Here is a 288358-nt window from a genome sequence, read left to right as displayed (position 1 = left end):
ACACAACACATACACGTAACAGAGACTTCAATTATCAATAATACAGGGTGATTCAAAAAGAATACCACAACTTTAAAAATGTGTATTTAATGAAAGAAACATAATATAACCTTCTGTTATACATCATTACAAAGAGTATTTAAAAAGGTTTCTTTTTCACTCAAAAACAAGTTCAGAGATGTTCAATATGGCCCCCTCCAGACACTCAAGCAATATCAACCCGATACTCCAACTCGTTCCACACTCTCTGTAGCATATCAGGCGTAACAGTTTGGATAGCTGCTGTTATTTCTCGTTTCAAATCATCAATGGTGGGTGGGAGAGGTGGCCGAAACACCATATCCTTAACATACCCCCATAAGAAAAAATCGCAGGGGGTAAGATCAGGGCTTCTTGGAGGCCAGTGATGAAGTGCTCTGTCACGGGCTGCCTGGCGGCCGATCCATCGCCTCGGGTAGTTGACGTTCAGGTAGTTACGGACAGATAAGTGCCAACGTTTAATACACCACCTATCAGGAGGTTTAACACCATACTTCGTTCGAAATGCACGCTGAACAACTGTCGTCGATTCACTTCTGCCGTACTCAATAACACACAAAGCTTTCTGTTGAGCGGTCGCCATCTTAGCATCAACTGACGCTGACGCCTAGTCAACAGCGCCTCAAGCGAACAAATGTACAACTAAATGAAATTTTATAGCTCCCTTAATTCGCCGACAGATAGTGCTTAGCTCTGCCTTTTGTCGTTGCAGAGTTTTAAATTCCTAAAGTTGTGGTATTCTTTTTGAATCACCCTGTATATCCTCCTCCATTATTTACAAGCCTGCAAACACTGGGGTAAGTTTTCGATTTCCAACTGTGGTTTTGAAGCGAAGAACTCGTCGAGTCATGTTCGGAACGCATTTTCACTCAGAAAGGATGTTCCTTGAAGGTTGTTCGACTGAGAACGGAAAAGATGAAACTCTGAGGGCGAAAGATAAGATGATCCAACTCTATATAATGTTTTTTTGTCAGTTTAGCAGAATGCGGGCGGGCATTATCGGGGAATAGCATCGCTTCACGCAGTCTTACTGGCCGTTGTTCTTGGATTGCGTCTGCAAGACGTCTCAGTCGTTGACAGTAAATGTCAGCAGTGATGTTTACACTAGGGGACGCACTTCATAGTACTCCATATCGTCAGTGTTCCACAAGATGCGTAACATTATCTTTTGTGGATACGTGCAGGTCTTTGTACGGGGAGTTGCTATTTTATTTGGCTTTTCTTTATGCTAGCATTAAGACACCATTTCTCGTCACCATTAACCATACAGGGTACGAAAGCTTGGTGTTGTTCACGACCTAATTGTTGACGAGCCAGCAGAGATGTACGTATGGCCACCCGCTGATTTTTGTGATTTGGGCTTAGTGCATGCGGTACCCATACACCTGGTTTTTGAACCTTCTCCATTGCATGCAAATGCCTTGTGGGGCGGCGAATAAGAGAGAGTTGGGAAATAATATGATTGCAGTACAAATGTTTCCATTTTGTTGAATCAGCTTCTGGCTATTAGAATATTGTTAAAGCTGTCTTTCGCCGTTCTCAACACTGGCTCTCTATTTACGTGTTAGCCCCCAGAAAGCGATTTCATAAAACGTGAAGCTTGTAAAAAGAGTTCCTAGTGCCCACTTCACCTGAGAAGAATATTATAGCTGCCGCTTATAACTCTGAGGAATTAGGAGAATGTCCGGGATTTCCAATCAAACACGATTTTTCAAAATAGTTGAGTATATTCTGAAATTCGCTGGTAAAACATAAGTATCCTTTCAACCTAACTAACAGAGCAGTTCAGAGTCTAATGCGCTGATGCAACTATAAATGTCCGAAATAAATGTTGAAATGAATGCTCGCCATAATTTGATGAAAGTATTTCACCAAACGCCACGCTAAATAATTGGTAGAATGTCTGTCCCGCGACGGCACGTGAAAATACGACAATACGCAAACTGAAGCTAGAAAATGAAAATCACTTGAAATGATTTCAAGGTTACGCGCATCTCGAGTAACTGAATACGGCATCCGAGGCTGTTAGTAGCAGTGATCCCGACGCGGCGCGACTGCCGACACAGATGGCGTGTCATTCAGCGTCTGAAGAGAACTGGGGCCTTGCTTCCTCGCGCAGCGCTCTTATATATAAATCCGCGGTGCGGACGGCCAAGGGAACGCCTGATCAAATCGGCTGTCCCGACTAGCCGCTGTGCTAGTAACGCACCACTTCAAGTCACATAATAAATCATAGCTTCTCTTGCTGATGGCCGAATAAGCTCTTAATTTAGCTGTGCATTCAGCACGCAGGTAAGTATTGATAATAAAATTTTGACGTGGCTAACTTAAATACTTTGGGCGAGAGAATTAATTTAATTGCACTGCACGCAGCAGATGAGCTCTGAACTGTCCCTTTTGAGATCCGCTATCGCTATAATTTTATAGGTATTCAAAAGAAACTTCACACATCTTCATAATCATAGCGGACCTCCAACCTATTTAAATCTAAACATCCTAGCCTTATTTCTTAGCCTACTTAATCTATCTTGCTTCCTTCAGTTTTGAGACGAAAACCAGAAAATTATGAATTTCCACTAAAATCTTAATCTGTGAAATCCAAAGTACAGTTTTTATTAAATCATTATGAAAGATGAACCTAAATACAAATTTTGAAGTCTCTAGCTCTTTTCTGTTGCGCCAATTATTTTTACAGAAAAACGTCCAAATTTCGGAAATGACTTAAGTTATCGAACTGATATTTAACATACATTAATTTAGCATTATTCCTGACATTCTAGAAAAGTTTTAGGTCATTTGCTTGATTTTTAAGGTATTGCGCAACATTTATGACGTCAGAGCTAGTTACAGGACTGGCTGGCACACAATGGAAAGACTGATATGCATTTACTACAGCGTGAGTAGGCTGCTTCCCTACAGCCTCACGATGATGGAATGATTACAGTTCATCACATCTGCCAGTTCTCGAGAACACTGACGTGAATAATTGTGGATTAATGCCTTTAAACGATCTTCATCAAACCCCGAAAGTCTTACTGAACGTGCAGAATCACTAATATCAAAACGGATCTTGCCGTACTCTTTCCAATGGCATTAACCCCACATACGGCGCAAATGTTCCTGGCTGCATACGCTGATGTCAACCCTCTATTCAACTCAAACAGAAAAATATGTCTGACATGTTCCGACAGCTTCACTTGACACTCCATTCTCTAGCGTCCACAGCTCCACTCACCATCTCCAAATGACACAACGACAGTACATAAACTTAAATAGAGACAATGAAATGCAAATAAAAAATGACACTCGATTAAATAACCCATAACAACTTGAATACCAACATAAAAAAAAGAAAAAAACTCTACGGAGCTATGTACAAACCTAATATTATGATATTTTCCTTGTTCTGTGAATAATGAGAACTCCACATCTAAATTTTAATGAATTGCTCATTTTCAAACCCTACAATAAATTATTACATCATGACATGTGTAAATGTGAGGAATTAAATGTGAATATAATGAAGACACGCACCTCTACCCATACCACCGGAAAAGAGTGTATCCATAAGCGAGTTTTTAAGCTTTCATAAAAAAGACGCTCTTTAAGGAAAGAAACTGTTCAGTCTGGATTACAGTGCATCCACCAGTCACAAGATATCTCTTGTCAGCTGTCAACTTTTACTTTAAAATGCGTTCAGAAAATGTGAAGGGAAAATATTAGCGTAAAGGTACCTTAGTTATTTTTTTATAGCTTTTCTTTATTTATTCGGAAAATCTTCAGCAAAAGTCGCCTGAGTTATCTCATTATTGTTTTCCTTTCTTATTATTCGATATCTTATCCTGACCAGGCCAGTGGCCTCAGACCTGTTGTTCTGTTGAGATAGATTTCTTACATGTTACAACGTACACATACGTGTATACTGTTACGTAAAACATAAAAGCCGGCGACGGTGGCCGAGCGGTTCTAGGCGCTTCAGTTCGGAACCGCGCGACTGCTACGGTCGCAGGCTGGAATCCTGCCTCGGGCATGGATGTGTGTGATGTCCTTAGGTTAGTTAGGTTTAAGTAGTTGTAAGTTCTAGGGGTCTGATGAACTCAGATGTTAAGTCCCATAGTGCTCAGAGCCATTTGAACCATTTAAAACATAAAAAGATCTTACGGCAGACTAATATGAATAATGAAAAACAGAAGGGGTATACCAAAAACATAAAAATGAGTTAGCAGTTTGAAATTGGTTATAGCTAGTTATTTCGAGAGGTGAGCAATCATTTTTTTAACGCTGAGAAATATACGATTTTTATCGTGTTATGAGACATGTTGTTTCATAGCTGAAATCTTTAAAACAGGCTTCGGCGTGAATATCGTGTATTACAAGGGAAGACTTATTAATTTGGAGTGAAATGATCAATTATCTGGTGACAGTTATTGTAATTCTATATTGAGGATAAATAAGTCACGTTGTGGCTACGGGGAATGATGATCTGACCCGTATGAGGCAATCACAGCTTCAGTACAAATAATATGTGATCAAAAGTATCCGGACACCTGACTGAAAATGACTTACAAGTTCGTGGCGCCCTCCATCAGTAATGCTGGAATTGACTATGGTGTTCGTCCACCCTTAGCTTTGGTGACAGCTTCCACTCTCGCGGGCATACGTTCAATCAGGTGCTGGAATGTTTCTTTGGGAATGGCAGGCCAGGGCTCTGTAAAGGCCAGTCCATTACAGGGATGCTATTTCGTGTAACCAATCCGCCACAGGCCGTGCATTATGGACAGGTGCTCGATCGTGTTGAAAGATGCAATCGCCATCCCAGAATTGCTCTTCAACAGTGGGAAGCAACAAGGCGTTTAAAACATTAATGTAGGCCTGTGCTGTGATAGTGCCACGCAAAACAAGAAGAGGTGCAAGCCCCTCCATGAAAAACCTGATCACCCCATAACATCACCGCCTCCGAATGTTACTGTTAGCACTACAAACGCCGGCAGATTACCTTCACCGGGCATTCGCGATACCCACACCTTGCCACTGGATCGCCCCATTGTGTAACGTGATTTGTCACTCCACTGTTCAATTGTCCAAGGTATACGCTCCTTACACCAAGGAGGCGTCGTTTGGGATTAACCGGCCTGATGTGTGGCTTATGAGCAGCCGCTCGACCATGAAATCCAAGTTTTCTCACCTCCCGCCTGTCATAGTACTTGCAGTGGATTCTGATGCAGTTTGGAATTCCTGTGTGACGATCTGCCTATTACACGTTACGACCCTCTTCAACAGTCGGCGGTCTCTGTTAGTCAACAGACTAGATCGGCCTGCACGCTTTCTGCTGTACGTGTCCCTTCATGTTTCCACTTCATTATCAGATCGGAAACAATGGATCTAGGGATGTTTAGGAATGTGGAAATCTCGCGTATAGACGTATGACACAAGTGACACCCAATCACCTGACCACGATCGAGGCCCGTGAGTTCCGACGAATGCTCCATTCTGCTCTCTCACGATGTCTAATGACTACTGAGATCGCTGATATGGAGGACCTGGCACAAGTTGGCAGCACAATGCACCTAATATGAGAAACATATATTTTTGGGGGTGTCAGGATACTTTTTATCACATACAGTATTTAGTCAGAATTGCCGCCTATAGAAAAGGGTGATGCGGTTGTAGAATGATGTGTAGTTTATAAATATGTCAAGTGGGAACTCAGAGTAAGTTTATGTCGCTGGAAGCTGCAGTTGCGATCTCGTTGGAGGACGTCCCAGTTTCACACTGGTACATTTAAGTGGGTAAATAGAAGAAACTGCGTAGTACGTAATCGTTGACTACGCCTCTTCACCACTGTAGCGTTGGGATTCTTTTCAGTTCAAACGTGATTATTACGACTATTTAGCATTCCTTCTGTGGTGAAACAGCCTTTATTCGCGAAAACTAAATACGCGGGAGAACGAGAACCAACTGTAGCGCGCTGCAAGAACTTTAAAATTTTTGGTAACATTTTCGGAAATTAGCGATCTTGTGAGCTATATAAAACTTGTGAATAACAATCTAGATCGCAGTGTTTATTTTATATAAAATGACCGTTTTCGGCCTAGTCTTAGGCCATCTTCAGAACAGCACTGTGAGAATAGAGATCGTGCTAGTTGCATAAACATGTCAGTGACTTAAAATAAAGTAATTTATAATTATTAAAATCAAACAGCCGTTACCCATCAGTTTAGGCTCACGATGTCCAGAACAGTCAATAGAACTTAGTCGCTGAAGCTGCTGCTGATGATACGTGATTTATGTACAGTACTGGCCATTAAAATTGCTACACCACGAAGATGACGTGCTACAGGCGCGAAATTTAACCGACAGGAAGAAGATGCTGCGATATGCAAATGATTAGCTTTTCAGAGCATTCACACAAGGAAGGCGCCGGTGGCGACACCTACAACGTGCTGACATGAGGAAAGTTTCCAACCGATTTCTCATACACAAACAGCAGTTGACCGGCGTTGCCTGGTGAAACGTTGTTGTGTTGCCTCGTGTAAGGAGGAGAAATGCCTACCATCACATTTCCGACTTTGATAAAGGTCGGACTGTAGCCTAACGCCACTGTGGTTTATCGTATCGCGGCATTGCTGCTCGCGTTGGTCGAGCAGAATATGGAATCGGTGGGTTCAGGAGGGTAATACGGAACGCCGTGTTGGATCCCAACGGCCTCGTATCACTAGCAGTCGAGATGACAGGCATCTTATCCGCATGGCTGTAACGCATCATGCAGCCACGTCTCGATCCCTGAGTCAACAGATGGGGATGTTTGCAAGACAACAACCATCGGCACGAACAGTTCGACGACGTTCTCAGCAGTATGGACTATCAGCTCGGAGATCATGGCTGCGGTTACCCTTGACGCTGCATCACAGACAGGAGCGCCTGCAATGGTGTACTCAACGACGAACCTGAGTGCACGAATGGCAAAACGTCATTTTTTCCTATGAATCCAGGTTCTGTTTGTAGCGTCATGATGGTCGCATCCGTGTTTTGCGACATCGCGGTGGACGCATGTTGGAAGCGTGTATTCGTCATCGCCATACTGGTGTATCACCCGTCGTGATGGTATGGGTTGCCATTGGTTACACGTCTCGGTCACCTCTTGTTCGCATTGACGGCACTTTGAGCAGTGGACATTACATTTCAGATGTGTTACGACCCGTGGCTCTACCCTTCATTCGATCCCTGCAAAACACTACATTTTAGCAGGATAATGCACGATCGCATGTTGCAGGTCCTGTACGGGCCTTTCTGGGTACAGAAAATGTTCGACTGCTGCCCTGGCCAGCACATTCTCTAGATCTCTCACCAATTGAAAACGTCTGGTCAATGGTGGCCGAGCTAGTCACTACTCTTGATGAACTGTGGTATCGTGTTGAAGCTGCATGGGCAGCTGTACCTGTACACGCCATCCAAGCACTGTTTGACTCAGTGCCTAGGCGTATCAAGGCCGTTATTACGGCCAGAGGTGGTTGTTCTGGGTACTGATTTCTCAGGATCTATGCACCCAAATTGCGTGAAAATTTAGTCACATGTCAGTTCTAGTATAATATATTTGTCCAATGAATACCCGTTTATCATCTGCATTTCATCTTGGTGTAGCAATTTTAATGGCCAGTAGTGTAAATCGTTCCTCGCCAGCTGACGTTGACGTCATACAGCACAAACACGCCCTCACCAGATCTATATAATGCAATGCTGCCTAGCCAACAGCAGCAGTTTCAGCGACTGAGGTCTATTGACTGTTCTGGTCATCGTCAGTTTCAGCTGATGGGTAACAGATCTTTATTTTAAGCTAATGAGTTCTTTATTTAACTAACACTATTTCTATTCTTGCAGTGCTGTTCTGAAGATGGCATAAGACTAGGCAAAAACGGTCGTTTTAAATAAAATAACCATTGCGGTCTAGACTGTTTATCACTAATGTTATACGCTTCAGGACCCAGTTGCTGAACACGAGGCAACGTCCGAAGTCAGCAGGAGTCAAAGCATGCACTTCTTGTGGATTGTAGGTGTACAGGTGTAGCTGCGTTCCTCGCCACAAAGTACTCCACGAAAAATTCATATCTCGTGCAGCTGATCCAGCGTTGATTGCTGGCGCTTTATCCACTCCAGCAAGCATTGCGTCTTCGAAGCCTCGAGTGCGTGTAGTTGGTCGTCCGCCTCGGCTTACTGTGGTGCCAGTTACCTGTTTCACTTGACTGGTAGAACAGTCCTCGAAAAATGGTGTCCACCGAATATCTATTTCGCGTGTGTTTAGTCCTGTACAAATTTTCCGCTTCTCCGCTGCTCCCATTTTCCTGCCCACACACTAAATTCAGGTCTGTAAGTTATGTCACTGGGTAAAAATCCATTTGGTTAGGGCTGACTGCCGTTAGAACTTCAGCTTGTATACACAGATTGCAGTCTACTACAGTACAGACACTGTACACCAGGACCGCTCATGTGATCCTATGCATTGGAATACCTGAGGTATATCCAAACCTCTAGAACTAAGTGCTCGTCGGGATCGGCTTCTCCACAATCTTGGCAACAACAGTATCAGTACACGTGTTCCACTGTCAGATGAATTAGAACGATATTGGCTTTCAGATTTCGGCTCGGTAGTTTCCAGACCAGGGTCCCTTACTTCAGACAGATACATTTATCCTCGTCCATCATCTCTGAACCTTTGTGACATTATCAACGAATCACCCTGTGTAGGCTATTCATGCGTAAGCCGATTCAGCCGAAAAGAATAGGCACAGGAGAAATGGAAATAAAGTTGGGTATAACGACGCAGTAATAACGAAATAACAAGAAAAAAAACTGACAACAAGGAACCGATGTTATCAAAGCACCTCAAGTACGCCAAATCAATCAAGGGGGAAGAATAACATAAAATAGGGAGATATAAAAATTAATATATCACGAAACGTTCCACAGTAGTACCTCCTATACACACACTCGTGGTGAAAACGTAGATGATAAATCTACTAACTCAGTTTGGATGGTACATGAAAATTAAGAACTTGAAAAGAAACATACTATCAGCCAACTACGATAGCTTCAAATATATTCTCAAACTTTATGAATAATACTACACGCACAGTACATTTCACGAAATAGTCGTCTGACACACACACACACACACACACACACACACATTCTCTCACTCACTCACTCGCACACGCACAACGGGCAGAATTGAAGCGATTATTTACACTAACAACGTACCAGGGTGTGGCCTGTGTTAGTTCCAAGACTGAATCTGACAACAAGTGGACTTCTAATTTTGCAACATTATGTGCACAAACGTACTTCTTAAAGCGACTCTAAATCAATAAAACACGAACAGCAACAAAGGAGCTCGACTGAGTGTAAATGATGCCGCACTACAAAGAAATCTCGAACATTATATAAAATGTGTTATACTGTAAGAGAAGACTGCGCAAAAGTCAGTGCCAAAAGGCGAAGATGCAGATATTTCAGCCAGATATTGACAGTAAAAGAACGATTTGCTTTAAAGGTCCATTCTCCTCATGCAGCTTGTAAGTGATTGTTACAAATTTGTTCTGGCGAAACAAATGAAGAAATCAACCTAAATCTTTTTGCACAATATTTATAGATTTTTGAAAAAATTTTCTGACATTTTAAAGAAATTCAGTCATTATTAAGCCCCCATTCGAGATGTTAAAGTTGCTCTATCCAAAATGGGTTGCGTCCATGATGACGAAGTCCTGCTGTCTGCAAAACGTTCAACAAAATCCTTAATCTATCGGATATTTCGCACGGAATAACAGCGCATCCTTTTTTTTTTATTTTTACAAATGAATAAACGAAGACGTAGTTTTGTCGCGTGTTTTTCGTCACGTTTTCTACAATAACTATGAGTAAATTAAAATAAAAAGAAATTGGTCTGTTGGTCCGAGAAGTAATTCACACAAATTTCAGAAAGATATTTTTATTAGAGTTCGCACAATCCACTTCGTCAGCTTGACATACTCTGTATTTCAAGCTGACGGAATGGATTGTGCGCACTCTAATAAAGATATCTTTCTGAAATTTGAGTGGATTAGTCGTCGCGGATGTCAGCAAGGAGTAACAAGATATTTTTTATTTTAATTTATTCATTAGTTACTGCAAAAATCGTGACCAAAGCTATACGACTACTCTACACCTTTGCTTCAAACGTCCGCCATTTTATGTCTGTAAAATTTCATAAAACTGTACTATTATTCCGTGCGAAATAGCCTATAAATTAACAAAAGTGGTTTGCTTTATTGTTTATTTCAGATAACATTTGCAGATTACTGAACTTAACGTCATGGACACACCCCGTTTTGGACAGAGAAACTTTAATTTCTCGGAATGGCAACTTAGTGATGAGTGAGTTTCTATAAAAAAAATCAGAAAATGTGGTCCAAGAAACAATAAATATGTTGCAAAAGAATTTACGTTGATTGCTTCATTAGTTTGTCCAAAACAAAATTGCAAAAAGTGCTTATATTATAGGCCGACTGAGGAGGATGCTCCCTTAAGTAAGAGAATTGTATTTTATTTCGCTAAGAAAGTAACTGTTTCAGCGCTGGATAAAAGCAATATTCTATACGTTATTGTTGCTTTAAAAGCAGTGCAATGTTTTCTTGCTCAAAAAAACAAAACATGAGTGGGGAAGCGGATGTCTCTTGGTACATCTCAAGACAGGACTATACTAGTATAAGAAAAGAACGAACAAAACGTTTAATAGCATCCAGGGCAAATATTACAGAAAGTGACCTGTAGAACATACATGTCACTATCCCCCATAGTACACTCAGCAACCTGAACGCTGACCAGTAGTTTCAGCCGTCAGTATAACGACCTTGCGAATTCAAGATCGCACTGTTCGCACAACGCGAACTGGCTTGGCAAACGAGTCCATAATTAGAGTTCGTTATCCCAAGATAGCTCTGACATTGGAGTTGCTTGCGCTTTCCCAAGCCATTATCACCGTTCTGTAGTTCGGAACGCTCGTGCAGAGTGGAGAATCTGTACTCGCAAGTAATTAGGAATGAGGCGCCGGTGCGATCTGGATACTTCACTACACTCCCTGATGACGCATTAAATTATGCTGCGCCATCCATTTCGATGCACTAAGCCATGCGCTTCACTTAATGCTATAATCGTTATGAGACAAAACTGGAAGTGGGAGTAATTGGAAGTTTATTGTTACTATTGTACATCCTATAACGCGTTAAGATTTTCCTGAACATAGCATGTTAGCAACAGAGATTTTCAGCATAATATTTGATGTGAAAATCCGCAGCTGAGGAACATACACTCATGTTAAAAAAAAGCAGAACACCTTGAACGACTAGAGATATGACGTTCATATTCACAGGACATGTACATTGGTATGTTCTGCAGAAATGATTAGCATTTGAACCATACTGCCCCAGGGGTTCGAGGTCAACATCGACATCGCAGTGCAAATAAACCAAAGGGAAAATGTGCCTGCAGCTCTCGTTGTCGCTATAAATCGAAAGTAATGGATCAGTGTGACTTGAGCAGACGTGGTGAATGCCTGACAGAAGTATGCGCGAACCGTACCGTCAAATCAGTGAGTCTGAACGTGGGCACATAATTCTCATGATGTCATATGTTGACGACATAATGACTTGTACGTTGTTACGCTTAAGGCTATTTGGAGCTATTAAGGTCATTCAAGGTAGGAAATCAGAGACACAAGGCAGACAGCCGGCAAAAGTGGTAGCATTAGAATTAACTGGTAATTCCATCCACCGCCTGGGCGCTGTCGTAAGGTGTCTGTAGAAGACGGCCACGAAAATGCGCGTCTTAGCAGAGGCAGCAAGCTCGATAATTGCTCCTGAGAAGTGCAAAGTCAGTGGGTTTACACAGGTTAGAGTGCTACTACAGCAGTCCCCACAGACAGAAGCGCGGAGGGCGCGGCCAAGTGACGTAAAACACTGTTATTGCTGGCCATAATAGGAGTGGCAGTGACGTCTAGCTTTCAGCTGAACGCTGCTGATACCAAACTTGGAATTAAAATGTAAAATCCACAAGCATTCCTACCTACCGAGTAGAAGTAGGAGAGGAATCTAAATGTGGTTAGCCAGAGGCGCCCTGGAGGTACAGAACGACTCGCCAGATTGGCTGAAGGTTGTTGAGTGCCGGTGGATTTGCGAGGTAGACTATAGGAAGGAAGAAATGATGCGAAAAAAACGATTCTTTAAAAACCCAAGTTTTTGTATTCAAGGGTAGTTCCCAGTCAGATCGCTGGGACGCCGTCTCTTTGTCGCTCGTGGCCGGCCTCGGTAAGCTCCGACACGTCTGTTCTTCCCTCTCGGAGTGCTGCCCTCAAGTTTCTACTTAGCGTGCTGCTAGTGTTCGCTATCTCTCTTAGCACCAGCTCCCGTGGCTTCAGACACTGACTTCTGTTGTACAATCATTAGTCTCCTTTGTTTTTTTCTAATGTTTAAAACTGGCCTTCATTGTAGAAGTTAGTCTGATCACAAATAAATATTGTCAATCAGACTCCTGAATTCCGTAAATCTCCTGCTCCAAACATCCTGTCGAGTCCAAAAACCCACGTCTCTCGTAGGTGCCCTGCGACAAGATTTGGCACTGATCCGAGTCATCAACCTGTCTTCATTGGAAATTTGTCTTTCTTTATTTGCTCCTCGCCGCTCGGAAATTGTAGACTTATCTTAAAACCCCCGCCTTCCCTCTGTCCTATGTCAGGACCCGACAATGAGAGAATGTGATGCATGCATCCGGGAAATTGCTGCTCGTGTGTGACGAAGTGTTTCGGCAGCGCAGAGGATGTGTGCAGAATGGTTCACGAAGGCCGTAGAACACGACGAGATGGGTAAGGCCACACCACCCAGACCACCCGCCGAGTAGATCGACAGTTCATCCAAATAGCACTGCAGGACAGCTCTGTGTTCTCCTCGGCTCTGGTGCAACAGTGTAACACATCGTACATTATCAGGGAGCGACAGGCCATTGCCGTGTATTACGGCATAGGTTACATGTGTGTCGTCCTCTTCTCCGCCTACCATTGACGAATGTTCAGAAACACGCTAGGCGGCAGTCATTGGAGACAGGAATGGCATCAGATAGCGTTTCCGGACGAATCCAGGTTCGGTTTGTTTGAAAAAAAGTGGGCGCACTTCTGGATCGCCCCAGACAGGGGCAGCGGCATCACGTGACTGCATTCGCACAAGACATACAGCTCCAACTCAAGGCCTTATGATGTCGGGTGCTATTGGGTTCAACCACAAATCACAGTTGGTGCGTGTCCTGGGCGCTGTGACCATTGTGACCTATGTGAACGACATCCTGCGACGCGTAGCCATACCCTCCCTGTACAACACTCTGGATGCCATTTTTCAGCAAGACAATGCACGAGCACATGTCGCTCCACGAACACGTGTCCTCTAGGTGTCACAGGATGTCAGTCTTTTGCCCTGGCCCGCCAGATCACCAGACTTGTCGCCGTTCGAAAATGTGTGGGATATGGCGAAACGGTGGGTGCAGAGCTGTGACCCAGTGACACCCAGCACAGATGAACTTGGAAACCAGGTGAATGCAGCATGGATGGCTATACCATAAAAAGCCGTTCGCACCTTATACGCGGCTATGCCATCACGCATGGAACAAATTCCCAGAGCCTGTGGCACACACTGTGCCTACTAGGCGACAAATCAAGCTGAACCGAGGTGACTGAAATGTTAATCATTTCTGCTGGACGTACTAATGTACATGTCCTGTGAGTATGAACGTCCTGTCTCTAGTCGTTCAACGTGTTCTGTTTCTTGTGATCATGAATATATATATACAGGGTCAAAAATGGTTCAAATGGCTCTGAGCACTATGGGACTCAACTGCTGTGGTTATCAGTCCCCTAGAACTTAGAACTACTTAAACCTAACTAACCTAAGGACATCACACACATCCATGCCCGAGGCAGGATTCGAACCTGCGACCGTAGCAGTCCCACGGTTCCGGACTGCGCGCCCAGAACCGCGTATACAGGGTCATTCGAAAGTAACAGTACACTTCGCGAGTGTAATATATGCATCAATATAAGAATAAAATCTTACATAAAGTTTTGTCTGATATTGCTTTATTTCCGAGGTATACGGTAGAGTAGGGATCACAAGTGCAACATAAAATTAATTCTTCCCAGAAAGCAACGACACGAAGTGACTGTAAATTCAACACAACTATGTGCTTTACATTTACCCCAGAACACGTTCAAAATTATGTCCACTTAGACGAAGACAATGACGTTCTCAACATCTTACCGCTCCTTTCATCTCACCGTGCACAATTTCACAGCCACATTCATTGCGCAGCCGTAGTTGTGCTACATTCTCAGTTGCAATACCATACACGAGCTCCTTAAGACCGCCACAAATGTAGAAGTCCAGGGGGCTAAGTCCGGAGATCTGGCGGGCCAAGAAACCGATCCTGCACGAGACATCCTCTAATCAGGATAAGCAACAATGAGTTACTCTCTTGCCTCTAGACTGAAGTGTCCAGGAGCACCGTTGCGCGTAAATCGTAAATTCTTTCATGAAGCAAGTTGCACATCATGAAGCAGACCACCCAATTCGTGTTCCAAAAACTGTAGATACGCTCAGCCAGTAAGACGCTGTGTAATAAGATGCGGTCCACTGTATCGCACCAAATGTTCACTGGAAAAAGGTGTTGATGTCATCTTACTGTAATTATCGCGAGGGTTGTCATACGCTTACACGTGCATGTTATGAGTGTTCACGACACTCGCAAGCGTAAAGAGGCCCTCATCCGTAAACAGTACCCGACGACAAAACACTGGATCAGCAGCATGGCGCTCGAGGAACCACTGACAGAAATTCTGACGTCTGGGGTAGCCTACAGGTGGCAGCTCCGGCATCTCCTTCGCGTCAAAAGGGTGGACTGGCGGTCCCCGTAGCTGACGGCATATCGCTGACCGAGGAACCCCTGCAGTGGTACATATACGGTGGGCACTTATGATCTGGTCTTCATCTACCATTTGCAGGATGTTCTCAATACCCATGATGTAATTTCCGTCACAAATGACATTATGCTTTATAACTCGGAAATAAAGCAGTTTCAGACAAAACTTTGAAAATGGGTCTGAGCACTATGGGACTTAACATCTGTGGTCATCAGTCCCATAGAACTTAGAACTACTTATACCTAACTAACCTAAGGACATCACACACATCCATGCCCGAGGCAGGATTCGAACCTGCGACCGTAGCAGCAGACACAACTTTATTTCAAATTTTACTCTTATGTTGATTCATTCATTACACCCTCGAAGTGTGTACAGTTACTTCTGAATCACCCTGTAGAACAGAAAATCCACTTAAGGTGTCAGTAATTTCTTAATTTAATACACGAGCAGTTTCGAAGCATAAAGCATCATCTTCAGGTGTAACCAAATGAGTATGAGAACATAAATAGGTAGCGGTCGGGCCAGTCAATCACAGGGGTGAGGGACCCTACACGCGTTAAAAAAACATATGGTTGCTCGCCTGGACCGACCGCCACACATTTATGTTCCCACAGTTATTTGGCAGCACCTGAAGATGAAGCTTTATGCTTCGAAACCGGTAGTGCAATAAATTAAGAAATTACTGATAACTGAAGCAAGTTTTTTTTTTTTTTTTTTGCAAAGAGATTTTTAATACAACCAATAGCACACAAGTAATAACACGAATAGCCGTCACCTACCTAGTTTTGTTTCATTCGTTATAACTAAAACGATGCGCTGTACAGAGTTACTCAAGTTTCTGATACTTTGAAGTAGCTTATATTCGTGCGACGTACTCTGAGAGAAAGAAAACCCAACCAATACGATGTTTAACGCCATAGCATACGACGGCTGCTATGTCCTGCTTGTGACGCACAAAGGTGCCGCATCTCACTCGCCACGTTCCTCTCTACGAGGAGAAAATCTGACGTGCCAGATTCTTCATTTCACGCTCCACAGTGTAGTGGAAAGTTCAATTCTACGCTAAGCCACTAGCTTCTCCTGCTCGTGCGTTTTTACGTCCCGTGAGAGACAAGCGTAAGTGTCCCCACGTTGACGCAACCACGAGAATTACGATTACAGTGAGCTCGGAATCATGTACATTCGACCGTGAGTCAATCGAAACACGTCGCCTAGTCGAATGAATCACATACTTTGTTACACCAGGTCGATGGTCGAGTCCGGATGTCATCATCTAGGCGAAGAACTCCTGGAATCTAGCACGATGGGCGAAGACTCATGGGGGCAGTATAGTCCTATAAGAGACTTTCGCCTCGGTTTCTGTGGGACGTTTGGGTATTAATCGAAGGTACCATAACAGGTATTGACTATGGGAACGTTATTGCGGACAACCTGCATCGCTATAGACTGATCAGCCAGAACATTATAACCACCTACATAGCAGCCAGTATATCCACCTTTGGCACGGATAACAGCGGCAACGCGTCGTGGCATGGAAGCAATGACGCTGTGGTAGGTCGCTGGAGGGAGTTAGCATTGCATCTGCTCACACAACTCCGGGGAGAGGAGCGAAGAGCTCTGACGCTACTTTCAATCACATCCCAGAAGATGTGGAGGACGGCGGGGGGGGGGGGGGAGGGGGGGGGGCAGCACATCGACTGGAACTCGCCACTGACTTCTTCAAACCACTCCAACACACTCCTGGCCTTGTGACATGGGGCATTATTTTGCAGAAAAATGCCACTGCCGATGGGAAACATGATCGTCATGAAGAGGTGTAAGTTCTCCGCAACCAGTGTACGATACCCCGTGCCCATCTAATGCCTTCACGAGCTCTACTCGACTCGTGGACGCCCACCCGGATGTTCCTCAGAGCATAATGGACCTGCTGCCAGCATGTCTGCGTACAGGTGTCAAGGAGATATTCCCTTGAAAGTGACGGATTCGCTCCCTCCCATCAGTATGATGAGAAAGGTATCGGGATTCATCAGATCATCAAATGCTCTGCCACTGCGCCAACGTCCGGTGCCGATGGTCAATTGCCTATTTCAGTCGAAATTTCCAATATCGTGATGTCAACGTTGGCACATGCGTGGGTCGTCGGCTGCGGAGACCCATCTTTAGGAACGTTCGGTGCTCCGTGTTTTCACACGTACTTCTTCTCTGCGGAGCATCAAAGTCTGATGTTAGTTCCACCACAGTTCGCCGATTGTCCTGTTTTACTAGCCTGCCCAGCCTACAACTTCCGACATCTGTAAAGAGGGGTAGCCGCCCAACGCCACGACGTCTGGGCGTGGTCTCACCTTGGTTTCACCACGTGTTGAAGACACTCACCACAGCACTCCTTGAATACCTGACAAGTCGTGCAGTTTCTGAAATTCTCTTGCCGAGCCTCCGAGCCATCACAACCTGCCCTATGTCAAACACAGACAAACTGCGCGCCTTTCCCATTCCACACACAGAAAGCACGCGCACTGACACTACATGTACTGTGAGTATGTCTGACTAACAGTCATTTCTCACCAGGTGACGCTGCTATAGCCTGGGGAGGTTTGTATCGATAACAGGTCGTTGCTCATAATGATCTGGCTGATCAGTGTGTACATGACGTCCTCCCTGACGGCAATGGCATTTTCCAGCATAACAACTGTCTGTCTTATAAGGTCATAAGAGTGCGACAATGTTTTAAGAAGCATGATAGTTAACTAATGTTGATGTTGTGGCCACCAAATTTCCTTGATCTCACCCCGTTGGCAGGCCGCGCTGGCCGAGCGGTTCTAGGCGCTTCAGTCCAGAACCGCGCGACTGCTACTGTCGCAGGTTCGAATCCTGACTCGGGCATGGATGTGTATGATGTCCTTAGGTTTAAATACTTCTAAGTTCTAGGGGACTGATGACCTCTGATGTTAAGTCCCATAGTGCTCAGAGCCATTTGAACCATTCGTCTTGTATCCTCTTGGAGACACTTACCGAAAACACTTTCCAGTACTCCACAGCATCATCAGCAGACTGCTGATGATGCTGGGCTACGCGTCGGATGATTTATGTATGAAGAGAATACGAGCAATCCTACCACACTTACTTGGGGCACGGTTGACCATACCCTTGTATCTGATTAACACTCGCCGTCGAGGACAGCGCAATGAGTTCTATTACTTAAAAAGTATTTGAGCTACTCACATATCTGGAAAGCTAATCCGCGTACTTGGACCTTTCACCTCAATTTCAGAAATATAGAAATATGGAATCTGTCTGTTGCCCTGCATCCTCAGTCCGCATGATATCATGCGAGAAAGGGGCAAGCTGTGTTTCGCATGACCGGTGCTTCGTAAATCCTTGCTGATTTGTGGGCAGAAGCTTTTCCATCTCAAGGAAATTTATTATATTCAAAGTCAAAAGATTTTCAAGAATTTTACAGCAAAGATATGTTAAGGATACTCGTCGCGCAATTTTGTAGGTCACTTCTTTTACCCATCTTATGTACAGGAGTCACCTGCGATTTTTTTCCAGTCGCTTAGGTGTTTGCTCGGAGCGTGAGCCTCGCAATAAATGGAAGATAAGTAAGGGGCCAATGCAAGAGAGTACTCTCTTTAAAACTGGGGTGGGGTTTCATCCGATCCTGGCTACTTATTTGTTTTCAACTCTTTCGGTTGCTTCTGTATACCTGGGATGGCTAAAATGGCTCTGAGCACTATGGGACTTAACTGCTGAGGTCATTAGTCCCCTAGAACTTAGAACTAGTTAAACCTAACTAACCTAAGGACAACACACACATCCATGCCCGAGGCAGGATTCGAACCTGCGACCGTAGCGGTCTCGCGGCTCCAGACTGCAGCGCCAGAACCGCGCGGCCACTTCGGCCGGCCCTGGGATGCCTGTTACGATGTACTCCATGCGGATGTCTTCGCGGCGGTCAAATGAGGACATGTTTGAACGATCCTCAAACGTGGATGATTTTTTAAACGTGAAATTTGGAACTTCAGCTTTTCTTTTGCTATCGTTGCCAAAGCGGACTGGGCAATAAGTGACTGAATAAAAGACTTCGACCCGTTTAGCTATTTTGCTTAGGAAGTTTTGACTACAATGTACCAATTACAATAAATAATAAACTTATAGTAATATTCACATCTGTATATTAACACCGCAACATCTTAAGGTTTAAGTATCTTCTTCGTAACAGTCTGTACAGCGTCTCCGCTTAACTTGTATCACCATAATGATTCACTCGAGGCCTAAGGTACTGTAGGCATACGTCATAGAACTCGTACAAAAGTGTCTAGTAAGTTCTCATTTCCTAAGTTTCTCTCTCTCCATTTAATACTGTATCGAACTGGTTTCTAAGATAATTGTATATTTCCACTTTTTCCAGTTAGTCCATTGATTTAGCCCCACGTATTTTGGGCATAGATTACACCGGGTCGTTAACGGTAAGTACTTTGTGTTTTGACGCCTTTAAATATACTACGTAGGAGGGTCAGTGTCACTACTATCATACACCGTCTTACGTTTACTAAGATATTTTAGTCAATGTAAAATTTTGGACAACTGTCGCAACCAATCTTCCAAACTACAGATTCTGAATATGACTCAACTAACTGAACGTAGTATACATCGCAATGGCCGTTATAATTTATTATTGATTATGAAACTGGTTCTCTTTTGCCGGCCGCGGTGGTCTCGCGGTTCTAGGCGCGCAGTCCGGAACCGTGCGACTGCTACGGTCGCAGGTTCGAATCCTGCCTCGGGCATGGATGTGTGTGATGTCCTTAGGTTAGTTAGGTTTAAGTAGTTCTAAGTTCTAAGGGACTGATGACCACAGCAGTTGAGTCCCATAGTGCTCAGAGCCATTTGAACCATTTTTTGAAACTGGTTCTCATCTTTGCTTACCTTGTGTTAGTTTGACGACACTGTTACTTTCCAAAATTTGGTATTACGAATAACCAGATCAGTCTTTTGTTTCCCCACTATAGTCTACTTGAGCACTGTGTACTTATCAGATAGTTGTGTGACAATTCCATTTTTCACCCTGGCTGTTACATTGTCATTGTTATTTACACTGGCATCAGCTGATTTCAACCGATTAGACGTTTTCAAGTGCTGCATGCTCCTATATTTTTCCACTTAAGCAGTGTACAAATGTATCACATGCTTTCTTTTGCGATTAAATTATTGGGTGTAAAAGCAGATTTAAGAAGCGCTAATTCGTATGTCCCATGTACGTCATATCCTACTTTATGTCTGAAGTTGTATGAAAAACGCGCACAAGTGGTTAGGAAAATGTTAATAATTAGAGCATTTATGAAGCCAAAATGCATCCTAATGTATTTACAAGAAAACTAAAATTAGAAACACGTGGCAATCATAAAAGAAACGATATTTTAGAACAAGAAAAGATGTGGTGTACAAATTAAATTTTTACTGTCTAATTTGTGAAACTGAAAACTCGGTCGATACTTCATGAACTGTTCAGGTATTGAATTCTATAACGGTTATGTGAGACTCTTCTATGACCTTCGACATACTGGTAAAGATGCAAAAGATGGTTAACTTTTCCTTGGTCTACTATATTCACCAAGTGATAATTCTAGATATAGCAAATACGTAAAAGTCATTGGGGGACTGTGCAAATGCTGTAACCGACATGTCAATGATTTCTCCTAATTCAGGAGTTGTGGAACAGGGTGATGGTGATACCGACTGCAACATCGTTTTCAAATAACTCAGCTGTCACTCATTGCCAGGACAACTTCATAATTCTAAATGAAAGTACAAAATTGTGGATTTTCTCCAGGAGAACAGCGACAGTTTTGTGCTTTTGTTTATAATGAACGCTTTTGACTGATCCTGGCGAAACCGTGATTTTAGATCTAAAAACGCTACTGCAACAGTAGTCAATATTGACACAGCAAAGTAAGGAATTTTGAAATTTTCAATCAATGCTGTCAAAGTTGTACAGTGACCATAGGAAAAAAGAGTCCCTCATATCCAGCTCTGTAAAAAAAAATTATTATACCACAAGTGAAGGAATGGAGGTAAGAGGGACAGGAGACAGTAAGGCAATGATTTAATAATCCTACAGAAAATGATGTGACAGAACAGCGCCAATCTTGAATTGCGTTTTCATGGCGGAAATGTGTCTAGACAAGGAGCGTACTTCACTCCTTTATCTGGAAAGCAGCACATCACTAAACTTTTGATCATTTTTATCTGAATTGATTGAGGAAGGATGATAGTTATCCAGTATTCCGTATAATTTTGCCAAGTAGTTCAGTAGTTCATGATGGTAAAGAACGACAGGAGCTGCTTCACATTATCGGGTGCAGAGGTATTATCACCTATTTAGAGGTAAGGTGATACAGATCTGGTTCTTTGCTCACTTTGCGGCCGTGGTACAGAACGCCCGGTTCGAAATGTTACACTTCATGATGAGCCCATTAGGTAATTACACTTAATCAATTTACATAAGAGTCCATTAACTCTAAATCGTTTTTCAAAATGGTTCAAATGGCTCTGAGCACTATGGGACTTAACATCTGAGGTCATCAGTCGCCTAGAACTTAGAACTAATTAAACCTAACTAACCTAAGGACATCACACACATCCATGCCCGAGGCAGGATTCGAACCTGCGACCGAAGCGGTCGCTCGGCTCCAGACTGTAGCGCCTAGAACCGCACGGTCACTCCGGCCGGCAAATCGTTTTTAATAGCTGCATTATAAATAGTGTATCAAAATCAATCATCCGATTTAAAAAAGAATTATAACTATTATCTTATTTGAAATATGTGCGTGAACAACGCACTGTTGGAAAGAGCAAACTCTCGAGTTTTACATGGTTCCCGCTAGGTAATAGCATCTGGAAGTGCGGGTATTTTTAAATCAAGGGATTACTAAACGACGGATCGGTAGCACTGGACCAAATGATTCATTCTTACATTACTGGCCTCCAAGGCCACCGGACCTGACTGTATGTGATTATTTCTTGTTGGGGTTTATAGAAGACTCTGTTTATGCGCCTCCATTATCAACAACAATCAATGAATCTGAGACATCACATAGCAGCAGCTGTGGAAGCTGCAACTCAAGAGATACTCGTTGCACTGTGGGAAAAACTGAATACCGCACTGACATATACCGTGCATCACAAGGGGGGCATATTGAACATCTACGAAAAAGTATGGAAAAAAACTTTTTGAGTTTTCCAGTCATCCAAAAACAAAATTCATTGTATATGTTTACTAGTTTCAGACATTTATACACTACTGGCCATTAAAATTGCTACATCACGAAGATGACATGGTACAGACGTGAAATTTAACCGACAGAAGAAGATGCTGTGATATGCAGATGATTAGCTTTTCAGAGCATTCACACAAGGCTGACGCCGCTGGCGACACCTACAACGTGCTGACATAAGGAAAGTTTCCAACCGATTTCTCATACGCATATTGGAAGCGTAAATTCGTCATCGCCATACTCGCGTATCACCCGGCGTGATGGTATGGGGTGCCACTGGTTACACGTCTCAGCTACCTATTGCTCGCATTGATGGCACTTTGAACAGTGGACGTTACATTTCAGTTGTGTTACGACCCGTGGCTCTACCCTTCATCGATCCCTCCGAAACCCTACATTTCAGCAGGATAATGCACGTCCGCATGTTGCAGGTCCTGTACGGGCCTTTCTGGATACAGAAAGTGTTCGACTGCTGCCATGGCTAGCACATTCTCCAGATCTCTCAGCAGTTGCAAACGTCTGGTCAATGGTGCCAGAGCAACTGTCCCGTCACATAATGCCAGTCACTGCTCTTGATGAACTGTGGTATCGTGTTGAAGCTGCATGGGCAGCTGTACCTATAAACGCCCTCCAGGCTGTGTTTGACTCAATGTCCTGGCGTACCAAGACCGTTATTACGGCCAGAAGTGGTTGTTCAGGGTACTGATTTCTCAGGATTCATCCACCCAAATTGCGTGAAAATGTAATCACATGTCAGTTGTAATATAATATATTTGTCCAATGAATACCCGATTATCATCTGCATTTCTTCTTGGTGTAGCAATTTTAATGACCAGCTGTGTACGTGAGAATTGGGATGATTTTTTTATACTCCCTTGGTTCTAGATATATCGAGTGATTATAATGTCACCTAAATTATTTGCAGATGGGGGTACGTTTTGTATAAATATTTATAGGCATTCCTGGAATACTGCGGGAGCAGTCGCATCATCAAAAGGCAATTTCCTCCACTGATATGGCTCATAAGGCATACTGATTACCCTAACACTGCTTAATTCTGCAGCAGGGACAATTGTATGTGAGCTCAGTCTCTAGTCTAATGCGACCTGCGTCCTGGCAACTTATCCACTAGATCGTCTGGACGCAAATCGCGTAGACGCCTAGATTAGATTACAAAATAACACATATTTTCAGATTTCCCAAATTATAAATTGTGTCATCAGGCTTTCTAATTAAAACAAATGACGTGTCCAAACAATCCAAATTACATGTTGCGTGATCAGGTTTTCTAATTACAACCATGAGCGTTGCCCACGGGATAGACGTGACTGGTGTCACAATATCTGATTCCTCTAAACAACTTATCCTGCTTTAAAAACTTACTTCACATCGAAAAACATGGTGAAAGATATCTATTAGGGTTGAAGAAATATCTTGGCGGGCAGAGCTAAATGAAACAGGTCTGTTATGGAGCACTACGTATGATGTTGCTTGATTCTACTACTGATTCAGTACAAGGGTAGACAAATGCCTGAGCATCAATCATTCAAAAATGGTCCAAATGGCTCTGAGCACTATGGGACTTAACTTCTAAGGTTATCAGTCCCCTAGAACTTAGAACTACTTAAACCTAACTAACCTAAGGCCATCACAAACATCCATGGCCGAGGCAGGATTCGAGCCTGCGAACGTAGCGGTCGCGCGGTTCCAGACTGTAGCGCCTAGAACCGCTCGGCCACTCCGGCCGGCATCAATCATTAATACAAAAATAGAGTAGTATATCCTATGGCCTGTAGACTAATCATCTTTGTTGTTCATTACTTCCCACACTCTCTCTTCCTACATATTCCCATTTTCCTGTAGTCATTAAGTTGTTTTATTTGTTGCAGTTGTCTTTGTATTCCACATAGGCTGTATTTTCAATAGTTAAGGGTTTCCTTTTAACTTGTACTTCTATTACTGTCCTTGTAGTTGTCTCATCAAATACTGTTCATATTTTACTTTGCTCATTTATTTAATGAAAACTGGTACACAGCCACTGCTTTGATTATAATGTTAATGTTAAAATGCAGTACCACCACACTCTCAAACTGTAGGTTCCCTCAAACACCTCAATTTTCCTGCATTTATTAATTTCTGTTTATCTTATTGATATTGCTTAAGTTCCTTATGTATTCTGTATTTAAATTGACAACTGTCTCCTCTTTTTTAATTGGTTGTGTATCACTCTCCATGTTTCATACCTCTTGATGCAGCCTTGTCTAGTACTAATTTTATCTCATTTTATTAGTTTTGTTTATTAATAGAAACTGTTATGTAGGCATGCTATTCCTATTTTGTGCTAAAGGTTTTCCTGTCAATTCCATTGTCATTTATGTACTGTTCAGTTTTTACTATTTCATTGCAAAGATGTTACTCACCGTATGTTTCTACTTCACTCTGGATGTGTTACTTCTCTTCCAATGTTGTCTTCTAACATTTAACTTCTTTGGTGATAATACTCAGTAAATGTCTAAAGATGGCCTTGTAAGCCGAAAACCGGTTAGCAATAAAAGTAATATTGTAGAACAAAAGCAAACTGGTCCTTTTCATTTATTATTACTGAGACACATTGTATAAAAGAGATGTTATTTCCGGACATGGTGACTGAGTCGACTGTAAATGATGTGGCAGAAATAGTTGCTGTTCCCATAGTTTTAACGAGAGGTTAGACAGGCACCGGAATTAGTACATGCACTTGGTAAGTTAATGAGCTAGTCGTAGTAACTAAGTATTCACTGTAATAAATGTTGAGTCTCCAACTGTGAAATAATTGAAATGATAAAATTAAACACCACGACCAGGCTGTAAAACGACTGCAATGTAACTTGGTCACACGATGTAATTTCAGTTAAAACCTAACACTACAGCAAGAACACCGACCAAACTGCAGGCGTCTGGGACCACCATGTGCATGTCCACCCGTGGTAGCTGAGTGGTCAGCGCAACGCACTGTCATACCTAACGGCCCGGGTTCGATTCTCGGAAGGGATCGATTTTCTCCGCTCAGGGACTGGGTCTTGTGTTGTCCTTATCATCATCATTTCATCTCCATCGTCACGCAAGTCGCCGAATTGGCGTCAACTCGAAAGACTTGCACCAGGCGAACGGTCTACCCGACGGGAGGCCCTAGCCACACTGCATTTACATTTACCATGTGCATCAGGAGGGCGACAGAAAATGATTTTCGGGAAGTGCAGAGATCAACGTCCCATGAAATTTATGTATTACCCTGCACAAAAAGGACATCTTCGACATTCAAGATATGTACAAGACAACCCATTAACTTGCATCATAAACACCGAATTACAAATGGCGCTCCACAGTGATCACTAAGGTACTTACAAACAAGATCGAAGGCGAAAGCCTTGGGAGTTACAAACCATGCAGGACGTTCAGCTAGGTATCCACTCTCAAACAATGCATCTAGAACCATATTTGTCCAATGGGGTGACGAAAGTCATGGAATGTGATGTATGCAACGGAATGTGAACAGACTGTTGTTAAACTTATAGTGAAACTGGCTATCCTTTAAGGCGGAGACGCACATAGTGCGAGAATATGCGTTTTACAGGCACAGAAAAGAAATATCCAGAGTCTGTAAAGTGGTTCCAATTGGTATAAAATTCGAACTGCACACACTTTTCGAGAGGGATAGTGTGCTGTAAAGGAGTATCATTTATATACGCAAACCAGAAGTGAAGCAAAAGCAAGCTAAGTTGACCAGCTATTGGCTACAAGCAGTGCTCATACCGAGCTGTAGTTCACTTATGCCTACTTTCCCACTATTGCTTCCATCGACGTAAATACTCCCTACTGCCCTTGCAACACGACGCACACGAGAAAGAATCCGAAGGGATGCAGCACCTCCAGCTTCTCGCAGCGCAATAAATAGCTTTAGAGCCAATTTACCACCCATATTACCAGTCGGCATAATTGTTTACGAATGCGTTGAGGCATTGATGTTAGATAATCTTGATACAACTCTCTAGATACCTTTAATTTCCAGTGATCCTTTCATACGCATTTCCTCTTCACATCTCGACTGGTCGGAGTTGAAAACAAATTCCATACTGAACGACGGAATAACTTTTTTTTTTATCTCATCTACAAAATTTCGGCCCGAATCTAAAATATACTGTGCATCGTCCAGCTGACGCTATGTCTGTCGCCAGGTGTGGCCGTGCGGTTCTAGACGCTTCAGTCTGGAACCCCGCGACCACAACGGTCGCAGGTTCGAATCCTGCCTCGGGCATGGATGTGTGCGATGTCCTTAGGTTAGATAGGTTTAAGTAGTTCTAAGTTCTAGGGGACTGATGACCTCAGATGTCAAGTCTCATAGCGCTCAGAGCCATTCGAACCATTTGACGCTATGTCTGAAATTTCGTTATCTTACATCTTCCAACTCTGTAGCAACGTCTGAATTTGTGCAACCATCCACCGCTTCCCTTTAAATCACTGTAATCAGTGTCGCGTGCAAACTGATGTGCGTAACGTTCAAAAATGGTTCAAATGGCTCTGAGCACTATGCGACTCAACGTCTGAGGTCATCAGTCGCCTAGAACTTAGAACTAATTAAACCTAACTAACCTAAGGACATCACACACATCCATGCCCGAGGCAGAATTCGAACCTGCGACCGTAGCGGTCGCTCGGTTCCAGACTGTAGCGCCTAGAACCGCACGGCCACTCCGACCGGCTGTGCGTAACGTAGTAGGTCACTAAGATGAACATCCGCAAGTAGTAATGAGCGTCCCTGAAACGTGCAGGCAGCATATATGGCTCTTAGCACTACGGGACTTAACTTCTGAGGTCATCAGTCCCCTAGAACTTAGAACTACTTAAACCTAACTAACATCCATGCCCGAGGCAGGATTCGAACCTGTAACAGTAGCGGTCGCGCGATTCCAGACTGTAGCGCCTAGAACCGCTCGGCCACCCCGGCCGGCCTCAGACACCAGTTTTTGTTATAAGTGCGCTTTGTTAAAATGGTTCAAATGGCTCAGAGCACTATGGGACTTAACATCTGTGGTCATTAGTCCCCTAGAACTTAGAACTACTTATACCTAACTAACCTAAGGACATCACACACATCCATGCCCGAGGCAGGATTCGAACCTGCGACCGTAGCGGTCGCGCGGCTCCGGACTGAGCGCCTAGAACCGCTAGACCACCGCGGCCGGCGTGCGCTTTGTCCTCCATTGAATATCCGTGGTTTTTCCTATGAACTACATGATTACGTTGTCATTGAGTTACTCATTTTTTTTTTTTTTTTTACTATGTTGCGGATCATTTTCCACTGGAGACGGGATTTGTGTCTCTGTCCGACAAAGATAACGAACCACATGTCTCGACACCTGTTTGAATATGATGCGCACTCATTTTGCACAAATGTTAATGTTTTATCTGCACTTCTCTCTCACTCTGTAAAGTTCCTTTGGACTCCATTCTGACAAAGCGTCAACTTCGGCAAGTAATGTTGATATAAAGCACAGCTTTGTATATAATTGTCTTGTGTCAATACCACAAGCACTGTAGCAGTGTTGTGAGTTACTCGTCGACTAAGCAGTTCAACTACGCTCCATAGCCTCATGCTGCGTTCACCATCAGATACCCCCAGTCCCACTTTCTGGTGCCATTAGCAGCCAATATTGTGGTTGCACGGTACACAATATGTGGGGCGTCGAATGCCGTAAACATCATCGGCCTTTCGCGACCTCACACTCATGTGGTCCGTTGCCAGAACCAGGAAGTCTTCCTTCCCCCACCGCTCTCAGAAACATAATGCTCTCTCTCCCGATCCCCGAAACATAATACCCTTTGTGATTTTTCTTTCCGTAGCTTTGGCATCTCACCAAACTAATCCCGCTAAAAATCTGCGTCAGTCAGTCAGGGTTCGTGATTATTAGCTAACCCATCGGAAAAGAGAAAATTTTCCACTTTACTTTGCTCCTCTCGTCTTATTAATATGTGGAGGATTATTGCCACATAGGGACTAGCGGCCAGTGACATCTCTTGTCTCAGTGTTACCCTATAAGACATGGACAAATGCTCATTCCTTCTCCTACCATTCAAACCATTTTCGAAAACATCGCAACTTCACCACGAAAATTCTCACGGTTCTCGTAAACACCTGTGGCATCGGTAAGTGTCGTGGGAGCATAACTTCACAGTCAATCAACAGACTAGCATCTCTCGGCTGGCGCCGTTAAGGGGAGGTTTACTATCTTTGGGCCGAAAAAAAACATGTTCTTTGAGAATTTTTTTCTTGGGATGTGTTATAGATATCAGTGTCAAATTTGGTCAAATTGTTTATTGATATTTCCTCTACAAAATGGAATTTTTGGACCGGAAATGTCCAAGAGCAAAGGCGGAAGTGCCGTCGGAACGAAACAAATTTTCGATGTAGACCTGCACGCGCGGTATGTCACAGGTCAGCCGGCTCGTCTGAAATAAAAACTGAGTTGACGTTAGCGAAGTATATAAGATTCTTTAGGAGTTGTACCTCGATTAAGTTATGTAGACCATAAGAAACAAAATGACTGCCATTTGAAGAAAAAGGGTTTTTTCATCGATTTTTCGACTTCGCCGGCCAAGTAAAAATATTTGTAGTTGATGGAGCGGAATAAAAGTGGTATAACTCCTAGACAATTTAGTTATCTTCGTCGGAAACAACGAACCATGCCAATCGGTTCAGTAGATTTGAAGTTACCATACCGCGCGATAAAAAAAAACGTCATTTCGAGAAAAACGCGTTTGAAGTTTTGACTACATATAAATGCACTATTATGCAACGTACGTTCAATCTGCTGCTCCGGGTCCATAAACTAGTCCTTCCTCTTCCTCACAGAGGGCGTTCTGCTCGATCTGAGCCATCCTGCGCTGCTCCAGAGCCGCTAGTACGGCCGGCGACAAGCGGTTTTCGGACGTTCGAATCCGGTGGTCGTCCGAATGCTTCGCGAACTGCGTCGAATAGAGTCCCAGGGTGATGTCCATCGTTGTCATGGTCTTCAGAATTGCTGAATACCTTTCGTTGAAGCTGCTCAATGCCAGGAAATTCGCAATCTCCACAGTCTTCGCACCAGAATGCAAATGCTTGGGGGCTAACTTCCCAACACATGCGTTTAAACTTACATTTGAATTTAGCGTGTTTCCTTCCAAGCACCGGTACAATAGCTCGTCCTCCGAAAGAAAAAACTGGTGCGTAAAAAAAGGCCGATTTCAGGCAGGTGCATTTTTTTGTTCAACCGCGAATAACAAACATTTCCGTTCCGTAGTCGGAAAAACGGTTTCAGGGGTGGATTCTAAACAATTTTATGGATCCAAAAACGCAATTTAAAAATAACTCGATTTTTTGAACCAAAAGATAGTAAACATCCATTTAAATCGGTCGTCGGTGCATCCCACGGCCAGTGCGTAAGCTGTCTCCATGCCGCTGGTGCCTGCATATCTGGAGGCTCCATAACTTCACCATTAATCAGGCTGTTTCCCAAACGACATTCCTCAAAAACATAGCGCGACGGACGGCTGGCGGATTTGAAAAGAACTCGTAAGTGGCCGCACAAGGCAAAGTCTGCTGTATACATTACGTGAAGATACTTTTTGACTGAATGTCACAGACCGCCTGCCCTTAGAGCCACATGACTGAAGTAAGAATTCGCTCCAACGAAAACATTACATCAAACAAAAAATGCTGTTATTTCAATGAAATCTGACTAATTTATTCCTCGTCCTGTAAAAAGGAGTATCGAATAATCTATGCACATTCTATTGAAAGGAGCCTACTACTAATCAGGCTGAGTTCAGTTACATCTGCTCTGCTTACGCTTACAGTGAAATTACTGGTGGAAATCGACCTAAATCGACTTTTAATCACAACAGGATGGATGTCTCACTGAAAGCGCAAGTAGTGAGACATAAACCAGTATCTTCCTATGTTCCCTTTATTAATTAACTTCTAAGTCATCCGATGTCGGATTTTATTTTTATATTAGCTGGATTAGGAAAGGAATCAGCAGTGCGGACCCAGATCATGATTTATCGAACACGCAGACCTAAAGAACACGACACACTTCTTTCCAAGAGACTGGTTATATTCGCTAACAATTAGCAAGTGGCAAAAGAAAATGAACACTTTAGAAATACAAAAAGATATGAAAACGATCTGACAAATATCTCTCACTGGGAACTAGCGAGATATAGCATTATCCTTTATTTATACGCGTCCTTCAAAGTTTTGTTATCAACCCAGATTAGATTCAAATAAATCAATGTATTTATTACGTAAAGCCTTCATGTCACTAAACGGAATACTGTTAGCTATGATGTTATCAGAACTTTGTATTTAAAAACAGGACACGTTGTTGTTAGTGTTGAAGACACTACAGAGAACGATATTGGTGTATATAAGCCTTTTAAAGCCATAAGTTGTTTACCGTACATTATTAAACGACGTTTAGTTGCATAACAGACAGCGAAAAGATAAGCCAGTATATATCATTGTTAGGCACTGATACGAAAACTCCCGTACCCAGGGATAATCCACCTCCATGTTGCTCATGATCAGTGGGATCATAGTTTGAATGTAGTTTTGGTATCAGCAAATGGCATCTGAGCGATACTGTACAACGGCGTATCGCGCCGTGGAGCAGGACCTGCCTTTTACTGGTTCGTGGCTCTGCTGTAAATACTGGCACTGGATTTTAATGAGAAAATGTAATTCTCGGAACGATAATTAAGGTATGAACTAAGCGAAATGTTAAATTTATAACTGCGTAGGCTTCCGCGGCCAGAGTCAGTCGACATAAAAGTTTTCTGGGTTTGGTACCGCGTCATAATGTAAAAATTACAGCTGCTATAGAAAAACCAACGTTTCGGCCACGATTGCAGCGGCCTTCTTCTGGGTCTAATGGCGCGTTCTAGCTATGCAGTGTCCTTTATATTTTGTTGTTAGTGTTCGCTGCGCATGCCATTACGTCATAATTTTAAAAAGGTAGTTAGTGTCATTGGTCACTTAAGGAAGAAGGAGAGGGAACTTTATTTTAATAGGTTATTGCCGTGGAGGGAGAACGTGACCTCCGTCGTCTATTGGCTCTTGTGTTATGTACCATGATTGGTGGCCACCGTCGAATGAGAAGTTGGCTGATGTTTACCAACTGCTGGACGTCGGCGGCGCGGCGGCAGTTACTCGCCGGTAGTGCTCGTGCCTCGTGTTGACAGCGCGGCCTGCTGGGCTCTGATTGCTGGCAGCCAAGATGGGGCAAGCCTGAGTCCATCCTCCCTGTTCATGTTGTTAGGGTGTTTAAGTATTTCGATGGCCTCTCTGATTTTGCGTTTCGTCATAATTGGCTGCTTGGCCGACACACAGGCTTCGCTGAATTTTATTTCTTTTCCGCAGTCATGGTGATGTTCTGCCACTGCGGATTTGTTGTGTTGCCCTAGACGAATATAACGCTCGTGCTCGCGAATGCGCGTTGCTATTGGCCTACCAGTCTCGCCGATGTATGCCTCTCCACATTCGCATTCCACCAAGGAGAAGGTGGATGCATGACACACTGCAGGCGTTTACAAGGTGGAATTTAGTTTCTAAAGAGAACGGCACTCCTAAAATTCCAAAAATGAACTTATCTTTGAATAAATGCTACTTTAGTTTCAGAACCAGAACGAAACTAACAAGATATTTAACGTCTATCTTTTTAGCAATCGACTTGTAACGTAGCAGATTATTACGAATGGCCGTCGTGCATTGAAAGTGTAGTTTGCAGTGGAGCCAAAAGGAGAACAGATGTTTGGCTGTCACACTGGCAAAGCCGACGCTGGCTACTGGCCGAGCGAGCGATGTCCTTGCTTAGCGCTGCCTGAAATAGGTTACACACACTCACTATGAATCTGAAGCAGTAGTGCTAAATCCCAGTCGGGCTTTTTCATACTTTATATACCAAATTTTATGGATAACACAACCATACTGTTAAAATTCCAAATCAATAACTTCACTACTTTCGGAGATATAAATTTTACGTAAAACACACAATAACTGTGCTGGCATCGTGAAGCCGAGTTAAGTATTGTAATACGTTCATCTATATTAGCAATTGAAACTACAACCACAAGGATAGGTTCATATAACTTAAGTTTCTAGAATTTTCTTTTATTTCATTACCACAGATTTCTGACATAATTAAAAACACATTAGGAAATTATTATTTCATCGTGTTTTTGTTGGGTGAGTGTTTTGGAGAGACTGTGGGGGTGAAAGGACATACGGAAAGTAAGTACGTGATATTTTATTAAAACTATGAAAATAGACGCGTGAGAAAGTTGTTGTGCAGGAAGGGAATTAGTGACGAATGTCCGAGCGAGCTTAATTTTTCTAAATTTAGCCAGAAAGGGCGTTGAGTACTAAATTTATTAGTAATTTATTTTGTGGAAAGATATTGTATTTTGGTTTTCATTAAATTTTATTTAGTTTCGGAATTACGAGGTTTGTAGTCTAAATTACTTGTGAGAAAGTGATTGGTTGACAATAGAAATACCGAGAATATAGAAATGCTGTAGATGATCTGATTGGCTGCTAAACATACTAGCCAATAGGAACTCAGCATTTCCCGCGAATTTGAGTAGGGCTTTGTGCCTGCGATCTATGAGTCGATGCAGTCAGTCGGGAGCCCTCTTCTGGTAAACACCTATGTTAAACTGCACTGATCAAATTTGTATCAAAATGAAGAAATTCGCGCGTTTGGTCGGTTCTTTTGTCGCGGACGAAAAGCGACTAAAGTACTGAGTACTATATGAAAGTTTTGAGCTTTTTCGCCGGCCGGGGTGGCCCAGCGGCTCTAGGCGCTACAGTCTGGAACCGCGCGACCGCTACGGTCGCAGTATAAGTTAGTTTAAGTCTAAGTAGTGTGTAAGTCTAGGACCGATGATCTCAGCTCTTTCGTCCCCTCGGAATACACACACATTTGAAAATTTGAAACAGTCACTGACCCCCCACTACAAGCGGGTTAAGACATTCAGTCGTTCAGTAGGCTCCTTGTAATAACGTTCTCGCCATAATGTCTTGTTATCTGCGCTAAGCACGCGGAGCTTATGGACGACGTGAAATGTTCTCACGCGAATATCTACTGGAATAAACCACTCACAGAGCTAAAAAAAAAAAGGCTTTCAGCACTATGAGACTTAACTTCTGAGGTCAGTGACTGTTTAGGACGTTCAAAATATCGGGTCAGACTAAATATCTTCTGGCTACTTCGGGGTGTGCACGTTTTACAGAGACAGTCAGTAACGTAGCATAATTGATGTTGGGATGTTAAATATGGACTTGATAGCCATTTTCCTTGTTTTAAAGACAAAAACCAACTAAAAGGAAATTGACATTTTTTTAAAAGACTCAAGCAATAATCCCAAATATTCGATTGTTTAAGTAACTTTCAGCTATTACGCATGGAGTGGAGTTATGGGACCTTTGCGTGGTAGATATTTAGTCGAATCCTCTTCAACGCTGCTTTTGTCGGCTAAACCAGTATCTACCATCGCAGAGGGAAGGGGTAAACAACCTGAAGCCTACCCAGGTAGGTAGACTGTCTGTTTAATGGATGGTGAGGGGGCGACCTGCCCCACCGCAGACTATACGAAACGTTTCAAATAAAAATGGAGTCAGTTGTTATTATCAGATTATAGTTACTTTCATCTTGAGAAACTAAGCAAAATAATTTAAACGAGCACCGTTACAATGCAACGCATCAAAATTTTAATTCTCCACTTCTTTGTATAAATTAACCACTCAAATTTTACATAAACCGCAATCTCGTTTTCGCTTAACCAATGTAATCTATGCAGTACTATAAGGCAGTTGAGACTTTTGACAATACGTTATTACTATATTGTTCCCAAAAGAAGACAATTACCACAGCTTTCAAAAATATGGCTCTGAACACTATGGGACTTAACAGCTATGGTCATCAGTCCCCTAGAACTTAGAACTACTTAAACCTAACTAACCTAAGGACAGCACACAACACCCAATCATCACGAGGCAGAGAAAATCCCTGACCCCGCCGGGAATCGAACCCGGGAACCCGGGCGTGGGAAGCGAGTTCAAAAATATGTCTATCTCTCATGTTACAATACTAAGTACGAAATAAACTGTCAGTGCAGACTCAGTGCAGTAGTAAATATGGTGCAAATGGCTCTGAGCACTATGGGACTCAACTGCTGAGGTCATAAGTCCCCTAGAACTTAGTACTACTTAAACCTAACTAACCTAAGGACAACACACACACACATCCATTCCCGAGGCAGGATTCGGACCTGCGACCGTAGCGGTCGCGCGGTTCCAGACTGTAGCGCCAGAACCGCTCGGCCACCAGCGGCCGGCTAAATATGGTATAAATATGCATTCGGTGTCGTCACGTCTCTTATAATTCAGTCAGACCAAACGCGCTATATTTTCTAACTTTTGGAGCCATTCTTGATGTAATGATGGTGTAATTCTTACAGGAACATCTTTTGCCCGGAAATATCTCGCATTCACAGCTAAAATTTAGATGAGACGATTGATTAAGCGAAAGTGCTAGTTATCTCCTTCTTTCATAAACTGCAACTTTTTTAGCACAAAATGTCAAAGTCTTTTAGAGCGCACTATAATGTGAACCTTACTCAACCACTGCTCACTGGGATACTCTCTCCACTGCTGTGTGTCTGATGCACACTTCTTAGAAAAAGGAAACACACAAAAATGCCTATAACTAGGCAGTCCGCTGGGCCACGATACTGCGCATTTCTCTCAAACAAAAGTCGTTCCAGAAACAAAAACGACAAGGAAATATCTTGGCATTTAAAAGGCGCAAAGGCTTCCCTGTTTCGGTAGTTGAATACCACCCGGTCGTTTACAAGCTGTTTCTTCTTCAGGAAGAGAACAGACATTGACATCCATGATTGTTGCAAACACATACGTGCATAACAATCTAATAAGGTGATCAGTTGCTAATTGGACAGAAGTTAGACAATCATTTTATGACATCTCTCTCGCCATATCAAACACAGTGAAATAATCACTTATATGTTATCAGTGTAACCGAAGACAAATTACAAAAAAGTAAATGCAACGCAATTCTGTCACTAAGGATATCCAGTAGCAATTGTTTCCGTGGTCACAACTGGCACAATTGATCACAGCACAATATTCTTCACTCAAGATGTGCCACCAGCCACTCGTAACAGCAGACGATAAAAGTACGCGGTATTTAAAATAGAGTTGTAGGGTCGTTAGAACTTGATTTTACTACATTTTGCGAAAATGGTTCAAATGGCTCTGAGTTCTATGGGACTTAACATCTGAGGTCATCAGTCCCCTAGAACTTAGAACTACTTAAACCTAACTAACCTAAGGACATCACACACATCCATGCCCGTGGCAGGATTCGAACCTGCAACCGTAGCAGCAGTGCGGTTCCGAACTGAAGCGCCTAGAACCCCTCGGCTACAGCGGCCGGCACATTTTGCGAACCATCACTAATAACTATCACCACAATGGCTAGAATTTCTTCTTCTTACGTGACGTACCCCCCCATGAACCATGGACCTTGACGTTGGTGGGGAGGCTTGCGTGCCTCAACGATACAGATAGCCGTACCGTAGGTGCAACCACAACGGAGGGGTATCTGTTGAGAGGCCAGACAAACGTGCGGTTCCTGAAGAGGGGCAGCAGCCTTTTCAGTAGTTGCAGCGGCAACAGTCTGGGTGATTGACTGATCTGGCCTTGTAAAACCTACCAAAACGGCCTTGCTGTTATGGTACTGCGAACGGCTGAAAGCAATGGGAAACTACAGCCGTAATTTTTCCCGAGGGCATGCAGCTTTACTGTATGGTTAAATGATGATGGCGTCCTCTTGGGTAAAATATTCCGGAGGTAAAATAATCCCCAATACGGATCTCCGGGCGGTGACTACTCAAGAGGACGTCGTTATCAGGAGAAAGAAAACTGGCATTCTACGGATCGGAGCGTGGAATGTCAGATCCCTTAATCGGGCAGGTGGGTTAGAAAATTTAAAAAGGGAAATGGATAGGTTAAAGTTAGATATAGTGGGAATTAGTGAAGTTCGGTGGCAGGACGAACAACACTTCTGGTCAGGTGAATACAGGGTTATAAATACAAAATCAAATAGGGGTAATGCAGGAGTAGGTTTAATAAGGAATGAAAAAATAGGAGTGCGGGTAAGCTACTACAAACAGCATAGTGAACGTATTATAGTGCCCAAGATAGACACGAAGCCCACAGCAGTACAAGTTTATATGCCAACTAGCTCTGCAGATGACGAATAAATTGAAGAAATGTATGATGAGATAAAAGAAATTATTCAGGTAGTGAAGGGAGACGAAAATTTAGTAGTCATGGGTGACTGGAAATGGACAGTAGGAAAAGGGAGAGAAGGAAAGATAGTAGGTGAATATGGATTGGGGATAACAAATGAAAGCGGAAGCTGTCTGTTAGAATTTTGCACAGAGCATAACTTTATCATAGCTAACACTTGGTTCAAGAATCATGAAAGAAAGTTGTATACATGGAAGAATCCTGGAGATACTAAAAGGTATCAGATAGATTATATAATGGTAAGACAGAGACTTAGGAACCAGGTTTTAAATTGTAGGACATTTCCAGCGGCAGATGTGGACTCTTACCACAATCTATTGGCTATGAACTGTAGATTAAAACTGACGAAATTCCAAAAAGGTGGGAATTTAAGGCGATGGGACCTGGATAAACTGACTAAATCTGAGGTTGTATAGAGTTTCAGGGAGAGCATAAGGGAACAATTGACAGGAATGGGGGAAAGAAATACAGAAGAAGACGAATGGGTAGCTCTGAGGGATGAAGTAGTGAAGGCAGCAGAGGATCAAGTAGGTAAAAAGACGAAGGCTAGTAGAAATCCTTGGGTAACAGAAGAAATATTGAATTTAGTTGATGAAAGGAGAAAATATAAAAATGCAGTAAATGAAGCAGGCAAAATGGAATACAAACGTCTCAAAAATGAGATCGACAGGAAGTGCAAAATGGCAAAGCAGGCATGGCTGGAGGACAAATGTAAGGATGTGGAGGCTTGTCTCACTAGGGGTAATATAGATACAGCCTACAGGAAAATTGAAGAGACCTTTGGAGAAAAGAGAGCCACTTGTTTCAATATCAAGAGCTCAGATGGAAACCCAGTTCTAAGCAAAGAGGGGAAAGCAGAAAGGTGGAAGGAGTATGAGGGTCTATACAAGGGCGATGTACTTGAGGACAATATTATGGAAATGGAAGAGGATGTAGATGAAGATGAAACGGGAGATACGATATTGCGTGAAGAATTTGACATAGCATTGAAAGACCTGAGTCGAAACAAGGCCCCGGGAGTAGACAACATTCCATTAGAACTACTGACGGCCTTGGGAGAGCAAGTGCTGACAAAACTCTACCATCTGGTGAGCAAGATGTACGAGACAGGCGAAATACCCTCAGACTTCAAGAAGAATATAATAATTCCAATCCTAAATAAAGCAGGTGTCGACAGATGTGAAAATTACCGAACTATCAGTTTAATAAGTCACAGCTGCAAAATACTAACACGAATTATTTACAGACGAATGGAAAAACTGGTAGAAGCCGACCTCGGGGAAGATCAGTTTGGATTCCGTAGAAATGTTGGAACACGTGAGGCAATATTGACCTTACGACTTATCTTAGAATAAAGATTAAGGAAAGGCAAACCTACGTTTCTAGCATTTGTAGACATAGAGAAAGCTTTTGACAATGTTGACTGGAATGCTCTCTTTCAAATTCTAACGGTGGGAGAGGTAAAATACAGGGAGTGAAAGGCTATTTACAATCTGTACAGAAACCAGATGGCAGTTATAAGAGTCGAGGAGCACGAAAGGGAAGCAGTGGTTGGGAAGGGAGTGAGACAGGATTGTAGCCTCTCCCCGATGTTATTCAATCTGTATATTGAGCAAGCAGTAAAGGAAACAAAAGAAAAATTTGGAGTAGGTATTAAAATCCATGGAGAAGAAATAAAAACTTTGAGGTTCGCCGATGGCATTGTAATTCTGTCAGAGACAGCAAAGGACTTGGAAGAGCAGTTGAACGGAATGGACAGTGTTTTGAAAGGAGGGTATAAGATGAACATCAACAAAAGCAAAACGAGGATAATGGAATGAAGTTGAATTAAGTCAGGTGATGCTGAGAGAATTAGATTAGGAAATGAGACACTAAAAGTAGTAAAGGAGTTTTTCTATTTGGGGAGCAAAATAACTGATGATGGTCGAAGTAGAGAGGATATAAAATGTAGACTGGCAATGGCAAGGAAAGCGTTTCTGAAGAAGAGAAATTTGTTAACATCGAGTATAGATTTAAGTGTCAGGAAGTCGTTTCTGAAAGTATTTGTATGGAGTGTAGCCACGTATGGAAGTGAAACATGGCAAATAAATAGTTTGGACAAGAAGAGAATAGAAGCTTTCGAAATGTGGTGCTACAGGAGAATGTTGAAGATTAGGTGGGTAGATCATGTAACTAATGAGGTGGTATTGAATAGGATTGGGGAGAAGAGAAATTTGTGGCACAACTTGAGTAGAACAAAGGATCGATTAGTAGGACATGTCCTGAAGCATCAAGGGATCACAAATTTAGCATTGGAGGGCAGCGTGGAGGGTAAAAATCGTAGAGGGAGACCAAGAGATGAATACACTAAGCAGATTCAGAAGGATGTAGGTTGCAGTAGGTACTGGGAGATGAAGGAGCTTCCACAGAATAGATTAGCATGGAGAGCTGCATCAAATCAGTCTCAGGACTGAAGACCACAACAACAACAACAACGTGACGTAGACGTCTTTTTCAGTAAGAGTTAAGATGAAATTTATACTACATTTACTATACGTTTATTTGCAGTTTTCTGTGATGGGGGCACGAAATCTATAGATGATGTCTTTGTTCGGTTATCAGTTGACCTTAGGCAACGACGTTATCTAGGATGAGTTTATATTCACGTGAACAAAGTATACACGTTGTGCATTTGATTAGTCAATTTGGAATGGATGTTGGGCTACAGGTAGAATTTCAAATGTCTGATCCTTCTGAAGTTTCTCGCTCAACTAGGATCAGACTTCTTATAAGCGCGAGCCCTACTTATTACTTGGGACATGAAAGAGCAACCAAGTCCCACATTAAATATTCGCCATAAGATACATTACCCCTGAGCACGTAAAACTGCATTGTTGACTAACACCATGTATATCAGGTTTTAATACGACTGGTTCACTTTCTTCTGGTATTGAATGGAATTTAGTTTATCCGCCACTAATTGCATTTGTCACGAAATGAATGGACTGCAAATTACACAAGACTTTGGACAACAAACTACCAGGTTCTACGAATGGCCGCAATTTTCAAACCAGAATAACATGCTGACTGAACATGAGAATCAGAAGTACCACATGACTTGCAAAACAGTAAAAACCGTTGGAGATTAATGTTCCAAGTTCTAATTGTCAAACACCTCAAACTTAGATACTGATAACACAAAGGTGATACAACTGGTGTCGCTGCTATTGACAGATCATCGTCCCCCTCTGCTATGCACTTTAGCAAGTGGCTATATTATTAATGTAGTATCACTAAATGCCTCCGACAATGCTGCTGCTGGAGTTGATGTCGTTGAATTATGATTTGCCGCTGCCACAATTCGATAAACATTACGTCCATAAATGACCAAGAATTCGCAAGATTCTGGTTCCTCATCGCAGCTTTAACGTGGCCTAACACCAACTAGGAACATCATGAAACCCGCAGCAAATGGAAAGAAAGATCGTCTCCATGTCGATGGACAAAATTCTAGGCGGGAATGAACGTAAGAGCTGCAAGGAACGTGAGTTCAAATCAGTAGCAGCGAACAATGTCAAGTTGTCTTCAGCAGTGCAGAAAACTATATCAGCTTAAGCTAAACTTCAATGGTGAGATACGATCTACCGATCCAGCCAAAGGTTGAATATTTATTTCCTTTATCATACCAACGGCCATCGCCGTGCGATATGTTTGCTGCGGCCTGTAGAGTAAAAATGGTTCAAATGGCTCTGAGCACTATGGGACTTAACTGCTGAGGCCATCAGTCCTCTAGAACTACTTAAACCTAACTAACCTAAGGACATCACACACATCCATGCCAAAGGCAGGATTCGAACCTGCCACCGTAGCGGTCGCGCGGTTCGAGACTGTAGCGCCTAGAACCGCTCGGCCACCCCGGCCGGCCCTGTAGAGTAGAAACCACCGAAAGCAGAGCGATCCGCTCCACATAAAGAATCGTTGACACTCTCTGAGTTGGGTTTCTTGTGACCGGAGTGACGAGAGACTTGGGTTCTACTGAATTCATACGAGCACTTAGTGATAAACTGAGGCACAGTCCCGTTCATCTGAGCAAACACGCTACATCTGCGAGTGCTAGCAACTAATTCCCCTCAACAGCCACCCATCACGTTGACATAAAGCGCTCCTTGAGGATGAGGGCATCTTATATGGGTTTGAATGATCGTAATGTAGGCGGTTAAGCCAGAAATCACACTCCATGTGACATACAACGTTCTACCACCACGCCGCACCGTAGTCGCTAAAGCAGGTCCATAGCTTTAATGACGCTGTTAACCGATCCCCAGCTCAGAAACTGCCAGCGTTGGTCATAGAATTTCGATGAAGATCACAATCTGCTTCATTGCTCTAGAGCCGAGTGTCGATCCCTAGTTGTGAGTTGAGTGGAACGCCTTAACCAGTGAAATGTTCAAATGTATGTGAAGTCCAAAGCTACCAAACTGTTGAGGTCATCGGTCCCTAGACTTACACTCCACTGAACTAAACTAACTTATGCTAAGAACAACACACACACACACCCATGCCCGAGGGAGGACTCGAACCTCCGGCGGGGGAGGCCGCGCAATCCATGACATGGCGCCTCAAACCACGCGGCCAGTCTGCGCGGCACTTGACCAGTGACTCAACGTTTTCCCGAGTATGCAACAATCTGGAAAAAGTCAATCTCAGGCTGCCGACAAAAGGGAGTATCTCGTACAATTTGGAATGGCTGCCGAGGATTTTGTTGAGTTTCACTCAATCTCAGCGGCTGCAGAGCTCTGCCGTGCTGCAGTTTATTGTTGTGGTCTTCCAGTCCGAAGACTGGTTTGATGCAGCGGTCCTCTCTACTCTAACCTGTGAAAGTCTCTTCAGCTCTGCTCAGCTATTGCAATCTACATCCATTTTATGTAGCTTACTGTAGCCTACCCTCTGTCTCCCTCTGCTCTTTCCATCCCCACACTTCCCTTCATACGCAAACTGAGTGTCCGTGATGTCTCAGAAAGTGGTGACCAACCGATCTGATTTTAATCAAGTTGTGCCATAAGTTTTTATTCTCTCCAATTCGAATCAGTACCTCTTCATTAGTTATCCGACACACAAATTTAATTTTTCGCATTTTTCCGCAGCATTACATTTGAAAAGCTTTAGTGTTTTTGGTCTGTACTGCTCGTCATTCACATTTTACTTCCGTGCTAGGTTACATTTCAAACAATAGAAAAGATTTACTAATGATTAAATTTACCTTAGACGTAAAAATGTTTCAGATTTTCAAAACTGCTTTTTAATTGCCTGCATAAATTTTCATCCTCTTTCTTTCTGCTATCATCAGTGTCTCATTTGCTTATCCAGTCCCTCACAATCACCGGAATTAATTCGACTACATTCCAATATGCTTGTTTAAATTTTGCTGCTGTTAGTGCAACAATTTCTTTTCCAGACACTATTCATCCAGTTCACCCAGTCTTCTGAGACCTTTGCCGTCTCTGGCAGAATTACAATGCCGTCGTCAGACTTTACAGATTTTGTTTCTTCTCCCTGAAGTTTACTTCCTTATCTGGTTTCCTTTACTACTTGCTCAACATGTACATTGAATAAGATGGAGGAGAGGCTACAATCCTGAGTCCCATCTCAGCTACCACCTCCCTGGAATGTCCTATACGTATTGTAGATAACCATTCGTTCCCCGTATTGTATTTCTACTATCTTTAGAATTTCAAAGAGTGTATTCCAATCGAAGGGAACAGTATGCAGCGGGTATCTAGAGTCCAATGTCTCGTATCAGGCCATTGCTGCACGTTTTAAATGCGTCAGACAAGATTGAAACTCGAGAGTAGGTGTCTAGCGTTAGTCGACGAGTCACGATTCTGCCTGGTTTCAATTATTGAGTGCACTCGCAGCCGAGGAGTTCATCCGTGATGAAGATTATAGTTTAGGGCTGAGGTGATTCTATCATCCTTTGGACGGCGCTTTTCATTTTCGTGACTTCGGCCAAGTCATTTACGTTATCGTGAATATGCTCAGGATGTTTGGTTAAAATGGTTCAAATGGCTCTGAGCACTATGGAACTTAACTGCTGTGGTCATCAGTCCCCTAGAACATAGAACTACTTAAACCTAACTAACCTAAGGACATCACACACATCCATGCCCGAGGCAGAATTCGAACCTGCGACCGTAGCAGTCGCGCGGTTCCGGACTGAAGCGCCTAGAACCCCTGGGTCACAACGGCCGTCTTCAGGATGTTTATTTCGCATTCAAGTGTATCTCTTTCTTAAATATCTTCAACATGAGTATATTGTGGACACTCCCATTTTTCAAGACATCAACAACTGTGTTCACAGGGTTGCACGCAAACATTTCTGACGTCACTTTAGCAAATACAGCAGAGGTACGCCGTGTGAAACGCTGGAAGCTTGAGAGCGGAATGGCACCGAGGATCATAATGTCATACACTTCGTCATCACTGGAAGGGAAACCCATGACATCACATAAAAGAAGCGTATAAGGGCTAAATACAACATCAAGATGGCTAACTAGGTAGAGTTGAGAAATGTGTTTCAGTGTCCGGGAAATCCGTCGATGGGTGATAATATAGATTTTAGAATGCAAAAGTGACAGTGCTAATACACAGAGAAATGCAGGCATCGATGTCCGTCACCAGAAGTCCTTCTAGAGCAACATAATGCGTTTGGACTGAGACGCTGCAGAAATTGAGATACGAAACAAAAAGGGCCAAGAAGCTATAACGGAGCTGCAGGACCTAAGAAGAAAGAATCCAAAGGCTGATGAGGTACAGGCACGTTAAACAACTTTTTAAGGAAGAGTTATAGGAAACAAAGATGAAATGGTGGACACAGTTCGTAGAGACGAACTTAGAAACCGATCCTTGGAGAATGTCATACAAAATAGTTTGCTAGATAAAACGATGGTTCAAATGGCTCTGAGCACTATGGGACTTAACATCGGTGGTCATCAGTCCCCTAGAACTTAGAACTACTTAAACGTAACTAACCTAAGGACATCACACACATCCATGCCCGAGGCAGGATTCAAACCTGCGACCGTAGCAGTCGCGTGGTTCCGGACTGAGTGCCTAGAACCGCGACACCACCGCGGCCGGCTAGATAAAACGATCACCAACAGTCTTGTTCACGCTTAAAAGAAACGATGGAAGGCTAACTGAAACTTTGGAACAGTCAGTTGCCTGCTAATCGAAAAACTACTTCCTGACAAAAAGAAAACGAGACAAATGATCAGCCTACGTTACAAACAGTATGATAGGAAGACTACAGAAATATTCAGTTTGTATGCCCCTCACACAGGAAGAAATTAGACTGAAAAAGAAAAAATCTCCTGGACTGGATGGGAATCCTGCTGAATTAACACAAACAAAATGTGACCAATTAGATATCTACCAGTGTCAAATGTAACACCAGTGTCTTGTGCAAGAAGGAGTTCCTACACCGCGGAAGGGTATTGAGGTGGTATTTATTAGCAAAGGGCAAGAAAAGGATCCGGTGATAACCGAATCGTACAGACCAATCTGTCTTCTAAAGATATTTAAAAACCTGTTCAACATAGTACACAAATATTCTTATTTTTCATTCCCTCGTGAGCGAAACGCGCTCTGAGAAATCTACCACTTTCATCCACCAGTCCTCACAGACTGCAAGAGAATGTCGGCGATATTTTTATGCCTCACCAGAAGTGTGCTGTCCAGAACTTCATTGACAGCCATATAAGCTTCATACGAGTTCGTCGGTATATGTGAAGTTCATTTTATCGGTGGTGGCCAGCTACCCGATCGTACTAAGCACGAGTAATTGTTTAACTAGTTGTTCCAACAAGATGACCGAACGGCCAGAGCTGTTTCAGTATTCGCAACAACATTATTCCTAATATGCATTTTACGAAACGTAAATATTCTGCTGCTATACGCTTTTCTTCGTATTCAAGCAACATTATCGCTCCTGAAATTGACTGCTTTCATATTTCAACCTAGTGCCGATTGGGGTGCACTAGTGTGTTATGTACATTTATGTCCCCTACACTAGTTGCAAATTCCGTTTCCTTGGGATAAAAAGCACTTCATTCACAGAACAGCTAACGATATGATGTCACTCGATTTTAATATCAAATATTGTCTTAGTAGAAAAATAATTTTTGAAATGCAAACTTTCCAATCAAGTCACCCATCTAAAAGAGCCGAACTTCACCCATGGCCCATAGTACCAGAATTTTATACGTCTGTGTTGGGGCACCGTCATTTTCTGCGTCTAAACCGCTAATATGAACCAGAATGGACATGCAGGGCAGGTCCTCTACATTGACCTCCAAGATTACCTCACTTCAGTCCTCTAAGTTTTCCTCTGTGGCTTCCTGTCGTATGCGGAGTGTACAGCACTCTCGTTGAAGAACTATAGCAGCGAACTGTACAGTCTTTTCAAGCCTTACGAGATGATCTGGTGATGTTTTAAAGAATTCGTGACACAGTTCAATATAGTATCGCCTGAAATTGTGAGGACAGCACGTGGCACACTTCCTTTAAGAGGTAAGAGTGTACTGTAGGCTGAGGTGACAACAGCCATGGGATAACGATATGCACGTTTACGGATGGTGTTAGTATCGCGTACACAAGGTACAAAAGGGCAGTGCATTGGCGGGGCTGTCATTTGTACTCAGGTGGTGAATGTCAAAAGGTTTGCGACTTGATTATCGTAGCACGGCTGGAATTAACAGACTTTGAACGCGGAATGGTAGTTGGAGCTAGAGGCATAGGACATTCCATTTCGGAAATTGTTAAGGAATTTAATATTCCGATACCCATGGAATCAAGAGTGTGTCGAGAATGCAAAATATTGGTCATTACCTCTCACCACGAACAATGCAGTGGCAGACTGCCTTCACTTTACGAGAACACCGCTGCTCTCGGTCGCTGAATTGTCAGTGCTAACAGACAAGCTACACTGCGCGAAATAACAGCAGAAATCCATGTTCGACGTACCAGGAATATACCCGTTAGGACAGTTCGGCGAAATCTGGCGGTAATGGGATATGACAGCAGACGACCGACGCGATTGCCTTTGCTAACGACGCGACTTCGCCTGCAGCGCCTCTCCTGGACTCGTAACCATATCGGTTGAACCCTAGGAAGATGGTAAATAATGGTCTGGTCAGCTGATGTGTGGGTTTGAGTGTTTCGCAGAGTTCGCGAAGCCATGAACATAAGTTGTCAACAGGGCACTCTGTAAGCTGGTTCAAAATGGTTCAAATAGCTCTGAGCACCATGGTACTTAACTTCTGAGGTCATCAGTCCCCTAGAACTCTGAACTACTTAAACCCAACTAACCTAAGGACATCACACACATCCATGCGCGAGGCAGGATTCGAACCTGCGACCGTAGCGGTCGCGCGGTTCCAGACTGAAGCGCCTAGAACCTCTCGGCCACACCGGCCGGCTGTAAGCTGGTGGTGGGTCCATAATGGTGTGTCTTGGTGCGAACCGATCATTGATTAGAGACGTGATGTTAGACTACTCGCAGACTGTTTCCAGCCATCCAGATAGCTGAATGGTCAGCGTGACGGATTGCCGTCCTACGGGCCCGGGTTCGATTCCCGGCTGGGTCGGGGATTTTCTCCGCTCAGGGACTGGGTGTTGTGCTGTCTTCTACATCATTGCATACCCATCCGGCGCGCAGGTCGCCCAATGTGGCGTCGAATGTAATAAGACCTGCACCAAGGCGGCCGGACCTGCCCCGCAAGGGCCTCCCGGCGGATGACGCCAAACGCTTATTTCCATTTCCATCGATTTCATGTTCCCAAACAACGATGAATATTTTATGGATGACAATGCGTCATGTCACCGAGCCACAATTGTATTTGATTGGTTTCATGAATATTCTAACAACTCAAGTGAATAGTTTCGCCCGACATTATTCCCATCGAACGCTTATGGGAAATAATCGTGAGGGCACCCCTTACACAAAGTCATGCACCGGTAACACTTTCGCAATTATGGACGTTTAGAGAGGCAGCATGGCTCTGTATTTCTGCAGGAAACTTCATACGACTGGTTAACTTCATGCCACGTCGAGTTGCTGCGCTACGCCTACAAAAGGACGTCTGACACGATATTAGAAGGTATCCCATGACTTTTGTCACCTCGGTGTATATTGTGACGTGTAACTAGCTGAAACAGTATTGTGATCCTTGTTAAGTTAGGACTTCGCTGAAATTTGAGCCTAGTTAAATGGTCCAGAGGATATAAGCACTACGGGACTTATCTGAGGTCATCATTCCCCTACACTTAAAACTACTTAAACCTAACTAAGCTAAGGACATCCCAACATCCATACCAGACGCAGGATTCGAACCTGCGACCGTAGCAGCAGCGCGGTTCCGGACTGAAGCGCCTAGAAACGCTCGGGCACAGCGGCCGGCTGAGCCTAGTTAGATGCGGTCATCGTTGAAAAATTTACATTCGAAATAGCTTTATGCTATCTACGACAATATTTGATGCTGGTCAGTGGTGGCTCGTAACCTTACATCTACAATTATCTCGCAAACGGCTGTTCTGCAAACTTACATTTACTGGAAATGTTTGTTCCTACTATTATCCTACGCATTCATCTAAATCAGTGTTTCCTTCTAATTATGCTACATCATGTAAACAAATTCCACACCTTGCAGTCTGTGTCGCTCCTCTTTGCTTGACGCCCCAAGCGGCCATTTGAGCCTCCTGAGCCTGTAAACCAGCTCTGCTCATTTGTCTCACACGGAACCCATTGAGTGCAAGGTCGCAAAATGCCAATAATGTTTACGGCATCCGACGTTCCACATATTGTATCCCATGGAACTGCAATATTGGCTGCTAATGGCAACAGGGGGCGGGACTCGAGATATCCAACGGATCGGACAACATGAGGCTATGGAGCGTAGTTGAACTGCTTAGTCGACAAGCAACTCACAGCAGGGCTACAGTGTTAGTGGTGTTGCTACAAAGCAGAACAATGACAACGATAAACAAACCAAACACTACATTATATCTGAAATAGTGTCAGAATTGACGTTTTCGCAGAAAGGAACGCAAGCAATTTCGTAGAGTGAGAGAGAAGTGGCAGATGAAATGCTAGCGTTTCTGCAAGGTGAGTCAGTGGAATGTGTGGTGTCGTATACCCTCTACTGTGTGGGCAATGTACATGAGAAGTAGAATGATGAAGATACGTGCTTAACCCGTGAAAGTGATACAGAAACAGCTGTCGCGCCATGAAGTTCATCCTCCGTGTCGGAGAGCCACAAATCTCGCCTCTAGTCAAACGTAGTAAAGGACAATCGTTGTCAAAAGGGACAAAACATAATTACGTACATGGAAAACCATCCGCAGCGTAGTAAAAAAAAAGAAAAAACAACAATTATGAACGAATTTGGAATAAGTCCGAAGCAATATGATCGTGTAGTTCATAAGAAAAACCACGGATCTTCATGGGAGTTCAAGGCGCTCTTGTTACAAAAACTGGTGTTTGCGAGTTTGAATCATGCTCGATACAGTTTACAGCATGTTCATGGTAGTGACCTATTACCTGATGCAAATCAAAGTGCGCGTGACTTAGACTACAATTATTTCAAGGGAAGTAGGTGATGGTTGCATAACATCAAACATTGCTACAGAATTGGAAGATGTAAGATAACGAAATTTCAAACAAAGCATCAACTTGACGATGCGCAGCAAAGTGCGGAATCGGCCCAAAAATTTGTAGATGGGATAAACAAACTTATCTCAACTCGACCAGTCGGAATTTGACGAGGAATGCGTGTGAAAGGAACCCTCAAAATTACGTGTGCCAATAAAGTTGTATCAAAATCAACTAACATAAATGGGTTAATGCATTCGCACACACTTAACCCGGTTGTTAATCTGGATGGTAAATCGGCTGAAAAGTTATTTACTGTGTTACGAGAAGCTGGAGGTACTCTACCCACTACGATTCTAACTCGTGTGCGTGATCTTGCAAGGGCAGTAGGGAATATTTACGTCACAGCAAGTAAGAGTGGTAAAATGGGCGTAAGGGAACTACAGCTGTGGTTTGAGCACTGCTTTTAGACAATACATGGTCAAAATATCTTGCTTTTGCTTTTTTCCTGGTCTGCGTACAAAATTCATACTCGTCTAAACTGTACCTCCTTAAAAGTGTGTGACATTCCAGTTCATACCACCTATAACTACTGTACAAATTAGGCCTGTGGATGTTTGTTTTATTTCCGTGCCTGTAAAACATATTATCGAAAAGTCTGCAGCTACGCCTCAGGAGATAGCTAGTCTCGATTGTGATACATGACTTCGAGCTCAATCGTGTGCAGTCCTTTACCGATTTCCGACTGTTCACAAAGGTTTGGTCCGCCGCTTTGTTATTGATTATTCAGAATTGTTTGACCACCGTAAAAACCTCTGTGCCATCTAACCCATGCGGTTTTTTTTAATGACGGTGCATTGTTGTCCTACACTTCTGCCGACTCAGTACCGTGGATTGTTACAGAACCGCTCACCTTCAAGTGCCGAAAACTAATTACTCCCCGACATTTCTCTTTAAGAATGACCTGTGCCATTTGGTTTTGCCTCATCAAGCCGCGTTCTGCAGCACTGTGGCAGGGGGCTATCAAACAAACACGCTAACCAAATAACTAACAACACATTAATTACGTAACTTTATACTATCGAAGCGCTCACGAGAATAATTACACCTCATACAGCTTCAAAAAAATCGAGACATAGTTCTTTATTATGGAGAAGGAAAAGCCAGTTATAAATTTTTTGGTACCATACACAATGGGCAAATGAACTGAATTTACAGAGGGAGAGCACCACTTCGTCCCTAAAGTACTCGTAGCTTTAAATAAGGTAATTCTCTACACGAGCTCGCAAAGCCGAGCAGATAAGTAGCTGTGAACGCATCGTGTGCTTGCGTCAGTCTTTCGCCGTGAGATGTTAACTGTTTGCCGAGAGATGATAATGTCTCATAACTACATTCTTCCTGTGTGCCGGAGAGTTGCTGGGCGGTGGCAGGAAGGAATTGAAGGGAGTGGAGAATCTGAGAAGAGAAGATTCAAGCGATCTCTTAATGGTTGGCTGGTCCGATAGTAGAGTACAGGAACTACACTGCGCGGTAATCAGGCCCTGATGTCGTAATGAATCACGTTCGTTGTGCTAACTTCGTCGTTAACCTGTCGCCGATCTCTAACCTCACTGGCTCACCTCCCCACTTCCATTCCTTCTATTTAGTTTTATGATTTGTTCAAGCCAAATATAGTTTCTTGATTTTCACAGCACCATTAATTCATAGGATAAACAACTGCCAGTATTTCCTTTACAGCGTCACTGTACTAATTGTTATTCTATAACATTTGACGTACACCTTCGCAGGGGGAACTACGGATCAGAACCAACTCGAGGTGATTATGGCTTCTGACTAAATACTGACTTCGCAATACAGTTCAATAACATTTTTGTCATGAAAAAACATAGAAAACGCAGTGAATGAGAGAATTAACATTTCACAGCATTTTTGAGAAAACTATGTAATTTGACAAAGAATCAGCATGGATTCAGGTAAAAATAGCACAGCTTTCTTGATTCATACACGGCATCAAGAAAACAACAGATGCAGTTAAACAGGTAAATTCCGTCTTACTAGATTTCCATAAGGCGTTACACACAGTATCACGTAGCCACTAACAATCAAGATATGATCATATGGAGCGTTTTCAGAGATGTCCGGTTGGTTCAACGAACTTTTGACCAATACGTTATACTGAACGACCAATGTCTGTAAAGAAATGAAAGTAAAATCAGTTGAGCGCTACGGAACCGTAATAAGACATGAAAATTTTCAGCGAACGGAAACAATATATTATACAGAGACTGGAAACTGTCATATTCTTCACTGGCAAGGTTCTTAATTATTCTCGATGGTTACTCATAATTAAATGTATACAAATTCGGACAAAATTTACACTTTGTGTTGTGAATGACAATCCTTTTAAAATGATCATAGATGTAAAATAAATATTATAATAAAGAGAAATAACGCGTAGTAACAGGATAAGTCGAATATCTGTAGCACGCAACATCGCCTAAATAGTTAAAGACAATGTTAATAATTGATTTTCTTGTTATACTGACTAGAATGTTGCCCTCTTTAGTCTGTCGAACGCCTTGACATAGTCGATAAAAGCAGTGCGTGTCTCATTATTAAATTCTCTTCTTTTATTTATCAGTCTTCAAAGTGAATATATTATCCATTGATTCTCGCCTAATCAAAATCAATTCTGCTATTCATTTAAAACTGTTTTGTCTATTGACTTTTCAAAAAATGGTTCAAATGACTCTGAGCATTATGGGACTTAACTTCTGAGGTCATCAGTCTCCTATAACTTAGAACTACTTAAACCTAACTAACCTAAGGACATCACACACATCCATGCCCGAGGCAGGATTCGAACCTGCGACCGTAGCGGTCGTGCGGTTCCGGACTGTAGCGCCTAGAACCGCTCGGCCACTCCGACCGGCTATTGACTCTTCGCTTATACACTATACCCAGCTATGACAACACTTAATCCTTTATAATTATTACAAACTTTCCGACATTTTTCCTTAAAAACTCAGAACACAACATTTGATTGTGCCGTAAAAAGCTTATACGTGAAACTAAGTTTGTAATAAAGACAGGGAACAACATAAATAAACTAACCAATGAGTTAAACGACGTTGCCGTTTTTCCCAAATTTATTTAATTTATATATAAATGACATGACAAAGAAGTGAAATGTGAAACACAAAGTAATAAAGGAATGAACTGGGTAAGGTCAATATACAAAAACACTGAAGTGTGCTGACGACCAGAGTATAATAACAATTGAAAAAGAGGAGTTGCAAAGAAATATTTTGAAATTATACTATACTGGTCAAAATCTTTAGAGAAGAGACTAAAGTAATGGCATTCCGAGAAAACCAACAGGTGCTAACAAAAGTAGTGGTAGAAAACTAAATAATCTGGCAAGTAAGTCGTTTTAATTACTTAAACTGAAGAAACAGAATAACTGGAAAACAAAACTAAAATTCCGTTGCAGCTTTACCGATCTAAAACCTGGATAACAAGCAAGGAAGATATAAATCGAATAGTGACGTCAGAAATCAAATTCCTCATATCAGTTCAAGGATGTAAACTAGAGGGTTGACTAACATACGAAGACATTAGATATCATTTTAAAATATCTGCAATAACAGAAGAAATCGACTCATGTAAGCAGCAGTGGAAGGAAAACGTAAACAGAATGCAACAAGAAATGAATCCTAAAAAGCGTTGTAATATCTAGCCAGTGGTCCCAACCGACGTAGGTCGGTCCAGCAAACATTGCAGCTAAGAAGCTGAAGCCGAAAGATTCCTTGAACGTAACTCATGAATGTTTATGATTATGTTTATGATTATGATGATAGTGTTGATAATAACTAAGCGAGATGAAGAGGGATGAACATGTGAAATACTCGTGTGTATTAGGTAAGGAATAAGGAAGAATCAGAATTGTTGAAAGGTTTCTGAGGAAGTGCAGAGCATCTGTAAAGGAAATCGTACGCAGACACTAGTGCGACAAATTCCAGAGTATTATTCCAGTGTTTGCAGTCCGTACCAAGTAAGCATGACGACAGACATCGAACGTAATAAGAGACGTGCAGTTAGGATTTAAAAGGTGGGTATAACTTTTACGATACTAGGGGAAGGCGGGGCAAGATGGGGAAGCTAACTTTAAACCCTTACAAAAGGGACAAAAATGAACAAATTCAAGTAGGTTTTATTATCATTTGCTTACTTAACCATTGAATTACAATAGCATGCAAAGAAATCTGCAAACTTGTTACATTTAGTTAGAAATATCTCGATTTGCACCATATAACTACCAATTCCCCGTCTTGCCCCATATGCGGGGTAAGATGGGGAACTAGCATGAATTCATCTCTAAAGCTTAAATAAGGACTGGAATAACGAAATCATGTGACGATAAGGTTTCGAAACATGGTTCTGCGAATTGTAGAATCAGGTATTACGTTTTATTTAGGCCTCTTACTTTCACATAGTACACAAGTGTAGACAGCCTCGTTATCATCACTTTCTATCCCTGGACAAGTGTCGTGGGCCCAGCGTCCGCAGCTAATACACCGTATCCAGCCTCCTTCAGAGCAGTCATAGCACTATAAACATTCTTCACTCTCTTCGTCGTTGTCATTCAACCTCAGTTTATAATCCCTTGAGCATGAAGGGGTGTTTAAGACGGCAGTAACGTTCGTCACTTTTTCGTTGTCATTATGTCCTTTTAGTGGTATCCCAGGTTTATGAAACGTCTTTGAGAAGAGTTTTCGTTTACATGCAGCACTTTTGGGGACTTCTTTTCGTTTAATTTCTTCAGATAGTTCACTCCTATAAGGAGATTCGGTTAAAACAACGGTTTTTCCATGCCTGTTAGATGGTTTCCTTTTGTTTTTTTTATCCACCTTTGGAGTAGCTAACACCATTTCAGGGCTGGTAACCTGAAAGTTAGACGAAACAGAGGCTTGACCGTCAGTTGTTAATTGTTCAGGTGTTTTACGTCTTGACAACATCTCTGGTATTTGGTCTTCCGTTTTTGTAACTTCAGATGTGTGAGCTTGATGAATGTCTGTAGTTGAACAGGGAAGGTAATCACTTTCTTGGAACACATTTCTGTTTACAGTCCAAATGCCTGTTTTCCTAAATCCGTTCACTGCTGTGGACATTGTAGCTGAATGAATTAAGGCTATGCCGAATAAACTTGCGATCTGATGCAGCGTAACAACTTTTCCAGGATGGGTGCGAAGCCACGATCTTACTTCATCTTCGTAAAATTTACTGAGAGGTTTCATAAATGCCACGTCCAATGGTTGAAGACGGTGTGAGCAGTGTGGTGGCAAACACAGCAAGACAACCCCATTTTCGCGGGTCACATCTATCAGTTCTAAATTCTTGGTGTGGGTTTTGTGGCCGTCCAATATGAGAAGTATTGGTCTTTCTTTTGACGATCCAGTAAACGCAAGAAACTTCTTAAACCAAGTCGAAAATAGTTCTTTCGTCATCCAACCAGTTTCTTGGACTTCTGCCCAGGCACCAGGGGGAGGCCAGTCTCAAACGCTTGTTGCATTCGTTTTCGAGGATAAATTAACATAGGTGGTACGTAGCACCCCGACTCTGAAACACAGATTTCTGCAGTCACAGTCTGGCCTCTTTCTGCTGAATTAACTACTCCCACTTATCTGCGACCTTTCAAAGCAAACACCTTTGTGTGACCTTTCGGAATGACTGTTGAACCAGTCTCATCACAATTAAAAATTCTGTCTACCGTTAACTTGAATGTGTCTAGTTGACTTTCTAACAGATCGAAAAACCGATCTACAGCAACTCGATTAAACCCCATTGCTCGAGCAATTGATGTGGCCGCTGGTTTTCGTATTGTTAAGGTAAGATTTCGTGCAAGATACTCATTTAACCAATCTCTTCCAGCAGATTTGGCTGCAGTATTAAATGGATGTTTGATGTTGTTTCGTTCAGTTAGCTGAAAAGCAAGTTCACAAATTTCTTTAAGTGTTAGGCCAAAATACTGTCCTTCCATCTGTGTTAAGTAGTCTTTAAGTTCTGCCTCTTGTTCTGGGGTAAACACACTAGTAATTGGTCCTAACCTTTTCGCAACTGTATAGCCAGTATTAGCACGTTTCTTTGCCACATGTCGTTCAATCGTTGTCTGTGGCACTTTGAACTGTCGAGCAGCCCTGAAAGAACCCACATGACCTTCTATAACAGCATTTACAGCGCCTTCCATTGACTCCAATGGCCAATCTTGCCTAGACGTTTGTCCCCGATACATGCGAACCATCTGAAATAAAACACGTGGAACGTACTATTGAGTCAGATCAAACCTGGTTATTTTTTATTATATAGTAAATACCATATTTCCAATAGTCAGTCGTTAAAGCATAGCATATATTACATAGTAAATACCATATTTCCAATAGTCAGTCGTTAAAGCATAGCAAGAATACTGACTGTGAACGTTTTGTTTTATTTATTTATTTATTTTTATTTATTGTTCCGTGGGACCAAATTAAGGAGAAGTCTCCATGGTCATGGAACGAGTCACTACATGAAATTATAACACGATATTAGAAACAGATAAAATGAAATATAAAAAAAACATATTCAGGTGACAAGTCGTAAGTTTAAATAAAGAAAATCAACAATATAACACTGGAATGTGCTTAATTTTTTAGCTCTTCCAGGAGCTCCTCGACAGAATAGAAGGAGTGAGCCATGAGAAAACTCTTCAGTTTGGACTTAAAAGAGTTTGGGCTACTGCTAAGATTTTTGAGTTCTTGTGGTAGCTTATTGAAAATGGATGCAGCAAAATACTGCACTCCTTTCTGCACAAGAGTCAAGGAAGTGCATTCCACATGCAGATTTGATTTCTGCCTATTATTAACTGAGTGAAAGCTGCTAACTCTTGGGAATAGGCTAATATTGCTAACAACAAACGACATTAAAGAAAATGTATACTGTGAGGGCAATGTCAGAATTCCCAGACTATTGAATAGGGGTCGACAAGAGGTTTTCGAAGTTACACCACATATAGCTCGAACAGCCCGTTTTTGAGCCAAAAATACCCTTTTTGAATCAGAAGAATTACCCCAAAAAATAATACCATACGACATAAGCGTATCAAAATATGCAAAGTAGATTACTTTTCGTGTTGAAGTGTCACTTATTTCAGATACTGTTCTAATGGTAAATAAAGCAGCATTTAGTTTCTGATCAAGTTCCTGAACATGGGCTTTCCACAATAGCTCACTATCTATCCGAACGCCTAGGAACTTGAACTGTTCCGTCTCGCTTATAATATACCCATTCTGTCTGATCAAAATATCGGTTCTTGTTGAATTGTGAGTTAGAAACTGTAAAAACTGAGTCTTAGTGTGATTTAGCATCAATTTTCCACAAGCCATGTACTTATTTCATGAACTACATTATTTGATACTGTTTCAATATTACACACAAGATCCTTCACTACCAAGCTGGTGTCATCAGCAAACAGAAATAATTTTGAATCACCTGTAATACTAGAAGGCATATCATTTATATAAATAAGAAACAACAATGGCCCCAGCACCGATCCTTGGGGAACGCCCCACTTAACAGTGCCCCATTGGGACTGAACATCACTACCACTCTCAATATTGCGGAGAATTACCTTCTGCTTTCTGTTCTTAAAGTAAGAGGCGGACCAATTGTAAGCTACTCCCCTTACTCCATAATGGTCCAACTTCTGCAGTAATATTTTGTGGTCAACACAGTCAAAAGCCTTCGTTAAATCAAAGAAAACACCTAGCGTTCGCAACCTTTTATTTAATCCGTCCAAAACCTCACAGAGAAAAGAGAATATAGCATTTTCAGTTGTTAAACCATTTCTAAAACCAAACTGAGCATTTGACAGCAAATTATGTGAATTTAAATGCTCCAGTAACCTTGTATATACAACTTTCTCGATAACTTTAGCAAACACCGATGGCATAGAAATAGGTCCAAAATTGTCAACATTATCAATGTCTCCCTTTTTATAAAGTGGCTTCACTACCGAGTACCTTAATCGGTCAGGAAACCGGCCACTCCCAAAGTAAAAGTTACAGATATGGCTAAGTACTGGGCTAACATACATAGAACAATACTTCAGTATCCTAGCAGATACCCCATCATATCCATGAGAGTTCTTTGTCTTTAGTGATTTAATTATTAACTCAATCTCCCTCTTGTCAGTATCATGGAGGAGCATTTCAGGTAACAGTCTCGGAACACTTTTTTCTAAGAGCGCTATATGATTCCCTGTTGGGACTAGGTTTCTATTTAGTACACCTGCTATATTCAGAAAGTGATTATTAAATACTGTGCACATATGCGACTTATCAGTAACACGGACATTCCCACTACGCACTGATTCTATATCCTCAACCTGTCTCTGCAGACCAGCCACTTCCTTTACGACTAACCATATGGTTTTAATTTTATCCTGAGACTTAGCTATTCTGTCTGCATACCACATACTTTTTGCCTTCCTAATAACATTTTTAAGCACCTTACAATACTGTTTGTATTGGGCTGCTGCATTTAGATTTTGACTGTTTCTAACGTTCTGATATAATTGCCACTTTGTTCTACAAGATATTCTTATCCCTCTAGTCAGCCACCCAGGCTGTCTGTTTGTGCTAGTACCCTGTTTTGAACGTTCTAACGGAAAGCAACTTTCAAAGAGCACGAGAAAAGTCTTGAGAAAAGCATTATATTTATCGTCTACTGTATCAGCGCTATAAACATCTTGCCACTCTTGTTCCTTGATAAGGTTTACAAAGGTCACTGCAGCAACTGGATCAGATTTCCTAAACAGTTGATAACTGTATTTAACACGTGTTGCAACACAAAAATCTTTTAGAGTTAAAATTTGTGCATCATGATCTGAAAGGCCATTCACCTTTTTGCTAACAGAATGCCCTTCTAGTAATGAGGAATGAACAAAAATGTTGTCTATGGTTGTTCTACTGTTCCCTTGCACTCTCGTTGGAAAGAATACGGTTTGCATAAGATTATCTGAATTAAGGCGGTCTACCAGCATCCTCTTCCTTGCACAATCACTTATACAATTAATATTGAAGTCACCACGTATAACTAACTTTTTGTATTTCCTATAAAGTGAACCAAGAACCTCCTCCAGCTTTAGCAAAAATGTTGTGAAATCGGAGTCTGGGGATCTATAAATAACAACAGTTAGAAGTTTAGCTCTATTAAATTTAACCACACCTTCACAACATTCAAACACCTTTTCAGTGCAGTACTTTGAAACATCAATTGACTCAAATGGGATGCCGTTTTTCACATACATGGCTACTCCCCCACACCGCAAAGAGCTCCTCGAAAAGCTGCCAGCCAACCTGTATCCTGGTAAAGGAAGCCTCTGAATTATCTCCTTATGTAAGAAGTGTTCAGATATACCAATAATTTCAGTGTCAACATCTATAAGCAGTTCACTAACTTTATCTCTAATAACTTGTATATTTTGATGAAATATACTAATTCCCTCATTACTCGGATACCTAAGCTTTGTCGAAAGTGGTTCCTTTGTTAGAGAGACTTCCCTTAAGCAGGAATACCTATCAGCTGACTTCAATCTAAAAAAGGTGCAGCTCTAACACCCACTACTGCAGGAATTTTCCCATGAGTGATCCCACCAACCCCACCTATGCTGTCACCTATAAGCTTTGCCAACCTCCCCTTCCCATACCTGTTGAGGTGCAGGCCATGTCTAGTGAAACCCGTCCTACTGATAGACTCCACCGACACCACTGAAATGTGACCCATGCTTTCTGTCATCAGCGCACCCCCAAGTCTCATGTTATTACGCCTGACGGCTGTATGAAGATGAGGCCGATCGTGACGCTGAAACAGTTCCACGAAATGCACATTCGTGTTGCCAGTCTGAGTGGCTATCTTTTCCAGGTCACCATCTATGTCATACTCCCCATCCTTATCAATACTATTACCAGCCCCACCCACAATTACTACCTGATCCTCTTTTGTAAAATCCCTACATAACGCCCCTATGTTAACAGTCACCTGAGCGAATCCTGCATTAGGCTTCACAATGCTGGTGCCCTGGTACTCACTCCCCAGCACTTCCTGCAACTGCTGGCCTACACCTCTGCCATGAGAACTACCTAACAGCAGAACCTTCTTCTTCCTCTTCGACTTTGCAACTGTTCTAGCCACCGTAACTACTGAGGTCTGCTGCATACTTCCTACATCTACAGCTACTAGAGATTCCTCTCCACTAGACTCTGACAGTTGGTCATATCTATTGTAAACACCAATAGTAAAACTATCTGAAAATCTTCTTCTCCTAAAAGATCTCTTGCTAACAGCCAGCTCCCATTCCCCAACCCCCTTCTCCCTCCTCATCCTATCTAGCTCCTCCTGTGCGTTTTTCAACTGTACCTGAAGGGCACAGATCTAACGCTCCTGCTCCTCTATCAACGTACTCTTGCTACATAACCTGCAGTTCCAGGAGAGGATCTCACCAGAATGCCCACTGGCTTCCCCACTGCATTCCCCCCAGTGAAAATACTTCGAACAAGTCTCACACCACAATCCACTACTCACGAACCTACGGCAAAGCCCACACTTCTCACTCATGGTAAAATTTTACTTTTTCTGTTCCGCTACTACAATAAGAAGACGTTAAAAACCTGACTACAATAATCACAAATTTACTCTACAAGGGAAGTAGCTACTATTATTAACAGTATTAATAAACAACAAATGTGAATATAACAAAAGACTAATACAGAAAGAGAATCAAACGTCTAATGACACAGTAACGAAGCTGAAAACAGTTCCCAAAAGGTTCTTCTGAAATTATTTCACCAGAAAACACAAAAAACACCGGTTGAAGACTACTAAAGTTCCTAAATAAACCACTATACAGAAACAATTAATTAGTAGTTAGCTTTCGATGCGCCGCTACAGTTGCAACTGGTCAGCGCGGAATGTAAACACAGGTAAGAGGTTACGTTGCTCGATACGAAACACTCACAAATATCAGGTCACAACACAAGAAAGGCAGAGGTGAATGAAGAAACCACTAATAAGTCACTTATATAGTAAATATTATCACAAGAGCCGTTAAAATATGTATCTGAAACCTAAAAATATATAAAAACTTCGAGAGCGATCTCACACACAGTCACTCGCTTATGACGTCACACCACATAGGTTAAGGCATACTTTGTAATTAATTAGGAAACGTTGGAATGACGAATACCATTCTATTTAGAATTTTATTCAACGTATAATGTACGTGTTCAAAACCCGCAGCGAAGTAAACCCATGAGACGAGAAGAACTTAATGGTTGGACAAATAGTAGGGGCAAGACGGGGAAGCTCCCGATCTTGCCCTACCCCGTCTTGCCCCCTACCATGCTGTCAGTTTATGTTACGCCTACATGAACACTATTTAGTGAACATTGACCACTGATACAGCAGTTTGCTGTCAATAATACGTACTATTCAGTGCTATATATACAGTCTGGACAAATGTCCACGAAACACGTTTTAGGACCTCGAAAGGTGTAAAACATTGCAAATCAGTATAACAACTGTACGTAACTTCCAAAGTTCACAGAAACCGCCTCGAAACTAAGGTTCAGCAATGTCAACACACTATGACCTGTGTATCGATGATGTTGACGTAGCTAACCACAGATGGCAGCACTCTAACGGTAGCTTGTAGCCCTTCCCTGTCTTACCCCACCTCCTCGTCTTGCCCCTCCTTCTCCTATAACAGAAACTCCAGGGGAACCTCTGCTGGAATCCTTCGAGGAAAGTCAAGTACTTCTCCCGAAACACATTTTACTGCTTGTTTAGTAGTAAATACTTACAGCAACTTAAAAGTATAATAATAGAAATGCACCTCCACATGACTCATTTGTGCACCTACCTGCAAGAGACATGTATTACTTATTTTCCCCCTGTCGCCAATTGGCTGTAGCGAAACACATGTGATCGTACCAAACGTTCTGTGGTAACCATCACTGGGAAAAAAGCGCCCTTGTGTACAGTGATTTCAGGACAGAACAAAAACGATCCTCTAATTAGCTTAAGGATTTTACTTTTGAGTCTTCTCTGGGTGGTATTCTTCAGTCCTGTTGTCTGCAACAGCATTTACAATTAAGCAACATCTCCTGTGGAATATTTTCGGATCTTACGATCGTCTAACTGCTCTGTACACTGCTTAGTAAGTCGTGTGCCGATCGAGGCACCGAGCGGGGTGGCGCAGTGGTTAGACACTGGACTCGCATTCGGGAGGACGACGGTTCAATCCCGCGTCCGGCCATCCTGATTTAGGTTTTCCGTGATTTCCCTAAATCACTCCAGGCAAATGCCGGGATGATTCCTCTGAAAGGGCACGGCCGACTTCCTTCCCAATCCTTCCCTAATCCGATGAGACCGATGACCACGCTGTCTGGTCTCCTTCCCCAAACCAACCAACCAACCAACCGATCGAGGCACAGTGAGAACACAGTCCAGGTAAACTATTTATAACAGTTCTATTGAAAAGTACATAAAAACAATACTCCTTCTTTGGAGAAAGGTTAATGACTACAAGTTCGTAATATTTGATGCGCAACACCGAATTTATAAAAGTCCAACTGATGCCGAAGGTGAAACAGAGTTAATTTTCACTCAGAAGTAGAAAAGATTAACGTAGTTTTGGTCGACGAGCGACAGCCAGTTCCTCTCCGATGCAGAGACCAGACATAGGCGCTCCTTCGGTCGGCGTTGGCTGCGCGGCATGGCAGCGTACGTAGCAAAAGTTGCAGTCGAGTCTGTGATTGAGGAACTGTGGATGCAACTGGAGTCTGGTCCAGAGATCGGCAGGAGATGCCTCGGAGCAGTCGCAGTCGCTGTTAAGGGCGAGCCAACTGAGCTCTTCCTGTCGCAGGGTAAGCACCGAACTGCTGTTCCTATATTTCTTGTCGTGGTTGGTAGTCGCACTCTATCGTTTTGGGATGGCCTCCGATTATGTGAGGAGGGCAATTCTCAAGCTGCTGCCGAGAGTGTCACTTTCGCAACAGGTCCGGCCAACGCGTAGTCAACCCGTGATGGAGTTGGTGGCCGAAGGTACTAACGACCCGGTTGCAGGACAAGCCCGTCTGTTCGTGAAAAGCATGAGTTGTTTAGTGGGACCTATCCCACCACAACGAGAGGCCCGCATCCTTATGTAGCTGGTGCCTGGTGTAGAACCAGATTTTGCACCCTCTGTAGCGTAGCGATGTGGGAGTCGGTAGCGTACCCCGACACTCGGCCGCGTACTCCACCACCGAACGAACCAGTGTCAGATAAAGCGAGATGCCGCGGCGAAGGGGAAGCATCGACTCTGCATTGAGCAAGGGAAAGAGCGTAAGTAAACATCCTAGAGCCTTGTCGATGTTGCGGACGTGTAGCAGCCTGTAAGACTCCGATCGAGTTTTTCTCCGAGGTAGGCAGCCGTCTAGTTGCACAGGATGGAGTCGTCCGCGATGGTGACTGGCGGCTGAGCCGGCGGCACCTTTCGTGTAGTAAAGGCAACATCATGGCCCTTACCAGCGTTGAATTTGAGCCGCCATTCAGTGGCCCAGGCACTCAAGCTATCACGTCAAAGTTGGAGACGGCGTCCCGTAGTGCCGACTTTCCCACTGCGGGTGAACAATGCAGCAGAGACTGCCACCTCCACGAGTGCCACCCGTAGCGGTGTACAGGGAGAACAACAAGGGGCCGTGTACTAACCCCTGCGGTACCACTGCGCGTAACGACCTCGCAGTTGACGTTCCCTGTTCCGCCGTGACTAGAAATGTCCTGCCAGAGAGGTAGAACCGCAGGAGGAATATGTGTGACGTCAGGACCCCGTGCACAAAGAGTTTGTACACGAGGCCGTCATGCCACAGAAAGTCGAAGGGCTTAGAAACATCCATGAGTACTGCCCTGAGGTACTCCCTCGTCTCCAGTGCCCTCATGGCTGGCTCCACCAGGTACAGCAGTTGGTGAAATGTGGCGTGACCGCTCTGGAAGCCAAACTACTCATCCGGAAGTAGGCGTTCCTGGCTGAAATGCTCTAGCAGGTGCGTCAAGTATAGCCTCTCGAGAACGATGCTTCTGAGCGTCTTTGCACTGCCCTAAATACCCAGAATGCGCAAAGGTACTAGAAGAGCTATTTTCAATCACGTGGTCTGCATAGACAAACGCGTCCGTAAGGCACTCGCTATGCTTCCTGCCGGCGTAAGCAGCGTGCGTGATTGAGCTCTGTCATCTTACTAGGTAACGCCTTGGGATTTAGGCAACTGGGTATACCACTGCTGTGAGAAAGGTTGCCGGTCTTTAGAGCGTGAATAGCACTGCTGACCACTAAAACAGCAACACTAGTGGTCGTGTGCACCAACCTCAGTCAAAAAGGAAGATAACCAAGGTTCCGTGATCACGGTTAAAAGTAGACGTCGTTTTAAGTGTCTCTACGGTGCATCAACGCTATTCACCGATTAGAAAACCGTCGTCAAACAACTGTGCATTTGACTGCAGTTACCTTCATGTATTTCAATGAAATGCGCCCTGGAGATGCAGAAATGTTTGAACTTACATACGGCCACCTCTGTACGTTAGTTTTCTAGACAATCGCTGGAGAGAGACGTCGTTGTCAAATAGTCCCACTTTCATCAACAAGTAGAAGTGTGTTTACACCTTGCCACTGGTCTGTTCGTTTATGTTTGGTGAAACGCGAAACCAAATAAGAACACCAAATTTTTCGTCGATGCGAACGCTTCAGTACTTGAAAGTAAGAGAACTACCGGCTGCGGTATAAATGAAGAAAAACATGAAGTGAAGTGATGGTGTGGCATTATTGGCCGGGAGACCCCACCTGGGGAAGTTCGGCCGTCGGGTTGCAAGGCTTATTTCAGTCGACGCCACATTGGGTGACTTGCGTGCCAGTGATGATGATGAAAGAATGATGAAGACAACACAACAACCAGTGAATGAGCGGAGAAAATCCCCAAAACCGGCCGGAAATCGAACCCGGGTTGGCTGCATGGTAGGCAATCACGCTAACACTCAGCTAAGCAGGCGGACTATAAATGAATAAATGTGCAGTGTCTCGTTTCGGTCATTATTTTTCCGTATTTTTTTAGTTAAGTTCGAATGCCTATGTCATTTAAATACATAATTCAATAAATCTGTGCTAATTAACACATGTAATTGTCATTTTTCTGATAATCGCACGTCGTCTTATTTCTATATACTGCATACAAAAATCAAGTTTTCATTAAAACAATTATTCTTAATTACCGATCTTTATAAAAAGATTTTTATGAAGACTGCACAGTTAAGAAAGTACTGATTAATTTTTTCTGCCTTCTTGTGTTTTACGGTTCATGCAAATGCTTATTGAATATTAATCATTGTTTAAAAAATTTAAATTTACCCTTAATCGAACCCATGACCCACACACAGCATGCAAGGACACTACTTCACAGCCACACTGACTGCAGGAAACGTTTACCTGATTTTAACATATCGACCTTGATTGGAAAACTTAAAAGCCGATTTTCTCGACAATTTTTGAGACTTGCGCAGAACTGCAATGTGAGAGGTATATATGAGTTTTGAACCTCACATATTGCACAAAAGTCCGATTGTAGTGTGATCCCCTTGTTAGAGAAAAGCAGGCACACGTGGTCACATGTGGAGGCACAATTTAATTCTACATCTGGTATGTTTGATTCGGGTTCGTCTTACTTATAGGGTAGGGTATACGATGCCTTGAGTCTCAGAACATCGAGCTGCTCCATTTGCAGAACTATGGCTATCTCTAGAAAAGCGGGCGTGAGACACAGCCAATTTAACTGGTCGAGGTCGGTGCCCCAAATTTGGCGTTGAACAAGGTTAAATGCCGCGTTTAACGCGGTTAACTTTCAATCAAGGATTGTGTACTGAGCTGAAGGAACAATAACAAATGCAATTTTACCTATTGTACCTAAAGAGTATAGTAAAATGAACTCATGATTAATTCTGTATGCGGTTTGGGTGTATACAGAGCGTGGACTTTATAGCACACAGCTGTCACATTTGGTCGTAACAACGGCTGTAATCAGGCAGGGCATCAGGTCGAACTGAACTTTCATGACAGATGCAAGTAGCCAACAGTATCGTGTGTGCAGAGATGATGGTCCCATATGACGATGACGAATGGAACCCGGCAATATTCTCCTCGGAAACTACACAACCAAATACACTGATAAGCTAAACATTATGACTACTGCCCACCTCGACAGTTGATGTCTCCTGGTGACGTTGAGGGCCTTTAAACGGTAACGGAAGTATGTAAGCGGAGCAGATACGGATGGGGACTCACCCGAGAGAGAATATGAGCTGAAAAGCGGGAAATCCGTCTAGATAAGCGATTTGAACGAAAGGCAGAGTATTATTATGCACAGCCTGTGAACGAGTATCTGAAAAACGGCGAAGCTGGTCGAACGTTCACATCCTACTGTCATGAACATCTACGAAAAGAGGTAGAAGGACAGTGAAACTAACACTAGGCGCTCAATGGTTAGACGTCCAAGACTCTTCCCAGAACGTGAGAAAATGTAAATTTGAGGTAAATTCTTATGAGACCAAACTGCTGAGGTCATCGGTCCTTAAGCCTACTTAATCTAACTTCCGGTATGGACAACACACACACCCATGCCCGAGGGAGGACTCGAATCTCCGACGGGGGCAGCCGCACGGACCGTGAGCAGAACATGGGCTTAGGTGGGGTTGTGTGATCCGTAAAATAGGATAAATGGTGATCTGTGGCATATCTGTCCAAAGGGCACACGTTTGGTGCACACACAAGTGTTTTGGAGCATACCGTTCACGGGATGGAGTTCCGCAGCTGACCGCCCCTAGGTGTTCACATGTTGACCAAACGACATCGCCAGTTACTATTGCTACGGGAACGGGACCATCGGGATTCGACCGTCAGTCAATGGAAACGTGTCAGCTCTTCGGATGAATCAGATTTCTGCTATACTAGGTAGATGGTCGTGTCCACAAGTGCAGTCATTGAGGTTAACGGCTGCTCGAAACGTGCAGCGCGCCACGGACGCAGGCTGGTGGGAGCAGTATTATACTATGGGAGACATTCTCCTGCACTTGCACGGGACCTATGGCAGTAATCGAAGACATTCTGACAGCTGCGAGCCCCTCTGATTCCTTCATGCTTGATGCCTTCCCCGACGACGCTGTCATCTTTCAGCAATATAATTGTCCGAATCTCGGAGCCAGAACTGTGCTAAAATGTGAGACCTGAGTTTCTCCTGGCGTATACAACTTTCAAATAACTCCCGAGAATTCAGCCAGGTAACACTTTCAGCGACCGCCGATATTTCGGCGGGAGAACACCCCGCCATTTTCAAGGCAAACTGCAACGGACAGGCGGCGTACATGCAAATTTAATACCTCGGTTCTCCGACAGAAGCAGGAAAGATAACACACACACACACTGAACACTAGTGCCACCAAAGATGACCAAAGTCAGAGCTATCGATAGTGAGACTATGAATTCGCAGGTGAGGCAGCATTGACTCTGTTCCTCTGTTTTTTGACAAGGGAGAGAGCCGGATTCCAAACAGAGTTTAAACAGAAACCTCCATCCCTGTTAACGAGGTTGCTCGCTAATTTAATCTCAACTGCCTCCCTAATGACACTGTCCCAATAGCTGGACGTGCATGCCAATATCTCGGTGTTATTATATAACATGGGGTGACCAGTATCTAAGCAATGTTCGGCAATTGCAGATCTATTTGGCTGCTGTAATCGTGTGTGCCGTTTATGCTCAGTACATCTGTCCTCCACGGTCCTGATAGTTTGACCAATATATGCCATGCCGCAGCTACAAGGTATTAAATTTGCATGTACGCCGCCTGTCCGTTGCAGTTTGCCTTGAAAATGGCTGGGTGTTCTCCCGCCGAAATATCGGCGGTCGCTGAAAGTGTTACCTGGCTGAATTCCCGGAAGTTATTTGAAAATGTGCTAAAATGGTTTGAGGAACATTATAGTGAATTCACGTTGATACCTCGGCGAATAAATTCACCTGATGTAAATTTTATTGAATCCATCTGGGTCGCTATCGGGTGTCATCACTGTGTACGCGCATCAGCGGCCAGTTATTTATGCGAATTACATGAGCTGTGCGTAGGCATCTAATGCCATATACATTCACAAACCTACCAACAAACTGTCGGAGTCCTGATACGCAGCATCAGTGATGTATTTCGTTCCAAATGCAGACAAACAATCTATTAAACAGGTGGTCATGATGTTTTGGCTTATTAGAATACGCTCAATTTTATGCTGTTCTTATAACTGGTACATCAGCATCGACGTTCTCATCTGTGCTGCAGCATCAAGGCAAATCGCAAAAACCATCGCCGTTTAAGAGTCTGTGGCGCTCCTAGAGTCATAGCGTTACACATGTGGATACTTTTCATGCTGGAAGCAAATCCATTTCCTGACTAGAGGCACGAGACATGGCTGTTTTATCCTACACGGCCGAGCAAACAACACCTGTGTATGTGTCCTCCCAGGCGCTAGTCATGTAGGTCCGTTGAGACCTCTCATGGCGTTTAATATGGTCCTGAATCCATCGATACCGTGTTTGCATAACAGTAGAGGGATCCCGACCATCTATGTTATTGACCGACATAGATGAATTTAACAGTTATGGAGCACAGTAAAGTAGAACTTAGCTGCTCTAAATATTTCCCCTGTTAATGATAACGATAACGTTACACGTGTATCGCGTTACTTACAATGTTACCTATAGAAAATATTTCCCGTCTAACTTACATCGTAGACTATGTTTTAGTATAGTCGACCAATATCGGTCAATGGCACGTAAGCGTGATGAGGGAGACGTTGTTCCCTCCGCCACACGTTAATTAACATGCTTGACCTATGTTGGTCAGTAGTAGTTAAGTATGACGACAGGGGCGTTACACCCTAATTAAATTATAGATATTGATTAAGGTTTTAAATAAATGAGACAAGTATGGTGCTCGCTATTAGTCATGTTCGGTGGGGATACTTTACACGATGACTATATGTGCATAAAGTCGTAAGGGTAATCCTTGAACTTTGTATACCCAACCAAGTAAATTTCCTACCATTTAATACAATTTGCGTATAATTAACACACATAGGGACTTCTTCTACATAAGGCTTAGCTGGCTTACAATTATGTTCAAAAAATGTTCAAATGTGTGTGAAATCAGACCCTAAGCTTACACACTACTTAACCTAAATTATCCTAAGGACAAACACACACACCCATGCCCGCGGGAGGACTCGAACCTCCGCCGGGACCAGCCGCACAGTCCATGACTGCAGCGCCTCAGACCGCTCCACTAATCCCGCGCGGCGCTTACAATTATGGTTATCAGCTCCCAACACGCGATGTACAGACAGCCAAAGATATACAGCTTTGACTCTTCGTATACTCACGCACACGAGTTGCTATGTGCTCAGTGCAATTCCGCGTCAACCGACCGCGTGGTGAAGTGATGCAGGAACTGGACTTCAGTTAAGTAGTTTTAATTCGACATAGTACCACTGTACTATAGGTTTCATTTTTAATGTTGACTGTGCCTTACTCTGGCATGTTATAGTAATTTTATGTTTCTGAAGAAGGCTGGATTATTCTAGCCGAAACCTGGGTAAAGACCAGAAAACGTTCGCAACTGAGGCGGATTTTTCAATATATTAGTCTATCACAGTTGCTGACGTGGCTGCAATATGCTAAAAATAACCAAAAGTAGTTGTATATGCGGTCATATGTCTTAAATTGGGCTGGTTTGTCCCTTGGTAAGTGTGGTTCCACCATGATTCTGGTACAAAATATTTTTAAAACGTTGCTGTGTAAAATAACAGTTCATAACTTTCTTGCTACTTATGCCGAGTATAATGGAATCTTGTTGTTTTCAAGTGAATGAAATCGATATTTGACACTGTTTACACTGTACATCGCCTGCAGGCTATAATTCACGAAGCCGTTAAAATTCAAATTGCTCTGAGCACTGTGAGACTTAACTTCTGAGGTCATCAGTCTCCTAGAACTTGAAACTACTTAAACCTAACTAACCTAAGGACATCACACACATCCATGCCCGAGGCAAGATTCGAACCTGCGACCGTAGCGGTCGCCCGGTTCCAGACTATAGCGCCCGCCCGGTGCCAGACTATAGCGCCGAGAACCTCTCGGCCACTAGGGCCGGCGCCGTTAAAATTCTTATGAAGTTTAAAATAGTTTGCATCTTAGTAACTTAAATTTGGGAGGAAGTGAAGTGTTATTTTCTCCTATAGTTCTCATCAGCTCCTCTCTCGGGCATCGGTGTGTGTGTTGTCTTTAGCGTAAGTTAGTTAAAATTAGATTAAATAGTGCGTAAGCTTAGGGAACGATGACCTCAGCATTTTGGTCCCGTAAGAACTTATCACTTGTTTGTTGTTCGAGAAGGCTGTTGGAGATTTGGTGCGGCTCAGTACTTCTTCTCTTTTTTAGTTTTTCTTTTTGTTCATTCTCACTCTTTCAATGAATGCTTTGTTTCAAGAGTTTCCAGCTGACATTGCTCCTGGTCGACTTTTTCAATATATCTTCGTCTGTGGTGACGCTCTCTAAAAGAATGTCCCTTCCAGTTTACTTTCTGTTTTTAACGAACCTTCAGTTTCGGCTACGGTCTCGTCTTTCCCTCAGTACAACTCACAGTACCATTCAGAGATTGTTGCCTTATCTTTTCTTGCTCTGGTGACTATTTTCATCTTATTTTCTGTTTCGCTGCAAAACTTTTCGTCTTTTATTTACTGTTTCATGCCAGTATCTCGGATTTTAGGGTTTCTTTGCCTCACTGACGGAAGATGGAGGCGGGGCATGAGTGTAAGGGATCGGTTTTTCTTGTTGCCACCTGTTAACTCGATCATGCAAAAGACAGTCGATTGGTCCAGGCGCAACAGTCGTTCGGAGTCTGTTCACAGTCCATAAATCCATAGATTCCACCAAGTCTGGATACCTCGAGCACGCTGACGCTGCTAGAGTGTATTTCTACATCACCAGGTAGAGCCACTGTCGCCAAACACGCTTCGTTAAATGATTACCTTGCATTGGAATTGTAAACATAGTCTGTTTATTAAAACATTCTACATCAAATAATGAAATAACAGATAATAAGGCAGGCCGCTGGTAGCCGAGCGGTTCTAGGCGCTTCAGTCTGGAACCGCGCGACCGCTACGGTCGCAGGTTCGAATCCTGCCTCGGGCATGGATGTTTGTGAATTCGTTAGGTTAGTTAGGTTTAAGTAGTTCTAAGTTCTAGGGGACTGATGACCTCAGATGTTAAGTCCAATAGTGCTCAGAGCCAGCCAGATAATAAGAGGCACACTATTCTAAACCGCTTCAGTAGCCGAGCTCATTAACAAGCATTAGCAACGACTACTTCTACACGTAAGCGTCCGGATCAACGCCTACCGTGCAAGAGCTAGCCATTCTTTGCTATTGGCTAATAAGTGTAAGAGGGATTACGGAGAACTCGTAAACTTTTGATTACGAGGACATGCGTCAGTATCCCAAATTAAATTAAAAATCTGTTTACAAATTGTGTGTAGTTTGAGAACATGTGACACTGTTGATGGTGATGATTTCCTCAAATAGGAATGTTAAGCTAAGCATTTCAGATGGTGATATGCGAAAGGAAGATCCTCTGTGCTGTCATCAGGAATCATCATCTCTCTTCCTTTTAATTGTATGTACAGCAATACCTACGCAAATACAACACTATCCTGCACAAGCAATCATCACGGTCATCCTCACAATATCGGTGTGCATGCACCAGCATGGTTACCAACATATTCCAAAACGCTGCGCTTAAAAACGGTATTTTTCAGTACTTATACCTCGGGTTCTATTGACGATAAAGGGGTGGGTCAAGTGTTTCGCATAGCCCTGGGCTAGGGACCATTAGTACACGCAACAGGAAGATCGTCTTAGTGTCACTATCCTACAGTACAGGGTAAAAGTATGATTATTAAATACCTTCTCCTGCTTCGACAAATGGAGAAAATCCGTTGGATCTTTTTGCATTTGATGTTTTCTATGGTTGGCTTGATGGAACTGACGGAGGCACGATTAGTTCATTGGTCGTTCATCGGAAAACTGCAAAAAATGGGCTTCATTATATTTTCGCCATCATCAGCGGATCAAAACCAAACCGTGGATTCCAAAACGGCTATACACAACAAACGGCTGAAATTTTTATGATATATTCCAAGGCTCCCGATCTAAAACACTTTGAAATTTTTTTGATATCTTTCTCCCTTTCCCAGATACAGAGGTTCAAAGTTACTCTACTCGTACACGTAAAATATCTACTGAAATATTAAGTAATTGATGAGGGGTTTACCCGTGATGAAATCGTGATGTAATTAAACTGACGGGTATACCCGACAATGAATGAATGCATTAAGCATTAGCGTAAATTCATGGGCGGTTCCTAAAGGACTCCCACGGCCCCACAAAAAAGTTTCTCAGCAGTTATCACCCTCATCAGTTGACCAAACCTCATTCAGATTCCAAGACGGCTTTGCGCAGCAAACGGCTGTAATCTATACGATATATTCCTAAGACTTCGGTCTCGAACAACATTGAAAGCTTTCTAGATATCTTTATCCGTATACAGTGTTTCAAAAATACCGTTCTTCTGCATGAAAAATAAGCAAGTAAATTGCTGTGTGGCGCGAAACAGCGGTTGTGATACAGAGGAGCGAAGGAGATAATGGCAGTGAGAGAGACAGAGAGGGACACACTGGCAGTGGGAAATAGTAGACAGCAAGAGAACAGTGGTAGGAAAAGAGTGAAGGAGACAGTGCCAGCGGGAGGGGGACAGAGAGAAATAAAAAATGGAAAGGGGAGGGTGTCAGTGATACTAAGAGACAGAATCTATGACAATGATAAGGATGAGGAGAGGGATAGTGACATTGACAAGAGGTAGCTGCAGTGGGAAAGAATGAATGATATAGTAGTAGCAAGAGAGAACAAGGGGGATACCGAGACAGTGAGACAGAAGTAGTAGGACAGAACGAAGTTGACTGTGATATTAAGACAGGAGATAGTTGGAGAGCAAGAAATAGATATTGACAAAGAGTTGGGGCAAATGCGTGAGTGAGAATGGGCAACTGGATGTGGATGGGGGTGAGAGACTTACAGCTTACAGCGATGGACTAGTGGGTGTAAGCGAGTTACAGTTGTAGCAGCTCGTCTGAGTGAGGGGTGAGTTCAAGGTAAAAAAAAAAAAAAATCGCGGATAGATTTGCGTGCCAATAGTTTTTCGAAAATTTTTTAAGATGCTCAGGAAGGTAGAATAATGTAGCTGGTACCACACATTTCAGTTAGAGTCCTTTAATAAAGAGGAGCATATTCGACTTTTTGTGTTCCGATAAGAGCAATTTTTGGTTGCTACTTACCGTTCCGTAACAAGCCAGAGTAGGATAATGGTAACTCGTTGTAACATGGGCTAGGACGTTGCTCTATACTATCGTATCGGATTTCCTCATTCATTATGAGACTTATGGTCTTAATATGAGACTAATTTTGAATACCGCGTCATTATTTTTTGTGTATGCGAAAAAAATTTTCGCATATAACTTTATATCTATATTCCGCAACCTTCATTATGGAGTGTGATGGAAAGTACTTCATGTACACTCTCATCTAGTCTCTTCCATGCTCACTTCCTAGAGGTAGGCGAGGAGAACGTTTCTCGGTAACACTGTATGTGTTCCAGTTCCCCTGACTCTACCGCTACGTTCATTTCTCGAGGAGGGGAAATTAAATATGTTGACTGAATCTTCTTGGTACGTACTCTCTGGGAATTTTAACAACAAAAAACTCTCGATGATGCATTAAGCCTCTCCCGTAGCGTCTGCCTCAGCATTGTAATAAATAGCACTGTGAAGCTCCCTAGCACTTGTTAACAAACACGTGAATAAAAAGCGTCACTCTTATTTGGATCTTCCCCATTAATCGTTCCTAGATAGTTTCCCAGATCGATGTGCAAGAAGCTATCGAATGGATTTTTCATAAACCACTACCTTGCATGTACGCTATATTTTCTTCGGTTTCTTCTACTTAGCCTCAGTGGAACTGAGTTCCGTTTTAACTATATTCAATAGCAAAGAATGAGCAGTTGCGTTACTTCAATAAAACATATGCTTCAAAGTTTTGGTACAACCTAGCTCATACAAATCACTGTACAAAATACCATAGGTGCTACGAATGGTTGTAAACTGAATCTTGTGTTTGGGAAACAAATTCACTAAAGACGTACAGACAAAGAACGTTAGTTACTGTTGGTAAAGACACTCAAATGGTACGATTTTAAGTTCTCGGTTTAGTTGCCGCGTCAAACTGGGATTAAATCTCAAGTTTCCAATGACTATTGTCTTCGTTGGAGAAGGATGAAGAGTTAGTCGTCTTAATGCTGCTGATTATCATAATGAGGTGGTCTGTTAATCGAAAATAGCACGTACCAGATTTTCATATGTGATCCCACATCAGCGCTTAGGAGGACGACACGGGAGCTGCTAGAGAACTCTGGCAACTCTGACGAACTTGTAAAGAGTTGAAGACCATGAGCACCTGGCCCACCCTGGTTGTGTGGTCCACCTAAAATACGCAAAGAGACTAATTTCTAGTGCTATCGCTCTCCTACATAAGTATTGGCAAACTACTCAACTAAATCGTTGGCACCTGTAATTGGTTACGGTAGACATCATATTAAGAACTCAAAAATGTTTGCTGAAAACATAAAGGAGTTAAGGACAAGCCCACGCGAAGTTATAATCAGCCTTGACATGGTCCCCCGTTTTACACAGGTACTGTCAGATATTAAAACTACTGCTCATTTGTCTCCTGAAATTTTAAAATTATTTCTACACGCCATGACGAACACTTATTTTTTACTGTGGAAATTATTATGAAATGACTGGTGGAATAGCTATGGGTTCGTCAATGTCACCAGCCATAGCTAATCATTTCATCGAGGATTTTGAGGAAGGAGCATTGAACGGTGCCCTCTTCCATTCATCCTGCTTCTCTACATAGGCTGATTATACTTTTTTTTTTAATTTGCCATATGACAGTGAGGCACTGCAGCAATTCATTGACAATATGAACGGTACATATTCTAACACAAAATTTACAGCAGAGATGGAGAAGGATAGGAAGCTGCCTTTCTTTCATACGTTGCTCGAAGAGAAAGCAGATGGACGACTCGGCCATTCGGTGTATCGAAAACCGACGCATACGGACCAGTACCTCAACGGGCACAGGTTCCATCAGCCAGCTCAGACAGTAACTGCCCTGAACATCCTAAAACACAGAGCTGGAACTATTTCAGACAAGTAACACCTGGTCTCCGATATTATTAATCTGATGACGGCGTTCAGCAGGAACAGATATTCTGCCGACGGCGTTAGATCCACGCTATTGAGGACACTAAGGTGCAGTGCCATGTCAGGAGGACCAACACATTCGATTCCCGGCGGGGTCAGGGATTTTCTCTGCCTCGTGATGACTGGTTGTTGTGTGATGTCCTTAGGTTAGTTAGGTTTAAGTAGTTCTAAGTTCTAGGGGACTGATGACCATAGATGTTAAGTCCCATAGTGCTGAGAGCCATTTTTGAGGACAAACACATAGCACGGCTTCCATTCTCCGATGCACACTGGACTCGCATTCGGAGGGACGACGGTTCAATCCAGCGTCCGGCCATCCTGATTTAGGTTTCCTGTGATTTCCCTCAATCTCTCCAGGCAAATGCCGGGATGGTTGCTTTGAAAGGGCACGGCTGACTTCGTTCCCCATCCTTCCCTAATCCGAGACTGATGACCTCGCTGTTTGGTCTCTTCCCCCAAACAACCAAACCAACCATTCTCCGATGCAACAACTAGTACGATCGCTGTAGTCCTAAACGGGTAAAAAATCATACCAGTCTTGCAGACACTGCTGTTCATAGCTACAATAATTGCAGACATATTGGTATTCACTTCGCTTTTTCGAAATGGAACTATAGTAATTTCTGCTGCTAGTATCATAATTTTGAAAGAGACAAAACCACGGCGTTTCAGTCTTCTAAACACGATTAATAGTTCCAGTCCTTACAGTTTAAGATTTATGTCTCTTTAAGTTAGCCACAATTGCTGCCTTATGCAGAACTCTGCGGCTTTAAACCCAAATCAGGCAGTACTTCCAGTCACATTAGGGAGAAACAGAGCTATGCTCTCTTGCGACACTGGTATAAAAGGGGCACAGAGGACATGTTGCTTTCAAACTGGCTGTGTCGTTCACGCGTGTCGAGTGCTAGTTACTTAGAAAAAATAAATGTCTTTCACAAACCCAGAGAAACGAGATGTGCTCGTTGTTTGCGGAGAGTACAGAAGAAACGCTAAGAGAACAGCTCACTTGTACAGGGTGACACACGGTAGAAGGACGATTTTAATGAAATAAAACTCAGCCAACATTAAAATTAATGCATGTTTATTTACACAAAATCAAAGCTCATTATTTGCCATTTTAGTTAACAAAGTTATTTGTGAAAAATAATGTAGTCAATGTGATGTCCATCATTTCGAATGCAGGACTCAAGTCTCTTCTCAAAGTCGTCCATCACACGGACTAAAATCTCTGCAGGGATGGCAGCAATTTCTGGAATAACTGCATTCTTCAACTCGTCCGAATTTCGTGGTTTGTGGTTATAGACACAGTTCTTAAGGTACCCCCACAGAAAAAAGTCACATACTGACAAGTCGGGAGACCTGGGAGGCCAAGGAACACTGCCAAAACATGAGATAATTCGGCCAGGAAACATGCGTCTAAGAACTGTCATGGAAGTGCGATGTTGCCCCATCCTGCTGGAACCAAACGCTTTTTAAAGGGATTCGTCGTCTTCTTAGTTCTGGTTTCAAGAATGTTTCAAGCATACGAATGTAACGAACCGAATTAACAATAACTGTGACCCCGCTCTCTTCAAAAAAATAAGGTACAATAATGCCAACATAGCCAAGAGCACACCAGACTCTTACTTTTTCTGAGTGTAGAGGACGCTGGTGGATAAGGTGTGGATGCTCTGGAGCGCAGTAACGTAGGTTTTGCTTATTTACGGTCCCGTTTAAATGAAAATGAGCTTCATCGCTTATCAATAAAACTTCATTTTCATTCGATCTCGAAATCACTTGCATTCTGTAAGCGAAGTATTCTAGTACAGCAAAATCAGTTTCCTGAAGTTGTTGGACAATGAGCATTTTGTAGGGATGGAATTTTAATTCTTTATGGAAAATTCGCCTAATCGATTCACGATTGATTCGTAACTCACTACCATGACGCCTAGCTGACCGTCCTGGGCTTCTGACTGCCGCTTGCCTTACCCCTTCAACATTTTCTGGTGTCGTTACTCAGCATCTCGGGCCAGGATGCTTCTTATGCAGTATGTTTCCAGTTGATCTGAAGTTTTCCACCCATCTGAGGATTGTGTTACGGCTCGGAACAGCTCCAAGTCGACCGACATTAAACCGCGCACGAAACAATCCCTGCGTAGCAAACTGTCACAGACAAACACTCGACGTTGCAAGTCCCACTGCTCCATAGTGACCGAGTAAATGAAATGGCGTCTTGTGTGGATCAGAACTATCCCCACCACGACCACCTCCCACCACCGCACCCTCAGTACTACGCAGTTCAAAACCGTCCGTCTCCCGTGTGTCAGCCTGTACATACAGAGGTATTTAGACAGACGGTCTCCAATAAAAATGACAGTTCAACGAATGTGTGAAAAAGTCGATATTAGCAGGGACTGGAATATTACGCATAGGGTAAGGACCAAGCCTGCAACGAGAGGAGCGAGAGAGGTAGATGTTCTCGCAGCCGTCGCTCGTAATCCACATGTTTGTTTCAGACAAATCTGCTAGCGGGTCTAGAATAAGGCAGCCCAGCATTGCTTGCATTTTGTGCACAAACAGCTTCCATTCGTATCGTTTCACTTCACCAGATTATTAACTAGCGGGAATGAAGAAGGCGTAAGATATTATGTCACTCGGCTCTGGCGTGACTCCTTCAACCAGTTCTCTTTACCTTTAAATGTTAGAAATCTGAATTTTGGAGCCGCTGACATCTGCGCTGGCTGAGGTGGGTCGAACATCAGGGACAGTGGAGTGTGAACGTTTGTTGCAGGTTTTTTGGAAGGAAGGGAGACTGAGGTTTGACTTCCCGTCGACATCGATATCATTATAGATAGGTTACACGCTCGGATCATTTCGAGGATAGGGAAGGAAATCAACTGGAAGATACCGACAGCTTCTTGGTGAGATTTAGGAAAATGACGGGAAACTTAGTCTGGATGATCGTACGAGGATTTGAACCGTCGTACCCCCGAATGCGAGTTCATTGTGATGACCACGCAACACCTCGCTCGATGTGATTACTGGAGACTACGTGTTTGGTGCTTACCTCACTGAAGAAACCCGAATGGATAAAAAATAATTACACTTCCTTATTGAAGTGGTACCGGCTCTTCTAGAGGAAGTATCACGTGTAATACGTAGATGTCTGTTGTAGCAGCACGATGGGTGTCTGGCTCAATACTCGCTTGTAGTTAGGAAGGCGCTCACCCAGTTATTTCCCGTCAGTTGATAGGGCGTGACGGCATTATCGGTTGTCCTTTACGTTCGCCACTCTTTGCGCCACGGTATCTTGTTTCTGCGAGGTAAACCCAAAGATGAAGTTTCCCTCAAATTTCTCCATGTTATACTGTACGTAATTCTTTCATCACTGTGATTGTACTGTAACTTTATGAAATAATTTCTACTGCTTCAGTGCCTTTTCACTAATAATATTTTATTGGCACGATGCGTTTCAATAGACTTGTGCTATCACCACATGCTTTCCAGTTACATGTAGTTGGTAACAAACGTGATTATGTTCTGTTGCTGTGTGTGCCATGAGTTTATGTGTCGAAATACAATGTTTTGTTCGATACTTAGGTGTATGGCACACAGAGCACAGTAACAAACACATTCCATATTTGGAATGATGTAAACATCTGTATGCGAAAGTGTTAAGCTGTGATATGTTTGTCACTGTTTTCTGTGTGCCACACAATTAAATACACAATAAAAATTTGTTTATTTCCAAACATAACCTCACTGGCACACATGGCAAACGTGTAAAAATTGAACTATCTACAAGTTCCAATGAGTCAAGACCATTTAAAACATCGCGTTATTTCACCATTTAAAAAATCGCATTATTTCAGCATGTGCAGTGATATTGAAGAACTCTCTTCAGCTTGCCCAAAAGTCCTTGCAACGGCGACTACAAACGTGTTTTGCAGTAAACCGTTGGCACTTCAAATATTTGATGACATAAATTGAATTTTAATGAAGTGTCATGAGCACAGTACTCTGTAATTTCCTTTTTCGTCTAATTTTGCAATATCAGGTGTATATACCGACATTAAACTTCTGAAGCGAAATTATGTAACCATCTTTAGACCTCAAAATCCATTCGATTTCTGACTTGCCTCTTTCTTGGCATAAAGAAGAGTAGAATAGTTACCGTAATTACCTTGCGAACCATACTTAAATGCCATATCCTTCCAGTTGGTATATAGCCATGCGTGATTAGTATCAATTTCAAACTGTACTTTTCCCCACGATTTTGTGAAGTGAATCTCTTATCAGTGTGAAGCTGGAACGCTCCATCAGCCTCATTCAACAGCTCCGAACTTCCACGTAATACAGCAAACCGTTTTGTATATAGTTTTTAAGTTCAAATCATTGCGATTTCTCCGGAACAACTAATCAGTTTGCCGGCCGGAGTGGCCGTGCGGTTCTAGGCGCTACAGTCTGGAGCCGAGCGACCGCTACGGTCGCAGGTTCGAATCCTGCCTCGGGCATGGATGTGTGTGACGTCCTTAGGTTAGTTAGGTTTAAGTATTTCTAAGTTCTAGGCGACTGATGACCTCAGAAGTTAAGTCGCATGTGCTCAGAGCCATTTTTGAACTAATCAGTTTTTGTAGGCAGTTGAAGTCTTCTGTTTTAGAATTGCATAGTAGCAGCAGATATTATTACAGTTCAATTTGAAAAAGCTAAGATTCTTATATTTCTCTTGTTGGATGCTCAGCGTGAACTTCGGAGGGAATGATTAAAGTTTTACCTCTAGTCTCCTGGTCGTCGGTTTGTTCTTGTCAACAAGCATCCGGTCAGCCTCTGCTCTTTGTTGACACTAAGTGAAGGGACTGCAACATTCCATTTACATCGTGATCCACCACATGCAGCAATAAGCAAAAGTTTGATGCCAAGTTTGCTTGAAGTACAATAGGTGCTTCATGACAACAGTAACGCGCCGCCTAATGCCAGTACATAAACATACACTAGATGAACAAAAATATGGAAACAGCAAGAGCACGACACATTTCCAAGCTTAATACGGTGTAGGAAAACCGTTGGTGAACAAAAAATTTTGGAGTAGTCTCGGAATGGATAAATACAGATCCTGTATTCAAGGGAGTCTTACACCATTCTTCCTCCAAAACAGTGGCAAGTTTAGATAAACATTATGGAAATTGTTAGCGCTCACGCATTCTTTTCTACAAAACCAATAGTATTGAGATCTGGTGACTGTTGGGGCCAGGGGTGATGCGACGCAAAACCAGTCCCTGAGGATGGACTTGTGTGAAAGTGCTCTGTCGTCTTGGAACACAACACTATCACTGGGGAACAGACATTGTATTATGGAATAGACTTTATCAACCAAAATGGTGACATAGTGCTTGACTGTAATGCGACATTGCAGAGGAACCATAGGGTCCATGGAATTCAATGGAATGCCTGCCCAAATCATCAACAAACGCCCACACTCATTCACTCTCGGAACGTAAACGCGGCCAGCAGTTGGAGACAGTGGGAAACAAGACCCATCCGACCGAGAGCCATTCTTCCATTGCCTCATAGTCCAGGTTTTGTGGATTCGGAACTGAACTGTTACAGGCATTTGTGTCACTAATGACTGATTTTGGACTTCCAGCTTACCCTGCAATTCCCAGATAGTGTTGTTTTCGTGCTGACGTGGTTCGCGAGCGCCACGTTCGGTTCTGGAGAGACTTCTGCAGATGTCGATCACTTATTTTTCGTCACAATCCTCTTCAATGAGCATCTCTCACTTTCGTCCGCGTTGTGACACAGCAGATGATGTTTTTCCCGTTTTTCCTGTATAACGGTATAAATCTCCGATTTAGTAGACTTTGAAACACTAAAACATTTAGGCTGTCTTGCTAACGTAAGCATGCAAAGTACAAATACCAGCAGTTTGTCCAAGTTCGATTTCAGCTTAGCTCCGACATGTTGCACTCACAGCTACACACAACGCTCTTCTGACCACGACTGGCACTTGCAACGCGTTGAGGACACTGCAGAGATGTACACTCATGCTCATAAATTAAGGATAATTGCAGAATGTGGTACCACACAACGTGGCACTACACAATACTGGCGCTAATAGCATAGCCACAAAGGGAATACATACGACACAGATCGGTAAGTCTACGTTATTGGTGATAAGTTGAGAAAACCGTCCCGAATCACATATGCTACAAAACGCCACTGTTTCCTGTGCATGTACCCCGACATAAATTTGGGATATGATCGCCATGCACACGTACACAGGCCGCAAACGGGTTGGCATACTCTGGATCAGGTGGTCGAGCAGCTGCTGGGGTATAGCCTCCCATTCTTGCACCAGTGCCTGTCGGAGCTCGTGAAGTGTCGCAGGGGTTGAAGACGTGCAGCGATACGTCGACCGTGATCATCCCAGATGTGCTCGATGGGGTTTAGGTCTGGAGAACAGGCAGGGCACTCCATTCGCCTTATATCTTCTATTTCAAGGTACTCCTCCACGATTGCAGCTCGGTGGGCCAGTGCGTTATCATCCATCAGGAGGAAGGTGGGACTCACTGCACCCCTAAAAAGGCGGACATATTGGTGCAAAATGACGTCACGATACACCTGACCTGTTACAGTTCCTCTATCAAAGACATGCAGGGGTGTACGTGCACCAATCATAATCCCACCTCACACCATCAAACCATGACCTCCATACAGATCCCTTTCAAGGACATTAAGGGGTTGGTTCCTGGTTCAAGCCAGATGAAAACCCGACGACAATCACTGTTCAGACTATACTTGGACTCGTCCGTGAACGTAACCTGGGACCACTGTTCCAATGACCATGTACTGTGTTCTTGACACCAGGCTTTAAGGGCTCTCCTGTAACCAAGGGTCAGTGGAATGCACCTTGCAGGTCTCCGGGCGAATAAACCATGTCTCTTCAGTCATCTGAGACTGTGGTTATAGAGACAACCGTTCCAGTGGTTGCAGTAAGGTCCTTAGCAAGGCTACCTACAGTACTCCGTGGCCATCTGCGGGCACTGATGGTGTGATATCGGTCTTCTTGTGGTGTTGTACACTTTGGACATCCCGTACTGTAGCGCCTGGACACGTTTCCTGTCTGCTGGAATCGTTGCCTAAATCTTAAGATCACACATTGTGGCACACGGAGGGCCCGTGCTACGACCTGCTGTGTTTGATCAGCCTCCAGTCGCTCTATTATTCTACCCCTCATAACGTCATCAATTTGTGTTCTTTGAGCCATTTTCAACACACATTCACCATTAGCACGTCTGAAAACGTCTGCACACTTACTCCCTGCATCGTACTCTGACATGCACCAACATACCTCTGCGTATGTGGACTGCTGCCAGCGCCACCGTGAGACGCCCGCAGGTCAAATGCACCGCATGGTCATAGCCCGAGATGATTTAAACCCGCAAACCGCCCACCAGACCGTTGTTTCACCATGTATCAGCATTATCTTTAATTTATGAGCATGAGTGTAGTTCCCAATCCAATACAACAGTTCAACCTGCAGGCTTGGCTAGCATCTGCGACTATGTTCAAGGGTGCCATATTTCCATATTTTTGTCCAACCCCACGTAAGTCCGTCTGTTACCACAACCAGAATGCAAGAGGGCGAGTGTTTTGTAACAGTCTTCATTCGTTTACAAAACAAGCTGAGATGGAGTTTAATTAGCGTAAAACGTTAATAAAGTAGCTGATAGCGGTTACAGTCGCGTCTTTGCATCACTATGTAATTAAAATATCTCGCCATCTGGAAACGGTAAATGTTGATACCGTTATCTCTGTAATTACCATAGTAATGAAAACAGACTGAGCGTCATTTAGTGAGAACCTTTATACGATAATTTCAATTAAAACATAATTACGATAGCTTAAAAGATTCAGGAAATAAATTCGTTGAACAGCTTAGATGAATTACCCTGTATGTACGACGTCGTGTTTTTGTTTGAGCCGACATTAAGGGAGAATCTCTTATTCTAATAGATTGTATCGCCATTACTTGTCTTTGGGTAACGACGTAGTCTGGGATGCATTTTTGCCACATCAAAGTCAAAGTTGGATGCACATTGTGCAGTTGACGAGTCACCGTCGAATGTACACTGTACCACTGGTAGTTATGAACAGCTTAATTAAGAGAAAAATCCCTCTTAAACTACAACTGGACATTCTAAGAACGCTAGCTACAATTACGCTGTCGGGCTAATAACCCGTAGGTAGGCCAATCAGGAAATGTAGCACTAGTTTCCTTTCTTCTCACACTGGTTGAAACTGACTATACTGCATTTGCGTCTGGAAATGAGTGGACATCAAACTACGCAAAGCCGTCGAAGGACAGCTATTAAGTTCTGCGAGTGGTCGTATTTGCAAACAAGCTCGACTAGCAGAAGACAATAGCAAACCAGATTGCACGTGAGTGTTAGAAATTTTAGTAGCCTCGTAAAACCGTTGGCGACATGAACACCAAGCACTAACGTAGCTGCTGATAATGCTGATATGAACGCGAGTAGTATTTTTGCTTTCTGCAGAATATTGCCCCTCTCTGCTATGCACTTCGGCGAGTAGCTCTGCTGTCCCTGAATTATCCAGAACTGTCCATCAATTTGCTGTTGTTATTCCTGCCGTTGTCTCCCTTACATTGGTACTGCCGCAATTTCGTAAATTTTGCGTCTATGATACGCTAAGGAGTTCTGTTCTTTCTCGCCAACTTTTTTCCGTTATCTGACACAAACTTCGGACAGCGTTGCTACGAATCTCGCAGTATGTGGAAACGAACATGGACATCAAGTGGATAGCCGGAACCGTAATTGAGAGAGAACGTTACGACTACAAGTGAGTCAAAGTAGTACCAAAGCAGAAAGCCTATATCGTCTTAACTAGAACACACGAAGAATCAATTTCAATGCCAAGTCCATATCCAGAAAGGCTGGCATCTGTTGTATTTGAGAGTAGCATATGAACCCTTCACAACAAGAAACGAAGTGTCGATGTATCCACCTGGTCGATAATTTAATCCCTGTAGCAGGACAACGGCTAATCCCATATGAAGGGTTTGCCGTGACTTCTCATATGAAAGAGGAACTATCTACCACTTTTTGCTACTCTCTGAGCCTTTCTTTCTATTGTTGGAGTATCGAGATATTACAAATGCACTTCGTCGCTGTACGCTGATCTTTAATTGATAGTATTATGGAGTTTGAGTTATAACATTCCGCATTTTCAGAAGAACACTTGGCTTGTGTCGACGACTTCACATAGGATGTTTTGTTTTTCCTGCTGTAACAACTGAAGAACGAAACATATGGGAACATATCGTACCTGAAATTCATTCCTTCAAAGAATCTACCTCAACAGTTTGTCCAACATATTTTCGTAGATCCTGCAGGAAGAGCTATAAATCTCTCCAGTATTTTCAGGTACTGCTGCATGCGACAACAAAGTATAATGGACTGGCTAGGAGAACACGACAAGTACCATAATCTGATTTCTCAGCAACCTCGCTCAATGGGAGACGGGTCAAAGTAAACAATGTGTCTCGGCTTAACCGTAGATACGCGACCGTATTTGAGGAAACGAAGGTCTAAAATTTTCCAGGTAGTTTATGAGACATTCAACGAGTACAAAGTTCAACAGAAGAGAAGGCACAGTGGCTAGTGGCACGGCCTCACACTACTGCGCTCCATCTTCAGAACCCGATTATTATTTTTGTTTTTGTTTGATATTAATCTTCTTACGTCCGTAGAAGATTATTACAAGAATGTTTTCCAATTTGTACTGAAACAACGTTTTCCTTTTCTATCTACCAATTGCATGTCTGGTGAATTACTTAAAAAAAAAGAAAAACAATAAATGAATGTGAAAAGTCTACAGAATGAAATTTTCACTCTGTAGCGGAGTGTGCGCTGTTATGAAGCTTCCTGGCAGATTAAAACTGTGTGCCGGACCGCGAAACGCAAAGGTCCCGAGTTCGAGTCTCGGTCTGGCACACGGTTTTAATCTGCCAGGAAATTTCAGTGTGAAAAGTATTTGAAATTCTTTTTCGTGAAGTCCTGTAGAGTATCTTGATTCATAAAACAATTGCAAGCGCCAGTGTTCGGTAAAGTGATCCGTTATGCATGGTTTGCAATGAGGTTATTGCCACCGCGTGAAATCTTCAGCAATGTTCACGACGTTCCATTCCCGAGTGAGATTCATACAAAGGAATGTCACTGTGGCAAACCTGCTTTCGTGTGCTGCTCGTGGTGTTCGGAACTTCTGTGTTTCGAATGGTTCTATGATCTGCGTAATCCAAGGGAATGCACCAAATCTTCCTGAAGGATTAACCTAAGAATAAAATATAAGAATTAATATAAGAAATGATATCAGAATGAAACGTAAAGCTTCGTTTTCCTGCAAAGCGCTGTGTAAAATGCGTGCAAGACCGCGCTTCTCACTCGCACAATGCGAACATGCGAGTCCGTTTTCTTAGGGCGCGGGCAACGCAGTGCAACTGCGGGCCCCATCTCCGCGAAACGCTTTCGTGCTTTAAGGGTAGTCTGTCCTGCAAGTTGCGGCGATTTGCTTAGTTGGAAAAGTCAGGAGAAGTCGAAGAGAGCAGCAGCGACTATTAGGTGACAGCTGCAGTATCCGTTTCGCGCGCACGACAGCAAGAGCATAGGTGTCTACATCTACATCTACATCTACATCTATACTCAACAAGCCACGTGACGGTGTGTGGCGGAGGGTACCTTGAGTACCTCTATCGCTTCTCCCTTCTATTCCAGTCTCGTATTGTTCGTGGAAAGAGAGATTCTCGGTGTACCTCTGTGTGGGCTCTAATCTCTCTGATTTTATCTTCATGGTCTCCTCGCGAGATATACGTAGGAGGGAGCAATATACTGCATGACTCCTCGGTGAAGGTATGTTCTCTAAACTTCAACAAAAGCCCGTACTGAGCTACTGAGCGTCTCTCTTGCAAAGTCTCCCTCTGGAGTCTATCTATCATCTCTGTAACGCTTTCGCGATTACTAAATGATCCTGTAAAGAAGCGCGCTGCTCTCCGTTGGTTCTTCTCTATCTCCTCTATTAACCCACACCGGTGAGCAATATTCAAGCAGTGGGTGAACAAGTGTACTGTAACCTACTTCCTTTGTATTCGGGTTGCATTTCCTAAGGATTCTTCCAATGCATCTCAGTCTGGCATCAGCTTTACCGACGATGAACTTTATATGATCATTCCATTTTAAATCACTCCAAATGCCTACTCCCTACTTCCAGTTTCTGACCTGCTATATTGTAGCTAAATGATATGGGAACTTTCTTTCTATGTCTTCGCGGCACATTACACTTGTCTACATTGAGATTCAATTGCCATTCCCTGCACCGTGCGTCAATTCGCTGCAGATTCTCCTGCATTTCAGTACAATTTTCCATTGCTACAACCTCTCGATATACCACAGCATCATCCGCAAAAAGCCTCAGTGAACTTCCGATGTTATCCACAAGGTCATTTATATATACTGTGAATAGCAACGGTCCTACGACACTCCCCTGCGGCACACCTGAAATCACTCTTACTTCGGAAGACTTCTCTCCATTGAGAATGACATGCTGCGTTATGTTATCTAGGAACTCTTCAATCCAATCACACAATTGGTCTGATAGTCCATATGCTCTTGCTTTGTTCATTAAACGACTGTGGGGAACTGTATCGAACGCCTTGCAGAAGTCAAGAAACATGGCATCTACCTGGGAACCCGTGTCTATGGCCCTCTGAGTCTCGTGGACGAATAGCGCGAACTGGGTTTCACACGATCGTCTTTTCCGAAACCCATGCTGATTCCTACAGAGTAGATTTCTAGTCTCCAGAGAAGTCATTATACTCCAACATAATACGTGTTCCAAAATTCTACAACTGATCGACGTTAGAGATACAGGTCTATAGTGCTGCACATCTGTTCGACGTCCCTGCTTGAAAACGAGGATGACCTGTACCCTTTTCCAATCCTTTGGAACACAACGCTCTTCTAGAGACCTACTGTTCACCGCTGCAAGAAGGGGGCAAGTTCCTTCGCGTACTCTGTGTAAAATCGAACTGGTGTCCCACCAGGTCCAGCGGCCTTGTTTTTGGGCAGTTCATTAAATTCTGATACGCCATTGGGCACTGGCATTCCTCTGCATTATCGAGCAACCATTTTGTTACTAAAATGTCGCGCGCCCGTTCTTCTTCAACACGTAAGAACACCTGTGTGACTGCTTTGCGGTTCCTGAGTTCTCCTCCCAGTAATATACAGACTTCCTCCTCTTTCCGAAATTCCATGTACTTTGAGAGTGTCAAAAGTAACAGGTTTCAAGATCGATCACTGAGCTACGTGTTTTGCCTTTTCTGCGTCCGCTACTATCTTCGCGCCGCGCCGCACCGCACCGCTCCTGTAACAGCAAAATGTCCTTCGCAGCGCGTTGGAACTCGCATCGCGCCAGTCAGCTACACAATAGGGTTCTCGTCTAGGGAAAAATGTGGCACCCACCAGCTTTCAGCAAACTGTAAAAATAGATACAAAGCTTTCCAAAACTTTTTCTCGCTTTGCCACCCCACAAAAAGTGTAAATCGTTCGTCGCTCACTACAATTCGGTTGTTGGTTTGTTAAGAATTCCTCGTTGTACGTTTTAATTTATTACTTCACTGTTACTTACTTAGCCAGAGAGTCTGCACACGCTAACGACGTATCCTACTGAAACCAACTATAAAATTATGATGTTGTACGACATATAGTTTAGGAGATACGGCTTGATAGATATTGAGTGGCACTAGAAACAAAGTCTTTTTAAAAGCTTAAATACGTCTCTATTTCAATAGCATAAAATTTTCACTACGTCATGCATAGTTGTCAAATTATAAGAAACAATGCTTTCATTTTTTACCTTTTGACGCGCATCGCCTTGCACCTCGAAAATAGCTTTACGCAGCGTCGTGCGACCCGCAACGTATAGCAAAAGATGCGAACATATTCCGCGGCATACTGTGATAAATTTCGGCATACAGGCAAACGAAGATTTAGATTACGAGAATTTAAAATGATTGTAACACCTGAAAATATCATGCAAACATATACTAAGTGATCAAAGGTATCTGGACACCTGGCTGAAAATAACTTAAAAGTTCGTGGCGCCCTCCATCGGTAATGCTGGAATTTAATATGGTATTGGCCCATCCTTAGCCTTAATGACAGCTTCCACTCTCGCAGGTATACGTTCAATCAGGTGCTGGAAGGTTTCGTGGGGAATGGCAGCCCATTCTTCACGGAGTGCTGCACTGAGGAGAAGTATCGATGTCGGTCGGTGAGGCCTGGCACGAAGTCGGCGTTCCAAAACATCCCAGAGGTTTTCTGTAGGACTCAGGTTAAGACTCTGTGCAGGCCAGTCCATTACAGGGATGTTATTGTCACGTAACCAGTCCGCCACATGCCGTGCATTATGAACAGGTGTTCGATCGCGTTCAAAGATACAACTGCCATCTCCGAATTGCTCTTCAGCAGTGGGAAGCAAGGGTGCTTAGAACATCAATGTAGTCCTCTAGTGTGATAGTGTCACGCAAAACAACTAGGGGTTGAAGCCCCTTCGAAGAAAAACACGACTACAACATAACACCACCGCCTCCGAATTTCACTGTTGTCACTACACACGCTGGCAGATGATATTCACCGGGCATTCTCCACACCCACACCCTGCTCTCGGGTCGCCACATTGTGTGCTATAATTCGTCACTCCACACAACGTTTTCCCACTGTTCAATCGTCCAACGTTTACGCTCCTTACAGCAAGCGAGGCGTCGTTTGCCATTTACCGGCGTGATGTGTGGCTTATGAGCAGCCGCTCGACCATGAAAGCTGAGTTTTCTCACCTCCCGCCTAACTGTCATAGTACTTGCAGTGGATCCCGATGCAGTTTGGAATTTCTGTGTGATGGTCTGAGTAGATGTCTGCCTATTACACATTACGACACTCTTCAACTGTCGGCGGTCTCTGTAAGTAGCTGGCCGGGGTGGCCGAGCGGTTGTAGGCGCTTCAGTCTGGAATCGCGCAACCGCTGCGATCGCAGGTTCGAATCCCGCCTCGGGCATGGATGTGTGTGATGTCCTTAGGTTAGTTAGGTTTAAGTAGTTCTAAGTTCTAGGGGACTGATGACCTCAGATGTGAAGTGCCATAGTGCACAGAACCATTTCAACCATTTTTCTCTGTAAGTCAACAGACGATGTCGGCCTGCACGCTTTTGTGCTGTGCGTGTCCCTTCATGTTTCCACTTCATTATCATATCAGAAACAGTGGGCCTAGGTTTTTTAGGAGTGTGTAAACCTCGCGTACAGACGTATGACACAAGTGGCACCCAATAACCTGACCACGTTCGAAGTCCGTGAGTTCCGCAGAGCGCCTCATTCTGCTCTCTTACGATGTCTAATGACTACTGAGGTCGCTGATATGTAGTACCTGGAAGTAAGTGGCATCACAATTCACCTAATATGAAAAACGTATGTTTTTGGGGTGTCCGGATACTTTTGATCACATAGTGTATATTATTTAATAAATATAAGACACATACTGTGAAACCCAGTCGACACTTTACAATTAATATAAAGCCTCGTGTCCCCTAGCCTGATAAGAGAGATTTGTGTATTAAACTTTCGCAGACATGGTTAGATAAAATGGAAAAAATAAAATACATAAAAACAATTATAGGGTTTCGAACACGGAGCTGAAAGGGAGAGGCCGCAGTCTTCGGTGGACATAATCCCCCTCTAAAAGTTATCTAAAGTACGTCGAAAACTTTAACTGTCGTTTTGTCGGAAACGATGGAGTATCTGCGGATATGCTGAGATACGTTTTCGCTTATTTTGGCTCCTCTTCCATTGAGCGAAGTTCCTAAGAAATCAGGTAATAAACATTTTCTATATTCTCCTTGTGAGCTTCGTTGCCTGCTATGGGGATGATTGTACGTTTTCTATTATTGTAGTTTTAAATTAAAAATAAAATTTCCTCTGCTATAGTAGTTATTTAGATTTTTTGTACCTACGATCAACTTAACGTTAATCTGGGTTTGATGTATTAATCATATAGTGATAAAAGTTAAGTTGATCGTAGATGCAAAAAATCTAAATAACTTAGTAAGCCTACAACAGTTTGTCAAGTTTAACCAACAAAGTTTATTGTTCATAATATGACAAACAAACTCGTAGGCATCTGGTAAGCTGCTATTTAATTTAGTGACTGAAATCAGCTCGAGGCCACAATATAGTGGATGGCGAACACACCATATAAATAAAATAAAAATAGCTATGAAACATTGGCGATGTTCGAAGCAAAAAGCTTCTGCAGTATAGTCGAAACAACCTTGACAACACGCGGGTCCGAACATTTTTCCGTGAAGGCGCTGACCATCTTGTCTCACAGTGGGATAAATGTATAAATATTTATGGAGATTATTTTTTAAATAAACAGTGTACTTTCTTTTTTCCATCCGTGTCGTTCATATTTGACTGCCCCTTAACGTTAATCCTAAGTGCCGATCAGTAACGAAAAATAATCAAAGTCCCAACTGACAAACTGAGTTAAAAATGAAATATAGTGTATGAAATCAGAGCCCTAGACGGCTTCAAACCCGAAAATACAAGTTCTGCTGCACCATCGGCAGAAATAAAACAGGATCCAGACTATTGCAGAATACCTCTAAGTCTTTACGGAATTGACGCGAGTATTTCATAGTATCGTGGGCAGCGAGCGACGATGTGGGAAACTTCTGTCACCGCAAAGCTTGCTGCTAGGTCACCGATCTGACCACCATAGGTCTTGCCTCTCCAGCTCCGCCTTGAACAGTGCGAAAGAGAACGGTGACTGGCACTCTTTTAAACCCTCGGCCCCCCCTCCAAGGAAAACCTGTGCCTATACGTCAGATAGTGACCTTATGCTATCGTCAGCCTCTCTTACATTTGACACACAAATACAATCAAAATTCTGAACAAAATCTAATCAAAATTGATATCCCATATTTAATAATACGTGTAACAGTTCTCCCAAAAATTAATTTTATACAACTGCAAATTTAGCAGCAGTAATGAAAATAGTTCATAGTCTTTATGGCTTCGATAATTATAGTACAATCATGCAGGCTTTTTCCTGTTCTTTTCACTGCTGCAATCAAAATTAATATACCTCAAAGGCTTTTGCAATTATTGGGAAAACTATGCGAATTAATTAGCAATTAATTAAAAAGACAACGAAAAATATCTTACAAACTATATGTGGGTTGTATGTAATCGCTCCTTTGCTATTAGTGTTGCTGTCTTGGATAAAATGGTACGCTAATTTTAATGAAAAGTTTAATTAAAAAGTGTCTCAAAGATTAATTAATTACGTTATGAAGGATGTAAATAGCTGAGGCGATGCAGATTGGCGAGGCTTACAAATTAATAGCTTGACGCTTTTGGTGTGTAAAAATTGTGAAAGTTATGAATTATATACTGGACATCTGTTAAACAAATGTGCTTGGCACTGCATATTCTCACACACATTATATCCAGAGCATATGTGCATCAGAAGAATCGTATGTACCTCCTCTTTAACAAAACCTATCATAGTTCTCTGTAAGTAGAACAAATTGTGATGCATGTGTGCAAATCTTGCCTTCTTGTGCGCTATCGGGTGAATGTGGCGTCACACCCGAGGTGATTAACGTTTGACAGAAGCACGTGGAGGGGGCCGCGGCTGCGCATCAGCGTCGCATTCGTCTGGAGTCCAGGCCACAGCGTGCGCAAACCAAACGCGGCGTCTGACCACATTCAATCGTCAGTACTCAGATACGGTATGTCGTGTCAAATGTACGATTCTTCTTGTGGAATTGTCACTAATGTTACGAAGCATCGAACTTATGAAGTCTTTAATTGCTTTATTAGTTTGTTGACTTTTATTGCTATTTCTCAAAGACCTTATTTTGCTTCATTTAATCATTACAAAAATATTGAACATATGAGAGAAAGGTTGTGCGTTGTGGGTATTATCATGGTGTGCAATTCATGAACAATATTCTTCTTACTTTTTAACTATTATAAGTATGATGAGCATTGTATTTGTCAATGCTACAGAATATACTACACTTCACGAAAATAGAACGAAATCAGAAGTGTAAGAGAAGTCAAGCAAGTAGATTCTATACCATAAAAACGGTCCCCAGTAATCCCACTGAAAGTGAGAAGACGAACAAATATTGTTGGTAAATGAAATAAAGTGAATCACTTGCATCTTTACCCTCGAAATTCCAGGGAGGGGGGCGGGGGGTTCTATATGACAGCCTTTCGAAGACATCTTAAACGTGTCGATTACTTTATATTTTAAAATTCTGAAAAAATGTCTTGCCTTTAATGAATTTTCAATAGATTATTTTACCTGATTCCATAAATCGTTTAAGCTTTTCAAGTGAATTTAACCCAAAAATTTAAGTGTTAGTAGTAGATGTCACTTTTCCAATAATGTCATATTCAGCATTCTCAGGCTCAGAACCTTACTTACACGTCAGAAGCTCTTTAAAAAGTATGTCATTAATATAAACCAAAAGCAGTTAGCGAAATCTACATTTTTTAATTTTGTTAGGGTTGGCACAAAGTAAACCCCGCTTGGTAGCACGCGTTATTGAAAGTATGTTGATGTTGGCTAAAAGATAGTTTCATGTTATTGGCCCTACTAACACATCAGCGCCTCTTTAAAAAGTATGTTTTTACTGTAAGTTAACATCAGTTATCGATTTTGTATTTTTTAATTTTCTAGGGTAGGCATAAAGCAACCTCTTCTTCCTCCCTGGTAATGGGTGTTATGGAAAATGCCTTGGTATTGCTAGGGTTAATGATGTCACTGTATTCTTGGCCTCTTCTGCTAACACTAATAGAACAAACTGAAATTATGTTTAGTCAACACACTGAAAGGAAAGCCATACAAATTAGAAGGGAAGTCGTTATAAGAAGTGATACGTATTTGTGACAGGGGACAACACTGAACACAATATCTAGATCGACATCAACGGATCTATCGTTCAAAATGGTTCAAATGGCTCCAAGCACTATGGGACTTAACATCTGAGATCATCGGTCCCCTAGAACTTAGAACTACTTAAACTTAAGTAACCTAAGGACATCACACACATCCATGCCCGAGGCAGGATTCGAATCTGCGACCGTAGCAGTCTCGCGGTTCCGGACTGAAGCGCCTACAACCGCTAGGCCACCGCTGCCGGCAAACGGATCTATGCAGAAGAGAAAAATGGCTTACAGTTTATAAAACAAAGGTTTTGTTGTGACTCAGTGTGTATCTTCAGTATTGACTTATTATATCGCGATTTGGTATTTTCAATCGTAAACTTTCAGAGAGTTGCTAAATACGAACAGATAGATGCGTATCATGAATTTATAGGATAGAGATAAATGTAAACAAATTGGTCAGAGAAAAAACTGGGGTGGACAATATAATAATCACTACAATGAAAATGACATAAGAGGCTGGCGGGACACGTAGTCAGAGTTCTAGCCTAAGGATTAAAAAGGCCTAGATGTCAGTTTATTAGGAAGCGTGCACGTGACATTAGAAACATCTGACAGTCATAGTGGCTGGGTATAGCTGTCGAAAGTAATGAGGTGTTTATCCAGTAGGGCATCTCAAATTGATGCAGACGACGATGGTAATGATAGGGGTGGAGTTGGTCGTGATAGTACTTGAAATTTGCAATCGTTATATTATACGTTTGTCCCCATGTTTTTGTTAAATGAGGCATAATCGTAAAAGACATCCCAAACGATATTAAATGAAATAAAAAAAACCTGAAAACGTGGGATCAACTAAAAACGCGTGAAAATGTTGACTTTTGACTCAAATTTCTGGGTAATAAAGCGACAGACTTACGCTTAAAGCTGAGTTACAATTCATTCATGATTAATAAGTAGAAACAGACAGTGAAGTGAAATCAGCCAGATACTTAGCCAACCAATGTAGGCCGACAAGGACATCTGCACAGGATTTCTCATGTCGGAAGCTAAAAGTGGACTATATATCAAGATAGTTTACTGTTCTCGAGAGAACAGGGACCCTTGATAACCGTGCAGCTTCTCTAGAATAAAAGACAATTAATCGAAACCCTCAGCTGCTGCACCGAGCGAGGTGGCGCAGTGGTTAGCACACTGGACTCGCATTCGGGAGGACGACGGTTCAATCCCGTCTCCGGCCATCCTGATTTAGGTTTTCCGTGATTTCCCTAAATCGTTTCAGGCAAATGCCGGGATGGTTCCTTTGAAAGGGCACGGCCGATTTCCTTCCCAATCCTTCCCTAACCCGAGCTTGCGCTCCGTCTCTAATGACCTCGTTGTCGACGGGACGTTAAACACTAACCACCACCACCACCACCTCAGCTGCTGACAAGTGTTGTTGATATACCAACAACACCTGCCGGTAGCTGAGGGTTTCAATTAATTATCATTTATTAAAAGTGGACGTTCTCCCTTCATATTGCACGCCGCTGCCAGGATACAGCGGTTCGCGTCGGCGTATCAGTGCAGCGACACCCACCTGCTCTTGTTTGCCGTCCATCCGCGCTGCAGATTAGCACCGCGGCACGCTGACAGAAAACAGTCAGCCCTTCGCCGCGCAGTACTTGGCAGAGTCAACCCACTAGCGCTCAAGCCACCTGCTCCCGCCTCGACTGTCGTCGCTACTAGGGCAGCGGACGGCCAATTATCTCGCGTTGGGCTTGAAGGATCTGACAAAGGGGCTGTTGGAAGTGGCGTGCGAAAGCACCTGTTCGCCGTAAGTACGAAGTACTTTGTTTACCATTCAGGTATCCGAGTTTAAACTGATTGCCATCTCTAGCTACCCAGTACTAACATTATTCGTCTTTGCATAATCAGCGCAGACAAAATTCTCACTAACATGATTGAAATTTATTATTTTTTGTCAGTCGTATAATATTTTCCCTATATTGCTCTTCCCCGGTAAGTTAAATAATCTTTAGCGCCATGGTAAATGTCCTAACAATTTGCTTCTTTTTATACATATTTATTTCCCTGTTCTTTTTCTATCTTTTCATTTCATACTATACCTGCTCTTATAACATTTATTATCACTTAGTAGTCTTGCATTTCCAATTCTTCAAGTATTTACGATTTTCCCATGGGTAATGTTCAGTTACATATAACAGTGTTGTAAAGGTACAGTTTCGTAAATGACTCTCCCAATTCGAAATAAATTCCATGTAAATAAGTATTACTATTTATTAAATTTATTACATTATTCCTGCTTTACTATGTTCGTTTGCCTGTTGTTCTTACCTAATAGACGGGTTATGTGATGCACTTGACTCATTTACTGGTTTTTCTTAGGGTAGCCGGCCGAAGTGGCCGTGCGGTTAAAGGCGCTGCAGTCTGGAACCGCAAGACCGATACGGTCGCAGGTTCGAATCCTGCCTCGGGCATGGATGTTTGTGATGTCCTTAGGTTAGTTAGGTTTAACTAGTTCTAAGTTCTAGGGGACTAATAACCTCAGCAGTTGAGTCCCATAGTGCTCAGAGCCATTTTTTTCTTAGGGTTCCTTACCTCAGCGGGTAAAAGCGGAAACCTTACAGTAGCACTTTTTTGTCTGTCTGTCCGTACGTTAAGACCCAATTTTCTTAAGAACGGATAGAGGTATCAAGTAGAAAGCTATATCAAATAATAGGGTCTACGGTCCCTTGGCGGTGTAAAAAAATTGTTTGTAAATCAATGTAATCAAAAGACACGGTCATTTATATCGCATATTTTCATATTTGCACACTCATTCACAAAAACCTATAGATGAGCTATCTACATGGAGTGATTCCTATTAACGTTTAAAAAGTAATTCAATATGAAACACATTGGAATGCAAATGTCGGAATATACCTCATAAGTGGACGACAAATGTTGAATATGTGATGTCACTAGATGTCGTACGGATCCAGCTAGACATACGGGCCTTGTGACGTCACACCAGTAAGATTGTGTGCCACACTTTGTGAACGCTCGGCCTCTCGCAGGGCCGACGGGAAGTCAATATTTAATTAAAAAGGTACCCAATAAGATTCTTAATTTTGTCGTATACTGTTGAGAACTTGCATACATTTAAACATGCAGTCAAGAATTTTTAAATGTCTGAAACAGTTACTCGCGGCCCGCCGGAAACGGCTGCTGGTGTTCGTAAGACGTGCAGTGTCACGTGCTGTGCCGTACACGACACGGTCTGTACAGCACCGCACGTGCAATGGTAGGACTTGTCGATACTACTCTCAACTGTAGGGGCCACTGCTACACGTGGCTGCTCTAGGGTACTTTGTATTCGTTTTCTTGCGTTATACGATATGATACGGCAGAGTTCGCGGTAGTGGTAATACAAGATTACATTTACGCAAACGGAGTAGACTGGCGGAGCAATGTGTAGCACTGCTCCCCACCAGAAAGAGTAGGATAGACTGGCCCAACCGCTGCACGTGCGGTGAACTACGTCATCTGGTGACGTCACATGTTTAATACTTGTCATCCACTTTTAGGGTACTTTCCGACATTTGCAGCCACATGTATTATATATTGTATTACTTGCCCCAGCGTCATCTACATCGCTTTGGGGGTTTTAAAACGTTTATAAGAACCACCCTGGCTACAAAATTAAGTTTGCATGGAAACCTCAGAGCACTAGTCCTACTCGAAGTTGCCCATTTCTTCATAATATATGGGCATGGTTACACCATATCTTCCAAAAACAAGTTTATTATGTTACATGTGTATGGTTGTAGCGAATCATCTGCAACACAAGTATGAGTTTTATGAAGAATGGTCAAATTTCTCAAACCTTTATCAATATTTTCGATACAACAGTTGCATTGTTTTTCTTCGCGGCTTTGTAATTTGGAATTTTTCTATTACTCGCTTTTCCAGGTTTTTAACTTTTATTTTTTGGAAGTAAGACGAAGAAGAAAAAAAGGCTTGCCTTCTCCTGCACTGGGCGTAACAATAACCGTTTGTAACGTACCGTAGTAGTATACGTGACATCGAGAGGAACAAATTGATTTGGGACAGGTGTTGGCTTTCAAGCTGAGAAATAAACTTAAATCACGAAATATTGGGAGAATACATGGTAATATGAGTTCCAATGTCCATCGGCTAATCCATCAAAATTAGGACTTCGAAAATCCGTCGTTTATCACATATCGTGCAAATATAGCATCTCGTAAGTTAAACAAACTATACAAACTGTTGAACAAAATGCTAAAGACTGCAAGTATTGCCCACGACCCAAGCAGCCAACTAAATCAGCTGTCGCAGTACACTAGCTCACCTGTGAGTACAAAATGAAATAGGAAGTTACCAGCGTCTTGTCGCAGGAGACAAATTCGTGTGACGGTATAACAAGGGAGAACATCGACGTCAGAGTGGCAGAAATTTAATCAACCGGACAGAGGCCTCAGCTGCAGTAAATAGTGAGATCCGGTGTTCAGTTGGCTGCAATAACGTCAGAAAGATTACAAGTGATCTCTCACTGCTCATAGTTAAGTACCACGTAAGACTTATTAGGTAAAGTGTATTGTCCTTTAGTTGCTTTTGAGTTTAATTCGATTGTTTCAGTGTTTAAAATCACGGGGAACAATTGTAAGCTGGAGCGCAGCTATGACGTTCACATTTCGGCTGGGGCCCAAACGGCGAGCAACGAATTATGCGCTCGACGTCTGGCGAAGAACTAGCACGTCTTCTATAAGTTGACCTACGCACCTTCTATAAAATTATTTTGTGAACAGTCACCGCAAATATGCCAAAAATCTTTTTGTCATCTGCTAGGAAACATTTAAAAGCTACTTTGTCGGCAATTGACATTTTGAGACTGTGGCTGTCTAGAAGGTACAAGACGCTTCTTGAAAAGAAGAAAACAGCAACGAGTTACTGTTAATAATGTTATTTACTTACACAGATGGCGCCGTAACAGCTTTCGAACCGAATTGTTCATCTTCAGACAGGTGTTCACATTTATATTTCATTTGCTGTTGTTTACATTAGTTGCTGTTTGTCTTCCCCCTTGTGGTGAAATTTCCTTGGGATGATGGTGTGAGAAGTTCTTCAGCACTGTTTTTACCTGTGATACTTCCACCTTTGAATACAATCTTTCATGTGGCAAAACTATTCGGTGTGTCTGGGTGCTGCACAACATATGAATATTTATACATAAGAAAGAGATTTACATAATTTTTACTATTGTGTGAACGGAAACAGTCTACACTGCAACATAACGACGCGGTAATTTCGACGCCAACATCATCCCATTCGCCTCTATTCCCACGACAGGGATTGGCTTAATTTCTGCTGTGACGTCAGGTGCTAGGTGCGAGTAGACAGTGTAGATGCGGCGAAAAGGGTGAAGTGCGCTCGATGGTTGTGACTCTTCTATCCAAAGGCTATCTGTACGTCAGTAGACTTGGACGATGGAGGCAGTCACTGATGCGACCGAGCACTCTGGACTTGTGTGGAACCGATGGTGAACCCTGGTATATACTACTTCATGTGTAGATATGGGTGGTGGTGTGGGATGCTTGTCCCGACAGTATTCTCTGGACAACGACTTGCTTTCAAATGTTGCAAGACAGTTCACGGGGCGTATAACATATTGGAAGCTTTGCAGAAGGTGAAAGGGTGGGGGGAGTGAAATTTCACCTTGGGAGCTCAGTGTAGGGGATCTGGATTGATCGCGCTGTCTTTAGAATGGTAAACCCAGTCACCTTTCCTTTATTTTTTTCTTTCTTTTGTGGTATGATAAAAGGGGTGCGTAGATTTTCCAGATTACAGTCAGAATAGGCCAGGGTACCTCCGCTGTAGAGGTCAGACATGAGCTGACAGACGTTTATACTTCCTACACAAGACATAAGATATTCCTCTCGCAAACAGCTGGCAATGAAGTGCGATTTTTAAATAAAAAACCAGCATCACAACTTTTCTTTTATATGGAATGTACAGTGTATGAAAAAAGTATGAAGCATCCAGAGAGGGAGGAGGACCAGAAAAAAAATTTTCACGAAATAAAAGGTCTCTGGTGTTATTCCAGTGACTACAAAATGGAGTCAAATGTACGAAGAACTGGGTATTTGAGCCCACTTATTACAATGACCTGGATGCGTGCACTAATTGATTTGGGAAGGGTGCCACGAAGACGTTGAATCGTCTCCTGAAGCGAAATGGTCCAAAACTGCTGTAACTGTAATAAAATTGAACGCCTGTAGTCGTCCTTACTATTTTGCTTTTTATGTGGCTACCGGTTTCGGTGTTTCAGTACACCATCTTCAGGCCTTAATGGATGCTGAGGGGGTTAACTTCACTCGTATACGCGATTCCATTAGTGGCCAATATCTGTGAACTGGTTTTCGCAAACCACATGTAATAACGATGTTGTGTCTCCAGTGGTGAACTACCAACTGACTGTTTCCCTCCAGTCAGTTGACAGTTGACAATTGAAGACACAACATCGTTGTTACAAGTAGTCTGCGAAGACTAGTTCACAGATCTTGGCTACTGATGGAATCGTGTATACGTCTGGAGTTAATCCCCTCAGCTTCCGTTAAGGCCTGTAGATGGTGTACTGAAGTACTGAAACTGGTAGCCATATAAGAAATAAAATAGTAAGGACGGCTATAGGTGTTGAGTTTTATCACATAAGTGAACGGTCGAAGTCCCTCAAACCTCCAATCAGAATGGTGGACAGACGAAAACTGTTATAGCTGGTGCTTGATATCCTGGAGACGGCCACTGGGACGGAGCTGATGTCGGAGCTGGTCCTACACATGCTCTAAAGCGGGCAGATCTGGGGATCTTGCTGGCCAAGGCAGAGAGTTCATAGAGACACATACCATGCATTGTTTGTGACACGACGACGCTGTCGAATCAGATGTAACACATGAGGATGCGGGACGTCCGTGACGTATCGAAATGCCCTCAGTCTTCTCTCAATCACTACCAGCGACAAACTGAAGAAATAGCCAGTGGCTCTGCACCCAAAGACACAAGGAGTAACACCACTGTGCCTTTCCAAAGCGTTAGAATGATTGGACACCTCCCCAGGTTGCCGCCATACTCGCCGTCGATTGTCATCTGGGTAGTGCAAAACCGTGATCGCTGAACACAGCGTGACGCCATTCATCAGTAGACCATCTTTCCCGGTCAAAGCACCACTCAAAACACAGGCATATGTTTTTGAAAAAAGGAGGTGGGGATTATTATTAAGTTTTTCATTTTTCACACAAACACTTTTCGTGACAATGCATTAAGATGGTCATTTAGGCATAAACCGCCATTATTATGTCATAAAAAAGTGGAGGCGTTTGTGTTTTGTTGAATCCACCATGCGGTTGGGACAGTAATTCCCATCTCCGGCTGCTGCTAGTCTCCTACCAACCTACCAACAGTGCGACAAGTCAGAATCTTTCAGGGGGTCGTTTACTTGTTCGCAGATGGGACGCTCAGATGTGAAAGTGTTACGATATGCTTGGTGCACAATACGTCGTTCCTTCATTTTGGAAACCAGATGTGCTCGACTGAAACATTGACCACGAGTGTGCCTGCTCTCACGATCCTATGCAGTCAAACATTGGGCTGCTATCACATCTGACTGCCCTACAAATCTGGATATTTCACGATTCGAGTAACTGGTCAAATGTAGGTCTGCAACGAAGCCTGTTTCAAGCAATGAGACCAGTTTCAAATTTCATCAGGTGCTGAAAACGCTGTCTCAGACGAGTAGCGAGCATCTTCGTGTCATTTACGGTTGTCATCCAATATTCGACGCTGTGCACGGCCCTTATATACTCTAACAGGCCTGTTTACAATACTAATCAAGAAGAACGCTAACGCACTCAGACAACCGTCGCGCACCCACCGATGGTGTGTTTGTGTACGAAGTTACAATAGAGCCTAGCACGTCTTCTGACTGCTTCAGTTTGTTGTCAGGCAGAGTGGACGACATTGCTCCTACTTATTTCTTGCTGATGTAGTGAACTGCTAGTCTTTGACGTGTAATAAACTTCACGCCAGTCTGACGTACGTTGCGTCGCGCTTCCTTGGTGGTGCAGTTTTAGCAGCCAGCAATGTAGTAGGGCCACAAACTAATAAAGCAAGTACTTCCTGAGTTACAGAACGACCATTGCGTTAATTACAATGAGGTGCGAAAATTTCCCCTGTCAGAAGATTTGCAGCTACACGTCGGAGAGGTCGACTTCAAGGAAACATTCATCTACATCTACATCTACATCTACATCCATACTCCGCAAGCCACCTGACGGTGTGTGGCGGAGGGTACCCTGAGTACCTCTATCGGTTCTCCCTTCTATTCCAGTCTCGTATTGTTCATGGAAAGAAGGATTGTCGGTATGCTTCTGTGTGGGCTCTAATCTCTCTGATTTTATCCTCATGGTCTCTTCGCGAGATATACGTAGGAGGGAGCAATATACTGCTTGACTCTTCGGTGAAGGTATGTTCTCGAAACTTTAACAAAAGGCCGGTACCGAGCTACTGAGCGTCTCTCCTGCAGAGTTTTCCACTGGAGTTTATCTATCATCTCCGTAACGCTTTCGCGATTACTAAATGATCCTGAAACGAAGCGCGCTGCTCTCCGTTGGGTCTTCTTTATCTCTTCTATCAACCCTATCTGGTACGGATCCCACACTGCTGAGCAGTATTCAAGTATAGGTCGAACGAGTGTTTTGTAAGCCACCTCCTTTGTTGCTGGACTACATTTTCTAAGCACTCTCCCAATGAATCTCAACCTGGTACCCGCCTTACCAACAATTAATTTTATATGATCATTCCACTTCAAATCGTTCCGCACGCATACTCCCAGATATTTTACAGAAGTAACTGCTACCAGTGTTTGTTCCGCTATCATATAATCATACAATAAAGGATCCTTCTTTCAAGCGTACTGTAACCTACTTCCTTTGTTTTCGGATTGCATTTCCTTAGGATTCTTCCAATGAATCTCAGTCTGGCATCTGCTTTACCGACGATCAACTTTATATGATCGTTCCATTTTAAATCACTCCTAATGCGTACTCCCAGATAATTTATGTAATTAACTGCTTCCAGTTGCTGACCTGCTATTTTGTAGCTAAATGATAAGGGATCTATCTTTCTATGTATTCGCAGCACATTACACTTGTCTACAATGAGATTCAAATATTAGTCCTGACTCCCGTCTAGCGTCAGTAAGGGGTGGTAACTTACAAGGGAACCTCCCCATCGCACCCCCCCTCAGATTTAGTTATACGTTGGCACAGTGGATAGGCCTTGAAAAACTGAACACAGATCAATCGAGAAAACAGGAAGAAGTTGCGTGGAACCGTGAAAAAAATTAGTAAAATATACAAACTGAGTAGTCCGTGCGCTAGATGGGTAACATCAAGGACATGTTGAGTTCAGGAGCGCCGTGGTACCGTGGTTAGCGTGAGTAGCTACAGAACTAGAGGTCTACATCTACATTCATACTCCGTAAGCCACCCAACGGTGTGTGGCGGAGGGCACTTTACGTGCCACTGTCATTACCTCCCTTTCCTGTTCCAGTCGCGTATGGTTCGCGGGAAGAACGACTGTCTGAAAGCCTCCGTGCGCGCTCTAATCTCTCTAATTTTACATTCGTGATCTCCTCGGGAGGTATAAGTAGGGGGAAGCAATATACTCGATACCTCATCCAGAAACGCACCCTCTCGAAACCTGGCGAGCAAGCTACACCGCGATGCAGAGCGCCTCTCTTGCAGAGTCTGCCACTTGAGTTTATTAAACATCTCCGTAACGCTATCACGGTTACCAAATAACCCTGTGACGAAACGCGCCGCTCTTCTTTGGATCTTCTCTATCTCCTCCGTCAACCCGATCTGGTACGGATCCCACACTGATGAGCAATACTCAAGTATAGGTCGAACGAGTGTTTTGTAAGCCACCTCCTTTGTTGCTGGACTACATTTTCTAAGCACTCTCCCAATGAATCTCAACCTGGTACCCGCCTTACCAACAATTAATTTTATATGATCATTCCACTTCAAATCGTTCCGCACGCATACTCCCAGATATTTTACAGAAGTAACTGCTACCAGTGTTTGTTCCGCTATCATATAATCATACAATAAAGGATCCTTCTTTCTATGTATTCGCAATACATTACATTTGTCTATATTAAGGGACAGTTGCCACTCCCTGCACCAAGTGCCTATCCGCTGCAAATCTTCCTGCATTTCACTACAATTTTCTAATGCTGCAACTTCTCTGTATACTACAGCATCATCCGCGAAAAGCCGCATGGAACTTCCGACACTATCTACTAGGTCATTTATATATATTGTGAAAAGCAATGGTCCCATAACACTCCCCTGTGGCACGCCAGAGGTTACCTTAACGTCTGTAGACGTCTCTCCATTGATAACAACATGCTGTGTTCTGTTTGCTAAAAAATCTTCAATCCAGCCACACAGCTGGTCTGATATTCCGTAGGCTCTTACTTTGTTTATCAGGCGACAGTGCGGAACTGTATCGAACGCCTTCCGGAAGTCAAGAAAAATAGCATCTACCTGGGAGCCTGTATCTAATATTTTCTGGGTCTCATGAACAAATAACGCGAGTTGGGTCTCACACGATCGCTGTTTCCGGAATCCGTGCTGATTCCTACATAGTAGATTCTGGGTTTCCAAAAACGACATGATACTCGAGCAAAAAACATGTTCTAAAATTCTACAACAGATCAACGTCAGAGATATAGGTCTATAGTTTTGCGCATCTGCTCGACGACCCTTCTTGAAGACTGGGACTACATGTGCCCTTTTCCAATCATTTGGAACCCTCCGTTCCTCTAGAGACTTGCGGTACACGGCTGTTAGAAGGGGGGCAAGTTCTTTCGCGTACTCTGTGTAGAATCGAATTGGTATCCCGTCAGGTCCAGTGGACTTTCCTCTGTTGAGTGATTCCAGTTGCTTTTCTATTCCTTGGACACTTATTTCGATGTCAGCCATTTTTTCGTTTGTGCGAGGATTTAGAGAAGGAACTGCAGTGCGGTCTTCCTCTGTGAAACAGCTTTGGAAAAAGGTGTTTAGTATTTCAGCTTCACGCGTGTCATCCTCTGTTTCAATGCCATCATCATCCCGGAGTGTCTGGATATGCTGTTTCGAGCCACTTACTGATTTAACGTAAGACCAGAACTTCCTAGGATTTTCTGTCAAGTCTGTACATAGAATTTTACTTTCGAATTCACTGAACGCTTCTCGTATAGCCCTCCTTACGCTAACTTTGACATCGCTTAGCTTCTGTTTGTCTGAGAGGTTTTGGCTGCGTTTAAACTTGGAGTGAAGCTCTCTTTGCTTTCGCAGTAGTTTCCTAACTTTGTTGTTGTACCACGGTGGGTTTTTCCCGTCCCTCACAGTTTTACTCGGCACGTACCTGTCTAAAACGCATTTTACGATTGCCTTGAACTTTTTCCATAAACACTCAACATTATCAGTGTCGGAACAGAAACTTTCGTTTTGATCTGTTAGGTGGTCTGAAATCTGCCTTCTATTACTCTTGCTAAACAGATAAACCTTCCTCCCTTTTTTTATATTCCTATTAACTTCCATATTCAGGGATGCTACAACGGCCTTATGATCACTGATTCCCTGTTCTGCACTTACAGAGTCGAAAAGTTCGGGTCTGTTTGTTATCAGTAGGTCCAAGATGTTATCTCCACGAGTCGGTTCTCTGTTTAATTGCTCGAGGTAATTTTCGGATAGTGCACTCAGTATAATGTCACTCGATGCTCTGTCCCTACCACCCGTCCTAAACATCTGAGTGTCCCAGTCTATATCTGGTAAATTGAAATCTCCACCTAAGACTATAACATGCTGAGGAAATTTATGTGAAATGTATTCCAAATTTTCTCTCAGTTGTTCTGCCACTAACGCTGCTGAGTCGGGAGGTCGGTAAAAGGAGCCAATTATTAACCTAGCTCGGTTGTTGAGTGTAACCTCCACCCATAATAATTCACAGGAACTATCCACTTCTACTTCACTACAGGATAAACTACTACTAACAGCGACGAACACTCCACCACCGGTTGCATGCAATCTATCCTTCCTAAACACCGTCTGTACCTCTGTAAAAATTTCGGCAGAATTTATCTCTGGCTTAAGCCAGCTCTCTGTACCTATATTTTGGAACGTGACACATCTGGAAAGGAAAATGCACATAGCACAGATGGGCGGTTGTGCGTTATTAATGGATTTCAAATTCCAGCAGAGTTGAAACAGCTTCCTACCTCCCATGCAGGACGACCAAGAATACGAGGTCTGTTCGGAAAGTAAGTTCCTATCAGTTATGGAAACCACTGTGAAAATCCTATGAAGCCTCGCACATATATGTTGGGTAGTGTTTCTAGCATGCCCGCCGACAGCGTCACTTCGTAGTTTTCGGTTCTGAGATTACGGTGATCACGTAAAGATGGTTAGAAAATAGTGTCTCCGCCTAGTATAAGGGCCTTGTGAGAGATTTCGCCTAATGTCATGCGGCCCACATAAGATAACTGTCATTAGTTTCCCTCTTCTTGACAATTCTCGGCCACACTGTGTTGGGGCAGTGATGATGTTCATCTTTGCTCACATGCACCGCTGGCTATGAAAACTACATTTTGCCACAGACAACGACCTGTAGACAAGCGTAGAGAATTGGCGGAAAGCACAGATGGCTGCCTTCTATAACGAGGGTATTGGTAAGTTTGTACAATGCTACGACAAATGTCTAACTTGGAGCGACGACAATGTAGAGAAGGTGATGGAAGGTGTAGATAACTGTAGCAAATAAAACATTTTTGATTTTCACAATGGTTTCCGTTTCACGACCGATAGGAACTTCCTTTCCGAACAGCCCTGGTAATTAGTTTCATGCCTAACAGTGCAGTACAACGAGAAGTGAATTTCGTGATCCTATTTGTGCGCGTTCCTTGATTTAGTTGTATTAGGCACTATCTTCTGTATTCCGTATGTTCTTAATCCATTTAGTGGGAAGCAAAGACTCCAAGGTACGTCTGAACACAGTGTTACCACGCACAGCGCGCAGCGAAAGGGTAGGTATAATAAGTCTGGTTAAATTGACACGCGATTTTAGAGATACACACATTTTTCACACTTCTTGGTAGATATGCTATTCTAGATTTTTCTGTACAAAATTTGACTTATTTCTGCAGAATTTATCGAAGAAAGTAATAATAGTAAGAAAAATTTCAATCGTTTAAAAAATTATTTGCCAGTTTCCGAAAAAAATATGAACGCGATTCTAAAAGTAACATTTTTTGTGCAGTTAATATTTTATGAGATAATTGCAATTCTGAAGAAGCCACTTACACTAGAAATAAATTAATACAGCAGTTCTGATTACAGTTCTGGATAGTACCCGAAGAGTTCTGCCAAAAAAGTCAGTCAGTTAATCCTTACTCGAACTCGGAAAACTTCGTTCTCAGGTAGCAGGGCAGTCCGATCCCCATCTAATTAGCCATGTGTACCAGATTACATAGCGTTTCATTGTCTAATTTAAGTTAGCCATTTAAACTGAAAATTGTGGCAGAGACGCATTTTGCAGCGTTTTTAATGATTTTCGTAGCGTACATTTAACTTGCAATGTGAAGGGTTCTAGAATCTAAATTACTATGGACAAGCTGTGGTAAGAATTCGTGATACTCTTTTCATTTGTCTGCTGGAGGCAGAGAAAACTTATTTTCACGTCTGGATGACGACAATGACCGCATACCAGCTTCAGAATAGTTATTAAACAGAAGGATATCATGAAACTCTGTTAAAAGGAAAGGCGATGATTTGGATGACATGCCTTTCAAGCTTATTCGTAAAGAAGCAGATAAGAATTAACCAACAACGAACGCGTGAACCAAGAAGGGTGTAAGAAGCATACGCAACAATACTATTCACTTTCGTTTGAACGGTATAGTTACGGTCGTACAGTGGGGTCACAGTTCTTTTTGCTAAATTTTGCAGAACTATTTAAATTTTGTATAGAGAACTCCATAACTATAGCATATCTATCAAGAACTCTGAGAAAAAAATTTACGTTTGTCGAAAGTCGGGTGTCAACTTCACATGACTGGTGTGACGTTGTTCAAATGGTTCAAATGGCTCTGAATACTATGGGAGTTATCTTCTGAGGTCATCAGTCCCCTACAACTTAGAACTACTTAAACCTAACTAACCTACACATCCATGCCCGAGGCAGGAGTCGAACCTGCAACCGTAGCGGTCGCGCGGTTCCAGACTGTAGCGCCTAGAACCGCTCGGCCACACCAGCCGGCTGTGACGTTGTCAATCAGCTTTAGGAGCTCCTTGTGACGTACTTGAGTTGGGAGAGTGGAGAACCGCTTGCTATGACTTCAGTTTAGCGACAGACTAAACCAGTGTCATTTGGTCCACAGAGGCGATACGCCCTTCTCCCCCCACCACTCCACTCCTTCAGCTTTCAATCTGTCCAGTAGTTTTTAACTTCGCATACTAACGTGTATGTCCTTAAGGTAAACTATTATCAATCATGAGCCTGTTTTTATTTAAATAAACTTTATTTCATTTCTTTTGCGATTCACAAACATCGATGCCTTGGATATTACCAAGTGATCAGCAATGTAGAATCACGTATGCAACTCAACCAAATTAGTTACGGGAATAGCAATCGAACATAAAGGTGCTACCCACATGCGGATTTAGATTTAAAGTGAAATCCGTGGATCAGAGTTTTTTTGTGATACTTACCTCAAGATTGTTTGCAAGACCAATAATGAAATAAAAGGTGTGCAAGTACCATAGTTAAGTCGCCAAGTACTGAGAGCTCAATTTTATTCCGAAATGATGTGAACTTGGTTCTTAAGTTAAATTTTAATACTTTAGTTCGCCGTGGGGGATATACTTACCAGTGTAACTGTATGTCCTTAGTGCGTTTGTGGGACTATGTCGTACTACTTCTGTACGCTCCTGGCATCGAATGGTTGTCGGCTGTACCAGCTATAGTTCATGTTTGTTTGAAGTATAGCGTTCAGGGCCATGGGAATCATACATCCCACCAAATAACCTTGCTTTCAAAATGGTTCAAATGGCTCTGAGCACTATGTGACTTAACATCTGAGGTCATAATTCCTCTAGAGCTTAGTTTTACTTAAACCTAACTAAACTAAGGACATCACACACTTCCATGCCCGAGGCAGGATTCGAACCTGCGACCTTAGCGGACGCGCTATTCCAGGCACCTAGAACCACTCGGCCACTTCCGCCGGCTAGCCTTGCTTTAAAGGGTCTTGGGAAGTATGCTTACCACCAAATTACTTTCTCCAAGAGGCTTGGAAAGCGTACTTACCACAAAATTAGTATGTTTTTTGTGGACCTTGTGCAGCATACCCACTGTCAACTTAATGTTTTTACGAAACTTTTGGGAACATGTCTCACCACCTCTGGATGTGACTGAGATCTTGTGGTAGTACACTGAACCACTTGCATAAAAACTGCTACGTACAGCAATCAGTTTCCTTTTGTCGTGAGGTCACTGCTGTTCTCACTTCTAAAATCAGGAAAACTGCTTTCTTTCTACAATGGGAAATACGCTTAACCACTAAAGTGCGTGCTACACACAACACCATAGATTTTGGTCTTAAATCGCAAAAATAAAATATGAAAAGAAAAATAGATTACATATACTGATCACAATTCTAGCACGACACTAAAAAAAATTAACTACCCTGAGTGGCTAAAAAGTGCGCCCAAGAAAGAAACAATACGGTAATCGCCCCTAGTGGAATAAAAATCTTTGGCGACAGACTGTTGCCAAAAAGAAAAGGAGTCTCCTTCATGACTCTTGTGCGTAAAGCATCGACTTTAAATTTGACTTTCACGCGAATTAGTTGACTGCAGTAGGTAACATAACACAAACAGTAACAGCTAACAACGGCGTTGAAGAAGATGGAAAATCTACGTACATTTATGACCGAAAGAGGCTCCTGTGTCTTGCGGCAACTGCATTGGAAGCTGTCATATTTGCAAGCAAATGGACAGCTTTTTTGACAGCAGGCTGCCCACCGACCACAGCGCCGTTAAGCTATTAGCTTCTGTTAGCGTGGCCACTGCATGTTTACGATGACAGCTCGGTCAGTGACGCACGAGGCCTGGCGGTGTGGGGCAGATTTTTACGTTGTGCTTCTGGGAACAATCAGGACACGGCGGAAATTTGTTCAGTACTGTTGGTGTACGATCAGACGCCCGTGGCGATGCGGACGACAAAAGTGAACAACCCTGAAGTCTAAAAACATAACTGAATTCAAAAATGGTAATGGTATACACAGTGTAATAAAATTGTTACGTCACTTTAGACTCAGTTTACGATGTAGTCAGCCATTGCTGAATGTTGCGCTGCATCATTAAAGCTAAATTTATGTGTGCTATGGTTATAAACTGAAAAAAGGAGCTCCAAATTATAGAATAAAAGTAAGTACAGCTAGGGTTTAATTGAACACAAATAAACAAATATATATAAGAGCCAATTCCTCGCCCCTGTTTGTTCTCTGTTTATCGCTTTTCACCTGTTTCCTCTCTGTCTCCCGTTGATCGCTGTATGTATATCTTGTGGCGTAACAAGACAGCCACGCCACTCGGAAGTAGCCGAAAGGCACGCGTTAACTCACGCAGGCTAGTAGATAAGTCTGAAACAGAATACGTAATGAATGCTATAAAGAAAAGTACGTAGCTCCTGGAATACTTAACTTTAATCCATCTTTGTGGTACATCGCTCTTGACGATACAAGTGAGACTCTTTAGATACAAGCTATGTAATGCTAATTGGCGCCTTGCTAGGTCGTAGCCATTGACTTAGCTGAAGGCTATTCTATCTGCTCTGCAAATGAGCGAGGCTTCGTCAGTGTGCATCGCTAGCTCCGTCGCCCGTACAACTGGGGTGAGTGCTAGTAAGTCTCTCGAGACCTGCCGTGTGGTGGCGCTCGGTCTGCGATCACTGTCAGTGGCGACACGCGGGTCCGACATGTACTAATGGACCGCGGCCGATTTAAAGCTACCACCTAGCAAGTGTGGTGTCTGGCGGTGACACCACAGTATAACTAGCTGTCTGTATGAGCTTTAAGGCTACAATATATTATTAATTGAAGGTATCATGTTCACTTTCAAAAAAACCTCTCCCTCCACGTGAATTTAAAGATAATAATAATATTGCTGTCGATTGCCCATCTTACTTCGGCTGTTTAGGTGGCGCTGAGTCCGCCATTAAGTGTACTAAAAAATATTTCAGTGTTTGCGAGCTTCGCTCTCAAAGGAAAATAATACTAAGTGCTTTTATGAATTTTTACAGTCAGTTATCAATTTTAAAGTTAGTTAATTTTTTTTGTTTACGGAACTTATTCAGAGATTTAACATGGCAAGGCTTAGGTGAGGCTTAACCTCTAGTTAAAAATATTCTCAGTTAATTCAAATTATTGAAAGTTAACTCAATTCTTAAAGAGATAAAGTTAAAGAAATTCTATGCATTTATTTCAATAACACACAGGTGTTTTTACAACTATTTCTTTCTGTGTAACTTTAGATTAATTTTCTGGGAAAAGAAATCATTTCATGCTCTATATTGTCGCTGGGTTATTTGCAGGTTACGCTACGCTGCCATTCATTAAAAGAGAGCGTAATATTTCCATTAATAATAGTAAACTTTTTCCCTGCGTACTGAGATTAAGTCACGCTACGTAGATTTAAGACGCATTTACTCGCGCTCAAAATTGACATGGCGTTCCTAAAACATTCAGAATTTAAACTGTTACGTTACATTATCATCGCTGTAGGTTGCGACTGACGCCTGCGCTCGTATTTCAAACCACTGCACTTATACGAAATAACAAAATTAATTCTACACCACAACAATCAAGCAGAAAGGAAGTAATGGTACTGTACATAGACAGGCCAAGTAACTTTTATTGCACCAATTTTCCGTACACAACGGACGGAAAGGTCTACCAACCATTCAGTTCCTCGGCGACAGAAGTCCGTTTCTTGTTCACGGAGCCGTGTCAGAAAAGCTGTGTGATAGTCCGAATCTTCCAGCTTTTCTTTCAGCTTTCCGGGAAGATGGATATCGCACGGTTCAAGCTTACGTGCGGCCTTCAGTGAATTGTTGACACCATTTCACTCCGGCTAGGCATTGCATGTTGTCCATATGTCGACAGAATTCCACGGTGAATCTGTAGATAATTCAGACGTTACAAGATAAAAGAATCTTACTGCTCCGAGTACTCCAACTTTTGGATTTCCAGCTGCTGCACCATTTACATTGTAAAACGCGATGAACCTGTAATCGGCGCCGCTATAAAACTGTAGCTGCAGGAACCAGTTTCATGTACTCTCCTCTGTCAATACTCCACTCGTATTGTGCTGTGGTCTTACAAGGAGAGGTCCCCAGCAGTGCGATCGACTTTTTCAAACCATCTCTACGGTCATGTAGGTTAAAATCCCTGTTGATACTTTTCTTAGTGCGACGATGATGAAACTGAAATTACACTGATGCCACATTATGCACTTTAGCAGAATGTCGTGTCATAGGTATACACAATTTCACGACAGAAAAACATATCACCGCACCACTAACAATCCAATATGCCAAGCACATGTAAACTTTTTCAGTCAATATTTCTTCCGTCGAGAGGAAAACAGGCCGTATTTTGTTCGTTACTGCACGTCATGCAGTACACATACAGCTTTCCATTGCCTCATAATGAATCGAACAGCAGTACACACCGGACGTCGTGTTGCTGTTTTACCAAGCAGAACTCCAGTACATTAAGGCTACTGTGACTAAACACTTGCTGAAGCGCCTGTTTATCATTTTTCCTGTTCTGCAGATGTCATGCGCGGACCTGAAACTCTAATATGATATTCCGCTTAGAAATTCTAGTTACGTCGTTTGCTGAGTCATTACTCGAAAAGCCACAGTACAATATTTAACGATTGGTATTATTACTTTCTACGTACACTGATCAGCCGGAACATTATGACCACCTACTCAATAGCCAATATGTCCAACTTGCCACGGATAACAATGGCGACGCGTCGTGGTTTGGAAGCAATTACACCTTGGTAAGTAACTGGAGGGGGGTGGTCCACATCTGAATACACAAATCACCTAATTTCCGTACTTACCGTGGAGGGGGCGATGAGCTCTGACGCAATGATCAATCACATCCCGATGTGTTCGATCGGGTTCAGGTCTGGCGACTTTTGGGACCAGCACATGATTTGTAACTCACCACTATATTCCTCGAACTATTACATCACGCTCTTGGACTTGTGACATGGCGCATTATCTTGTTAAAAAATGGCACTATCGTCGTGAAACATGACGGCCATGAAGCGTGCATGGGGGCTTAATTAAAATAAATGAAAATAATTTTAATTTTTTGTTTAGTAGCTGTCTGTCCGATTACGAAGTCTCGTAACGGTTGGCCCTGACTAGTATTATTACGCAATCTGACTGCATAGAACAACAACAAAGAATGAAATGGAAATTTTCATTAACACAATTAATTAATTAAGTCCCCAGCAACTATAAAACCTACGAAACCAAGCACAAGTGTAACTGTTCTGTGTGTGGAAGTATGACTCAACGTACGCATCTGGCACGGTTCTTCTTCAACAACACAAGAAATTTTAAATATCATTTATACTGAATTAATTAAAGAAAATAGAAATACCATAATTACTCAAGAAAACCAGAATTACACTCTAATACAAGAACACAAGCCAGATGCTTTGTTGACTGAACCTGTAATGACGCATTATTCAGGACATTGAAATAATGAGAAAGAAAAGAAAAGTAGTTTGTTACCTTAATTTATATTGATGAAAAGCACTCTAGACATTACAGTCTCTCCACACCGACTCGCTACTATCACATCTCAACAAGAACTTTTCAGTATCACATCTCAGCAAGCACTGCCTACTAGCTCATCTCAACAAACACTCCTCACTACGACATCTCAGCACTGACTACCACGAGTTCTCCCAAAGCACTGCCCACTACGAGTTCTCAATAATCACTGCCAGTGGAGGCGGCGGAACAATACTCTCTAGCGCGATCTCTGGCGCTGTGGCTCAGTGTAGCCACCTTTCAAGCGATGTACGCGGTCTGCAATCAGTATACGATACCACTTGGCCGTCATGGTGTCTTGCACGAGCTCCACTGGATGAATGAATACCCACCCGGATGTTCCCCAGAGCACAATGAAGCCGCGACCGGCTTGTCTCCGTCGCACAGCATAAGTGCCACGGAGCAGTTCCCCTGGTAGACAACGGATTCGTGCCCTACCATCGGCATGATGAAGAAGGTATCGGGTTTCACCAGACCATACAACGATCTGCCACTGCATCAACGTACAATTCCGATGGTCACGTGCATATTTTAATCGTAGTTGCCGATGTCGTGGTATTAACATTGGCACATGCATGGGTAGTTGGGTGAGGAAGCCCATCGCTAGGAGTTTTCTGTGTACTGTGTGTTCAGACACACTTGTACTCTGGCCAGCATTAAAGTCTGTTGGTGGTTCCGCCTCATATCGTAGCTTGTCCTATTTTCCCAGTACGGCCAGCCTATAACGTCTGACATCTGTAATGAGGGGTGGCCGCCCAACCCCACAACCTCTGGATGTGGTTACACGTTAGTTTCGCCACGCAGCACTCATCGAACACCATACCATTGTGTAGTTTCCGAAATGCTCGTGCCGAGCCTCGGGGCCATCACAATCTGCCTCCGGTCAAACTCAGATAGATCGCGCTCCTTCCCCATTCCACATACGGTCAGAACGCTCACTGATACTATATGCACCCATGCTGTTTCTGCCTAGCTGTCATTCTTTGACAGGTGATGCTGAAATCAGCTGGACGGGTTTACATCGACAGTAGGTAGGTGGTGATAATTTTCTGGCTGATTAATGTATACAGGGTGGTCCACTGATAGTGACTGGGCAAATATCTCACGAAATAAGCATCAAACGAAAAACTACAAAGAACGGAACTCGTCTAGCTTGAAGGGGGAAACCAGATGGCGCTATGGTTGGCCCGATGGATGGCGCTGGCGTAGGTCAAACGGATATCAACTGCGTTTTTTAAAATAGGAACCCCCATTTTTTATTACATATTCGTGTCCTACATAAAGAAATACGAATGTTTTAGTTGGACCACTTTTTTCGCTTTGTGATAGATGGCGCTGTAATAGTCACAAACGTATAAGCACGTGGTATCACGAAACATTCCGTCAGTGCGGACGGTATTTGCTTCGTGATACATTACCCGTGTTAAAATGGACCGTTTACCAATTGCGGAAAAGGTCGATATCGTGTTGATGTATGGCTATTGTGATCAAAATGCCCGACGGGCGTGTGCTATGTATGCTGCTCTGTATCCTGAACGACATCATCCAAGTGCCCTGACCGTTCGCCGGATAGTTACGTTATTGAAGGAAACAGTTAGTGTTCAGCAATATGTGCAACGTCAGCCACGACCTGCAAGAAATGATGATACCCAAGTGGGTGTTTTAGCTGCTGGCGCGGCTAATCCGGACATCAGTAGCAGACAAATTGCGCGAGAATCGGGAATCTCAAAAACGTCGGTGTTGATAATGCTACATCAACATCGATTGCACCGGAACCATATTTCTATGCACCAGGAATTGCATGGCGACGACTTTGAACGTCGTGTACAGCTCTGCCACTGGGCACAAGAGAAATTACGGGACGTTGACAGATTTTTTGCACGCGTTCTATTTAGCGACGAAGCGTCATTCACCAACAGCGGTAACGTAAACCAGCATAAGATACACTATTGGGTAACGAAAAATCCACGATGGCTGCGACAAGTGGAACATTAGCGACCTTGGCGGTTTAATGTATCGTGCGGCATTAAGGGAGGAAGGATAATTGGCCCCAATTTTATCGATGTTAATCTAAATGGTGCAATGTATGCTGATTTCCTACGTAATGTTCTACCGATGTTACTACAAGATGTTTCACTGCATGACAGAATGGCGATGTACTTCCAACATGATGGATGTCCGGCACGTAGCTCGCGTGCGGTTGATGCGGTATTGAATAGCATATTTCGTGACAGCTGGATTGCTCGTCGAAGCACCATACCGTGGCTCGCACGTTCACAGGATGTGACGTCCCCGAATTTGTTTCTGTGGGGAATGTTTGAGGATATTTACTATCGTGATCCACCGACAACGCCTGACAACATGCGTCAGCGCATATTCAATGCATGTGCGAACATTACGGAAGGCGAACTACTCAGTGTTGAGAGGAATGTCGTTACACATTTTGCTAATGCATTGAGGTTGACGGACATAATTTTGAGCATTTATTGCATTAATGTGGTATTTACAGGTAATCATGCTGTAACAGCATGCGTTCTTAGAAATGGTAAGTTCACAAAGGTACATGTCTCACATTGGAACAACCGAAATAAAATGTTCAAACGTACCTACGTTCTGTATTTTAATTTAAAATCCTACCTGTTACCAACTGTTTGTCTAAAATTGTGAGCCATACGTTTGTGACTATTACAGCGCCATCTATCACAAAGCGAAAAAAGTGGTCCAACTAAAACATTCATATTTCTTTACTTACTGCCCGAATATGAAGTAAAAAATGGGGGTTCCTATTTTAAAAAACGCAGTTGATATGCGTTTTACCTATGGCAGCGCCTTCTTGTGGGCCAACCATAGCGCCATCTTGTGGGCCAACCATAGCGCCATCTGGTTTTCCCCTTCAAGCTAGACAAGTTTCGTTCTTTGTAGTTTTTTCGTTTGATGCGGTCATGATCAATGGATCACCCTGTATGTCACTTAATTTTGTAATGACGCACTTACATAGCATGAAAACTGATCAACTGAGAGAGAAGATGTGAGAATTGGCTGCATCCGGTAATAGTTATTATCAGCAGAAAATTACATTCATTTGAGGCGAAACGGTCAGCGTGCTAACGGTACTAAATATGTATTTATATCAATCAATAAAGTGAAAGTGGAACCTGTCTCTGCTTCAATGGACGAAGGCACAATTGTACCTCATTTCCTGCTCAAAACATTACATTATACAGCTTTGTAACACTACATTCTTGTACTGAACAGCATGCCACTGATATTGTAAAGTTGCACTGTCCACAGGTGCGTAATATACTGTACAACAGTGTATAGCCTACACATTGTCAAAATTTGCCGAATGTGTTATAAATGAGATCGTGCCCTATTATGCGTGGTTACCATAATTATAGTAAAAGCTGACACGTGTAGCTGTATACGATAACACAAACAAAAACGTCCTAGTAGAGATGTGTCCGCGACCAACCCGTTTGCGAGATACGTCGCCATTGTATGGTAACGAAGTGTCACTGAGTTCAGCATGAAATGTGCTACTAGCTAGTGCAGATGTTCTACAAAATTCAAGGAAGAGATAGACAAAGTAAGGTAACATATTAATAACTCTACAGAAATGAATGAAACTGCGGTATCATGTGTCAAGAAGTTGTTCAAAAGCTTTTGGGCTACGACCAACGAACTGCCGTCGGATGGTTGTAATTCTCTTTCCATTTTCAAAGCTTTCAGATCGATTCATTAAAGATCCAGTTGAAATTATTTGAAACCAAACCCTTCCTGAAACATTTACATGATCAGTTAATTTATCATAAAAATGTGCTAGTTCGGGATGTTTGTGTTTAACTCTATGAACAACATATCCTGCATACATCTATATCTGCTCACCATTTTCCTGCAAATCTGGAACATTTTCTCATTTGCATTCGGTGCAGTTCTCAAAAATTTCTCCCATCTCTGAAACAGTCTCAACTTCCTTGTTGTCGCATTCAGTTCCCCGTACACAGCAAGTGCCTTGCTTCTCAGAAGATGACGCGTCTAAGTCGTACCTTGAGTTTCTGGTAATATATTAGGAGTTAAAGTAACAAATTCTTTTCTGTTCTTGCATGTACTACCTGATAGGATTTCGCCCAGGTTACGGCTCAAAATCAGAGACTAAGTTCTTTGTGGGACGGTGGTAGCAAAGAGTGGTTATAGACAGGTAACGTAAAGTCTCAGCCTTTGCAGTATCTTGAGATGACCAGTTTGTACACCGTCCTTTCATAGCCAATTGTTGGCAGTCGGAAAAAGAGCCATGAATCACTTTTTGAACATGTTTTAATTTCAGTAATTCAGTGCTACATCAAGAGACGACCCTGTAAATCTGCCTAAGGCCTTTCTGTTTCCATATTTTCTGATTACTGGGGTAAGCACTCGTTGGTACATTCACAGCATTGTTTGTTTTAAATGTTAACGTTTTGTCTAGTAGTAACATCTTCATTGGTTCATAATATATTTACCTGTAGAATATCTTCTTGTTTACGGTAGCTTCGTTTTTGTGTCCACATATTTCTCTCATTATTAGGCCTATTTCCACGTCATAAATCAGCATCGGACGATGGTAGATTTAGAGTTGGAACAGAATGACATTAGCTTGCGTTTCGAAGGAATATTTAACAGTTCACTTTTCAAATTTTCGTAATCGGAATCAGTGAGATGAACTGAACAGGCACGAGCATTTTCAACTGAAAACGAATCTGCACATTCACAAGAATTTCCCATTTTTGTTTCGTGTCACTGTGTTTGGGAAACATATGAAACTTTATTTGTAATTTACTTGTCAGTTGTGGTTACTACGACTAGAGATCACTTAGGGAACCATTATTTTTCACTTAAACTTACTCTAAAAATCAGTCAATGAACTGATAATTACGACGTAGGTCTGTACTCGGTCACCAGTCACTAATAAAAATTCATTCTGCCTCGTTTCCGCTCGTAAACTCAATTACAACACAATATGTAGTGGCAATTGCGGACTGCAGAGAGCATGTAGGGTTCAAAAAAATGGTTCAAATGGCTCTGAGCACTATGGGACTTAACATCTGTGGTCATCAGTCCCCTAGAACTGAGAACTACTTAAACCTAACTAACCTAACGACATGACACACATCCATACCCGAGGCAGGATTCGAACCTGCGACCGTAGCGGTCACTCGGTTCCAGACTGAAGCGCCTAGAACCGTACGGCCACACCGGCCGGCTGTAGGGTTCACTCTGACGTCAGAGGCGCGGCTTGCTACTGGACGTACGCTTCGTGATCCTGGGGCTCTAGCAACCAGTGGTTCCGCAGCCTAGCGCGAGGTAGTTCGATCGAATCTCGCTTGCACTACTCCTTCTACACTCCTGGAAATTGAAATAAGAACACCGTGAATTCATTGTCCCAGGAAGGGGAAACTTTATTAACACATTCCTGGGGTCAGATACATCACATGATCACACTGACAGAACCACAGGTACATAGACACAGGCAACAGAGCATGCACAATGTCGGCACTAGTACAGTGTATATCCACCTTTCGCAGCAATGCAGGCTGCTATTCTCCCATGGAGACGATCGTAGAGATGCTGGATGTAGTCCTGTGGAACGGCTTGCCATGCCATTTCCACCTGGCGCCTCAGTTGGACCAGCGTTCGTGCTGGACGTGCAGACCGCGTGAGACGACGCTTCATCCAGTCCCAAACATGCTCAATGGGGGACAGATCCGGAGATCTTGCTGGCCAGGGTAGTTGACTTACACCTTCTAGAGCACGTTGGGTGGCACGGGATACATGCGGACGTGCATTGTCCTGTTGGAACAGCAAGTTCCCTTGCCGGTCTAGGAATGGTAGAACAATGGGTTCGATGACGGTTTGGATGTACCGTGCACTATTCAGTGTCCCCTCGACGATCACCAGTGGTGTACGGCCAGTGTAGGAGATCGCTCCCCACACCATGATGCCGGGTGTTGGCCCTGTGTGCCTCGGTCGTATGCAGTCCTGATTGTGGCGCTCACCTGCACGGCGCCAAACACGCATACGACCATCATTGGCACCAAGGCAGAAGCGACTCTCATCGCTGAAGACGACACGTCTCCATTCGTCCCTCCATTCACGCTTGTCGCGACACCACTGGAGGCGGGCTGCACGATGTTGGGGCGTGAGCGGAAGACGGCCTAACGGTGTGCGGGACCGTAGCCCAGCTTCATGGAGACGGTTGCGAATGGTCCTCGCCGATACCCCAGGAGCAACAGTGTCCCTAATTTGCTGGGAAGTGGCGGTGCGGTCCCCTACGGCACTGCGTAGGATCCTACGGTCTTGGCGTGCATCCGTGCGTCGCTGCGGTCCGGTCCCAGGTCGACGGGCACGTGCACCTTCAGCCGACCACTGGCGACAACATCGATGTACTGTGGAGACCTCACGCCCCACGTGTTGAGCAATTCGGCGGTACGTCCACCCGGCCTCCCGCATGCCCACTATACGCCCTCGCTCAAAGTCCGTCAACTGCACATACGGTTCACGTCCACGCTGTCGCGGCATGCTACCAGTGTTAAAGACTGCGATGGAGCTCCGTATGCCACGGCATACTGGCTGACACTGACGGCGGCGGTGCACAAATGCTGCGCAGCTAGCGCCATTCGACGGCCAACACCGCGGTTCCTGGTGTGTCCGCTGTGCCGTGCGTGTGATCATTGCTTGTACTGCCCTATCGCAGTGTCCGGAGCAAGTATGGTGGGTCTGACACACCGGTGTCAATGTGTTCTTTTTTCATTTCCAGGAGTGTATTTCATCCCCATGCAATTCTAATAAAATAAATGTGTGGTACGCCGCAAAGTCATGTGATGACAGAGAACCGCTTACGAATGCAACCCAAATCTTTTTTTGCAATAGTCACATTGAAAAAACCATGCACATTCAAGGATTCGGAGTTCAGTACAAGTGCTGTATGTCGCAGTAATAATTTTTTTCCATGTTTCTATCGTCAGTATCATCCTGATGTGTACAGGGCTCCATAGGTTACTTGCAATACATCTAAATAAAGATGGTATAAATAAAATGCCTATAATGATTTGACTGAAAAATCTTGTGCATCCATTTTTTCAATGTCATTACGAATTATTTTCTCCTTTTTTCACGATAAAGATTGTGACAATGATAAATGAATCATTCAGTAATGACAATTTGCAAGGTCAAAGTAATAACGTGAGAAGAAAGAGGAAGACTGGAAGTACAGTAAAGTACCCGAGCTACGGAGCTCGCGCTCCTGAATCTAGTTGCTTAACACGATCGGCTGCGCACTTCAAGAGTACTATCGACCCTACAAAATATGCAATTATGGGCAAAATTTTCAAACTATTTTCTCGAAAACAGTTGAGATTTGAATCTTTCTGTTTACATATGTTGAAATCGTAGATGGATCCTGCACATCTTGTCAATGTGAATCAAATCGGCGAGGGGAAGTTCGTACTGTCTTCTTGTAAACCCCACAAACGCAGCATCTGCTGCAGCAGTTCAAATGAGATGTTTCTCAACATCCGCTGTTCAGCACTGACTTGGTTTTATGTGATTTTCACGTCTTCACGCGCATGACAGAGTGGCTTGGTTCCGAATGTGTTCACCCCTGCACGGAGCGTCAAGATGCAGTCACTGTCTGGGCGCTGTCCCAGACACAGAATTTACTCCGAGGACAAGTTTGTTAACTCAGCGTCAATCCATATGACATGGTCCAGTGATGGTTGCTTGAACGTTTTTAAATATTTTAATTTTTTTATATGTGTTTGCCCTATATTTAAGATATTCAAAACAGATTTTTAAAATAATTTATCTTGCACCTTTAATGGATGGCGGCCATTTTTATTTGTAGGCACGCGACGATTTTTCAGTCTGGAGACATTAGCGAAAATTTGCATATCTCTGCACTGGTTTAAGTTACAAAATTGCCATTGACATGATTGTTTTTAGAAACGTGTCCTCTACAACATGGTCTATTACACAAAATACCCTAAATTCAAAACTAACCAGTCACAATTACCTACAAAGTTTGATATCAAAATTTTCAAAAATCCATTTTTAGGCCCAAAAATAACAAATAAGGAGTGATTTATGAGAGTCTATTTTTTCCTATAGTTAGATATCATCTACTAATAGCCACATATAGAACAAGAAAACTTACAAATGTCCCCTTAATTTTTTTTAAATTTATGACGTTTCAAAAATTTCATTTTTTTTAAGTGTGGGGTTACATAATATAAAAATTTGATTTTTGCACAGTTTGTACACCCATATGATAGCAACGTACTGCAAAAGGTTTCAAAATTGGTATTTGACAGTGATCAAAGATATGAATTTTTGAAAATGAGGAAGAATTCCCATTACTCTACAACTGATCTTATGGCTGTTGCCTATTCGTGTGTGATATTGGCGGGATATAATCTATTATTATTGAAGTAAAGTACTGAATTATATACAAAAAGTGGAAACATCACTCAAATTAACATTTATATTATTTTGACATACTTAAAATAAATATTTCCAATTAACATCTTTCGAGATGCGACTGTTCCTATAACTAGCGGTGAATGTTAAGAGCACTTATTTCTTCACACAGCTTCTGTGTTATAGAATAAGACCTCCCATTCGCTATGGTAAGTTCAAGCACTGAAAGTTCCCTTGAAACACTTTTCATTGGTATCCAAACTATGCCGCTAGTAGATTTCTTGAATGATGTTCTTGGGCCAGCAGGGTGGTAAAAATGCACAGAACATCATTGTTTTCCAAACTTATTCTTTCAACCTTTGAAAGCCACCACTGTCCATCATACACACATACCACTATGTCACACCACGTTAAAGACAGATGTAATTTTACTGATACAATTATCCTCATAAATTTCGGTTTCTGATGTTACATGTCTCTAAACTGAAACATCGTCACGCGCTTACAAACGGAAATGGCTACTGTTCAGTAAACGTGAAACGTAAAATTTTTAAAAAAACTATTTTGAACTTCTCAAATATATGGTAATCACATATAAAATATTTAAAAATGGTCAAGCAACCAACTTAATTTTTATTGTACCACTTCATTTGGATTGACCCCTCAGTAAAAGACAGGATGAAAGCTTACATCTGAACGGCGATGAAGTAGAGAAGTAATACCAAGGTGCAACTCTGAGATTTTTCTAATAAATCTGTTTTAAGTACTCCAGTTTTTATTTATTGCTTAATAGAGTTTACTGCCGGATAGCATTCATAATTAACTTGACGTCTGTAACGCTGACGAGGTGAGAGTCCAACTTATAGAGCGATTAAAATCATGTGATAGCTGACGTCTGTCACTTACCGCTACATTGTTGCTGCATCGGCTGCCGCTCGTTATAGGTAACACAAAAACACGACGGGGCACTTCATAAATCCTGTTAATGTGTAATGAAGATCAATGTTGAATGTTGGAAGTGGCTATCGCGAGGTATATCGGAAATGCATGATGCTCTTCGACAGCTGGTTTTATGTGAGCAATGACTAAACTACGGCGGACGACGCATTTTGTAGCCCTGAATTTTAAACTTATAACCTAAGCTAACCACAACCCCATGATGCGCAATGTATCCTAGAAGTCGGCGGTCAACAATCAGCGGCAGAAGTAAAATCACGATCGCTTTATCCACGGCGATTATAACTAACCTCTGCGATCAAACTCAGGAAACAAAAAATTCCGTTTCAGCGCTAAAGGCAAACTATAATTTCTCGCTTTCATTGGTTACCTGAAAGCGTCCTTACACTGTCTACACGAGCTGCCCCGTTATCAACCGATGAGCAGTACTCCTAAGTACTTGGTTGCAGATTACAGCTGACACAGACTGGTTCAAAACGAGAAAAGAATGATAGGAAGGAAAACAAGAACAAATAAAAATGTTAATACGATGATGAAAACGACGCGAAAAAATGCTGCAAATAGCCGGCCACTGTGGCCGGGTGGTTTTAGGCGCTTCAGTCTGGAACCGCGCTGCTGCTACGGACGCAAGTTAGAATCCTGCCTCAGGTATGGATGTGTGTGATGTCCTTAGGTTAGTTAGGTTTAAGTAGTTCTAAGTCTAGGGGACAGATGACCTCAGATGTTAAGTCTCGCCGGCCGCGGTGGTCTCGCGGTTCTAGGCGCTCAGTCCGGAACCGCGCGACTGCTACGGTCGCAGGTTCGAATCCTGCCGCGGGCATGGATGTGTGTGATGTCCTTAGGTTGGTTAGGTTTAAGTAGTTCTAAGTTCTAGGGGACTGATGATCATAGATGTTAAGTGGCATAGTACTCAGAGCCATTTGAACCATTTGTTAAGTCTCATAGTGCCTAGAGCCATTTGAACCATTTTTTGCTGCAAATAAGAAAAAATGCATTTGAGCTAATTGACTGAATAAAAATATTAATCAAACTCCTTTGATCCGATTTAGAAAGAAAAAAGTTCCGTTAACTTTATCGAAATTTCAACAGACGATCTTCTACAAGTGAGATTTATACGTTAACTGTTACTCTATGCCTCGTTCCTGTAATCAGTAATTATAACTGTTATGACCCAGTTGTAAAAATTCGTGACCTCTGTGCTTGTAATATCTATATGAGTGTCGCTGAATCGCGTCTTGTCGGGGAGTATCCAGTAGTCTAGTGTTTGGTTAGTGCTGCGGTAAAAACGTGTGACTGTGTGTGTGTGTGTGTGTGTGTGTGTGTGTGTGTGTGTGTGTGTGTGTGTGTGTGTGTGTGTTGTTGTTGTTGTTGTTGTTGTTGTTGTGTCGGGACCCAAACACATCAAGAAAGAAGCCAAACAAGGAATTTGAAGTAAACTGACCAACTGTAGTTGCAGTTTGGCAACGGCGAACGGCTCGGGCGTGACGTTGAGCGTTCTGAATGGAGGATACCAGATCCGACGCGTGAAGTGTCAACTATCAAGTAATTTTAATCGGACTACAGTTACGTATGACAATGAGTAGCATTTCTAGATTTCCAGAAAGCTTTCGACACAGTACCTCAGAAGCTTCTAATCAAATTGCGTGCTTCTGAACTATAGTCTCAGTTGTGCGACTCAATTCGTGATTTCCTGTCAGAGAGATCAAAGTTCGTAGTAAATTACGGAAAGTTGTTGAGTAAAACAGAATTGCTATATGATATTTCCCAGGGGAGTGTTACAGGCCGTCTGTTTCTCCTGATCTACACGAACGATTTAGGAGACTACCTGAGCAGCCGTCTTAGGTTGTTTGCAGATGATGCTGTCATTCATCGTCTAGTGCAGTCATCAGAAAATCAAAACCAATTGCAAACCTATCAGATGAGATACCTGTATGGTACAAAAAATTGGCAATTTACCCTAAATAATGAAAAGAGTGCGGTTGTCCACAAGAGTGCTAGAAGGAACCCGTTAAACTTCCGTTACATGATAAATCAGTTAAGTCTAAAGGCTGTAAATTCAACTAAACACCTGGGAATTACGACTATGAACAACTTAAATTGGACAGAACACGTAGAAAATGTTGTGACGAAAAAGAACCAAAGACTGCATTTTCCTGGCAAGAAACATAGAAGATGGAACTAACTGATGAACTAAAGAGACTGCCTACGCTACGTTTGTCGGTTCGCTTTTGGAGTAATACTGCGCAGTGTGCGATCCTTGTCAGATAGAATTAATAGGGTTCATCGAGAAAGTTCAAAGAAGAGCAGCACGTTTTGTATATCGAGAAATAGGGAAGAGCGCTTCATGGACATGAGACAGGATCTGGGATGGATATCATTAAACAAAGGCGCTTCTCGTTGCGGCGTGATCTTTTCACGAAATTTCAATCAAAGACTGTCTCCTCCGAATGCGAAAATATTTTGTCGATCATACCTACGTAGGGAGAAACGACCATCATAATAAAATAAGGGAAATCAGAGCCCGCAAGGAAAGATATAGGTGTTCTTTTTTTATAGAGAGTGTAGTACTAGGTAAATTTTGTGAAGGTGCTTCGATGACCGTTGTGCCAGGCTCTTAAGTGTGACTCGTAGACCAGCCATGTAGATGTAAGATTCCTATTTCTTTAATTCCGTATTCGTGTTTTAATACATGTCTGTTTCTGACTTGAATGTATCGTAATATGCAGGAATGCTGGGATGCAGAGGCTCCGCAAACGTCTGTGTGAATATCCAAAACAACATCAAAGAAAATTCGCCGACACCTCTGCAGACAGCTGGCTCCACCTCGCCACCCGTGCGCTGCCAACCGTAATAACAGCATTGCGCGCAGGGCGGCTCGCGATTAAAACTTGAGATTTCTCGGAAATGCGGCACGGAGGAGCATGGAGGGAAAGACGAGACTTGGAAGTCTGAGAAATTACGACTTCTTCCGACCGTCAGTTTTAAGTGAAACGTAGCGCTGTTCGCTGAATGCTTAGATTGCTTGTTTTGGTTCAAGGAATGCCGCCTACGGCGTGTCATTAGAGGTGGAGAGGATTTACTCGAAGGAGACGTGTCGTGAGAGGGCAAGTTGTTTACGCCATTAGCTTGTTAATCGGATATCAGTGAAGCGAAGCATAGCTGTCCAGCGTAGTTACCTCATTCAGCATGTATTTTCATTCCCTGCTAGGGTAACCCAACAGTAAGTCTCCACTGTGCTGTAAATTCAAGGAAAAATACTGGTTGAAAGCAATTCGTGGAAGAGATACTAATTTTGTGTATTTTCATGTTTAGAATTGAGCTCAGTTATAAGATTTTTGACTATCTAGCTCTGTTCCTAATAACATCCTGCGGCGGCTCCTGACTATTGCATCTGGGAGTTCACATGGGAATTCAAAGTCGACATTGTATAGGAAAATCATTGCAATGTTAATGTGAAAACCGGCAACTTCTCTAAAAAATTAAATACAAATGAGCTAAACCAGGTAACAGTAATATCCATATTACCTAGACATGATAGAGTTGATTCACTTCACAGTTAAATGTCAGAATCTGCACAAGTCATAAATATCTTGCTGACAATTTCAAAACCAAATTTCTAGAAACTTAATTTTATGGGCTATTCAGTTGTGAGCTGACTAGATGGGCCTTCCTTTGAAGATTCTTCAGTTCCGTTGAGGCCAGACCAAAAGCACCGCAAAATGTTACGTAGTTACTACTTTCTAGAGATCATTACGAATTTGTTTTACATATTAGTTAAGTGTTACATTTTGCCGATAGGGGAGGTGCTCTTTCAGCCTATATCTACTTTCCCCATCCGAACTGAATTCTAGAAAAGAGCTTGTATGACATCGTGAGCATTTGTGCTTACCGATTTTCTTTGGCAAGCGGCACAAATCTGCCATACCACATACACTACAACTTACATCACGTACAGCACAACTTATATAATTATACTACCATACAAAGATAATTTATTGTTTGACGTTGTTGCCAAAACTCTTGAAAAGTTCTTGATCGATTTACTTGCAACTTTTACTCAATAATCTAATAAAGGTGCAGACAGGAATACGCTACATAATACTTAACACACACAGACACACACACACACACACAGCCGACTCATGAACGATAGGCGAGCCAAAACAACACGTCGTCCTGTAGGACGACCGACCGACCGACCGACCGAACGACCGACCGACCGACCGAACGACGATCCACGAAGACCGTGGCCCGGCTCAAAGGATGCGTGGCGGCAATGGTCGGGCGAGCCATCTCGGCGCAGACCTCACTGCTCCAACCCAAGGACACTAGTGCCGCATTGCAACTCCCGACTGGTAGGTCCGGACTGCGCTCCAGACACGTTCCAACCGACTGACAGACCCGTACTCTCAACCCGAACTCTCCGTCACGACAGACATCCACCAGGAAGTAATAGCAGTCGAGCAAAGATACTACGAGAGGAGATACATCGATACGCGCTGCTAACGCCGCTCACGGTCGGGCAAAGCAGCAGCTCAGAGACAGTAGTAATTTAAATTAACGTGGTGAGGTGGAAGTACGTTAAAAACAGGGTGTAAAATACATGATGGCGGGAACAAGAGCTACGCACGGCTCAGATAGTATAAGTAATTCTGAACAACAAATGTTATATGAACATAGGTCCGCAAATGCTTCGTTAGAGAGGTATGGGTATTGAAAGGAACTTCAATTCTGCAAAATTGATGTGCACAACCTGAACGCAGTACAACTGGACCTTAACGTGAGTTTCTTGAAAACAATGGTACAGAGAAGTACAGTTATGTTACACATTTTTACATAATATTTATTTACCTTGTATTTGGTACGTACTGCATTACAACACGCATGTTACATGTATTCAATTGAAAAAGACGTACGACGTCTTTTACAAACGGATTTAACACTTATCGTACAGATGTTGTACAGTTCACAGAACAGGTTCGAATATCCCACCATGAACGTCAATGCATTTTTGCGCATTTCTCTAACGAAGCATTTGCGGACCTATGTTCATATAACAGTTTTTGTTCAGAATTACTTTTACTATCACTGTCTAAAATATTGACCTTTCCTCCCGAAACATCCTGTATATACATATAGGCCTATATATAGCATTTAAAGAAAATTCTTTTTTTAAAATCTTTTATCGAAAATAGCGGAAAGTTCTTCACCGATTTATTTCAAATATTTGCACAATGTATTGAAATTGTTCAAACAGACACAAGCTGTATACAGCGTGGTACATTTATTGTGACCGAGCCAAATATCTCACGAAATAAGCATCAAACGAAAAAACTACAAAGAACGAAACTCGTCTAGCTTGAAGGGGGAAACCAGATGGCGCTATGGTTGGCCCGATGGATGGCGCTGGCGCAGGTCAAACGGATATCAACTGCGATTTTTTAAATAGTAGCCCCATTTTTATTACATATCCGTGGAGTACGTAAAGAAATATGAATGTTTTAGTTGGACCACTTTTTTCGCTTTGTGATAGATGGCGCTGTAATACAAACGTATAAGTGCGTGGTATCACGTAACCTTCAGCCGGTGCGGACGGTATTTGCTTCGTGATACATTACCCGTGTTAAAATGGACCGTTTACCAAGGTAATATCGTGTTGCTGTATGGCTATTGTGATCAAAATGCCCAACGGGCGTGTGCTATGTATGCTCCTCGGTATCCTGGACGACATCATCCAAGTGCCCTGACCGTTCGCCGGATAGTTACGTTATTTATGGAAACAGGAAGTGTTCAGACACATGTGACGCGTCAACCACGACCTGTAACAAATGATGATGCCCAAGTATGTGTTTTAACTACTGTCGCGGCTAATCCGCACATCAGTAGCAGACAAATTGCGCGACAATCGGGAATCTCAAAAACGTCGATGTCGAGAATGCTACATCGACATCGATTGCACCCGTACCATATTTCTGTGCACCAGAAATTGCATGGCGACCACTTTGAACTTCGTGTACACTTCTGCCAGTGGGCACAAGAGAAATTACGAGACGATGACAGATTTTTTGCACGCGTTCTATTTAGCGACGAAGCGTCATTCACCGGCAGCTGTAACGTAAACCGACATAATATGCACTATTGGGCAACGGAAAATCCACGATGGCTGAGACAAGTGGAACATCAGCGACCTTGGCGCGTTAATGTATGGTGCGGCATTACGGAGGAAGGATAATTGGCCCCCATTTTATCGATGGTAATCTAAATGGTGCAATGTATGCTGATTTCCTACGTAATGTTCTACCGATGTTTACATGACAGAATGGCGATGTACTACCGACATGAAGGATGTCTGGCACATAGCTCGCGTGCGGTTGAAGCGGTACTGAATAGCATATTTCATGACAGGTGGCACGTTCACCTGATCTGACGTCCCCGGATTTCTTTCTGTGGGGAAAGTTGAAGGATATTTGCCATCATGATCCACCGACAACGCCTCACAACATGCGTCAGCGCATTGTCAATGCATGTGCGAACATTACGGAAGGCGAACTATAGGCTGCTGAGAGGAATGTCGTTACAAGTATTGCCAAATGCATTGAGGTTGACGGACATCGTTTTGAGTATTTATTGCATTAATGTGGTATTTACAGATAATCACGCTGTAACAGCATGCGTTCTCAGAAATGATAAGTTCACAAAGGTACATATATCACATTGGAACAACCGAAATAAATGTTCAAACGTACCTGTACTTTAATTAAAAAACCTACTTGTTACCAACTGTTCGTCTAAAATTGTGAGCCATATGTTTGTGACTATTACAGCGCCATCTATCACTAAGCGAAAAAAGTGGTCCAACTAAAACATTCATATTTCTTTACATACTACACGGATATGAAATAAAAAATGGGGGTTCCTATTTTAAAAAACGCAGTTGATATGCGTTTTACCTATGGCAGCGCCATCTTGTGGGCCAACCATAGCGCCATCTGGTTTTCCCCTTCAAGCTAGACAAGTTTCGTTCTTTGTAGTTTTTTCGTTTGACGCTTATTTCTTGAGATATTTGGCCCGGTCACGATCAATGGACTACCCTGTATATACATAACCTGCAAGCCACAGTAAGGTGCAGTACCACTTCTAGCCATTTGATTTCCTGTTCCATTCACAAGCAGAGCGAGGGAAAAGCGACAATCTAAAAGTCTCCGTGCGACTCTTAATTTCTCGCATCTTACGTTCGCTAAATGTAGGTTGGCGGCAGTAGGATCGTTCTGCAGTCGCCTCAAATGCTGACTCTCCAAATTTCTGCGGTACTGCCTCACGAAAAAAGAGACGTCTTCTCAGATATTCGAGTTCACGCAGCATCTCCATAGTACTTGCGTACTGATCGATCCCACCGGTAGCAAATCTAGCATCACAGTTCTGAATTGCTTCGATGTCTCCCTTTAACCCGACCTGGCAGTGATTCCAAACTCCCGAATAATGCCCAAGAATGGGTCACACTAGCATTCTATACGCGGCTTCTTTATGGATGAGCTACACTTCCCAAAATTGTCACAATAAAACGAAGTCGAGTGTCCGTCTATCCTAGTACCAACCTGACTGCTCATTCCGTTTGATATCGCTTTGCAACGTCCCGTCTATAAATTTAATTTAAGTGACTGTGTCAAGTATTCGAACGATACAGGTCTGTTTTTCCTACTCGTCTACATTGACTTACGTTTTTATATATTTAGATAGCTGCCATTCATCAGTCCACCTAGAAATTCTGTGCAAAAAAAATGGTTCAAATGGCTCTGAGCACTATAAGACTTTACAGCTATGGTCATCAGTCCCCTAGAACTTAGAACTACTTAAACCTAACTAACCTAAGGACAGCACACAACACCCAGCCATCACGAGGCAGAGAAAATCCCTGACCCCGCCGGGAATCAAACCCGGGAACCCGGGCGTGGGAAGCGAGAACGCTACCGCACGACCACGAGATGCTGGCAGAAATTCTGTCTGAGTCATCTTGTGTACAACTACAGTCATTCAATGACGACACCTACCCCTATATAATAGCGTTATCAGCTAACAGCCGTAAGTTGCTGCTCTCCCTGTTCGTCAGATTATTCGTTTATACAGAGAATACCCTTGTGTCTGGGAATATTAGCCGTCGAGGACATGGTGCAGGGTTCTAATGCTTAAAAAGTCTTCGAACCACTCACATATCTGTGAACCTGAACCCTATGCTCGGACCTTCTTCAGCAGTCTGCAGTGGTTCATTGGTGTCAGACTCTTTACGGAAAGCTAGGAACACGGAACCTACCTGTTGACCTCCATTCATTGTTTGTAGGATGTCGTGTGAAATTTATTATATTCGAAGTCAGAAAATGTTCCAGAATTCTGCAGCAAACCTATGTTAAGGATTTTAATTATGTCGGTCCACTCTTTTACCTTTCTTAGATACAGGAGTAACCTGCAGTTTTTTGGAGTCCCTTCGGACTTTTCGCTGCGCGAGAGATTCCTGATTAATGCTGCGGTGTCGGCCACTATCCGGTCGGACGCTCTCAAATACGTGCACCACCACTTACGCCGTGTTTCCTACAGCCCGTCCGCCTGCTTAGCTGGGTGGTTACATGTTCACCTCTCATGCAGCTGGGCCCGGGTTCGGTTCTCGGCCAGGTTGGAAATTTTCTCCGCTCGGGGGCTTGATGTTGTGTTGTCCTCGTCATCATTTCCTTCTCATCACCGGCGCGCAAGTCGCCCAATGTGGCGTCGAATGAAATAAGACTTGCACTTGGCGGCCGAACTTCCCCGAATAGGGGCATACCGGCCAGTGATGCCAAACGCTCATTTTTTTTTTTTTTTCCTTCAGCTACCAGGTACTAGTAGATGGGAACAATGGCAGGAGGGTGTCTGCAATGAGGAAATCAAAGAAAATCCGGGAATGAACTCTATACGAGTAGATGTAGCAGTCAGGGAGAACAGGCTTAGATGGTGGGGTCATGTTACACGCATGGGAGAAGCAAGGTTACCCAAGAGACTCATGGGTTCAGTAGTAGAGGGTAGGAGGAGTCGGGGCAGACCAAGGAGAAGGTACCTGGATTCGGTTAAGAATGATTTTGAAGTAATAGATTTAACATCAGAAGAGGCACCAATGTTAGCACTGAATAGGGTATCATGGAGGAATTTTATAAGGGGGCTATGCTCCAGACTGAACGCTGAAAGGCATAATCAGTCTTAAATGATGATGATGATGATGATGACAGCTACCACCGTGGCACGAGGTACTACCATGGACGATTACGCCGCTGTCAATGAGATGGAAGCATCCCCTCTCTAGAGCTCCAGCGGCAGGTGTACTTAATTCTAACATTCATGCACTGAGCCCATTTTGTGTGTTTGCCTGTTGACCAAAAGTTACAGACTATCAAAGTGGCCAGGGCTCGACATTTTCTGAATAGACATTGTACTGAAGAGTGACAAATTTATAAATCTTTATCTGCATATATTTCAAGATTCAGATCATCTGTTAGCATCTGACGCCGCAAATACAACAATAAAGTTCTGTATCATTTTTGCTATTAGATATTAGAAGTAGAATAAATTAATATCTGAATTCTCTGTTCATGAACGTCATCTGTTTCTCGCTCCTGTATCCGTTAAAGAACCACACAGCGTGCAAAAGGAAGCTACAAAAATGTAAGGTAAGTAAGAAGCCAACGCTGAAGAGTAATCTCTGTTAGACTGAACTGTGATTCCATCTCACCTGTTGACTTATTTGTTTTCAGATATTTCAGATGCTTCTCTACACTAAGAACGCCAATTTCTATGTCCTGCATGCGGGAGTCTGTACGACAGTCAAATGACGATATGCTTGTCCGATCTTTCCGAGCAAAGGATTTCTTAAACGTGAAACTGATGATTTAAGCTTTCCTTTGGAGTCTTCTACTGCCACCCTAGACTTATTGACGAGTGACTGGATATACGACCTCGACCCGCTCCGTGATTTTATGTGTGACGAGAATTCTTTCGGACTCTCGGCAAGGTCTTTCGCTACTGTGTGACGGTGGAAGTTGTCGTATTCTTCTCCTATTGATCTTCTTACGGACGCACGAATTTCAACAAACTTCTGTCTGTCAACATTTCTTTTTTTTTTTTTTTTTATCAAACCCAAAGTGCAACAGTCTTTGTTTCCTCGTCGTTTTCCGAATGTGGTTATTAAACCATTCTTAATCCGCTCACTTGGCATATACTTGGCCATAGAACGATTTGCAGTCTGCTTACACTTTCCCCATAACTCCTCTACGACAGTCATAATGGTGCCAGGTCATGTCCATTCGTTGTCTAATGGGGGTGCTAACAACTGCTTATCTGCTTGTTCTAGTCTGAATATTCTCCTAGCCATCTTGACATGTTTATTACCTTTAGTAACCATCGCAACTATGATGACATCATGATCATTAATCAGTGTCTCTATACTGACAGTGTCGATAAGGTCAGTCCTGTTGATAGCTACAAGGTCTAAAATACTTCTACTGCTTGTGAGTTATCTAAATAGATGTTCGAAGCAGTTTTCGGAAAACGTATTAAAAAGAACTTCACAAGACTGTCTGTTCGTACCACTTGCAGCGAAATATAGACGTCCCAGTCTATACTCTGTAAAGTAACTTCCAACTAATGCTGCGTAATCTGGATATTTCCGTGCTACTTAGCGTAGACTTTCCTTAATGACTCTACATTTGTTACGCCGGAGTCAGGTGCCCGGTAAAAACATCCTGTAATTAACTTGACTTCCCCTATGCCTGCTACTCGTGTGTAGATAACTTCACACTCGACACTCAGATTCGATCTCGATGGGCACAATATTTTTTTCGGCAGGAATGAACACTCCCTATCCTATGACGTCTCATTTTTTTCGATGCGTACGTTCCATGCCTTATTAAGTACTTCGTAGCTTTCTACTTCGGGTAGCATACTTTGAGCGTAACAACTCTCCTGGAGGGTAGTTACTTCAGGATCTTTGTTACGAATACTTAAAAATTTTAACCTTAAAACTTTAATAGTCAAAGTGTGTCTACTTTGTACACGATCTGATTTCGTTCTGTGTATCGATTGGCAAACGTGCGTCAGAGAAACTCAAACTACCGACTAGCCTAAAAAAACTTGTAAGTAGGCTGTTTCGGTTTTTATGTTGGTAACGCCACGTAGTGCTCTGTATGAAAATCGCTGAGTGCACTGCGTGCAGTCTGGGCTGGTTGAACTCATTGTTGGAATATTCGCTTGTCTAGTGTTGGGCAGTTGGATGTGAACAGCGAGTAGCGTTGGGCTGTTGGAGGTGAACCGCCAGCAGTGGTGGATGTGGGAAGAGAGATGCCAGAGTTTTGAGGGGACGATCTAGACGTGTGTCCGTCAGAAAAAGGAAATTTGTAAATCTTTCATTTGCTAACTATGTCTATCAGTAGTTAGTGTCTTCAGTAGTTAGAATCTTTTATTTAGCTGGCAGTATTGGCGCTCGCTGTATTGCAGTAGTTTGATTAACGAAGATTTTTGTGAGGTGAGTGATTCATGAAAGGTATAGGTTATTGTTAGTCAGGGCCATTCTTTTGAATGGATTATTGAAAGTCAGATTGCGTTGCGTTAAAAGTATAGTATGTCAGTTTAGTGATGATCAGAATAAGTAAAGAGAGAACTGTCTGAGTACGTTCAGTTTTGCTCAGCCGTTTGAAAATCAAATAACGTAGAAGTTTACTAGCACAGTTATTCCTAATTTTTCTAAGGCGAAGTTGCAAACTCCATGCCCTCTCCACAAGCACTCTACTAACCTAGTGGCTGCTTCCTTCGTGTAGTGCACGCTTGATGTATCAAGGGAAGTTCTTCAACTCTGCACCTCATAACGCAGGTCTAAAAATCTACACTCATGACCGCCACAGAATCGACAAAGCCTCTGGCTGAGACCCTCCACTCGGCTACAAACCGAAGGATCCGTACCTACTCTGCGGACGACGCTGCAAATGGTGAGTCGTGCTTGCACCGCGCTAGCGAAGCCAGCAGTCTTCACCACTTCCGCTAGCCGTACGTGGGAACTCAAAATATACTCAGAACCCAAGCGACAGGCGACATTGGTGCCAAGATGAAGTCGGAAACTATCTCCTCCTGTTAAGCTGAGCAGATGCAGACACGCGCTCAGGGCATTTTTAAACGACTTTACTAAAATGGTGAGTCGTAAGTTAAGTTGGTCTTGTCTAGATTAATTATCGACCCGATCTATTATTTTATATTTATGTTATCACAAGGACGTAGAAAAGTAGCAATCCAACTAAGCGACGAGACCGCAAGTGCAGTAATACTGTGAGTAAGCTTCATATTCAGTGCACCGTTGACAATGATGTCATTAGCGATGGATCTTAGGATCGCAATTAACAAAGACAGGAAAAGAAATCGGCTGTACCCTTTTCAAGAAAACCACCTTGCCGTTTGCCTTAGTCGATTAAAGAGTGCAGCAAATCCAACGTCAAAATGGCCAGACGGGGTTTCAGAAGCCACCTGTTAACGTGGAATATTGACAAGGGACCCCTTGAGTGCGAGGTCGCAAGTTCAATCTTTAGGAAAGCTCATTTGAAAGCGTTGTGTTAACAATTACGACAGGAAAAATATTAGCTGCTAATGACTGACCATGTACGTTAGGAAGGCGACAGAAAGTGCAGAGAGCAACCATCTATGGGACGAATTGATTACACTTCACAAAACAGACGTTGTCGACAGTCACGAAACGTTCAAAACAAACCACTAGCTTCCACCATGAACACAGAATGAAAAATGGTGTGCTGGTCGTTGTGGCCGATCGGTTCTAGGCGCTTCACTCCGGAACCGCGCTGCTGCTGCGGTCGCAGTTCGAATACTGCCACGGGCGTGGATGTGTGTGATGTCCTTAGGTTGGTTAGATTTAAGCAGTTCGAACTCTAGGGGACTGATGACCTCAAATGTTAAGTCCCATAGTGCTTAGAGCCATTTGAACCATTTGAAAAATGGTGTGGTACAGTGATAACAAACGTTCGCATCATCAGGATCGAAGCGAACTCCTTGAGAGTTACAAACCGTGCAGCATGTTCAGCTAGGTATCCACTCTTAAAGAATGCATATAGAACCATATTACTGTAGTGGGGTGATGATAAATGATGGAATATGATGGCATACTACCGAATGCGGTACAGTCTGTCATAGAGCCTATCGCACAACTGGATAACGTTTAAGGCGTTGCTGCAGATGGTACGATTATATGTTTTATAGGCACCGAAAAAAAATCGTTCAGACGCTGATTTTTTTCAGTGGTTTCAGTTGGAATGAACTGTAATGTCACATGCTTTTCAGGAGGGATAGTTTGCAGTATGGTTTTTATATACAGACCAGGAATCAAGATAACTCAAGTTTTTTGACCAGCTATTATCCAAAAGTAGTGCTCATACCACAGTTGTAGTTCTGGTAGGAGTATATTCGCCAGTGCCCATGCAGGATCATGCACACGAGGAAGAATCGTAGGAGGAAGAACACCTCAAACGTCTCTAAGAACAATAAATAACTTACCCGCCCACTTACCAGCCAGATTAACAGTCGGCATAATCGTATACGAATGCGTTAAGGCACTAATTTTAGATGATCTTGATACAACCCTCTTGGTACCTCTAATTTCCTGGGTACCTTTTATGGGCATTTCCTCTTCAAATTACGATTCATCGGAGTTGAAACCAAGTTCCTTACAGAACGATGGGGTAACTTTGTTTCTCTCATCCACAAATTTTCGAGCCGATTCTGCAGTTTGTCGTGCATGGTCAAGCTGACGATTTGTTTAAAATTTCGTTATCACACGGATTCCAAATCTGTAGCACTGTTTGAAATTATGCAACGATACAGTGCTTCCCTTGAAATCACTGTAATTTATGTCGCACGCAATTTTATGTTCAGAACGTCGTTAGTCACTATCATGCACATCCCGTAAATTGTATCGAGCATCCCTGAAATGCGTAAATACCGGTTATTGTAACAAGTGCGCCTTGTCCTAAGCTCTTATTTTTATTTTCTCTATTATTTAATGAGCGTTTTATTAATGTGATTGCGTATTATTATTAATTGATTTTTATTTATGGTTTGGTTTAGCGATTCCTTTTTACTGTTTGCTCCTTTTATTTAAGTTGAGTCCTTTTAATTATGTTTTCGAAAGTTATGAAGTCTATATTGCTTACTTTTCTCCGTAAGTTAAAGAATACGGCAATACCATATGCGTTTCGCAGCAGCAGTTCTCGTTGAGTCTCCTTGCTGGAACTTCTCCACCTGAAGTCGCTAAAGATAATTTATCGCTCTACGGAAATCGATCCGTACAGCCAAGTGCTATTGTGTGTCACGTGTATGGAATGTGGCGTCCAACTTTAGTTCGTGAAATCATATAGGTCTTCGGTGAAATATTCTCGACCAATGCCAAAACCGTGTAAAACTGCAGGTTCGCACCATCAAATCACACAACACTTCCGAACTACTTGCGTATTTATAATCACTGAATATTTCTTTTGAAATGATTAAAGGTTATGAACTCCACACACCTGATACTCATTTTGTGCTTTTATGTGTATTTATTTTCTTCTATACCATAAAACATACATTACTGGCTTAATGGTGGCTTCCAACAATCTCCTCTCAATCCGACATAGAGCATCTCCCTTCCATTGTCCAACATGGAATAATAATCTCTTTGCCGTAGCTTAATACAGTCTGTATATCTTTGTTATCGAGTTCGCACGTAGATGCCTAAATTCCATAGAGTATTTATCTCTCGCACAGGCATTTTACATTTATCGTCGTATTAATCGTCCGTCGCACTTTGTTTATGGTAATTTGCATCACAAAACGTCACACCTCCCTTGAGTGTGGATAGCTTTTCTTAAAGGAATCACTGCCTGCCTATCTAACCCGTGTTAATTTAGGCACGTATTTGACCCACTTCTGAAGAAACTAGGTGATGCAGGACCTTAATAATTTTGCGGTATGTTGCATGATGGTAATAGGGTCATAGTTTTTAAGAAATACTTTTTCAAATTTATTAACAAAAATATTAAGTTTTCTCTGCATAAAATATTTTTTGCGAGCTCCCTAATGGGGGAATACTAATGAATGTAGTACCAGAGGTGGCTTTTTATGTTATGCAGAGTCTCTGAAAATTTCATTCATTTATGTATGATAGTTTCTGATATAATGGGGCACATGTACGGAAAATTTTAGTTTACGGGAAATTGACTTTAAAGAGACAACTTTTGAAATTTGTTACTTATAGCTAATTAAAACTGGCCTGCTGCATATGATGGCCCTTCTTTGGCCTCTAGCAGGTCTTCCAGCTTCTTTTTCACCTTCCTGGATGTTTGTCTTGCTTTCTTGGCCATATTAGATGCAGACCTGTCTGCCCAGCCCAGTGATCATATTTTCACCAGGATTAATTCCTAGCTTTCTCAGTACCCAACACTTTCCAATATTATCACAATTTAATGTAATAACAGCATCATGAACTCCTAGTTTCATCGTATGCATGCCTACAAATACAGTTTTAGGAAGTCGGTTCCAAATTATGCTGTTGAAACATTCGTTTGGACCCTGTGTCTGCCCATGCAGACATTTCCTTAGAAGGTCAGCATGAGCCAAGTCTCTGAAAATAGGTTTAATTCCTGTAATAAAAGCAGCAGAAAGAGAATTCGTGTGAGAATAAGATTCTCCAGTTGCCTGAGCCCTATTGTATTTGTGCCACGAATTTTCTCCTGATGGACACAACCCATGACATGGCTTATCATCAGTAGAGGACTTCATTGCCTGCAGATTTTCTTTATTTTTCTGCAAGTTTGCTATAACAACTATTCGCAATCACACTTGAACAAAACTAACCGCGTGTTTGAAAGCGTGTTGTTTACAAACAGCAGAAACAAAAGAATACCGACCATTGCATTCCAAGGATAGCCAACGCACTCGGGGGTAATAAAAAATCCTAACGTGCAATGTAGGGGATATAAAGATCTAAAATATATGCAGAAAAATGGGTGACAGAAAAGTGGGAGTGGCACATAAACACACGTGGTAGGAAAATGCTCGAACAATTTTTTTTCAGCTAAATCCTTTACTTAAATAAAACCTTAATTTATCGAAATATGACGAAAACCGAAAATCGTCTTTTTCGACCTGAACCACGGTATGGTCCCCTTAAGCACGCGGTGATAATGCTGTGAACTTACACGAAATCTGTTTTTTTTTTTTTTTTGTGATGCTGCGGAAGATCTTCCATGTATGTAAATGTGTTTAGTACCGGCTTTTTGGACGATTGTCCTTTACTACGTTTCTCCGTAGGCGGCATCTGTGGCTCCCCGTTCGGAAAGGGTGAGGAGCTACATGCTTCGACAATTGTTTCTATATCACTTCAAGGATTAAGCACATATCGTTATCATTGTACTCATCATGTACATTGTCTGCACAGTCGAGAGGGCATGACTCCGCACATGCCATTGGCTCATCTTGCACAAACGCTAATATTTCATTGGCACTTCTTTCTCACTCTGTGAAATCCCTTGGATTCCTTTCAGACTAAATGCCACCTACGGCAACTGTTGTAGATACAATGCAATGTTTACTTTGTTTATTGTTGCTATTGCTCTACTTTGCATCGCCACCACTAGCCCTGTAGCACTGTTGTGAATTACTCGTCGATTAAGCAGTTCCACTACGCTCCGGAGCCTCATGCTGTTTTCATCATTGGATCTCTCCAGTCCCGGGCCCTGTTGCCATTAGCTGCCAATATTGTGGTCGCGTGGTGGGCAATATGTGAGGCGTCAAGTGCTGTAAATGTCATCGACCTTTTGCACCCTCGCACTCGAGGGGTTTCTTGAGAATTAGCTTCGCAATATGGGCTTACAATTTTTCTGCTACGTGTTGCTGCTAGTTTCCGACTGGTTACTGTACAAAATAAATTTATCACGCTGAGAAACAAGTCACGTAAATTAGTCACTACAGTTATGTTACTGACAGCAATAGTCATTTGTAGCTGGCTGTTACTGGTTTAAAGGTAGCAAAACTATGAAAATGGTGAACAGGAGACGTCACCAAACTTATTCTCTGTTTGAATATTGCTACGGTAGCTAAAAGAAAGCAACTGTCAATCAAACTGACGTCCCCTGCAGGCTGCTGCTCGATTATTTTAAAGATTGCGTGACATTGTTGGAATCGTTTGATTTTCTTTTTGCGTTCCCGTGTTCTTTAGCGAATTACAGTGGTTTCAGATCCAGTGAGGGTCAGAATGCACAGAGAAATGTCATCGGTAGGAGAATGTCTCTGAGAGAGTGCTGATGCATATTACATCACGATCGGATTGTGTGGTTGCGCAATGAGATGATTCAACACAATAAGACCCCATGCTTACGCCGCCATGTAGGTCACCCATCGTACGGTCTCAAGGAACCAGTAGTAAATTTACACACTGGTAGCGTTGTAACTTGTCATAATATGTAACCAGCATTGACAGTCACATTTCATAGAGATCTACTATTGGGCTTGTCACTATGAAACTGTGTAATGGGCAGCGCGGTCTATGGCGCCTTGCCACCGTTCGCGCGACTCCCCCAGTCGGAGATTCGAGTCCTCCCTCGGGGATGGGTGTGTGTATTATCCCTAGCGTAAGTTAGATCAAGTAGTGTGTAAGCCTAGGGACGGATGACCTCAACAGCTGTGTCCCATAGGAACTTACCACAATTTTCCAAATTTAATGGAACGCTATTTCCTCAGGCGCAAGAATAGAAAGATATTTACGAAACTGGTAGTACACTGTCGCCTGCCAAACGAATCGAGGAAATGTGTTGCGCGCTGAGCTGAGAGTAGGTGTTCGTCTCACGTCTCTAATGGTATCCGGTTGCATATATCAGGTTTGGGATATCCGTAAAGGAAATGGCTGGCAAATTATTAAGTTGTGCGTTGGTAGTTGGCCGAAGCAATTTGCATTATTAATCCACCAATTCATTGCACAATATATTTACCCCGAATATGTACTTCATTTCAGAAGGGTTTTAGTTCGTACTGTACTACACATAGAAACCTAGAAACTAATAGTAGGAAAGAACTTTCACTCAGTTTGTTGGTAGTTGGGCTACCATCAGTTCCGTATACCACCTCGGCAGCTAGCCAAGAAAAAGCAAGTCTTCAAAATGTCTGACCGTCCCCATGTGAGCATATTTTGCTACAAACAGTGAAAACAGTTGCCCACTGTGTCGATGTGGAGACGTTGCCGCCGATTCGCCATACAGATTTAGTACGCTGGACCTTGCCCGCCCGGTTAGCTGTGCGATCTACCGCACTGCTTTCCAGGCGGGAAGGCGTGTCGGAGTGGCCGTGCGGTTCTAGGCGCTACAGTCCGGAACCGCGTGACCGCTACGGTCGCAGGTTCGAATCCTGCCTCAGGCATGAATGTGTGTGATGTCCTTAGGTTAGTTAGGTTTAAGTAGTTCGAAGTTCTAGGGGACTGATGACCACAGATGTTAGGTCCCATAGTGCTCAGAGCTATTTGAATCTCTGTAGGTCAATCGCTTCCTCCTTGACGCTGTGGTCGGTCATGGTTTACCCATTCTTGCCAACATTGTCCACCAGGGCCATCGATTCTGTTCAAATCTAGAGCGATTCGCCAATTGCTCCAACTGGCTTCTTTGAGCCCAACAACTCGTCCTCTCTCAAATGCTGACGTCTGCGTATTTACTGTTTAATTGAGTGGGCGCAATGGAGTTGGTAGAGACTTTGTCCCATGGTACCGACATGTCCCATGTTTACTGTCCTTGCCAACTGCTCGGTGAAACCGCCCTTCGTCAACCTCCAGTTTTACAATTTTGCGTTTTCCGTCGATACCTGTATGAGTATCATGACTTTGGGCCTGTTAGTGAACACATGTTACCCTTATACGAGGAATGTGCGGTTCACAGGCAACTTCGGAGTTATACGCCGTGTTATCTGCCAATTAGCTTGGTCGTGGCTCCAACGATGCGTGGTGTACTAGTAAATCGCACCACTCCAAACGATTGCTCCAGCATTTATCCACAGCCCAGTTGCGACTACGTTGTGTATGCCTTTGAGGCATTTCTGCTGATAAAGTACGTTCCTTACCCACATATGCCGAATTAGATAGTCCAGATGGGATGAGCACATTGTTATTTGCGCAAGAGCTTCCATGTGGCCCTAAAGTGTTCTCTGGTGCTAGCGTCTCACACACAGTGAACAGCGTTAGGCCCTTAGCGTAGTCGCCAAGTAAAGCTAAGTTTACACCATCATTACGATCTCTGTGCTCAAAACCCCTGTCTCACATTCTTCCATGAATTTGGCTCTGCCAGTTTCATTCGTTACAGTAGGGTACTATGAACAACTGGTACGTGACGCTCGTTGAAAACTACAGCTATATGCTGCGACGAGATCATCAACGATGGAGCAAAAAATCGTACTGAAAGAACATACGCTGACGGAAACTGTCACATCGTAAACTCGTTGACTCCACGTTGGGAAACAGATACGCTAGTATTTCCAGATCTCTGGAATATGTTGATTAATTCAGTCTTATGCTGAAGATAAGGTGGGTAGATCACGTAACTAATGAGGAGGTATTGAATAGGATTGGGGAGAAGAGAAGTTTGTGGCACAACTTGACTAGAAGAAGGGATCGGTTGATAGGACATGTTTTGAGGCATCAAGGGATCACAAATTTAGCATTGGAGGGCAGCGTGGAGGGTAAAAATCGTAGAGGGAGACCAAGAGATGAATACACTAAGCAGATTCAGGAGGATGTAGGTTGCAGTAGGTACTGGGAGATGAAGATGCTTGCACAGAATAGAGTAGCATGGAGAGCTGCATCAAACCAGTCTCAGGACTGAAGACCACAACAACACCAAATGCGAGCTTATTTCCTTTATTTGTAGTGTAAAAAGAAGTCATTCCTACAGATGAGGAATAAGCATTAGTATACAATGTCTATGGGATGAGTCTCACTTTACTGTAACTTTTCATATGGAAATCGCAACACAGTGTGGCCAGGTGACGTTGAAAGTTTAATGTAAAACATCTATTCGTCTTTGTAGGTCTCAGGTTGATATCCAAAAAATGTATAAATCTTATTTTGACATCGATACATGTAAATTTCAGTGCAGAGCAACGAGACTATGTCTGTGAAAATTTAATTTTGAGTAGAAATACGTGGAGCTCACACTACAGGATGTGAAATCCATACTACCCGGTACATTAAACAGTTTGCCTACGGAAAAGTAATGCGTTTTCAATGAGATTTACATATTCCATCTGACTGCAAAACAAAAATAGCTCAGATTAAAAATGATAGCCCTGAAAATAATTAATTTTTGTGTTTAGTCTTGCAAACAATCACTGTTCCAGAGCTGCTACTGTGATCACAGAGCAAACGAGCATAAAATTCAACGCATCTGACTTTCAGATAAAAGCGCTTGAAAACTCACAAGATAGCACTTTCCTGACATCTTTTACTGATATGAAACCTCTGAACTGACATGGTATTACTTTCACAAGTACACTCTGGCAGTCACTGTATCTTAGAGTGGACATGAATTCTGATGATAGCTAAATTCATTGGCCTACGTATGCGAACTGAACGCTCGTCTGTTCTGCAACCTGTTGCTATTAAGGTAATGATGAGACTGTCGAAAATCAAATTTCATTTACCGTACTCGCGATGTGCAGTGTCAGACCGTAACTCACCAATTTGGACAAAAATGCTTCTGCAGCACACAACTCGCGGTGTGCAGTGCGAGTACACACAGACATTCATAAAGGTAAAGAATGGAAAATGAAGAACTAACCTTAACAACTGATAAATGAAAAAAATGACAGCAACTATGTATCACTAAGCCATAAAAACAATACAACCCTTCATAAAGTTCTCACAACTACACAAGTCAGCAAAATATTTCTTAATAATTCTCCTGCGCAGCCTTACTTTTCTGGACACTTGTTTCACTTATAAGACAAAACCTAATGTTGCTTTATAATATTTCTCCTGCAAACTTCAGCCATAATCAATATTCCAACAATAAGAAACTACACAGTTACAAATATAAAAAACTGGATTACCTTAACACTTGAGTTTGTAATTCTTCATGCTCAACATCTTCAATATTCCTCAAAAACATATGATTACAAAATCCTTTTTTTAAATAATGCTGCCTCCACTACATGGCAGGCAGCTTCCATCCTTTTGAAACCGAGTACATTGCGAGACTGTCTAACATACTTTGCCTGCTACTCTCTTCAAGAGAAGTAATCTCCCTGACCAACATCTGTGGTCTCAGGAACACACTTAAAAAGACTATGGTTATGTCGATACTATGGAAGTTAGGTACATTTATCAGATTCGCAACTTCATTCATAATTATGGCCAAAACTTCTCGAAAATCGTCATGGCAAATAGGACAGTTACCTTTCAATGTGTCGCCATCTTTCGGATTCTGAGAAGAATCGAATTAGTAGCAGGATGGACATTGGATCACAATGCCAATAGATTGTACAGACAGTTCGATGTAGTCCAGTGGCAGAACAGCATTTGATGGCGAGACGGACTCAAGAGAAAAGTATGAAAAGGAGACTAGACACGTATCCTTCGAGAAGGACTATATCTCGAGGATATTTTAGGATTGTTCGCCTGACTCTGAAGAGTAGACGACTAACGACAGCTGAAATCCTGTCAGAGGCTACAGCCAGAGTGCCATTACTGGAAGCTGGGTTGCGACTTCGTGTCGCTGTGTGTCATCAGGATCTAGAGTGGCATAGAGCTTGAGTCAACCGGGACACTGAGATGCATTCTGTGCTGTTCAGCGGTGAGTCTCGCTTCCGTTTGTGGCTGTCACATCAACGTAAACGTGTCCGTAGAAGACCTGGTGCAAAGTCATGGGAAGAAGCATTTCACGGGACTACTTCAACAACTCCCGGAATCGCAGTGTGGGAAACTATTGGATGTGACAACAATACTATAAGTGAAACTTTCTGGCAGATTAAAACTGTGTGCCGGACCGAGACTCGAACGCGGGACCATTGCCTTTCGTGGGCAAGTGCTCATCCGAAGGCAAAGATCCCGAGTTCGAGTCTCGGTCAGGCACACAGTTGTAATCTGTCAGAAAGTTTCATATCAGTGCACACTTCGCTGCAGAGTGAAAATCTCATTCTGAATACTATAAGTAATTGTTGAAGGGATGGTAAACCATGTTGACTAGGGTAGCAAATTACATCTTCCAACAGGATAATGCATGACCACACTGAATTTTGCACCAAAAACGTATTGAGGGACACGGGAAATATGGATATGGAAACGGGTCTTGCCCTGATGGAGCTCTAAAAAAAATTTAAAAAAGCAGGTGTTGTGGAACCCAAAGAACTGAGACCCCCGCAACAGAAATACATAGGAGGACACTTGGAAGGATATCAGAAGCGAAATGAGGATTCAGATTCAGGAACTGAAAAAGAAAGTGGTATCTTTACTGGCTTCCTACACAAACCTCTCTCTCACTTTTTGAAGCCGCTTGCATACGAGGTTGAGGGGAAAAGTAGTGCCCTTGAGCTTTTTATGTGAATCGTCTTAATGCTTTTAAATAAAGCAGACGTTCTTAATAATCTACATCTTTGTTCCTTGTGTCTACATTCTTATAGACCCCTGCGACTAGAGGGCTCCGAATTGTAGTGTTCAATTTGGTTGCATGTAACGTAAGTATGTTGGTGCATGAAAAACAGCGTGCTGTAATAGATTTTCCAATTCTAAGAGTTTGTCCGCACATGGAGCACCCTCTTAGGGAGCATGATAATGCCAAATCACACAGAGCGCTGCGACATCTAAAATAATCCAACGCATCATGTTCATTATCATCAACCATCCTCCATACACTCCTCACTTTGCCCCATCCGATTTTCCTCTGTTTCCTCAACTTAAAGAACACCTTCGAGGACTTCGCCTTGACAGTATTTGTGCAGCAAGCAGAGCTGAGGTGGCTCCAACAATAAAGAGAAACATTCTACAGTGACAGTCTCAACAAATTTGTCTCTTGTTGGCAGACATGTGTATATCGCTGGGGTGACAACGCGGAGAAATAAGTATGTAGACAGGAAGAAATGAAGATGTAGAGTATTAATGATATATGTTTTATTCAAAAAGGCTTGAGAGATTTCACATAAGATATCTGGAGGCACAATTTTCACCGGGCCCTTTTTTTCATATTTTTGGATCGATTTCGCGTTTACTTGTTCTAAATCACGTAATAACAATCGAGTAAAATTTTCAGCTGTATGTACCACCACTATGAAAGTCATGTCTTGCATAAGTTTGTTCCATTTTGCATTCCTTGCCGATACAGTTCTCTCATCCACCGATGCACTTTTCGTTTCGGTTCCCCGTTGTTTTCGACGTTATATATCAGTATGAAGGCAGCCACTGTATGTGTCGTATTCATGGACGTGGTATCACATGTGGACACCACTCCACAGGCGTCAATTATCCCTCAAACGAAGATAGCGATTACACAGGATCCGGCGGACCCAGTGATACACACCCGCTGAGCCACGCCTCCAGCGGCTCTAACACGACCGTTCTGCTGTGATACTGGACAGCTAGTGGCAGCCTTACAGCCCAACTGCACTCGCAGCCACTTCGCTGCATGACACTACACCGTTTATGCTTTAGTTCAGAGAGCCTCATTCTTATTGCTGCCGTATTAGGTGGACTTTATTTCTTGCAGCATTATTTGTAATGGGTCTTTCATGTGCTTGGAGAAAGGTACTAGTTAATTAAAGCTTTTGTTTACTGTATTTGCTTGTTCACCCATCATTTCTGCTCCTACCCAACTTTCCTACGATGACAGCAGCGTCACCTCTCTGTAGCCGCCCTATCCTTAAAACTGTGTGCGAAGTTGTACCCAACAACGATGCTCTCTCTCACACACAATAACCAACGACCAGCAGCAAACACCTGCCGCAAATTTGAAGTAGCCTGTCGACTGAGCGTGGCTGCTGTCTGCAATTACTTACAAATTTGTCGCGCACGAACTGTTTTGTGGAGCGTCCGCGCTCTGCTGATATCCAATTTCATGTGGCTGCTCAAGAAACATTCGATACTATCTCGAGCTCTGCTACGTATCGGGAACTCCCTGGCTCGTTCCAACGCAAGCATCGTTTGCACAGCCCTATAGAATTCTGTGCTGTAACTATTTGTCCCTCATCTTTTCTCTTCGCATCAAACTGCCCAATTATTGTGTCTCCTGCAGTGTCGACTTAAGCGGCGGACAGACGAGATTGCTTGCCATGTTACAGGTGCCAACAGGAGCTGCGTCCCCTGGCGCCGGTGGAGATCGTGGTGCGGCCGCTGAACCCCATGGCTAGCGCGGCGTCGGCGGCGGTGGCGGGAGCAGCGGACGGCGTGGCCAAGGTGCGGCGACCGGGCGTCGACATGGACGCGCAGCTGGCGAACCGCGAAGTGCAGCTGGCCGTGCGGCCGCCCTCCGTGGTGGCGCAGCGGCGCGGCTCCTCCATGCTCGCCATCACCCTGCCGCAGACTCGCTGGTGAGTCTCACCATCACCAACCGGCCTCCATGGAAGAGGTCGCTAACGTCAGCGCTTGATCCAGAGAACGGAAGTCTCGACTGTCGTCACAGAAATTACAAAGAAAAAAATAAAAAAAAAACAAACGACGCAGCACAAAGGAATTACCCGAACGGAACGGAGATCGGTAGATATTATGTACATGTAAACACAATCAAATGGCTACAGTATTGGAAAGCTGGATCATTTATTCAAGAGAAACAGTTTCACAATTTGAGCAAGTCAATAACGCGCGGTCCACCTCTGGCCCCTATGCAAGCAGTTATTCGGCTTGGCATCGGGTGATAGAGATTTGGGTGTCCTCCTGAGGGGTATCGTGCCAAACTCTGCCGCGTTAGATCATTAAACCTCCGAGCTGGTTGGACGGCCCTGCTCATAATACTCCAAATTCAATTGTGGGAAGATCCGGCGACCCTGCTGGCCGAGGTAGGGTTTGGCAAGCACGAAGATCAGGAGTAGAAAGTCTCACCGTATTCGTGCAGGCATTATCTTGCTCAAATGTAAGCCCAGGGTGTCTTGCCATGAAGGGCAACAAAATGGGGCGTACGCTATCGTCTACGCACCACTGTGCCGTAAAGGTGCAGCAGAGGACAACCAAAGGCGTCGTGCTATGTAAAGAAATGGCACCCCACACCATAACTCCTGGTTGTTGGGTTGTACGAGTATGGCGAGCGATAGTCAGGTTGATATCCCACCGTTTTGTGCGGCGTCTCCAGACACGTCTTCGGTGGCCATTGGGGCTCAGTTAGAAGTGGGACTCATCACTGAAGACTATTCTTCTCCAGTCAATGATATTCAAGACCAAAGCCGTGTCTGGAGACGCCTTATACAACAGTCGTATACAAACCTGACTGTCGCCTGGCCTGCCATACGGCCCGACAACTAGGAGGGATGGCCTGGATTAATGACAGACCATCCTGGGCTTATATTTCAATGAGATAATGCTTCCTCATACACGGCGAGAGTTTCTACCGCTTATGGTCGTGCTTGCAAACCATTCCTTGGCCAGCAAGGTTACCACATCTCTTTCCAAGTAAGAGCTTTTGGGGCAATATGTGTAGGACCTCCAAACCAGCTCGTGATTTTCACGATCCAAAGCCCCAGTTGCACAGAATTTGGGACAATATCCCTCCAGTGGACATCCTGAAACTCTATCAACCAATGCCAAGCCGAATAACTGCTGGAACAAGTGTCAGAGGTGGACCAGGACCGACGCATTATTGACTTGCTCAGTTTGTGAAGCTCTTTCTCTGAATAAATCATCCACTTTTTCTGAAATCAGGATCATTGGTTTGTATGTATACATATATTACACCTAGTAATTTCCACCCCCGTCAGATAATTCCTTCGTGGTGTGTCGGTTTGTGTGTGTGTGTGTGTGTGTGTGTGTGTGTGTGTTAGAATGATTTTCATCGCCAGCGTTTAGCGAGTGAGGGGAGAAAAGGTACTGGATTCCATTTCATAAGCATCAGAGCTTGTACCAAAGTCCAGGGTTAATTTACAAACCTGTCCACAGAAAGACTTGGTGTCATGTTACGTGATATCGTTGATAGCGATCCATCCGTCAGATGGGAATATTATCCCGGCTAGCGCCACCCTTCGTGCTGTTAGAGAACGGTAGGTTACCTGCCTTCATCGGTTTTCACTCTGTGGCTTCTGTCACGATCAAAAACCGAAACACGAAAACATCGTCTATACACACTTATCACAGTCGCCTACCCAGGACAGACTAAAACATAAAATCTCAACTGAAACCAATTCAAGTCCGCAATCCATACGAGTTAATCATTACATAATAAATACACGCAAGAGGAGTGCGTAGGCTCGAAAGGTTGGAACCCAACGAAATGATCTCAGAATGTAAGTCCTAGAATTCGCATGTAAAACTGAAGGCCTTATCACGAGAGACTTTTGAAAGATCACTTATTCGAGGTCTAACGGAGGAAATTTGATAATGCGAAGAAACAAAATTTCCATGTAATAGAATCAGAAATACGTATTTCCCTGTCGTGATTTATTGCTGTATAGAGTATGGCGCAGGATCTTCCTTATCTAAGAAAAAAATCATAAAACGGGAAATGTTAGAGATATCAATTTCTCTTTTCTTTACATAGAGGTACATTTAAAGTTTTATTTCATTTTGAAAACTTGAAGGTGGTCTCCATTCTGCTCAGTGCATTTGGAGAGTCGAAATCGAAAGTATCCGTCCATTTTGTCCATCATGCCTCTGTTTTTCTTGGTAACAGCAGCACGTAATTATTCCGCAGTTCACCCAAGTCTGTGAACAATTGGAATACACGAAGAATTTAAGATAATCCCACAAAGAAAAGTCACAAGGGGCTACATCTGGCGAGCGTGCTGGCCACTGAAGATCGCCCTTCAGAGCTGTGAGACGGTCGGGGAAGTGATCACAGATTCATTAACCTTCGTGCCGTGTAAGCTGTGGCGCCGCCTTGTTGGAACTAGACCCCCACATGCACTTCTTCAAGTTCTGGAAGAAAAATCTCCTCACTCATCTGGACATGACGTTCAGAAGTGACTGTAACTTTTCTACCGCCCTCTTCGAAAAATGGTGGGCCAATACTGCCAGTTTTGGATAATGCACACCAGCCACACGTTCTATACGTAGGGGCTCCTCATGAAGTTTTCAGGGGTTCGCGCCACTCCAATATGGCGTCGTCGCTGAAGAACACAAGGGCCCCATGAGGCACGTTTTCGATGAAAGTTTCTCATGCAGCTTTTAGTTAAATGAAATTGCATAGATTAAATATGTCCCTCACTGTGCTATGATAAATTGCAAGAACAGCTGCATGTTTACGTGCAGATCGCCTGGGGGAATTCCAAATCACCAGCCTTATGTTCGCGACGTTTTCTGGTCACCTGGTGGTTCTATAAGGTTCTGGTTTGTTTTTCTGAACACTACCAGTAATGGACATCACATAAGAATCGATTTTCGATCAGGAACACGAGCTGTAAGGGCGATATTAAGTTGTTTCCTGAATGCAAGCTTCGTTGCAATGTCCGAACGGCCATTGGAAAATCAAGTCTTCACGACGAACGCGCGATCCTCTCTCGATCACTGCAAGATCGCTACTAAACCAAACTTAAAGAAAAGGTTAGGTCCAGCCCTTTCGAATGAGCTGAATCGCACATAGCAGTATATTTCTGCTTAAAATGATTGCTCTATCTGGACAACAAACTCTTCCTACTGACCTTGTAGTGTTGCACAGCACTTCAAAATGCAGGTGTCACATTGCAATGAAGTGCCCAAATAAAAGTGGAACAGAACAGTATGCAGGTCTAACGAAAGCCGCATCTTTCTGAATTCAAGTAGACCAATATCAAACGCCACACTAATTATATTTTCAAACGATGATGTTGGTACGTCAATGCCGTAACCTCTCTTATCCCAAGCATGTTGTAGCATAGGCTTGTGAAGTCAAATGGTGAACTGCCGATCGTGTAGTCTCACAGAATCAATGATCCCTCTCATTTAGAGTTTACATTGCCTAAAAAAGGTAGACGTCAAGAGTTTGGCAGTATTTCGTTGTCCTCTTTGTGTGTTTGGTCCTGTTATACTCATGTTTCGTTTTCTTCGCCTTACCGAAGTCCCTCTGTTAGATGCTCAGTACGAGATCATCCAAATTTCCCTCGGGTAAGAGGTGCAGTTTTGCATGCGAATGGTTCACATCACTGTTTTCGGGATTAGGTTTTTGTGTCCTGACAAGGAGATCGTAAGAACTCCTGTTCACAGATTTGACTCGTACTAAATCAGTGCCTTGGGCACGTCTTCGGCATATGTAAACAGAAAGAGGCAGTTCAACAGTTTTCGAGAAAATCCAGTTCGAAAATTTTAGACCTGCACATAATTTGTGTGTTCGCCAGTGTTGGGGGAGTTCGCAGCTGTGCGAGGAATCGGTTAGTTTCATAAGGACGTAGTCCCTGGATCGATTGTGGTGACCGGGGTTTTTTTTATTCCCACGTTATTCTGCCAATATGCATTATCGAAGTTATCCCTCCTAAATGTATTCGCTGGTGCAGCCTTGCGAAGTTTATTTTCACACGCAGGCGAAGAACCTTATAAAACGACTACAAAATTGCGCGTACATCATCGAACGGAGCAGAGAGATAGTTTCTCGAGAAGAATATATAAAAATTCATCCAATTGCGCCCCATCAGTCGGGTGTATCAATATTCGGTGATATTATTTGGTATGCGCGGTACGCCCTTAAACTGAGTGATGACCGACAACCGTTTATGGATGTAAATCAAGTCTGGTTTTCAACAGACAAACTGAAAAATTGTGCGCTTGCAAAAATGCAGCGTTCATCATACCTGCTGTATGTCGCAGTAACTACTGTTTCTACGATCAGTATCATCCCGATTCGTGTAGTGCTCGATACGTTACATATCATACATGTCACAATTATAGATACAATAATGTAAATGAAATGACCATAGTGATCTGATTGAAGGTTCTCGTGAACCCTTTTTTTTTATTACACTCCTCCTCAAGAGAAAAAAATTTGGTTCCTTCTTTCAGAAAAAATATTATGTAAATAATAAATGAATACTTAAAAATCGGTAATTTGCACTGTCATAATAATTCTGTTTGTCAGAATTACGTGGAAACAAAAAGGTACCAGCCGCGAGATTCGATTCAAACACTTCCAGATTATGAAACTATGCGCTTACTGCACTGCTGCCAACTGCTTGAATCTCTGTGACCATACGATGAATATAACTATACGTAAAATTTTCAAACTCGGTGTTCTTGAAAACAGTTGAGACTTGCGTTTCCCTGGTGACATTTGTTAATGTCTTCGTCGTGCCGTACGCAACCTGTAAATGTGACTCAAATTGGTGAAGATTGCTTCGTACGGTCTTCTTGTAAGGTCATTTTCGTAGGGTTGTGGAGAATTTGAGGTCACGCACTTCTCCTGTCAGTGCGTTCTGCGTAATACACGAAACACGTCATATCATCAGTGAACACGGCGTTTGTAACTCGGAGTATTTTTATCAGTAATACGCAATCTTCAGCAGCAAAATATTATGGGCGTTATATATGATTCCATGTATACAGACTGAGCAGCGAGTGAAAATTTGTACGAAGGCCAGGAATCAAAGCGGGTCTCCTGCTTACTAGGCACATGTGCGAGCCCAAGTCACATCGGTACTGCAGTTCGCACAACTGCATGGACTACGCTGACACGCCTCCCTTTTATAAAATATGTCATTTCATTTGCGTGAGTAAATCCACCTGGGCTTCAGACTGCACGCCCGTCCCCGACTTTTAAGTTCCATGCTGAGGTGTTATTCCAGAATATGGAGAGTCTCGACTGTATTCTGTTCGGTTCGCGTGTAAGAGGGAATTTAAAGTAGACTGGGAGGGCAGTAAGAATTTGGATCGAGGAGGGAGGTGTGCCAGGGTAATTTGTGCAGCTGTGCGAACCGCTGTAAAAATATTGCAATGTCCCTGCTAAACAGGAGAGCCAGGTTCGGTTTCCGCATTTGGTACAGATTTTCACTCGCCGCTTCAGTCTACATACATAAAAGCACATCTGTAGGAGATGAGTAAAGTCTCTGAAATTGTGTCGTTTCACACACTGTATGTATAATTCTGTTTACCACCTGGCGGTGAATAAACGACATGTTTATCAAATTTAAGCAAGAACACCTCAGATGAGATAAACAAAATAATTACAGTATTATCTATGAATTCTTTCACATCGACACGTAATGTTCGTCTTCTGCATCGAAGGGCAACTTTATAGGAGACTTCTTGAGCTATCAAATATAGGTTCATTTGATAATGCAGGGATGCGTAGGGAGTAACTATTTTAGGAGGAAACAAAGGCTCGGATGCTGTACGCATGTCCTTTAATAGGACTGAATACAGTTTGTCAACGCAATATTGGAATTTCACGGGAAGCAGGTTTAAGTGGATGCAGGTTCCAGTAACAGTCATGCAGAGATGAAGCTGCATGCACGAGAACTCTAGCGTGGAAAGAAGCATCAAAGCAGCCTAGGACTGAAATCCACAAAAATAACAAGCGATACATATGTTATTTTTTTGTAAAATATGTACAAGAATTTTGCTGTCCACGATGTTTCCCGCTGATACCTGGCGTTCTCATTTTCAGGTTGCTCTCGAATGGCAACCCAGATGAGAGACTCCCTGCCGGCAAAGGCGACGCGGAGGCAGCTGCTGCGGCCTTCAAGAAGAAGAACCGCACGCTAGGCGAGTGAGTACACCTGAGCAACCACGATGCACGCACATCCACTCTTTCTTTCGCCATCCATTTTAACAATGATTACCTTTCGGAACGTGTTACCTGTAGTTGAGTAATTCATTTTGCCAAATCTGATTGTTGGGCTTTCAGGTCTATTTATGAATAAAACTGTGTGACGTACTTGTCTGCACCCACCACTTAGAGTTCTGGTAAGTCAAAGGGTATATTAAACACGTGACTTGACTACGTTTGCGTCTACGGGACACCTGTCGCATTACCCTGTGAATTGTTCTGGTAAATTAATATTTATTAATTGTAGGCATGATTGTGGTCAGTATTGTAAGTTATATTCTAAACAGCAGCTGGTTATCGTTTCGCCGCGCGGGATTAGCCGAGCGGTCTGAGGCGCTCCAGTCATGGACCGTGCGGCTGATCCCGGCGGAGGTTCGATTCCTCCCTCGGCCATGGGTGTGTGTGTGTTTGTCCTTAGAATAATTTAGCTTAAGTAGTGTGTAAGCTTAGGGACTGATGACCTTTGCAGTTAAGTCCCATAAGATTTAACACATATTTGAACATTTTTTTGTTATCGTTTCGAAAACAAAACATTTATTAATCATTAACTTAATAACGTCAGAGAGGGAAGTCCAATACCGTCACTATCTACGAGGGCAGTTCAATAAGTAATGCAACACATTTTTTTTCTCGGCCAATTTTGGTTGAAAAAACCGGAAATTTCTTGTGGAATATTTTAAAACATTCCCGCTTCGTCTCGTATAGTTTCATTGACTTCCGACAGGTAGCAGCCATGTACGGAGCTGTTAAAATGGCGTCTGTAACGGATGTGCGTTGCAAACAATGGGCAGTGATCGAGTTTCTTTTGGCGGAAAACCAGGGCATCTCAAATATTCATAGGCGCTTGCAGAATGTCTACGGTGATCTGGCAGTGGACAAAAGCACGGTGAGTCGTTGGGCAAAGCGTGTGTCATCATCGCCGCAAGGTCAAGCAAGACTGACTGATCTCCCGCGTGCGGGCCGGCCGTGCACAGCTGTGACTCCTGCAATGGCGGAGAGTGCGAACACACTCGTTCGAGATGATCGACGGAGCACCATCAAACAACTCAGTGCTCAACTTGACATCTCTGTTGGTAGTGCTGTCACAATTGTTCACCAGTTGGGATATTCAAAGGTTTGTTCCCGCTGGGTCCCTCGTTGTCTAACCGATTACCATAAAGAGCAAAGGAGAACCATCTGTGCGGAATTGCTTGCTCATCATGTGGCTGAGGGTGACAATTTCTTGTCAAAGATTGTTACAGGCGATGAAACATGGGTTCATCACTTCGAACCTGAAACAAAACGGCAATCAATGGAGTGGCGCCACACCCACTCCCCTACCAAGAAAAAGTTTAAAGCCATACCCTCAGCTGGTAAAGTCATGGTTACAGTCTTCTGGGACGCTGAAGCGGTTATTCTGTTCGATGTCCTTCCCCATGGTCAAACGATCAACTCTGAAGTGTATTGTGCTACTCTTCAGAAATTGAAGAAACAACTTCAGCGTGTTCGTAGGCACAAAAATCTGAACGAACTTCTCCTTCTTCATGACAACGCAAGACCTCACACAAGTCTTCGCACCCGAGAGGAGCTCACAAAACTTCAGTGGACTGTTCTTCCTCATGCACCCTACAGCCCCGATCTCGCACCGTCGGATTTCCATATGTTTGGCCCAATGAAGGACGCAATCCGTGGGACGCACTACGCGGATGATGAAGAAGTTATTGATGCAGTACGACGTTGGCTCCGACATCGACCAGTGGAATGGTACCGTGCAGGCATACAGGCCCTCATTTCAAGGTGGCGTAAGGCCGTAGCATTGAATGGAGATTACGTTGAAAAATAGTGTTGTGTAGCTAAAAGATTGGGGAATAACCTGGTGTATTTCAATGCTGAATAAAACAACCCCTGTTTCAGAAAAAAAATGTGTTGCATTACTTATTGAACTTCCCTCGTAGATTACGAATGTATTAAGGCCGACACGCCTCGAAACTGTTCAAACGTAAAGTTCAAAAAGTTATGCGAAGAAGGTATTGGACTTCGAACACAACGCAGCTCACAGTTAGAGCCCATAAAGCTGACTGTCGAAAGTTTCTAAACTATTCGACCAAAGCATTTCAATCACTTTAGCAGCAATCAACACGCCGCTCATGAACACTTCCGTCCTCGGCGATCTCTCAAAGCTGTTTCCAGCCAATACGGCCACCGCCATTATATAGACGAGATTTTACGTTGCCAAAATCACTAAGTTACACTCAGCGTAATGCTGCTACACATATAACACATCAACTAAGCCTACACTCTCACCAGATTACCCGTAGTGACATTAGAGTTTTGCTATGGACCTTGGTTTTCGCGTTATTTAGATTCTAATCAGTCAGTTTACTTATCCATATTTGATGTTATCTGTTACGAAACACAATGAAAGTTACACGTTTACAAGTAGCTATGTCTCATAATGTCGTTAGATTTATTGATTTGTAATTTATTTTGCACTAAAATATGTTTTGTCGTCTTCGGAATTAACAACTCATTCTCTTAACTAAATATGTACACGTTAATAAAAATCCTGAAACTGTATATTGCTGTTCAGGCCCCATTTGTCGACACAGATTTTTTTAAAATTCACTTAAAGCGTTTAGAAGTTACTAATTTTTAAAGTTAATAGAAATATTAAAATCTTACATCTTCGATATCCAAGTCCTATTCTGTCTATCGAGTGAGCGTTTAGATGCTCATTCTAGTGCCGTTTTTATCTTTGATTTGGTGTCGTTGCCTATTTTGTAACTTTATTAGTTTGAATTTTCCATATTTTGTGGCAGTGATATAATTTTCCGCGCCATGCTGTCACCTCACACCACAGACAGCTAGCAACGACCAAGCTCCCGGGGATATGAGATGTTAGAAATATCGAGCAGCTTTGTTTATAATGTCATTATGTAGACTATGTTATCATTTCAGAGTTCTATAACTCGTTCCTCAAACATCCTTATTGTTGTTGTTGAGTGCGAAGGCTTGTTTCTCACTAAACTTTGAAACAAAAAACACTACATGCAGTTCAGAACTTGCAAGGGGTGTCCCACGAGTATATGCCTAACATACGATGGCAAGCAGATAGAAGAAGCGGACAGTGTTGAATTCTTGGGATTAGAGCTTGATAATAAATTCAACTGGGAGGAGCACACCACAGAACTGCTGAAGCGTCTTAACAAATCTGTATTTGCAATGCGAATTATGTCAGACATAGGGGATACAAAAATGAAAAAGCTGGCATACTATGCTTACTTTCGTTCCATAATGTCATTTGGGATTTTTTTTTGGGGGTAATTCATCAAGCCAAGCTAAAGTTTTCCGGGGACAAAAACGTGCAATAAGAGTTATATGTGGCGTGAACTCAAGAACATCTTGCAGAAGCCTGTTTAGGGAAGTAGGGATACTAACTACTGCTTCCCAATATATTTATTGCTTAATGAAATTTTTCATTAAAAATATATCACTTTTTCAAACCAACAGCTCAATTCATGGAATCAGTGCTAGAAATAAGAATAATCTTCACAAGGATTTAAAGTCACTTACTCTTGTACAAAAAGATGTGCGTTATTGAGGAACACACATTTTCAATAACTTCCCAGCAGCCATAAAAAGCTTAACAGCCAATGAAATTCAGTTTAAGAGAAGCCTAAAGGAGTTATTGGTGGCCAACTCCTTCTACTCCACTGATGACTTTCTCAGTAGAACCACCTGTATATATATATCAGTGCATTAATGAGATATTAGTAAATGAGTGTTTGTAAAATGATTCTTTCATATAGTGTTCATTAAAAAAATGACGATCATTCCACTTAGGACCTCTGGAAGGTACATTAGCTTATTTGTTTCAGTTGTAAATATTCTCATGTATTATTGTTTTTCTGACATGTTCTACATCCTGGAGGACCTCCTCACTACGGATCAATTGTAATGAAAGTAAATCTAATCTAAAATAATCTAATGCAGCTTTCTATGCTGCTATATCTATTCTGTGCAGGTCTCTTCATCTCCAAATTATTACTGCAACTTACATCCATTTCAAGTTCTTACTGAAATCTGTGTGCCGGCCAGTGCGGGCGAGCGGTTCTAGGCGCTTCAGTCTGGAACCGTGCGACCGCTATGGTCGCAGGTTCGAATCCTGCCTCGGGCATGGATGTGTGTGATGTCGTTAGGTTAGTTAGGTTTAAGTAGTTCTAAGTTCTAGGGGACTGATGACCTCAGATGTTAAGTCCCATAGTGCTCAGAGCCATTTGAACCATTTTTTGCAATGTGTGTGGCCCTGCTCAGTTTTTCCCCCACACTTCTCCAAATACAAAACTGATGAATCCTTGATGGCTAAGAATGTGTCCAATCAACGGATCCCTTCATTTATTCTAGTTTCTCACGAATTTGTTTTCGCGCCAATTGTATTCACTACTTCCTCATTCGTTACAGGATCTAAACATCCAATGTCCAGCATTCTTCCGTAGTGCCGAATTTCAAAAGCTTCTAGTCTCTTCTTGTATGAACTGAGAATCGTCCACTTTTCGCTTTCGTACAAGCTTACAGTCCAGACAAATACCTTAAGAAAAAGCTTCATGACCCTTAAATTTGTATTCGAATGTTAAAATATCTCATTTCATATCCTCTGTACATCGGCTTTCAACAGTTATTTTACTGTCCAAATAGCAAAAGTCATCTACTACTTTTAGTGTCTCATTTCCTACTCTAATTTCCTCAGCATCGCCTTATTTAATTGAACTACGTTCCATTTCTCTTTTTTTCCTTTCGTTAATGATCATCGTACTCGTTTATCCTCCTTTCAAGATACTATCCATTCCCCTCAACTGCTCTTCCAAATCCTTTGTTGTCTCTGATACAATTACAGTGTCGTCAGCAAACCTCAAAGTTTTTATTTGTTTTTTATTGCTTCTCCCTGAACTTTAATTCATTTCCCAGTTTTTTTGTTTGGTTTCCTTTACTCCATGCTCAATTTAAGGACTGAATAACATCAGGGATAGGCTACAACCATGTCTCTCGTCCTTCTCGAACACTGCTTCCGTTTCATGGCCTTCGACTCATAACTGCTGCCTGGTTTCTGTTCAGCTTGCATATCACCTTCAACTCCCTGCATTTTACCCCTGATACTTTCATAATTCCAAAGAGTTTAGTCCAGTCAACATTATCAAAAGTCTTCTCCAGATCTACGAATGCTATAAATGTAGGCTGGCCTTTCTTTATCTTGTAAGATAAGTCATAGGGTCAGTATTGCCTCGTGTGTTCCTACATTTATCGAGAACACAAATTGATTTTCGTCGAGTTCGGCTTCTACTATTTTTTATCCTTTCGTAAATAATTCCTGTCAGTGTTTTGCCCCATGGCTTATTAAACTCAGTGCGGTTCTCTCCACACCTGTCGCCACTTTCTTTCTTTGGAAGTGAGATTATTACATTATTCTTGAAATATGAGGGTATTTCCCCTGTCGCATACACTTTGTACACAGGTGGAACAGTTCTGTCATGGCTGGCTCTCCTAAGGTCTTCAGTAGGATGTGAGGGCCTTGTTTCGACTTAGGTCTTTCAGTACTCTGTCAAATTCTTCTGTCAGTATCACATTTCTTATTGTATCTTCTACTTCCTCTTTCCTTTCTATAAAGTTCATATACCTTGTATAGTCCCTGTCTTATCACAATTCCCTTCTTTGTTAGTATTGGTTTTCCATCTGAGCTCTTGATATTAATTTAGGTGTTTCTCTTTTGTACAAAGGTCTCCTCAGTTTTGTTATACGCGGTATCTATGTGCCCACAGCGCTATAGCTTTCCATATCCTTACATTTATCCTCTAGCCGCCCCTGCATAGTTATTTTGCACTTTCTGTCAGTCTCATTTTTAGACTTCTGTATTCCATTCGGCTGCTTAATTTGCTCAATTTTTATATTTTCTTCTTTCATCAGTTAAGTTCAGTATCTCCTGTGATATCCCATGCTTTCTATTAGGTCTTGTATTTTTACCGTTTTCGTCGCATACTGCCTCCAATTTTTCTTCTCTCGAAGCTCCCCATTCGTCCTCTACTGTGTTTTCCTTCTTTCGGACAATCGTTGCCTATTGTTCCCTTTGAAACTCTCAAAAACTTTTGGTTCTTTCAGCTTATCCAGGTACGATCTCCTTAATTTACTACCTTTATGCAATTTCTTCAGTTTAAATTTAATAATAAATTAATCTATTAATTGATTGATTGGTTGATTAAGGTCAGATTCCACATCTGCCCTTGGAGACGTCTTACAGTTTAGAATTTGGTTCCTATATCTCTGCCTAGCACTATTAATTGAACAGCATGGATGTGTGTGATGTCCTTAGGTTAGTTAGATTTAAGTAGTTCTAAGTTCAAGGGAACTGATGCTCTCAGATAATAAGTCCCATAGTGCTCAGAGCCATTTGAACCATTTGGAAAGACTGGCTGTTAAAATGGAAAATACAGTGTGATGCTGAATACAAACTACTCTTCAGCTACCCGTTTTTGAAATACACTAAGTATTGTCAGCAACGAATCTTACCTTAAGCACCATGAAAGTTACTAAGATCAACTGGAGCTTCCGTCCAAACCTCCTGTTGTGTAATTTTATACTTAATTGCTGTTGCAGTCGGTGTGCCCTGGTACACGATCTGACAAAATATCAGTCTTGGATACGTACTTACATAAACTTAACAACAGAGTGAGATCCATTTCTTCTTATGGCATTCTACGTACAACACATGTAGCTTCATCACTGAGTATGAATCAGCTCTGTGAATCAATGCCACAAAGAAAATTCTTGTACTTTCTTCATCACAACTGTTGACTGCAATAGAGACGTAGGGCATATAAAGACAAAGGGTCTTTACTTTGCATGTCTCGATGATTCACAAAATGTGATTCCTTATATGACATTACATACTCTGCCTTCAGAATAAGATGGGAATGGAAGGGTACTCGGAGATAGAGCAAAAAACTTTCCTAAAGCTCAAAACATCGTGCGAATTAATAAATTATGCTTTGTCTAAAAGTCATTTAATGTTAACACAAGCTCAGACACACGTGCATGGGACCATGCAATCCTGTCAGATGAATTTTAAGGTCATGGAAGAATAGTCGAACAAAATATCGATCGGATCCAAATCTTATCGCACAAACCCCTTTTTCTTTTCAAAAGCTCCATGTATCTTTGCGATGCTTCGAGTCACATGAAACATCCCAAAACGAACCATGCGATGTTGTTAAGCGTCTTTTTCCTATATTGAGCCACTTTGCAGTATATCCATCACCGTGATGCGCTGTTGTCATCAGTTGTATTCCAAACTATACTGTACCCTCTACTCTCCTCTATTCTCACACGTTTAATGGAATGAGTGGTAGACATTACAAATGGTTCAAATGGCTCTGAGCACTATGGGACTTAACGTCTGAGGTCATCAGTCCCCTAGAACATAGAACTACTTAAACCTAACTAACCTAAGGACATCACACACATCCATGCCCGAGGCAGGATTCGAACCTGCGACCGAGCGGTCGCGCGGTTCCAGACTGAAGCGCCTAGAACAGCTCGGCCACTCCGGCCGGCAGTAGACATTAGAGCAAAGTTTCTCATTACTTGGCGTAGGTATTCTTCTAAAAATTTATAGCATTCGTAAGCACGGGGATATGCTGAAAAGTAATGCCTCTGAATTTTTTATATGAAAATCTCTAAACTTTTTTAAATAAAACAGACTTCAATAACATTCTGCTTATTTATTTTGATGCCTACATATTTATTTCTCAACACAGTCGCACTGGCGACGATCGCATCTCTCCTAATGGGAGCACAGTTTGTTGACACCGTCAACATTCATTATTTGACTATGTTGAAGGAGCCACAATCTCATGTTTGCTTGCACTGCTTTTGGGGACAGATTAAAATCGGATGGGGGCAAGTCGGGACTGTATCGAGGATCATCGATGACAGCGAACCCCAGGCGTCAGATTGTTCTAGATGTTGCAGTGCTCGTGTATGGTCTGGCGTTTTAATACTCAAGCATGTCTGGAGGGTTAGAAACTCTTTTACAACAAACATTTTCTCACGCACTGGCGTAGTTACGTTACACACCGCTATGTTACACGCTACAAATCGGAGTCCTCTAGAAGCAGAGTTCCAATTTGCGCGAGCGAAGCGCCAAATTCGGCCGATTCATATGCGTATGTGCAACACAACCGATATTGAGAACGGAATAAAAATTCGGATGCATTTCTTTTCAGCACGCTCCCGTACAATCTGATATCTATTTTAATATGTTATTCATCACATTTCCTGTAGAATTAAGTTCACCTAGTTGGTTTAATCCCCCGTAAACGGTAACTGCCGAAGACAAAATGTAAAAGTTGCTACCAAATGGAGATGATAATCACTTTATCACTATTCCCTGACATGTTGTGTTTCATTTAGGGGAGCTATCATTGAGAAGCTATTCAACTGTTTCAATCCGTTTTTAAGTACGTCAGTTAAGTAAAATCATCATTTTTCCTGTATTATTGTTAGAATTTATTATATTAAGGAACATGGCGTTTCATATATTGTACAATACACATATAAACTCATTACTGTGCAATACACTTATAAATTGTACAGAAATGCGAATTATGATAAAATCCATACTATCGCATCTGACTAGCTTTTCAAAAATTGGATCCAACTGTGAGCAGTAAACTATTGAAGTGTAAAGTGCTTCACAAATATGTATCAGTGGCAGAATATAAATTTACAATCGCATATGTATTGTATTATTTTTTCTGATGTTCAATGTAATTTCAATAAAATAATTCAAACTAGTTCTTCTATAGGGAAGCTGTCATTAACAGAACACCCATAGTTATTCTGTACGACACGTTTGTTTGTTTAATTACAAGCTCACTATTGTTCTACATGCAGGAAAAGGTAAACTTTTATCTACTATGTTCTAAGATAATTTTTTGAAAAGCTTTGCTTACTTTCGACTTTTCATGGTTATTTTTATTTCCTCCGCGAGTATACTTTTTTGTAACTAGACATCACAAACGTTACTAATCAACGCTTTCTGTATTATTTGCGTATGGCCAATGGCATCATCCTTTTAGGCATTTCACCTCCATTATATTCTCCTTCCTTCCTTTCCACACTACATTATTCGACCGTCTGCTTCATCTAATAGAAATATATTTTCTTATGTCAAAAGCGTTAGTGTATGGATATATTTGAATACAGGATAAAGTAGAGAGGGAAGAACAGATGGAGTACACACGCAAAGTCGTTATTTATTGCATTAAATCTTTAATTATTCATCATTCTCGATGAAAGATATTTGCATAAAGTATTTTTCTGCCTATCAAAGTATTGGGATTGTAAGGAATACTTTATCTGTATTTATTTGTTCAGTAACCTAGCCAGTTACCATTGCATCCGAGAATAAAGAACTTGTGGAACTTACTGAAGGATTTAAAAACGTGTCTCAAACCAATACTTTTGCATTTCACAGCCAGTGCACATACCCTTTGACTCAGCCAGAGAGAGCCCAGAATTTCCTGCGGAAGGTAATTACTTGTGATCGATTCTCGCTCAGGCACAGTGCTATCTGTAAATTGGAAAATTAATTATGGTTGAATACATAGACTGAGTCGCGAAAGTATATTAATTTGGTGAAATGAAGGCAACAGATTATTCAGAACTGAAAGATCATCATGGGTTCGTCAGAAAATAGCAATGAGATATTGGTGGTTATCAGGTATTAACCCGAGGGTCTGCTTTAGTGCCGGCCGAAGTGGCCGTGCGGCTCTAGGCGCTACAGTCTGGAACCGAGCGACAGCTACGGTCGCAGGTTCGAATCCTGCCTCGGGCATGGATGTGTGTGACGTACTTAGGTTAGTTAGGTTTAATTAGTTCTAAGTTCTAGGCGACTGATGACCTCAGAAGCTAAGTCGCATAGTGCTCAGAACCATTTGAACCATTTCTGCTTTAGTTTAACCTAACGGCAAATAAACTGAGCGCCTCACAACGAAATAATACTCTCACTTTTGAAACTTTCACTCCTGTGCAGGTTTCATACGGGAATTACACACCCGTATCGGCTTGAACATCTTTTAGAGCTGTGCTGCTGTGACGAAACACATTATTTACTCCTTGAAATAACTGGACGAACCTTGTGCAATTGTTCTAGTGACGCCCTCAGCACGATCCTGTCGGCGCTCTACGCCAAGCTGCTGGTGGTGATCGGCATAGCTATGCCCATAACGGAGGTGCTCTCTGCAGAGGTGCATGCAAACTACTTCCAGGTGAGTATTTCGGGCTGACTACATGTTACTATACGCCAAGACCTTTTCAACGCGAGAGAGAATTACAGCTTTCCTGTCGTTTCACAAGTGTGCCAATGACGAACTCAAGAAGAGGGTCTGTGCATTATAGGACGCAGATTACTTGTAGAATACACTAAAAGTATGAGGTCGCTTTATTTCTACAATTCTTCAAGTTGAAGCTACTTGGCAATACATAAAAGTCCATGTTATATGAATGATTTTAAGGTTACTTCAGTCTGAAACTGAGCAAACTGTTAAACGTGCTTTGCCTCAACTTACTATGGAGCATTAGAAGTGCTAATCATTCGCATCATGTTAGCACACCCTGTTGTACAAAACGAAAGGATGAGAGTAACTTTACGTGTTGCGTCACTGACAAGCATCAAAGCTCGATGAGACTTGGAACATGCTTAGAAAGAACTGTTACTGTGGAGTACAGAAGGCAACTGAAATAAACACAGACTCAGACTGACGGAAACCACACTTTTATTCAAAGACAATAATTATAATCAACTCATCGCGATTTATGATGTTCACTTGGACGTTAAAAAATGTAAGACATGGTTCTTGATAGTGTTTGTGGCGTGTGTAACAATCATGGACGGCAATGCATTCTCTACAACGTGCTCCCATGTTGACCACAAGTTGGTAAGGACTGCTTGTGGTAGGGCGTTCCATTCTTTGACCAGAAAAGTTGACTACTGGTGGATGGTCTTTGGTGCTCCAATACGGCTTCTCCTCTCGCCCCCCCCTCCCCCCCAAAAAAAAACCGTGTTCAAAGATTTGGAAGTGAGCACACAGTACATCCATGATCCATGCTGCATTATGCCTCCCCACACCTTAACTCGTGATGATCAGCCTGGACAGGGTTTCTGGATGCATTACGTGTCCTGATATGGAGAGAGGTGGGAACACGTAATGGACCCGGGAACATTTTCGAACATGATGGTTTTGGTGGTCCAGATGTTATGGTGTGGGGAGACAACATTGCATGGGCCTACTGAATAACAAATTTTTGAACAAGATCCTCCTCTCGCGGATGCATTTGGCCCTGACGTCATTTTTATGGATCGCAATGTGTGATGGAATCGAACAGCCGCATGTGAAGGAACTCTTGCAGCGAAGGGATGTTTGTCGAATAGATTGACCTGCCCGTCCTCCCGACTTAAATACCACCGAGCACGTGTGGGTTGCATTGTGTAGCCGTATCGCAGAACACCCACATGTTCCAAGGACCATCCAGCTACTGACACCCAGCTTTTGAAGGAATGGAACGCCTTACTACCACCACTCCTTACCAACCTTGTGGCCGGCATCGGAGCACGTTGCAGATAACTGGTGGATGGTCGTTGGAACATGCGGACGTTCTGCGATACGTCTACACAATGCATTCCACACGTGATCAATGGTAATTAAGTCGGATGAACGGGCAGGTCCGTATTTATAGAGTTCCAGAGGGATTTTGACACCGTATCCCACAGTCGGCTTGTAATCAAATTGTGTGCTTATGGAATATCGTCTCAGTTATGCGACTGGATTCGTGATTTCATGTCAGGGAGGTCCCAGTTCGTGGATTATTGACGGAAAGTCATCGGGTAAAGCAAAAGCGATTTCTGACGTTCCCCAAGGTCGTATTATAGGCCCTCGGCTGTTCCTTATCTACGTATATAAACGATGCAGGAGACAATATGAGCAGCCGTCTTAGGCTGTTTGCAGATTATACTGTCGTTTATCGTCCGGTGAAGTCATCAGAAGATCAAAACAAATTGTAATACGATTTAGAAACGATGTCTGTATGGTACGAAAATTGACAATTGACCCTAAATATGCCGGCCGGTGTGGCCGAGCGGTTCTAGGCGCTTCAGTCTGGAACCGCGCGACTACTACGGTCTCAGGTTCGATTCCTGACTCGGGCATGGCTGTATGTCATGTCCTTAGGTTAGTTAGGTTTAAGTAGTTCTAAGTTCTAGGGGACTGATGACTTGAGATATTAAGTCCCATAGTGCTCAGAGCCATTTGAACCATTTTTGAACCCTAAATAATGAAAAGTGTGAGGTCATCTACACGAATGCTACAAGGAATCCGTTAAACATCCGTTACACCATAAATCAATCAAACCTGAAGGCCGTAAATCCAACTAAATACCTGTGAATCACAATTAAGAACAACTTAAATTGCAAAGAACATACAGAAAATGTTGTAGGGAAGACGAACCAAAGACTGAGTTTTATTGGCAGAGCCCTTAGAAGATGCAACATATCTACTCAAGAGACTGTCTGTACTATTATTGCCCCTCCTCTTTTGGAGTTCTTCTGCGCGGTGTGGGATCGTTACCAGACAGACTTCATGGAGTCCATGGAGAAAGGTCAAAGGAGGGCAGCACGTTTTGTATTATCGAGAAATAAGGGAGAGTGCCATGGACATGATACAGAATTTGGGGTAGACATCATGCAGTGGGACCTTCTCGTGAAATTTCGATCACCAACTTTCTCCTCGGAATGTGAATTTTTTTTTCTTTTTTTTTTTTTTTTTGACGGCGACCTTCATAGAGAGAAACAATCATCATAACAAAGTAAAGAAAATCAGAGTTCGCAAGGGAAAATATAGGTGTTCGTTTTCCCCGCGCGCCTGTACGAGAATGGAATGACAGATAGAGTTATTGTGAAGCTGGTTTGATGAACCGTCTGCCAGACACATAAGTTGAGTTGCAGAGTAGCCACGTAGATGTAGGTAATATATATGTAGAGCATGTATTGTCGTCTGTAGTGATCACACACCCTATTGCTGTAGCTTCAGTGTACTTATTGATTTGGAATATAAGTGTTACAACCGATCGCCTTATTGGGTCTTTCTTTCAGTTACCTTCCGTACTTTACTGTAGCAGTTCGTTGTACGTGTGGCCCAAGTTTCACCGAGCTACGTTACTTTTCGGTGACCCATCATACGGAAGTTACTTTCCTTAAGGTTTACACACCAATGTATTTTGTTTTCTGAAGCGGTGTCAGTTTACATGTAGTCCTGTATGGTCATTACTTAGTTGCTGCCCCTCTGTTATGGTATCTTGGGTGTACAGTTCTCTTACAGCAGGATGAGATCACCACTATAACGTGTAACTTTTCAAGTATGGCTTTCTACTTGTTGGTGGCTATTTGTAACAATTAGTAACTAACTACATGAAACTTCCGAGTTTGCAGTTCCTATGTATTCAGAAGTGTACGCCACATTCAAAACATTTATACAATCTTTCCATTGTAGATCATCCATATGTTAACCAAACCAACATTTAAAAACATTAAGAATGTAAGAATCTTGCATTATGATTGAACAAATCACTGAATAGTATGCCTATCCACTGCTGTGAGTATAGAACAACACAACATCTCTTAAGTCATTTCTCTAAGTACGATAGTACGTCAGCCTAACAACAGTAGTACACATACAAAATAAACATCTGCAGTTTTGTAGCTCGAGGTAATATGAATATGTGCAAAGTGAATGGACATTCACTTTTCCCTAAATCAACTAGGTAATGTCTGAACGTTACCATAGAAATGATAAGGTTTACCTGTTCTATAGTGAAAATGTAGCTGTACTATGCAATGCAATTACAGTCATTTGCAAAAAGATGGGCTAGAAGAAATCACGCTGTTTTCGATATTACTTAAATAAATTTTTCTAAGAGCTAAGCGAGCATGCCAGGTGGCAGCAAATCAAATGTTAGTAATCGTATCACACGAGGTGCAATCTGTGTCCGGAAAATTTTAGCTTAGACATCTTTTGAATAGGCAGGTGGAATGTGAACGATCCGTAACGAATAACTTCAAAGTTGTTGTGATTCGTTTTCGTATTAATTAGTGGAATTTGAGACCGTGAACATGTATGTATTGCTGATCATTGTTGTTAACAACAACAGTAGGTTTGGATATAGAGTAGAAAGCTCATAAAACGAACACTTTAGATAAAATTTCCTTTTACATGTCGTACCTTAAAAAGAAAAGGGCAAACAGTGATGTGATCCTTCACTGAGTTGATGCATATTACGAAATGCTTAAACCCGCAATGCTCTGATAACCAAAATGCAAATTTCAATATTGAAAACGCTAAAACTGAAAACGCTGTCTAACCGAGACATTCCGTGTTCTGCATCGCAAGCGCAAGGGAATGCATAGCCAGATATTACCTTGCTCGATATTTTCCAAGCTGCAGCAACTGCATTCCAAAATGAAGTCTCCACAACAGCGCTGACCAAATTAATACGTCTGACTTTATCTACGCTCGACAAAGAAATGCTCACAAGCGCTTACTGACTGCTCGACAATAATATAAACTTTGGAATCCAAAGACTACACATGCACTCAGGAAATACACTTTCTTTGGTAAACATTAAAAACAAAATTGCCATCTCTCGTTATATAGAAACACTAAAATCATTTATTCCCAAAATTTCCACGTCTATCTCTTTAATTACGGTATGATAACAATGTTGATATAGACATTCAGCAATTTGGCGTGATTGGTTGCTCCTTCTGACATGTTCTTTTTGAAGTCTTTTAACATTTTTATAAACCATTCATACATTCGATGCATTGCAACTCTGTCATACAGTGCATACACTATGTGATTAAAAGTTTCCGACCACCTGGCTGAAAATTACTTACAAGTTCGTGGCGCCATACATCGGTATTTCTGGAATTGAACCCTTAGCCTTGATGACAGCTTCCACTCTCGCAGGCATACGTTCAATCAGGTGCTGAAAGGTTTCTTGGGGAATGGCAGCCCATTCTTCAAGGAGTGCTGCACTGACTTAAGGTATCGATGTCGGTCGATGAGGCCTGGCACGAAGTCGGCGTTCCAAAACATGCCAAAGGTGTTCTATATGATTCAGTTCATGACTCTGTTCAGGCCAGTCCATTACAGTGATGTTTTTGTCGTGTAACCACTTCGCCACAGGCCGTGCGTTATGAACAGGAGCTCTATCGTGTTGAAAGATGCAATCGCCATCCACGAATTGCTCTTCAACAGTGGGAAGGAAGAAGGTGCTTAAAACATCAATGTAGGCCTGTGCTGTGATAGTCCCGCGCAAAACAAGGGGTGCAAGCCCCCACCATGAAAAACACGACCACACCATAACACCACCGCCTCCGAATTTTACTCTTGGCACTACGCACGCTGGCAGATGATTTTCACCGGGCATTGTCCACACCCACACCCGTTTGCCACTTTGTGTACCGCGATTCGTCACTCCACAAAACGTTTTTCAACTGTTCAATCGTCCAATGTTTACGTTCCTTACACCAAGCGAGGCGTCTTTTGACATTTACCGGCGTAATGTGTGACTTATGAGCAGCCGCTCGACAATGAAATCCAAGTTTTCTCACCTCCCTCTTAACTGTCATAGTACTTGCAGTGAATCCTGATGCAGATTGCAATTCCTGTGTGATGGTATGGATAGATGTCTGCCTGTTACTCATTACGACCCTCTTCAACTGTCGGCAGTCTCTGTCAGACAAGAGACGAGGGCAGCCTGTATGCTTTTGTGCTGTACGTGTCCCTTCACGTTTCCACTTCACTATCACATCGGATCTAGGTACGTTTAGGAGTGTGGAAATCTTGCGTACATACACAGTATGACACAAGTGACACCTAATCACCTGGCACGTTCGAAGTCCGTGAGTTCCGCGGAGCGCTCCATTCTGCTCTCTCTCGATGTCTAATGACTACTGAGGTCGCTGATATGGAGTACCTGGCACTAGGTGGCTGCACCATACAGCTAATATGGAAAACGTATCTTTTTGGTAGGACATGTTCTGAGGCATCGAGGAATCACAAATTTAGCATTGGAGGGCAGCGTGGAGGGTAAAAATCGTAGAGAGAGACCAAGAGATGAATACACTAAGCAGATTCAGAAGGATGTAGGTTGCAGTAGCTACTGGGAGATGAAGAAAATTGCACAGGATAGGGTAGCATGGAGAACTGCATCAAACCACAACAACAACAACATCTTTTTGGGGGTGTCCAGATTCTTTTGACCACACAGTGTACTTGTCCTGTATGACTTAACTTTCTTGGATGTTGGATTGTGTAAACATACTTGTAATGTTATTGTTATTTCTGTGAGAGCACTCATAAATATCAAATGCATGAAACGGAAACATGGAAAGTCTTTTTCGTAGATGTTCCATTTTTGGTGAAACTGGACGTTGTATCTTAATTGATTGATCTTCTGTCGTACTTTTGCTGAATGATTTTTTTCCCAGTTTTATACACCAATGGAACCCTTCTTTTTTAGAATATTTGCAACTATGTCAGTTGGTGTGTCTGCGTCGCTGTGTACCTTGACCTACACTTTTTGTGGTTTCGACGGTTTGTACAACTGTTGCCTTAGTGTGAGGGTCGTAGACCGTGCAGCGTGTCTGTGTGTTTCGGGTTCAGTGTTTCGGTTTTATTTTTGCGATTTAGAAGTAACCTCGGTCTTCGTGAGCAATGCATTTTTATTCCTTTACTTTCATCTGTGTGTTATTTGTGTCCCACAAACCATTGTTTTTATGAATCACCATTTATATGTGAAAATTCTATAAACCACTTCATTTGAGTTTTGAAGCAGAGTAAGTTTCTTTCTGCAATTGACATAATTATAGAACTATGGTAAGGCATTTTTTGTCAAAGCTATTAAACGGTTTACGACATGGGCACGATCTTTAAAACTGGAAACGAAAAGTAAGTTATCCTGTTATGAACTTTCAGAATGACCCTTCCCCCGATGAATGTAATGACAATAAGAATGAATAACTCTAACAAGTATCTATTAATCATTGATGTGTATTTTGATTAAAAAAGATCCAAAAGACATGGTAAAACATCAAGGACAGTTACTTTTTCCACTAGATTAATTGGCACACAGATAGTAAATGAAGATATTCTGTATATTTTCACTCATTGATATCGTATAGGATAATATTTGGAAACAATTCGTAGTGTAAACCAAAAGAGTTTGTTGCACAGTTGAAAGTTCTTGGGATAGGTGTGGCATTAACAATTTGCAGGTATATGTTTAAGCATTTGTAAATATTAGCCACAGCCTTATGACGATAATTAAGGGATGTAATTTACTATCATTAGCCATTTGAGTATGAGAGTAATAAAAATAATGACATAATTTAAAACGAAAACTTACATGACATACGTTTTAGTGCATCTAACGTTGAACATACACCCAACAGTTAACTATATATCCACAAAAATGAAATGTTTAACAAAAAGCTGGCATATTGAGACCACAATTTCGACGAGGTCTTCTTTCTATTCTTTATATTAGGGCATCTGTTTCCATAATTCAACATCATTTCCTTTTTGATTCATTTGTTAATACTTCATCCTACTTCATCCATTTCTATGGATTTTCGTGTAATATTATAGTTAGCCAATTCATAGTACCCGCTGTGATATACTGTCTCACAAGAAATCACTGCTTTTGAACTTGCGATTTTTCGTAAGTATATGTTCTGGCAGGAACATCTTCAGGAGTAAGATTAAATGGGAATTGTTGGAAGATAGCTCAGCAGTATAGAGTGGATAGTAAAACACTTGCATGTGTAAGCCTACAATAAATGTGTTTGTATGCTGAGTTGTAGGCTATGTGGGTGATACCTATAATGTAACAGCCAAACAACCGTTACGAACACAGCATGGCTTTTGCTTTGGCTAATTAGCTACAGTTTCCTAGCTCAAAATATTTGCCTTAAATTCTCCTGAAACTAGTAATCATACAAATATGGTTCTCCATACTGCACTATCATAACTGCTTGATCTATTGTGTTTGACAAGGCTCAGTTGCCCAGCACGATGACATTAAACATATTTTTCACCATCATAGCACTGTCTGTTTGCTTGACGTCCAGCACATACACTTTTTTCATTTTTTAAATGCCTATATCAAAATGGTGGCACTATAGCGTCTTTTATTCACCTATAAAATTTCAGCCATAAACCGATTCAAAGTAAAAAACTTTAACTGATGAAAACACCGCATAATTCATTAACTGACAAGGGTGGTCTGTACTGTATCTTCAAGAAGATGAGTTTTGGATTACAAATTCTCTAAGAAGATAAAACAGACGTCCATGGTCGAATCCAAAGAAATGCTACGAGAATTCCTTAAGATTAAAATCGGTCAGACAATGAGACAGATCCTTCACCTTGATAACTGTCTTTTGTGTCTGTGCTCAGAAAATTGTGACGAGAAATGAAATGAGAATGGCATGCAAGTGAAAAATAATAGAGGAAAACTGCTTGACATTTTTAGACGACGTTGTGATCTTGTTAGAGTCGTTTGAAGAGATGACTAATGAAACCTTTCCGCTCTAGTCATGTATCCATGTAACATATGACACAATGAATGATGAATATCAATACATTTCCTGGATGGATGATATTGGTAGGAGGAAAACCTCAGAAGGTAGAGAGATTGAAATAATGATTGAATAATTGATAAAAAAAACTATTCTGATATGGAAAAGGTAATGGAATGTGACACGAGCGTTTTTTTTCTGTTTTTTCAAAACTCTGATTCTGTAAGTGAAGTCCAAGAAATTGAAAAGTCCAGCCAGTATAAATTAACCCCAAGAAAACGAGAGTCCATGTATAATTGTAGTTAACGTCAGTGATTGCTACACCCAATCACTATAACTGCGCTTTAAATTCTTCTCTGGACTTCTGTCTAATTGTAATTAAGAATGTCAATGAGTATAGGTTGAGCAGAGGCCAGCTGAGCTGGAGAGACAGGCAGCGTCTGGTCATTAAGAGGGGCCGTAGGCCTTTCTAAAGGACAAACACCACCAAAGGAAGGAAGAACGTACGTAGAAAAGTTCGGAAGAGAACATTACGTGCGGACTAAACCCCGCCAAAGATCCGCCTTCTGTGTTGTGTCCTTAACGATGGAAGGTCAACGTATCGTGTTTTAATTTGTACAGTCTACCAGCGCCGAAGAGATGTACCACGAGCAGATAACAAGAGTTTGCAGCATTGCGGCGCTATGTCGTCTGCAGAAACCCGGTATTCTGCGAACAGCCAGGCCCAAAGTCATACAAAAATAGAAATCTATGAAGTCGGGTGAGACGGGAGGCAATCCTGCGCTTTTATGCTTAATAAAACGGGACCCAAAGCCCTCAGGCTGGTGCCAAGTTAACTGCCTTATTGAGTGTATTAAGAAATAGTAAAGGCATTTACCGTTGGACAGTATCAATAAAGTCTAGAGTGGGAGAAGGGAAATCGCTATGCATATATGGAGGAAGCCTGATTGGCTAAAGCATGGAATTGGACAGATAGTTGGAGTCAGGTGCTTCTAGCTTCTGAACTCAAGCACTAAAAACTCACACTACTGAACAATTATATTTAAAACGAATGTGTAATAGAAACTGTTGCATTATTAGAACAGACCTGATTTGTTGGCTCTCAGAACATTGACGGTCATTACTGGTTAACAAAATCACGCGCAAGTGAAAATTCTGCTTCTAGTTCGCAGAGTTGTGTGTAACTACTTCCATCCAAGACTTGCAAGGAGACGTTTAAGCCGAGAGAGGGACTTCGGTATTGAGAGTGCATCGTTAGGTACAGACCAGAAAACATATATTCAGCCACCGAAGCTGCCATTCACAGGCACTGTTAACGCTACTATGAGTCATTGCAGCATTCACAAATGGAATTATATAAATGGAGTTTTTAGATTGACATTAGGGCTTTTACGTTTCTGATTGAAGAACATTTCCGCAATTGCGAACTCAACATGTGCTCGGTCAAGATAGTGGGTGGATGCATGATTTTTCTGTAGTGTTTTCTTTCTCTCTTTGATTAACATTTGGCAGTCACTGAGCGACTTGCAGGAACTTAATCGTAGCCTGCGATGTCATGTTGATTTTAACCTATTCATCTTTGTCACGGTGCTGTTGTTTTCATTACATTGTAATTTATACTAACATTTAATGAATGCAACGAGTTCTAGTCCTTGTGCACTTGTGTTTAATTTTAAATTAACAGGAAGTAATTATAAATAGGGTTTTATAGTGACACATTTTACATTCAGGAGTTTGATGAAACTCCCTATTGTATTATCTTGTGAGTACAGCACCCACGTTCCACGTACGTCAGTCACCCGTGTGAAATAAATCAAGTTCATGAAACAAAATTGTTAAGGCTTTCGTGGCCACTTGTTGACAAACTGCCTTTTGGCTTCTGTCTCGGGTTCTTCGGCCGACGTTCGCCTGATGATTTTACTGACGTTTTGCCAGCACGAGTGGCTGCCATTGTCAAAGCTTCACCCTCCATTGCCGGTGGTGAAGTGGAGCCGAGCTCGCGGCCGCGGACTATATGTACCTGGCGTGCCCAAGTCCAAGGACTTCTCCTCGGTCATTTCCGGTGCGGTTCTCCTCTGCGACGGTCGTTCGCTGCAGTACGGGAAGCCAGGATCCGTTTACCTTAAGGCTTTCTTCTTTCTTGTTGAAGCTGTTCGCGTGTTTTTGTATTTCTACAGCTTCTCTGAACAACCGCGTGTGATAGTGCTTCTCTACAGCCAGAACTTCCATGTCGGCGAATTTTATTACGTGATCGGTCTCACTCACTGCGTGCTCTGCCACGGCCGATTTCTCCACCTGCCCCAACCTGCAATGTCGCTTATGTTCTTTGATCCTGGTGTTGACTGACTTGCATGGTATACGGTATATTCCCGACACTGCAAGTAGATCCCTTTTCTTCTTTGCCGATCTAAGGCATTCTTTGATCTTCCTTATCGGTTTGAAAACCGTCTTTACGCCGTGTTTGCGCAATATACGGCCGAGTCTGTCCGTCACTCTGGGAATGTATGGCAGAAAGGCCGTACCCGACATTTCTTTTTCTGATTATTTAATTCGCCGAGTGTTTGCCTCTGATACACTTCTAATATCACTTGTGGAGTACCCATTGCTCCTCAGAACAATTTCCAGGTGTTGCATTTCGCGTCTGAGGCGCTGCGGCTCACGTATTCGTCCTGCTCGCGTTACGAGCGTACTAATCATGCCTCTTTTCTGGCTCGGGTGGTGGTTTGACAGTTTGTGCAGGTATCGGTCCGTGTGTGTCGGTTTTCTATACACGCTGTGTCCCAGGTTTTCACCATCCCTTGTGACCAGCACATCTAGAAATGGCAGGTATTTGTCCTTTTCTACTTCCATTGTAAATTTTATGTAGGCATGGAGGGTTGTTCAAGTGTCTTAGGAAGTCCCCGAGCTGTTCTTCACCATGGCTCCACACAACGAAAGTATCATCGGCGTACCTGTACCACACCTTAGGTTTGCAAGTCGCCAAGGCCAGTGCATGTGCGTCGAATTGTTCCATGAAGAAGTTGGCCACCACTGGACTAAGAGGACTACCCATGGCGACGCCTTCCAGCTGTTCGTAGAAATCGCCATTACACGTGAAATACACTCCTGGAAATTGAAATAAGAACACCGTGAATTCATTGTCCCAGGAAGGGGAAACTTTATTGACACATTCCTGGGGTCAGATACATCACATGATCACACTAACAGAACCACAGGCACATAGACACAGGCAACAGAGCATGCACAATGTCGGCACTAGTACAGTGTATATCCACCTTTCGCAGCAATGCAGGCTGCTATTCTCCCATGGAGACGATCGTAGAGATGCTGGATGTAGTCCTGTGGAACGGCTTGCCATGCCATTTCCACCTGGCGCCTCAGTTGGACCAGCGTTCGTGCTGGACGTGCAGACCGCGTGAGACGACGCTTCATCCAGTCCCAAACATGCTCAATGGGGGACAGATCCGGAGATCTTGCTGGCCAGGGTAGTTGACTTACACCTTCTAGAGCACGTTGGGTGGCACGGGATACATGCGGACGTGCATTATCCTGTTGGAACAGCAAGTTCCCTTGCCGGTCTAGGAATGGTAGAACGATGGGTTCGATGACGGTTTGGATGTACCGTGCACTATTCAGTGTCCCCTCGACGATCACCAGTGGTGTACGGCCAGTGTAGGAGATCGCTCCCCACACCATGATGCCGGGTGTTGGCCCTGTGTGCCTCGGTCGTATGCAGTCCTGATTGTGGCGCTCACCTGCACGGCGCCAGACACGCATACGACCATCATTGGCACCAAGGCATAAGCGACTCTCATCGCTGAAGACGACACGTCTCCATTCGTCCCTCCATTCACGCCTGTCGCGACACCACTGGAGGCGGGCTGCACGATGTTGGGGCGTGAGCGGAAGACGGCCTAACGGTGTGCGGGACCGTAGCCCAGCTTCATGGAGACGGTTGCGAATGGTCCTCGCCGATACCCCAGGAGCAACAGTGTCCCTAATTTGCTGGGAAGTGGCGGTGCGGTCCCCTACGGCACTGCGTAGGATCCTACGGTCTTGGCGTGCATCCGTGCGTCGCTGCGGTCCGGTCCCTGGTCGACGGGCACGTGCACCTTCCGCCGACCACTGGCGACAACATCGATGTACTGTGGAGACCTCACGCCCCATGTGTTGAGCAATTCGGCGGTACGTCCACCCGGCCTCCCGCATGCCCACTATACGCCCTCGCTCAAAGTCCGTCAACTGCACATACGGTTCACGTCCACGCTGTCGCGGCATGCTACCAGTGTTAAAGACTGCGATGGAGTTCCGTATGCCACGGCAAACTGGCTGACACTGACGGCGGCGGTGCACAAATGCTGCGCAGCTAGCGCCATTCGACGGCCAACACCGCGGTTCCTGGTGTGTCCGCTGTGCCGTGCGTGTGATCATTGCTTGTACAGCCCTCTCGCAGTGTCCGGAGCAAGTATGGTGGGTCTGACACACCGGTGTCAATGTGTTCTTTTTTCCATTTCCAGGAGTGTAGCTCGTGGTGAGACATGCATTAGTAAGGTCTCCTGGTACAACTCTTTCTGACATCTCCACGGATATGCAGCAGTAACCACACGTTAGCATAAATCAACTAAGCGAATTTAACACACATAAATTCACTGAAACGTCTACAACACGAAAAATCTCTCTAAAAATGGAAAAATGTAGACTTTACTAGCCTCGTATGTAGCAAAAATCTGTACCTTGCCGAAACAGGATTAGACAGTATAAAATTTTACGAACAGTAGACTCAAAGGAAGACAGTGGGACAAAGGAGGGGCTTTACCTAGAAGATAAGGAAACCAAGACACAAAAACATGGACCATGTTCTTCACACACACATCCACAGAATTGACCAAGAGAGTGTGTCACATTACATACTGCATTTTCGGACATGAGAATACAAGGGACAGAGATGTACAAGATAGTAGCTTCCAAATCGAAAATCAAGTTCGCCCAATCACATGACACATTGCACAGAGGTATATGTACAGCTACATCTACATAGATACTCTGCAAATCACACTTCAATGCCTGCAAGAGGGTAAGAATACATTTCCATGGTGTGACGATCTACGTACTCCAAAACATAGTAACATACGTCATCACACTTTGCGAAAGAAAAAATCACAGCTGCCCTATTCAACTTGGTGACCTGTCATGTACGGTATCATCACTATCAAACATAAGACCCACTCTTCGTCTTTAAACGGTACGAGATACACATTTTCTTAGTAACAACCTTATCTCCAGTTTGTATTCACCTCTCTGATTTCTGTTAGCATTTCACGGCTGTTCCTTTCTGTTATGGAAATTCTTGGGGGGACTATTTCGGTAAGATATGTGACGACTTTAATTTTGTCCGGTCTTTCTAGCTTTGTTGCTATTTTTTATTTCACCTCATCTCATAGCTATCTCTTCAACTTAGCTTTCGAAAATTACCGTTCACTGTTTCATTCCTCCTACATCTCTTGTTTCAGTCTGCTAATTTCATTTTACCTTCTGTTATCCATCGAAGTATTTCTTCCTTTACCTTGACTACAGATAGCACTGTTACCAATAAGGTTACCTTAAGAGTATTTATTGTATTGCTATATAATTTGGTGAGACTTTTAGATATTAATTTTCAGTAACTTTTATGGAATACTTAAATTCTTCAAATGAAATGAATTGTTGTGAAAAATGGTTGTTGCTAACAGAAATAGCTTGTTTCGTAGATAAGTTCATGGGCCATATTATAAAAATTTGAAATCTCCTTTGCTCTAACATGTAATATATTTAATTAAAACCGCATTTGTTTCTTTAATGAACCGCCAATGTGTTAATAAATCTATTTTGATACATATTACAGTTGCCTGTCTCGTAAATTGTGACATTTAAAATATTTAAGCACCGCATGTTTCCGACTCATGGGACCCAGTCTTCAGGCATTATATGTAATTAAGAGCAGAAAAATTTAAAATAATGGCTAGCAGAGCAAGTATATCACTGTTCGCAACGACTATTAAAATGTAGCGGTCTTGCTTGACACTCCCTTTGCTACTATTGCTGACCGTTTAACTAGCCTATTCTTGTCATTTGTTGTTTGGTGTTTGAACATCACTCTAGTGCTCACAAGGCCTTGTAACAATCTTCGAAGTTCGTATTTCTATGTCGGTGTGTACAGTAACTCGACAATAGATTGAAAAACTTGTTTTAGATGTAGAAATCATAATCAGTTGATAACCTAATAATTTCGGTTTCTCATTTCAGGGTTTCTACCTGTATCTCTACGTTGGAAGTATTCTTTACATGTGCTTCATTTACATGATTCTGCTGAAGAGTCGTGCCATCTACAAAATCATCAACAGATTCGGTAAGTGCTTATTCGGAGAAATTTTGTTCCTGTGATTTCGAAGTCGAAATACTGTCTGTTTCTTTTTTTTATATATATAACAACATGGAAGTACAAGACTTTCTAATAGATAATTAGTCGAGCTAACGTCATACTGAAGATGTAACGATATGGCATTCGTTGTAGAAATGCAATCTGTCCTTCAAATGGCACGTTAGGTAAAGCACTGGATACCGAGTCAATAAGGCATCTGCACGTCGCATGTAACAGAGGATATTAGACAAAATTACGAGAAAAAATTTTAGTAAATAAGAATGGTCCCTTATATGCTTTTCTTTATTGAAGTCTAGCGGTTTCAGATGATTAATCAACAATCTATTACACATATCGGCATTATTGAAAATAAAAATAATTAATATTAAATGTAACATTCTAAAAGTAAGACTTTTCCATTATAAGTCACCTGAACTTGAATAATTACAATAACACAACTTATGATGGTTTACCGGCCTCTGATTATACGGGAAGGAAGTTCCATGACATGTGACTTTTATTTGCTGGAATTATGACGGAGACAAACTATTGTATTTAACATAACTGGCAAACAATATTATTTACAGTCATGAAATATCAAACGAGTTACATGTAGAAATTTCACTCACATTAAAAAGGATAGCACGTGGAAACTCATAGATCGTACATAGAGTAGCTGACACAGTGTTCAACATATTTTAGTCCTAACAACAAAGAACATAAAGTTATTCCATTCCGACAGCTTTTTGCAGCGATCTCTTTTCCTTCAAGCAACTCTCCTAATTCTCAGAAGTTAACGTGGGTTTATAAATCCATACTACCTTGCGTTACCTCTCCACGACAACTAGGTCACTAGCATGTAAGCCACTCATCCTTGATGTATGCAAATAAGGGATTTAACGGATAGCATCAGCAGCAGTATAAGATTGTTCGCTTAAGATGCTGTTTTCCACAAATAAGACTAGGACAAAATTTTCACTTGGTCTAATGAATTACAGCTGTGTAAGATATTATCGAGTTCTTTCTCTCTGTTGTAGACAGTATCTGAGTACAGGATTAGCATGAACATCTTGGGCATGTCACATCACGTAAGTATTTAGGGGTTGTACTAAGAAGCGACATGAAATAGAAGATCACGAATAATCAGTATCAGGAAGATAAAAGGAATATTTAGATGTATTGCCTTTGGGAGACGACTAGTGGTTCCGACGAAAACCTGTTGGATAAGTTTAGATAACTGGTATCCAAAGTAGACTGTGCGACTTTTCGGTTGCTACCATTGTTTATTTCGTGTAGTGATCTTTAGAAAAAGGTACGAGAGACTATACCCAATGTTCAACACTCCAGTGAAATAGGGTAAAAATTCTTTATTATTGGTACATAGGTCGCTGCGTCATGCATAGTTTAGTGTCTTGTGGACAATATATGAAGCTGGAGAAGTAAGTTCATACGATTTTGCTCACCAACTTGGGATATCACAGAAGAGGGCAAACACAAGAAAAATCAATTTACCCGTTCCCTAGAACAAGCATTCTGTTAAACACCGCGAAAGCTTAATTCTCATTAACCGTCTGAAACTGAAGAATAAAAGTGTCGGTTTATTTGCACTGTCTCAAATTTTTTAAATAAATTTATTTTCACTCAGGTAAATTAAGGAAAGGGCACTGACTACCTCCCGTCATCCCCTAACGTGAGGGGTATCCTACCCAAAGACCTGACTACAAAATAATATTTTCCATTTCTGTTCCAATCTCGCATCCAATCCTGCACCTTGCGGATAACTCTCCAATAAAAGACAGGACTACACGTGAATGCATCCATGTTATATATCAGTTATGCTGCACGGTACTGCATTCTATGTAGGTATGACAAATGACGATCTGTCTGCTTTCACTAGCCACTGCCAAACTGACAAACTGCAAACTTCACCATCCAGTTGCCAAACATGCTGCACAACACAAACGACGTCAACAGCTGCTTCTGTAAGAAGTGCACATGTGGGAGTGTCTTTCTTGCATATCTTGCACTCTTGCCGAGCCCCTGTCCTAAACCTGCGCTAACCTGTTTCCCACTGCCTCACAATACCTTTTCCCTTCTATCTTCTGTTCACACACTGCTGTGCATTGCAAATCGTGTACTAACTTTTCCCACAATTCTTCTGAGCGCCCCCCCCCCCCCCCAACACTTGCAGCGATTTTCTCTCTCTCTCTCTCTCTCTCTCTCTCTCTCTCCCTCTCTCTCTCGCTCCCTCCCTCCCTTCTTCCTCCCTCTCTCATCCCTCTCTCCACCATTTTCAACCACTCTCTCTTTCTGTCTCCATCCCATGTCTCGCTATTCATCTCCACCTTCTTCTCCTTTTCCGCCCTCATTTTCTTCTCAACTCCCTCTCCATACTCTTTTTATCTTGTTGTGCAGCCGTTCAGTTATCTTTCGATAACCCTGCCTCACGCTATACTATTACCCCGACCTTGCTTCACGCGTCCTCTACTATACCCTTCTCAGCTACATCTGCCCAGAAGACCGCTCTCAACAATCGAATAATCAGTTTCAATGGAAACGTGAGAATGTATGACTGGGTGTCCATGTGGCAGCGTGTGCGGGTCTGTGCATCATTACTAGAAAAAGAGCAAGAGCTCTAAACATAGTGGGAATACTGCTTTCTGTTATACATTTCTATGTACCACACATCAGTACACTAAAGGTGAGCGGTTGCCTTTCTCTTATTTTCTGTATTGTTCCATTCATGACTTCTTTACACTTAAATACCTTAATCCACGGGACAGAGGGTTTTCCTTCCTCTTGTAGTTTTAGAACAGAATATGAGCGCAACATTTAGTTTTCACATTACACAGAAAGTAACGATACATAGAAAATTTTGCAAGCATTCGAAGGTTTATTTAAGTATTTGAGAGTTAAAAAGGATAAGTAATAATGAAAATAAGGAAATTCGAGAAGTAATGACAGCAGGAGTTCGAGTTTCTTCTTCTGTTTCTCCAAATCGTGACTGTAATGTTACTCATAACAACTCATCGTTATGTTTTTTATGCTCTAACAACAACTGCATTTGCATTAAAATCATAGAACTTAATTCCGCCTGTTTCTGCGAAATACAAATTTTTTCGACTCATGACAAGATCACCAAAGCAAAATATGACCATGTATCCAACCAGATGACTGTTCCACAAAGCCTAAACTGTTAGTGATTAATATGTCAATAAAATAATAACACACTGATGATGATACAGACGTGCAGAAACGTGTTTGGGAGTGAAAAAGGGCATAAGAATCATTCTTTGGTTTGCAAAAACAGTCGGAAACTAGGCCTATTATTTTGCTCAAAACAGTTCATTTTGTACAGTCTTGGACGTTTCATCATTGCACACATCTTCAGGAGTATAGACAGAAGGAGTACAAATGTAGACACGGCGCGGTTTGTGTTGCAGGTCAGCCAGAGGACAAGTACGAGCATGCGAGGCGGCGTTCGTTGTCGGCAGCCCATGTGGCGCGCTACGGCAGCTTCTACCTGCGACTGGGCGCCACCGGTAAGGCTGCCTTCTCATTTCTACCCTACAGCAGTCCTCGCCATACGACTGATGGTTATTGCCTACAACGGGCTTCGTCTGTCTAGAAACATCTGGAAGACATGTGATAAAGGACCCGGTATGGAAAACCGCGGACCAGTACGGTATTTTTTACAACACGACATGAAGGCTTAGTACTTGTGAAATACACTTGCCACGACATGGGAACTACGGGGTGCTCAGAAAGTCTCTCCGCAGTGCGGTATGATTGTTAGCCGCGCGTGACGTATGATTGTTCGCCTGCCTGGGTTACTTCCCTTCCAGTGGACTCTCCCAACATTCCACTGTTCCGTTTATCTCAGCCAGCGTCAGTAGTATCGTTGGTGTGTGTCGTTGCGTTTAGCTGTAGTTCCTTCGTTCGTTTCTTTCGTTTTTGTCAATGTTAAAATGCTAAGCATTGAAGAACGTGTGTTTTTAGTCGAACGAGCGTTCAAAGCTGGCGGTAAATACACAGTTTCAGTTCGCCAAACGTTTAATTCATTTTTCTCGGAGACAGCACTCGCCCATCGCGATACTGTGCGAGGTTTGATTAACAAATTTCGAAGTACGGGTTCAGTGACAGATGCACCGAGAAGTGGTCGTTCTAGCGATTTGTCTGAAGATAAACTACTCGATATTTCAAATGAAAATGTCCGTGAGTCCGAACAAGACAGTAAGAAAACTCGCCCAGGAAATCGTTGTTACTGTCGGAACGGCCCACTTAGCTGTAAGGAAAAAATCAGAACTTTTCCCATACAAAGTGAGAATCGTGCAAGAACTGAAAAATACTGATCATGGCAAGAGACTGCATTATTGTCAATAGTTCAAAAATTTCGTTCAATGAAATGGAAGGGATATTCTTAATGAGATGTTTTTCACTGATGAGGCGTGGTTTCATTTATACGGGTACATGAACTCGCAAAATTCTCGTATGTGGAGTACTGCAAATTCATTGTGTATTCATGAGAAACCACTTCATTCTGTGAAAATAGGAGTTTGGGTTGCAATTTGTAGACGTCGGATTGTGGGTCCCATATTTTTCAAGAAAACAATAAACGCACAACGATACTGCAGTGATATTCTGTACCCATTCATAAGAGAACTTGTGTTAAGTGAAATACTGAACGGTTATTTTCAACAAGATGGTGCAACCGCGCATACAGCTCGCGTTTCAATGCCATTGCTTGCTGATGTTTTTGGTGATCGCATAATTTCACAGGGACTTTGGCCTCCACGATCGCCTGATGTAACACCATCTCACTTTTTCTTCTAGGGTGTAGAAAAAGCAGCTGTCTATTGAAACCGTCCAAAATCCATCGCTGAATTGAAAACTGCAGTATCCACTTTCACTACTTCTGTTACAGAACAAATGTTACAGCTTGTGTTTGAAAACATGATTACACGAATTGAATTGTGTATTCAACAACAGGGGAGACACTTTCAACATTTAATGTGAAAATTGATATTCAATAAATTAATAATTTGTATTTCACTGATTCTCATTTCGGTATATTCACTGCGGCATACGGCACGCGCGGCTAACAATCATACGGCACTGCGGAGAGACTTTTTGAACATCCCTTACATGAACAAGGCTGAGCCACGTATTCAAGGAATACACTACACGACAAAAAGTGAAGCACCCAGGATGGGAGGAGTAAACGAAAATTCACAGGCAGAGAAAGTATGTGATGTTACTTCAGTGGTTACAGAATCGAGTCAAATTTCCAAAGAACATGGCAGAATGAGCCCACTCTCACTATGACGTTGCACACCCCGTGGCCTGGATACATCAACTGATTCGGTTGGGATGAGTGTCATAAAACTGTTTTATCATCTCCTGAGGCAAGCTGGCCCACAACTGTTGTAACTGGTCCTTGACCTCGTGGATACTGGCACTGGGATGCAGTTGACGTTTGAGGTTGTTCCAGACGTGTTCTATGGGGAGCAGATCTGGGGATCTTGCTGGCCACTGGAGTATCTCAGCTATACACAGAGAGTTCACAGAGACGCATGCCATGTGTGGAAGAGCATTTGAAAGCCTTACGTTTCAAATCTAGACTTTAACAATAAAGTGGGAAGGTACTGTTAATCAGAATTCAGAGAGAAGTTGTGATCTAAATGACAATAGATTTATTCATCCTTAACATCACATGACAACAAAAATCACTAAAGATACGTCACACAAACATATTTATTTGACAAACGCTTTCACTAACACGGGGTCTATGGTGGACAAAGTGATCAGATGGGGATCGACACACGACACTAACCGGAACACTAATCGCTCCATTTATCTGACTTCATACACGAGAATCTGGGGTATGGCACAATGACTACCCCACAATCAAGCTTCTATACTTTACCATTCCACAAAGAAAAATATAGATCGAAAGAACAGGGTGCTGAGAATCATATATTGGAGCCCTACGCCGTAGCAGCAAATACCTTGCCCTCCTGCTGGTCAGGGCGACACACCACGATGCGTTCAGCGGCTGAACTCATGGACGGCCACAATCTGTTGTTAATGGCATGCGCCCTAAAAATGCAAGTACGCGGTCTCGTGTTCGGTTAATACTTTCCTATGAGCCTCTGAAACCCCGGTGGATTCCAGTGTGCAGGTGGACCTGTTTTCTGGTCTGCCAAACCAATGTGACTCCGTGCCACGACTATGCGTGACGGAATATGTCAAATGTTTAGATGGCCTACTAAAGACAAATAAGTACACCCATGCACCACTCATTGTGTGCGTGATGCTAGAAGCAGTACCCCTGATGGTTCCAAAGGTGACAGGCACAGGCTCTATGTGGCACACTAGCAAAGGACCCAAGTCTCACCATTTAGGTAGAGACGTGCAGTTCTTTACTAACGAAGCGACACTACAAGAGTGTTCTTCTCATTCTGTCCGCTTACCTCCTCAACTCGGTAGCAAAAGCTCATTTACATTTTAGACTTCCCCCACTTTAGCACAAGCCAATCACGAGCTGGAGTGCTGCATTCGAAAATCGGACAGCACCCCTTCCTCTGCATACACCGATTTGTCCAATCAGAGGCTTTAAAGTTAATTAGGAGAAAAGAAAAGAAGATTCCGCGTCGCAGCCTCTTTCCCTCGCGTTTACGCCACGTCTTTTGCTAAAAATGTGACCAGGATGGAACCACAGCTCGCCATAAACAGCTTGTTTTCTGTTGCATCCATTTTGAAGTTTACAAAGAATGGCCAGAAACTCGCTAAAAGCCTCGTGGTTCCTGAAATATGTTTTGTAACAGAGTCTGGATGTCTGGGCGCCAATGTCCTGCCCCACAGAAAGTCCCAGAACGCACACAGATGTCCTGTCGGCTTCCTGCCTAACAAGGCCCCATCCTCTGCTTTATTGCTGGTCTACAATGAGCTGGCCATTGCAGCGGCGACTCCTCGGCGCTATAGTCATTCTACCTGGGCGCGGATGCCGGCCGACTGGCGCGGACCAACGCGTCTGCACAATGAGACCACAGAACTGGGCCGTCTGCAAACGTTTCCACACAGGTTCCGCAGAAAAAACACGCTTCCCTCGGCCCACCGTCGCCGTGGCTTTTACTGCAGTCATTTAAATCGGCACCCTATTCCTTTGAACTCAGGTAAAGCTTACCGTTATTCCTTCCCTAGTAAGCAAGAGCATTAACCACTTCCCACCATTTCATCATTATGTATGAAGTCAAACCGAAATAAAGATCATATTCCCGAAGAACATGATGTGGCATAAAACCGAATCAGAAGTGAGAGTGCCCTGCAATCTCTCACATTGCCCTGTTGAGAAATGGCACCTCAATAATGTCGTATGACAGGTAACACAACAGGACATAAGATTTTCTGGATGTACCATTCTGCCATCAGGATTCCCTTAATCACTACCAGCTGTGACCTGAAGTCATACCCAAGTGGTCCCAACGGCAAAAGTAATACCTCTGTCCTAAAAAACATTGGAAGAATGCCTCTTCTGCCCAAGTCTCTACGATACTTATCGCCTATGGCAGTGCACGGTAGTGCAGAACCACGATTCATCCCTGACACAATGTGATATCATTCATCAACAGTCCATGCCTCCCAGTCATACAGCACTCCAGATGCAGCCGTCTGTGTTGTGGTGTTAACGGTAGCTTACGCATGGGAAATAATTCCTTAAACCAGTGCTGCTAGTCTCCGACCAATGGTGCGGGATGACTCCGAATGTTGCAGGGAGTCCGTTACCTGTTCTCAGGTGGCACTAGCAGATGTGAAGGGGCTACAGTGAGCTGGATGCACAATGCGGAGATCCTTCCTTGTCGTACTTATTGTCTGGGACCTTGACGAATATGCCTACTCTCACAGTCCCATGCAGTCCAACATCGGGCGACTGTCACATCCGAATGCTCTACAAAGCTGGATATTACATGGTTCGACCAGTCGGCCAAATTGAGAACCACCATAAGGCCCTTTTGAGACTGTCGGGTGCTGTTACCGGTGTCACACACAGCATCGTCCTGGCATTCATAGTGGTCACCCAAACCTGACACTGTTCATGTCCTTTATATAGGGTGATCTTATTAACGTTTAAAAACCTCGAAGGGACGTAGATAACGCTGAAAGAATTAATGTAATATGAGACATATGTGCCGCAAATATCGGAAAATAGCTCAAAAGCGGATGACAAATGCTGAACATGTGACGTCACCAGATGACGTACCTCGCCGCACGCACAGCGATTGGGCTTGTCTTCAGAAAAGTACTGCCACAATATAATTCAGCTGCTCTATTTTTAACTGCCGAAAAAGACGTAATAGACGCCTTACAAATCTTAATCAACATTGAGTGAGCCGGCCGAAGTGGCCGCGCGGTTCTGGCGCTGCAGTCTGGAACCGCGAGACCGCTACGGTCGCAGGTTCGAATCCTGCCTCGGGCATGGATGTGTGTGATGTCCTTAGGTTAGTTAGGTTTAACTAGTTCTAAGTTCTATGGGACTAATGACCTCAGCAGTTGAGTCCCATAGTGCTCAGAGCCATTTGAACCATTTTTTGAACATTGAGTGAATTCAAAGATGACAAACTGTTCAAAACAAATAACTTTTTGATGGCATAAAACACACATTTTTTTTACAGGGGAACCACATTATTATATCCACATTTTTATAGGATAGTACTCTTGAAAACCACAAAAAAGTCATCCAAGCATATGTTCATAAACAAATACCTGTAAAGAAATGGCCCATGCTGTTCTACGGCAACCATCAGTCTCTTGGCATTTCAGCAAGCTACTACTCATTCTTAAACATCCTACAGCCATCATTCTCAAAGAATAAGTAATTCGTCCAAACAAACCAAGCCACATGCATGGAACACACGTTCTTGCAATGTGTTCATGTTGTCGATAGGTATGTCTCCAAAACTGAAAATCTGAGAAACAAAAAGGTCTCGTGAATGGGAAAACCATGCTATTGTAACTGTTCAATCTGTCCTTCACGTAGATATTGGTTGATTGACTTGCTCATGTACGAGACGATTGTAAGTGCTGTGTATGACAACAGCATCATGATGAGCCGAATAGGTATAGAGATATAACGATTGATAAAAATGAACCGTGAATAAAGGAAACAAGACAGCATGCACCAATGAGTTTTGGGCCTTCTTGATACAAGAAAGATGACCATATTTCAACAAGTATTTGTTTCTAGACATTTTCCTAGTTTTGCAAGTACTATGTCCTTTATGAATATGGGACATATTCTTTTAAACCTCCCATATAAACAAAGAAACTCAGTACTGTAATCTGTTGCTGCTCTAACACCTGCTTGCGGGTATGCGGGTTCTAATGGGTGCTAAGAGGTTGCCTACTCTGAGGTGCTAGAGCAATGGAGAGCCATTCAGATGAATGGATGTCGAAATCTCTGTACAGGTACATTTTTAAAGTGCTCAATAAAGACTTGCAGGTGAGCCTAAGGGTGTTACAGAACTTGTGGATATTAGAAGGTCCCAATGCCATTTTATTCACGTATGTTTCAATGTTTCATGATCTCACAGTAGGGCGCAAAGCAGGAAAGCTGAAAAATCAAAGCTCCATTTGCTACTTTGGATCACCCCAAATTTTGGCGAATGGATTTGTATGTATTCTAGAGTTTCCGCTTTGTGTACCAGATCAGAAATTGTGGTTGTGATAAACTCCAAAGGGGTCGTATCAGATTCAGTGAGACGGCAGCATCTTGATATGCTGAAAGAAGGGTTGAAAAGTCGGGGTTCGGGGAGGGGTGTCAGGAATGTTGAACAGTGTGAAGAACTTGATGCCGTTGCTCATCGCACTGCAAGTTGTCATGAGGGAATTAACGGCCCAAGGGAAGGGGTGATTTCACTGACGCCCTTTATGCCACGTGCTGAGGTATTTTCGTGTCGATTCCGAGCAGCGCTGTGTTCGAATTGTTTTCCTGGACCACCCATAAGAAAACCACGTGATTTCAACGCTGCGTGCCTCGGCTCTCATCTCCATTTCAGAGGGATGAAATGTGGGTAAGAGGGCCTGTGACGACCTTCACATCGTGTGACACTTCTACGGTGTCGCTGAGTAGAATTATGGTGAGATTTGGTGCCAATGTGACATCATTAACCCACCTTACACCTCATGTGAGCTTGTGAGCTATACAGGGTCTTTTTTCCTCATATTTCGACACCTCTTCGTCTGAAGCGTCGTAGAGCACGAGAGTGAGGCCGCACGGTGCCACACTTTTACAGATGAAGGTTGCCGGCACCTTTGAGCGAAATTTCAAACTTATGCGTCGCAAAGGGAGACAGTTACGGGGTTTCAAAGATGTGACCCTTTAATTGTGTTGTACAGTGTAGTACTGGGCTCACTAGCATGTTGCATGGAGTTTCGTTTAGACACATACAGCACTTTTAAACATCACCCCCCCCCCCCCCCCAGTAAATCTGGCTTACATTGGCCTTACCTGCAACTAATTTTACGTGTTCGTCACATGTCATATCGTGAATCGGGGCAGTGTTACAGGAACTGCAACTAATTTACGTGTTCGTCACATGTCATATCGTGAATCGGGGCAGTGTTACAGGAACATTTCTTCTTATTTTAACTGTCTTCTACTGTGTACATTTCTTAAGGAGGTATGCTGATTGCCTCAGGATAAATTTCGTACTTCTGAATGTAATTTTTTTTAAATACACATCAACCACAAACAAACTTCTTCTATCGCTCAGCCCTTACACGCTGTTTGTGATTCCACTCTTTTCAACTTCCTTGGCACTGAATCCTGTTGTCATGCAACCAGGAGGAAAATCGTGTTCAGAGAGAACATTTGAAGAGAATGGATAAACCGTAACCCAATTTATCTGAATCAACTCTCAGCAATAGTAAGCGTCACTGCTTTCAACCAGGCTGTTTTGAATATCACTCAAAAAGGGAAATTGTTCATTTTCCTTCTCCCATGGTTGTTTCTCATCAAAGTATTGCGCTCACTGTCATAATACTGCTTCAGAATCTTGAAAAATGACCTATCTAATGACTTAAATTGATGAGTTCTACGAATAGGTAAACAGATCATGAGTACATCATTTTTCTCGCTAAACTCCAATGTCATTAAACTTATATCGGAAATGTGCTCATCAAGAAATGAGACATCTTCCAGGAACACTGTGAGCTTGAAAATGATACAGCCATTTCAAAATGGCATCTTCATTTATTAGATCTGTCATTGTTACCAATGAGCCATTAGGAAAAGCGTCAGAAAATTCATGGTGAAACTTTTTGCATTTAAATACTGCCATTGATTGAATTTCCTACAACATTAGTGTATTCAAGAATGTGAACAAGTTCACCCGTCTCCACACAAGTCTGCGAATAGACCGCTTTCCCGTACTTCGCTGCAAGTATTTTCTTGTTTGGTTTGTTGTTTATCTGACAGGCAGAGTCATCACAGTTACAAGTCAATTGTGGCTTAACAAACAAATTACGTTATTCCGTTGTTTTACCCAATAGAGTAAATTGTTCCTCAACGTCATGCTTATTAAGGACCTTGTAACGATATGAAGAGAGACCTTCAGTCTTCCTGTATGTTATTTCAGGATTGCTCTTACGAAAAGCAATAAGCCATTCAATTCCTGCCATTTGATGCTGTTTCGAAAACTTGTGTGCTATTCCATTTTGCTCTGCGAAAAAGAAAAACAGCATTTCTTAAAACCTTAGAATTCAATCAGAACCCACAGTTCGCGAAACTAAGCTTCGGTTCTACTTAACGCATTTCTTGTTGGAAGGTAAACGTAGATTGTCCACCTTTCATCTTCAGCTGATCATCATTACAACTCTGTAGACGACGGTAGAGATATGAACGAGGCTCACGAAATAGATCTGTAGCACGACGTATGCACCTTTCTTGACGGAATGTAGTAATAGCTTTGCGCATATCGTCTTCAGTCCAACCGCCTTTATCACTACCCATCTGCAACAGAACAGTGAACAATAAATGAGCAAGATGTGTTGTCCTTATTCAGCCTTAAATTCGTGTCCCTATTCGCGCAAAAAGTAGTACTTTCAGTCTACATAGGTTGGTGACACTGAAACCAAAAAATCACGGACAAACCTCGAAGAGTGAGCGGGAGCAGTATCATGATGCCTTTCCAGGGATGGTTTTGCCTCAGTTCTGATGTTTTCTTCGGATTGCTTCAGGTAAACGGCGCATAATCTCCAGGTCGCAATCCTTATTGACTAATACGACCATAAGTCAGGATACCCTACCACATTATAATCGAAAAAAAACAGTGAGGCGAACCTTCACATGTGATAGAACCTCTAGAAAGTTTTCAGTTTTGGCTCTTCAGGCAGTTTCCAGTGGGACGATTGGGTCTTAGTTTCGACATCATACCCGTATACTCATGATTCGTCACGTGCTGTAACCTTCTTTAGAAGATCTGAGTCGTTGTTAACCTCGTTCAGCAATTCCCGAGCGATGTATACGTGACGTCGTCTTTGGTCTAAGTTCAATCGTGTCGGAACATACTTCGCTGCTGCACATTTCATGCCCAAAACATAATTAAAAAATGCTTGGGATCAGCTAAAGAATATGCTGATGGTGATTCGGCGACATTCCAGAATCATTTTCTTTGCTTGTTTCACACTGCGACAGTAATTGATTTGTTACGGCGATCAGGGCTGCCGTCATCTTCAGCGACCCTCTTGAAACGTTCATGCCACTCGTAAACTCTTGTCTTACTCATGGCAGGTTCGCCAAAGGCCACAATCAACATTTCGAATGCGGTGCAGTACTCTATTCCATTTCCAATCAAAATTTTATACTAATTCCTTGATGCATCCTTTTTGGTAACTAAAATTTCGCCGAGCACTCGAAAACACGTGTAACCTTTTCGACTGTCAACGACAAACTAAATGTTCAAAACAGCTGGAAATACAAAAATATATTAGGAACATTTGTAACAACAAGACACAAAAGTGTTTCGAAAATCAGGCTTAAAAAGGCCCCGAAATAATAAAATCCTGTTACTTTTTGATCACACCTCACAGACTTCGAACGTGGTTCAAATGGCTCTAAGCACTATGGGACATAACATCTGAGGTCGTCAGTCCCCTACACTTGGAATTACTTAAACCTAACTAACCTAAGGACATCACACACATCCATGCCCAAGGCAGGATTGGAACCTGCGACCGTAGCAGCACCGCGGTTTAGGACTGAGGCGCCTAGAACCGCTCGGCCACAGCGGCCGGCTTCGAACATGATCAGGTGATTGGGTGTCACTTCTGTCATACGTCTGTAGGTGAAATTTCCACAATCCTAAACATCCCTAGGTCCACTGTTTCCGATGTGATAGTGAAGTTCAAACGTGCAGGGACACGTACAGCACAAAAGCGTACAACCGTCCGTTGACTGACAGAGACTGCCGACAGTTGAAGAGGGTCGTAATGTGTAATAGACAAACATCTATCCAGACCATCACACAGGAATTCCAAACTACACGAGGATTCACCGCAAGTTCGGCGGGAGTTGAGAAAACTTGGATTTCTTGGTCAAGTGGCTGCTCATAAGTCACACATCACGCCGGCAAATGCCAACCGACGCCTCGCTTGGTGGAAGGACTGTAAATATTGGGCGATTGAACAGTGGAAAAACGTTGTGTGGAGTGACGAATCACAGTACACAGTGTGGTGGTCCGATGGCAGAGTGTGCGTATGGCGAATGCCAGATGAATGTCATCTGCCAGCATGTGTAGTGCCAACAGTAAAATTCAGAGGCGGTGGTGTTATGGTGCGATCGTGTTTTTCATGGAGAGGGCTTGCACCCCTTGTTGTTTCGCGTGGTATTGTATCATCACAGGCCTACATTCATGTTTCAAGCACCTTCTTGTTTCACACTGTTGAAGAGCAATTCGGGGATGGCGATTACATCTTTCAACATGATCGAGCACCTGTTCACAATGCACGGCCTGTGGCGGAGTGGTTACCCGACAGTAAAATCCCTTAATGGACTTGCCTGTACAGAGTCCTGACCTGAATCCTACAGAACACATCTGGGAAGTTTTGGAACGGCGACTTCGTGTCAGGCCTCACCGACCGACATCGATACCTCTCCTCAGAGCTGCACTGCGTGAAGAATGGGCTGCCATTCCTCAAGAAACATTACAGAACCTGATTGAACGTATGCCTATAAGATTGGAAGCTATCATGAGGGGTAAGAGGATGGGTAAACCAAATATTGATTTCCAGCAATACCGATGAAGGGCGCCACGAATTTGTAAGTCAGTTTCAGCCAGGTGTCCGGATACTTTTGATCTCGTTGTGTACGTTCTGATCTCATTCTGCCCACTCTCTATATCCATCTTTTTCTCTCCCCTTGTAGGCCTTAAATACAGCTTTCCTGTTTCCTGTTCGAACTGACTGTGAGGAAGAAAGCAAAATAGCACATAGTCGTATATACAATTCTTGATCAAATATGTATATTTAATGGCAAGAAATATTCATGGTGGCTCCCCTAGGAGTCGTCCGGAGTATTTTCTTTGGTGTTTCTGCAAATATTTGCAATTTCGTTTTTCCATTGTATAGCTGGAGTCAGTCCACACAAGTACTGTTCATCACGTCTTGCATCGGACACCCAGTGTCGCCAGAAAGTGTGAGTTTGTTTCCCGTTCCAAAAAAAAAAAAAAATGATATTTAAAGCGAAATTTTGCGTGCCAGTTCGACAGAGCGGTCCAAGGTTAGTCTGATGGCGTATTCGCTTGATAGATATTTGTTACCAGAGACAGTAAAACTCGAAGAATAACCAGTGGTCCTTCAGCGACAGCACTCCTTTGGCTCGCGCTGTATGCTGCCTCCAAGAATGCAAGGCTACAAAGACGCTGTTGGGTTGTCCTTTACTTCTCGAGTTTTCCTGCTCGTCCATACACACACCGATGAAACAAATATCGGACTAGCATAATTTGGGAGCGCTCTATCTAATGGACGTGTAATATTCCGATTTAAAAATAAATTTGTTTGTAATGGGAAACAAACAGACGCTTTCTATCGCCATTAGGCGTGGCATGAAAGACATGAGGTGCCGTAATTGTTTGGGCTGACTCCAGCTACACTGTGGAAAAACGAAAAAACAATATTCGCCGAAACACCAAACAAAATGCGGCTGATGTCTCTTAGGAGAGACATCCGGTGTATACACTGACGGGAAAGAAATTACAACACTAAGAATCAGTTATGCGACTTGTTGTTGTTGTTGTGATCTTCAGTCCTGAGACTGGTTTGATGCAGCTCTCCATGCTACTCTATCCTGTGCAAGCTTCTTCATCTCCCAGTACCTACTGCAACCTACATCCTTCTGAATCTGCTTAGTGTATTCATCTCTTGGTCTCCCTCTACGATTTTTACCCTCCACGCTGCCCTCCAATGCTACATTTGTGATCCCTTGATGCCTCAAAACATGTCCTACCAACCTATCCCTTCTTCTAGTCAAGTTGTGCCACAAACTTCTCTTCTCCCCAATCCTATTCAACACCTCCTCATTAGTTATGAGATATACCCATCTAATCTTCAGCATTCTTCTGTAGCACCACATTTCCAAAGCTTCTATTCTCTTCTTGTCCAAACTAGTTATCGTCCATGTTTCTCTTCCATACATGGCTACACTCCATACAAATACTTTCAGAAACGACTTCCTGACACTTAAGTCTATACTCGACGTTAACAAATTTCTCTTCTTCAGAAACGCTTTCCTTGCCATTGCCAGTCTACATTTTATATCCTCTCTACTTCGACCATCATCAGCTATTTTACTCCCTAAATAGCAAAACTCCTTTACTACTTTCCTAATCTAATTCCCTCAGCATCACCCGATTTAATTTGACTACATTCCATTATCCTCGTTTTGCTTTTGTTGATGTTCATCTTATATCCTCCTTTCAAGACACTGTCCATTCCGTTCAACTGCTCTTCCAAGTCCTTTGCTGTCTCTGACAGAATTACAATGTCATCGGCGAACCTCAAAGTTTTTACTTCTTCTCCATGAATTTTAATACCTACTCCGAATTTTTCTTTTGCTTCCTTTACTGCTTGCTCAATATACAGATTGAATAACATCGGGGAGAGGCTACAACCCTGTCTCATTCCCTTCCCAACCACTGCTTCCCTTTCATGCCCTTCGACTCTTATAACTGCCATCTGGTTTCTGTACAAATTGTAAATAGCCTTTCGCTCCCTGTATTTTACCCCTACCACCTTCAGAATTTGAAAGAGAGTATTCCAGTTAACATTGTCAAAAGCGTTCTCTAAGTCTACGAATGCTAGAAACGTAGGTTTGCCTTTCCTTAACCTTTCTTCTGAGATAACTCGTAAGGTTAGTATTGCCTCACGTGTTCCAACATTTCTGCGGAATCCAAACTGATCTTCCCCGAGGTCCGCTTCTACCAGTTTTTCCATTCGTCTGTAAAGAATTCGCGTTAGTATTTTGCAGCTGTGACTTATTAAACTGATAGTTCGGTAAATTTCACATCTGTCAACACCTGCTTTCTTTGGGATTGGAATTATTATGTTCTTCTTGAAGTCTGAGGGTATTTCGCCTGTCTCATACATCTTGCTCACCAGATGGTAGAGTTCTGTCATGACTGGCTCTCCCAAGGCCATCAGTAGTTCTAATGGAATGTTGTCTACTCCCGGGGCCTTGTTTCGACTCAGGTCTTTCAGTGCTCTGTCAAACTCTTCACGCAGTATCTTATCTCCCATTTCGTCTTCATCTACATCCTCTTCCATTTCCATAATATTGTCCTCAAGCACATCGCCCTTGTATAAACCCTCTATATACTCCTTCCACCTTTCTGCCTTCCCTTCTTTGCTTAGAACTGGGTTTCCATCTGAGTTCTTGATATTCATACAAGTGGTTCTCTTCTCTCCCAAGGTCTCTTTAATGTTCCTGTAGGCAGTATCTATCTTACCCCTAGTGAGACAAGCCTCTACATCCTTACATTTGTCCTCTAGCCATCCCTGCTTAGCTATTTTGCACTTCCTGTCGATCTCATTTTTGAGACGTTTGTATTCCTTTTTGCCTGCTTCATTTACTTCATTTTTATATTTTCTCCTTTCATCAATTAAATTCAATATTTCTTCTGTTACCCAAGGATTTCTATTAGCCCTCGTCTTTTTACCTACTTGATCGTCTGCTGCCTTCACTACTTCATCCCTCAGTGCTACCCATTCTTCTTCTACTGTATTTCTTTCCCCCATTCCTGTCAATTGTTCCCTTATGCTCTCCCTGAAACTCTCTACAACCTCTGGTTCTTTCAGTTTATCCAGGTCCCAACTCCTTAAATTCCCACCTTTTTGCAGTTTCTTCAATTTCAATCTGCAGTTCATAACCAATAGATTGTGGTCAGAATCCACATCTGCCCCTGGAAATGTCTTACAATTTAAAACCTGGTTCCTAAATCTCTGTCTTACCATTATATAATCTATCTGATACCATTTAGTATCTCCAGGATTCTTCCAGGTATACAACCTTCTTTTATGATTCTTGAACCAAGTGTTAGCTATGATTAAGTCATGCTCTGTGCAAAATTCTACAAGGCGGCTTCCTCTTTCATTTCTTCCCCCCAATCCATATTCTCCTACTATGTTTCCTTCTCTCCCTTTTCCTACTGACGAATTCCAGTCACCGATGACTATTAAATTTTCGTCTCCCTTCACTACCTGAATAATTTCTTTTATCTCGTCATACATATCATCTATTTCTTCATCATCTGCAGAGCTAGTTGGCATATAAACTTGTACTACTGTAGTAGGCATGGGCTTTGTGTCTATCTTGGCCACAATAATGCGTTCACTATGCTGTTTGTAGTAGCTAACCCGCACTCCTATTTTTTTATTCATTATTAAACCTACTCCTGCATTACCCCTATTTGATTTTGTATTTATAACCCTGTAATCACCTGACCAAAAGTCTTGTTCGTCCTGCCACCGAACTTCACTAATTCCCACTATATCTAACTTTAACCTATCCATTTCCCTTTTTAAATTTTTTAACCTACCTGCCCGATTAAGGGATCTGACATTCCACGCTTCGATCCGTAGAACGCCAGTTTTCTTTCTCCTGATAACGACGTCCTCTTGAGTAGTCCCCGCCCGGAGATCCGAATGGGGGACTATTTTACCTCCGGAATATTTTACCCAAGAGGACGCCATCATCATTTAATCATACAGTAAAGCTGAATTTCCTCGGGAAAAATTACGGCTGTAGTTTCCCCTTGCTTTCAGCCGTTCGCAGTACCAGCACAGCAAGGCCGTTTTGGTTTATGTTACAAGGCCAGATCAGTCAATCATCCAGACTGTTGCCCCTGCAACTACTGAAAAGGCTGCTGCACCTCTTCAGGAACCACATGTTTGTCTGGCCTCTCAACAGATACCCCTCCGTTGTGGTTGCACCTACGGTACGGCCATCTGTATTGCTGAGGCACGCAAGCCTCCCCACCAACGGCAAGGTCCATGGTTCATGGGGGGTTATGCGACTTAAACAAACGTTTTTAAGTGTTTCTACATCAGAAAGATGATGTCTGTTCCAGTTTCGCGTCAGTCGCATGAGAGTGGCGCTAGTAACGCGACTATGAGGAAGCAGTTAATGTTTGTTATAAGTACACGCTGTAACAATCGTGAGCGTTAGTTACTTTGTGATCGAATGTGTTGAATTGATATTAGTCAGGAATGCCTTTAAGGCGACAGAAACGCCATCATCAACACCTCACTGTGCTTTAACGAGATCCTGTAGTAGGAATATAAGAATCAGAAGGTTCCTTCTGCGATATTACATAAAGACATGGCGCAAATGTAGCCATTACACATGATTGCTGGCAGCGGTGGTCGCAAGAATGTACGGAGGCAAGAAGATCAGGCTCTGTCACGGCCACATAGCGCTACCGAGAGTGAAGACCATCGTGTTCGGCGTACAGCTCCGGCGCATCGTGCTGCATCTGTAGCAACGATTTGAGGAGCAGTTATCGTCACACTGACACAACGAACTGTTACAAATCGGTTACTTCAAGGACAGGTCCTAGCTAGACGCCCTTTAGCGCCCATTCCACTGTCCCCAAAACACTGTCATTTGCGACTTCAGTGGTGTCAGGCGCAAGCTGATTGGAGGGCAGGTTGGAGGTCTGTTGTCTTTTCTGATGAAAGCTGGTTCTGCCTCGGTGAAAGTGATAGCACTGTGTTGGTTAGAAGAAGGCCATTTGAGGATCCGCAACCAACGTGGCTGCATGCTGGATACACTGTACCTACACCTGGAGTTATGGTCTGGGGTCCGATTTCGTATGACAGAAGAAGCACTCTCGTGGTTTTCTCACGCACACCCACTGCAAATTTGTAACTTAATCCAGTGATTTGATCTGCCATTCACGAACAGCAGTCCATTGGGTGTTTTCCAACAGGATAATGCTCGCCCACATACCGCTGTTGTAGCTCAACATGCTCTCTAGAGTGTTGACATGTCTTGGTCTACTCGATCACCAGATCTGTCTCCTTTTCGAGCATACATGGGTCATCATCGGAAGACAACTCCAGCGTCATCCACAATCAGGACAGACCGTCTCTGTATTGATCGACCAAGTGCAACAGGTATCGAACTCCTTCCACGGCAACTCTATATAACACAATGCATGCACGTTTGCATTTACTGTTTACATTTGCCATAGCTCATCTCTCACTTACTTAATCTATGATCTTGTTATGTTAATCACTCAGATATGTTATCTAAACAAATACATTCCCGAAATTTCATTACCCTATTCAATGATTTCGTTGATGCTGCGAATTTTCCCGTCAAGGTACATATCATATAACATGTATCAGTGCAGATACTTTTATGTGTGGTATCTAAATACAAACACACGTCAGTGTGTCAGTTGTTTTTTCTCTGCATCTAATATACTTACACAAACACAACGCGTAATTTAGTATCTGATGTTTTCTGCGTAGTCATAACCACACCACTAAGTGGAGTACACCTGCCAGTGTAGGCTAAGCATTCTGCGTCCACACATCTACACTTCAGAATGTGAACAGCTGCCTAGGGGAAAATAAGTATTGCCGGTTTGCGCTTATCATACGTTCTCGGAGATACTAACCAACCTAAAAACTTACAGCTTGTAATATCTGTAATTATTCATCCGCAAATATGGTCAATATTGATGTAATGTTCACTACACCATCCTCAGTCACCAACAGAAATATCTGCGCTTACACCCATTACACCCGGTATAGCTTTTTGTTATTTTTTGAAGGGAAATATAGCACGAGGATGGCATAGAATGACAATGTGAAATACAGATAAATGAAGTTAAAGGGAAGCGGTAAAGAACTTTCATTATTTTTGGCAACAACGTTAATCATTTACCTTTCTTATTAAAATAGTATAGATTTTAAATATCTATTTATATATCATATGCAGAGGGGTCCAGAAAAATTTACACACTCTTTGATATTTAACAGCTTTGGAGTAAAATGACTTATGTTGCAATTTTGCGTGATACCGTGGTTCATTGTCTTCTCAAAAGATCTTGGTGCACATTTTTCAGTACATGACAACACGGCAATGAATCTAATAAGATTGTCGTTTGGGCAACGCAAAGCCTACTGAAATGTTACCGGAAACACGAAAACATGATGGGGGTACATCGGCAACGGCTTAATGTGTACAGACCCCCGGCTACCAACTCGTACAATAATTTATCGTATTCAGGATAAATTTGAAGCCGACGGTACTGTTCATGACGTGCATAAGGAAAGGTCTGGCTTACCACAAACATCAACCAGTCCAGCTTCCAGCCCTGCTGTGTTGCAACAGTTTACTAGGTCACTTCAAAAATCTGTGAAGCATGTTGCATGGGAAAGCAAGGTAAGCCGGTCAAGCGTACAACGAATTGTGAAGGCTGCAAAGTGGAAGGGGGACATTCCAAGGTCAGTGCACGCTATGAACGAGGACGACGAGGATCGAGGGATAGAGTACTGCAAGCGGTTTGAAGGCATGATTCGAGAGAAAGAACGGTTTTTGGTGATGGTTATATCGCCCGACGAGGCGCAATTCAATCTGAACGGTACTGTAAACTAAGACAACTGGGTGTATGAAGTTCCTGAAAATCCTCACGTTCGAGTGGACAGACATGTTAGTCTACTGGGTGTTAATGTGTTGTATGGTATGTCATCGCACGGTTTCATCTTCTTGGAAGGTAGCGTAACTGGTGAGATGTATCTTCATATGCTGCAAACATCGATTTTAACTGCCATCCGAGAGGTGATTGGAAATAAAAGATTTTACCTACAACAAGATGGCTCAAAATGGTTCAAATGGCTCTGAGCACTATGGGATTTAACTGCTTAGGTCATCAGTCCCCTAGAACTTAGAACTACTTCAACCTAACTAACCTAAGGGCATCACACACATCGATGTCCGAGGCAGGATTCAAACCTGCGAACGTAGCGATCGCGCGGTTCCAGACGGTAGCGCCTAGAACCGCTCGACCACCCCGGCCGCCCAACAAGATGGTGCTCCGCCTCACTACCACAGAGACGTCAGAGCCTACTTGGATGAAAATCTACCTGGACGATGGATAGGTCGGAAAGGGACTGTTCAATACATTCCACGGATTCCAGACCTTACACTTCTTGATTTCTGCCTTGGGGGACCTTGAAAAATGAAGTTTTTCAACGAAAGAGAGCTAAATTGAATGAGCTACGAGAAACTATCGAGGCGTTCTGCGCGGCTGTCACACCCACAGCACTGACAGCCGTAGCTCTGTCAACATTTCAGCGGCATCGACGGTGTTTGGCTGCTAATGGGGGTAACTTTGAACACATTAAATAACCTTCCCCTCGTACAAGAAATTTAACGGTATCATTTTGTTCCATTAATACTGACTACCAAAGAGTGTCTATATTTTTCTGAACCCCTCTCCATATTAAAAAAAAATGTAGACTACTTCAGCCCGAAAGTTTATTAGAGTATCATAAAGAAATCTGATGTAAATCTGTCTAGTACATTTCTAGACTTTTGGTAAGACGACTTATCTTTATGTGGTAGTATATCTTTCCCGTTTGTGAGAGTGTAGTTCTCATTAGTTATTAGCGCTCTGCCAGTGTTATGGTGGGCGTTTGCCTTGGGGAAATTCTGACTACACCTGACATGCAGACACTGATAGGCTGCTACTCCTGTCCGCAGCGTTCGGCATCGGCAGCATGGTGTACTCGGGGCTGGAGTTCGGCCAGTTCTTCGAGCTGAACGACGACACCGACTGCGCCAACGTGCTGCAAGCCGTGACGCCCGCCGCGCGCATGCTGCTCACTCTGCTGCAGATGCAGTTCATCTTCATGAGCAGCAAGGTGCGTGGGCCCGGTCGACCGGCGTAGCGTAATGTTATTTACCCATTCTAAATAGAATAACTATTCCTACTGATATTATATGAAAACTGAAGGTGAAGAGGGGAAGAAAGGAATGGAAAGGGAGAGCATCACTGCTGTCAGCTACATCGGGACATTACCCGGAAACAGCGGCGACGAGTGAAAATGTGTACCAGACCGGTATTCGAACCAGGCGTCTCCTGCTTACTAGGCATGTGCGTTAACCACTTCGCCATGCGGGACACAGCGTTATCGCAAGCACACGCCGTATCTCGGCGCATCTCATGGCCGATTCACATTACCATGGAGCGCCACCTATCCGCAGTCCCTGTCCATTTCCTCCAAGTTCGTTACTCTGGGATTCCCACAGGAAGTATTTGTGCACCCCCACTATCCCGATTCAGCTGACAGCAGTAATCCTCTCCTTTTCCTTTCTTCTCCTCTTCACCTTCAATTTACGTGTAATGTATCACAGCTGTGGATTCTACCTGGTGTCCGTTCTTTAGAACATGTCCGAAAGAATAGACACCACGCATTCATACACTATGTGATCAAAAGTATCCGGACACCTAGCTGAAAATGACATACAACTCCATGAAAAACAAGACCACACCTTAACACCACTGAATCTGAATATTACTGTTGGCACTACACACGCTGGCAGATGACCTTCACTGGGCATTCGCCATACTCACACCCTGCCATCGGATCACCACACTGCGTACCGAAATTCGTCACTCCACACAACAATTTACCAGTGTTCAATCGCCCAATGTTTTCGCTCTTTACACCAAGCGAGGCGTCTTTTGGTATTTACCAGCGTGATTTCTGGCTTATCAGCAGCCGCTCGACCATGAAATCCGAGTTTTCTCACCTCCCGCCTAACTGTCATAGTACTTCTAGTGGATCCTGATGCAGTTCGGAATTCCTGTATGATGCTCTGGATAGATGTCTGCCTATTACACATTACGACCCTCTTCAACTGTTGGTTGTCTCAGTTAGTCAACAGACGAGGTCTGCCTGTACACTTCTGTGCTGTACGTGTCCCTTCACGTTTCGAGTTGACTATCACATCGGAAACAATGGACGTACAGATGTTTAGGAGTGTGGAAATCTCGCGTACAGACGTATGTCACAAGTGACACCCAATCGCCTGACCACGTTCGAAGTGCGTGAGTTCCGCGGAGCGCCCCATTCTGCTCTCTCTCTCGATGTCTAATGACTACTGTGGTGATATGGAGTACCTGGCAATAGGTGGCAGCACAATGCACGTAATATGAAAAACGTAAGTTTATGGGGTATGTCGGTACTTTTGATCACATAGTGTATTATGAAAGTGGTTGTGTTTCTTGGCTCCGATATTCAAACACTTACGTTCGATTTCAAATTTGAATGAAAACTGACTTTGAATGCGATGATGGCTTGTGTGTCGTTCGAGGACGTTATTACTAAGTTCTTAAACAAATAATAACCACATCGTGTAATGAACATGATGGAAAACTTGAAGATATTATGACCGTTTGGTGTGGTACAAGATTCACTTTTCGAACCGTTACTTTGATTTTTTCCTGAAAGTTTGAGACTTGTCAATCACGAAAACCATGGTCACTTCATCAAGACGTTCAGTTAAAGGAAACACGGTATGAGAGCCGCTAGAATACCAATATGATGGGAGGCTACTACCTTTGGCCGGTTCAAAGAGGTGAATGACGGGCAATTCATCGAAGACAAAACTGCATTAAATGGTTTAAGGAGAGGAGAGAGAGGCATATTGCATTTTTGCCTGCATTTACTACCGATTACCGAGAAATGGTGTAAGCTTAAAATAGGAAGTTCTGAAACAGAGTTTTTCATGGGAAAATGTACTGTGTATTTGTAGACCTTCAGGGCGAGGTAGCAATAGTGGAAATCTGTGTTTTTGTGGATAAAACAGTAGTCTTTCAAACAATGGTTACGGGAAGTGTGAATCAAGCCATCCTTTTGAGACGTGAGATTTTAAATATCATTTATTGTATGAGGAATTTTTTTTCGTCCTTCTTTGGCCCAATATATCTCAGAACTATAACCCAAAAGTGATACAACCTGCAGGTTTTACACCAAGAAAAACACTAGACAACAACTTCACAGAATGAGAGACATCTTAAGGCCGCTTAGCAAATCTGCACAGACAGTATGAGGAAAATCTGAGATGGTCACGTGATGGACGTGTCTAAATTACTTCACTTGACACGGAATGACGCTATAAGGATAATCTCAACTCTCGCGGGAAGTGTAACAAGAAGCCTTGTGTACTTCGCTTACTTTTACTTCGTTATGATCTACAGCCACATGTTCTAGGGCAATAGTTGTATTCACAAAAGGCATTTTTGGATAACTTTTTGTCAACCATTATAAAAAAGATTTGTATACTATTCTCCAAGCTGTATAATATTAGCATTTTAGCACAACTGAAAACGAATGAGTGGAGTATCTCATATTTGCAAATCTAAGTTGAAAGGCTGGCTTGAGTCCCATTGTTTCAATCCTGTACTAGATTTCCTCACATAAGTTTAAGGTCTTTCAATGTATTGTGTTACTTACTTGTACACAGGGTGTTTCCGTCAAGATGATACAAACTCTCAGGGATTGTAGAGAAAAGGAAATGTAGCAGTCTGAGATATGAAACCGTGGTCCTGAGTCTATAGTTGTAAGTTATAATGGGAAATTTTCAAATGTATGTTGATGAAAAGAAACCAAGTGAACATATGTTGGTAATAACTGTATTTATCAGCATAATTCGCATTAATTTCTGTACTCACAATAATTGTTAAAAAGAGATTCCCCACATTTTGTTAGATTAACGTGACACACAGAGAAAATTATTGACAGGGGTACTCAACATTCTTGACAGATGTCTATTATACGAAACGTTCAACGTGTTTTCACTAGAGTCTGAGTCTGAGAATCACGAAAAAACTGTGGAAAATGAGCTGGGGCTCAATTATTTGGAAACCACATACGTGCACAGAGAACAAGTGCGATAATTTCCAGTCCTCTGGAGAGTGTGTCTTCCACAAAGACAGAGTATATTTGTACAGTCAAATGGGCGGTGGTGGAAAGGTGTGTTGGGTTGGGGTACTGGGGGGTGGGGGGGGGGGGGGATAAAAAGATTTAGCCAGCTTAACCAGTCATTGGCTGTGACAGTTCACCACTTCAGTTTTGCGTTGACGGCTCTTCACAATATCTGATCAAAAGTTTCAGGCGCCACTGTGTATTGCAGAACTGACCACTAGGTAACATTAGAGGCGGACCTGCCAGCATAAGAGAACGCCGATAGCAGAGTAATGTGCCCCATTGCGGAATACTTGCCTAAGGAGAAATATCAATGTGTTTACTCTGTATGACGCTGACATTTGTTATTAACAATGCAGCTGATACTACAGCGACACTTCGGCGTAGTATGCAGTACCTTTCTCTCCTTGCTTACGTTCAGTTATCTTTGTGTATCACAATTAACCCAAAAAAGCAGTTGAGTTGTGGGATGCATGTGAAAGACACGTGCTAAACAAGTCAAAAAGTTAATTGAAACTCCTCGAATATGATTTTTTAATGTTACATTTGTCGACAAAATGCAAACAGAATACTGATTTAATTTGTTTATGTCCTATAATATTCACTTAATTCAAACATCTATTAACTTAAATTGGTCGATATCAAATTTCCTAATGTATAGTTTAGAGTGTACCAACAGCCTTGCCGCAATGGTAACACCGGTTCCCGTCAGATCACCGAAGTTACGCGCTGTCGGGCTGGGCTAGCACTTGGATAGGTGACCATCCGGTGTGCCGAGCGCTGTTGGCAAGCGGGGTACACTCAGCCCTTGTGAGGCAAACTGAGGAGCTACTTGGTTGAGAAGCAGCGGCTCCGGTCTCGGAAACTGACATACGGCCGGGAGAACGGTGCGCTGACCACATGTCCCTCCATATCCGCATCCAGCGACGCCTGTGGGTTGAGGATGACACGGCGGCCGGTTGGTGCCGTTGGGCGTGCATGGCCTGTTCGGGAGGAGATTAGTTTAGTTTTTATAGTTTGGAGTATTTCATATTAGGACCACTATGTGTCCAGTGCTGAACAAGTGGACACTTGTAAAATATTGTTTACTGCAATTAACATTAAAGTTCAAATAACTTACGGGTTTGCTGCCGGGTGTTGTCGCCGACCACCGCCGATATTTCGACAGGAGCACACCCTGCTATTCTCAAGGCACAACTGCTAGGAGGAATCAGTGTGCAAGGGAATTTAGTACCTCGGTTAACAGAGGAGAAACAAGGAAGATACCACACACAGAAAACCGCAGAGTCCACACACAACCACAGATAACCAGCATTAGAAATATCGATAGTGACTATTAATCAACAAGTGAGGTAGTACTAATTTGTCCCTCTGTCTTTTGATGAGAGACAGGGCCGGTTTCCAAGCAGCATTTAAACAAAATCCACCATCTCTGTTTATAAGGTTGCTTTATAGTTTGATTTCAACAGCTTCCTTAATGACACTATCCCAATAGCTGAATGTGCAAGCCAGAACCTCCGTGTTGTTGTATTCCATAGGACGACCGGTGTCAAGGCAATGTTCTGCAATAGCGGATTTGCTAGGCTGTTGTAAGCGTGTGTGACGCTTATGTTCAATACACCGGTCTTCCACAGTCCTGATTGTCTGACCAATATATGACATGCCACAACTGCAAGGAATACGATATACACCAGCCTTAGGCAAACCAAGATCATCTGTTTTCACCCGGCCGGTGTGGCCGTGCGGTTCTAGGCCCTTTAGTCTGGAACCGCGTGACCGCTACAGTCGCAGGTTCGAATCCTGCCTTGGGCATGGATGTGTGTGATGTACTTAGGTTAGTTAGGTGTAAGTAGTTTTAAGTTCTAGGGGACTGATGACCTCAGATGTTGAGACCCATAGTGCTCAGAGCCATTTGAACCATCTGTTTTCAGTTCAGTATGGAAGTGGGAACGAGTGGATGCCTTCCTTTCCTTGATGTGTTGGTCAGAAGGAAGACTGATGGTACGTTGGGACATTCTGTTTATAGGAAGCCTACTCACATTGAATTGTATCTGCCAGCTGATAGTTGTCACCAACCAGCTCAGCCTGAAGGAGTACTTCGTACCTTGGTTCACAGGGCCCACGTTATCTCACACCCTGAGAGTTTGGCGGCTGAGCTATCACATCTCGAGGTTACCTTTCGTCACAATGATTATAGTGAGAGGCAGATCAAACGTGCGTTGTGCTCTCAGCCTTCTGTGCAACGGGTGAGTGACGATGGCAAGGAAGTGGTACCTAAGTCTACGGCCTTTTTGCCTTACTCAGGAAGCATTTCCAACAGGATTGGCCGTATTTTGCGGAAATATGATGTGAAATGGGTTTTTCGACCACCTTATAAGATTAAGGCCCTGTTGGCGTCCGTAAAAAATGAGCTTGGTTTGCTTAAGGCTGGTGTTTATCGTATTCCTTGCAGTTGTGTCATGTCAGTATTGGTCAGACAATCAGAACTGTGGAAGAGCGGTCTATTGAACATAAGCGTCACAAACGCTTACAACAGCCTAGCAAATCCGCTATTGCAGAACATTGCCTTGACACCGGTCGTCCTATGGAATACAACAACACGGAGGTTCTGGCTTGCACATTCAGCTATTGGGATAGTGTCATTAAGGAAGCTGTTGAAATCAAACTACACTCCTTGAAATGGAAAAAAGAACACATTGACACCGGTGTGTCAGACCCACCATACTTGCTCCGGACACTGCAAGAGGGCTGTACAAGCAATGATCACACGCACGGCACAGCGGACACACCAGGAACCGCGGTGTTGGCCGTCGAATGGGGCTAGCTGCGCAGCATTTGTGCACCGCCGCCGTCAGTGTCAGCCAGTTTGCCGTGGCATACGGAGCTCCATCGCAGTCTTTAACACTGGTAGCATGCCGCGACAGCGTGGAAGTGAACCGTATGTGCAGTTGACGGACTTTGAGCGAGGGCGTATAGTGGGCATGCGGGAGGCCGGGTGGACGTACCGCCGAATTGCTCAACACGTGGGGCGTGAGGTCTCCACAGTACATCGATGTTGTCGCCAGTGGTCGGCGGAAGGTGCACGTGCCCGTCGACCTGGGACCGGACCGCAGCGACGCACGGATGCACGCCAAGACCGTAGGATCCTACGCAGTGCCGTAGGGGACCGCACCGCCACTTCCCAGCAAATTAGGGACACTGTTGCTCCTGGGGTATCGGCGAGGACCATTCGCAACCGTCTCCATGAAGCTGGGCTACGGTCCCGCACACCGTTAGGCCGTCTTCCGCTCACGCCCCAACATCGTGCAGCCCGCCTCCAGTGGTGTCGCGACAGGCGTGAATGGAGGGACGAATGGAGACGTGTCGTCTTCAGCGATGAGAGTCGCTTCTGCCTTGGTGCCAATGATGGTCGTATGCGTGTTTGGCGCCGTGCAGGTGAGCGCCACAATCAGGACTGCATACGACCGAGGCACACAGGGCCAACACCCGGCATCATGGTGTGGGGAGCGATCTCCTACACTGGCCGTACACCACTGGTGATCGTCGAGGGGACACTGAATAGTGCACGGTACATCCAAACCGTCATCGAACCCATCGTTCTACCATTCCTAGACCGGCAAGGGAACTTGCTGTTCCAACAGGACAATGCACGTCCGCATGTATCCCGTGCCACCCAACGTGCTCTAGAAGGTGTAAGTCAACTACCCTGGCCAGCAAGATCTCCGGATCTGTCCCCCATTGAGCATGTTTGGGACTGGATGAAGCGTCGTCTCACGCGGTCTGCACGTCCAGCACGAACGCTGGTCCAACTGAGGCGCCAGGTGGAAATGGCATGGCAAGCCGTTCCACAGGACTACATCCAGCATCTCTACGATCGTCTCCATGGGAGAATAGCAGCCTGCATTGCTGCGAAAGGTGGATATACACTGTACTAGTGCCGACATTGTGCATGCTCTGTTGCCTGTGTCTATGTGCCTGTGGTTCTGTCAGTGTGATCATGTGATGTATCTGACCCCAGGAATGTGTCAATAAAGTTTCCCCTTCCTGGGACAATGAATTCACGGTGTTCTTATTTCAATTTCCAGGAGTGTATAAAGCAACCTTATAAACAGAGATGGTGGATTTTGTTTAAATGCTGCTTGGAAACCGGCCCTGTCTCTCATCAAAAGACAGAGGGACAAATTAGTACTGCCTCACTTGTTGATTAATAGTCACTATCGATATTTCTAATGCTGGTTATCTGTGGTTGTGTGTGGACTCTGCGGTTACTTGTTCTGTGTGTGGTATCTTCCTTGTTTCTCCTCTGTGAACCGAGGTATTAAATTCCCTTGCACATTGCTTCCTCCTTGCAGTTGTGCCTTGAGAATGGCAGAGTGTGCTCCTGTCGAAATATCGGCCGTGGTGGACGACGTCACCCGGCAGCAAACCGGTTAGTTATTTGAACATTCAATTCACCAGGAACAGTTAAGGTCTCACAAGATTACAGTTTGTTTTGTGTTTTGACTACGATATTTGCAAGTACATGAGGAATTGTTCTGTCAGTTACCACAAATATATTTCAAACATAAGCGCAATAAATTAAATAGATACAAAAATTATTCGGCATTAGCGCACTTTACCCTACCGTGTTGTCAGTAAAAAAGCAGTAACAGCAGAATGGGTCGAGCTGTAAATCTCAATGAGTTCGAACGTGTACAAGGCACTGAATGTTATCTGAATAACAAATTCTTCAGGGATGTTTCAAATCTTCTAAAGTTGCCAAGTCGACTGTTGGTGATGTGACTGTAAAGTGGAAATGAGGAGATACAACCCCAGCTAAACCAAAACGTGGCAGACCTCACGTACTGACGGACAGGAACCGTCGAGCGGACGCTGCAGACCCAGTGTCCAAGTTTACTACCTTCTATGGTTTCATGTCTTGAGGAAGAATGGGCTACCATTCCTCCTCTGACATTCAGACACCTCATAGAAAATGTCCACAATAGAGTTCAAGCCGTCATAAAGGCGAACGCTGCGTTCATCCCATATCGCTTTCGACTAACAGCTGTCCTCATACTTTTGATCAGATACTGTACTTGACTATTGCGACTATTTTCCGGCTCTGGTGAAACACGCATTATCCGAGAAAAGAGCAGACGCAGGGAAATGCGGATCGACAATACACCTCCACCGAGCGAGATGGTGCAGTGGTTAAAATGGACTCGCATTCGGGAGGATGGCGGTTCAACCCCATGTCCGGCCTCCCTGATTTAGGTTTTCCGTGATTTCCCTAAATCACTCCAGGAAAATGCCGGGAGAGGGCACGGCCAACTTCCTTCCCCGTCCTTCCGTAATCCGATGAGACCGATGACCTCGCTGTCTGGTCTCCTTCCCCTAAAAACAACCCAACGCAACCCAGCAATACACCTCTGCGGCATTCTCTGGCTCAACAAGACCTGAAGTAAGCAAGAATAAACGCTTGCATTTTCTGTGAATGATATGGATTAGCTACTGTTCCCGTATTACATTACATACAGTAATGAGCGCGACACCTATCTCAATGGCAACTTACTGTATGCTGACTGAAGGCTCCTCATACATAGGATAGAACACTGCTTCTTGGAAAAAAAAATGGCTCTGAGCACTATGGGACTTAACATCTGAGGTCATCAGTACCCTAGAACGTAGAACTACTTAAACCACACTAACCTAAGGACATCACAGACATCCATGCCCGAGGCAGGATTCAAACCTGCGACCGTAGCAGGCGCGCGGTTCCGGACTGTAGCGCCTAGAACCGCTCGGCCACTTCGGCCGGCGCTTCTTGGAAGTCTCGAGCCAGTACAGTTCATTGTTCTTCTCGGTCGAAGTATTGGTTACAAATTGTGCTGCTTCGCTTAAGTACTGGGACACTTCCCGAAGAAGGGTGAGAGTTGTATGTATCATGTGTGGATCATTGTGCTAATACATCCCGTCAGTTTTCGTAGATTTTCCATTTCTTTGTTCGTACTGAAAAAGACTTGTCTGCTGATTCCATAACTGGATACAAAAGTCATCCCACTGGGGCTGCAACTCTTTTCATGAGGACTGACAGTGGCGGTACATGCATCACGTCATCTGGAGTGGAGTTCTATGTCCCCAGCGTTCATCATGTACACCTACAAGTTTCTCTTGCTTACCTACGTCAATATTTTGGGAACTACTTACATAATAAATCAGTTTAAAACGTAACATTAAAAAAATTGTAGATCATCGTATTCCGTCGGCAGAGTTACACCGCGCCATGGTTGGCTCCGTAACAATCGGCTTAGTCGTTTCTGGTTTCCCAATCCCAAACTGATTCGTTTCAGATAGTCCACCAGCGCCTGAAACCACAGAAACATCCTACATACTTCCACAGATAATCTTTCCTATTGTGGTGTCACCGCCAGACACCACACTTGCTAGGTGGTAGCTTTAAATCGGCCGCGGTCCATTAGTACATGTCGGACCCGCGTGTCACCACTGTCAGTGATCGCAGACCGAGCGCCAACACACGGCAGGTCTCGAGAGACGGACTAGCACTCGCCCCAGTTGTACGGACGACGTAGCTAGCGATGCACACTGACGAAGCCTCGCTCATTTGCAGAGCCGATAGTTAGAATAGCCTTCAGCTAAGTCAATGGCTACGACCTAGCAAGGCGCCATTAGCATTACATAGCTTATATCTAAAGAGTCTCACTTGTATCGTCAAGAGCGATGTACCACAAGGATGGATTAAAGTTAAGTATTCCAGGAGCTACGTACTTTTCTTTATAGCATTCATTACGTATCCTGTTTCAGACCTATCTACTAGCCTGCGTGAGTTAACGCGTGCCTTTCGGCTACTTCCGAGTGGCGTGGCTGTCTTGTTACGCCACAACACCTATTTTTATAAATTTTCAGTTTCCCCTCGTATTCTCCCATCGTATTTTAAAACAAAATTATGTCGACGTATACTGCCGGCTGTTGGTGTGCATTATATTTCGACGTTCGATCCTGATGCTATAATCAGGTAAGCTGATGAATGGACCGTTTGGAGAATCGAGGGCCGCTGATATGCTCCATGCCCTACCCGTCACCGTCTCTCCCAGCAGATGTTCGTCGCGCTGTCCGCACTCAGAGGCTTGCCGGCATTCTATCGGCGTCCTCACGCACGGCGATTGTGTGCGTGGTGACAAAAGGGGCTCCCTCAATCCCGACTGGGTGGGAGGGGGCGGGACGCAGTTTTGTCATTGCACTATCCTCTACCACTGGGAAGAACAGGAAAATTCACGGCCATCGTGGCAAAGGATACATCGGAAAGACAATAAGCACTTCTGAAGGACGTTTCCGAGAATAGCAACGACATTTGGCTGAGTAGGCTTTCCCGGTGCAATAATTCATGGTAGTCTCCTAGGGATTGCTGTCGGATCCTAAAACCAACATGATACGTTGTTTCTACGATGCATTTGTCTGCCGCCTTCAGGACAGACACTTCTGCTGCAGAATACTGCTGAAAACTGATGCCACAGATGAAAACCGTCATGCTACGTAGGTCCGTGTGTCGTACACAGCGCATGTGCCACCTACCAAGCCCGGGCCCGTGGAGCCGCCCTTCGTACAACACAGGCACCGACGATGAATCGTACTGAAAGACTTCCTCCAAACACTCGCTTCTGCCGCACCAAAGAACGTTGTGCTTTGATGCGGGATAATACGTGGATCGACGTCCTAATAGAAAACCATTCCGTTTATTAACGCAGTTCTCTGCCAATCTAATTTCTACCAAATGTGGTCCCGAGAACCAAGGAAAAGGTGACAAAAAATTATCACATAACATAAGAAGGATTTATTGTTGCAATTACAATTAAGGCATATATTCGCAAAAATGAACATAAAATTAAGTTTCTCTCTGTGGGTTTTGCGCAGGACCTGAAGCTGAACGAGTACCGCGTGGTGTCCCGGCTGGGCCTGATGCACATGACGGCGACAAACCTGTGCGAGTGGCTGTACGTGCTCGTCGAGGAGACCAAGCACGAGATCGTACACCTCGCCATGCACGGCGACCACCACGGTGAGTGAGCGACGTCCACACACTTCCTTCAATCTACAGCTAATCTCCGCGGTGCAGAACAACTGACGAAAGCACGCATTTTCCTGGATCTACAACCATTTGTTTCCAAATGCTATACAACTTATGGTCAACTACCTGATGAATTAACTAATGTTTCACTGTTTGTAATCCACCAAGGTTTACCTTGTATCTTTTTTAGCACTAACAAATTGGCTGTATAAAATTCTACCAGATGTTCTCACTCATATCCATCTGTTAACGAGTAGCTGCCATCAAGTAATTATGACTATCAATAAGTGGTGCTTGTTGCTCCTGAGAAACGGCAACAACAATATGCTGTGCTAAAAACACGTACATCAAGTCCATTATTATTCTGCCATGCATAATTATTACCGTTAACATCATGCATGAAGCTCCTGTCAAGTTATATGACTATTTCGAATAACGTTTTTACTTCTAATAATTTTCGGGTGTGCAGCCGGATCCCTCGACATTATGCCACGATATTTCGACCCAGAGACGTCCAGATATCGTCAGTTGGGTAGACGACTACTGAAGATCCCAGGTGCATTCACGGTATTTATGCCCATTTCGCGCATGCAAAATGTGCTGCCGTCTTTCGGCGCAAGCTTCAGACGATGACATGCTCGGGACAGCTGAGTTGTACGTACTGCCCTCGGTGGTAGAAGTGACAGATGGTCTGATCAATGAATATCGAATGACCCCGTCGATTCCGCTGTGACTGGATAATTTTAATTATAGGATTCCAATTTTTATCCTGTTGAAAGCCGTTGTCACGATTTACAAGATAATAGGAAAGACGTATTTCCACCATTCTTTGATTACTAAATCCCAAAAACTGGAAACTGGAGCTAAATTTTTTGTTCTGTCGTATTCCATTGAGTGTCCCATAGAAACAGAGTGTTCTGCTAGTGCTGATTTTGACGGGTGCCAAAAACGGTTGCTTCTCTCGTGTTCTATCCAACGCTCCTGAAAACCTTGTGGTGTCTGGCCTATGTGGCACCATACTCACAGGGAATTTTGTAAACGCCCGCCTCTTTCAGTTGTAAGTCGTCTTTAACGGATCCAACCAGGGCCAAGCTCTTCGCTGGTGGACATAAGATAACCTTGATTTTATTTTTCCTAATTAATATGCTTGTTTTAGAAGACACAGTCCCGTCATATGAAAGGAACGCGGTTGATTTGTAGTGCGTGGCTTCTTCCTATTGTAGCTGTGAATGACCTTCGTTATTTGGCGTGAAGTGTAGCATTTATTTTTGAAAACCTTCTAGAAGTGTTCTAATTCTGTGTGGAGGATTTCATCGTCCGATAATACGTGCGCCCGACATACACTCCTGGAAATTGAAATAAGAACACCGTGAATTCATTGTCCCAGGAAGGGGAAACTTTATTGACACATTCCTGGGGTCAGATACATCACATGATCACACTGACAGAACCACAGGCACATAGACACAGGCAACAGAGCATGCACAATGTCGGCACTAGTACAGTGTATATCCACCTTTCGCAGCAATGCAGGCTGCTATTCTCCCATGGAGACGATCGTAGAGATGCTGGATGTAGTCCTGTGGAACGGCTTGCCATGCCATTTCCACCTGGCGCCTCAGTTGGACCAGCGTTCGTGCTGGACGTGCAGACCGCGTGAGACGACGCTTCATCCAGTCCCAAACATGCTCAATGGGGGACAGATCCGGAGATCTTTCTGGCCAGGGTAGTTGACTTACACCTTCTAGAGCACGTTGGGTGGCACGGGATACATGCGGACGTGCATTGTCCTGTTGGAACAGCAAGTTCCCTTGCCGGTCTAGGAATGGTAGAACGATGGGTTCGATGACGGTTTGGATGTACCGTGCACTATTCAGTGTCCCCTCGACGATCACCAGTGGTGTACGGCCAGTGTACGAGATCGCTCCCCACACCATGATGTCGGGTGTTGGCCCTGTGTGCCTCGGTCGTATGCAGTCCTGATTGTGGCGCTCACCTGCACGGCGCCAAACACGCATACGACCATCATTGGCACCAAGGCAGAAGCGACTCTCATCGCTGAAGACGACACGTCTCCATTCGTCCCTCCATTCACGCCTGTCGCGACACCACTGGAGGCGGGCTGCACGATGTTGGGGCGTGAGCGGAAGACGGCCTAACGGTGTGCGGGACCGTAGCCCAGCTTCATGGAGACGGTTGCGAATGGTCCTCGCCGATACCCCAGGAGCAACAGTGTCCCTAATTTGCTGGGAATTGGCGGTGCGGTCCCCTACGGCACTGCGTAGGATCCTACGGTCTTGGCGTGCATCCGTGCGTCGCTGCGGTCCGGTCCCAGGTCGACGGGCACGTGCACCTTCCGCCGACCACTGGCGACAACATCGATGTACTGTGGAGACCTCACGCCCCACGTGTTCAGCAATTCGGCGGTACGTCCACCCGGCCTCCCGCATGCCCACTATACTCCCTCGCTCAAAGTCCGTCAACTGCACATACGGTTCACGTCCACGCTGTCGCGGCATGCTACCTGTGTTAAAGACTGCGATGGAGCTCCGTATGCCACGGCAAACTGGCTGACACTGACGGCGGCGGTGCACAAATGCTGCGCAGCTAGCGCCATTCGACGGCCAACACCGCGGTTCCTGGTGTGTCCGCTGTGCCGTGCGTGTGATCATTGCTTGTACAGCCCTCTCGCAGTGTCCGGAGCAAGTATGGTGGGTCTGACACACCGGTGTCAATGTGTTCTTTTTTCCATTTCCAGGAGTGTATTAAGGTAATAAGAATACCGGAGGCTTGTGCGGAGTTTTAGCAGCTAGACGTCTGGAGGTATAGATCTGTTTGCAGGGGTTTTCTGTGCAATGGCCCATCATTCTTACGGAATGCTAGCACGTCTAGAAAGAATAAAGTCGCATATTTCTCAGTCTAGATCGTAAACTTGATGTTCTCATGAAATGAGTTTAAGTGACAAAGGAATTTCTTCAGCTCTCGTTTGTCATGAGGCCATGCAACAGAAGTATCATCTACATAATGCCAAAAGACCGTGAGCTTTAGAACAGCAGACTCAAGTGCTTTGTCCTCAAAGTACTCCATAAAAAGACTAGCCATCACAGGGGACGAAGGGCTCCCCATGGCGAGGCATTGTTCAAAGGATTCGTTATCAAATAAGAAGTAGACTGAGGAGAGAATATGTTCAAACAAAGGCGTCAGGTCAGTGCTGAATCAGTTACCAATAAGTTGTAATGAGTCCATGGGACACTCAATGGAATACAATGGTACACAAATTTCAGCTCCAATTTCCAGTTTTTGGGATTCAGTAATCGAAGAATCTGTGGAAGTACTCGTACGTCTTGCCGATAATCTTGTAAATCGTGTCAACTGATTTCACTTGGATAAAAATTGAAATCGTACAATTGAAATTATTCAGTCTGAGTGGTATCGATGGGGTCATTCGATACTCAGTGATCAGATCATCTCTCACTTCCACCACCGAGGGCAGCACTCACCACTCCGTTGTCCCGCGCGTGTCATCATCTGATGCATGCGCCGAAAGACGCTAGCACGTTTCGCATGCGCGAGATTCGGCATAAATACCGTGAATGCACCTTGGATCTTCAGTAGTAGTCGTCTCACCTGAAGATGGCTGGGCATCTCGGGAAAATTTCAGAAGTTACATTGTTTCTGTTATTATGTGTCACTGAAGTCTTGACGAGAAATTGGTAACACAACAATAAAATCAGCTGAAGAGGCTACAGGAAAGAGGAAGAAATATAAGACTAAAAGGAGGCTTCCGTTCTCGAATGAAGACCTAGCAACAGAAACTAAGACACATATTTAAAATATGTCAATACTAGAGGGTTACAGTTCAAATTGATTATAAATGGCAAACAGAATTAGTTAAAAGAGAAATGAGATTGAGAAGGCAGAATTTCGAAGCATTACTTGGAAATTTAGAAAACAATGTCTATGTAAAACACATAAGGCCTACAGTGGAGTAATATCTCTGATGAAATATAGTTAGATACGTGCAAAACCTATCGGCAGGGAAAAAAGAAAATATTGCAACAACTCGGTTAGATATGAGTGGAGATTCAGTCTCCTTGGAAGAAATGAACGATGCAATAGAGTCCAGGAGAAACAGAAACGTATGTCAACGCCTGTAAGCAGCGAAGGGTGTTCATTTCATTGTAATTTCATTCTAACGAGCTGCTGGCTCACCGATGGTATGTGTTCTTTCGGACATGTCCGAAAGAACAGATACCATCTTAGTATATATATAGTTAAGGCTCACCGGCCACTTGACCATCTTCTTCTTCTGTGCGAATGCACAAACAGAGCCCGAACTCTTACGGGAATCGGCAACGCGCCGCGAGTAATGAGTATAATGGGCGGGGGCACTACGAATGTAGTGCGGGACAATACGTTGAGAATGTGGGTTTCGCGGGAAGCGTGCCAGAGATAAATCCCTGCAGTCGCGCTATCCTCTGTGCCCGCGGTGGCTCAGATGGATAGAGCGTCTGCCATGTAAGCGGGAAATCCAGGGTTCGAGTCCCAGTCGGGGCACACATTTTCATCTGTCCCATTTTAATTTAGAAACAGAAAGTGTTTAGGAGAAGACAAAACAAATTCTGAGCGTATTAAATAAAAATTGTTAGTGTAGGCTCCGAAATTTTATTGATACGTTTGGAAAGAACGGTCATCTCGCGGAAGGTTGGCATAGATCAGTAGTTTTAATATACTTAAAAAAGAAGACCGGAATGAATGCAAAAACTGTAGAGGTGCAAGGCTACCGAACTGTATTATAAGATATATGCGAAGATAGCATCCAAAGAATTAAGTGCTGTAACAGATACTTTTCTGGTAGAAGAGCAAAATGATTTTATTTCGGTTAGATCATTGATGGATTGTTTTTGCCCTGTCAACCAGCTAACAGAAAATCATAGAGAATTTCTTCTCCCGACTTATATAGCTTTTGTGGATTGTGAAAAGGCCTTCGACTGGATGGTGAGATTTAAGTTACTGGAAATTTTTCGGGAGTATGGTATTACTTAGCATTTAATAAGGTCAATTGGGGGTTTCTATATCATTATCACATCACTTGAACCATTAGTACAGGAATGGGAAGAATCACACAAGGAGTCAGACAAGGGTGTCTGTTGTCTGTCTCTTTTTTTTCTTTTTTTTTTTTTTACTTACTAGTCTTCTGACTGGTTTGATGCGGCCCGCCACGCGTTCCTCTCCTGTGTCAACTTTTTCATCTCAGATAAGCAACTGCAGCCTACGACCTTAATTATTTACTGAACTTATTCCAATCTCTGTCTTCCTCTACAGTTTTTAATCTCTACAGGCCTCTGTAGTACCATAGAAGTTATTCCTTTACGTATTACCATGTGTCCTGTCTTCCTGTCCCTTCTTCTTGTCAGTGTTTTCTATATACTCTCCCGGCCCTACTATCCATGCTAATATAACTCTATCGATATTAAAACAACTCTGAACCGATTTCGATGAAATGTGGCGTGATAACAGCTTGAACACCGAGGAAGAACGTAGGCTATCTTAGAAAGTGTATAATAGAACATATACAATGTTTTGAAGAATAATAAGTGGATTATGGATGAATATTTGTTCTTCGAGAAAACTATTTATTCTTTGACAATTCAACTTTATCGTCTGTGTGAAAATCATTTTACTCTTTGATATGTTTCACATAATACGATGCAACGTAATGAATACAATGCTTATACAGTCCTCAACGTGTTTAATAATTACTTTCATACTATTCTATAATGAGTGCGAAAGTAACTCTGTTACGTTTTCACGATTAAAATTTCTAACCTATTTTGATTAAATTTAGTGTGGAGATAGCTTGAACCCTGAGGAGGATTATCACCTATTTTAGGGGGAGAAATCGGCGCCCAAGAGGGAGAAGTAGACAAAAAAATGATTCAAACGGCTCTGAGCACTATGGGACTTAACATCTGAGGTCATCAGTCCCCTAGACTTAGAACTACTTAACTAACCTCAGGACATCACACACAGCCATGCCCGAGGCAGGATTCGAACCTGAGACCGTAGGAGCAGCGCGGTTCCGGACTGAAACGCCTAGAATCGCTCGGCCACCGCGACCGGCTGGAGAAGTATACAATGCAACGTCTTTTTTACCAGTGAATATAAACCACGTTAAAAATTATTGAATTTGTTGCATAGTCTGCTCGTGTACACTACTTCAGGTTCACGATGCATGGTACCCCTCCAAAAGTTACACTCGGCAACGATCCTGCTGGTACCTCCGCTTTGTGGATTGGTGCAGTTATTAGGGGGTGAGGAGAGGAGGGCGTGTGTTTGGAGCTATGCTTACCTGAATAGCCAGACACGTGAGGGCAGCTGTCGTTACAGCATGTACAATAAATGACTTACTTACTTACCATCACTCATCGTAACAAAACTACTGATATGTGAGTGGAGCCGGGGGTAACAGGTAGTTTAACATATATATCCCATCAGTCCTAAAGGTTTCAAGACTGCATTATTAAAATTAGAAATAAGTTAAGATGGTGGTTTCAATGCTTCAGATGTTCTTTATAGTCTCCCCTCATTTGCACAACTTGCGCATCGTATTGGCTCGAACGTCAGTTACGTCACCGAAGCGTTCCCTTCCCAGCTCCATTAGCACTGTTGCTACACATCGATCTACCTCTAATTTCTCTGATTTACACGTACTTGGACGAGATGTATGTTTTCCCGCTCAGTTTGGAACGTACGCTCTAGGAATTTAAACAGTTAGCCTATCCACGATATACAGACACGGCTCTTACAACATCTGACACTGTGATCTGTTCAGCTTCTCTGTTATGCTCTCGTGCTTAAGGACCGATGCGCCGCTTTTCGTTGAAACTTCTCTATATCTTTCATTAATCATATTTCGTAAGGGCTACAGACTGACGGAGAGTACTAAAGAATCGGTGAACGTGAGTGTTATGAGTCAATTCTTCAGTGGATGAATTACATTTCCTGTCGAATCTCAGCCTAGCATAAGCTTTTTCCTGCAGGTTGTTTTATGCGCTCATTCCACTTTAGGTGCCTCCAGACCGTTACACCAGGTATTTAGTGGTTGTTGCCATTCACAGCGATTTATTGCCGGTAGCGTAATCTCTTCGCCTATTTATGAGCAACAATTCACGTTTACTTACGTTCTGGATCAACTTTCTGTCCCAAAACCAGTTATAGATCTTCAGGTCTTCCAGCATTTCGCTACAGTCTTTCGGCCCTGCGGCCTTCCTATGGAACAGGCCTGGCCAAGATTCGCGTTCGTGGAGCGCGCTCGCGCTTTCATTGATCCTATTTCGTAAGGGTTCCACACTGAGGAACAGAGCTCAAGAATCGATGGAACATGAGCGTTATCAGCCAATTCTTTAGTGGACGAATTACATTTCCCGATGAAGAGACGGCTATATGCGGAATGCTGCACACATGGAAACCTTACAAGGCGTGTTTGCAACACTTCTAAGAGTGAATATTGCAGCATACTTTTATAGGCAGGATTTTATTACACGTGTTGATTTTCATCTTCTTATTTTTATGTAAAACAATAAATTTAATTATTTGATTAAATTAATTGCATTAGATACTTCTGATATGATGCGTAAAACTACAGAAAGCATGACATACAGACATTTAGCTTAAAGTGGTCTATACATTTCACTTTTAGAATATATATCTGGAACTATGGTTCGCAATATGGTCCAGAACGTGGATTTACACAGTTTAAAATCTGTTAAACTAAAACGTTCGCAGGGATTCGTTAGTTTCATAACAGGAAAAAGACGTTCTTACACGTGTGTTGAACCAAACATCGACTTTCCTGTGCAGTCGAGGATATTGCTCTTGGTTAACACTTTATGAAGCTTGTAAATCTCTGGATTTGACAATCAGGTTGTTGCTCCGGCTGCTACCCTGTACATCTGTAACCTCCCCACTATATTTGTTTGTATCTGAAATTCAGCCCAACTTTACCTCACACTCTATAAAAACTACGTATTGCCATAAACTGTTATTCAAACTAAACTCGTATGAAAAACCTTGGACTAAACAGAACCTCATTTGAACTGAGCTGTAACTGATTTGAATGCAACTTCTCTTATACTAAATGCGCAACTGAAGTGAAACAATAACCTGGCCCTACTCAGACTTTCCACTTACCTTGCGTCTTGGCCACATTGTTGCAGATTTCTCGAAAACACAATAGCAAATGGCAAGCATGCAGCGACTATGTTAGATTTCTGTTTCTAAATAAAACTTTCAAACTATGTTGAAACTGTTTTGTACGGCATGGTGCCATGTGGCAATGTGTAGTGAAACACTGGGATGGTGAGGGTAACTATTTCTATGAAATGTATTCAAAAAGACAGAGTAAAATTTCGGGTGACCTTCACACATAACACAGGTGTGAACAATACAATGCTTAACAAAGAGAACAATAATTTAAAAAGGGTGCAATATTAACAGAGAATTTCTATAAAAATCAAACAGCTTAATCAGTTAATATGTTAATACATGACGCAAGGAAGTGGGGTGGTCCTTCTCTCAGCTCTCAGAGAGTTAACTAGCTGACAATAATTACTGTGATAAACTAGCTCCGCAATGCTGCAGTCTTACCTCAAACTTCCCCTCTTCATAAATAATGACATTATTCATAATCTACATTTTCTTCGCTTTCTAATATATACATCTTATTCACCCTTGCTGTTCTTTACAGTCAATCTTTCTTCGTCTAACACACACAGTCACAAGTCCACACAGCACTACTAAATACGTTCAGCACCTGCCACACTTCAACTAAGAATGTATCAGACTGTGCAGAGGAATAGACTGTGGCATGACAAGAACAAAGATTGTTTAACAGTAACACAACTCTCTCTCTCTCTCTCTCTCTCTCTCTCTCTCTCTCTCTCACGTGCACGTCGATAACATATAAAAACCAAAATGACGTGACCACCTTATAAATCTATCAGCTAAATTTGGATGTAATGGGGTATATTAACAGCCAAAAGCGAGAACGGTCTGACAAATAAATCAAAATCCGTCCTAGTCGTGCAGTGTCTTGGAATCTGTTTGAGAACTCATAATGAAACGTTTCAATTACTGGAACGTAGTCAGTCATGGTTCAACTGGCTCTGAGCACTTTGGCACTTAACATCTGTGGTCATCAGTCCCCTAGAACATAGAACTACTTAAACCTAACTAACCTAAGGACATCACACACATCCATGCCCGAGGCAGGATTCGAGCCTGCGACAGTAGCGGTCGCGCGGTTCCGGACTGAAGTGCCCAGAACCGCTCGGTCACATCGGCCGGCAAGTAGTCAGTCATGTATGGCCCACATAAGACTGCATGAGTTACCGGAAATGTTCCATGTCATGAACATGAAACAGATTTTTCCATAGGACTACTTTACATTTTTTTAAAAAAATTGCATTAATTTTCTCCATCATATCCGTTTCCAAGTGACTATCCCATTGCATGAAAGCACTTAATGAATTCATGTAACATGTTATGTCTACCATAAAACATTTGGTCACCACTTTACTAATCGTTGTCTCAGCTTTTCGCTAATAGCTGCCTTGAGTTTAGCCAGACTTCACTGTTGTTCATCAGAAGACAAGTACATCATATCGTCTTCGTGGCTGGTGTTATAACGACACTCCACTGTTATTGCTGCTCATAATAGTGCGGCAGCATTTTAAGCACTTTGCATTGTCTTTAAATGATACGGAAAGTAAAGCAGTTCCCCTTCATCATGGAACGATGTAGCTTCTCCACTTTACCTATATAGGACAAGAACTTAGACACCACAACATTCCAAATGTCGAAAGTGAATCTGATGTTACGCAAGTAGTCCTGTCAGCTAGCTGCTTGGCGTCTGACAAGTTGATTGCTTCTCTCTGTCGGCGTACGGCTGCAGCCTTCTCTTTCCTCTTCCTCCTCACCACTCAGCCCCACTTGCAGCTGCTCTCGGAGTGCTGGGCAGGAGCATAGCTGGAGCGTTCAAAGAGCGCTATGGGGCGAGACTTGCTATAGACAACAGCATCGTCTGCGACCAGACTCACGAAGCTCCCGACGTTAAATGCTAGATAATTTACATGCACTGAAAACAGTAATAGCTTTATAACCCTCTCTTGGTGTACTCCCGTATTTCCCTTTACGTCTGCGGATTTAATCTCGTTAACAATAATGTTTGGACTGTGTCCAAGTTATAAATCTAGTCACAGACGAAGTTGAAAATGTTATTTATGAGGCGGAACTATGTGCCTCATGGAGAAAGGGTGACCCGGCTAAGTCGCGCAATTTGACTCTTAGTCTGATCACAAGTGGGTGGCCATTAATTGCACTCATTGATCACGTAGGCTGACGTGAGGATCAATGAATTATACTTGACGGGATGTATCTGGAACATCTTAGGTAACTAGAAAGTTAGTAGACCGGAATACAATTAAATGGCTCTGAGCACTATGGCACTTAACATCTGAGGTCATCAGTCCCCTAGAACTTAGAACTACTTAACCCTAACTGACGTAAGGTCATCACAAACATCCATGCCCGAGGCAGGATTTGAACTTGCGACAGTAGCGGTCGCGCGGTTCCAGACTGAAGCGCCTAGAACCGCTCGGCCACTGCGGTGGCTACAATTAAATACTTAGCTTTAACTCAGAATCAGCGGTGAACGTCGATCGGGACTTTGTACAATAATATTTACAAGTGCAGTTAGAGACTGAACTGCGAATACTTCTTTACAATGCTGATTGCTTCACACATATAGATAAATTGTCAATGCATAAACTATATGTGGCGCCTTGCTCGGTCGTAGCTACTGACTTAGCTGAAGGCTATACTAACGAGCGTCTCTGCAAATGAGGTCTCTGAAGCTATAACACGTGAGCCATTCCTATTAAAGTCGGCTGTAGAACTGGGCAGTGCGCTAGCTTGTCTGTTTAGTCCAGACGAGTGGCGGCGCTCGGTCTGCTAGCGTCGACGGTGGCAACTCGCTGGTCCGATGCATACTGACGGACCGCGGCCGATTTGAAGCCTACAATCTAGCAAGTGTGGTGCCTTGCGGTGACACCACAGAATACTCCATAAGCTCGCATCGTGTTTATCAAATGACAATGGGAAACGGTACTAAATTCCTGTGATGGTGATTAAAGTAACATAAGAGAAAATGAACAACAGTACACTTGCGTTAGTGCCTTAACGTGACATTATCTATGCCTGCGCATTTCGTGATATAGCGAAGTAATTCATAACCAGTTAAGTTTGTGAGCCTGTAGGCTTCATTTCACAGCGCTTCTTTAGATTTTAGATATTATAAGACCCAAAGGAAAGGAATAACTTAGTCTAAAATGTGACTCAAAGTTTCGAATCAGATATATGTTATTGAGTCCAATTAGTAAACTTCGACTGTGCAGCGAAATCTTTAAATTTAGATTGACTACCTCTGAAGATATCTATTAGTCCATTAATTCGAAATCAAGTCAAAATACGTGAACGCTGCGTTCTCATGCACATTAAAGTAGCTACGCCTTACATTTGACATGAAAAAATCTCATTTCCTGTTAGCGTAGGCTTTTCCATCTCACTCCGAAAGCTTCATGAGGCTCAGCAGTCCCCGTTCCAGGCTTCCAAATCTCCAAGTAGCCCGAAGCGATTACCTAGAACCGAAAAAGGAATCTCTGCACAGCTAGACACAGGCCGTGTGTGTGCGTGCGCGCGCGCGCGCGCGCGCGCGCCCGCCTGTGTGTGTGTGTGTGTGTCTGTCTGTCTGTTTTAATTTGCTGATCAAACTGAATTTTATAACAAGCGGGAACAGCTTTCATGCCGTAATTTATGTGTTCATGCGTCCGTTGGCGCATGCATTGTGTGTTCGAACACATTTCATTAACTTTCTTGGACAATATTCTGCCAACGTAGGGACCCGAACACATCTGTGAGTCTAATACCTTTTCATTTTCTTCAGTTCTTATTTCTAGCCTTAGAGCAAGCAACGTGATATATATATATATATATATATATATATATATATATATATATATATATATATTGTGCAGGGTGGTCCATTGATCGTCACCGGGCCAAATAACTCACGAAATAAGCGTCAAACGAAAAAACTACAAAGAACGAAACTCGTCTAGCTTGAAGGGGGAAACCAGATGGCGCTAGGGTTGGCACGCTAGATGGCACTGCCATAGGTCAAACGGATATCAAAAGCGTTTTTTTTTTAAACGGGAACCCCCATTTTTTATTACATACTCGTGTATTACTTAAAGAAATATGAATGTTTAAGTTGGACCACTTTTTCGCTGTGTGATAGATGGCGCTGTAATAGTCACAAACGTATAAGTACGTAGTATCACGTAACACTCCACCAGTACGGACGGTATTTGCTTCGTGATACATTAACCGTGTTAAAATGGACCGTTTACCAATTTCTGAAAAGGTCGACATCGTGTTGATGTATGGCTATTGTGATCAAAATGCCCAACGGGCGTGTGCTATGTATGTTGCACGATATCCTGGACGACATGATCCAAGTGTCCGGACCGTTCGCCGGAAAGTTACGTTATTTAAGGAAACAGGAAGCGTTCAGCCAAATGTGAAACGTCAACCACGACCTGCAACAAATGGTGATGCCCAAGTAGGTGTTTTAGCTGCTGTCGCGGCTAATCCGCACATCAGTAACAGACAAATTGCGCCGGAATCGGGAATCTCAAAAACGTCAGTGTTGAGAATGCTACATCAACATCGATTGCACCCGTACCATATTTCTATGCACCAGGAATTGCATGGCGACGACTTTGAACCTCGTGAACAGTTCTGCCATTCGGCACAACAGAAATTACGCGACGATGACAGATTTTTTGCACGCGTTCTATTTAGCGACGAAGCGTCATTCACCAACAGCGATAACGTAAACCGGCATAATATGCACTATTGGGCAACGGAAAATCCACGATGGCTGCGACAAGGGGAACATCAGCGACCTTGGCGGGTTAATGTATGGTGCGACATTATGGAAGTAAGGATAATTGGCCCCCATTTTATCGATGGCAGTCTAAATGCTGCAATGTATGCTGATTTCCTACGTAATGTTCTACCTATGTTAATACAAGATGTTTCACTGCATGACAGAATGGCGATGTACTTCCAACATGATGGATGTCCGGCACATAGCTCGCATGCGGTTGAAGCGGTATTGAACAGCATATTTCATGACAGGTGGATTGGTCGTCGAAGCACCATACCATGGCCCGCGCTTTCACTTATCTGACGTCCCAGGATTTCTTTCTGTTGAAGGATATTTGCTATCGTGATCCACCGACAACTCCTGTCAAGATGCGTCAGCGCATTGTCAATGCATGTGCGAACATTACGGAAGACGAACTGCTCGCTGTTGAGAGGAATGTCGTTACACGTATTGCCAAATGAATTGAGGCTGACGGACATAATTTTGAGCATTTATTGCGTTAATGTGGTATTTACAGGTAATCACGCTGTAACAGCATGCGCTCTCAGAAATGATAAGTTCACAAGGGTACATGTATCACATTGGAACAACCGAAATAAAATGTTCAAACCTACCTTCGTTCTGTATTTTAATTTAAAAAACCTACGTGTTACCAACTGTTTGTCTTAAATTGTGAGCCATATATTTATGATTATTACAGCGCCATCTATCACAAAGCGAAAAAAGTGGTCCATCTAAAGCATTCATATTTCTTTACATACTACGCGAATATGTAATAAAAATGTGGGTTCGTGTTCCTATTTTTAAAAAAACACGCAGTTGATATGCGTTTGACCTATGGCAGCGCCATATACCGGGCCAACCATAGCGCCATCTGGTTTCCCCCATCAAGCTAGACAAGTTTCTTCTTTATAGTTTTTTCGTTTGTCGCTTATTTCCTGATATATCAATGGACCACCCTATATATATATATATATATATATATATATATATATATATATATATATATATATATACTCCTGGAAATGGAAAAAAGAACACATTGACACCGGTGTGTCAGACCCACCATACTTGCTCCGGACACTGCGAGAGGGCTGTACAAGCAATGATCACACGCACGGCACAGCGGACACACCAGGAACCGCGATGTTGGCCGTCGAATGGCGCTAGCTGCGCAGCATTTGTGCACCGCCGCCGTCAGTGCCAGCCAGTTTGCCGTGGCATACGGAACTCCATCGCAGTCTTTTAACACTGGTAGCATGCCGCGACAGCGTGGACGTGAACCGTATGTGCAGCTGACGGACTTTGAGCGAGGGCGTATAGTGGGCATGCGGGAGGCCGGGTGGACGTACCGCCGAATTGCTCAACACGTGGGGCGTGAGGTCTCCACAGTACATCGATGTTGTCGCCAGTGGTCGGCGGAAGGTGCACGTGCCCGTCGACCTGGGACCGGACCGCAGCGACGCACGGATGCACGCCAAGACCGTAGGATCCTACGCAGTGCCGTAGGGGACCGCACCGCCACTTCCCAGCAAATTAGGGACACTGTTGCTCCTGGGGTATCGGCGAGGACCATTCGCAACCGTCTCCATGAAGCTGGGCTACGGTCCCGCACACCGTTAGGCCGTCTTCCGCTCACGCCCCAACATCGTGCAGCCCGCCTCCAGTGGTGTCGCGACAGGCGTGAATGGAGGGACGAATGGAGACGTGTCGTCTTCAGCGATGAGAGTCGCTTCTGCCTTGGTGCCAATGATGGTCGTATGCGTGTTTGGCGCCGTGCAGGTGAGCGCCACAATCAGGACTGCATACGACCGAGGCACACAGGGCCAACACCCGGCATCATGGTGTGGGGAGCGATCTCCTACACTGGCCGTACACCACTGGTGATCGTCGAGGGGACACTGAATAGTGCACGGTACATCCAAACCGTCATCGAACCCATCGTTCTACCATTCCTAGACCGGCAAGGGAACTTGCTGTTCCAACAGGACAATGCACGTCCGCATGTATCCCGTACCACCCAACGTGCTCTAGAAGGTGTAAGTCAACTACCCTGGCCAGCAAGATCTCCGGATCTGTCCCCCATTGAGCATGTTTGGGACTGGATGAAGCGTCGTCTCACGCGGTCTGCACGTCCAGCACGAACGCTGGTCCAACTGAGGCGCCAGGTGGAAATGGCATGGCAAGCCGTTCCACAGGACTACATCCAGCATCTCTACGATCGTCTCCATGGCAGAATAGCAGCCTGCATTGCTGCGAAAGGTGGATATACACTGTACTAGTGCCGACATTGTGCATGCTCTGTTGCCTGTGTCTATGTGCCTGTGGTTCTGTCAGTGTGATCATGTGATGTATCTGACCCCAGGAATGTCTCAATAAAGTTTCCCCTTCCTGGGACAATGAATTCACGGTGTTCTTATTTCAATTTCCATATATATATTCGAATGTTTTGTGAGTAGCGCCATGATATTATATATATATATATATATATATATATATATATATATATATATATATATATATATGCGTCTTTTCATTGAACCTGTCATGAAAATTCATTTCTGGAGGTATGAGAGTAAGCCTGCTCCTTCATAGTTTGAAGACAGGATGCCAAATGACCATGTAGTTTCTAAATGTGCCAACGTTATTTCAAAACTGCCTCATTAATTCCTACTGGCTTATTCGAGTGAAAATCATTCGGCACTATCACATCGTCCTCACAATTTTGGCATACTTCATTCTCCCCTACAAAATCGTTTTCTTCTGTCCGTAGTCTTGTCATATTTTCTGTGGTTCCACAAAATAACTTAAGGCAAATGCTGGGACGGTTCTGTGGCGATAAAAACAAGACCAAACGTCTTCCTTCCCCATCACGAGCTTGTCCATCGTCTTCAAGGCCTCCTCATCGATGGCCGTTAACCACTAATTGTGTTTCCCTTCTCCACTACTGATAACGCTGATAGACAGCTTTTCTCTGTGGTTCGGACTTCCTGTGTACAACTACCATCTGTCTATTTGCAACTGCTTAGCAGAAATTTCAGAAGTGCGCCTAAATGTTGCATATATTTACTATTTACTTTCGAAAATTATAATCTGTCGTTACCTTAAGAAGACTCGTGTCTTCGTTTTGAGATACATTTCTTTCTCTTCTGGATCACAGAATATTGTACAACTTATACGTTATTGTAGAGTATGACAGATACCACGAATTCATTCTTGAGTCGTGCAAGGCTTCTTTTAGTAAATGCAGATTCTCTGTGTGCGGGATGCCAGAGAAATTTCTTAATAATGTTTCGGAAATGGTAGGTGAGAGAATGTTTGTAGCGCATCAGTGTACCTGACGCCATTTTTAAGTCTGCAACAGCTGACTGCTGAAGCTGCAGCGATTATTGGTGAGATCCCAGGTCGCTTCGAGCGTGACGTACCATCATTAGCACTTAGATGTCACGTTGCTTTTGTGTGTATGAAAGGCAGTTGGGACAACAGCTCTGAAATAACAAACATTACGTCATAAGACAGCTTACACACCAGCTGTAAACATCATTTGCTAGTAGTCCGCAGGAAACTGACCATGAGATCTGCGTCACGCAGTAGAAATGAGGTTTTTCCTCGTCTGTCATTCCAGGAATTGTAGCGAAATTAAACTGACACTAAGTGTCTTCCTTTCTTAGCGTTTGTTTCACAATTACGGGATCTGCTGTCACATTATCTTTACCGTTTATCCCACATATACGGGGTCCACTGGTGTAGTATATCTTCTCCATCTCTCCCTTCTGTTGTCAACTTCGGCTTTTAAATCAACGTCGTGCATGCTGAACTTAGGGCTATCAGTGTATTTTGATCATCAATGTATTCACATAAACTCAACTGATTTGGAGATGCATATAAAGTCATTGTTGAAGAGTTGTCCATAAATGAGTGAAAAGTAAAGAAGTTTATGTTTTAACGTTTTTCTCGTCGGCGATGACGAGGTCTGTATAGGTAAGTCAGTACTACAGACACATAAGCATGCTGTAGTTTTTGAGATGATTTTGATTATACAGGGTGTGGCGTAGATCCTATCGCCGATTCTGCAGGTTGTAGAGGAGGTACAGTAGATACGTTTTACATAGCAAGGTGCAATCGGAAACAGTTTATCATCGTGATTAGAGAACAACTAAGTACTCCCACATCTTTCTACCACGCTAATATTAATACTTATTGCATAGTTTCCTTATGACATACTAGCCACATTAAGAGCTTACACGATAAGGTCACCTAATGTTCTCTTGCTTAAAAAACGTTGTATCGGTTCTATCGTCATTTGCCGTTCAGTCGCTAAAGAAGGTGCTTAGTTACTGCAGATAGTACGCCTGAGACACGCGGCCAGATAACACTGACGCATTGTTCTTTTCAGCGAAGCGCATCGCACTGAGAAAAATGCCCAACGGCTCGACTAACAATGTATTCCGAATGCAAGTAGCGTGACGTCATTTTTAAAACTTTAGGCCCAGTAAAATAGCGACTATGAGAAAGAGACGCGTTCACAATGATGAGATACTGTGCTACTACAAGGAGTGTAGACTTTAAAGCGGACGTTCTGCGTCGAGTTAAAGTGGTTCCCAGAACACGTACTCGACTAATTACACTTGGGCCTCATTGCACTATTTGGAGTAGTCTACGAAAGCAACTCACTATGTCTATCCCCCCATCATTAATAGAAGCTGCACGGCATAAGGCCGGCTGTTTTACGCTATTTGTCTACTATTCTGCTTGTTTTTCAAATTCTTATGTTGATATTCCCCATTTTCTGAACCACTTTCTTTTCCCCCGACGAAGTACATTTGATCTTGGGTGCTGTTACAAACGGTCAAAGTGGTAAATTCTGGAGTGAAATAATTCCTCATGCGCCACATCTCTGTGTACACTATGTGATCAAAAGTATCCGGCCACCCCCAAAAACATACGTTTTTCGTATTAGGTGCATTACGCTGCCACCTACTGCCAGGTACTCCATATCAGCAGCCTCAGTAGTCATTAGACATCGTGAGAGAACATAATGGGGCGCTCCGCGGAACACACGGACTTGGAACGTGGTCAGGTGATTAGGTGTCACTTCTGTCATACGTCTGTACGCGAGATTTCCATACTCCTAAACATCCCTAGGTCCACTGTTTCCGATGTGATAGTCAAGTGGAAACGTGAAGGGACACGTATAGCACAAAAGCGTACAGGACGACCTCGTCTGTTGACTGACACAGACCGCCGACAGTTGAAGAAGGTCGTAGTGTGTAAATAGGCAGACATCTCTCCAGACCATCACACAGGAATTCCTATCTGCATCAGGATCCACTGCAAGTACTATGACAGTTAGGAGGGAGATGAGAAAACTTGGATTTCATGGTCGAGCGGTTGCTCATAAGCCACACATCACTCCGGTAAATGCCATACGACGCGGCCCGCTTGGTGTGAGGAGCGTTAACATTGGACGATTGAACAGTGAAAAAACGTTGTATGGAGTGAGGAATCACGGTACACAATGTGGCGATCCAATCGCAGGTTGTGGGTATGGCGAATGGCCGGTGAACGTCATCTGCCAGCGTGTATAGTGCCAACAATAAAATTCTGAGGCGGTGCTGTTATGGTGTGGTCGTGTTTTTCATGAAGGGGGCTTGCACCTCTCATTGTTTCGCTTGGCACTATCACATCACAGGCCTAAATTGATGTTTTAAGCACCTTCTTGCTTCCCACTGTTGAAGAGTAATTCGGGGAAGGCGATTGCATGTTTCAACACGATCGAGGACCTGTTCATAACGCACAGCCTGTGACCGAGTGGTTACACGACAATAACATCCCTGTAGTGGACTGGGCTACACAGAGTCCTGACCTGAGTCCTATACAACACCTTTAGGATGTTTGGGAACGCCAAATTTGTGCTAGGCCTCACCGACCGACATAGAAACCTCTCCTGAACAATGGGCTGCCATTCCCCAAGAAAGCTTGGCGCACTGATTGAACGTATGCCTGCGAGAGTTGAAGCTGTCATCAAGGCTAAGAGGGTGGGCCAACACCATATTGAATTCCAGCATTACCGATGGAGGGCGCCACGAATTTGTAAGTCATTTTCAGCCAGGTGCCCGGATACTTTTGATCAAATATGTTTGACAGAGCACTGAAAGACCAAAGTCGAAACAAGGCCGCGGGAGTAGACAACATTCCATTAGAACTACTGACAGCCTTGGGAGAGCCAGTCCTGACAAAACTCTACCATCTGGTGAGCAAGATGTATGAGACAGGCGAAATTACCTCAGACTTCAAGAAGAATATAATAATTCCAATCCCAAAGAAAGCAGGTGTTGACAGATGTGAAAATTACCGAACTATCAGTTTAATAAGTCACAGCTGCAAAATACTAACGCGAATTCTTTAAGAAAACTGATAGAAGCCGACCTCGGGGAAGATCAGTTTGGGTTCCGTAGAAATATGGGAACACGTGAGGCAATACTGGCCCTACGACTTATCTTAGAAGAAAGATTAAGGAAAGGCAAGCCTACGTTTCTAGCATTTGTAGACTTAGAGAAAGCTTTTGACAATGTTGACTGGAATACTCTCTTTCAAATTCTAAAGGTGGCAGGGGTAAAATAAAGGGAGCGAAAGGCTATTTACAACTTAACGCTATTTTGTCGAAAGACGACATGTTGAGAAACGTGGCTGTTGTACTTAAGGTTTATAATTTATATAAAAAACAGCTACCACCCACATGTATGGTTTAAAAAGTTTTATTATCTTCAGACCATGACCGGTTTCGGATTTTCCTTTACAAATCCATCTTCAGATGGCAGATTACACGCATTCTTAGTTGGACCTAGTTTTGTTTGTGTTATTCGTTTGCTGCACTGGGAAAGAAAAGAAATATTTTGTTGTCATATCGGTAATGGTATTTTTACGAAAGATTTACTTCTTTTACAAGATCTAATTGCTCATGAGATGGTTTTTATAAACATTAGTAAACTTGCAGGTTAGTGTACTTACGAGCTGTGTAGTTCTGCCTGACGAAATATTCGTGCGTTTATGTTTTCGAACGCAAGCTTCATGCACTTTTCCATATGCACTATGTGAGTGCTATTCCAGTCAATGGGCGTCACTTTTAACCTCATCATTTTAATTACACGCGAATAACGTTTCAAAACGTGGCCCAGCTTCACATTACAACCAATAAACAACGTTTGCAAAGAGCTTACAGTCATAACAATGTTAACTTACAGATGCTGTATGGTCGATATGGGTACAGTAAAATATCTCTTTGCTATTGTATGAAATTAATCTAAAATGGAATAAATAAAATTATATAGAAATAAGATTACAAACATTATATGTAGTACAGAATTACTGTGTGTTACTAATTAGTTGTTACAATAGTAGGAGATAAATTCAATATATGACATAATATGCAATGCACATGTTTTCATTATGCAATTTTGTTTCAATGACATATAAGCAGTTTTTGGGGCCTGTATACTGAATGTTTTGATGGAATATTAGGCTTAAGTTATTTTAAAAAAAGTGAAAGCTTCTTCAAAGTTATTTAGGAAGGGGGTGTTAACTGACTCTGTCTGTTCATTCAAAATGAGATCAGGAAACCTGTTTTTATGTGTATGAATCTCAATCTCCTCTAGGAGATTCAATGTGAAACCTTTGTCTTTGAGGTGTAATATCTGCAGATTGTTTTCTATATTCTCAACTGTATGATTGTTTTCTGCAAGATGGGTGGCAAATGCAGATTTGCTTAGGTTTTTCAGACGTAGGGCATCAAGGTGTTCCTTGAATCTTGTTTCAAAAGCTCTACCTGTTTGGCCAATGTAGAATTTAGGACAGTTGTTACACTTGAGTTTATAAATTCCAGATCTTTTATGGGGTATGCTATTGTGTGGGAGTGAGTGTATGACTCTTTGTTGGAGTTTGTTATTGGTAGAGAAACTGATTTTGACATTCTTTTTCTTGAATAAGTTGGAAATTTTATATGAAAGTGGGCCTATTTATGGTAGGGCTACATATTTTACTGATTTTTTGTCTTTCATAGTTATTGTGGCTGTTGCTTGTTGCAAAGACTTATTGCTAGCAATTTTTACTTTTGTTTTTTGAGAGAGTGTGTCTATGATTGAAGCATCATAGCCATTATTTTGGGCAATTGATTTGATTATGCTGATTTCTTTGTGCTGTTCAGTGGGGGTGAGGGGGACTTTATGCATACGATGTAGCATTGACCGAAGTTAGCCATCTTATGTTGGTTCGGGTGGCAGGATGTGTTACTGATGGTAACATCTGTGGTTGTTGGTTTTCGAAAGATACCAAAATGGTGTTTGTTATGTATGCTTGATATTTTGAGATCCAGAAAATTGATGCTATTATTTATTTCATGCTCCACTGTAAATTTGATGTTGTTGTGTAATTTGCTCAGATCTTCAGCTAAGGCATCAATTTCGCTGCTGTTACCATCAAAAAGTAATAGAGTGTCATCTACGTATCTCTTGTAGAAAATTATTTTACTGTTCATTTGGTTATTAGATGAGAAGAACTTTTGCTCAAGATGGTTAATGTAAATATCGGCTAATAATCCAGCAAGACTGCTACCCATTGCAAGGCCATCATTTTGTTTATAGACTTTATTATTGAAGGTGAAGTAATTATTAGACAAAATGAGTGTGAGGATCTCAATTAACTCATATATTTCTGGTAGATAGATCTTTTTGTGTTTTAAAAGGTTACTTTTTATTATGTTAATTGTTTCATCTACTGGGATGTTAGTGTATAGGTTTACAATATCTAATGAGGCAAATCTAGCTGTTGGTGGTATGTGGATGTCTTTGATATGTTCTATAAGGTCCATTGTGTTTTTAACTGTATAACTATGTTCGAACATGTAGTAAGTGGTAAGGAGATCCTTCAATTTTCTGCTTATGTAGTATGCTGGGCTGTTTCTTGAGTTCACCACAGGGCGTATGGGGGAATTTTCTTTGTGGATCTTAGGCTGTGACCGAAGTTTCGGTGCAGTTGGATTCATGGTAATGCAGTCCCGAAATTCATATTTATTTAAAAGGGATTCAAAGCTGTTGAGTAATTTACGAAGTTTAGCTTGAAATCTTGTTGTGGGGTCGGATTCTAGTTCTGTGAAGTTATTGGACTGAAAAAATTCAAGAGTTTTATCAATGTATTCTGATTCATACAAAACAACTACTGAATTTCCTTTATCAGCCTTTACCATGAGAGCTTTGTTAGCAGTAAGTTTATCATTGATATCTTTAAGAGTTTTTTGTTCATTATTAATTATATTATTTTTTGAAAGCATGTGTTTAGTGATGAGTTTGTTGGCTTTATATGCCAACGCATTTTTCTCATTAGGCTTAAGTTTGGCAGTGTCACATGCCAGTTTTGTAGCTGCTATTAGGTCTTTTATGTTCTTATTACTTAATCTTGGGGCAATATTATGCTTGAAGCCTTTATCTAAGAGGTTAAGTTCATTGGGATTGAAAGAAATATCTGTTGTGTTTACCACTCTGTTATAGAATATGTGCTTCTGCTGTTCACCAATGTTAAGTGGTTCCTTTAATTTGAGTTGACTGAGGGATTTTAACTTTTCCTTGTGCCTAGAGGAGATTTGTTGTTGTTCTCTGCTAAGAGCATGATTAATATGGTGTGTTACATACATGAACTGTAGAGGTGTGAGATTATTTCCTAATTGTAAATGCAACTTGTACATAGATTTATTCAGCTTATCTTCCTTCTTATATTGTAATTTGATTTCTGTTTTTATCCAAATAGTTTCACATTTTACTTTAGCAAGCTTAGCAGCTTTTGTTTGACTATTGACCTTAACTTTAACATAATTTGGGGTCACTTTTTCTAACAGACATCTTTTGTTGAATGTTATGTTGTTAATTGTTTTCATTACATCAATCTTACATTTTTTGAACGCATGTAACATTCTCATTACCTGGCTAGGTAAGCTTAACGCTATTTTGTCGAAAGACGACATGTTGAGAAACGTGGCTGTTGTACTTAAGGTGATAATTTATATAAAAAACAGCTACCACCCACATGTATGGTTTAAAAAGTTTTATTATCTTCAGACCATGACCGGTTTCGGATTTTCCTTTACAAATCCATCTTCAGATGGCAGATTACACGCATTCTTAGTTGGACCTAGTTTTGTTTGTGTTATTCGTTTGCTGCACTGGGAAAGAAAAGAAATATTTTGTTGTCATATCGGTAATGGTATTTTTACGAAAGATTTACTTCTTTTACAAGATCTAATTGCTCATGAGATGGTTTTTATAAACATTAGTAAACTTGCAGGTTAGTGTACTTACGAGCTGTGTAGTTCTGCCTGACGAAATATTCGTGCGTTTATGTTTTCGAACGCAAGCTTCATGCACTTTTCCATATGCACTATGTGAGTGCTATTCCAGTCAAACAAAAGCTGCTAAGCTTGCTAAAGTAAAATGTGAAACTATTTGGATAAAAACAGAAATCAAATTACAAAATAAGAAGAAAGATAAGCTGAATAAATCTATGTACAAGCTGCATTTACAATTAGGAAATAATCTCACACCTCTACAGTTCATGTATGTAACACACCATATTAATCATGCTCTTAGCAGAGAACAACAACAAATCTCCTCTAGGCACAAGAAAAAGTTAAAATCCCTCATTCAACTCAAATTAAAGGAACCACTTAACATTGGTGAACAGCAGAAGCACATATTCTATAACAGAGTGGTAAACACAACAGATATTTCTTTCAATCCCAATGAACTTAACCTCTTAGATAAAGGCTTCAAGCATAATATTGCCCCAAGATTAAGTAATAAGAACATAAAAGACCTAATAGCAGCTACAAAACTGGCATGTGACGCTGCCAAACTAAAGCCTAATGAGAAAAATGCGTTGGCATATAAAGCCAACAAACTCATCACTAAACACATGCTTTCAAAAAATAATATAATTAATAATGAACAAAAAACTCTTAAAGATATCAATGATAAACTTACTGCTAACAAAGCTCTCATGGTAAAGGCTGATAAAGGAAATTCAGTAGTTGTTTTGTATGAATCAGAATACATTGATAAAACTCTTGAATTTTTTCAGTCCAATAACTTCACAGAACTAGAATCCGACCCCACAACAAGATTTCAAGCTAAACTTCGTAAATTACTCAACAGCTTTGAATCCCTTTTAAATAAATATGAATTTCGGGACTGCATTACCATGAATCCAACTGCACCGAAACTTCGGTCACAGCCTAAGATCCACAAAGAAAATTCCCCCATACGCCCTGTGGTGAACTCAAGAAACAGCCCAGCATACTACATAAGCAGAAAATTGAAGGATCTCCTTACCACTTACTACATGTTCGAACATAGTTATACAGTTAAAAACACAATGGACCTTATAGAACATATCAAAGACATCCACATACCACCAACAGCTAGATTTGCCTCATTAGATATTGTAAACCTATACACTAACATCCCAGTAGATGAAACAATTAACATAATAAAAAGTAACCTTTTAAAACACAAAAAGATCTATCTACCAGAAATATATGAGTTAATTGAGATCCTCACACTCATTTTGTCTAATAATTACTTCACCTTCAATAATAAAGTCTATAAACAAAATGATGGCCTTGCAATGGGTAGCAGTCTTGCTGGATTATTAGCCGATATTTACATTAACCATCTTGAGCAAAAGTTCTTCTCATCTAATAACCAAATGAACAGTAAAATAATTTTCTACAAGAGATACGTAGATGACACTCTATTACTTTTTGATGGTAACAGCAGCGAAATTGATGCCTTAGCTGAAGATCTGAGCAAATTACACAACAACATCAAATTTACAATGGAGCATGAAATAAATAATAGCATCAATTTTCTGGATCTCAAAATATCAAGCATACATAACAAACACCATTTTGGTATCTTTCGAAAACCAACAACCACAGATGTTACCATCAGTAACACATCCTGCCACCCGAACCAACATAAGATGGCTAACTTCGGTCAATGCTACATCGTATGCATAAAGTCCCCCTCACCCCCACTGAACAGCACAAAGAAATCAGCATAATCAAATCAATTGCCCAAAATAATGGCTATGATGCTTCAATCATAGACACACTCTCTCAAAAAACAAAAGTAAAAATTGCTAGCAATAAGTCTTTGCAACAAGCAACAGCCACAATAACTATGAAAGACAAAAAATCAGTAAAATATGTAGCCCTACCATAAATAGGCCCACTTTCATATAAAATTTCCAACTTATTCAAGAAAAAGAATGTCAAAATCAGTTTCTCTACCAATAACAAACTCCAACAAAGAGTCATACACTCACTCCCACACAATAGCATACCCCATAAAAGATCTGGAATTTATAAACTCAAGTGTAACAACTGTCCTAAATTCTACATTGGCCAAACAGGTAGAGCTTTTGAAACAAGATTCAAGGAACACCTTGATGCCCTACGTCTGAAAAACCTAAGCAAATCTGCATTTGCCACCCATCTTGCAGAAAACAATCATACAGTTGAGAATATAGAAAACAATCTGCAGATATTACACCTCAAAGACAAAGGTTTCACATTGAATCTCCTAGAGGAGATTGAGATTCATACACATAAAAACAGGTTTCCTGATCTCATTTTGAATGAACAGACAGAGTCAGTTAACACCCCCTTCCTAAATAACTTTGAAGAAGCTTTCACTTTTTTTAAAATAACTTAAGCCTAATATTCCATCAAAACATTCAGTATACAGGCCCCAAAAACTGCTTATATGTCATTGAAACAAAATTGCATAATGAAAACATGTGCATTGCATATTATGTCATATATTGAATTTATCTCCTACTATTGTAACAACTAATTAGTAACACACAGTAATTCTGTACTACATATAATGTTTGTAATCTTATTTCTATATAATTTTATTTATTCCATTTTAGATTAATTTCATACAATAGCAAAGAGATATTTTACTGTACCCATATCGACCATACAGCATCTGTAAGTTAACATTGTTATGACTGTAAGCTCTTTGCAAACGTTGTTTATTGGTTGTAATGTGAAGCTGGGCCACGTTTTGAAACGTTATTCGCGTGTAATTAAAATGATGAGGTTAAAAGTGACGCCCATTGACTGGAATAGCACTCACATAGTGCATATGGAAAAGTGCATGAAGCTTGCGTTCGAAAACATAAACGCACGAATATTTCGTCAGGCAGAACTACACAGCTCGTAAGTACACTAACCTGCAAGTTTACTAATGTTTATAAAAACCATCTCATGAGCAATTAGATCTTGTAAAAGAAGTAAATCTTTCGTAAAAATACCATTACCGATATGACAACAAAATATTTCTTTTCTTTCCCAGTGCAGCAAACGAATAACACAAACAAAACTAGGTCCAACTAAGAATGCGTGTAATCTGCCATCTGAAGATGGATTTGTAAAGGAAAATCCGAAACCGGTCATGGTCGGAAGATAATAAAACTTTTTAAACCATACATGTGGCTGGTAGCTGTTTTTTATATAAATTATAAACCTTATTTGCAACTTGTACAGAAACCAGATGGCACTTATAAGAGTCGAGGGACATGAAAGGGAAGCAGTGGTTGGGAAGGGAGTGAGACAGGGTTGTAGCCTCTCCCCGATGTTATTAAATCTGTATATTGAGCAAGCAGCAAAGGAAACAAAAGAAAAGTTCGGAGTAGGTATTGAAATCCATGGAGAAGAAATAAAAACTTTGAGGTTCGCCGATGACGTAATTCTGTCAGAGACAGCAAAGGACTTGGAAGAGCAGTTGAATGGAATGGACAGTGTCTTGAAAGGAGGATATAAGATGAACATCAACAAAAGCAAAACGAGGATAATGGAATGTAGTCGAATTAAGTCGAGTGATGCTAAAGGAATTAGATTAGGAAATGAGACACTTAAAGTAGTAAAGAAGTTTTGCTATTTGGGGAGCAAAATAACTGATGATGGTAGAAGTAGAGCGGATATAAAATGTAGACTGGCAATGGCAAGGAAAGCGTTTCTGAAGAAGAGAAATTTGTTAACATCGAATATTGATTTAAGTGTTAGGAAGTCGTTTCTGAAAGTATTTGTATGGAGTGTAGCCATGTATGGAAGTTAAACGTGGACGATAAATAATTTAGACAAGAAGAGAATAGAAGCTTTCGAAATGTTGTGCTACAGAAGAATGCTCAAGGTTAGATGGGTAGATCACGAAACTAATGAGGAGGTATTGAATAGAATTGTGGAGAAGAGGAGTTTGTGGCACAACTTGACTAGAAGAAGGGATCGGTTGGTAGGACATGTTCTGAGGCATCAAGGGATCATCAATTTAGTACTGGAGGGCAGCATGGAGGGTAAAAATCGTAGAGGGAGACCAAGAGATGAGTACACCAAGCAGATTCAGAAGGATGTAGGCTGCAGTAAGTACTGGGAGATGTAGAAGCTTGCACAGGATAGAGTACCATGGAGAGCTGCATCAAACCAGTCTCAGGACTGAAGACCACAACAACAACAATAAAATGTGTATTTGTTCCACCTTTTTGATTCATCCCCTTATATTTAAACCATGGGTATTCTACGAGTCACAAAATGAACCTAGAATTTTTTTCTACAAAAATATACTACTAGCCCAATAATGCGGCAAGAAGCTAAAATTAAAAATCTGAAACAGAAAAAAAGAGAAACTAAAAATATACTGTTGAATATAAAACAATTACCAATATTCTCTTCGAATTGGAGAAACAGGCTACCAAACTGGAAAAAGGGATGATTAGATTTAATATCATCTACAACACTTTTTTGCATTCAGAATGCATCTCATCACGGTAGTGGATTTATTTTATCACTTTAATGCTTTCTATTTTTTATGTTAGTGGCAAAACTGTAACTGAACAAAATGTGTTTTTAAAAATACATTTTTTTGACTTGGTTATCGAACGAACGTGTAGCTTGGAGCCCTTAACCGAGTAGATGAACGTAAGAAATCTTCCAGAACCATGCTCAAACTGGCCAACAGAGTCGACTTTTAACAGTCTGGACTTTATTAAGTCAGTCCTCGTTTCTTCAGTTTGTCACATTGTCGTACAGTTGTATCTACTTGACTGCATGTGGTGCTGTGTTCTAACCCATAAAGTTGAAAAGGTTCCATTTCCCGGACAGGACATCTTTTCGATGTTGAAATTTCACCCTTCTTTCCGTTCATCTAGCGCATAAAATGGAGTACTCTGTTTCGAATGATGTATTTGGAGGCATAGTTTAAGTACAGACCGTTTTGGCTTCAGAGTCTACGGTTAGAATTGTATCGTACAAATCTGAACGTAGAATTTGCAAGCAGCCACAGCTCTTCTTTGTCGACAAACAATCGGTGAACTACTAGTGAGGTTCTGATGTTCAGCGATGTCAGGAGGCGCTCTTAAGGAGGTTGGGAACGGATAACCGACAGGCATAGTGCTGCCGTCCTTATGCCGAACTGGAATCTGCTCTTCAGAGTGTTGGATCGGCTGCTTTCTGCAGCTCGAAAAGGGCTTTACGAGGAAAAAAAAAAAAGAAAAGAAACATTAATTTACGACAGTTCTGTAAAGTTTCGCATCCACCTTGACTGCACAACAGCCCCGAAACTGTTACTGCACCAAGGAGTCAGCCCAATTCTTGAACGACATGAAAATCAAAACATCCGAAGACAGGTAGACATTGTTACAGTCACAGTACTTTCCATCGCGCCCGGCGATGTTAAATATGCAGTTTAATAGAGTCATAGACAATCAGAGTTAGAAATTTGTGAGAATTCTGCAATGAATAAGATTCCAAGAGGGCCAGTGCCCCCTCTCGTAGCCCCACACCCCCTACCTTTCGGACACTAATGCCATGGCGTGAAAATTTCTTTCCATGCCTGAGACATATGCTTTGACAGTACATTAACATTGTTGGGTGGAGTTTCGTATGGAAGTATACGTCTTCCCATCACATCCCACACATGCTCTACAGGCGAATAATAAGGGAACCAGACAAGCCAGTCAAGGGTCCATTCGTTGCTCAACGCGTTTGCGGTGTGGACTGCAGTGTCTTGCATTATGCTGCTGGAATACGGCATTTGGACCCTGGTCACAAAGAGTATGACAACAAGGTTTACCATTCTTGTCAGATGTTGGCAAGATTTCAACCTCCCTTCAACAATAACCATATCAATCCTGTTGTCATGTCCAATAATTCCGTACGTCAGTACTGTAAGAGTTGGACAGGTATGGGTCTCGGAAGTCGCAGATTGCTATCACCACGTCGTACACAGGCACGTTGGCGTGGATGTTACTGCCACTAACAGACTCAGCGCGAAGCGCCACATAATACCAGCGGCGTTCACAAAGTAATACAGTACTTTTTTTTTAAAGTAGGCTGGTTTTGTACAGGACTCCAATACACCATATTATTCCCAACTGTTTTGGCTACAAAACTTTGGTTTTCAACATAATCTCCTTTCAATGCGACGGCCTCACGCACCTTACTATAGTTCAGTTCTTTATCTTGGCGGCTCGCGCATGCCCGCCCAGACGCGGGAGATTGCTGCGTTGCCAGTTGCAAACGACGCACGCGTCAAGAGAATCAGCGCCATAGTATAGTACTGTTCGCAAACTTACGTTTAGGGGGGAGTGCGCACTTTATGAAGTAAAGCCACCACGGCCGCATTAACCTTTTCGCTGCTACAGAGACGTGCTCCCCGCATTCCACGCTGTGCGCGATTTTTCCATCACTGCACTGCTCGCCTGTGCAGACACATGGTGTTCCGACTGCTTTGACATACTTGTCATTTGATTTCACAAAAACTATTTGGCCCAAAAATTTGATTTTTACACATCTTCTTGACTGATAGGAAGTAGACAAAATACGTTAAACAGAACTGTGGACTTACAAAAACATTAGGACTTGAGTATACTATGTATCAGTGAAGTGCTCTGAGCTATGTCAAATATAATTTTTGTGTGTGGCATACACAAACAGCATTTATTTGCTAAAACACTGATCAGCCGACACAAACGTTGAATATTGTGTTACCGCAGCACAAAACTACGAAAGGTTACTTGTCAATGGAGGAGACAAAATACTGTCCACTGAAGATGCTTCAAAAGAGCAGAACGCGTCTGGTCTAAATAAAATGCTTATTACAGTTGCAGGAGAGGAATATATTTCAAATTCTGCTCTAAATAATACTTTTAATACTGTCGCAAAAGCATATATCTCGATATGAATAGTAAAACAGCGACTGCGGAAGAGAAGATATACAAACAAAACAGATAACATGAATATTGTATGTGTGCCTTTTCATTATTTTTCATTGCTGTGAAAAGAAATATTGGAGGACAAAATTAGAAAAACCGAAAACCTATTATGGTTGTAATGAAGAGACAAAGCACTAGAAATTTCAAAAAATTACATTCAAACGAATAAAATTCATGAAGTAAGACACTTCGATATTGTCTTTAAATAAAGAAAATATTAAAACACCAAACAAGGTTTTAACACAGAACCTTTCACTTAGCAACGAAACACCTTACCCATTATGCTAGCCCAGCTCGTCATTCGGTAGAACTCCTGGAGGACTGTAAAAGAGTACGCAATATACCGACAAACACTGTTGGTATGACTATGAATTATTCACGTTTCGTCGAAGTACAATAGGAAATAAACAATTACCGCTGTTCTCTATTGTTCGTGAGAATGATACAAACACCTTTCCCTGCTATCGCCTGAATTAGGAGGCTTATTGCTTGTTTCGTTTAATTAATTAGTAGAATATGAAGCAATCGTATAAAGAATGCTTTTTCCAAACTTTCTATATAAGAAAGTCTGCTATCAAGACATTGCTTTTGTTGTATTACTTTATTTATGACTGAACGTTTGTAAAACTGAAGACACTCGTCCGTACTCTGCACTGCAGTCGAGCTCTGGCAACGTCGTTCTCTGTTCATTGGCTGACTGTGTTTTGTGACGTCAGATGCGCAGAACGAACCTAAACTCGGCCACCGTCGTAATTGACGCGCACTTTAGGAGGTGTCGCTTTATTGGACGGGATTAGCCGAGCGGTCTAGGGCGCTGCAGTCCTGGACTGTGCGGCTTGTCGCGGCGGAAGTTCGAGTCCTCCCTCGGACATGGGTGTGTGTGTTTGTCCTTAGGTTAATTTAGGTTAAGTGGTGTGTAAGCTTAGGGACTGATGACCTTAGCAGTTAAGTCCCATAAGATTTCACACACATTTGAACATTTTTTTTTTTTTTTTTTTTTTTTTTTTTTACTGGACGACATCGGAGCCAAGGTCTTGCTGCATCATTACTCTCCCCATCATCCACCGACTGCTTCCCGCGCAGTGCATTGAACCAAACTGATGGAAGTCGTAAGGTACGAGATCTGGGCTGTAAGGTGGATGAGGGAGAACTGTCTAATGAGGTGTCCAGAGTTGCTCTCGGGTGTGTAGGCCGGTGTGAAGCCTTGCGTTGCCATGGAGAATGAGAAGTTCATTTGTATTTGTGTGGCGACGAACAAGCTGAAGTTGTGTCGTCAGTTTCCTGAGGCTGGGCCGTCACCAGTCGGTCGCGGCGCTTATGTCCCCTTCCAACACCGGCCGCTGCTATCGCGTTCTCGTCCTGGAGAGGGGTCGGTCAGCTTGCGATTGGCTGACGTCTTCTCACAGCCCTGTCTGTTCTGTCGTTCCCGACTGGCGCACCGGCGCTTGGCTTTACGCCGTAACACCAACTTTCGAAGAATATAGAAATCAAAGCTGTGTGCGGCCGGTTCGCACGTGGGAAATCGGACAGGTTTGCGCGACCTTGTTGCGATGGTGACACACGCCTCACGCAACAACTCACCATGCTTTTGTTCACCGCCGTGTCTCCGTAGACATTCTACAAGCATCTATGAATATCTACGACGCTCTGGTTTTCCGGCAAAGGAAACTCGTGTCAGCTCTCTGATTGGAATGCACCTCCGTTAAAGACACCATTTTGAAGGCTGCGTGTAGTGCCGCCACCAATTCGAACTTTGTGAAACTATAGGGGCGGAAGTGGGAATATTCCAAAATGTCCCACAAGAAATTCCGAACTTTTTCACCGAAACTGTCCCAGAAAAAAAAAAGTGTTGCATTACCTATTGTGCTCCGCTGGTATCACTTGATTTCCAACTGGACTGGAACCGGCTGTCTGGTGTTTGTGTAATTGCGTTGCTGTATTTGTATGCTAACTTCGTAATTTTGTGCTCTTCTACATTTTTGTAATTATATTTCTGTGGCTCTTTATAACCATTTTTGGCTCTATGGTCCTCGTAACACAAAACCAAAATAAAGAAATAAAAAACTGGTCCGTATCTATACTCTTTGTAACTCTCTGTTCTTTGTAATATAATTTCGGCAGGAGCTTGATGTCTCAGTTCTTTCTTTTCGTGTAGGCCTTTATCCCACAGGAACGCAGGGTCGACCTTGTTAATACGGACTTGGCAATGTTAGTGGCAGAGGGTGGCCGGATGCCCTACCTGCCGCCACCCCGAACCCCCCAGGACGGAAGTGGTGCACCCCAGCTGTCTGTGTCTAGTGTAACTCATGAAATAGTGCGAACGTTTTCAAATGTCTGTGAGTCGTGTAACTAACTGAGGCGGAACGTGGGGACCAGCCCGGTATTCACCTAGAGGGATGTGGAAAACCGCCTAAAAACCACATCCAGGCTGGCCGGCATACCGGCTCTGGTCGGTAATCCGCCGATCCGGGGCTGGTGCGCCTGCCCGAGTCCAGGAAGCAGCGCGTTAGCGCTCTCGGCTACCCTGGCGGGTAACTCGATGTCTCAGTCCAGCTCCCTAAAGTTCGTGGTGACACTCTGCCTGTAACCTCTGCCTGCATTCCAACTGCTGCCACATGTCTGTCAGTCGGAGTCAGTAGTTCTTCTGGAAATATTCGCGCCTTCTCTTCCTGCTACATTCTTTTCAGTCACGAGTCCATCCCATCGCCGCTAATTCTGTACTCATTCCACTACATCGGACAGTCCGTGCGATCTGCCAATATGACGTTACCTCATGCCAATAATTCGACCGTTCTCACAGTTCAAAAGATGGCGATATGCTACACATGTATGTCCTCTTGCCATCCCGTGTTCTCATTGCAAGGTGGTTTAATTATTCATGTAGCGCCAGCCTGCATATTTAGTCATATTTCTATGCTCTAATAGTACTTCCCAAGTGCATTAACATAATGAATTGGTAACTGGGATTTTATCTTCATAATTTGTATTACTACTTGCAAAATGCATATATAATGCCTATGGTCAAGCTAGGAACTGAATTAACTGTTAACTTCCGTTTGTGAGAAGCTGTATTTTTCCGTGTATTTAGCACAGTAGTCTAGCAAAGAGAGAAGATGGAGGGACTCGGGCATTCAACCTACATTACAGCCACAGACGTAAAGCTTTAATTGGTCTTGAGGGCCGATGCATTTTCCACCCTCGCGCTTCCTCTGATTCTCAGCTGGCCGTCTTAACACGGGAGGTAACGCGCAGAGTAGCTTGAAAGCACTCGTGCCAGGCCGTGATGTCTACGTGTAAATATCTTCTTCTTAAAGAAAGTGGCAGTTGGAAGTTTTCCATGGGAATCGTGAGACACATAGTCTGAACGGCTGCTTTGGAACTTGGCTAGGAAGACTGTTAGCTTTTGCCCGTGCCCCTGCTCATAAGGTAAACAAATTGTGTCTCTCTTGCTGGCGTTCTGTCGAAATCTTGAAATATCATTGAGGCAGTGGTAGCAATCTCGCAAAACTTGGGTAGAGATTGGACGCTGCTCGGAATTATTATCGTCATTGGTGGGGCACTTGGAGCTTTTCCAAACCTAGATATAGAATTTCGAATTTCTGTTGTGTCACTTTGCCTCCTGTCTCCACGAGTGACGGAGTTGATGGCATCCTCACGGGTCGCACACACGGGGATGGAGCCAGTCCGCTGTTAACTGCCACTCACAACCGCATTTTCGACCTGCAATGTTTTTTTGTGGAATCATTCAGGGGGGGGGGGGGGGCGGTATTAGTTAACCTTGCGGAGTTAATCGTTTCGGTAACTGATGAACGCACTTAGTTGTTTGTTTTACAGGATGCACTTTTCACCTCCTCTGGGTTCACTTTTCATTAGCATTTCCTTATATGCTCTTCGCTTGTACATGGCCAATATCGCAGTTAGACATAATTGTCTGTTTAGTTTTGAATTCATTGTTATCTCGTTGAAGATTTTTCTCGCTTGAATGCACGTTAAGGCAAATAAGTAGCATCTTTTGTAAGTGTGCATTTTCGATCAACTGTTACATGCCTCCTGTAACTAAAATGTGTGTCGTCTGGTGGTTGACCTGTGTCTTTCAGGTTCGAATCCTGCCTCGGGCATGGATGTGTGTGATGTCCTTAGGTTAGTTAGGTTTAAGTAGTTCTAAGTTCTAGGGGACAGATGACCTTAGAAGTTAAGTCCCATAGCGCTCAGAGCCATTTGAACCTTTTTTCTGTGTCTTTCATGCATGGAGCTACCCTTGTTAAATTTGGACTTAATAATAAGTTATCCGTTCCGTGACTTGTTTTATTCCTTTTAAAAGCAAATTTCCATGATTGCATGTGGAGCTTCACACCGTTTTCGGATAACAGGGACTTCAATTTTGGATCTCAGGGGTATGCACTGCTAGAACGATAACCACCCCACCTCACACCATCTCCAACAGAAAAATTTAACTAGCGTTAGTCACATTCAATAGCCATCATGTAGTTATCATTCTTCATTTGCAGGAACAGCTTTCTTTCTTACTGAAAATACTTAAGTCAGCTCGCATAATGATGAAATATTCAACATCCATTATCTAGCCGGCCATAATAAAAATAAGAACTACAGTTAGCCCGTTCAAGCAAGCTGTAAATCAGTCGCGGACTCACAAGAAAAGAAAATGGTAGTCATCATTTCAGGTCAAAGGAGTAACCGCGCCATAGCGTGGTGCAATTGCCGCGTTTATCAGTGAAGAAGCAAGAGCGGCTTACACATTCTGAAGCGCTGCTCTATCGAAATATTGACATTAATGACGAAATACGGTGTCTGAAATATGACCAAATCTCGCGAGGAGTTTGTGTTTTCTTACTAGTTACAGGGTTGCGTTGTCGTGAGTGACGGACGCCGTTTCACGTCATACCGACTGGGACAACCATCACAGCCGAGTCGTGTCAACTAAGGAGATGCAGACACCACACTGGCAGGGGAAAATTAATCTAATGGCATACAGTTGCTATTCGGAAAGTAAGTTCCGATTGGCTGCCAAATGGAAACCGTAGTGAAAAGGCGATGAAGCTATGTACAGATGTGTTGGGCAGTGTGTTTAGTATGCTCGTCGATCACGACACATTGTTCTGAGCTCACAGTGAGCACGTAAAGATGCACAGAAAATAGTGTTTCCCACCAAGTATGGGGGGGGAGGGGGGCCTTGTTACGCAGTCCGCATAACATAACTGTTACGCATTTCTTTCTTCATGACAATTCTCGGCCGCACTTTTCAGGGGCAATGAAGATGCTCCTGCAGCGTTTTCGGTGGGAAGAGGCGGCTGCCTTCTATGGTGAGGGTACTGGAAAACTGGTCCAGTGCCATGGCAAATGTCTAAGTCTGAGCGCCGTCTATGTAGAATAGTATCTGGAAGGTTTAGCTAACTGTTGAAAATAAAATACTTTTGATTTTCACAGTAGTTTTCATTTCGTGACGGATCGGACCTTACTTTCCGAATAGGTCTCGTAATAATACGACCGGTCACAGATTATTAGCAATGAGTTCCGAACTTTGTAGGCCGTTCGAATCTGTGGTTGAAATAATCAAATTCATCTTATTTTGACGTATTTCTTTATGATGTGAACTGGCTGATAGAGACGTTGTGGCCGCGCCATGGGCATTTTACGTCCCAAAAAGTCTCTGCGTTACAGGTATACTTAAGACAGAACACCCAACAGACATTTGATTACTGGAGAAGTTAAAGTTTGGCCGAGCTCGGTCGCGGCGTTCATGATCTAACACTTTCCATTTCCATGACTGTACTTTCCTCGTCCCCGTCTAATAAATCACTGATATTTGTTATTCCGCTGACAGCTATGGAATTCTTGAGACTTTTGTCTCTGACCTAATATTTTGAGCAACAGTAATTCTAAGGTTCTGAAATTTTCTGGGGACGACGGCAACTTGAGTGATGCTCTTTTCCGTGGGTGCAGGTGAAGCACTGAGCCTGCGCGACCACCACGTGTACGAGTACCCCACCAGCGTCCCCCCGAAGCTGCCGGTAGTGGGGGAAGTGGTTCGCAACCTCACTGCTGGACACAACGTGTCGCGGCGGTCGGCCGAGCACGACATCTTCGAGTGCCGGCGCTCCAACATCATGGGCTCGCTGGTGCAGAACGCGGCGCCGTTCCTGTTCCCCTGCACCATCGAGTACTCGCTCATCTGCGCCGTCGTCATGTACGAGATGTGGAAGCACATCCAGCCGGCAGGCGGCCGCTCCGCAAAAGAAGCCTACCGCAAGACCAGCCGGCAGGTCAGCACCACGAGCGCACCGTCCATCGCCGACGAAGACGAGTCCGACTCTCGCGGGGAGGGCAAGTCGCCGCTCCCCCACCCAGGTAAGAGCCCCTGCAATCCGAGAACCGACAGGTTCTCAAATCTAACACGTTCTCGTTGTCCTCGACATCTGACGTCGAGGTTTCGCGTTACTGTTTTATCGGCAACACTATAGACCATAATGAGAACATTTGCTTCAATATCGGGATGAGCAGTCACTGAGGTTCGTAATCACTTCGAAACTGATTCGCTGAATGATAATAACTAGGATTCAGCTGTGTAGGGTCTTGATGTACTACCTTATGGTGAGGCGTTCACGGATAGCCTGAAAGTTAAGGCGACCGCCCGTGATAACCGAGAAACCAAGGTTCGACTCTCGGCCCAGAACTAATTTTCGTATGTCACCAGTAGGTAGTACAACTATACCTAACTGACTGAAGCTAAGTTATTCGCATTCAGCAATTTGTTTCGAAATAATTACGCACTGTGTCTTTTGTCAACAATGTCCGATCATCTAGACATGTAAGAAATTATTACAAGCCGAGGCAAGCGACAGACAATAACATGATATGTTTCGTTTCACCATAGTCTCAATCTCACTGGCGTGGAAATCAGAAGGTAGCTGCAAGTAATTAGAGATGAATGTGTGCGACTATGATATACGAATGTAGACAGCGTGGCATTTGAAAGTTTGGGTCGGTCCGGAAGGCTTGCACGGATAGCCTAATGGTTAAAGCGACGCTGGCGATAAGCGGGAAGGACGGGTTCGAGTCCCGGTCCGACCAAATTTTCATGTCACCAATAGGTAGGACATTCACATCTAACACAGACAAAGCCAAGTTGTTCTCATTCAGTGAATTTATATCGAAGAATATTGAGAACAGTTGTTTGTTTCTTAATCTCAGACCATCACAATGATGATGATGATGAGGAAGTCCCATACTCCTTGCCAAAGCTTAGGGGATGATACCGGAGACCCGCACCGGCGTACTAGGCAAGGTCCTAGAGGAGGTAGGCCATTTCCTTCCTCCGACCGTAATGGGGATGAATGATGATGATGATGAAGACGACACATAACAACCACTCATCTCGATGCAGGTGAAAATCCCTGAGCCCGCCGGGAAACGAACATGGAGAACCAATAACGGGATGACAGCCAGCGAAGGGACACAAGTAAAAAGTAAAGTCGCATGGCGTCGCTCTCTGAGAAACACCTAAGGGGACGTTCAAACACCTAATTTTTCTAACCTTCACCCTTCACCTTTCCTTCACAGAGTGTAAGGATTATGTGTGAAGTGAATCCGTCAAGTGGAGGTGACTGCAACAGCTGCGTATAGTGTGCCGTCATGTTTGTGTTGGATGATAATAATGATTATCATGTTGATGATGATGATGATAATGGAGAGGGTGAAACCCGGTGCCAGCGGAAAGGAAACTGCAGCGCCTAATGTCGCCATTTGACGGACAGATCACAATCACTAGTGTCGAATGCCCTCACTTCATCAGACACTGTTGGAAGGTATGGAATTTAATCGAGGATATTGGCGCAAAGCTGGAGATCGGAAGCTTTAGCCACCAACTAATATATGCAGTAAAGGCAAAGGGGGCACTCCTAACACTGCTAAACTTCGGTGATCTGACGAAAACCGGCGTACCCAACGAAGCAATGATGATGCAACAAAATAAGTGAAAAAATACTTAGTTTTAACAAATAATGTTGGCAAAATCCCTTAATAGAGGCCACTTACCAACAAAAAGGAAAAAGCAGGTTTTGTGGACAACATTTTACTTTACATTTTACAAAAACGGGGCTTCTACCGGATGTTCGCGTCGTTCTCGCACGATATTTCGATAGCGTAACTCACTGTCTTCTTCACGTGCTATCCGGGAATGGTCCTTGGGCTTTCTTTTATTTTTTTTTTAAGCACATTTCATTCCCTTCCGTAAGGGGAAGGCGGGCCTTACTAGAGCTTGCTGATTGCTCTTTTTCTGCCAATGGGGTTCAAAACATTTTTTGTTTCTTTATTTCATTTGCTTGCATATGTGCTAAGCATAATCAATTTGACGATATAAAGGTTTTAGATTATTTTGATTTTAACCTTTAACAGATATTCATAAAAGGATAGTGAAAAACATAGATTTAGATCTAACATGACTTACTTCTAAAAGGATTTAGTATTATGTTATCTGTCGTTACTATGTTATTCAAACGGCTCTGAGCACTATGGGACTTAACATCAATGGTCATCAGTCCCCTAGAACTTAGAACTACTTAAACCTAACTAACCTAAGGACAGCACACAACACCCAGCCATCACGAGGCAGAGAAAATCCCTGACCCCGCCGGGAATCGAACCCGGGAACCCGGGCAACTATGTTATTTTTGTCAATTAGTTGTACATGGGTGTTTCTGCTATGGCAAATGTAAACTCATTTTAGTTACATGGTAGTATGGAATACAGAGGGATGTAGTGACAGCATAGATTACAAGGAGATATATGATAGAGATTTTAACATTTAGCAGATTTTAATTTTGCATTTAATAGATTTTCACAAGAAGGATAAGGAAAAGCATAGATCTAGATCCAAAAGGACTTAATTGTAAAAGGATTTAGTACTATGTTCCTGATGATGATGATTAGTAGTGTTTTAGGGCGCACAACAGCGAGGTTATCAGCGCCCGCTATGTTCCTTATTATTACTATGTTATTTTTGCCGATCAGTTTGTACATGTTTGTTTCTGTTATGGCAGATATCTCATATGAGTTGCAGGGTGGTATGGGGTACAGAGGAATGTATTGACTTAATATAGATTATAGGAGATAACGCACATATAGGGAGCATAATTCAAAAAAAAATGTTTCAAATGGCTCTGAGCACTATGGGACTCAACTGCTGAGGTCATAAGTCCCCTAGAACTTAGAACTACTTAAACCTAACTAACCTAAGGACAACACACACATCCTTGCCCGAGGCAGGATTCGAACCTGCGACCGTAGCGCTCGCGCGGTTCCAGACTGTAGCGCCTAGAAACGCTCGGCCACCAGCGGCCGGCAAGAGCATAATGCAGAAGGGGAATAACTTCTTAGTATAGATTACAGCAGAATACAAAAGGAAAGGTTCAGGAGCTATTGGGACCTAAGGTTGCAATGTGAGGTTACATTGGGTTGTTGTTTCTAAGTCTATTCCTATTGGATGGGAGACACCTACAGGTGTGGGGATTGGCAAAAAGGAGGGGCAGGGTGCAGGTGCAGGTTGTGTTTGTATGGGGCTGGTCAGTGTGTGTTCCATGTTTGAGTGTATGTGATGGTTATGTTGTGTGTATGTGTGTGTGTGTGTGTGTGTGTGTGTGTGTGTGTGTGTGTCTGTGTGTGGGTGGGTGGGTGGGTGTGTAGGTGTGCAGGGCCGTTGCCTATTGCCTGGCGTCGAAATGGTGGGAGTGTGGGCATCATTTATGAGTAGGGTCATAGTGGCAGCAAGATCTGGGAAGTGGGAACACGTGTTTTGCCCCACTGTACGCGCTGGGTGAATACATTTGAATTTTGGGCGTCTCTTTTCACGGATTGTATAGGTCAATAAGTCCTCCATGTCTGGTCGTTTCGTCAGTATGTCTCTACCATAGTTGGCGCGTAATTTGGTCGGTCAAGTTTGTAACGGTTCTGTGTTTGTGATATCATACACGTCATTGATCGGTGTCTGAGGGGGGAGTCTGGGTGACAGTACGGAGTAGTCGTCTTTCTGTTCTATAGAGTCTTTCAGCCTGGCCCTTCGCCAGATCGGCCAGAGGTGCGGCTGCGTATTCCACGACCGGCCTGACGAAGGTCTTGTACGTATGCAGGGCCTTCTCCATGCGGCAGCCATGGAGGAGTCCTTGCACCAGCCGTATAAGTTCTTGTCTTTTCCTTGTTCTGTCAAGGAGGTAAGTGATGTGCGTCCGCCAGTTTAGATACTTGTCTAGGAACATGCCTAGGTACATAGCGGAGTCAGTGATTGTCAGTGGCGTGTTCCATAGGGTCAGTTGTATGTCTGCAGTATTTTGGTTTTTGTTCCTGGTCCGATGTCTGTGCTGAAAAAGTATGGTTTGTGTTTTGGTCGGGTTGGGTCGAATTCGCCACTTTATCATCCAGGCCTGTTGTTTATGGAGGTAGGCTGTCGTGTTTCGTTGTATGGTCCTGGTGTTTGGTGCAGTGCACCAATACGCAGTGTCATCCACATAGAGTGGTAGGAATGTCTGCCGTGTACAGCGCATACTGTGTCGGCGATGGGATGCCTCCTTGCGGGACTCCCGCCTGGGGCGTGAATGGTTCCAAGTGTTGGTCCCCTACGTGAATCCTGCACGTTCTGTTGCTTAAATAAGCTTGTATGAATTTCACGATTCCTAATCGGCTGAGTTTGAGAAGTAGCCACTGGTACCCCACATCTTCTCAAATGCACGATCGATGTCTAAAAATACTGCGAGCGTGCATCGTCCGTTGTTAAGGCCCTTTGTGATACTGCTAGTGAGTTTAAAGAGGGGGTCATTCGTCGAGTGGTTGGATCTGAAGCCTGCCTGAATTTTCGGGGGTAGTCCTTTGTCTTCTGTGAATTTCCTGAGCAGGTTCGCTAATACACGTTCGAAGGTCTTCCCTATCACGTCCAGCAGAGAGATTGGTATGAACGGGGTCGGTCTTCGGTTTATCGGGCTTGAGAATCATTATTGTTTTGCTTGTCTTCCAGGCGGTCGGTAGAGTTTCGATGTTGAGGCAGTAACTGAAGATTATGGATAGGATAGGGATGAGGGTGTGCGTGTGTCGGGTGTCGGGGGGGAGGGGGCTTTCTGAAGGTGTTTCGTCGGATTTCATTTGTTCCAGGAGCAGAGTTACGTCCTGAGTGGATAGATTCGACTATTTCGATGGAGGTTATTTCTTTGGTTACGGTGTGTTAGTCCTCTGTGTCTACTGTTGCACTTGTTAGTAGTCGAGTCAGTTGTAGTTCGACAGTTCGTCTGTAGACTTCGTCGAACAGGTTGTCATTGGGAAAGTAGTAGACCTCCTGCAGAACCTGTTTAAAGATATTGGCCTGTTCACATTTGTCTGTTGTCGGTTCATTTTTGGTCATTAGGGTGAGTTGTTCGTCGTTGTACTGTTAGTGTCCTGAATTTTTTCCAGAATTTGCCTCCGCTCCTGTAGTCTAGTTGTCTGCAGGCGTTGTCCCATTGTGTTTGTCTGTATGTAGAGGTTATGTTTTTGACCCTGTTGTTTAGCCTGCTCCATAGTCGTCTCAGCTGTGGGTTGATTGTACGTCTTATCTCTCTATGTAGTCGTTTCTTCTGTTGGATTAATTGTAGGGCCTCGCGGGGGATGGTTGGCTTCCAGGTCCTTGGGCGGATTCTGTCAAGTATGTAAGGTGCTGGGCGCTCCCTAGTCGGTCGGCGCCGCATCGGGTGTTCCCTCCGCGGTCCGCGCCTGCCAGACGCCGCTTCCAGGGTCCTCTCTGGTCACTGGTGTTCCCACTGCCGTCTGCGCCAGGCTCACCCGCACTACAGATGATGACCGCGACAGTATAGTATGAACAATACATGATCATATTTGTAAATGATCTGGGTATATACAGGTCGCGAAATAGAGCAGCAACAATGTCTCCAACATCATTCGATATCGATATGGGTACATCCTTCCATGCAGTATCAACACTTCGCCTTATTTCAGCAGTCATACTTTCTACCTAGTGGTGGCACGACAGTCTCTCAGAACTCCATGGCAACTTCTTGAATAATTGGCAGACCTGGAGGACGTTAACACGGAAGTCAGCTAGTGCACCGTCCTGTTTAAACGACATCCTCTCTCGTACAACAAAGGGTGCAGTCTCCAAGAACTGTGGCAGCACTTCTCGCAGGAACACCAGGTAAAGTGGACCAGTCAAACGGGGAGGCAAGTAGGAAGGTCCTATTACGTGGTTTTGTATTACGCCCGCCCATACGTTGATAGAGAATCATTGCTGGTGGCCACCGATGTGAGTGGCACGGTGATCGTCCTCACTCCAAATCAAATTGTTCAAATGGCTCTGAGCACTATGGGACTTAACATCTGAGGTCATCAGTCCCCTAGACTTAGAACTACTTAAACCTAAGGACATCACACACATCCATGACCGAGGCAGGATTCGAACCTGCAATCGTAGCAGCAGTGCGGTTCCAGACGCAAGAGCCTAGAAGCGTTCGGCTACAGTGGTCGGCGTCCTGACACCAGACCTGGCTGTTGCTATTGTTGAAAACATCATCACGGATGAATGAGGCCTCATCCGTGAACAGTACAATCTGTACGAAGCTCTATTGACAGATGTGAATGTCGGGCTCAAAATGCGTTGATCCCAGTGCTTGCATACCTTCTTTATGATAGGGGTGTTACACCTGTTCCAGCAATATTCTCCACACCGTGTCCTTCGATGTGTGCGTTTTACAGGCAAGTTGTGTGGTGCTTATTGCCGGGTGGTCGGCCACACAATCCAACACCATCGTGTCAAAGTCTGGTGTTCGGGCATGTCCTTGACGGAAACCTTTGCCTGCTCTCTGTGGCGTTAACAACCCCGTCTCTTGTAAACTTATCCCATTTAGGATGACGCGTCTACATCTGTTCAGAAGGCTTTGTCTGTATATTCGTGCTGCTTTATAGGCACTATATGCTGCCGCACCATATATTGAACTCATGTCTGCCAACTCTGGTGACGAAGTTCCATATTTGACTACGCGTCATGCACTGTACGCAGTAACACACCTCACCATGGATACATCACAAGCTGTCTAATGCAATGGACAGCTGGCACCAGGGATAATGGCGTGCGTGCGGCATAGGTTACTGGGCAGGTGCGACGCATGCTGTCGTCGCTTGACACACGTGCTGTGAGCTGAGTTGTGTGCAGTATAGCTGTTTGTTGGTCTGGGCTGTACGCTGTTCATCATCCGCTGCCTGTTGCAGCGTACAACAGACACGCAGGATCTTTGCGACAGTGCGGCAAAACTGAATGCGCTGTTGCAATATGAGCATTGAGATTGGCGATCGTCGCTTTGAAAAATTAGTATGAGTTACGTTATTCTTATGCGGTGTACGCTGTGTATGTCCATAACACAATAAATATGCATTTCTACCTACTGGTTCCCTGTCTAAATACAATCAGTTGTAGACTCATCACCTGTTTCAATTTGACTCTGTTTTGCAAACCAGTTTACTGCAAAGATGTAGCGTCAGTATTGAGCTGAGATGAAAATCTACAATTTCGATGTATGAAAAAGTATCATGTAATTTGACAAGTTGAATTTTATAGTCCAGCGAGACCAAATGAACGGCAAGAAGCGTAAAATGGGTCTTACTCTGATGCATTTGAGTGGAGTGTTAGTTCAAAAATGGCTCTGAGCACTAGGGGACTTAACATCTGTGGTCATCAGTCCCCTAGAACTTAGAACTACTTAAACCTAACTAACATAAGGACATCACACACATCCATGGCCGAGGCAGGATTCGAACCTGCGACCGTAGCGATCACGCGGTTTTAGACTGAAGCGCCTTTAACCGCACGGCCACACCGGCCGGAGGAGTGTCAGTAGTTTGTGCAGGCGTATTGTCGTTTCCAGCGGATTTTGTGGTCAAAACTTAAACAGGAGGTCTGTGAAACCATTCTTCGTAACAATGTTCCTTAAATGAATAATAATCTCTCATTTACAAGACTCGGTATGCCGAAGACCGTTTAGTCGACAATTATTACGAAATAACACACATTCCTTGGCCTTCACAATCATCCACTTTGGATAAACACTTCAGCATACTATATCCTCTTTCGGTATTTCGCAAGGGTTTATATGAGTTTAATTGCAAAAATTGTGCAAAATCTTGTTGATAATCATTTAAGACTTTTCGCTGCTTATCCATAGAGAGCTCTAGCGTGCCTTGGACTGCAAGGCCTGTGGTACTAAACAGACGCTGATATTGTTTATCCAGAGCTCTGAGGTTCGTTCAAGCGACACTTTGCAGTAGCACAGGGATGGGAGAAAGGGGGGGGGGGGGGGGGCGATTCTATCAGGTTGGCTGGAAGTAACTGATGGAGATGTTGTGGAAGTGAAAGGAGCACCTAACATGATTAAATAGTGTATTCCCTGCAAAGGCAATGCTGATTAAAAAATGTGTGTGAAATCTTATGGGACTTAACTGCTAAGGTCATCAGTCCCTAAGCTTCCACACTACTTAACCTAAATTATCCTAAGGAGAAACACACACACCCATGCCCGAGGGAGGACTCGAACCTCCGTCGGGACCAGCCGCTCAATTCTGATTACATTTCCTACTTTCTGTAGAGGTTTCATGTCTTGTAATTATTTTTACAGTGACCATGCCTCGCAAGTAATAAGGAAACTCGTTTCTACCTCCTTTTGAATACAATAATGAGATAAATTTGTCGTTGAAAATCAAATATCAGATGTTTATTGCGGAGTCTAGCCAACGGTACGTGTTTAGACTACCAGAATCATGTTCAACATTTTTACATTGACAACTAATTGTGGCAAAAGTTTGCTTTGAACCGGAATAAAACGTTACAGTGAACACTAACCCACTCACACGCGCACACACACACACACACACACACACACACACACACACACACACACACACACACACAAATAGTCAGCCTGGGAATCATTTTAAAGGCCTAACCCAATTGGAAATGATGTAGTATGCGGAAAGAGTAACTGAAGACGGGACAGTTTACTTACATTTACATCCACATAGATACACCGCAAGCCACCGTACGGTGCGTGGCGGAGTGATCCCTGTACAACTACTTGTCATTTTCCCTCCTGTTCCACTCGCAAACAGAGCGAGGGAAAAACGACTGCCTGTATGGCTCTGAATGAGCCCTAATTTCTCGTATCGTATCTTCGTGGTCTTTACGCGTAAAGTATGTTGGCAGTAGTGGAATCGTTTGGCAATCAGCTTCAAATGCCGCTTCTCTAAATTTTTTCAATAGTGTTTCTCGAAAAGAACGTCGTCTTCCCTCCAGGGATTCCCATTTGAGTTCGCGAAGAATTTCCGTAACTCTTACGTTTTGTTCATACCTACCAGTAACAAATCTGGCACCCCGCCTCTGAATTGTTTCGATCTCTTCCTTCAATCCAACCTGGTACGGATCCCAAGTGCTGGAAAGTACTCTTAGGTAGACGCACTGGCGGTGGCTGAGACGGACCACTGTCGCCCAAGTAAATCCACTAGGACCCCGATAACTAAGACAAAAATAAGAGAGAACAAGGGGATGACGGTGATTTTGTAGACTCTCCCTTCGCATCTATCGTTGATTCTGATTCCATCACCTTGCTGCAGTACCAACACAAGCGTAGGTTGCCTGAAAGACCGCCCCTGAGGCTTCCCTTGCATAAGCTAATGGCGGTCATCCTTTATAGTTGGTAAAACGTGGCCTAATTTTGTCGAGGACTACGGAAGGATATACAGGCTGGGGCAAATATAAGTGGCACGGAGAATAGAGTTACAGGGTACAAAGAAACACAGCAGAGTGAAGGAAATACAATATTACTCTGACTGTAACAGATTTTGAAAGTGACCACCAATCATCTCTTGGCATTTTGGGCCCTGATCAGCAAGTTACTGAAGGCGGATCGAACCTGGACTGCTGAACTGCTGCAGTCTCATCCGAAATGTTCTACTGCAGTTCTATGAGGCTTGTTATGATATACCTCAGACTGGAGAGCTCCCACACAGAATAATCGCACACTTTCAGATCAGTTGACCTGGGTGGCCAGCTAGTGCTGAGACCAGACTGACCTAACAACTCTGTTAGGCGTAAAGGTTGTGTAAATGTGCTCCAAGGTTCGGTTGGCTGTATGGGTAGTTGCTCCATCCTGCTGGAAGTAACTCCTTTTCCTCCTCCGTTAATGCTATCACAAATGACTTCATAATGGTGGCAATCTAATGCGCCTAAGTCAGGGCCTGATGATCGAAGATGGGACCAATAATGCAGCGTGCAGATACTACACACGAAACCCCAACCTTCGGATTATACAATGGTACTTTGTGGAAGTTATGCGAATTCTTCCCTGCCCGGAACCTTTGATTCTGTGAGTTGACATAACCACTCAGGTGAAACCAGTCTTCATCAGACACAAAGAACGGGTACATGTCCAAGCCATTCATTGTTATCTCAGTGAAAAGCAACTCACCAAACTGAAGGCTCTGAGAAGCATCTGCTGGTTTTGATGCATGAACAACAGACACTCGGTAGGGATGCATATGCGGGTCCAGGTGGAGTATTCGTCCTCATGATCGACGTGGTATGCCGGTCTCTTGCGACAGGCGTCAGTTTGATCTATTAGGATTCTGAAACATTTTCTGGAGAACTGCAGTCACATTTTATGATGTGCGGGCTCGTTTCGCATTGTTTTATGACTTGTTCAAAATAGATCCTTTCTGACGCCATTTTCAGACTACGCGTTGCATGACACTACCTGCTGGCACTGTGACACCATCAAACTTCTCAGCAAACAACTGACCACACCTTTTCCACGACTTTGTTGTGACGTAACTTTCGACACCGAAGATCCGCTGCACCACTGTGAGTACCACGCCCCTATTGCACTTACACAGCCCACAGTACGCTCTGGACTGGTGTGGATCACGTAGCGGGCGTACACGTTGGCCACTTTTATTCCCCTCTCCGGTAGTCTTTAGGGCTCTCGGCACCAGGTTGACGGGACTGTTACCTATCCTTCTGTCCGATGGCCAAAATAGGCGCTCTTTTTACCGGCCTGAAGATACCAAGGCAGCCGTCCGGCCCATATTCGCAACATTACTCAAATAAATGAGCCATCGATGTTTCACGTTTTGCGACGAAGGTAGAAATTGGTTAGAGTTAATTGGGACGACTAGCTCCTCTGTCAGTTTACAACTAACATCGTTAATAGGCCATCATTTAGATATTTAAGCACTAACATTTCGAGGAGAAGACGTCATTTGTACTTTCGCACCAGTTTTCGAAACAAAGTGCTACACACTATGTAGTAATTTTCATGTCGGCGAATTTTATACTTTTCCCTGACTCACTCCGTGGTACGTTAAATTACAGTGTCTTGGTGTAGCTATATTCGGAAGATAACGCCTAGAGCCACACCATATTCTGTTTTGCTTTATTAACCTCCTTCCAATACGTTATCCATCACTGATGTCGTAAACAAAGCACCTAGTTGTAAATGAGGTATTCGTTTAATGAAATCTCCTTCTAGATTCCTTTAATTAGTGTCATCTGTTCTCAATCCAAATTCATCAAAAATTCTTCCTCTAAATAAGAGAATAAAAATTTAAATTTTTATTAAATCACTCCTTTTGGTAATATGTACACAGCGCACAATAGCGAGGACATCAGCGCCCGTACTCATCTAACTGGATACGAATGTGGTTTTGTTTCGCGAAAAGCATGCGACAGACGCCAAATTGTTAAATGCAATCCTCAGGAAATCACTAGTATTACTCTCCTAAAGATGTTCTTATTTTAAAGTGATAACGAAAAGAATAAAAGAATAACAATAAAGTTGATTGTTTCAAAAAGTTAACGTATTTATTTAAGATTTAAGGGCCACATTCCTTCGTAGAAAATGAATCGTAACTGTTTTACACTACAATTCCACGTCCTGACCGAAGACTAATGCGAAGAAGTCCGCCCCTGGTAGCTGAGTGGTCAGCGCGACGGAATATCATACCTAACGGCCCGGGTTCGATTCCCGGCTGGGTCGGGGATTTTCTCCGCTCAGGGACTGGGTGTTGTGTTGTCATTATCATCATCATTTCGTCCCCACCGACACGCAAGTCGCCGAAGTGGCGTCAACTCCAAAGACTTGCAGCAGGTGAACGGAATACCCGACGGGAGGCCCTAGCCACACGGCATTCCCGTTTCCAATGCGAAGAATAAAAGAGATAAACGTTATTTTTCAAATTAAACTACGCCTAGATTTACATATGTCTGAAGTCATGGAAGTTGCTGACTTGGAAACTAATTGACATTACTCCATTTAAAGAATTTTGGCATCTGCTATCACATTTGAGAGGAGCAGGATTAAAATTCCCAGTCTGTGACCGTGATCTAAAACCTGACAACAAATAACAGATTTTTGTGTTACGTGTATGACTCAAGTTCGCAGCAGTAAGTTGCATATCATAAATACTGTGTTCCTCCACCCAGCCACACTGACTTCCACGCATATCCACAGATAAAGCAAGCTGCCATTCATTGCACCACACTGAAAGCGCAGGCCATTTCCAGGGTTGTGCTTTCATCGTTAGAAGGGTGCAAAGCTTCTAAACGTCACGTAGGTGCTAACATTCCTCCGCAAGTGAGCCTTTATTATTTCTGGTTCTACACTGTTTGTATAGTTATCACCCACAATCTAAAAAAAAAAAAAGAAGATAAACCGTGTTTGAATTTTTTCCACCTGTTGCTACCTGTTGCAACCTGTTGGTAATTTCTAGGTGTCATCAAAAAATGATCTACCTTTATTTTTCATTGCAGTAAACAAGTTACTTTCCTAACAACAAGAGTAATTCTAAGATCAGTTATACATAATTATTCGTGATCATAAAGTCAATTTATTGAAGATACTGAAAATTATATTAGCCGCTTAAACATGAATTAAACATAGAAGATATAGGAGAAGGCTGACAGTGGATTCTTACGTATATTTTTCCCATTACTCGAAGTAAGATGAAAATGTGTTTCAGCAAAATCCATGGTCTCTGTACATTGTAGCTTAGGCCATGTGGATCTGTAACAGATATAATGTACTAATGAAATATGCACTCTTTGCACATCCTCTAAATCAGTTCACCTGTGAACAAACATGAAGATTTTGATACATAAACGGTAAATGAATATATAGGTGTCATTTAGATAAGCACCATAGTTATTGGTTTGCATAATTAATCAACAGCAAAGGCAGTCAGGACGTCATTTGTTGTTTACTTTAGCCGTAAGTATGATATTAACTCATTCCAGTGTCAATGGTGACGAAATATAGTGAAGTTTTCTATTCAGTAGTAGATGAGACACCGGATAACAATGCACATCGTGCTTCCTTACTTAGTAAAGCAATGCCACGTAAATAGCAGCTCAAAGTTAGTTCTTGGCAACTCATTTCACTAGTTTCGAGGATGTGTAAGCGTAATAATCAAAGGGTTTTCAGAGGTCCAGGGAATGGTAGGACGATAAAACAGGTTCACCTTCGCAGTTTGGAAGCCTTAGGCTAATGAGGATCGCAGCAGTGGCCGTTACTTTGCTGCGGTACGCACTCATTAACGACAATTGACCATTACTGACACAGCTGGGAACGGGACCACGCGTCCTGTGCCTTGCGATTAGATCATCCACTCAGCTGGACCTCACAAAACTATCCGTGCACCAAGTGTCAGGGCTTGTCTGCTCTGAATTGCGTGTTATCTGAGTCGCTGTAAAGCTCCATCATTTTTTAAACTGATGACTTGTCAATAGTCAGAAATGAAAGTAATAGCGCATATTAATTTAGATAGCATAACATATATTTACGGCAATATTTTGGTTGCAGCTTGCATTCGGTTACATTTCGAAGCGTTACTAATATTGGTTTTCTTTAACAATGCCATTGACAAACACACCCTTTATTTCTGTTACATTTGAAAATATACGCTCTCGTATTTCACTTCGGTCGTTGTTGTCGTAGTCCTCAGTCCGAAGATTGGTTTGATGCGAATAACCACGCAACCTACATCCTTCTGAATCTGCTTAATATATTCCTCTGTTTTTCTCCTCCTATGATTTTTGCCCTCCACGCTTCCATCAAATCCTAAATTAGTGATCCCTTAAAGTCTCATAACATGTCCTACCAACCGATCCCTTCTTTAAATCAAGTTGCCCCACAAATTTGTTCTCTCTCCAGTTGTGTTTAGTACCTCCTCATTAGAAACGCGATTTACCCATCAATTTTTAAGTCTTCTTCTATAGCATCACACTTGAAAATCCTCTATTCTCTCTTTGTCTAGTATGTATCACTTCTAAACATGCCTACATTCCAGACAAGTACTTCAGAAAAGACTTCCTAACACCTGAATGTATGTAAATCTAAACATATAAATTCTGAGTAAGTAAGTGTACGACAACTACAAAATTTTGTGCTATCGTACTTGCCGATATGTAGCCTCTTTACGTACCTATATCGTCAAGAATTATAAAACCGCAAATTACTGCCATATCTCATCGAATTCGCAACGAAAGAGATATACAAATGCATTACGAGGCAAATTCGGAAAGGCCGTAGTCCAGGAATTAAGTGCATTCAGCTGCTTAAAAATAGAAAAGGCAATATGTTTGTTACATTTTTTGCAAAAACAGACATAATGTCTGATAGGATAGCCGCAATCAGTGCTTTTACAATTTTACTTATAATCCGTCTTGATTGCAAAATGTTTAGTCATATGACCGGTTTCAGTTCATCTAAAACCATCTTCAGATCTTATGTTTCGGTTACAGGAGTAACCCGTCCAAATCCAGCAACTTTCACCACTTCTTTAGCTCATTCTTTGGTGACACTATCAGCCTCATCACCGGTTGTACACAACATTTCCCACCTATAATCAACCTCAGAGAGATGAAAAGATCAAAATCTGAACGTTCCAGATCACGGTTGCGAGCGGGGCGATTCAAGATGTTCCAGAGTTGCTTTGTGACGTTGGATGTGCTGAAACGTGACCTGTTATGCCACAAACACCCGCCCTTCATTAACATTAGCCTTCTTTTGTTCTGTGTCGCCCTTTGTAGATTTTTACGTTTCACAATACAACTCAGCAATAATTGTTTTCCCACGAGTCACAAATTCAATGAGGAAAACCCCATTATATCCCAAAACACAGAAGACATCATTTTTCGGGTCGAAATGACGGTTTCGATTTCTTCGCATTGATTATCTTCTCGTCTTATGGTGCACTGGGTGCATCACAACTGAGTCAAGGAAACGTTCACGTTCCAGTTTGAAGTGTTTGAGAACTTCCCTTATGGGAATGGTTTCTGTTGACATCGTATTGATCTGTGAACCGTTTTGTACCCATGTTCCTCGTAGTTTTCGAAAATGAAGTGTTTCACTCATGAGTAATAATGAAAAGATATGGTGATCCGTGGAAACATTGCAGTTACGACGGTTGACAAAAATATGAAAACACAGCAAGAAATGCATGCCTGAACATAACTACAGATGCTAGCCAAGCCTGGAGGTTGCACTGTTGTATTTGACCACCAACGGCCACTGTGGAATGTAGCAAGCGTCAGTTGTGGACAGAACTGTGTTCTGTGTAGTTGTATGTTACGTCGGAGCTACGTGAATTCGAACGTGGGCCAGTAGTTGGTGCTCAGATGGTACATGCTTCCGTAATCGAGGTAGCCAAAGTGTCTGGTGTTTGGAAAGGCACCGTACCAAAGATCTATACCGTGTACAGGGAAAGCGGAAATACATCATCTGCTAAGTCACAACATGGATGAAAATGTGTGTTGAGTGATCGTGACAGACGGTCAGTGAAGAGGTTTCTGGCAAAAAATAAGAGGACCGCAGCTGCAAATGTCATTGGAGAAGTGAATCTCACACCCACGAACCCTATCAGCACCAAACACAACACGAAGGGAGCCCTATAAGTAGATAATGACAGGACGAGCTGGAAACCACCCATCAGTGAAGAATATGCTCATGACAGAAAAACGTGATGCCATTGCCATAATATCTGGACTAAGGAAGCAACGGAAGAAAGCCTTTTGGTCGGAAGGGTCTTGTTTCACGCTCTTTCCAACCTCTGAAGCTTATGTCCCAAGAGCGAAACATGATGGTTCGTTGATGATTTTGGCACCTACATCGTGATATCTTTTGGACCCCATGGTTACCCTGCAAGGTGGCGATACTGCCGTAGTTTATGTCACCACTCTGGCTGGTCGGGCCTTTCCCATATTGCAATGTTTGTTTCCCAGTTTTGATGCTGCATTCCAAGACGACAAGTCGCGTCATCCAGGACTGGTTTTGTGAGCACGCTGATTATTTGTTGCATCTCCGCTGGTCACCATAGTAGCCAGTTCTCAATGAGTATTTTGGTGTACTTCAGAGAGATGCTTTAGTGGCCGCTCTCCACCTCCATCACCTTCACCTGAACTTTGCATCGTTACTTGAACCTACCTAGCCGTAACTTTGCATCCACTTTTCTCTCATCTGTTCCCCCGCCACCTATTTGTAATGTTATGTGAGCCCCACTGTCCCTTTCCTTTTTTTTAACTAATTTGTGCCTGATTTTATTCTGAGAAGCTCAGCAATGTATTCAAATAACGTAAATGTAAATTTGAGTCAAAAAGTACTTGAAGTTAAGTGAAGTGCAGCTGGACAGCAACAACTCGTTAGCGCGCAGTCCCCGCAACGATAGTAGTTGTGAATCTTTGAGTATGGACTCTAAACAAAAAGACAATTGATTTATTAAAAAAAAGAGGAGTGTCAATCTGTATCTTGTGGAAAGAGGGCGTCGCTCGGAACATATTGTTACATTTAATGAAAATTGCTGCTTCAGTGACAAAACCGAGTAAAGTATGTGTAATAGTTGCTTAACTTTCATGTATGCAAACTTTCTGGAAGTGAAGAATAGAAATATCTTGTTTTTTTGGAGAAAGAGGAGAACTTCATTGTCGTCGCCGGCTATCAATCAACAGAACTGTAAGTGTACATAGTTCACTAAACTACAGAAAAAGAAATGCATTCTCTATAGTTTTCATTCAATACGTAACAGCCTCTCATAATTTCTTAATTGTACTAATTGGATTATGTTCTTGTGTAATAGTATGGTGCTGAACTCCACTGACCAATTTTGATGCAGCAGGACGTGTAGTTTGAAGGAAGTTTGTGTGCTAAGCGATCTCCTTTTCTTACGAAAAGCAGATTGCTGTTTGATCTTATTTACTTACAACAGTGGTCCCTTAGGTATGAAAAGCTACCAAAACTTGGGCTCAAAGCTATCCGCAATATGGCCAAGTAACTAACAGAGTCGTATTTGAAACCTTAAAGAATAATAACTTGCTTCAAATTATAATACATCACCAACTTGTGCAGAAGCAGATCATTCAAGGAGGCAGCAACCAAAATTCAGGTACCAGTTACGACTTAAATTAAAAATCTCGATCAAAAATCAATCTCTCTCTCTCTCCAAACACATATATAAATATTCATATTATTAAGATAAAAGTCATTTTATATACTCACCATTTAAATCTTTAACTACATCACTACACCTTCAATTTTCTTTCACATTAAATAATCACTTAATAAGGTAAATAAATGACACAACACACCTTTGGAGAATAACAAAGAAAGCGAACATTTTTAGTTCAAAGAATAGACTAGAGGTAAAGCTGGTAACACAACACAAAACGCACGACGCATACATAGCCAGAAAGATATTAACAATAGCGATGCTGTGTTCTCGTATTTTCACATTACGAAATGCATAGTTCTGCAACGTAATATTTGTTTAGACCAACATCAAAAGTGCCGAAAGAAGAAATAACTGAAAAAGGTGAAAGTGGATGGCTTTTCCTGATATGAGTGAAAATCAGACATGAAATACCGTAAGTAAAATCAACATCTCTTGTAATGAATCTTTTTAGGTCTAGAAAGAAAGAAGATTTGTAAATACCGCTCTTTGAAGATCACTGGTGATGTTTTATTTCAGTGAAAAGAAATGCGTTTGATGACAAAAGGACGTGTTTCCTTGTAGTTGCAAAAACAGAATTAAAATTCTTTCAATAATTTATCCTATAACTTCTTAAGATACTATGACCCCGGTTTTAATGCCTCGAAACATTCTCCTTGTTAAATGAAATACGACCCGTGAGTGAGGAACAGCGCAGTCTGGCTGACTTTTACCTCATATGTTGCAATGACCAAGAACTCTCACAGCACAGCGGAATACTGAACGGCGGACTTAAGTTAAGCCAAGATATCTTGAAGCCATAACCTTTGTAGCAAATATATGTATCTGGTGTTGAATCCTCCCTTGCAGGGGGAATTCATGCAATGCAAATGGAGTTGCGTATGATATATTACAACACCAAATACTGAAAATATGCTCGTGTGATACCTAACGTCACCTCTTTATCAATGCACTGAAAAATAAAATAATCTCTCCGCTGAAGGCAGACTATTCACTTTCTTTGTCAAGGAAAAGGAAACTGATTCTAATAAATACCCTTTTGAATGATGTTCTTAAGGGAGCACATGTGAGAATTCAGACAAAGATCGTAGGAGTGGAAATAACTACTTAAGACTCGCCAATTGTGTGAAAACTGATAAGCAATTATATCGTATGCATAAAACGAATACAAAGTCCCATGTCTTATGAACAAGTATACTTGAACGGCCCGCGTAACTCTACACGGACATACATTTACAAAAATCAGAAAAACAATCTGTGCCCACATCAACGCTCATAATACTATACTATTTACTGACCGGAAAAACAATGGCATAAACTATTTTCAGACTCGGATAAATGAATACGAAACCGATATCGAATCCTGCATCTTTCAATCAACTCGTGTAATAGAACAAAGAAACTAACATTGCTCAAAGAAAATGAATTCAAAAGCGTCTCTCGTGAATAAATCTGAAAACAACGAAACGGATAATTACGCAAAGGCAACGCAGACAAGCATCCATCTCCACTGAATTATGGACGAAGCCGATTCAATTTTCCCATTTCAATACCACAAGTGCCTTCAAAAATGGCTCAAATGGCTCTGAGCACTATGGGACTTAACTTCTGAGGTCATCAGTCCCCTAGAACTTAGAACTACTTAAACCTAACTAACCTGAGGACACCACACACACCCATACCCGAGGCAGGATTCGAGCCTGCGACCGTAGCAATCGCGCGGTTCCAGACTGTAACGCCTAGAACCGCTCGGCCACCACGGCCGGCCACAAGTGCCTATCTCTGACACTAAAGCGCTATCCCACAACTCGGTACCAGTTGCAGGCTGTCTATTTAACGGCTCCCAGGGGCAACAAAAATTTGATTTTCAACATTGCGCGTATTTATTGTCCAAGTTTAAAGTACTGTTATAATCTGTTGATTAACAGCTACAACGTTATGTTAAAAGTTTAAAACAATAAGACAAGTGTTATATTTGGGATCTGTGTGTTTGCCTTGTATAGCGTAACTGACGGCGCGTAAATATCCGGATTATAATCATCTAGTATCTAAGAACGAGTGAATTTAGCGACTTCGAACAAACCTTACACATAATTTCAACGTTTTATGAAACTATTTTCCCCACAATATGTTGAAAGGAAGAAGTCTATCGCTTACTATATTTTTGCTGTTCTTGCGATTAAACTCCAACATCAGGCATGACGTTTTAATTTATAACTTCTTTACTGACGACTCTATTTGCAACACAGTTCGCAGACAGTATCCGTTCATACCACTGAATGTACCTCCAATATTGTGTCATTGTACAACCTGTAGTTGAAGAGATATGAGGTCATAAACATTTATATGTGCGATAAACTAGCTTAAAACGGAGAGCAAATTACCCAGTCTCTACCTATCCAGTATTTCATGATTAGAGCACTTAGCGACTTCGAAGAAGCTTTAAACGTAATTTCAAACCTTTCCGAATGTTTTTCTCGCTTACATGTTTAATGCCAAATTTTTAACTTAGTAACTTGTTTGTAAAGTAATCAGACATTTGAACCTGTTTTATATGCAGCAGTTTGATTCTTTAAGGAGTCTGGGTTCTGCTACTACTAAAAAGTTCGCCAAGCCCAACAAGCAGCAAAACAGAGCTTTCTACGGCAGGAGACGAAGTTCAAGAAGATCGTCCGTTTGTCCCACAAGGCACACTAACTGGTCTCCGCTCCAAGCAATATTATTGTTCGACTGATCTCAGATCTCAAGCACCTTGCTTAAGGCATGACTTTGCGGTACTCAACCAAAGATAAAGCTAGTGTGGCAGACGGAAGACTGACTTAATGTTCCTTGAGACATGCAAATGATTATCGATACACATATGAATATATAATACGATAGATATCTATAGCAGGCGGCTTTCAGATTATCATCGTAGGCGGTACTGTTCTAGTTGCAAGAAGTCTTCTAACACGTTGAACAGTTTTCAGGACGGAGGAGCAACATCTGTAATCCGCAAGCCATCATATGGTATGTGGGGCGTATATACTGTGCAGCAGTCCGCGGCTCGTGATCTTGCTGTAGCGTTCTCTCTTCCCGCGCACGAGGTCCCGGGTTCGATTCCCGGCGGGAATCTCTGCCTCGAGATGATTGGGTGTTGTGTGTCTTTCATCATCATTTCATCCTCATTCACTCGCAAGTCGCCGTAGTGGCGTTAAAGAACTTGCGGAGCGGCGGCCGAACTGTCCCGCGAGGGGTCTCCCGGCCACCAATGCCATACGCTCGTTATTATTACTGTGCAACATAATCGTTTTGCCACCTCCATGTTCCACTCGCCCATACTACGAGACAAGGAAAGTGATCTGTAGTATTCACCTGTATATGCAAGAAAGTCTCTGAACTTTCAGTCGTTATCATTACGTCAGACGGAGAATATAGCGTGTTTCCTGACGCGTGTTGGAAGGTGGGTACTTGGAAGGTTGAGAATAAGGGTCCACGTGATGCGTAGTCATTTTCCTATAGCATCTTCCACAGTTGTATGTTGGGCACTTTTGTAACACTCTCTACCTATGTAAGAAAAATCATTATTAAGCGTGCAGCTCTTTCTCGAATCTTCCCTGTTGTCATTGATCAAACTTCGTAAAGACCTCAGATAGACGAACAACAGTAAGAATTTGTCAGATGAAGCTTTTCTAAGCGTCATGCGTCAGGTGTGAGTTATACTTTCTTCGATAATCTGAGGCGTCTTTCAGGGCCGTTCCATTTTAAATCTTTCAAGAAAGCTAACTGATGGTTGTGACTGAGTCAAATGGCAGATTTCTGATTGTGTGGTCAACGATTCCGGGGCTGTTTTATTCATCAATTATTATTAGCGTCAGATATAAATGTGGCAGGAAGAGACCCCCATACCACCGAAAGTAGTTGCCGTTATTCTTTTATTGAGGTAGTTTGCTTGTACGCAGCAACTATACAGCCCCGTCAGAGGGGGAAATAGATATAGGCAAACTCTGGCAGAAATTACAGCAACACATATTATCAAAAATTTACTACATTTTCTTAAGAGAAATTATGCATTATGTAATTTTAGTGTGATGTAATTCAAAGTTCACTTGCGCTGATCTACCTTTGAACACTGGCGTAGTCCTGAATCCAGTGAACGATGACTAACATAACACGAAGACTGTCCAGTTGGGTTTTTCTGGGGTGTGACGGTAGTTAAGTCGGGATGCTGCTATAGAACCAACTCACTGATTGGAACCGCGCGTCGGCACATCAGCAGATATCCGCGCTTACTGGATGCCTGTTTACTTGAGAACTATTTGTGTTGCGTCAGACGGACGTCAGCGTTATATGTGCCCTGTATGGAGTCTGACTAAAGTGCGCTCCACGAAAACTATGGTTCGGTAGTTTTGCTACAACTCATAAATGACAAACATGAAAGAGACATAAATGAATGTGTGACACAGAAATTGGGATCCGGCGATTGTTCTTTGTTTTTTGTTTGTTTGTTTGTTTGCTTGTTTGTTTTGCACATAGTTGGAACAGCATATCGTTCAGTGTTATTTCACTAAGTATTTTATATCCTTAAAAAATATAAACACTTTATCAGTAATAAAGCTTAGTTGATCGCGTACCTTCTGCACTTTTATGTAACCAAAACAGTTACATTTGGTGCAAGTAAAGTTTACGTGGGCAAATATAAAAATGTGTATATCATTATCGTTGATATTTTGTACTCAATAGAACGTTCTTCATTATGATGGAAGATAAGCATTCCTGTTATTATTGGCAAGTGCGAGACTTATTTATGAATAATAGAAAGATGTTATATATTCACTGGACGGTTTTTGATACTTTTTCTTTTGCATTTTTTTAAGTTTTACCTTTTTTGAGGAAATTCCGTTTTCTAGCACTCTGTGATGAACCTGTATGTCTTTATTTGTTGTACTGCAATATCCCTCTTTTTCACGTTAGAAATCAACAATGTTCGAATAAAAATAGAATTAAATCTTTGTAATTTCAGTTTTTATATGATGATGATGATAGGTCCCAGACTCCGAGAAGTGTAGGGAACGATGCGTCAGACCCGCACCGCCGACTAGACAAGGTCGTAGCGGAGGTGGTTTGACATTGCCTTCCTCCGATCGTAATGGGGATGAATGATGATGATGAAGACAACAACACCCAATAATCTCGAGGCAGGGAAAATTCCTCATCCTGCCGGGAATCGAACGCGGGACCCAGTGCGCAGAAAGCGAGAACGCTACCGCAAGACCACGAGCTGCGGACATTTTTCTATGAATACCATTTATTTTAAAGTAACAGACGGGTAGATAACTACGTACGGCTCTTTGTATATCTTCATTCAGTTTCTATGCGGTTCACCATTTCTGGTTTCTAGGGAACCCCAGTAAGAGACTGATCCCATACGCAAACGAAGGTATCGAAATGGGTAACCCCCGATAGGTACGCAACCCTCCTAACGCACAGATAACGCAGTTACAATACAACTCAACGTCTGACCATTATTATGCTGAGCCTCTCTGGAAGCTGGCTTTGTTGTGTGGCGCCCTGTCTGCATATGGCTGTGTGGCGTATTTGCTGGAGGACGCAGCAAGGTATTATCGTCTATTACCGCGCATTATATTGCATTGATCTACATTCATGCTCAACTGTCAGTCATTCCCTCAAGTATTAAATTTGTTAGGTATTATTGAATATCGTAACGAGGTGTTCTCAATTAATACAACTGTGTCGTCTCCAAACGGCCTCAGAGATCCAATGTCATTCTCTTCCACCTCGTTTATATACTGTATATCTCTCCAATTACACTTACTTAAAATGCACCGAAGCTTTTCTGAGAACGTCTTCTCATTAGAAACGACTGTCTGGATTCTATTTGCTCAGACGTCTCCACTGAAATCGGACACCACAACGGTTAGTATCTGTATCAAATCCTTCCCGGAAAGTAAGAAACAGCGTATCAACGTCGGCTCGTTTACCTACAGCCACCTGTATCTTGTGAACGAACAGAGCAAGCAAAGTTTCACACATTCGGTCTTGCGACATTCGACGGTACAGTAAAGTATCTCCTTCATTACCTAAAATCTACTTTTAATTAATCCTGTCGTCCACGAATGGGGGTGTTTAACTGATAAGAATTGAGCTGCTTGTTTTCCCACGCTCTTCACATTTCTGGACGAGTCGGTTATCACGCTCGACACATGTGGAATTACGAAACACTTTCAACAACGTTCCTGAAAAGACTCACATGCGGAAGGAATACAACATCACAATAAACTTGACAGATGCGTGTACTGTGTTCAAAGATTTGGAGCTCAGTACACCCATGCAACAGTATGCGGCTCCACATCGTGACACCTGGACCACCAAAACAATCATTTTCCGCAATGTTTCTGGGTTTAGTACATGTTCCCACATCTCACCATATGAGGGTACATCCAGCATTGTCGAACATGTTACTTTTGATGGTCCAAGCGTTACGGTGTGGGAACATATAATGTTACATGGACGTACTGACATCCAGATCTTCGAACGCAACACACTCATTGGTCAAAGTTATTATGCCACTGTACCCGTTCCCCATGTTCGTCTCTTCCGGGATGCATTCGATCTTGGTTATATTTTTATGGATGAGAATGCGCGACCGCATTGAACTGTGGAGGTGGAGAGCTCGTGGGACAATAGAAAATCCGGCGGATGGGCTGAGCTGCCTGTTACCAAGATTTAAATCCCATCGAGCATGGTATGCACTGGGGAGACGTACTGCAGCTTGTCCACATTAACCAACGACAATCTAGCTGTTTCGAGCCCACTCGGGAGGATTGGAGAGCCCCATCAAAAGAACTCCTAAATAGCCTTGTGACCAGCATCGCAGAACGGTACAAGCATGCATTGCCATCCGTGGTGGTCAGACACCCTGTTAAGAACCATGTCCCGCCGTTAGTAATGGCCAGGAGACCATCATAATCGCAGTGACTTGAAGTGTCATTTGTTTTCGTATCATTGGGGATTTATTTCTGTTCTGCACTGTACTTTAGTATATTGTAGCGATTGTATCTATGTGTTGTCCAAGTTTCATCGAGCTATTTCACTTGGCCGTGAAACATCATGCAAAACTTGATTCCACCCCCTTAAATTTTTCAAACCAGTGTAGTTGGTGCAGCTCTCCATCTTCAGCCACCCAACGTCTTCAAGCACTAAAATATCACGCTGAGGAAAGAACACACGAAAATCCACGTGAGTAGATGTCAATATCATGAAAATAACTAAGGAAAGTGCGAACTGATCTCTTCCTTGTCTCTGCGTTCAAAGAATTTGAGTCGCATACAACATCAGCATGCTTTGAATAAGGAAACTTTTCTTTGGCTGATGTTTATAGCGGACTCGGGTAGGCGCGCCGGCCCCGGATCGAATCCGACCGGCGGATTAACGACGAGGGCCGGTGTGCCGGCCAGCCTGGATGTGTTTTTTAGGCGGTTTTCCACATCCTCCTAGGTGAATACCGAGCTGGTCCCCACGTCCCGCCTCAGTTACACGACTCGCAGACATTTCAAACACATTCACGATTTACACTAGACGCAGACAGCTGGGATACACTAATTCCATCCTGGAGGATATGGGGTGGCGGCAGGAAGGGCATCCGGCCACCCCTTACACTTAACATTGCCAAATCCGTACTTAACCCTGCCGACCCTGTTCACTATGCGGGATAAAGGCGGTAGCAAAAGAAAGAAAGGGTGCGCTCCCCTTATTAGGCTTAAGAAAACGCTAAATTTGGAAGGATATGAGCACATTTTATGGCATTGTGTACTGCGTACAGTAGAGGAACAATTGGTAATTGTTTGTATAAGAATGATAACGCTTCTTGTCGTAAAACAGCTTATGTTTTATGACAGTAACAAACATTCCTGAAACTGACTGATCTGTCCACCGTCAAGAACTGGACCCAACTGAACACTTCCGGTTGTGATAAAAGGATGACTTCACTCCATACCCCGACGTCCTACATAGTTACCTTCTCTCGTTTCGATTCTTAGGGAGGATTGGCAGCTATTCTTCCATAGGTCATTCAGACACCTGACTGAAAGTGTCCCCAGTAGAGCTCAAGACGTCATAAACGCGAATGGTAGACGTACTCCACATTACGTCCAGCATCAAGTGTCCAAACACTTTTAATCAGATAGGGTATAGCGCTGCTACCAGCTGTGTGCATTCGATTTAAAACAAAAGGCTGTCCTCAACAAAACACATTATTTGAATGACCTTTCAGGAGGGGTCGATGGTCATGGCCTTCCTCGTCCCTCGAGCCGCCTATCCGTCGACTGCGCCAAGGCGCACAAGGGGCTGTTCGGCGGCATCTTCGTGGTGGTGCTCACCATCATCTCGCTCATCCTCTTCTTCGTCCTCCACAAGGATGACGACTACCGGGAGGCTGCGGAGCAGCAGGTGACCATCTCCGAGATCTCGCTGTATGTGATCTGCTCTGTGGCCACCATCATTTGCATGCTGCAGCTCCGGGAACTCAGATACTACCGCACGCTACCCGGTAAGTCTCCTCGCGAAGTAATGTATTTCTAGAGGATTAGACCCGTGCAGATGAAAAAAAAAAGACAGATAAATACTGACCTCTTATTGTGCCTCAGATTCATTTCATTTCTTGGCGTTTACAGACATTTGCATGTTTGTTAGAGGAGGTCCTCGGATACATTTGTATTTCTACTTTTCACTCCAATCAAGTTACTCATTGTCACTCTCATACTTTCTCCCTCTCGCACTCTCCCTCCCCCCCCCCCCTCTCTCTCTCCCCCTCTATCTCTACTCACACACACACACACACACACCCGAAGTGATATACTACCTTTCAATTACGGTATTTGCGGAGGAATCACTGTCGCAAAATACGAGTAATCATTCGGAGGGTCCTATAGTGGAATGACCACATAAAATAAATAGAAAAGCTGAGATTCATTGGGAGCATCTTCATGTAACGTAATTCATCTACAAAAGAAGTGGCTTACAAAATACCTGATAAGGGATTTTTTAGTATTGTTAATCAGTCTGGGACCCTTGCCACACTGGATCAGTAGAAGAGGTAGAGAAGATCCAACGAAGAACGACCATTTTAGTTACGGGTCGTTTTGGTGACATATGGGCATACTTTGTGGAGTATATATGTAAGTTTAAATACTTAGATCTCTCTCTCTCTCTCTGTGTCTCTCTCTCTGTCTATCTGTCTGTCTGTCTGTCTGTCTCTCTCTCTCTCTCTCTCTCTCTCTCTGTCTGTCTGTCTGTCTGTCTGTCTCTCTCTGTGTTGCTCTCTCTATCTCGCACACGCACACACACACACACACACAAACACACACACACACACACACAGAGAGAGAGAGAGAGAGAGAGAGAGAGAGAGAGAGAGAGTGGGAGCCGGCCAAAGTGGCCGTGCGGTTAAAGGCGCTGCAGTCTGGAACCGCGAGACCGCTACGGTCGCAGGTTCGAATCCTGCCTCGGGCATGGATGTTGGTCATGTCCTTAGGATAGTTAGGTTTAACTAGTTCTACGTTCTAGGGGACTAATGACCTCAGCAGTTGAGTCCCATAGTGCTCAGAGCCATTTGAAGAGAGAGTGGGAGAACTGCCCAAACGTATATATTCATATCCATTAGCGGGCTTACTTATCAATTCAGAACACAGAGTAGCTACTCACTGCAGAAATAATGTCGTACCGCTGAGAACGCTTCTTTATCCAAGGAAACATATGTCCCTGTTAATGGAGCTAAATTGATTGTTCTGTGTGATTCTATTTCATTGTAATGCACTGGAGCTAAAATTTCGTTTCAAAAGTGTCAGAGAGACGATAAAAAGGGTCTTTATTACTCAATTTCCTCACTTGACACGTTTAGGATCTACGAGTATTTCTGTCATCACATATCCAGTTGCACAGAGAGTCACAGGATACGAGCGTCACTATATACAATGAAGAGCCAAATAAAATCGTATACCCACCTAATGTCGTGTTGGACCACCGCAAGCATGCAAAAGTGCCGCAACACGACGTGGAATGGACTCGACTAATGTCTGAAATAGTGCTGGAGGGGATTAACACCATGAAATCCTGCAGGACTGCCCATAAATATGTAAGAGTAGGAGGGGGTGGAGATCTCTTCTGAACAGCACGTTGCAAGGCATTCCAGATATGCTCAATAATGTTCATGTCTGTTTAAACACTTCCGCTGGCCACCATACTTCCCAGACATGAACATTATTGAGCATATCTGGGATGCCTTGCAACATGCTATTCAGAGGAGATTTCACCCCGTCGTACTCTTACGGCCAAGATCGCTTAAATAATGTTTACTGGATGACCGGTTTCAACACATTAAAGGTGCCATCATCGGATCTGAATGTAGCTTAACATGTATAAATCATTTGGGTATAACGATACATGACGCTGACCAGCTCATATAAAATCATTGTCGTAGAAATAAAAATTAAAAATTAAAAAACAACTGCTCTCATGGTTTGTTTTTTAATCTTTAATTTTTATTTCTACGACAATCATTTTATATCAGGTGGTCTGCCACATGTGTCTTTATATCCATATGATTTATACATGTTAAGCTACTTTCAGATCCAATGATGGCACCTTTAATGTGTTGAAACCGATCATCCAGTAAACAGTATTTAAGCGATCTTGGCTTTTGAATTATTTCTACAACAGAGTGATCCCCCCACAACACACTATGTGTTCACTGCAAAGTACTCTTACGGATTTATGGGCAGCGCTTCAGGATTCATAGTGTCCATTCCCTACAGCACTACTCCAGACATTAGTCGAGTCCATGTCACGTCGTGTTGCGGCACTTCTGCGTGCTTGCGGTGGCCCTTCACGATACTAGGCAGGTGTACCAGTTTCTTTGGTTCTTCAGTGTATAACCATAGTCGTCTGCTTCGTACGAGATTTCTTGTCTCAGCTATATTGTATTAATTTCATTTTCTTTGCCATTCTTACGAGCGGTGACTGGAATCTTTCTTTCACCTGTAAATTTCTTAAAACTGATGACGCGTGTGGGGACAAAAACGTACCCAAACGCCAGTTTCTGTAGAATTAATTACAAATAGATCCGTGGTCAAGGGTTAGGGTCTATGACTAGTACTCAAAAAGTCATCGGTCTCGGGCGGTGGCGGTCGAGGACACACTATAATTAGTCACCCTAGTTCTGCCAACGGCCTAGTCAAAGAGGGCGCAGATTCAGGGCACTCTCTTGCCCTTGAGATAAGAATCTACTCCAGAAAGGTGGAACAATCAGCAATGAAAAATTGTATGAGGCAGTGGAAACCACTACATTAAAGAGCCAACAAAATAAAATCAGTTCATCTACACATTACCTGTTCAACATGTGATCAAGTGTCCATTTTGTAATTATACATCCACAACAAAGATAAAATTTGATTTCTGATATTATGATACGAAAAGAAATGAATCACGTATTGCTGTTAGTCTCCGTAACCAAGGTTGATAATGCTCCTCGACTACAGCTAATGTTGAGGAATGATGGTGGACATATTGAGCATTTCCTGTAAAGAACATCATCTTTGCTTTGTCTTACTTTGTTATGCTAATTATTGCTATTATGATCAGATGAGCGCCATCTGTCGGAAACTTTTTGAAGTTTTGTATTTTTTTGGTTGTAATAAAACCCCATGTCATTCCAAGCACGTGTGTCAATTTGTACCACTCTATCTACATTATTCCGTGATTTATTCAGTTTTCAAATTTATACGGACTTTCTGATTACCCGGTATATAACGTAAGTATATATCTGTAAACATTGAATTAAAATACATGCAAACTGCAATCAAATTTTTTTAACTTCCTCGTCAAAAGCAGAGAAGAAAAAAAGTTACTTTAAACCATAAGTTTTTAGACAACCTACAATATACATTCCAAGCTTTTGAGCTCATGTCCTTCAGTCGCTATAATGGTCTTCTTGAATTAATTCTCTGGCCAAATCGTATACTAGCATTTGGTGATGAGAACCCCTTGCCGTAGGTCACCACGGTGGCTCGGGCCTGGGGCTGGACAACACGCTGCTGCTGATCGCACAGTCAGGCATGTTCCTGTACTGCACCTTCTCGGTGGTGGGCTGCGCATTCGAGTTGTCGCCGCTGCGACTGGCCACAGAGGTGGCCGGGCTGTTCCAGACGGTTCTGCAGACGGTGTGCGTGCTGGACGGCTCCAGGCGGCGTTGCCGCTCCGGCGACCAGGCGCGCCGCAAGCCGGGCCGCGAGCTGCTCACCTTCCTGCTGGTGGCCAACGCCGCCATGTGGCTCGTCAACGTGCTGCACAAGGGCCACGCCGAGTTCCGGCCGCAGCACCTCTCCTTCTTCGGCATCTGGGCCTGGGCCATCATCACGCACGTCTCCATGCCTCTCGCTATCTTCTACAGGTTCCACTCCACCATCTGCATCTTCGAGGTCTGGAAGACCGCCTACAAGGTCAAGCACGTCTCATAGCACAGCTGTCCTCTGTCCTCCTTGGGAGTTTCAGGCAAACTGGGGCCACATCCAACAAGACGTACTACAGTGAAGATCTCCCAGCATCTAATGTAACACTCGCTGACGAGACACTCCAAGACTTATATCGGGACTTCTGTGTCACAGCGATGCCTTTTTCGGAAGGTCTTGTCAGATTAAAAGTATGTGATAGACTGGGGCGCGAAACCAGAAACACTGCCTTTGGCAGGCAGTACTCTTACCATATCAACGGAGCTACCACGACCTACGACCCCTTCTCACAGCTTTACTTCATCAGTACCTTTCTCCTACTTTAAAGTACACATAACCTTTCCTGTGTACCTTGTGTGACTAGCACTTCTGGAAGACAAGGAGTAAAGCTGTGGATATGGGTCATGAGTTGAGCCCGTGTATCTCAATCAATTCGAACTCTGTCCCTGAAAGGCAAGGTTCTGGTTGGAGTCCTGGTCTGCAATAAAGTTTTAATCTACCAGACATTTACAAAATAGCACACACTCCACTACAGAGTGAAAGATACATTCTGGTAACAAGGCTTAGACTGTGGCTAAGCCGATTCTCCTTACTTCTAGAAGTGCTGGTCCTGTAAGATATGCAGCAGAGATTTTGTGATGTTTAGAAAGTATGAGAGAACTAATGGCGGAAATACGGCTCTGACGGCACGTCATGCTTGGATACCTCAATAGGTAGGAGCAGTTGCCCACTAGAAACAGGATTCCAGGTACGATGCCTGGTCCGGCGCTCTTCTAGGCGCCACTTCCAGGCACCAGTTCTAGGATCTCTCAAAATCTGGCAAACATTAATACATTATTCATCTAAATATTAAACAAAGAAATGGAATCGTTGGCCCATTTCAGTAGTGAAAGCACGTCACCTGTTACTTGTGCCAGGGAACAGAAATAACTACCTTCAGCTACATTAGACGGCTTTCCGGTATTAAATGTTGCTAGTGCCGTCCAGTCACATACCACACCAACAAACAGTATTGATTTATAAAAGTAGAGTTATCAATAATACTTTGTATAGAAATATACAGATTATTATTTTCGTTTGTCTAATACCATTACCACTTTTCACTAAATATCACAACAGGAGAAAGACAGAAAAATAGAAATGTCAGTTCATAATGCATGTTCAGCAGTTATTGGAGAAAACACCAAGTTTTTCATTGCTTCTCAGTAAACTATGGTGCCTAAATTGTCAACAATAATAACCAATACAGCGTAAATCCTTTTAACTATTGAACTCGTCTGATATTTTAATAAGTTTTTGATATGTTTGAAAGTATTTCGTACTTATTCGATTATTTAAAAGTTGGAAGATGGCCAGAGTGTATAATATCTTCTGGTCGAAGGGTAAGGAGATGCCATGCAGCTCATGTAACTAATTTGAACCACATTCGATACGAAGGCTAACTGAAAACAAAATATTTAACACTGAGTCATTCTGTTGCAATCCTTTTCTTGGAAATGAAATAATCGTAAAAGATAAGATGAGTACATTTTTTACATTGTTCTTATTATTAATATTATTGACTATATCACGGATTTGTAAATGTCAATGTGATACTCAGGAATGATGTAAACTCTGAAGTAGAAATCAGTTAATTAAAATTGGTTGTTTTTAGAAACTGAGAAGGATAAAAGTAAAGCTTGTGATGTGTTAATTCTTCTACATGAAAGCATAACTACTGTGTGCTATGATGCGCACAAAAATGCTAGTTATCAAGCAAGCAAAACCGCATGAACACGAAGTAGTATTGAATGATTACATTAGCTTTCAATCTTTAACAATTATTTAACAATCCGTTCGGTTTACAAAGCCCATATCTTGAGAATTATTCTCATTCGTACGTTTACAAATGAACGATTATACGCATTGTGCTGTCACAGTGGGTTACGTGAGGAAGCTAGGATAGCAACCACCAGCAGTACCGATCACTCTCTATGTGAGTTTTCTTGACAGCAGTTAGTTAAACCTATATTTTATAGTACAGCAGAAAAAGAAGATGAATGGATTTCCTGTCCTGTGTCAAAGTTCTCTACGTCTCTTTGATCAGAAATGTGGATGATCACTTTCATTGCGTCTATGGGACGATAAAACACCTTCAGATGGAATCTTATTAAACATTGTGTCGGTAATTTTGAAAATCCAGAGTTAACATTCAGTATTTGAGTCTAAGGTTTTGATGTTTCTCATTAACGAATAAGATCTTCTGAAACCATGTATCTAAGTAAGATACGGTTTATGTCTTATCGAATGTGTTTATTACATATTCACATTACTGGGATTCACACAATGTTACAAAACAGAATTTTTGTGGGTGTGTTTTTCTCAATGCGCGAAAGAAATATTTTTGCCGCGCACTTTCGACAGTTTTCACCAAGTCACGATTGTTATAAGTTCTACTAATTTCTATTCAGTATTCCATATTAGAATACTAGTTTAAGATTTATTATGCAGATTTTTCAGTAAGATTTACATTAGGTTATTATTTTTTATGTATGTAAATGTAATATTAAGGGATTGCACCAGTATTATAAGAACAAACTGCTCTTGTAATTGCACAAAGACTGATTGTTACTCATTTGTGCAAGTTACTAAGCGTACCTGATACTTCTTTTATAGCTAAATACTTCATTTGTGTTAAAATTTCAATAAATTATAAACACAGTCAAAATAAACATATTTTACCAAACTGTTTGTCTCAGTTTGAATCGGTTCAAATGGCTCTGAGCACTATGCGACTTAACTTCTGAGGTCATCAGTCGCCTAGAACTAATTAAATCTAACTAACCTAAGGACATCACACACATCCATGCCCGAGGCAGGATTCGAACCTGCGACCGTAGCGGTCGCTCGGCTCCAGACTGTAGCGCCTAGAACCGCACGGCCACTCCGGCCGACTCAGTTTGAATTTACGTGTCTTATTAACAGTTGGATGAGCGACAAAATCCTAGGTTTGTATCTGAAATAGTATTTTTGTATTTGCTATAAACAGTATGAAATATTTCTAAATGTACATGATGACAACACTATTTTTAACGTAGATGACAGAATTAGCCATTCAGCCCTTCTTGAAAGTTACATCTGATTCATAATGCTCAGATATGTAAATAATTCTTTCTTATTAAATATAAATATAAAATCGTACGGCACTCTGCTTGAAGACATTAAACGGGCCTGTATCTGGTTTCTGTAAAATTGGAAATTTGTGTTAAGGCCTTTTGGGACCAAACTGCTGAGGTCATCGGTCCCTAAGCTTACACACTACTTAATGTAACAAACTACCTTACGCTAAGGACGACACACACACACACCCATGCCCGAGGGAGGACTCGAACCTCCGACAGGGGGAGCCGCGCGGACCGTGACAAGGCGCCCCAGACCGCGCGGCTGGTTTTTGTGTTCTTTGGTTGCTATCACGATTCTGGCTGTGACTGTTTCCAAAAATTTGTAGAAATTATAAACAATTTACATGCTTTTATTATGCTCACACTGTCGTAAAAAATAAATATGTAGCCGCTACTCTTGCCACAGTGGATACAAAACTTATATTCTCTGAAAACGCTATACTACCAATAACTGGAGATGCCACGTCTCTTCTGTCAAATTCCACTTAATGCAAAATGTTTCCAGCCTGAACGCCCTAATTCATTTAGATGTCTGGCAGCTACTTCATCTCCTCACACCTGACTAATACGATCCACAGCCACTCAGGCACACAAACCTACAACAAAGAATAAATAAAACATGTAACAGATAAAATACACAAAGTATTATAGTTGCTGTAGAAATGATTGCTGTCGGTCATCAGTAACATGCGAAGCTTGATGTGTGGCTGAGTATCTCAAACGCGTTTTCTGGAGGTATTTTACAGGATACAAGTGAACTGAATAAGTTTGCTGCCGTGCATTGACTGATTACGAGTAACATAGCGATGTTCAGATCAGTTGTAATAAAGAAGTAACAAGTATTGTGTGTACTAGTGGCATCCCATGATCTAAATCCAAACTGGACGTAGATTAATCGTAATTTGTACCTGAATGCAGTGAAAGTTAAAAAAAATTCAACTAAGTTGTCAACCAAACGAAATGTTTTTTTATGCATCTTAACATTTTCTACTTTTAATAATAATGTTTACCTGAGAAGTTCAATACAGTCTACAATCTCATCTTACGCTCTCTCAAGACGTATTGGAATATATAATTCTCATATTGTCGAGATACGAAGAAAAAGCTGGATATATATAATCCTCAATACATACGCATCATCAGGTAAACACCGATTATACTATCTGATTTTCAAGTTTTCACTGCGAGAGAAAATGATATGCTACTAATGCAGTTGACATTCGGACTATAGTCTGGGAGACGAGTCTTTGGTATTGACAGCTCGGTACCGTCTTTCCGTTGCCTAGCGACCGCAGGCAGGCAGCCAATGACGGCCTGACTTTGAGCAGGTAGCAAGGGCCACGTTGCCGCTCTGAAACCCGGTCGCGCGCGCTTATGAAACTTACCAGTGTCTCGCGTGCAGGCGGTGCGGTCGTTCGTCGTTTGTCTGAAGTTGAATTCGCAGTTTATTTCATTATTGTTGTTTTTAGTGTTTCTTTGTTTATGTTTCGTTGTAAACAATGTCTAGTGCGGCGGATAGTACCAGCCCAACACAAGAAGTGAAACGGAGGAAGAAAAGTGTGCCACACACCCAGGCCCGTGAATTCGTGTGCTCTGTGAGGGATTACTTTGAGAAAGAAATGGACAAATGTGGGCCCTTAATTACTGTTGTTCAGGTTGTGAAGAGAACTGCAGCAGTATTGAAAATAAGTAAGAACACTGTTGTAAAGATAGGGAAAGAACAATATAGTGTAGATTGTGACGAGAGTGGCACAACAAAGCTGCACACACCAGGAAAGAAGCGACCGAGAAATAAGCAGGTGACAGCTTTGGACGATTTTCAGAAAGACGCTATTCGTCGTCATATATACAGCTATTATAAGAGAAGGGAACATCCCACTCTATCTAAATTACAGGTGGCGCTTCAGAAAGACGATCTTTTTAAAGGGAGCAAATTTTCATTGCGTACAGTGTTGAAAGACATAGGCTTCAGCTATTCACTGTTTAGCGGACGCAAAATATTAATGGAAAGGACAGATGTAGTTGCATGGCGGTGCAGATTTCTGCGCAGGATCATGGGTGTGGAATTCTAAAGTATAGTGTGGTTAGATGAAACTTGGGTCAATGCCAGCCATTCTTTACGTAGAGGCTGGAATGATGGAACGCCAGAGGGGACAATGGCAGTGCCTGTTGGCAAAGGAGGGCGTATTATTGTCTTACATGCAGGAACATCGAAAGGTTTTGTGCCAAACTGCTTGAAAATGTTTCGGTCAGAAAAGACGGGAGATTACCATGAAGAAATGAACAGTGTAGTATTTCAAGAATGGTTCGAGACATCGCTTATGACGAATCTGACAAGTCCATCAGTGATTGTTATGGACAATGCGCCTTATCATTCCGTTGTTCACGATAAGGCACCAACCTTGGCAACAAAAAAAGACGATATCATTCAGTGGTTGAAACGGCGAAAAGTAGATTTCAGAGAAGATTTAAGGAAGGCGGAACTGCTCGAAATTGTGGCACAAAAGAAACCCCAATTGACGAGATTGCTAAAAGGCATGGGCACGAAATCGTTCGGCTTCCTCCATACCACCGTCACTTCAATGCAATTGAACGAGTGTGGGCGCAGATAAAAAATTACATTGCTGCAAACAATAAAAAATTCACGATCTCTGAAGTGGAAACTCTCCTTCCAGCAGCTATCAATAAAGTGACAAGCGAGACGTGGGCTAAAACTGTAAACAGCACTGCAAGTGCCATCAGAGAGGCGGCCAAAACCGAAGGGGTTGTGGAAGAATGCATCGAAAATTTAATTATACATCTGGGAGAGAGCAGTGATAGTTCGAGTAGTGTTGAGGAAGACAATGTCAAATCGGATTCTGACAGTGATGTGAGTGGTGTTTTTCCATTACAGTAACTACAACGTATTCAGGAATGTAAGGAGGGAGTTTGCTATCGATCTACAACCAGATCATCATATTGTGAGTACTTTATTCAGATTATAACTCTTAATACACTGACAAATTATTCTGTAGCTTGTAGTAGAACAAATTAATAATGCTAATACTTAACAATGGAAACCAAAACTGCTAATGTTCAACAACTTGCGAAAATAGTTTTCATTTCAGTTGTGAAGTTTAACAAATAACTTTATTATGTTTCAGCATCTTAGATACTTGTAGTAAATAGCTCTTATCAGTTTTCGAGTTAATATATTTCAAGCATCGACTTTAAATAAATTCACGCGTACCAATACGACTTGTATTTTGTCTCGCTTTTATTTCTGCTGCTAGAGAATGCGTGTAGCAGACAGGGCGCCGCGTGCTGTGAGCCACGTTCGGCAACAGCGCCGACTGCCCGCCAGAACTGTCAGTACCAATCACTCGTCTCACGGACTATAACACTATTACTTAATTCTTAAAATAAACGCTGTCTAGGCTCTACAGCCTGGAACCACACGACCTCTACGGTCGCAGGTTCGAATCCTGCTTCGGGCAGGGACGTGTGTGATGTCTTTAGGTTAATTAGGTTTAAGCAGTTCTAAGTTCTAGGGGACTGATGACCTCAGAAGTTAAGTCCCATAGTGCTCTGTCTGTGGAATTTGTCGTAATTTATCCGTCATTGGGATAATTATTCTGTTATAATAAATCTGATATAAACAAAGATGGGAGCCGGTTTTGAAGATTTATTCGCTTGTCGAACGTGTGTCTCCGCTACTGTGAAGGTGTGGATACGACGCTTTGCTGTTCTCAGAGATTGCTAATCCGTTGCAACATGGCGGTGGCAATCTTGATAATTACCATAATAATGGCCAAACCTGCAATCAAATTTACGGTTGCTTCGTCCCATCGTTTAGCACCAGAACTTGGAAAAAAGAAACTTTAACGGTTTTTAAGAGTGTATGGGGCTGGATGTGGTCGGCTTAGAAAATGATACACCGATACCGCAGCTTAACTACGTATTAAGATATCTAACCGCTGGATCATTATTCCATTCAAAACAAGAGATCGGAAGTTTGGCGTTCACACATATAAACATAGATTTAGGTAATTTCAAAGAAGCACTGCCTACGGAAGCGCGGTCTCCGAACGACATATATGGAATGCCTGACTCTCGTGGCGGCAAATATGGATACTGTTCATAGTGGTGACTAGAGTGGCGACAAAAGACGAACGTTTACTGAGTTAACATTAATTACAAAGGGAATTGGTAATTTCACTTACTTTTCTCGTTGTTGTTGTTGATGTTGTTGTTGTCTTCAGTCCTGAGACTGGTTTGATGCAGCTCTCCATGCTACTCTATCCTGTGCAAGCTTCTTCATCTCCCAGTACTTACTGCAGCCTACATCCTTCTGAATCTGCTTAGTGTATTCATCTCTTGGTCTCCCTCTACGACTTTTACCCTCCACGCTGCCCTCCAATGCTAAATTTGTGATCCCTTGATGCCTCAGAACATGTTCTACCAACCGGTCCCTTCTTCTTGTCAAGTTGTGCCACAAACTCCTTTTCTCCCCAATTCTGTTCAATACCTCCTCATTAGTTATGTGATCTACCCATCTAATCTTCAGCATTCTACTTTACTCGACAGAACAATATTTGTCGATAACTCAGTTTCGGAAACGGTCGCTTGTAGGGTATAGTCTCTGTATGTAGGGGAATGTTCGAGAAGAGTCGTCAGCTCTGACCAGTGACATGGTAAATATGTACAAATGCCGTACGCAATATGGCGAATATGACATGATGTTATTAGCGATATTTTCAAACTGGCTGAGGTACAGATCAGCCTGTCACCACAACCAGGTTTTTGTTAGTATCGCATAAGTCGGTTTCGCCAACTCACAACCAACTTCGAGTTTAAGCAAGATGTCGGACAAAGCTACAGATCAGTCTGTGACCACAACAAGGTTTTATTGCTATCAAAGTCCTTAAGGGGTGGCTCAAATGGCTCTGAGCACTATGGGACTCAACTTCTGAGGTAATTAGTCCCCTAGAACTTATAACTAGTTAAACCTAACTAACCTAAGGACATCACACACATCCATGCCCGAGGCAGGATTCGAACCTGCGAACGTAGCGGTCTCGAGGTTCCAGACTGCAGCGCCTAGAACCGCACGGCCACTTCGGCCGGCTCCTTAAGGGGGGGTAGGACGTCAAACGGGTCGACTTGGAGCAGGAGAGGCATCTCAGGACATTTTAATTTCCAGTGTCTATACTTTTACAAATAAATTCATAAAACTTTGTCAGCATCACCAGGAAGGATTCAGGATTCACACCCATTGCAGTGGAAGTTCGAAAACATAACAACTGTTTTTTTTACGTGCGAAATTTAATCATTTTTTCACTAATGGCTGCATTTGTTGCTATAAGTACACTTTTCTTCATAAGTGAGAGAGATTCTTCGATGAATTTTGGACAGCACGCAAACCTTACTTACAGGTGTATGAAACTCTAGAATTTATTTAATTTATGAAAAAACTAATGAGCTGTTATATTTTAAACTTCATGTTTAGAGAAACGCAAATTTTCTAGTTAATTACCTCAATTTTTACCACAGTTTTTAATAGATTTGTAAAATTCTATTCATACACCTTTGAGTATGGTTTGTGTGCTGTGCAAAATTCGTCGAAGAATCTCTCTCACTTATGAAGAAAAGTGTACCTATAGCAACAAATGCTGCCATAAGTAAGTGAAAAAAATATGATGAAATTTCACATGTCAAAAAAATGTTTTCGAACTTCCACTGCTGTGAGTGTAAATTCTGAATCCCTCCTGGTCATGCTGACAAAGTTTTATTAATTTATTCGTAAAAGTATAGACACTGGAAATTAAAATGTCCTCTGATGCCTGTCCTGCCTCAAGTCTGCCCGTTTGACGTCCTACCCCCCTTAAAGCATTTTCGATGGCCATCTTATAATTGTCGAGTCAAATCAAAACATCGGTAAACGCGAGGCATCCAACGCTTTTACGGCAAAGACGACGAAACGGGTGGGCTGCTGGTGAACAGGAAGAAAGCAAGCGAACGCTGGCGGAACCTCTTTGAGAGAATTTCTACCGAGGAATTTCCCCATCCACCAAAACCAACGCAGTCAGCTTTTGAAGTTAAGGAAATTAAAATCCCTGAAGTTGAGGCTTCTGTGAAGCAAATGACTGGATCCGAAGTCGGAGAGCTACCGAACTGTCATCCGTGCTGCTGCTCTCTACGGTACCGAGCATTGGCTAGCCACTAAGGTGCTGTGATGGGCAGGTGACATCACTCGACAGCACCATGTCCCAAATGACACTCTCAGGGAACGTTCCGGCCCGCATCGATCCAGGAGAAAATGCGAGAAAGCCGCATGCGATGGTTTGGACATGTGCTACGTGCAAAGACAATGGCAGCATACAAAGTGGAAATCTTTCGAAAGAGACCCAAGGGACGACCTAGGCAACGATGGGCAGACACCCTGCACAACGACCCGGAAGCTGTAAATCTTCATCCAGACATGGCCCACGATCGAACAAAATAGAGAATCCACTCAGCGGGCCCTACCGCCATGCGACACAAACGCTAAAGGTGCGATTCCGAACACGACCGCAGACCGCAGACTGCAGGCGGCACCACTGTTTGCCATTGTTTGCAATGTGAGGCGTGCTGAACGCGGCGGCAGCGTCGTCTGCCCCCGTATACCTGCTTCGGCGGCAGACCGCACATCCGGTCAGGGACCAGTAGTGCGGCTGCCGCCGAACCGCATAGCGACCGGAAACTGCTTTTACTGGCCGAATATACCCACATTTGTGCCTGGCAAACGTTTTGGTGGTATATTAAACTCCTTTGCGGCTTTTTTCTTGCCCATAGCCGATTTCTGAAATATACCGCTATCAGACTCTTTTCCATAAGCGCCGACATCAACGCTAATGAATTTACAATTTGCGTCCACTATAGCCAGCAGAACAATTGAAAAAAAAATCTTTGCAATTAAAAAACAGAGATCCACTTTTCTCTGGTGCCCTTACGCGAACTTGTTTTCAAAAAATGGTTCAAATGGCTCTGAGCACTATGGGACTCAACTGCTGTGGTCATCAGTCCCCTAGAACTTAGAACTACTTAAACCTAACTAAGCTAAGGACATCACACACACCCATGCCCGAGGCAGGATTCGAACCTGCGACCGTAGCCGTCGCACGGTTCCGGACTGCGCGCCTAGAACCGCGAGACCACCGCGGCCGGCAGAACTTGTTTTCCATCTATAGCGCGTACACACTTAGGTATATTGCATTTAAGCCAAAATTCTTCTTCAATACGTCTGAAATCTGATTCAGTAGAAGGTGACATCAACATGGGCAGCAGCCTTATTCTTAATATCTTCAAAACATTTTTAACAACTCTTGATATGTAAGATGGTGATATACGATAGGCTAATGATGAAGACCGGTAACTTTCGCCTGTGGCCAAGAATCTGAAACAAACGAAAACACACAGCTAATATAAATTCCATTTACAGGTGATGACTGTGAGAAGAAGTGGAAATTTTTAAGGGACTGTTACCAGAGGTTCAAGAAGAAAAGCAAATTAGGAACGGGCTCTGCTGTCTCAAAAAATTCAAAAACAATAAGTCACGAACAGTTATCGTTCCTTGACAGTGTTGCACAGCAGAGATCTGGAGCAACAAATATTACATTGACATCATCACAGACAACAATACAAGAAAGCCAAGAAGACAGTGGAGATCTAACTCGTCAACTGTACCTTTCGGCATCACAGGAAGAAGATACGGCAGAAACACATACAGTAGGAAATAGTGGTGGAACATCTGTGGTAACAAACCATGAACGTTATGTGCCAGCACGGAAAAGAAAACGCAGTAAAGTTCGTAGTGATGATGATACAATATTACAAACGTGGAGTGAAAGGGACGAAATTAGGCAAAATTTACTAAAAACATTTATGGAACACAAAGATGATGATATTGACTTATTTTTCCGTCACATCAGCACAGTTGTAAGGAGTTTACATCCAGTTTATAAGGCAGAAGCCAAAAGAAAAATTAGTATGATCGTTTCCGATT

The 288358-nt window shown here is 42.8% G+C and overlaps 1 protein-coding gene and 1 pseudogene across 1 annotated transcript; both read left to right on the top strand.

The window, feature by feature from the left end:
* Positions 1 to 140267: 140267 nt before the first annotated feature.
* LOC126252227 (proton channel OtopLc-like) lies at positions 140268 to 277183 on the top strand. The gene is made up of 11 exons (XM_049953099.1): positions 140268 to 140377; positions 145593 to 145841; positions 152024 to 152125; positions 162369 to 162483; positions 177135 to 177241; positions 180724 to 180791; positions 199517 to 199677; positions 210655 to 210799; positions 247104 to 247419; positions 272981 to 273219; positions 276705 to 277183. The coding sequence occupies exons 1-11, from the start codon at positions 140268 to 140270 to the stop codon at positions 277181 to 277183; spliced, it is 2091 nt and encodes a 696-aa protein (XP_049809056.1).
* On the top strand, positions 203418 to 203535 carry LOC126253825 (5S ribosomal RNA; annotated as a pseudogene).
* Positions 277184 to 288358: the final 11175 nt, after the last annotated feature.

Source organism: Schistocerca nitens, chromosome 4 (assembly GCF_023898315.1).
Source record: "Schistocerca nitens isolate TAMUIC-IGC-003100 chromosome 4, iqSchNite1.1, whole genome shotgun sequence".
NCBI classification, from domain to species: Eukaryota; Metazoa; Arthropoda; class Insecta; order Orthoptera; family Acrididae; genus Schistocerca; species Schistocerca nitens.
This window is presented reverse-complemented; position numbering and strand designations above follow the sequence as displayed.

Coding starts and splice junctions, on each gene's coding strand:
- LOC126252227 (XM_049953099.1), top strand. CDS start 140,268: ATGCGTGGTGTACTAGTAAATCGCACCACTCCAAACGATTGCTCCAGC. Junction 152,126..162,368: donor AAGAACCGCACGCTAGGCGA/GTGAGTACACCT, acceptor CAATTGTTCTAG/TGACGCCCTCAGCACGATCC. Junction 177,242..180,723: donor ATCATCAACAGATTCGGTAA/GTGCTTATTCGG, acceptor CGAGCATGCGAG/GCGGCGTTCGTTGTCGGCAG.